Source organism: Salmo salar, chromosome 09 (assembly GCF_965601325.2).
Source record: "Salmo salar chromosome 09, fSalSal1, whole genome shotgun sequence".
NCBI lineage: Eukaryota > Metazoa > Chordata > Actinopteri > Salmoniformes > Salmonidae > Salmo > Salmo salar.
Genome location: NC_138299.1, coordinates 127,865,807 through 128,154,164, shown reverse-complemented (window position 1 = coordinate 128,154,164; position 288,358 = coordinate 127,865,807). Strand labels below are relative to the sequence as shown.

The window sequence follows — 288,358 nt, the reverse complement described above, 5'->3', positions numbered from 1 at the left end:
AATGAGAGGTGTGAAGGTTTCTTTAGTCTTGTGTGTGTGTGTGTGTGTGTGTGTGTGTGTGTGTGTGTGTGTGTGTGTGTGTGTGTGTGTGTGTGTGTGTGTGTGTGTGTGTGTGTGTGTGTGTGGGTGTGTGTGTGTGTGTACTCGAGGAAAGGCCTTTTCTCCCTGTTGATAACAAACGTATAACACATACACAGGTACATTATCACACCTTTTCTCACACGTACAGATGCACACCTGCTAATGCTGTGTGAATGAGGAAATTCTGGTCTCCCTAGACAGACGTGTTGCCTCCCACAATGTAAACAATGTTCCAGCATGCATGTCTGCTGACAACACCAGCATCGGTTGGGCAGAGAGGAAGAGGCGAAAATCCATCCAGAGCCTTATCCATTTATTTATGAGGGGATTCTTTTTCACCAGCAGAATTCCTGGCCACATTTTAAACCCCACGCACCTAAACTTGGGATTTGTTGGGTGAGTTGTCTATCTGAAGAGCACCCTCCCAGAATAGTTTTTTTACCCTTAAGTAGTGTGTGCGTGTGTGAGTGGTGTAAAATGAGAGAAGGTGATACTCGTGTCTAGCGAGTTGCAATCACCGAGGCCCAGCGTGATGACTCAATCACGTTTTATGACACCCCGGATGGCTGACCATCTGTTGGTTATCACAAGAGCCAAACACACTTTACCCGTGGTTTTCTCTGGGGCGGGACATTCCCAAAGTCCCTGAGAGAATGGACACCATTAGAGATGTTACTGTGTGAATTCAATTGTCATGTTTGGTTTGTTTCAGGAGTTCATGAAGCATTGTACGTTTTGATTTGTTTTATTGTACTGTAAGTGCTATGGATTTCTTTTTATAGAGTTACTGCGCTAATCTGTTCAGAGGGAGTGACACGGATTTAAATGGAAAAATATATATATATATTTAACCTTTATTTTGACAGGGAAGAAACACAAGAAAAATAAGAGTTGTTTTTATGCCTTTTGTTTATTGTTTTGGCCAAACAAAGTGATGTTAATTAGATGATGGGAGTTACTGAGATGTGGCTCTCTGGGAAGAATACAATTGAGGTTGAAACTCTCTCAAGTTTCCGGTATGACCCAGATGCAGACAGTGTCGAAGAAACAAACGTTTATTTCTAATACAGGGGCAGGCAAAAGACAGGTCAAAGGCAGGCAGGGGTCAGTAATCCAGAGAGGGTGCAAAGGGTCCAGAACGGCAGGCAGGCTCAGGGTCAGGGCAGGCAGAAGGGTCAAAACCGGGAAGGACTAGGAAACAGGAGCAAGAAACAGACAGGAGCAGGGGAACAAACGCTGGTAGGTTTCACAAACAAAACGAACTGGCAACAGACAAACAGAGAACACAGATATAAATACACAGGGGATAATGGGGAAGATGGGCAACACCTGGAGGGGGGTGGAGACAAGCACAAAGACAGGTGAAACAGATTAGGGTGTGAGTTTATGGAGACACTGTAATGCAATCTCCTGGTATAAGCAGTATGCCATAGTTTTAGACTAATAGGTTATTTTATATATTTTTATGTTTGAAATGTTGTTAGCAAGCTTCCGGTGTGTATCAGACACACAGTGCTTTTCTCTTAGAGATGATTCTGAACTGAAGACACATCTAACCACATACGTCTTAGCCTATTGGTGATAGTAATTGACTCTTTTGTATTTCGTCACGTATTTCACGTACACTGTAATTGTTTGAGTGTCTAATAAATCGTATTAGTTGATTTGAGTAAATGTGTCACGCCCTGACCATAGAGAGCCCTTGGTTCTTTCTCTATGGTGTTTAGGTCAGAGCGTGACTAGGGGGGTGTTCTAGTCATTCTTTTTCTATGTTGGTGGTTTGTATGGTTCCCAATTAGAGGCAGCTGTTAATCGTTGCCTCTAATTGGGGATCATATTTAGGTAGCCATTTTTCACACCTGTGTTTGTGGGATAATGTTTGTATTGGTGCTTGTGGCACCATGTAGTCACGTTTTGTTGCTTGTTATTTGTTTTTTTTAAGAAGTTTCACTTTAAATAAATATGTGGAACTCAACAAACGCTGCGCCTTGGTCCGTCTCTTACAACAACCATGACAGAATATCCCACCACACAAGGACCAAGCAGCGTGTTCACGAGGTAAAGGAGTTTTGGACATGGGAGGAGATCATGGGAGGACACGAGACCCTTCCTTGGCGGGAGTCGCAGAGGACGCAGGAAGGACAGCGACGACGCCGAGGACCGCAGCCACAGAAACCCCAAGATTTGTTGGGGGGGGGGGGGCACGAGGGGTGGTCGGCCGAGGCAAGGAGAGAGCCAGAGCCAGCCTGGGAGTTGATGGAGCAGTGTGAGGAGGGTTATTGGAGAATGACTTTGGCGAGGAGTATGCTGCAGCGCAGGCGTACTGAAGAGCGTGACACCAGTCCGGTGCCATCTGTGCCAGCTCCCCGCACTCGCCCTGAAGAGCCAGAGACCGTCAGGGAGGCGATGGAGAAGTTGGGAGAGAGAGAGAGGAGAGAAATGATATGTAAGTGTGTTCTGCACGGCACTCGACCTGAAGAGCCTGTCAGCAGTCTGGTGAGTCCTATGCCAGCTCCCCGCACCCTTCCTGAAGTACGTGTCAACAGTCCGGTGACTACTGAGCCGGCTCCATGCACCAGGCCTCAAGTGCGCCTCCCCAGCCTGGTACGTCCTGTGCCGGCTCCACGCACTAGGCCTCCAGTGCACCTCTATAGCCCGGAACCTCCAGCGACGGTTTACAGTCCAGAGCTTCCAGCGACGGTTTACAGTCCAGAGCTTCCAGCGACGGTTCACAGTCCAGAGCTTCCAGCGACGGTCATCGGCCCGGAGCTTCCAGCGACAGTCAACGGCCCGGAGCTTCCAGCGACAGTCAACGGCCCGGAGCTTCCAGCGACGGTCATCGGCCCGGAGCTTCCAGCGACGGTCAACGGCCCGGAGCTTCCAATGACGGTCAACGGCCCGAAGCTTCCAGCGACGGTCAACGACCCGGAGCCTCCAGCGACGGTCAACGGCCCAGAGCTTCCAGTGACGGTCAACAGCCCGGAGCTTCCAGTGACGGTCAACGGCCCGGAGCTTCCAGTGACGGTCAACGGCCCGGAGCTTCCAGTGACGGGCAACGGCCCGGAGCTTCCAGTGACGGTCCACGGCCCGGAGCTTCCTGCGCCATTGCCATGGCCAGAGCTGCCTTCTGCGCTGGTGCCCAGTCCAGACACGGCGTCCAGCCCAGCTCCATGGCCGGAGCCCTCCTCTGCGCCGGTGCCCAGTCCAGGCACGGTGTCCAGTCCAGGCACGGCGTCCAGTCCCGCTCCAGGGCCGGAGCCCTCCTCTGCGCCGGTGCCCAGTCCAGGCACGGCATCCAGTACCACTCCAAGGCCGGAGCCTTCCTCTGCGCCGATGCCCAGTCCAGGCATGGCGTTCTGCCCGGCGCCATGGCCGGATCCGGGGTCTGGGCGGAGGCTACGACCCACACCAGAGCCGCCACCAACACTAGTCACCCCCCCACCCTTCCCATTTGGTTTCAGGTTTTGCGGCCGGAGCCACCTTTGGGGGGGGCACTGTCACGCCCTGACCATAGAGAGCCCTTGGTTCTCTATGGTGTTTAGGTCAGAGCGTGACTAGGGGGGTGTTCTAGTCATTATTTTTCTATGTTGGTGGTTTGTATGGTTCCCAATTAGAGGCAGCTGGTAATCGTTGCCTCTAATTGGGAATCATATTTAGGAAGCCCTTTCTCCCACCTGTATTTGTGGGATATTGTTTTGTGTTAGTGTGTTGAGCACTACGATTTCACGTTCGTTGTATGTTTGTTGTTTTCTTAGTTTCACTTTAATAAAAGATGTGGAACGCAACTCACGCTGCTCCTTGGTCCGCTCTGTACGACGATCGTGACAAAATGCATTCCTGGTTTTGATTGACTATTCATTATTTTGTATTTGGTGAATGTTATCTACACTAAACACATTGCATTAGAATATGCACAGGTTCCAACCTTACATCTCTGGCTAATATAGACTTGATAAATTAAAGCTGGCACTATGATCGCTATAAACAGCTCATGAGTCCTATAAGCCTCTAAATAGACACATAAAGTTATCTTAGAACAAATGTAATTATAGTATCCGAGTGTTGATGCGAAGACTCGCAAGCTGGCTAGATTTATCCGTGTAAATTTATGGACTATAGCATTTATTCACATATGAATAAAGTTTATTATTATTCAACATAATTTTCTCCTCAACTACGTGTATGTGTATGTGTGTGTGTCTGTGTGTGTGTGTCTTTATGTGTGTTTGTATGTGTGTATGCGTGTGTGTGTGTGTGTGTGTGTGTGTGTGTGTGCCTCTCCTGAGTGTAGAAAAGACACTGAAGCAGATTATTAAAAGATCTGTTCTGACACAGAAATAATTTGTATTCCACTGGAGACATCACACAAGTGACGCATTAGTATACACACATAACACCTGAGTAGACAGACAGACAGACAGACAGACAGACAGACAGACAGACAGACAGACAGACAGACAGACAGACATGGCTGTACAGAGCATTCAACACTATCAAGGACGGGAGATAATGGCACCCTATTCCCTATTTAGTGCACTACTTTTGACCAGGCCCCATAGAGTAGTCTACTATACAGGAAATAGGGTGCCATGGCCTCTGTGACTAGTGTGGGCTGTGCAGCTCAGTAATAACAGCTGAGGTCCTGTGTGTCTCAGTTGGTAACGGCAGGATTGTGGGTTCGATTCCCACAGGGGACCAGTATGAAAATGTATGCATTCACTACTGTAAGATGCTCTGGATAAGATGTTGAATGTAAAAATGTGTCATGCATATCTTATACATCTGAGATGTTATGTGGAGTGTTGTGACCTGCAAGAGGATCATAAGCTGCAGAGAAATGTTCAAATATAAATGCTTTAGTCTCATTCACTCATCTTCGTTCTCCTTGGAGAATAGCGCCTCGACATATGGATCTCCATGACGTCCTATTCTGGGCCAGGTCCCAGGCTGATGTCGTGTTGACTCCCGGGTAAGGAAGGTCATCCTCCAACTGGTCGGAGCACCTGGCTCTCGGTCTTCCTCTTGGGCGTGGCCAGTTGGGGGATGGCTCCTTGAGGATAAGAGCAGGCTCCAGAGGTGAGTTTGATCTAACCAGGTGAGCAAACAGTCGGCGTCGGGATGCTCTGACAAGGGAGGAGACAGGCTGTTGGTCCGTCTTTCGCCTTATTGTGGAGTTTGGGATGTAGTCGAGGCATGCTATGCCCAGTATGCGGCGGAGGCATTTGGCGTCAAAGGCGTCCAGATGAGGTGTGCGGTCCATGGTGAGGGTCCATGCTTCTGATCCGTACATCAATCAGATAGCGTGCAGTTCAATAGGGTATAAATCACTGGAGGTTGGTGGCTCTTTAATTAGGGAGAACGGGCTCGTGGTAATGGCTGGAGCGGAATACAGTAAGTGGAATTGTATGTGTTTGATGCCATTCCATTTGCTCCATTCCGGCCATTATTATGAGCCGTCCTCCCCTCAGCAGCCTCCTGTGGTATAAGTAGCGAAAAGTGAGTGCTTACAAAAATGTGTGTGTATATGTTTGTGTGTCCATATACCTACAAATGATGCACCAACTTGTTCCTGTAAGGATAGGACAACATGAGCAGCACTAACAGCGTCCCTGCAGACAACCAGTCGACTACAATAAGAGAGTCTGCTTTCCCCGCAAGCCTAAGCTGAGTTAATTACCCAATGCTGATCCTCCTTCATTCTTACTAATCTATTCAGGTTCAGGTGCCATGGAAAGGGTTTGGAGAGCTGTTCGAGTCCATACTTAATGTGAAACACAGGTGCCATTTGGTAAATATAGCAGGGCTGTAGGGCCTTGTTCTCGAGTTGCTGAATATTTCTTTGACAAAAGTGGATCTGACTTCCGCACTAGCCTGAAAGAGACGAGTGGTCAGAATGGGACAGATTCAGGGTGCATTCGTCAGGGCAAAACATTGTGAAACGCTCAGATCACCGTTTTTGATCACCCTGTTGCAGGAGAACTTTCCTGCAATGCAGGTAATGTAAAACATGTAGTGTAGTGTATTTGAAGTTTAAAAAGGCTTCTGAAGGTTGGAATTTCCACTTTGAAATTTCAGACTTGATTTTCCCTTAAGACAAATGTATCAGCCCGTACAAAAATGTCCATTAATTATAATCTACATAATAATTCAGATTTCCAGTGGCTGCAGTATTATTTTCCTGCTGTGTAAAAATGCCTCAAATTAAGATCCTACATCTGTAAATAGGTTATGAAGAACCAAAAATCCTCTCTGACATGTAAAATAAGGAATCATACCAGCTCTGTGACATTTCTATCTGGAACATTCCACATTGTTTTCCTGCTGTACGTGGCCCAGGAGCGTTGTGGTGTCAGTTTAGGTTCCTGACCTCTCCTCACGCTATATGACTGGATGCAGCCAATTGTGAGGAGACAACACACACTCCATAGAATAGCGTTTCCCAAACTCGGTCCTGGGGACCCCAAGGGGTGCACGTTTTGGCTTTTGCTCTAGCACTATACAGCTGATTCAAATAATCAAAGCTGGTGATGAGTTGATTATTTGAATCAGCTGTGTAGTGCTAGGGCAAAAAACTAAACGTGCACCCCTTGGGGTCACCAGGACTGCGTTTGGGAAACGCTTTTAGATTAATAAGCCAGTTCCATTCTTGCATTTGGAATAGGAGAGGATTAGAGAGAGAGAGAGAGGAGAAAGATCAAAGCGTTCCAAATGTATCAGATCTGAGTGGAAAAAACCCCGTTCATCCTTAATCCACTAATCTGTGAAACTCTAGGATAGTGTGTGTGTGTGTGTGTGTGTGTGTGTGTGTGTGTGTGTGTGTGTGTGTGTGTGTGTGTGTGTGTGTGTGTGTGTGTGTGTGTGTGCGCTTGTCCCTGCTTCTGTGTGTGCGTGTTCATCTCCCATATTACAAATGAAGCTAATCCTGGTGTGCTGCAGTCAGACCTGCTCTGGTCCTGCCTGCCCAGTCCAGTGTACTTCTTTAAAAGAAGATAATACAGAGATTATATGGAGAGTGATAATCTGGAGCTGGTTGATGAGAAAGGGGACCGAGGGCCTGTATGGCCAGCCATGATAAGGCGCCTCTCACCCCATGTCTCCTACTATAGTGTCCAAGCCATGCTTCACACTGCCTGTATCTGTGTCACCCACACATGCAGGAAAGCACTTTAACACACATAAAAAACACAGCACTTTAACACATTTCCACACAGACCATATACACACACATTGTTATTGTATATCCACTTCCATCTAGGCCTCCCGTGTGGTGTGAAGAATTGCCAACCATGGAAAATGTGCATTTTCAAAGGAATGGGATTCACAAACTTTCCATCACACTACAACATTGGAACTGTGAGGGTGGATAAAATGCACCTTCCTAGGTGTAGAGGGAGAGTGTCTGGGATTGGTCCAACAATTATCCTACCAAATGTGTCTGAGTTCAGTGAGTTCATTGAATATCACTGTCTCCTCATCATGAAGTAAAAGTAAAAGTTGGCAAAAAGAAAAATTGTAAAGTACAGATACCTAAAAAAACGTATTAAGTAGTACTTTAAAGTATTTTCACTTAAGTACTTTCCACCACTGTAAAAAATCAACACTCCAGAGCTCTCCCTGTCCTCTGCCGTACTCTATTACTGCTGATGATATCTGGAAATGTGCATGTACATACTGGCCCATCTACTGTTGCTAGCCCCAATTCTGACTTGTGCTCTGATGTCTGTTTCACTGATTTCTGCTCTCGTAAAAGCCTGGGTTTTCTGCAGGTTAACACCAGAAGCTTATTACCTAAAATAGATCAATTGAAAGTGTGGGTTCACAGCTCCAATCCAGATGTGTTGTCCATTACTGAGACTTGGTAAAGAAAGAGTGTTTTGAACACTGATGTTCTGGTTATATACTTTTTTGGCAAGACAGATCTTCCAAAGGTGGTGGAGTGGCAATCTTTACCATGGAACACCTTCAGTGCTTAATTGTTTCCACCAATTCTGTCCCCAAACAATTTAATTTGCTGGTTTTAAGCTTTAAACTTTAAAATAGCTCTTTGGTGACTGTTGCTGGGTGTTATTGTCCACCATCAGCACCGGCCTATTCAAATAATCAAAGCTTGATGATGAGTTTGATATTTGAATCAGCTGTGTAGTGCTAGGGCAAAAAACAAAACCTGCACCCTATGCGGTCCCCAGGACCGAGTTTGAGTTCAGTGAGTTCATGAATATCACTGTCTCCTCATCACAGCAACCAGAAGAAAAGGGGAGCCTATTCCCTATATAATGCACTAGGGCTCTGGTCAAAAGTAGTGCACTATATAGGGAACAGAATGTCATTTTGGGACATAAACTCAGCAAAAAAAGAAAGGTCCCTTTTTTAGTACCCTGATAATTCGTAAAAATCTGAATAACTTCACAGATCTTCATTGTAAAGGGTTTAAACACTGTTTCCCATGCTTGTTCAATGAACCATTAACAATTAATGAACATGCACCTGTGGAACGGTCGTTAAGACACTAACAGCTTACAGACTGTAGGCAATTAAGGTCACAGTTATGAAAATGTAGGACACTAAAGAGGCATTTCTACTGACTCTGAAAAACACCAAAAGAAAGATGCCCAGGGTCCCTGCTCATCTGTGTGAACGTGCCTTAGGCATGCTGCAAGGAGGCATGAGGGCAGCAGATGTGGCCAGGGCAATAAATTGCAATGTCCATACTGTGAGACGCCTAAGACAGCGCTACAGGGAGACAGGACGGACAGCTGATTGTCCTCGCAAACTGGCAAATCTGGCGCAGTCCACGAGGAGGAGATGCAGTGCAGTACTTAATGCAGCTTGTGGCCACACCAGATACTGACCGTTACTTTTGATTTAGACCCCCCCCCCCCCCCCCCTTCTTCAGGGACACATTATTCCGTTTCTGTTAGTCACATGTCTGTGGAACTTGTTCAGTTCATGTCTCAGTTGTTGAATCTTGTTATGTTCATGCAAATATTTACACGTTAAGTTTGCTGAAAACAAACGCAGTTGACAGTGAGAGGACGTTTCTTTTTTTGCTGAGTTTATGTAGTGGGGCTATCATAACAATACAGACATTCTCAGGAAAGGATTAGCCAGCTAACAATTGTTCAGCCGAGCCAGAGTAGCTCTGGCGGTGGAGGATTCAATTACAGGAAATCAAAAGCGTGTTGCAGCGTCCTTTAACACCAATGTGGAAAACCTTTTAAAAACCGAAGCACAATAGCAAATTGTGCTTCTCCCTCTGACTAACAGGATTACTACAGGGACTCTGTCTTTATTTCTCACCCCCTCTCTCCTCTCTCTCTCTCGCAGTCTCTCCCTTTCCTCTCCCTGTCTGTCTCTCTCTCTACCCCCTCTCTCCCCATGTCAGACATACTTGTCAATATGCATCCTGTCACCTCCAGAGGCCTGTTATAAGAGAGAGAGAGGTCAGAGAGAAAAAGAGAGGGAGAGAGATAGAGCAACAGATCCCCTGCATCACTTACCAAAGAGAAGTAGCCTACGTCAGGAGGAGAACATTAGGAAAAGCAAATAACACAAAATGTAATTGATATCAGTTAGATTGCTCACCCTCCTGTTCCACTAGAGCATCGGTCATATGCTTCTAGACAGGTTGAACATCCCTTCATTGTAGTTTGACAAGGTTTTGGATGTGTCTGCGGAAAATACAAGATTCTGTGTGTGTGCGTGCTGTTGTTGCCTCCACTGTTGTGTTGACCTCTAGCAGCCGCAAAGCCCTCAGACTTCTGAGTGACATCATCTAAAAACAATTAGTCTGAAGTGGAGGGGCAGGCATCCATTAGCATCCCTACCTGCCAAACACTGTCTGGGGTCACAGTCATGTTTATTAAAGAAGTATCTCCCTGTCGACCCCCAGATAATGTCAGCTGTCAAGTTCCTGCCTGCTTTGGAGGGGACACACAGAGGTACTACTGACAGCTACTGACCACAGTGCACACAAGCACACACAAACACCTCCCTCTCCCCTGCTCCCATTCTCTGACATGTGATGGATGTCCCTGCAAGGGGGCTCTTTCACCTCTGACCCCCCCCCCACCCCAACTGCTGTTGCTAGGCGACCGTACACATGAGGGGATAGGGGTTTTGCGGGGTTAAAATAACTGGAGTACCATATTGTAGACTAGGAGTTTACCATAACAACACCCTCGGGATATAGACAGGGTTACTGTACCGACTTTGGATGGTAAGGGGGGCTGGGTTCCCACGGGGGACCAGTACGGGGGGGAAAAAAGTATGAAATGTGTGTATTCACTACTGTAAGTCGCTCTGGATAAGAGCGTCTGCTAAATGACTAAAATGTAAATGTAAATGGTTGCCACTGAAGGGGTGCTGGAACAAAGAGGAGAGGGGGGATGTTTTGCCTCTCTGACGCCATGGTGTTAGAGCAGTCTTCTTCAATCCAGGGAAAAGCACATCACCAAGCACCAAATTACTAGCCTGCATGATCCCACATCTGTTTGTGTCCTGCCAACTCCATAGCTGTCATTGTCAAACCAAATGAAAACATGGCGTGTTTGGCATGACAGTTCCATAAGGAGTTTCAAGAGAGCCGAATCAGACTGGCACGCAGGCTACCAAATTAGTTTAAACAGGGGTCGTTAGTGCTAGGCTGGAAGAAAACCCTATATTGCCATGTTGGTTCCTAAGACCAAGAATGAGGACCATTAGAAGCTATGTGCATACGTCATTTACCTGATACTTTATGACCTCTCTGTTTTCAGACCGCCTGAAATGTCGAGGCGTCTCTTGCCGTCCAGTGTGTGTTGCATTTGTGCAAGTGTGTGCATACATCCGTACGTACGTACATGCATGTGTGTATGAGTGCGTAGAAGATATGGGTCCCATCCAGTGGAGGATCCTCAGAGGAGGAAGGGAATTTCATAAAAATGTAAATTGTAAAACATTGATAAAACTATACTAAATATATTCCTGTCACCAAATAATTGATTAAAACACACTGTTTTGCAATGAAGGTCTACAGTAGCCTCAACAGCACTCTGTAGGGTAGCACCATGGTGTAGCCGGAGGACAGCTAGCTTCCGTCCTCCTCTTGGTACATTGATTTTAGTACAAAACCTAGGAGGCTCTTGGTTCTCACCCCCTTGCATAGACTTACACAGTAATTATGACAACTTCCGGAGGACGTCCTCCAACCTATCAGAGCTCTTACAGCATGAACTGACATGTTGTCCACCCAATCAAAGGATCAGAGAATGAATCTAGTACTGAAAGCATAAGCTACAGCTAGCTAGTACTGCAGTGCATAAAATGTGGTGAGTAGTTGACTCAAAGAGAGAGAAAGACAATAGTTCAACAGTTTTGCACAAATGAATTTCTTAAAAAATGAAGGAGAAGCAAGAGAGAGAGAGAAAAAGAGAGATTGTCACTGAGTTTCACTTACTTAACTAGCAAATGCAGCTGGCTAGTTTAGTTACTCAAACACCCAGCTCAACAGAGGGATGCTATGTTAGCTAGCTGACTAGCCAACACAACACTGGAACTCTTCCAAGTCAAGGTAAGCTTTTGGTTTTAAGAATTAATTGCCACCGGGGCCCACTGGTGTAACTTCTTACTGACTATACACTGTAACATTACTGCATGATTGTAGTGGGTTTACTTACACATTCGTTCTATTAGGTATGTTGACTAGGATGTTAATTTAGCTAATATGGGGACAATGATGTAGGCTGTGTGTAGCAGTTATGACATGGTTTGGCTTGGAAAGGTTTTTCTCCTGGTCACATACAGCTGATGTGTTGTTCATTGAAGTCCACAAACGAAGGGAAAAAGTGAGAGGAGGAGAGTGCATAGAGGCTAGAATGAATACAACGTGGCTGCTATGAAAGTAACCTGTGTTTATGCATGATCAGGGGTGTATTCATTCCGCCAATTCTGTTGAAAAAGTTTCTTACATGGAAAACAAATGAAAACGGGGATAAAAATACCTGAATTTGAATTTGAATAGAAACTCTCGTTTGCAACTGTTGGACTTAAGATTACACCCTAGATAAACTAGATGCAGGCAAGAGTGTGCAAGGCCATACTGAACGTGTCACTGTCTGTCCATGTGTCACTGTGTGTCATCTCATATTCTTCCCTCGACATGTGTGCACCTACGTTGTAAACTTTCATTCATAGGCTAGGTTGTAGCAAACTCATGATGAGTATAGGGAAAATTTGAGTATGTAGTAGCCTAAACCTATCACTGCTACATTGAACTGGGTGAATAGAATATGAATGACAGTCATCCAACATGCTGTAATAGAAATAAGGCCATGCTCATGAAAAAAACATTGTCCTCCCTCATCATAAACGGCACTGACCGCCACTGGTTTCCATCTGAGCTGGCGTCCTCCTCAGTCCATCACTGTGCAAAACAATGAGAACCATTAGAATCCTACCACAGAGAACAAAAGGCCAGGAGAGAAGGAGGAGGAAGAGGAGGAGGAAGATGAAGAGGAGAAGGAACATGAGGAGAAGATGAAGGAGGAGGTTGAAGAGGATAAGGGGGATGGGGAGGAGGAGGAGGAGGAAGAGGAGGAGGAAGATGAGGAGCAGGAGAAGGAGGAGGATGAGGAGGAGGATGAAGAGGAGGAGGAGATTAACCCTGCTGATTGTTACAGTACTATTATTAGCTCCCTCCACTACTGCTTTTCCCTGTTATTATATTACCAGAACGTAGGCTATTGCCCTGCTCAGTAATTTGCCTTCTTTGTTATTGTACTGAGTAGTCATTATTCCACTCTGTCATTAGGACTCCCTGTGGATAACAGGCAGAATAGGTGCTGTGGTGCCAGAGTGGAAGCGTGATTGTGAATGAATGATTGTAAGCTATAGCGGTGTGTGTGAATGAATGAGTGAATGTGACGATTTGTGGGCGAGAGAGAGACAGTCGAGTCTGAATGATCGCTGTATAATCTGTGGGTGACGGAATGACAGGGTGAGTGTGACAATGATTGTAGGCTAGCAGTATGTGTGTGAGTTGTGTGATTGTGAATGTAAATGAATGAGTGGATGTAGCAACTTGTGTGTAAGAGAGGGGAGAGGGACAGTAGTGCACAAATCAGCACTATAACTCAAGACGGTCGGTCGCTGGGCTGTTTATGAAAAATGTATTTAATTTATTGTAGCCATAGTGACCCTCTCATCCTCCAACAGCTCATACTGCGTCCTTTAATCCCTCTGTTTCCTCTCCTCCATCACCTCCTCTCATCTTTTTCAGGGGAAATGTTTTAACTGAGTTTACTACGACCGGTCGTATCCGGTCGTCTCTACCCCAGCCGGTCTGCAGAGGGTCATCAGAGGGTCATCATAGCCTCTTCTGAACTGTCTGCCATAATCCAGGCTTAACTTGTCTGTCACCCTGGTACATAGCATCTTCTAGGCCTAGGGTATCTGTCTTAACCATATTGTTAATAATTGCCACACCGGAGGCACCATTTGTAAATACTTCTTGGTGTACACCAGGGCTATAATTTACAAATGGTGCCGCGTGTGAGGACAAATACTTATAATAGTGAAATATTTATACCAAAACAGTAATAGTACTGTTATAATTCTATGGTCCTGAGACTCAGCATGTCTGTCTCTCTGGTCTATAACCTCCCCTGAGGTGTCTGTCTACTAACAGACTCTAAACTAGATTATTGATCCAATATTCCCTGAGTTTATTGTTATTGTGTAACTGTCTGAGCGGAGCCACACACACGCTCACAAACACAAATATGAAGCGGAAAGCTGCAGGAAACCTGAGGCTGTGGTGTCTGGTGTCGTGGTGTTGATGGTGATTGTACAGATGAACATGTCAGGCTGAGTTTCTTCGGTTTGTAGGAGACCTAATAACCAGGGTTCAGAGAGAGAGACCCCAGAGGGAGCAGGGCAGTTTAAGCACATGCAGTAAACCAGGAGAGCACCCAAATTTAGTAATCTACTGATGGTCCTTAACTATATTGAATGGCAAACCAAACTGGCACTGCATCTCAGTGCAAGAGGCATCACAACAGTCCCTGGTTGAATCCAGGATGAATCACATCTGGCTGTGATTGGGAGTCCCATAGGGCGGTGCACACTGGGGTAGGCCGTCATTGTAAATAAGAAGTTGTTCTTAAAACCTGTAGTTGAACGCCTAGCCAACATCCAATGGAACAACATGGCGCGAAATACAAAACCTCAAAAATCTAATAATTTCAATTTCTCAAACATACGACTATTTAACACCATTTTAAAGATACACTTCTCCTTAATCCAACCACATTGTCCGATTTCAAAAAGGCTTTACAGCGAAAGCAAAACATTAGATTATGTTAGGAGAGTACATAGACAAAAATAACCACACAGCCATTTTCCAAGCAAGGATATATGTCACAAAAACCCAAAACACAGCTAAATGAAGCACTAACCTTTGACGATCTTCATCAGATGACACTCCTAGGACATCATGTTACACAATACATATATGTTTTGTTCGATAAAGTTCATATTTATATCCAAAAACTGCATTTTACATTGGCGTGTGATGTTCAGAAAATGTATTCCCACCAAAGAATTATAGATACAGTACTCCTTTATGCAACCGCTGTGTCAGATTTTAAAATAGCTTTACGGAGAAAGCACATTTTTCAATATTCTGAGTACATAGCTCGCCATCACAGCAAGCTATACAGACACCCGCCAAGTTCGGGGTCACCTTAACTCAGAATTAGTATTATAAATATGCTCTTACCTTTGCTGATCTTCATCAGAATGCACTCCCAGGACTGCTACTTCCACAAGAAATATTGTTTTTGTTCGAAAGAATCCATATTTATGTCCAAATACCTCCTCACTATCCAAAGGCATACCACGCGAGCGCAATTCGAGACACAAAAAGTCAAAATGTTCCATTACCGTACTTAGAAGCATGTCAAATGCTGTTTAAAATCAATCTTTATGGTATTTTTAACGTAAAATTGCGATAATATTCCAACCGGACAATAGCATATTCATTCAAGGAGAAAAAGAAAGAACAGCGCGCTCGCGGGTCCGCGCATATCCAATCTCTTTGTCCCCAGGCAGTCCACTCAGTGACTGAGCTACTATACTCTGCCCAGTGACAGGAGAATGCTCAAACAACTTTCTGAAGGCTTTTGACAGCCAATGGAAGCCTTAGGAAGTGCAACGTGACCCCACAGATACTGTAGTTTCAAAAGGGACTAGAAAGAAGAACTACAATTCTCAGATCCTCCACTTCCTGGTTGAATTTTTCTCAGGTTTTTGCCTGCCATATGAGTTCTGTTATACTCACAGACACAATTCAAACAGTTTTATAAACTTCAGGGTGTTTTCTATCCAAATCTACTGATAATATGCATATTCTAGTTTCTGGGCAAGAGTAGTAACCAGTTTAATTTGGGTACGTTTTTCATCCAGCCGTGAAAATACTACCCCCTACCCCCTAACAGGTTTTAACTGACTTGCCTAGTTAAAAAAAAGGTTACACATCACGATTGGGTCATGTGCAGCTGCTCTCGGAATTGATGATTACTTGGATGCTGTGGGCAGGTTTGAGACAAACCCAACACAAGGAAAACTGTTGGTACTGTGGGACTCTTCATTCTGTGACATACCCTTTTTTTCCATCCTCCTGCAAATCTCTGTTTTGGACGAGACTGACTTTATGACAAGACTGACTTTATGGCCCTCTCTCTTAGTCCTGCCGGGGCAATACAAAGCTTGCCTGACCAGAAATGAAACTACATGTGATGTGGTATATCCTATGCATGCTGTGTATCTACTTAAGGAGTTTTAGAGCACAGCACAATAGTTATGATATACTGTCACCAACAAGACCTGTCCCTACAACCATTATCCAATGGAAGACAATTGCACACTCCCTCAAAACATCTGTGGCATTGTGACAAAACTGTACCTTTTAGAGTGGCCTTTTATTGTTCCCAGCACAAGGTGCACCTATGTAACGATCATGCTGTTTAATCAGCTTCTTGATATGCCACACCTGTCAGCTGGATTGATTATCTTGGCAAAGGAGAAATGCTCACTAACAGGGGTGTAAACAAATGTGTACACAACATTTTAGAGAAATAAGCTTTTTGTGCGAATGGAAAATAGTTGGGATCTTTTATTTCAGCTCATGAAACAAGGGACCAACACTTTACATGTTGCGTTTATATTTTTGTTCAGTATCTATACATGTAAACAGCAGTAATAGTGACCAGTAGCAGGATAAATAGATAGATACTAATGGTAATATATACATGTAAACAGCAGTAATAGTGACCAGTAGCAGGATAAATAGATACTAATGGTAATATATACATGTAAACAGCAGTAATAGTGACCAGTAGCAGGATAAATAGAAAGATACTAATGGTAATATATACATGTAAACAGCAGTAATAGTGACCAGTAGCAGGATAAATAGATAGATACTAATGGTAATATATACATGTAAACAGCAGTAATAGTGACCAGTAGCAGGATAAATAGATAGATACTAATTGTAATATATACATGTAAACAGCAGTAATAGTGACCAGTAGCAGGATAAATAGATAGATACTAATGGTAATATATACATGTAAACAGCAGTAATAGTGAGCAGTAGCAGGATAAATAGATAGATACTAATTGTAATATATACATGTAAACAGCAGTAATAGTGACCAGTAGCAGGATAAATAGATAGATACTAATGGTAATATATACATGTAAACAGCAGTAATAGTGACCAGTAGCAAGATAAATAGATAGATACTAATGGTAATATATACATGTAAACAGCAGTAATAGTGACCAGTAGCAGGATAAATAGATAGATACTAATGGTAATATATACATGTAAACAGCAGTAATAGTGACCAGTAGCAGGATAAATAGATAGATACTAATGGTAATATATACATGTAAACAGCAGTAATAGTGACCAGTAGCAGGATAAATAGATAGATACTAATGGTAATATATACATGTAAACAGCAGTAATAGTGACCAGTAGCAGGATAAATAGATAGATACTAATGGTAATATATACATGTAAACAGCAGTAATAGTGACCAGTAGCAGGATAAATAGATAGATACTAATGGTAATATATACATGTAAACAGCAGTAATAGTGACCAGTAGCAGGATAAATAGATAGATACTAATGGTAATGGCAATAAAAAATCTATGAACAGCAGCTGTTTAGGAGTCTATTGGTCTGAGCCACACAACAGCACACACTGACTACAGATACTGTACATAAACAGTAGAGCCCCAGAACAGCAAGCTGACGTGAAATACATGTACCCTGTATTAAATCTAAAGCCAGAGAGAGAGAGAGAGAGAGACCGACCCAACTCAGATGAAGGGATGAACAGCAGGGATGAAGGAGAGGGGAGGACACAGATCCACACAATCTCCTCTGCTTGATTGCCATCTTTCTCCTCCGCCTCTCAAATAACAGTTTTTTTCAATCACTTCGGTACAAAAAGTATGTAGTCCATTTTCACAACTCTAAGCCCAGACATCAAAGAGATCATCAAAATGCCTCGTGTTTCAAAACATTTTCAGTTGAGTAGAACAAACAAATTCAGAAAGTAATGTGTTCACTGCACCAAATCACTCTTTCAATTTGGATAAATTGTAACATTCACTTTACTTTTCATATGATTTTCTTGTAATTTGTCAACAATACAATGAACTATCGTTTATCAAACTGCTCAAAATGTATGAACCAAAATGATGCAGTGCCTAGTTAACATGATGTATATAGTTTGAGCACTGTATATTTCTATATTTTTACCTCATAAATGTATTAATTGGACATCAATTTATGTTGTAAGGTAAAACCAAATCATATATGGATGTGGCTGTAAATACTGCATCACCATTCTCCATCAGCCAGTGTGCTTCAGTTGGACGAAGTGAAAAGAGTCACTACCTGGGGATTTCCATCGAAAATGACCCATGAGCACCATCATGTGAAGTTCTTAGGAGCATATCAAATTGGGTGTCAAATGAAAGCTAAGAGTCTATATTTTTGGGAAATGAAGGCATAGATACATTTTTCAACCATTTTCCATCAACAAAAATGTGGCATAAGTAAAGTCTGATTTCTGTATAAATAGATGGAAAAGCTGTCACCTGGGTCATAGCTGTCACCTGGATTCACCTGGATTCACTTGGTCAGTCTATGTCATGGAAAGAGCAGGTGTTCCTAATGCTGTGTATACTCAGTGTATATTCAACCTCTCAGATGCATTCAGATTTCGTTTTCAAATTCAGTTCCCCAAATTCCGATTCAAAACCAGAGACAACATCCTGGTACTTTGCCAGCCAGGAAAGATAGAGGAGAACAGATAGACTCAAACGCTCGCTGTGGTAAACAGAAGCTTCTGGCAGTTTCTGAAGCCAATGTGACATGTTTAATTTATTTTCTTCCAATGAATTTGGCTGTAGCGTTTAAACCGCTTTGGCTATAAGCTATTACAACCCCATTCCTGAAAGCTAAGACTCTCTGGAACATGGACGAGTACCGCTTCAGTTTTAAATCATGAAATACAAATTCAATTTTGTGAATTCAATGATTCAATTTGTGCAATATAAAATTCAAATTCAATATCCTTACACAAATTCCAAATTATGGAATTCAAATACAATTTCTGTTGGCACTGAAATCACTCCATATTACCTTATGCTTTGTAAATCTGTAACCTAATTTCTCTCCCTCAGGAGGAGGGAGGATAATGAAAGTTCACAGAAGTAACAAGTAATGGCAGGAATACCAATTAGTTATAGTGATTTTACTGATATCAATTTTGTTTATGAATTATTAAGTGATTAAAACTCAAATTGGTAATGGTATTACCCAAAATCTGTAACGGAATTACTGCAACTGAATTGGCTACAATGTGAAATCAAAAACCACAGTTGGATCCCCTGCTACTGTCCTCCCTTCCACTGGCATTCTGTTATGTTCAGCTGATAACTGTTTCTGTGTCTTTCTGTTGTCTGGTGGTCAAACCAAGAGTGTTAAAACAGTCTGAGTCTGGAAACCCCTCCCTCTCTCTCTCCATCTCTCTCTCTCTCTCTCTCTCTCTCTCTCTCTCTCCACTGCCTCTCTCTCACTTTCCAGTTAATGTCACCTCTCCTAGCTCTTACTGACACCTACCCATGAGCCCTCTCTCTTTCCATTTACTGTAACCAGCATCCTCACCCACTGAGCACCGACCGACACCGGAAGTCCATGGACGTTAAAAAGTAGTTGAAATTTGGTTAGTCCACTCAGGCCCTTATGTCAACGTCTACAGACGGACCGGACTGGACCAAATCTGAACATAGATGTACTGTATGCTTCAGTTTGGATAGCACAGTACAGTACACAGTACAGTGAGTAGAGCACAGTAGAGTACAGTACAGTCCAATACAGTGAAGAAAAGTATAGTATAGTACGGTACAGTACAGTATAGTTCAGTACGGTTCGGGTTATTTATTTCCACTGTACTGAACTCTACCCTACTCTGCTCTGCTGTGCTGTGCTGCTGTGCTGTTCTGTATTGGACTACACTGTACTCTACTGTGCTCTGATGTGCTGCGCTGCACTGTGATGTCCAAACTTGTGAAACATGAGGAAAATGACATTCATATCTATAATTATGCATTTTTCTGTGTAGTACAGATCAGGGACCCATGATGTAATTCTGTTACCGTAATTCCGTTACTGGGTGTAAATCCACTTCACTTACTGTAGTTCAATAACAAAAAGAGATTTGTTTGAACTCAAGGTGCCTTGTCAAGCTGACACCCATTTTTTTCTGCAGACATTTTTGAATCTTGATTGATTCAGAGCAAACATTTAACAGAGTTTTTGGAAAATGTGTTCATATAAAAACCTGATGGACATTTTACTGTAATTCCATTAGAAAAAGTTTGCATCTTCCACTAAATTCATTTTTGTACATTTTTCTGTGGAAATTGTAAAAAGTAGTCCTTGTGCATAGAGTTTGGAAGGTTTGTTAAACTTTGAAATCAATTGTTTTTGTTTGACATACATTTTAAAGTGAAAAAACTGAGTCAAAGCGTAATTCCGTTCCCATGGAATTGCCCTTGTGCTACCATTTGGAATTATAGTGTAGTGTACAATGCATTAGACCTAGACTGTCACGCCCTGACCTTAGAGCCTTTTTTACTCTCTATTTTGTTAGGTCAGGGTGTGACTTGGGTGGGCATATCTATGTTTATATTTCTTTGTTGGCCTAGTATGGTTCCCAATCAGAGGCAGCTGTTTATCATTGTCTCTGATTGGGGATCATACTTAGGCAGCCCTTTATCCCACCTGTGACTGTGGGATCTTGTTTGTGTGTAGTTGCTTTCTGCACTGCATATAGCTTTATGTTCGTTTTTGTATTTAGTTATTTTTTCCTGTGTCATTTTTAAATAAAAGTTCAAAAGGCACTCGCACATCTGAGCAATCTTATTGCAGGTGCATGGCAACAGTTGAAACAGGATGAAGGAAAAAGGAAATACTGCTCTTGATAGTATCACTGAAATTTAATAAGCTTACATATCGGCCTATCGGCCTTAGGCCGACACGAAGGCCGTTAGGCCGATACGTAAGCTTATTAAATATCAGTGATACTATCAAGAGCAGTGTGCGGTTTCCTTTTTCCTTCATCACATTTTTAAATAAAAGTAAAATGTACGCCTACCACGCTGCACCTTGGTCTCATTCCAACAACGAGCATGACAGAAGATCCCACCACCAAGTGACCAAGCAGCGTGCCCAGGAGTGGAGGACACCCTAGACCTGGGAGGAGGTAATGGCAGTGGACAGGACCCTGCCATGGAAGCAGGCGGAGGCAGCGAGAGAGGAACGGCGACGAGACCAGGAATCAAGGAGACGACGGAAACCCGAGAGGCAGCCTCACGGGGGGTGAGCGGAGCAAAGGTGGGAACAAGAACCAACTCCCTGTAATTACGATGAGGAGTTGGTCACGGTTCAGATACCACGCTTTGCGGAGATACCCAATGTGTCTCCAGTGCGCATCCACAGCCTGGTGCGTTCTGTGCCAGCTCCTCGCACTTGCCGTGCGAAAGTGAGCATCCAGCCAGGACGGGTTGTGCCGGCTCAGCGCTCCAGACCTCCAGCACGCCTCCTCGGTCCAGGATATCCTGCGCCGGCTCTACGCACTGTGTCGCCAGTGCGCCTTCACAGACCAGTGCGTCCTGTGCCAGCGCCCCACACTTGCCGGGCTAAAGTGAGCATCCAGCCAGGACGGGTTGTGCCAGCTCTACGTTCCAGACCTCCAGCACGCCTCCTCGATTCAGGATATCCTGCGCTGGCTCTACGCACTGTGTCGCCAGTGCGCCTTCACAGGCCAGTGCGTCCTGTGCCAGCGCCCCACACTTGCCGGGCTAAAGTGAGCATCCAGCCAGGACGGGTTGTGCCAGCTCTACGCTCCAGACCTCCAGTGCACCTCCACAGCCCGGTACGACCTGTGCCTGCTCCACGCACCCGGTCTTCAGTGCGTCTCCCCAGCCTGGTACGCCCTGTGCCGGCTCCACGCATGAAGCCTCCAGTGATGATCCAATGCACGAAGCCTTCAGTGATGATCCATGGCACGAAGCCTCCAGTGATGATCCATGGCCCGACGCCTCCAGTGATGATCCATGGCCCGATGCCTCCAGTGATGATCCATGGCCCGACGCCTCCAGTGATGATCCATGGCCCGACGCCTCCAGTGATGATCCATGGCCCGAAGCCTCCAGTGATGATCCATGGCCCGAAGCCTCCAGTGATGATCCATGGCCCAGAGCCTCCAGCGAGGAGCCAAGGCCCGGAGTCTTCAGCAACGGTCTGCAGTCCAGAGTCTTCAGCGACGGTCTGCAGTCCAGAGCCTCCAGCGACGATCGGCAGTCCAGAGCCTCCAGCGATGGTCAGCAGTTCAGAGCCTCCAGTGACGGTCGGCAGTCCAGAGCCTCCAGTGGGGGTTCCCAGTCCAGAGCCTCCGGCGACGATCTACGGTTCGGTTCCTACGGCAACGATCCACGGTTCGGAGCCTCCGGCGATCCGACGATCCACGGTCCGGTTCCACGGAAGTGGGGGCAGCCTCAAGTCGGAGCAGGGTCTGCGTCCCGCACCGGAGCCTCTACCGAGAGGAGATGCCCACCCGGACCCTCCCTATAGGTTCAGGTTTGCGGCCGGAGTCCGCACCTTTGGGGGGGGGGACTGTCACGCCCTGACCTTCGAGATACTTTTTTATTCTCTATTTTGTTAGGTCAGGGTGTGACTTGGGTGGGCATATCTATGTTTCTATTTCATTGTTGGCCTAGTATGGTTCCCAATCAGAGGCAGCTGTTTATCGTTGTCTCTGATTGGGGATCATACTTGGGCAGCCCTTTTTCCCACCTGTGATTGTGGGATCTTGTTTGTGTGTAGTTGCTTTCTGCACTGCATATAGCTTTACGTTCGTTTTTGTATTTTGTTGTTTTTTCCAGTGTCATTTTTAAATAAAAGTCAAATGTACACCTACCACGCTGCACCTTGGTCTCATTCCAGCAACGAGCGTGACTGTGTACAACAATATATCCAACTCGTTATCTGAATTTCAGTGATACACTGTAAGTGGATGAAATTCAAACAAAAAGACAGGCGATACTGTAGTAGTTGACAAGTCACATAGAAAAGGTTATCTTGTAGAATGTTTCCATGGGGCAGAAATGCCGTGCTGTTTTTACAGTAGCCAACTGCTTTACAATCCCCTATTTCTGATTTGTCCTACGTACTGAATGTACTGTATAAGGATATTGAAACTGTAAGACTCGACATGCTCACAACCTGCCACTGGATACACATTTATTTTATTGCATGTCAAGTTATAGTCAAATACTTTATGGAAAATAATATTTACCATCTACTATTCTTTCTATTCAGCACTTTAAAAAAAAAACAGTTTTAAAATGTGTATCTTATTGTTTGCTATTTGATTACATTTTTTTAATGGCTTTGGTGCAATTTTCACAAGTACAGCATGTGATACATTTTCACAACTCAATAAAAAACTCAAAACGACATTTGTTCCAAAACTCTAGTACAACACACAAAATCATACAGACACTTTTTCACCAAACTGTGTTTCATCTAGAAATACATGTTTCACATCGCAATTCATGTTCATATAAAGAAATTGCCTTTCACAATGCAATGCTCACATTACTTTTGATATGATTTTCTTCTCTTTTGTTAAAATGCATTTTACTATTACTTAATCGGACTGCTCTTTATTGATAATCCCTTAAACGTTTGGTAAACCTATAGATTTGACATGTCAACTGGTTTGTCTTCTACAGATTTTGACAACTAAATAATGAAAATGTATGTCTGTAAAGTAGAAACATAAAAAGTATGATATATACTGGAATGCACTACTATGATGATGACTATAATCAGTTTACTTCACAGTAAGTTTTAAAATGATCTGTATGGATAGATCAGATATGTACTATATGTAACAAATCAAACCAAATCAGATTTCAATCCAGACCTATTTCAGGCTTGGATTCGCCATGCCAAAAGGTTTTTCCCAAGGAAATTAGGATATTTACTGCGATTTCGAGAACCTATGGCCAAATGCTCACAACAAGTTTGACTCAAACTACTGCCTGCTAAACATTATGTTTCTTTCATTTCTTTCATTTGATTACATTGTGAAAGATGTCTTCAATGATCACACCTTTGATCACACATGGGACAGAAATTATGGAAATTTGATGTTCAGTCAATTTTAAGGGGTAGTGCATGTGTATTGCCTAATGTGAAAACAGTGTAATGTACTGTAACTTACAGTACTGTAGCATAATACATTCAAAGGGCAATTTTGAAACATGTACCTTAAGTTTTTTTCTATTGGATGAACTGGTTGTTAAAATAACTAAATCGAGAAGATACTATGCTGTGTTTTGGTGATTAAACCAATGTACTCATTATATTCCACAGTAAACTTAGATTTTGGAAAAATGGTTGTGTGGTGAAAGATGTCTACAAACATTTTTGAATGTAAGACTGGCTGCGTTACAAGTGTTACCAGCTTGGAGTTTTGTACTAAGAATTCACCACATACTTGTGATAATAGTAACAAAGCGATACAAAAACTGTAAATGGTAGCTAAAATTAGTAAATGGTGAGGCTATAATTATCTGATGAATTGTTGACTGAACAAAATGTTCTCATGATATTTCACGTAAAACTTCGATTTTTGCATGAATGACTCAGGGATGAAAGATGTGTGAAACCCCAGTGAATGCACAATCAAAGGTTCTGAACATAAGATAGGTGGGTATTACAAGTGTTATCAGTTTAGAGTTTTGTACTTATACCACTAACATCTGAAAAATTTGCTAAAGTGATTGAAAAGAATTGTTATTTTCCTATAATTCCTTTCATTTCAGGGTTTAGAATTAGAGAGACCTAATCATGGTTCCTGGTGTGGAGAGCAGCTTTCCTTTCAACCACAAAACATATTCATTGTAAACCCAGGAAAGCAAGTGGTGTGTATGTGTCTCTGTGAAGGTTCACTGAGACTACAAAACATTAGGAACACCTTCCTAATAATGAGTTGTACCCCCTTTTGCCCTCAGAACAACCTCAATTCATCGGGGCATGTACTACAAGGTGTCAAAAGAGTTCCACAGGGATGCTGGCCCATGTTGACTCCAATGCTTCCCACAGTTGTGTAAAGTTGGCTGGATGTCCTTTGGATGGTGGACCATTCTTGATACACGCAGGAAACTATTCAGTGTGAAAAACCCAGCAACGTTGCAGTTCTTGAAACAAACCGGTGTGCCTGGCACCTACTACCATACCCCATTGAAAGGCACTTAAATGTTTTGTCTTGCCCATTCACCCACTGAATGGCACACCTGCACAATCCATTTCTCAATTGTCTCAAAACTAAAAATCCTTCTTTAACCTGTCTCCTCCCCTTCACCTACACTGATTGAAGTGGATTTAACAAGTGACATCAATAAGGGATCATAGGGTCACAGGATTTACCTGGTCAGTCTATGTCATGGAAAGAGCAGAAGTTCCTAATGTTTTGTACATTCAGTATATGAGTGTGTGTGTGTGTGTGTGTGTGTGTGTGTGTGTGTGTGTGTGTGTGTGTGTGTGTGTGTGTGTGTGTGTGTGTGTGTGTGTGTGTGTGTGTGTGTGTGTGTGTGTGTGTGTGTGGGCTTGCGTTCGCACCTGCATGTGTGCCATTGCAAAATGTAATGAAAGCAAATTACAGTTAGTGAGAGAGAATAGGTGCGCTGGATGCGTGTGTGTATGTATGTGTGTGTGTGTGGGTGTGTATGTGTGTTGTTGGTTGTGTTGGTGGTAGCACTACTTCGGAGTCTAGTGAAAGCAGCAGCAAGCCATGGAGCGAATTAAACAATCTATTCCCTTGGATAAAGATCACAAGAGCTATATTGGCAAAGTGAAGTGAACAAGCTGTAACCATGGCCTTTGGAGACTCCAATTAAAAGACCTCCACCTCAAGATGTGTCATGGAGAATGGTAGCTAGTATTACTGAACAGGAAAGCATTCTCCTTACCCCATTCCCTGCTTCCTTTCACTGTGGCTACTGGTTCAGAGTGCCTACAGTGTCATGTCTGACCGCTGTAGGGTGTGTTGCTATTCTGTGGAGAGATACGGACTCCATTCACTAGCGTTCTATTTTGATTGATTGCTCTGTGGCCGAAGAAGAGGTGTGTTTTCACTCTAGGTTAATCTGAAATGGCACCCTAGCTGGCTCAAAGTAGTGCACCTTATAGGGAATCGTGTGCTGTTTTGGAGTGTCAATAACACATAGTATTGCCACATCCTCCACGTCTTTCTCTCTGAACCAAAAGGGTGTCAATGTGTCTTACAGCTTAATCCATTTATTGTTAGGAGGAACTAGTTGGGCTCCTGTGATTATTTGCTGTGTGTGACATCATAGCACAGCTTGTGATGTAAACTATGCTATCTGTCAGTCCGTTTCACGATGTGATTTGTCATTTGGTTCAATGTAGGTTGTAAGTGTTGGTGGTCTTTTTTAACTAACCAGATAAAAAGAACTGAACTGAACTGTAAAATCCATGTCAGATCTAACGTCCTAAAACAAATACACACATACAGTGGCAAGAAAAAGTATGTGAACCCTTTGGAATTACCTGGATTTCTGCATAAATTGGTCCTAAAGTTTGATCTGATCTTCATCTAAGTCACAGCAATAGGCAAACACAGTGTGCTTAAACTAATAACACACAAATTATTGTATTTTTCTTGTCTATAAAGAATACATCATTTAAACATTCACAGTGTAGGTTGGAAAAAGTATGTGAACCCCTAGGCTAATGACTTCTCCAAAAGCTAATTGGAGTCAGGAGTCCCAACTGTAAACTATGGTGGAGGGAGCATCATGGTTTGGGGCTGCTTTGCTGCCTCAGGGCCTGGACAGCTTGCTATCATTGACGGAAAAATGTATTCCCAAGTTTATCAAGACATTTTTCAGGAGAATGTAAGGCTATCAACAGAAGTTGGGTGATGCAACAGGACAGTAAACCAAAACACAGAAGTAAATCAACAACAGAATGGCTTCAACAGAAGAAAATACGCCTTCTGGAGTGGCCCAGTCAGAGTCCTGACCTCAACCTGATTGAGATGCTGTGGCATGACCTCAAGAGAGCAGTTCACACCAGACATCCCAAGAATATTGTGGAACTAAAACAGTTTTGTAAAGAGGAATGGTCCAAAATTCCTCCTGACCGTTGTGCAGATCAACTACAGAAAACGTTTGGTTGAGTTTATAGCTGCCAAAGGAGGGTCAACCAATTATTAAATCCAAGGGTTCACTTATTTTTCCCACCCTGCACTGTGACTGTTTACGCGGTATGTTCAATAAAGACATAAAAACGTATAATTGTTTGTGTGTTATTAGTTTAAGCTGACTGTGTTTGTCTATTGTTGTGACTTAGACGAAGATCAGATCAAATTTTATGACCAATGTATGCAGAAATCCAGGTATTTCCAAAGGGTTCACATACTTTTTCTTGCCACTGTACTGTTTTACACTTACATTCTCAGTGGTATGGAACTCTGCACAACCCTGCACTGTTGCTTTTGTGACGCAAATAGCCAGTAATGAGCTTAGTCGATGAGGGAAAACGGGGACCAGCACTCTATCACCGCCAATCTCTCTCTCAATATTAGCACCATCATGTCAACACTGAAATAACAGCTGTATGGCTAGAAATATTAAGCACTCTGCAAAAGACAATAGCAATCTCTTAAACCATATCACTATGACCCTTAAGTGAAACACAAAACATTATCCCCCTTACTGTATACACATATATTCCTGTGATCTGCCTGTGTTTGGGGAATCATTTTGCAGACATGGTAATGAGATGAGGCCTTTGCTGTTCCACTTGTTGATCTTGGGTGGGTAATGATTATGGCATCCTAACACTGCATTGATGGAGGAAGGAACACCTGGCAGCGCCCAGAGTAGGTTTTCATCCCACTCCATTGTGTGATGAATGTCGATGCATATAGCACTGAGTCAGCAGCTTAGCATTAGCACAGCGCTACGCCACTCCTTAAATAAGACTCTGTGTACTGCACCATGGTCACGCTGCTAACAGGCTAATACAATAGCATGACACTATTCAGTGCATTACTTACAGTACAAAACAGCCAGCCTGAATACAACGTAAGGCATGTGGGATCTCTGGAGACAAGTATTTTAGCCATAATGCAATAATTCCAGCATTGTGTATACACACACACACACACATACCATACACAGCTCCATACTGATGTTTACAGCACACTCAGACAACTCCAACAGCAAGGAAAGAGAGACGGTAGAGCACTCACCAGATGCAGTAGTTTGATCACATCCCCTTAGGTGGGGTAGAGTAGTGTATGAACTCTGTCTCCCTGTCTCTCTGTACTGACTGACTGACTCTCTCTCTCTCTCTCTCTCTCTCTCTCTCTCTCTCTCTCTCTCTCTCTCTCTCTCTCTCTCTCTCTCTCCTTGTCTCTCTGTACTGACTCACTCTCTCTCTCTCTCTCTCCCTGTCTCTCTGTACTGACTCTCTCTCTCTCTCTCTCCCTGTCTCTCTGTACTGACTCTCTCTCTCTCTCCCTGTCGCTCTGTACTCTCTCTCGCTCTCTCTCTCTCTCTCGCTCTCTCTCTCTACCACTTCCCCCTTTATTAACCCTCTTTCTCTCCACAGTAGTAGGCTAAAGTGGTTGTGTGTGTGGTGTGTGTGTGTGTGTGTGTGTGTGTGTGTGTGTGTGTGTGTGTGTGTGTGTGTGTGTGGTGTGTGTGTGTGTGGTGTGTGTGTGTGTGTGTGTGTATATGTGCGTGTGTGCGTGTATAAGAGAGAGAATGGTGTATTTCCCCCCAGGCTGTGTGTGTGTAGGTCTTAGTGTGGCAGTGGCTCTGCCTAATCCCTACTGGGAGGAGAGAGGGAGCGGGTGCTAGGTAGCAAGGAGTCAGTAGAGAATAGCAAACTAATTCTACACTGTACACACACAAAAAGCACACACACAAACACACACACGCACGTACATGCACACACAAACAATAACAGACATACAAACAGTAAGTCAGTCAATTGAACATGTCACTTTGTGCTCAACACACTATTACAGATAAACACTAAAAAACAACACATGCAAATTCCCTTTGAATAGTTCAAATGCATGTCATGGTGGTAACTCCAAGTTCAAACTCCCAAGTTCAAAGAGAGGTCCACAAATCCCTAAAAGGAACTGATTATGTTATCTCACACAAACACATACACACAACCTGCTGGGCAAAAACATCATTTCAACCCAAAACATCTCATGTGATGACATTGAATCAACATGGAAAACTGATTGGAGTTGGAAAAAGTAAGGACATTTTGTATTTTTAAAACCTAAATCCAATGACATGCTGATATTTTTTTTCTTCACATTTAATTCATGTTAGTTGACAACTCAACCAAATGTAAATCAAAATTAGACGTTGAACTGACATCTGTGCCCAGCGAGAAGCATCAAGCACCATGCGCGTGCGCACACACACACGCACACACACACGCACACGCACACGCACGCGCACGCACACACGCGTGCGCGCGCACACACACACACACACACACACACACACACGCACACACACACGCACACACACACACACACACGCACACGCACACGCACGCGCACGCACGCACACACACACACACACACGCACACACGCGTGCGCGCGCACACACACACACACACACAATTATGCCTAAATGGATTAGGGTCTAAAACAGGTCTCCCTGTAGGAAGCTCTTTAACTGGAATTGTTCTTGACACAGTAGCCTTTGGAAGCTGGCAGACCATGGCAAACACCAGAGTAGGATCAGCTAGGATCACAGGTAGGATCAGCTAACCAGAGAGGACAGGGATAGGTAGGGTTGCCACTGCCCCCTGCCAAAATCCATAACTGCACTGAGCAGTGATCAAGGAGGGACCCTGACACGGTAGGAGGACTGTATTTTCACTCATGCATGCATGCACACGCAAGCACACATGCACACACACACCCCGATACAAACTACATGAATGACTGTAAAAAACACTTTGTTTCTTTACTATGGATATTCTGTAGTATTCTGTTATGTCCTCCCCTTGTACTTCATAAGGCATAACAAGCCATACAGCAGCTCATCATGTATATTTTAGACAAATTATTTATCAAAATAATCTCCCCCAGGAAACAGAAAAACACTCTTGTCCTATCACCATATACCATTTTGGTTGTGCCGCCAGTCTTTTCTGTTCTGAGCCTATCAGACATCTGTCCCTGTCTGAGTGAGTGAGTGAGTGAGTGAGAGAGAGAGAACAAACCTTGGGGCAGATGTGTGAATACAGGAGTCCACCACAGAAACACAGCCATAGATACACAGGGGTCAACACAGAGAAGCAGAGCATGACACAGACCTCTTAACATTCCTAAAACACAGGGTTAGATGGATGGTATACCCAGACCTGAAGAGGAAGGGGGTAGACGAGGGGTAAAAAAGGAGAAAGGATCAAGTGAAGCGGCAGGTAGCCTAGTGGTTAGAGCGTTGGGCCAGTAACTGAAAGGTTGCTGGATTGAATCCCTGAGCTGCCAAGGTAAAAATCTGTTGTTCTGCCCCTGAGCAAGACAGTTAACCCATTGTTTCCGGGGTGCCGTGGATTTCAATTATGGCAGCCCCCCGCACCTCTCTGATTCGGATGGGTTGGGTTAAATGCGGAAAACACATAAGTTGAATGCATTCAGTAGTACAACTGACTAGGTATCCACCTTTACAGAGGAGTACATGGGGAATAGCAAAGTAGAGGCAAGAAGAAAAGCAGGGAAGGCAGAGGAGAGCTTCAAAGAGAGAGAATTTTGGTAAATTGAGTGTGAGAGAGAAAGACTTGAAAAACAGACCGAAAGAGTAGGTGGAAAAACAGAATATAAAAGAGAGGGAAAGAACATTTTTGTAAGTTAAGTTGATTTTGCTAAGCAAAAGTGATAACAACAAAAGTGATAACGAACCATGTTCCTACCCTTAAAAATGTTAAAATGTACACTACCGTTCAAAAGTTTGGGGTCACTTAGAAATGTCCTTGTTTTCCATGAAAACATACATGAAATGAGTTGCAAAATGCATAGGAAATATAGTCAAGATGTTGACAAGGTTATAAATAATGATTTTTAATTTAAATAATAATTGTGTCCTTCAAACTTTGGTTTCGTCAAGAATCCTCCATTTGCAGCAATTACAGCCTTGTAGACCTTTGACATTGTAGTTGTCATTTTGTTGAGGTAATCTGAAGAGATTTCACCCCATGCTTCCTGAAGCACCTCCCACAAGTTGGATTGGCTTGATGGGGACTTCTTACGTACCATACGGTCAAGCTGATCCCACAACAGGTTTGAGATCCAGTGACTGTGCTGGCCACTCCATTATAGACAGAATACCAGCTGACTGCTTCTTCCCTAAATAGTTCTTGCATAGTTTGGAGCTGTTCTTTGGGTCATTGTGCTGTTGTAGTAGGAAATTGGCTCCAATTAAGCATCGTCCACAGGGTATGGCATAGTATTGCAAAATTAAGTGATAACCTTCCTTCTTCAAGATCCTTTTTACCCTGTACAAATCTCCCACTTTACCACCACCAAAGCACCCCCAGACCATCACGTTGCCTCCACCATGCTTGACAAATGGCGTCTAGCACTCCTCCAGCATATTTTCATTTTTTCTGTGTCTCACGAATGTTCTTCTTTGTGATCCGAACACCTCAAACTTAGATTTATCTGTCCATAACACTTTTTTCCAATCTTCCTCTGTCCAGTGTCTGTGTTCTTTTGCCCATCTTAATCTTTAATTTTTATTGGCCAGTCTGAAATATGTATTTTTCTTTATAACTCTGTCTAGAAGGCCAACATCCCGGAGTCGTCTCTTCACAGTTGACGTTGAGACTGGTTTTTTGCGGGTACTATTTAATGAAGCTGCCAGTTGAGGACTTGTGAGGCATCTGTTTGTCAAATTATACACTCTAATGTCCTCTTGCTCAGTTGTGCACCGGGGCCTCCCACTCCTCTTTCTATTCTGGTTAGAGCCAGTTTGCACTATTCTGTGAAGGGAGTAGTACACAGCGTTACACGAGATCTTCAGTTTCTTGGTAATTTCTTGCATGGAATAGCCTTAATTTCTCAGAACAAGAATAGACAGACGAGTTCTTTGTTTCTGGCCATTTTGAGCCTGTAATTGAACCCACAAATGCTGATGCTCCAGATGCTCAACTAGTCTAAAGAAGGCCAGTTTTACTGCTTCTTTGATCAGCACAACAGTTTTCAGCTGTGATAACATAATTACAATAGGGTTTTCTAATGATCAATTAGCCTTTTAAAATGATAAACTTGGATTAGCTAACACAATGTGCCATTGGAACACAGGAGTGATGGTTGCTGATAATGGGCCTCTGTACACCTATGTAGATAGTCCATAAAAAATCTGCCGTTTCCAGCTACAATAGTTATTTACAACATTAACAATGTCTACACTGTATTTCTGATCAATTTGATGTTATTTTATTTGATAAAAATGTGCTTTTCTTTCAAAAACAAGGACATTTCTAAGTGACCCCAAACTTTTGAACGGTAGTGTATGTGTCATGTTATGCATTAATAAGGAGTCTACTATGATTCAGAGAAGTTTCATTAAATTTCTCAAAGTGGTCACAAAACCAAGCTTTTTTCTCAGTGGTGTATCTTTAAAAACAAATTTGGCACCAGAAGTCTGCATTCGACAGTTGAATGTTAGATTTTACATATGTGCCTTCATTTTCAATAAATGTAAACCATGATGCTCATGGTAAATTAAAATATCTTAGTGGTCACAATTGAGACCTATGGGATATAGCTAGTTAACCTTTTACTGCAGTGGGCTAAATCAGTGTTTCTTGGTAGTCTTAAACAAATCTACTTTGAAACAAAAGTATACACCTCACAAACATGGTTATGGACTTAAAAAAAGAAGACACCTGTACCATGTCAGATAGAGTGTTGAAATGTATGACATTTTTTGTTTGCATACCAATATTACAATTTATATACATCACAGATTATTGAAATATAACAAAACCGTTTGACATAGAAACACCCGATTTTTCAAAATAAATAAATAAACAAGCATTTTGACACGTACATTCAAACATTTTCAAACTATGGCGATAATTAGGAAAGTAGGCCGTTCTTCCAGTTCACCGCACGCCGCACGCCGCCCTCGCACACACACACACGCATAATAATATTATTACAGTTGAAGTCAGAAGTTTACATACACCTTAGCCAAATACATTTAAACTCAGTTTTTCACAATTCCTGACATTTAATCCTAGTAAAAATTCCCTGTCTTAGGTCAGTTAGGATCACCACTTTATTTTAAGAATGTGACATGTCAGAATAATAGTAGAGAGAATGATTCATTTCAACTTTTATTTCTTTCATCACATTCCCAGTGGGTCAGAAGTTTACATACACTCAATTAGTATTTGGTAGCATTGCCTTTAACTTGGGTCAAACGTTTTAGGTAGCCTTCCACAAGCTTCCCACAATAGGTTGGGTGAATTTTGGCCCATTCCTCCTGACAGAGCTGGTGTAACTGAGTCAGGTTTCTAGGCCTCCTTGCTCGCACACGCTTTTTCAGTTCTGCCCACAAATGTTCTATAGGATTGAGGTCAAGGCTTTGTGCTGGCCACTCCAATACCTTGACTTTGTTGTACTTACACCATTTTGCCACAACTTTGGAAGTATGCTTGGAGTCATTGTCCATTTGGAAGACCCATTTGCAACCAAGCTTTAACTTCCTGACTGATGTCTTGAGATGTTGCTTCAATATATCCACATCATTTTCCTGCCTCATGATGCCATCTATTTTGTGAAGTGCACCAGTCCCTCCTGCAGCAAAGCACCCCCACAACATGATGCTGTCACCCCCGTGCTTCACGGTTGGGATGGTGTTCTTCGGGTTGCAAGCCTTCCCCTTTTTCCTCTAAACATAGCAATGGTCATTATGGCCAAACAGTTCTATTTTTGTTTCATCAGACCAGACATTTCTCCAAAAAGTATGATCTTTGTCCCCATGTGCAGTTGCAAACCGTAGCCTGGCTTTTCTATGGCGGTTTTGGAGCAGTGGCTTCTTCCTTGCTGAGCGGCCTTTCAGGTTATGTCAATATAGGACTCGTTTTACTGTGGATATATTTTGTACCTGTTCGCCTCCAGCTACTTCACAAGGTCCTTTGCTGTTGTTCTGGGATTGATTCGCACTTTTCGCACCAAAGTACATTCATCTCTAAGAGACAGAACGCGTCTCCTTCCTGAGCGGTATGACGGCTGCGTTGTCCCATGGTGTTTATACTTGCGTACTCTTGTTTGTTCAGATGAACGTGGTACCTTCAGGCGTTGGAAATTGCTCCCAAGGATGAACCAGACTTGTGGAGGTCTACCATTTTTTTCTGAGGTCTTGGCTGATTTCTTTTGATTTTCCTGTCAAGCAAAGAGGCACTGAGCTTGAAGGTAGGCCTTGAGATACATCCACAGGTACACCTCCAATTGACTCAAGTGATGTCAATTAGCCTAACAGAAGCTTCTAAAGCCATGACCACATTTTCTGGAATTTTCCAAGCTGTTTAAAGGCACAGTCAACTTAGTGTATGTACATTTTTGACCCACTGGAATTGTGATACAGTGAATTATAAGTGAAATGATCTGTCTGTAAACAATTGTTGGATAAATGACTTGTGTCATGCACAAAGTAGATGTCCTAACCGACTTGCCAAAACTATAGTTTGTTACTAACTAATCTAACTTTCTTTATCTGTATGTAATAATATTTCACATACAGTTGAAGTCGGAAGTTTACATACACTTAGGTTGGAGTCAACCACTCCACAAATTTCTTGTGATTAGAAAAAGTTAGATTTGAACTAATTTTCCATATCAATAATCGAAATGACTGAAAAGAATTCATCAAAATGACATTTTTGCTTGATAAATCAAATACCATAATGAAAAACAAAGCAATGGGCACTCTAAACAGATGAATAGCAAATGCAATGACAGATCAATCTACATAATGCATTGAAATAAAGGGCATAAATCAGAGGTAATTACTTACATTATCAAGGATGCGTGGTAAACAAAGCAAACTTGACCAAACTATGGCGAAAATGAGGAGAGTAGGCCTAACATAGAAAGAAAATATTTTCTAAAGGCTGCGGCCAGCACTATTGAATGGACAGCACCTCAGGGCAGGTTATCTCTGTGGTGTTGAATTGCCGCTGCTATCCAGCTATAATTCAATAGATAAAACACACACTTTAAATGTATTTTGTACTACAAGGTGTCAAAAGCGTTGCACAGGGTTGCTGGCCCATGTTGACTCCAATGCTTCCCACAGTTGTGTAAAGTTGGCTGGATGTCCTTTGGATGGTGGACCATTCTTGATACACGCAGGAAACTATTCAGTGTGAAAAACCCAGCAACGTTGCAGTTCTTGAAACAAACCGGTGTGCCTGGCACCTACTACCATACCCCATTGAAAGGCACTTAAATGTTTTGTCTTGCCCATTCACCCACTGAATGGCACACCTGCACAATCCATTTCTCGATTGTCTCAAAACTAAAAATCCTTCTTTAACCTGTCTCCTCCCCTTCACCTACACTGATTGAAGTGGATTTAGGATTTACCTGGTCAGTCTATGTCATGGAAAGAGCAGAAGTTCGTAATGTTTTGTACATTCAGTATATGTGTGTGTGTGTGTGTGTGTGTGTGTGTGTGTGTGTGTGTGTGTGTGTGTGTGTGTGTGTGTGGAGGGGTTCTTACTAAAAACTGGAATCAGGTTTCTTACCAAGCAGTATAAAATGTTCTATAACTGTTTAGTTCAAGACATAGACTATGATGCTCTGGACAATGATAAATACAGTGTAAGAAAAGTTTTTGTGTCTAAATAAGTGGACACCAAGAATGAGAAAGATTCAAACATGTTTCAATTTACAAATCTGATTTAATTTAGCTATATGTTCCTGCTTTACAGCTTACAGCCTAACATGAAAGATTTGACAGGTCATTATCTTTTTTACATTTAACCTAATTAATATAGACCCAATGACAATGGTATTACGTGGTTAATGTGTTGTTGTCACGTCTACTCCTGCTCCCCCTCTCTGGCGCTCGTTGTCACCAGTTTACTCTTTATTACGCACACCTGTCACCATCGTTACGCGCACCTGTGCCTCATGAGACTCACCTGGACTCCATCACCTTCCTGATTACCTCCCCTATATCTGTCACTCCCTTTGGTTCTTTCCTGAAGCGTTATCGTTTCTGTTCCTGTGTTTCATGTCTGTACGCTACTACGCTATCCCTGTACTTGCTTCCCGATTCTTAGCGTACACATTATAGTTGTGTTTATATACAGGCATTAAAACCCCCACATTGACAGCTGGTAAACTGTTAGTACAGTGGCTATTACAGTATATTGCTATTATATTGTGGATTAAATTCCATTAACAAAACTGTTTGGAACTGAATTAATCAGACATTTACGCATCATATTGTTATGAATAAACTTGGTTGAATGGTCATGTATTTTTTTGAATTCACATATTCACGTATTCACACATACAATGGTTCACTTATGGCATTTATCACCCCTTGTGTGTGTGGTGTACATACAGACAGCCTGTATAAGAGACGACGCAGCTCTATCTGCTGACCAAAGCAAATAGAGCATCACAGACCATAGTCTACCATGTACTTCTGAGGGCAAATCAGCTGTAGCGCACTGTGCTACTTTTTCGCATCACACCTACGAGGGTGCATGACCTGGACCTTGACCTTGACGATGGCCTTAAGCGTTCCCGACCTGTCTGCTCCTATACTCAGCACCAAAAAGGGATGCATCACACCCTCTGTGACATAAACATCACTGCGAGTTAATGGCGAAGCCACGTTGAGGCTCCACTAAAGGCAAACAGTAAAAGGTTTACCAGGAAGGTGACCTTACAACATGAGGCCGAGTGTGATGTTCTGTGTGTAATACCCTTGTTAAAACCAGGGATAGAGTTTATTTGTTATAATGAATTGGTATTAGATTTAAAAGGTGATCGAATTGCTCCTGAATTGTAATGTCGTTAATGCATTTCTTTTGAATAAATATTTATTTAATGTACAAGTGGTTTGCGTTTAAGATTTGACCAATAAGGTAGCTTGTTAAGCTGAGGCCAATGGGAGAGTTGACCTGGTTAACAGGAGGCCTGGGAGAAAGAGACGTTGAAAAAAGAGGGAGAGACATTGAAGAGAGATGGAGAGACATTATCAGTGTTGGGGAAGAAAAACTATAAAATCAAACGATAAAAGTATAACAAAACCCATATCTACTGAGTTTTGAAGGGAAATACTGATTTGATTTCATAAGAGAGTTATTATTATTTAGTTAAGAAAGAGTTAGTAGAGACTGAAACTACCGTCGCATCGTGGAGGTATTTGACAGCCTCGAGGTTAGCCTAGCATCGTGCGTGACCTGGAAAGAATTGCTTGTGGAAGAGTTCATGTTTCCATGGGATATCTGTTGCTGCTAAGGTGTACTGACTACATTGATAGCTGTGGATCTTGTGAGGACACCTGCACGGAACTGCTATACTTCGCTGAGGAAATATCTACCAGTAGTGAGTAACCACAACGGTGGGGTGCTTCGGGACTTAATGTGTGTCATAATTTATTTTAGGCTCCAACGCACGCCAACAGGTTTAAGCAAGCCTGCCAGTAATTTGGACAAGGGGTGTGCGTGACTCATTGAGGTTTATTATTTTTTGTTATTTTGATGTGGTACATTGACAATGTGATAATATACATCTTGAACCTTATGTCTGTTGCATTGGTGGAGTCATTTACCATTTAATTTAAATGCATGGGAAAGCATATTCTTATAAACTCAGCAAAAAAAGAAACGTCCTCTCACTGTCAACTGCGTTTATTTTCAGCAAACTTAACGTGTAAATATTTGTATGAACATAACAAGATTCAACAACTGAGACATGAACTGAACAAGTTCCACAGACATGTGACTAACAGAAATGGAATAATGTGTCCCTGAACAAAGGGGGGGTCTAAATCAAAAGTAACAGTCAGTATCTGGTGTGGCCACCAGTTGCATTAAGTGCTGCAGTGCATCTCCTCCTCATGGACTGCACCAGATTTGCCAGTTCTTGCTGTGAGATGTCACCCCACTCTTCCACTAAGGCACCTGCAAGTTCCCGGACATTTCTGGGAGGAATGGCCCTAGCCCTCACCCTCTGATCCAACAGGAACCAGATGTGCTCAATGGGATTGAGATCCGGGCTCTTCGCTGGCCATGGCAGAACACTGACATTCCTGTCTTGCAGGAAATCATGCACAGAATGAGCAGAATGGCTGGTGGCATTGTCATACTGGAGGGTTATGTCAGGATGAGCCTGCAGGAGTGGTACCGCATGAGGGAGGAGGATGTCTTCCCTGTAATGCACAGCGTTGAGATTGCCTGCAATGACAACAAGCTCAGTCCGATGATGCTGTGACACACCGCCCCAGACCATGATGGACCCTCCACCTCCAAATTGATCCCGCTCCAGAGTACAGGCCTCGGTGTAACGCTCATTCCTTCGATGATAAACGCGAATCCGACCATCACCTCTGGTGAGACACCGTCAGTGAAGAGCACTTTTTGCCAGTCCTGTCTGGTCCAGCGACGGTGGGTTTTGGCCATAGGCGACTTTGTTGCCGGTGATGTCTGATGAGGACCTGCCTTACAGCAGGCCTACAAGACCTCAGTCCAGCCACTCTCAGCCTATTGCGGACAGTCTGAGCACTGATGGAGGGATTGTGCGTTCCTGGTATAACTCGGGCAGTTGTTTCCATCCTGTACCTGTCCGCAGGTGTGATGTTCGGATGTACCAATCCTGTGCAGGTGTTGTTACACGTGGTCTGCCACTGCGAGGACGATCAGCTGTCCGTCCTGTCTCTCTGTTGCGCTGTCAATTTATTGCCCTGGCCACATCTGCAGTCCTCATGCCTCTTTGCATCATGCCGAAGGCACGTTCACGCAGATGAGCAGGGACCCTGGGCATCTTTCTTTTGGTGTTTTTATGAGTCATTAGAAAGGCCTCTTTAGTGTCCTCTAAGTTTTCATAACTGTGACCTTAATTGCCTACTGTCTGTAAGCTGTTAGTGTCTTAACGACCGTTCCACATGTGCATGTTCATTAATTGTTTATGGTTCATTGAACAAGCATGGGAAATAGTGTTTAAACCATTTACAATGAAGATCTGTGAAGTTATTTGGATTTTTACAAATTATCTTTGAAAGAAAGGGTCCTGAAAAAGGGCCGTTTCTTTTTTTGCTGAGTTTATAATAACAAAAATCTGTAATCATTCTATCTGAAGTGAATCCCCTAGTTGTCATCACCTTAGTGAGTTTACAATAGGGATTCTTATTAGAGATGTCCTTCTCACCTAATATCTCATGCTGTTCAGATATTCAAAGTAAGGTAATATCGTGAGTCAAATTCGAGCGTGGTGAAAGGGTTACTCGACAAGTTCAACCCTTTTATTCCATGGGGAGCATATGTCTTACACTGACTTCTTCCAGCAGGCTCGGTGTGGTGCGGTTTTCTCCACTTCTTTCAAGGATGTTCTTGCTTCCTTCTGTGGAATATAGTGCATGGTCTCCCACCACAACAGACCAAGCACCAATAGAACTACCAAAAATCACTTCATCTAATCTGTAACTTGAATTAATTTAACAAACCCTTCATTAAGCTGACAGTCACCAAAATTGGAAACGAGAATGACTTAAAAATACATGTATAAAATACATTTGGAAAGTATTCAGACCCTGAAATTTTGGCGAATTTATTGTAAATGCAAAATAAAAATACCTTCAGACCCTTTGTTATGAGACTCGAAATTGAGCTCAGGTGCATCCTGTTTTCAGTGATCATCCTTGAGATGTTTCTACAACTTGATTGGAGTCCATCTGTGGTAAATGTACTTGATTGGACATGATTTGGAAAGGCACACACCTGCCTATATAAGTTCCCACAGTTGACAGTGCATGTCAGAGCATAAACCAAGCCATGAGGTTGAAGGAATTGTCCGTAGAGCTCCGAGACAGGATTGTGTCGAGGCACAGACTTGGGGAAGGGTATGAAAACATTTCTGCAGCATTGAAGGTTCCCAAGAACCCAGTGGCCTCATTCATTCTTAAATGGAAGAAGTTTAGAACCGCCAAGACTCTATAACCTAGAGCTGGCCGACCGGCCAAACTGAGCAATGCTGGGAGAAAGGCCTTGGTCAGGGAGGTGACCAAGATCCCCATGGTCACTCTGACAGAGCTACTGAAGGACAACCATCTCTGCAGCACTCCACCAATCAGGCCTTTATGGTAGAGTCGCCAGATGGAAGCCACTTCTCAGTAAAAGGCACATGGCTGCCCGCTTGGAGTTTGCCAAAAGGCACCTAAAGGACTCTGTTTGATCCTAGTGGAACTACTAGAGCTTATTCCATGTTCTAAGTCTGGACAGGTCTTTATCTAATCGTGCTTTAGACCTCCCCTCTGTCATCTCCCTCCTTGTATAGAGGACATAAGCCTGGGTGTAAGGGACAGTTCTATATCTTCTCTCTCCAGTCTAGGCTGTTTTCTGCTTCTCACTAAGCCCATAGATGTGAGGTTTTTACACCAGCATCAGAGATGAGCTGGTGACCTTTGACACCAGCACTGATAAGAAAGAAGGATTAGACGACTCAGGGGACTTGTATCGGGGGAGCAAGGAGCAACTGGGAAGAGTGGTCAAGTGCTGCAAAGAGGACCAAGAAAAGCTGCAGCTGGCCCAGAACAGAGCAGCCTGTCTTGCCCGTCAATGTACACAGAGGGCTAATGTCAACAGTATGCATGTCAGTCTCTCTTGCTCAAAGTAGAGGAGCGATTGAGTGCATCAATATTTTTATTTTTTTAAATATATATTATATATTTATATATATTATTGTGTTAAATTGTCTGTATAATCAACTTACATATAGCTCTGACAGACATACTTACCCCAACAGACATGCAATGAGAGGTTTCTGGGGGATGCAGGTAGCCAAAATCTGCTGTTCTACACTTGAGCAAGGCATGTAACCCTCAACAACAACTGCTCCCCGGGCGCCGATGACGTCAATTAAGGCAGCTCCCCGCACCTTTCTGATTCAGAGGGGTTGGGTTAATTTGGCTGAATTTGTTCAGTTGTGCAACTGACTATCTATCACTTTCCATTTCCCTCTTCATAGTCCCCCAAATCAGAATGAATTCAAGGCAATGCACAGTAGTACAGTATATAGAGCCATGATCACACCTAGTTAAGGCATATATAGTAAGTCTGTAATGTTAATGTTTTAAAATTGTAAAGTATTTTTTTCAGTAATGTCCTTTTCATTATATGTCGGACCCTAGGAAGACTATCTGTCGCCATTGCATCGGCTAATGGGGATCCCAATAAAATCAACAGCGAAAAAATAATGTTAATTCCTCTCTTGTTCAGAGTGGTGGGCGTGTGAGGCGTGAGGGCAAGAGGGCATTAACGTAACTCTGGGCTATATTTAGCTGATTATTCTGAAAACGTATTTTTTTTTTTACGCTTGTGCACTGATTAGTGTGAATGTGAGCATCTTGGCCGGGGGTGGAGCTGGCCCAGTGAAGGGGAAAGGAGCAGAGGGAGACAGCCGGAAGGTACAGTCCCTGTCAGCCAGCACGGCCCACTGAGATAATTGGAGCAGAGGCTTCAGGCTGAAGCCTGAACGCTGAGAGGGTAGGAGGAGAGCAATGGGCCAATCTGGTTCTGTACACACAGAACTCCTCCAGAACCACAGCGTAGGTTATACAACTCTCCACCAGGGGGCACAACTTCCTCAGAGAATATATAATTCTTATCTTTTCTGTGTTAAAATACTATTATTTTTTTGTTTTAGAGTGTCGCAAGATATGAGAACCATTTACCCAGATTTTTGAAATGAATTGTTTTGTTTTACAATCGACTACTGGTTTGAACATTTCAACAACACGTTCTTGTTGTTTATGTACCAGCCCTTTAACCTGTCCATACAGCATATTTTCCCTTACACTCCAGAATATTTTTTTCTAACCTTTTCTCTTTATCCTTCGTTCACAATTTAGTGGCTATATCCAGGAAAGCCAAAGTTCCAAAAGATGGGCCTAAAATAGTACACTGCTCAAAATATAAAGGGAACACTAAAATAACACATCCTAGATCTGAATAAATGAAATAATCTTATTAAATACTTTTTTCTTTACATAGTTGAATGTGCTGACAACAAAATTACACAAAAATAATCAATGGAAATCCAATTCATCAACCCATGGAGATCTGGATTTGGAGTCACACTCAAAATTAAAGTGGAAAACCACACTACAGGCTGATCCAACTTTGATGTAATGTCCTTTAAACAAGTCAAAATGAGCCTCAGTAGTGTGTGTGGCCTCCACGTGCCTGTATGACCTCCCTACAACGCCTGGGCATGCTCCTGATGAGGTGGCGGATGCTCTCCTGAGGGATCTCCTCCCAGACCTGGACTAAAGCATCCACCAACTCCTGGACAGTCTGTGGTGCAACGTGGTGTTGGTGGATGGAGCGAGACATGATGTCCCAGATGTGCTCAATTGGATTCAGGTCTGGGGAACGGGCGGGCCAGTCCATAGCATCAATGCCTTCCTCTTGCAGGAACTGCTGACACACTCCAGCCACATGAGGTCTAGCATTGTCTTGCATTAGGAGGAACCCAGGGCCAACCGCACCAGCATATGGTCTCACAAGGGGTCTGAGGATCTCATCTCGGTACCTAATGGCAGTCAGGCTACCTCTGGCGAGCACATGGAGGGCTATGCGGCCCCCCAAAGAAATGCCACCCCACACCATGACTGACCCACCGACAAACCGGTCATGCTGGAGGATGTTGCAGGCAGCAGAACGTTCTCCACGGCGTCTCCAGACTCTGTCACGTCTGTCACATGTGCTCAGTGTGAACCTGCTTTCATCTGTGAAGAGCACAGGGCGCCAGTGGCGAATTTGCCAATCTTGGTGTTCTCTGGCAAATGCCAAACGTCCTGCACGGTGTTGGGCTGTAAGCACAACCCCCACCTGTGGATGTCGGGCCCTCATACCACCCTCATGGAGTCTGTTTCTGACCGTTTGAGCAGACACATGCACATTTGTGGCCTGCTGGAGGTCATTTTGCAGGGCTCTGGCAGTGCTTCTCCTGCTCCTCCTTGCACAAAGGCGGAGGTAGCGGTCCTGCTGCTGGGTTGTTGCCCTCCTACGGCCTCCTCCACGTCTCCTGGTGTACTGGCCTGTCTCCTGGTAGCGCCTCCATGCTCTGGACACTACGCTGAGACACAGCAAACCTTCTTGCCACAGCTCGCATTGATGTGCCATCCTGGATGAGCTGCACTACCTGAGCCACTTGTGTGGGTTGTAGTCTCCGTCTCATGCTACCACTAGAGTGAAAGCACCGCCAGCATTCAAAAGTGACCAAAACATCAGCCAGGAAGCATAGGAACTGAGAAGTTGTCTGTTGTCCCCACCTGCAGAACCACTCCTTTATTGGGGGTGTCTTGCTAATTGCCTATAATTTCCACCTGTTGTCTATTCCATTTGCACAACAGCATGTGAAATGTATTGTCAATCAGTGTTGCTTCCTAAGTGGACAGTTTGATTTCACAGAAGTGTGATTGACTTGGAGTTACATTGTGTTGTTTAAGTGTTCCCTTTATTTTTTTGAACAGTGTATATAAGAGATCATACTTTTTTGCTGTGAGTCTTATGTGGATGATGTAAAAACATATTTGTTTTTCTGATGTGATTAATAAGGAGCATCCAGATGCTGCACTTGATGCATTTATGAAATTGTTTCTTCCAATTATTGGTGAACCTGTTAAGAAACTGTTAGAACTGTTAAGGCTCCATGGATTGATGAGGAATTGAAAAACTGTATGGTTGAAAGAGATGGGGAAAATGAGTAGCTAATAAGTCTATCTGCACTGACTGGCTGACTTACTGCAAATTGAGTAATTATGTGACTAAACTCAACAAAAAGAAGAAACTGTATTATGAAGACAAGATTAATTATATTAAAACTTGAGTACTTTAAATGAAATTATGGGCAGAAACACAAATTCAACTCCTTCTTTCATCGAATCGGATGGCTTATTCATCACAAAAACCTTTGATGTTTCCAATTATTTGAATTATTACTTTGTTGGCATAGTGGGAAAACTTAGGCAGGAAATGCCAACAATGAACAGTGAGTCATGTATAAAAAAAACAAATAATGAAAGAAAAGCATTGCAAGTTAGAATTTTGTAAAGATTTTATTTTTGTTATCAATCAATAATGACAAACCTCTTGGCATTGACAGCTTAGATGGAGAGATACTGAGGATGGTAGCTTACTCTGTAACCACTCCATTCTGCCATATCTTTAATCTGAGTTTAGAAGAACGTCTTTGTCCTCGGGCCTGGAGGGAAGCCAAAGTCATTCCGCTACTCAAGGGTGTGGTAAAGAGGCCTTTACTGGTTCTAACAGCGAAACTATTAGCTTGCTGCCAGCTCTTAGCAAACTGTTGGAAAAAATGGTGTTTGACCAAATACAATCCTACTTCTCTTTAAACAAATTAACAACAGACTTTCAAATCAAATGTTATTTGTCACATACAAGTGTTTAGCAGATGTTATTGCGGGTATAGTGAAATACTTGTGCTTCTAGTTCCGACAGTGCAGTATATCTAACAAGTAATATTTAACAATTTCACAACAAATACCTAATAGACACATCTAAGTGAAGAATATATAAATATATGTACAAGCAATACCAGAGTGACATAGACTGAGATACAGTAGTATAGAATACAGTATATACATTACCGTTCAAAAGTTTGGGGTCACTTAGAAATGTCCTTGTTTTTGAAAGAAAAGCAATTTTTTTGTCCATTAAAATATAATCAAATTGATCAGAAATACAGTGTAGACATTGTTAATGTTGTAAATGACTATTGTATCTGGAAACGGCTGATTGTTTTATGGAATATCTACATAGGCGTACAGAGGCCCATTAACAACAACCATAACTCCTGGGTTCCAATGGCACGTTGTGTTAGCTAATCCAAGTTTATCATTTTAAAAGGCTAATTGATCATTAGAAAACCCTTTTGCAATTATGTTATCACAGCTGAAAACTGTTGTACTGGTTAAAGAAGCAGTAAAACTGGCATTAGTCCACCTATGGGCCGTTTTCTTCCCCTCATGCTTTAAACTGTGGAATACCGCAGGGCAGCTGCCTTTACTAAATATATACTAATGACCTTCCTTATGCCTTATCTGAAACTCAAGCAACTATATTTGCAGACAGTACTACAATTTATACAGCAAGACAATCGGTTCAACAGGTACAGCAAGCCCTACAAATATCAGGGAGTGGGTTTGCCGGAACAAACTTGTTTTGAACACCAAGAAAACCAAGGTTATGTTGGTCTGTTCCACCAGGAAAAGGCCAACACAGTATGGGATACAATTAAGTATGGGGGAGTAGAAATTGAGGAAGTGGCAGAAACCAAACTACTAGGGGTGCAGCTAGACAACTGCTTATCATGGTCATCTCAAATAACAAATTGTAGTCATGCTCAATGCTCTTGGTTGGTCATCAATCAACAAGATAATTGAAAAAAAACATGCTTATTTTATTTCACAATGTACACCATTTAAAACTGCCAAACTATTCACAACAGTATTCAGTTGGTAAGAGACAGACATTCAGTAAAAACTAAGAATAGATTGTCCACCATCTATGTGGACCGGTTAAGAAGTATTGGTGTCTCTGAGGGGTCTTTGGCCTGGTTTGCTAACTACCTCTCTCAAAGAGTGCAGTGTATAAAGTCAAAACATCTGCTGTCTCAGCCACTGCCTGTCACCAAGGGTGTACCCCAAGGCTCGATCCTAGGCCCCACGCTCTTCTCAATTATGGAGACGTAATTTATTGATCGGCAGGTAAGGGTGCTCTCGAGCGGCTAGATGTTCTTTACCATTCGGCCAGCAGAGTTGCCACCAATGCTCCTTATAGGACACATCACTGCACTCCATTGATGTGCACTCCAGAAAGTCATAAAAATAAAAATAGCCAAACATTAAAAAAGTGATCCTTTTTAGATAAAACTATACAAAATATATTCATATGTCACCAAATAATTAGTTAGCACAGTCTGGGCTAGCACCATGGTATAGCTGGAGGACAGTTAGCTTCCATCAGTTAGCTTCCATCCTCCTCTGGCTACATTGACTTCAATACAAAACCTAGGAGGCTGGTAGGCCTCACCCCCTTCCATAGACATACATGGTAATTATGACCAATTCCAGAGGAAAGAAAAGCTTTTGCAGTATAAACTGACATGTTGTCCATCCAATCATAGATGTAGGATCAGAGAATTAACCTAGTGTGTTGTATTGGGATTGTGCCACAGAGCATTATGGGGGTTCTATGTGTTGAGAAGCTTGGTGACATTGTTGGATAGAGATTAAGAGTGATAGTTGAACAGTTTTGGGACATTATTCAATTCAAATTTGTTTTTTTATATTACAGGAGATGGAGGAGGTATATTATACATTGTTTTCTTGGATGTAGAACTTTATTTTTAGTGCAATTTATTAGCGCAAATTATTTAAATTTGCCTTGCTAACTTTACATTTACATTTTACATTTTAGTCATTTAGCAGACGCTCTTATCCAGAGCGACTTACAGTAGTGAATGCATACATTTCATTTCATGCAAAAAAATAAAAAATTGTACTGGCCCCCCATGGGAATTGAACCCACAACCCTGGCGTTGCACACACCATGCTGGCATTGCAAACACCATGCTCTATCAACTGAGCCACAGGGAACTTCGGTAGCTCACTAACTATCAGCGCGTGTGCAGTTTTCTCCACCAGAATGGTAGAATGACCAACGCTGCCGGAAACTTTTTGTTGAAGAACCTCTTTCATTCTCTGGGGTATACAGAAAAGGTGCGAATTAAAAGCGAGGGTCGACCTCTGCCTGAGATCAGTTTCATGAAAAAGGATGAAAAGGTGAGGGCATTCAATACCAACTGGTATCAAATGTATAGCTGATTAACAGGGAGCCTATCATCAAGCCGCCTGTAATTGCACGGTTAAGATTCTTTACATGCTGAACAGCTTTTCTGCGATGTCGAAAACAATTCTGAATGATTTGATAGCTTCCATTGCATCATCCATTAAAAGTTAGATTAAAGAGATAGGTTGACGCAGCACATTTTTTCGCAGGCGCTCAAGTAGGCTTTGCACTTTCCCCCGGGATTTATTTAGCAAAGATGATAACACATAATCTCTCCGGACAGACACAAGCAAAAACTCATGACATAAATGTTGCAGCAGCCTAGGCTACACCTAAACATTAGAAATCTGACATGCTGTATGGGATGAAAACAAGACTATTTTTCAGTCTGATCAACTGTAGGCTGCTAATAAGAGCAGCTGCATACAGCCTATGAGCCCTGTCCATCTGGTCAGGGTAAAATAATTGGTAACGTCAGGAGAAAAAGAGAATGTGATCAAATTTTGATTATAATCAATTGGGCTGGCTTGGGCTGGCTAGACTGCCTATACGTTTTTAATCCAAAATGATTCACTGGAATGAATCAATCAACATAATAGTGATGGCAGATGTGCTTCATTGTTTTTTGTAAGGCCTACAGTTGCATAGGTCTACATGATGCAAACATGCATAAAGCAAGCTCGCTTCTGTGAGTTCTATTGTCTATCAGTTGTTGTCTGGGTAGAGGAAATCCCCCTCCTATTCTAGTCTAAATATCATTTATATGAACAAATATAAGTTAGCTGCAGTTTGAATGGGTTCATCGCCCCCAGTGCCAGGAGTTTTTTTTTTTCAGGTTTTTTTTTAAACCATGTGACTTGACTAGGAAAACTGTTCCCAGCATAGCCCATATAAAACCTTTTTACAACTGATTAATCACTGTCATGCCTTATAGGGTCCAGAGTTTTCCTAGTTAGGTTAACGGGGTGTTAGGGTAGCCAAGTGGTTAGAGTGTTGGGCTAGTAACCAAAAGGTTGCAAGTTCAAATCCCTGAGCTGACAAGGTACAAAGCAGTCATTCTGCCCCTGAACAAGGCAGTTAACCCACTGTTCCTAGGCCGTCATTGAAAATAAGAATTTCTTCTTAACTGACTTGCCTAGTTAACTAAAATCATATAAAGGAAAAACTCCAAGCCCCAGGAGGTAAAAATTGCCCCACTGCTCTGGGATATATGGTGCCACCAGTCTGCTTGCAGTTGTCAGGTATGTGGATGATCAGGGCTTTATTCGGGAATGTTTCTTGAGCTACTTTGATGTGGGCAAGATGCGCAGTCTGAGTTTAACTATTTGCTATTTGCTGCTATTTGTATTTACAGCTAAGTCCCCTCATGTTCCATGATTAAGAGGTGATGACCACTCCACTACCATTGTCAACTTTCTCCTGACATGAACTGAAGCCATGACCTCTCATGTGCCCGCTCATCCACTGGCACATTGAATGTTTCCCTTCCAAGCACTGTGAGAACCCCTATCAATTTTCTCTCATTACTGTATGTAGAGTCAATCACATACACAATCACATTATTACACATCAGAGATTTTACTCCTTGTGTGGACTAACTCATTCTTAGCTCTTTTGTCGAACTGTGTAGTGTCTTGTGTTATTGTTTTTTGTCTTCCCAGTAAAATCCTGTCCTGCACTGGTCAAGCCTCTGAACACCTCAACTCATGCCTCATACCCTCATTCAATCACTGCTGTAATCCCTTTCCAACACGGTGTAAGTAGCCTTCTCATTCCCATTCCCCCTATTATTGTACTGTAAATGTCTTTATTAAATGCTTTTGGTTAAAATAATTAGTCTTTGACGATTTTTGAAACACACTTTGTGGTCTCTGTGTGTTTCGCGACTATTTCTACATACTGAATGTTGTCCTGTCAACACGTGTCCCCTCCTTTTATTTTATTTCACCTTTTATTTAACTAGGCAAGTCAGTTAAGAACAAATTCTTATTTAAAGTGACGGCCTACCAACCTGGTTTCATCCACGCGGGGGCTGGGATTACATATATATATATATATATATATATATATATATATATATATATATATATATATATATATATATATATATATATATATATAGGACAAAACACACATCACGACAAGAGAGACAACACAACACTACATGAAGAGAGACCTAAGACAACAACATAGCAAGGCAGCAACACATGACAACACAGCATGGTAGCATCACAGCATGACAACAACATGGTAGCAACACAACATGGTAGCAGGACAAAACATGGAACTAACATCATTGGGCACAGACAACAGCACAAAGGGAAAGAAGGTAGAGAAAACAATACATCATGCAAAGCAGCGACAACTGTAATTAAGAGTGTGCATGATTGAGTCATTGAATGAAGAAATTGAGAGAAAACTGTCCAGTTTGAGTGCTGCAAAGAAAGACCTAGTTAGGCTGCAGCTGGTCCAGAAGAGAGTGGCATGTCTTGCTCTTCATTGTCATTTTACCTTTATTTAACTAGGCAAGTCAGTTAAGAACAAATTCTTATTTACAATGACGGCCTACCCCAGCCAAACCCTAACCTGGACGATGCTGGGCCAATTGTGCACCGCCCTATGGGACTCCCAATCACAGCCCCCACACCCCTCCCATGCCGTCCATGGGGGGGCGTCACTTGAGTGGGTTGAGTCACTGACGTGGTCGTTCCTGTCTGGGTTGGCGCCCCCCCTTGGGTTGTGCCATGGCGGAGATCGCTGTGGGCTATACTCGGCCTTGTCTTAGGACGGTAAGTTGGTGGTTGGAGACATCCCTCTAGTGGTGTGGGGGCTGTGCTTTGGCAAAGTGGGTGGGGTTATATCCTGCCTGTTTGGCCCTGTCCGGGGGTATCATCGGATGGGGCCACAGTGTCTTCTGATCCCTCCTGTCTCAGCCTCCAGTATTTATGCTGCAGTAGTTTATGTGTCGGGGGGCTAGGGTCAGTCTGTTACATCTGGAGTATTTCTCTTGTCTTATCCGGTGTCCTGTGTGAATTTAAATATGCTCTCTCTAATTCTCTCTTCTCTCTTTCTGTCTTTCTCTCGGAGGACCTGAGCCCTAGGACCATGCCTCAGGACTACCTGGTATGATGACTCCTTGCTGTCCCCAGTCCACCTGGCCGTGCTGCTGCTCCAGTTTCAACTGTTCTGCCTGCGGCTATGGAACCCTGACCTGTTCACCGGACGTGCTTGTTGCACCCTCGACAACTACTATGATTATTATTATTTGACCATGCTGGTCATTTATGAACATTTTAACATCTTGACCATGTTCTGTTATAATATCCACCCTGCACAGCCAGAAGAGGACTGGCCACCCCTCATAGCCTGGTTCCTCTCTAGGTTTCTTCCTAGGTTTTTGGCCTTTCTAGGGAGTTTTTCCTAGGGAGTTTTTCCTAGCCACCGTGCTTCTTTCACATGCTTTGCTTGCTGTTTGGGGTTTTAGGCTGGGTTTCTGTACAGCACTTTGAGATATCAGCTGATGTACGAAGGGCTATATAAAAATAAATTTGATTTGATTTGTGATACAGCCTGGAATTGAACCAGGGCCTGTAGTGACGCCTCTAGCATAGAGATGCAGGGCCTTAGACCGCTGCACAACTCGGGAACCCCTAGAGGGATAATCAGGAGGCTAATATTAATACTATGCACGCCAGTCTCTCTTGACTAAGAGTTGAGGAAAGACTGACTGCGTCACTTTTTGTTTTTATAAGAAACATTAATGTGTTAGAAATTCCAAATTGTTTGTGTAGTCAACTTACACACAGCGCTGACACACACACTTACTCCACTAGACATGCCACCAAGGGTCTTTTCACAGTCCCCAGGTCCAGAACAAATTCAAGGAAACGTACAGTATTATACAGAGTCATGAGTGCATGGAACTCCCTTCCATCTCATACAGAGCAAGAGAACAGCAAACCTGGTTTCAAAAAACAAATAAAGCAACACCTCACAGCACAACACCTCTCCCCCATGTGACCTACTTGTTGTGTGTATGTACTGACATGTATGTGTAACTGATAGACTCACACACACACACACACACACACCCACACACACACACACACACACACACACACACACACACACACACACACACACACACACACACACACACACACACACACACACACACACACACACACACACACACACACACTACCATGCATGTTCATGTTTTTAAATGTATGTAAATTGTAATGTCTTTTGTCTATAATGTATTTTTTGTTATATGTCGGACCCCAGTAAGACTAGCTGTCGCCATTGGTGTTGGCTAATGGGGATCCTGATCTATTCCTTGAAGACTTAGAGATACAGAGACAAATATACATATGTATATAGTAAATACTATATATACAGTACCAGTCAAAAGTTTGAACACATCTACTCATTCCAGGGGTTGTCTTTATTTTTACTATTTTCTACGTTGTAGAATAGTAGTGAAGACATCAAAACTACGAAATAATACATATGGAATCATGTAGTAACCAAAAAGTAGCCACCCTTTGACCTGGTATTATTTTAACCAGCTTGTTCAAAACTGTTTAACTATCAAACTATGATGAGTATAGGGAAAATTAGAGTATCATGTATTAGCCTAAACCTATCGCTGTTACATTGAACTGGGTGAATTGAATATGAATGAGAGTCATCCAATATGCTGTAATAGAACACAGCATGGTAGCACCCTGCTCATGAAAAAAAATATCATCCTCCCTCATCTTAAATGGCACTGACCGCCACTGGTCCAACTGGTATATATGACTTCCCACTTGGTTATGAATGTAGCATTAGCTAGCAGTTAGCACATCATAGCATACACTAGATAGGAAGCTATAGCCTTTAGCCAACAGTTAGCATGTTGGCATACATTATGTCTCCCCCTGTCTGGTACAGGTATGTTGCCATCTGATGCACATTCAGATGTCATAAATCAGCACTGTAGAGCTCTCCCTGTCCTCTGCCGTGCCTTGATTGTATTACTGTTGATGATATCTGGAAATGTGCATGTACACCGTGGCCCATCTACTGTTGCTAGCCCCAATTCTGACTTATGCTCTGATATCTGCTTCACTGACTTCTGCTTTTGTAAAAGCCTGGGTTTTCTGCACGTTAACACTAGAAGTTTATTACCTAAAATGGATCAATTGAAAGTGTGGGTTCACAGCTCCAATCCAGATGTGTTGGTCATTACTGAGACGTGGTTAAGGAAGAGTGTTTTGAATACTGATGTTTACCTTTCTGGTTCTAACCTTTTTCGGCTAGACAGATTTCCCAAAGGCTGGGGAGTGGCAATCTTTACCAAGGATCACCTTCAGTGCTCGGTTGCCTCCACCAAGTCTGTCCCCAAACAATTAGATTTGCTGGTTTTAAGTATTAAACTTTCAAATAGCTCTTCGTTGACTGTTGCTGGGTGCTATCGTCCTCCATCAGTACCGGCCTGTACCCTACCTGCCCTAAGCTCTCTCCTGGCCCCTTACACTAAGTCTGAATTTGTCCTGCTAGGTGACCTAAACTGGGACATGCTTTAACCACCTGACCAAGTCCTAAAGCAATGGGACTCCCTAAATCTTTCTCAGATTATTACCAATCCCACAATGTATGACTCCAAACACCAAGAAAAGGCTACTTTTCTTGATGTTATCCTCACAAATAATCCTGATAGGTATCAGTCTGTTTTTTTCTGTAAAGACCTAAGTGATCACTGTTTTACAGCCTGTGTTTGTAATGGCTGCTCAGTGAAATGGCCTTGTTTGCTAACTACCTCTCTCAAAGAGTGCAGTGTATAAAGTCAGAACATCAGAACAGCCACTGCCTGTCACCAAGGGAGTACCCCAAGGCTCAATTCTAGGCCCCACGCTCTTCTCAATTTACATCAACAACATAGCTCAGGCAGTAGGAAGCTCTCTCATCCATGTATATGCAGATGGTACAGTCTTATACTCAGCTGGCCCCTCCCCGGTTTTGTGTTAAACGCTCTACAACAAAGCTTTCTTAGTGTCCAACAAGCTTTCTCTACTCTTAACCTTCTTCTGAACACCTCCAAAACAAAGGTCATGTGGTTTGGTAAGAAGAATGCCCCTCTCCCCACAGGTGTGATTACTACCTCTGAGGGTTTAGAGCTTGAGGTAATCACCTCATACAAGTACTTGGGAGTATTGCTAGACGGTACACTGTCCTTCTCTCAGCACATATCAAAGCTGCAGGCTAAAGTTAAATCTAGACTTGGTTTCCTCTATCGTAATCGCTCCTCTTTCCCCCCAGCTGCCAAACTTACCCTGATTCATATGACCATCCTACCCATGCTAGATTCCGGAAACATAATTTACAGATCGGCAGGTAAGAGTGCTCTCGAGCGGCTAGATGTTCTTTACCATTCGGCCATCAGATTTGCCACCAATGCTCCTTATAGGACACATCACTGCACTCTATACTCCTCTGTAAACTGGTCATCTCTGTATACCTGTCGCAAGACGCACTGGTTGATACTTATTTATAAAACCCTCTTAGGCCTGTCTCACTCCCCACTATCTGAGATATCTACTGCAGCCCTCATCCTCCTCATACAACACCCATTCTGTCAGTTGCATTCTGTTAAAGGTTCCCAAAGCACACACATCCCTGGGTCGCTCGTCTTTTCAGTTCACTGCAGCTAGCAACTGGAACAAGCTGCAACAAACACTCAAACTGGACAGTTTCTCTTCATTCAAAGACTCAATCATGGACACTCTTACTGACAGTTGTGGCTGCTTTGCATGATGTATTGCATGATGGATTGTCTACCTTCTTGCCCTTTGTGCTGTTGTCTGTAGCCAATAATGTTTGTACCATGTTGTGATGCTACCATGTTGTGGTGCTGCCATGTTGTTGTCATGTTGCTACCATGCTGTGTTGTCATGTGTTGCTGCCTTGCTATGTTGTTGTCTTAGGTCTCTCTTCATGTAGTGTTGTCTCTCTTGTCGTGATGTGTGTTTTGTCCTATATATATATATTTAATCCCAGCCCCCGTCCCCACAGGAGGTCTTTTGGTAAGCCGTCATTGTAAATAACAATTTGTTCTTAACTGACTTGCCTAGTTAAATAAAATAAATATAACAAAAGGAGGGGACACGTGTTGACAGGACAACATACAGTATGTTGATGTTCTACAACACGGACGAACAACAAATAAACGAAGGTGTCTATATATAAAGTGCCACACTGTGCCAACAACTAGCTTGCTTTATGTAACATATGAATATATTTATAAACAAACATCCTGTCGTCGTATAATAATTCTGGATCTTCTGTCATCATCCTCACACGCTAGGTTCAGGAAGACACTTCCTTCACCATCACATGGCCACTCAATAAGATCCAGCTATGACTCACTGCCCCATTCCCATGGAAGCTGGAGTGACATTGATTTAAACTCACTGAGACTGACTCCAGTGAACTCTGACATGAAACGAGTTAAATATCAATTGAGTGTAGTCTTTCATTTCTTTCTTTAATCTTTCATTCTTTACTCATGTACAGATATTTTTATACCCATATGGCTCTTTCTTCCCACTTCGTTTCCATCTTACCTTCAAATGTTTGACTCCTCCCACTGATCACAAATCAATGTTGTTTCAATGTAATTTGTCAATGTATTGTGACTTGTAATCTATGTGGAAAATACATTGGATTTAAGGAAAGTCATCAACATAAACTGTTGCTTTGAGGATAAAAAATGAAAACCACAGGATTATGTCATGATAGTATGCAATTTCAACATAGACAAACCTTTGGTACCTTTGAAACGTCAGCTCTTCAATGTAATATCCACTATCCACTAAACTTGTTATCGTGGTCAAATTACCGGCCGGGGGGCCCCCCATTGATTTTGTTAGTCAGATATGACATTAAAAGCTGCAAACATTTCCCTCCACCCTATGGCAAAATGTGTAGAAAGGCAGGAAATTAGCTGTAAAACAGAACATTTTTCTCTCCGCCCCATGGCAAAATGTGTAGAATGGCACAAAATGTTCTCTATAACGTAAAAAATGTATCTCTGCTGTCAAGAGGGGGGCCATTAAGATGTGGGTACGCAGACCCGCAAGGAACTGCTGCAATTCATGAGTTGAAATGTTTGTGTGGCTCCCACTCCCATTAATGTTCCCTATCCCTGATCTACAGCTACCCCTTCAGTCTCCCATCCAGAGTCACTGAGTATTACCAATGGTCTATCATGAGAATGATTGTTGAGAAATCTTCACTTAATAGATTCACTGTTGCTATCGATGTCATTCCAAAGGGTAGGTTCAACAGAGCAAATGAAATGTAACCATACTTTATCAATCATGTATCATCAATGATGTTATACAGGCCTATACAGCATTTGGGATGTCATCAACAGCTGCTGTTTAAATTCAGCCTAGGATTCAACAGATAATAGACAATACGTACAGGCCTAGCGTTTCAAGCTTTGGTTGATTTCAAATCGAGTTAATAATAAATATATTGGATTCACGTCTCGGTCTCAACCAAAAATCTAAGTTAAAGAATAGGATTAAGTCAAAGTTCAAAGTTCATTTAAAGTTTGATTTGATATAGTCCCGTTCTTTCACTTACATTTTTAGTGAATCCAACATATCAATTATTCATTTGTAGGAAAACTGGAGTTAAAGCCAGGGTCAGTGACACAGATGGAGCTATCCAATCAGAAGATACATCTCCTTCAAAAGTTGATATTTGGTTGCGCTGACAACCAAACACAAGTCAATATCACTTTTCCGATACGGCGAATATCTTATTAACTTGTAGACAAGTTAACAAATTATATGTTGGATTCACCTCACTCTCCAGATCCCAATCACCTGAATTCTGATCACCTGTTCACACACCTGTATGTCATTATCACACACTATTTAGTTCAGTTCTTTGCACCCCATCATTGTGAGTATTGTGACGCACTTTTAGTCAGAGCGCTGGTTTTCCTGTAATTTACTCCTCCCGTGTATGATCGTTTTTGCCTGCCTCACTAACGATGCCTTTTCCCTATTCCCTGCCTGTACTTTAGCCTATCGGATTTCCTGTTATCTACCTATTGCCTGATCTCCCGGACGACGTTACTAGCCTTTTCCCTGCCTGTACTGTTGCCTTTTTGGAGCCCCTGTGTATTACCTTCTGCCTGCCCCTAGAACCAGCTACCTGCCGCCCCCTGTGGTCCTTTACAAATAAACACCCTGCGCTTGAAACCAGCTCTGTCTCCTATTGTGTTCATTACAAAGGCCATCTTACAAACTAATATAAGTATTTATTCATCCTTAAAATTAGTAACGTCCATGGCCACATTGAGGTTAATGTAACAGTAAATGTCTTATGTAATAATAGAAAGCGTACATGTTCAGGGTTGCAGGTCTGTGGAAATGTTCACAATTGCTATAATCTGCACAGAATCTCATTGATCACTTGCACCATGTACTTTCATGTAATCTCAACTGCAGTCCAGGTCATTTGGTTGTGGTATTGGATGAAGCAGAGCGATAACACATGTTGTATAAATAAAATATCTGAAATTGTATTCCCATTTGAACTTTTTGTTGTGCTTTTTAAATGGCTGAAAGTGCAGTAATACGACATTTAGGTGACATCAAAACCCAATCAATCCACTGGAATTTGGTTGTGCTTTTAGATAGTTTAAAGCCTGGTGAGTGGGTGAAAAAAGATTGGAATCTCATTATCTCCCAAATATTACCCAATTCACCACATTGAAATTGTGGTGTGCCCAGAGGGCTCCTTCCATAGTCTTCCTTATAGTTTACTATTGCAGGTTGTTTGGGGCCAGTTCTGCCACCTGAGATGAGTGGTTGACTGTGGCGTTCTTTACATCAACCCATATGGGGGGGAAATACATTTAAAATATTTTTTATACATTTTTTAGAATACACATTAAATATTAAAGTTCATTCTGACATACAGTACCAGTCAAAAGTTGACATCTACTCATAACAGGGTTTTTCTGTCACGGTTGTCGTAGGAAGGAGCGGACCAAAGTGCAGCGTGTGTATCGTTCCACATTTTATTTTCACTGTGAAACTATGCAACACAAACTAAAGAACAACAAAAAAAAAAACCCGTGACGCAGTGTTGAAACATACACTAACTCAAAAACAATCTCCCTCAAACCCAGGTGGGAAAAACACCTACTTAAGTATGATCTCCAATTAGAGACAACGAGGACCAGCTGCCTCTAATTGGAGATCATCCCAAACAAAACCCAACATAGAAATACAAAACTAGAACATAACAACATAGAAAAACTAAACTAGAAAACCCCCCTGTCACGCCCTGACCTACTCTACCATAGAAAATAACAGCTTTCTATGGTCAGGATGTGACATTTTCTTTTTTTTACTAGTTTCTACATTGTAAAATAATGGTGAAAACTATGGAACAATGTAGTAACAAGTTAAACAAATCAGAATATATCCACCCTTTGCCTTGATTACAACTTTGCACACTCTTGGCATTCTCTCAACCAGCTTCATGAAGTAGTCACCTTGAATGCATTTCAATTAACAGGTGTGCCTTGTAAAGTTAATTTGTGGAATTTATTTCCTCCTTAATGCATTTGAGAGCATTAGTTGTGACAAGGTGGGGGTGGTATACAGAAGATAGCCCTATTTGGTAAAAGACTAAGTCCATATTATGGCAAGACATGAGGGTCAGTCAATGCGGAAAACTAAGAACTTTGAAAGTTTCTTCAAGTGCAGTCGCAAAACCATCAAGCACTATGATGAAACTGGATCCCATGAGGACCTCCACAGGAAAGGAAGACCGAGTTACCTCTGCTGCAGAGGATAAGTTCATTAGATACCAGCCACAGAAATCACAGCCCAAATAAATGCTTTAGAGTTCAAGTAACAGACACATCTCAACATCAACTGTTGAGAGGATACAGCGTGAATCAGGCCTTTATGGTCAAATTGCTGCAAAGAAACCATTACTAAAGGCTACCAATAAGAAGAGACTTGACACCAATAAGAAGAGACTTGGCACCAATAAGAAGAGACTTGGCACCAATAAGAAGAGACTTGGCACCAAGAAAAAGAGACTTGCTTGGGCCAAGAAATTTGACATTTGACAGGTGGCAATCTGGCCTTTGAGTCCAAATTTGAGATTTTTGGTTCCAACCTCCGTGTCTTTGTGAGACGCAGAGTAGGTGAACGGATGATCTCCGCATTTGTGGTTCCCACTGTGAAGCATGGTGGTGTGGTGGCGCGTTGCTGGTGACACTGTCAGTGATCTATTTAGAATTCAAGGCACACTTAACCAGCATGGGTACCACAGCATTCTGCAGCGATACGCCATCCCATCTGGTTTGTGCGTAGTGGGACTATCATTTGTTTTTCAACAGGACAATGACCCATCACACCTCCAGGTTGTGTAAGGGCTATTTGACCAAGGAGAATGATGGAGTGCTGCATCAGATGACCTGGCCTCCACAATCACCCGACCTCAACCCAATTGAGAAGGTTTGAGATGAGTCAGACCACAGAGTGAAGGAAAAGCAGCCAACAAGTGCTCAGGATATGTGGGAACTCCTTCAAGCCTGTTTGAAAAACATTCCAGGTGAAGCTGGAGTGTGCAAAGCTGTCATCAAGGCAAAGGGTGGCTACTTTGAAGAATCTCATTTGTATTTGTTTGACAATTTTTTGAGGGGTTACAACATGATTCCATATGTGTTATTTCATAGTGTTGTCTTCTCTTCTACAATGTAGAAAATAGTCAATAAAAACCCTTGAATGAGGTGTCCAAACTTTTTACTGGTAATGCATATTACGGAATGTACAGTGCATTCGGAAAGTATTCAGAACCCTTAACTTTCCACATTTTGTTACGTTACAATCTTATTGTAAAACGGATTAACTAGTTTTCCCCCCCTCAATCTATACACTACCTAATACTGACAAAGCAAAAACTGTTTTTTAGACTTTTGCTAATTTATAAAAATATGACATTTACATAAGTATTCAGAACCTTTACTCAGTACTTTGAAGCACGTTTGGCAGCAATTACAGCCTTGAGTCTTCTTGGGTATGATGATGCTACAAGCTTGGCACACGTATATTTGGGAGTTTCTCCCATTTCTTATCTGCAGATCCTGCACAGCTATTTAAAGTTTACATTTACATTTTAGTCATTTAGCAGACGCTCTTATCCAGAGCGACGTACAGTAGTGAATGCATCCATAAGAGATTCACTACATGGCACAAGAGTCCCCAAAAAATCCAAAGGAAGTTTGTTCTGAAGTGTTCGTCGTATATCTGAGAGATGTAAGAAAGGATACTTAGTTTTTTTTAGACGTATTTAACCCCTTGTTTTTTGGCACTAAACAGTCTCATATAGTACCAGTCAAAAGTTTGGACACACCTACTCATTCAAGGGTTTTTATTTGTACTATGTTCTACATTGTAGAATAATAGTGAAGGCATCAAAACTATGAAATAACACATACAGTGGGGGGAAAAAAGTATTTGATCCCCTGCTGATTTTGTAGGTTTGCCCACTTACAAAGAAATGATCAGTCTATAATTTTGATGGTAGGTTTATTTGAACAGTGAGAGACAGAGTAACAACAAAAAAATCCAGAAAAACACATGTCAAAAATGTTATAAAATGATTTGCATTTTAATGAGGGAAATAAGTATTTGACCTCTCTGCAAAACATGACTTAGTACTTGGTGGCAAAACCCTTGTTGGCATTCACAGAGGTCAGATGTTTCTTGTAGTTGGCCACCAGGTTTGCACACATCTCAGGAGGGATTTTGTCCCACTCCTCTTTGCAGATCTTCTCCAAGTCATTAAGGTTTCGAGGCTGACGTTTGGCAACTCGAACCTTCAGCTCCCTCCACAGATTTTCTATGGGATTAAGGTCTGGAGTCTGGCTAGGCCACTCCAGGACCTTAATGTGCTTCTTCTTGAGCCACTCCTTTGTTGCCTTGGCCGTGTGTTTTGGGTCATTGTCATGCTGGAATACCCATCCACGACCCATTGTCAATGCCCTGGCTGAGGGAAGGAGGTTCTCACCCAAGATTTGACAGTACATGGCCCCGTCAAATGATGCGGTGAAGTTGTCCTGCCCCCTTAGCAGAAAAACACCCCCAAAGCATAATGTTTCCACCTCCATGTTTGACAGTGATGGTGATCTTGGGGTCATAGGCAGCATTCCTCCTCCTCCAAACACGGCGAGTTGAGTTGATGCCAAAGAGCTCCATTTTGGTCTCATCTGACCACAGCACTTTCCCCAGTTGTCCTCTGAATCATTCAGATGTTCATTGGCAAACTTCAGGCGGGCATGTATATGTGCTTTCTTGAGCAGGGGGACCTTGCGGGTGCTGCAGGATTTCAGTCCTTCACGGCGTAGTGTGCTACCAATTGTTTTCTTGGTGACTATGGTCCCAGCTGCCTTGAGATCATTGACAAGATCCTCCCGTGTAGTTCTGGGCTGATTCCTCACCGTTCTCATGATCATTGCAACTCCACGAGGTGAGATCTTGCATGGAGCCCCAGGCCGAGGGATATTGACAGTTCTTTTGTGTTTCTTCCATTTGCGAATAATCACACCAAATGTTGTCACCTTCTCACCAAGCTGCTTGGCGATGGTCTTGTAGCCCATTCCAGCCTTGTGTAGGTCTACAATCTTGTCCCTGACATCCTTGGAGAGCTCTTTGGTCTTGGCCATGGTGGAGAGTTTGGAATCTGATTGATTGATTGCTTCTGTGGACAGGTGTCTTTAAGAGTGTGCTCCTAATCTCAGCTCGTTACCTGTATAAAAGACACCTGGGAGCCAGAAATCTTTCTGATTGAGAGGGGGTCAAATACTTATTTCCCTCATTAAAATGCAAATAAATGTATAACATTTTTGACATGTTTTTCTCGATAATTTTATTGTTATTCTGTCTCTCACTGTTCAAATAAACCTACCATTAAAATTATAGACTGATCCTTTCTATATCAGTGGGAAAACGTACAAAATCAGCAGGGGATCAAATACTTTTTTCCCCCACTGTATGGAATAATGTAGTAACCAAAAAATTGTTAAACAAAGCAAAATAGATTTGAGATTCTTCAAAGTAGCCACCCTTTGCCTTGACAGCTTTGCACACTCTTGGCATTCTCTCAACCAGCTTCATGAGGTAGTCACCTGGAATGCATTTCAATTAACAGGTGTGCCTTGTTAAAAGTTCATTTGTGGAACGTCTTAATGCATTTGAGCCAATCAGTTGTGTTGTGACAAGGTAGGGGTGGTATACAGAAGATAGCCTTATTTGGTAAAAGACCAGCTCAAATAAGCAAAGAGAAATGACAGTCCATTACTTTAAGACATTTTCAGGGATGTCTCATGGTCTGACAAACACCGCTCTAGCACTGTCACCATTCACAATCAAATGTATTTATAAAGCCCTTTTTACATCAGCAGATGTCAAAGTGATTTATACAGAAACCCAGCCTAAAACCCCAAACAGCCAGCAATGCAGATGTAGAAGCACGGTGGCTAGGAAGAGAGCTAGAGAGGAACCAGGCTCTGAGGGGTGGCCAGTCCTCTTCTGGCTGTGCTGGGTGGAGATTGTAAGAGCGCATGGCCATTAAGGCCAGGTTGTTCTTCAACAACATAGGTGGAGGTGGAGGATTGAGACACATACAATGCAAAAAAACATCTCTAGCTTAAATTGAATCATTTGTATGTGGATTTTTTTAAATTATAATTATATTTCCATGGGGGCACCGAGATCGACTTTAGAGGGTTTACGAAACCGAATTAGGAACCACTTTGCCCACCCTTTAGACTAGATGGCTTAGCCATGCATTTCTGGAATATTGTCAGGCATTACATGCATTTCAGCAGATTTTTTTTGTGACATTAAATGTATTGAAATAAAAAAAAATCCCGTACGGGGGAAGGCTTTGCAAATAGTTTCTAGCAGGTGACTGAACTACAAACAAAAACAGGCCATAACACTAAAATATCCTCTAAGGACAAATCTAGAGCTCTTTCCTCTTGTCTAATCTTGAATTTCTTGATAAGGAGTTTGTAAGGGGCTAAACATATTAAAACTATGGATTAGTGAGCGAGATCCTATCACAGATGAATCACGGGCCATTTCCATTTTTTTTTTTTCTCTCCACAGAGATACTGTCTGGGATTAAGGCTCTGGGGTCAGCGATGGATGGACAAACACAGCCTTTCAATCTTTGATGCTCTGATAAGACCCTATCTGAGACCAGTCGGGAACAGATTGGGTCTCCACCATATGGGTTCCACTGCTCTGCTGTTCTACTTAGCTGTTCTACTATCTCTCAGCTCTGAGCTCCAGCGAGATCCTAAGCAAACTGGCTCACATAGTATCTGCTGGTCATCTTTTTCTGTCTACAAGGCCCATGTGAAATGTAAGGGCCAAGGAGCTTGTAAATGTTCCTGCTTGCTGGTTCAATTCATTTCCCTTGGAAGGCGGAGTCAAGGGGGGCTAAGCATAATTGAACACACCCGACTTCGATTGGTCTTCTTTAGGATGCTGAGAAGCTGGCCTGTGTTCTGAGCCGACCCCTAGGAAAGTATATTACTGTGGTGTGTGCACCCAACCCACATGGGCTAGGGTTTGTTGACTGTATGACCTTGCCTGGCTAAGACCGGTTTTGTTAAACGACTACTTTGACTTAAAAGGAAGGCTCAATCAATTCTTCCTATCCGGTACCAATGGTAGTAGGCCTACTAGGTGATCGTTTAGAGATTACTGGCTGGAGCCCAAACCAGACAAATAATGGGATGCTCATAGCTAACCTTCATAGTCATTTCTAGGTTCTACCCTCGCTCCCTCATCCATAGTCCCTCTAACCAATCCCTGGACAGCAGGGCCATGCATTATTAAACTGAAGAAAAATATAACCATTTCAAAGATTTGACTGAGTTACAGTTCATAGAAGGAAATCAGTCAAATGAAATAAATGAATTAAGCCATAATCTATGGATTTCACGACTGGGCAGGGGCGCAGCCATGGTTGGGCCTGAGGCCGACCCACTGGGGAGCCAGGCCCCCTCAGACGATCTCGCAGGTGAAGAAGCCAGATGTGGAGATCCTGGGCTGGCATAGTTAAATGTAGTCTGCTGTTGTGAGGCCAGTTGGATGTACTGCCAAATTCTCTAAAATGACGTTGGAGGCGGGTTATGGCAGAGAAATTAACATAATTATCTGGCAACAGCTCTGTAATCATCATGCCAGTTGCGCGCTCCCTCAACTTGAGACATCTGTGGCATTGTGCTGTGTGACAAAACTGCACACTTCAGAGTGGCCATTTATTGTCCCCAGCACAAGGTGCACCTGCATAATGATCATGCTGTTTATATGATATGTCACACTTGTCAGGTGGATGGATTATCTTGGCAAAGGAGAAATCCTCACTAACAGGGATTTAAACAAATTTGTGCACAAAATATGATAGAAATAAGCTTTTTGTGCATATGCAACATTTCTGTGATCTTCTATTTAAGCTCATGAAGTATGGGACCAAAACATGTTGCGTTTATATTTTTGTTCAGTATGCATACGAAAACCTAAACATCCCTTGTCTGTAACGAATGTTGAATAAAATTATATTTGAGCTTAATCTACCAATTGTCTATGTGGTTGGTTCTTATATAGGGATGGAATTTGAGTCAAGATATCCAAAGAACCGTATTATTAAACACTTTCCAAATGTGGGTGTGTTGTAGACACCCTTCCTCTCTGTTTTTCTCGTGTCAAAATAAAAGTCCTGAACGTGTGCCATCTGTGCACAAACAAGCAATAACTTTTATTTTGATATGAGGAACCAACTGGGTGTCATGTGTGTAGGTCCATCTGTGGGGAGAGGAGGAAACCATCTGGGATCCCTGGATCTCCTCCCAGAAGATCACTGAGGAAAAAGCAGTCCCTCCTGCCACTGATGGTGGATAAATAAAGATGTCCCACTCAGGTCGTTTACCATTGAAAGAAAATGGTCACAGATCAGGTCTGCTTAAGGGGTCTCTCCCATAGTCATCAAAGCATTAGCAGCTGGTTCTGGTCTACTTAGTTCATTGACTGTATATGAACCAGAAATGTAGTGAGTGAGATGTCTCTGCTCATGCTACCTTGCTATCCTGTTGTATGTTAATGAACTAGCATGCAGAGCCAATAGAAAGACGTGTCAGTTTGATTCGTTTTGATTACTTCTCAGAAGCGGTCCAGACTCAGACATATATATTTCCAAACACAATCCTCCTTCACTTGTATAAACCAGCAGAGTCAATAGCCTAGAAGAAAAAAAAATCAATTGGATGACCGTGTTCTCAAGGTTTAGACTGTTAAGAAGTTGTCCCAAACCAGAAATGTTTTTTTAACAAGATAATCTTTCACTTTGAACATAAACAAGCCAATAACACCATTTATGGGTTTTTTCTAGAAAACAACACAACTGCATCACCCTGGCACTTGAAGACTGTTCATTTGAAAAACTACAGTGCCCTCTTGAGGAAATGAATGGGCAGTAGCATCAAATTAGTGACTCCAATGAGAACAGTGGTAGCAGATCTATTGCAGTAAATGGAAATGAATGGCCAAAAAAGGGAATTACTCACTGTAATTTTACAACCACCTTTTATAATGCGTTGATATAAGATAGAGAACATACAGTCCTTGTGTTTACCTGTCATCCGCAGTAGGTAACATTGAGGATACGTTTACCAGTCCTTTCCAAGAGCTTGACTCTGATTACACCAAGTGGCGTATAATAGACTTCTGCTTTGCCAATTGACACATTTTTCATAGAAATAGAAACTGATGTAAGATCAGCTGAATCATGAAGCCCACTGCCAATGCATAGATTACACTACCAGTCTAACTACACATCCCTAAGAATCAATACAGCACCATACACTTGTCATCAAAATAAATATAAGGTTTATCATGAGTTACATTGGTCAACAAAGCCTTAAGTTTAATGTTCTGGAGAAACACAGGATACAGTAGAAATGTAAACATTATTGGAAAGGGCATTTTCGATGACTGGGTGTGTTTTGAGTGGGTGGGAGGTTTTAGTATATTATGAATCTGTTTGTGTGTGAGTGTATGTGCCTGTTCAACCTCTCTTTTGTATCGTCTGAGATCCCCAAAGATTGGAAAGCTGCCGCGGTCATCCCCCTCTTCAAAGGGGGAGACACTCTAGACCCAAACTGTTATAGACCTATATCCATCCTGCCCTGCCTTTCTAAAAATCTTCTTGTTCAAATATTTTTTATTGAACACGCACAAGAACGGTGTATAGGTATAAAAGACAAGTATGCAATTCTTATCTAAACATAAAAGAGCAGACAGAAACAAGAAGACCCAGAGTTCTAGGTATAAAACAAATATTACAAAACACGACATACAGAACAAGGACAGGTCTCTCCCTTATTCCCCCCCTCCCTTATGCCCCCCCTTATTCCCCCCTATTCCCCTCCCAACTGCTCGGGTGGCGGGGCAAGCACATGCTGCCCAAAGGTAGATTCAAATATTACAATTGAGAGTACGTTAAAATGTACAAATTCACAGCGCCGACTGGTCCAAGTAAGAGGAAAGGCTGCCAGATTTGATCAAATGTTGATAATTTATTGTTCAGAATATATCTAATTATTTCTAAGTGTACAGTGTGTGCCAATTCGCTGAGCCATAATTTGGTAGAAGGAGCTTCCCTCCTTTTCCAAAACAACAAGATACATTTTTTTGCTGAAATGAGACTAAGAGATGAGTTGTTTTGGGGGGTTGCTTAATCCGTTTAGGGAATCAGACACGCCCAGGATTATCAGAAGCGGGTCTGGGTCTATTGAAGTCTCCAGAACTTCAGAGAGGATCCTAAAATTCCACACCAATAACCATACAAGCTAGAGCATAGGGCAAAGCAGTGGAGTAGTGTACCCTGCTCAGCCTGACATTTATCACATATAGGGGATGTATCAGGAAATATCCTATGCAGTTTGGTTTTGGAATAGTGTAATCTGTGTAATACCTTGAATTGTATGAGACGATGTCTGGAGTTAATGGAGCATGTGTGGATATACTCCAATCTATCTTCCCAGTCTGCCACCGAAATATCAGTCCCTAGTTCTTCCTCCCATTTTGCCTTAATGGCATCTGTAGAAGGTATGCTAACAGATTGAAAAGCGTCATATATACGAGATATCAGTTTGTCTGAGGTGGAGCATATTTTTATGCATCCGTCAAACATGGAAGGTTTAGCATTCCCAAATGTTAGGAGGTGTTTTCTAACAGTCTCTAATTTGTAGGTATCTGAAAAAGTTACTTCTGGGAAGATTATAAAAGTTTCCCTCAGCAACTCAAAGGAGGCAAAGGTCCCTTCTATATATAGATCACCTATGGTATTTATCCCTAGCTCTCTCCATCGCTCAAAGGTGTTATCAAGGTTAGAGGGGGCAAAGGAGGGATTCCTGGCAACAGGGAGCATGAATGATATTGGTCTAAGATCAAAGTGGACTTTAATTTGCTTCCAGATTTGGACTATGCTATGTATAATAGGATTGTTACGATAAAGTGATATCTCCAGACTGACAGGTGACAAAATCATAGCTCCAGTAGAGAAAGGGTGACACTCCTCACGCTCCATACTAAGCCAGCTGGATGACGGAGGTGCATCATCCAGCAAAAACGTAACAGCGCGGAGGTTAGTGGCCCAATAGTAAAATATTACATTTGTGAGAGACAATCCTCCTTCCATCTTAGATTTACAGAGGTGTTTTTTTACCTATCCTGTGTGTTTTATAATCCCAGATGAAAGGATTGATAATTGAGTCCAGTTGTTTATGAAAGGATTTAGGTATGAATACTGGGATGTTCTGGTATAGGTAGAGCAGTTGTGGGAGGAAGACCATTTTAATGGCATTAATTCTTCCGAGCAGAGAAATTGGGAGAGTTCTCCAAAATTGTATGTTTGCCTTGAGTTTTTGCATCAGAGAGGGGAACTTCTCTTTAAATAGTGAGGAGTATTGTTTGGTAACTACAATTCCTAGGTAGGTAAATTTTTCTGAAGATAACTTAACTGGAAGATGTTCTAGCCAGGAGGTGTTTTGCAACTGTATGGGCATTAATTCGCTCTTGTTCCAATTTATTCTGTATCCCGAGAAGGTACCAAACAAATGAATCACATCAAGAATAGCTGGGATACTAGCTTGGGGTTCTGTTACATAGAGGATAATGTCATCTGCGTATAGGGAAATCTTATTTAGAGTATCTTTAGTATTATAGCTGTGTATTGCTGCATGAGATCTGATCGCCTGAGCGAGAGGTTCAATAATTAGAGTGAAGAGCATAGGCGACAGCTCACAACCCTGCCTTGTCCCTCTATAAAGGTTAAATCGGGGCGACAATGATTGGTTAGTGAGTATTCTCGCACAGGGGTTCCTATATAAAAGCTGGATCCAATTTATGAACCCATCTCCAATATTACATTTCTGTAGGACCTTGAATAGATAGGACCACTCAACTTGGTCAAAGGCCTTTTCGGCGTCAAGAGATATAACGGCAAGGTCCACATTAGGTAACATCTGAGAATACATAATGTTGAAGAGGCGTCTGAGATTGAAGAATGAGTTTCTGTTAGGGATAAAGCCAGTCTGGTCCGAATGGACCAATTTGCCAATTAAAGTGCTAAGCCTGTTAACCAGAGTTTTTGCTAAAATCTTTTTGTCTGTATTAAGGAGAGATATTGGTCTATATGACCCTCTAGAAAAAAGAAACGCACACCTTTAAAGGCGAGGTGCTGGCTAGCGGAGTAGAACACTAGAAAATAAAGGAAAGCCGCACACTCTAAGAGCTCAGATGCAAAAATGTAATCACCAACGTTTCGACAGCGAAGCTGTCTTCATCTCTTTGACCCTACCTCTTACAGATCTTTACCCTTCTTATGTATAACTGTAATGAACGCCTCATCCAAAGTAGGTGGGAGAGCTCCATCCCTATTGGCCTGAACCAACATTTTGTGCAGGTAGGGAGAGAGCATGTTGCTGAATGTTTTATAGAATTCACCAGGGTATCCATCTGGGCCCAGGGTCTTGCCACTCTTTAGAGATTTAATTGTTTCTCGAATTTCTCCAAGAGATATTTCCTTATTCAGGAAGTTAGAATCTTCCTGGTTCAGAGCAGGGAGATTACAGTCCTCCAAAATGTTTTGCATAATTAAGGGGTTAGGATCCGCTTTAGATGTATATAGAGTCTCATAAAACTGACGGAATCTGTCATTTATGTCTTTGGGGGAAGAGAGTAATTCCCCAGATGCAGATTTAACTTTGTGAATCATTCGGTCACTGACATTTTTTTTAAGTTGTCTGGCGAGTAATGTGTGTGGTTTGTCACAAAACTCAAAATATTTTTGCTTGGCATAGAGAAAAGATTTAGCAATTTTAGCTGAGAGAATCTGATTATATTCACATTTTAAAGAGGTAATTTGTTTGTGTTTCTCCATAGATGGATGGCTAGCATTCTCCCTACCCAGTAAGTGAATTTGTCCCTCCAATTCTACCAATTTTCCTCTGTTCTGCCTACTCCTGGCAGCCTGAAAGGAGATGATACAGCCTCTCAAATAAGCCTTCAGTGTTTCCCACAATAATGCTGGGGAAGTCTCTGTTGTCATTGGTATCAAAGAAAAATGTAATTTGGTCTTTAAGATGTTCACAGAATGTTGGTTCAGTGAGGAGCTGAGGATTCAACCTCCAGACCCTCTCATTTGGTACGATGTCACCCAATCTCAGGGAGAAGGTGAGTGGACTGTGGTCAGAGATTATATCATGATACCTCACATTACAGGTATAGGGGAGTAATTTCGCGTCAACCAAAAAGTTGTCAATTCGAGTATAAACATTGTGAACATGAGAGTGAAAGGAGTCCCTACCCGTAGTGTTAGAGATCCTCCATATCCATATATCAAATAAGTTAAAAAAATGTATGTAGGTATTCAAGAATTCGCTTGAATAGGAAGTAGGGGTACGCCAGGTAGAGGACCTATCCAAATATTGGTCTAGCAGACAGTTAAGGTCCCCTCCAATGACCAAATTAGTATGGGAGATATCTGGAATCAGGGCTCTTTTGAAAAAAGAGGGGTTATCAATGTTTGGCCCATAGATATTTAGTAGTTAGTGGATCTCTCCGAGTGGATCTCTCCGATTACGAGCACATAACGACCCTCTTTATCTGTAATAGTGGTTTTATGTAGAAAGGGAATTCCTTTCCGTACCAGAATCGCTGTGCCTCTCGTTTTGGCAGTGATACACTTGCACCACCCACCTACATTTAAGTCTGCTATGAGAATTGTTTTTCAGATGGGTTTCTTAAAAAAATATAATATCAGACGAGAGTGCTTTCAAGTGGGCTAGGACCTTGCCTCTTTTAATTGGTTCGTTTAAACCCTTGACATTCCAGGAAGTGAATGTAAGCCCCACCCTCCTCTCGTTTGTAGTTCCTATGGTGGCCTGCATAACATGTAACTCAATAAAAAGGTTAAAAGTTATGTAACCCCAATCAACCCACCATCACGATCAGCATGTAGCACCTACACCCGAGCAGTATCCAACCGACCCCTCCCCCCGGCAAGCACCTTTACTCTCCACCCTGTCCCCCTACATTTACCCCCCCCCCCCAATCAACCCACCTTTAACAGGCATACACAAATAGGAAAGAAAAAAAGATAAAAATAATAAACACATTGTCTGGCCGATTCCAAAAATGCACTGCCTCGAACGAGAGGTAAAACAAAAATGAAATTCCAACTATACGTCCACCTCTCACAATCCTAGAACTTCTACTAACATATGAACTGAGGAGGCTCCCGCAAATAAAGTGTTCAATTAGCATCTAATAAACCTAAACAGAATAAGTTGCAACTTAAACATATTGCGCACTTACGCGTCATCTTGGGTCAATCCCTGAGATAAGCAAGATATAGCACCGCAAGATTATATTGCTAAGCCATGCCGGTCTAAACATAAACCATCAGCAACCGACATAGACAGCAGTACATTTACATATTGTGGGTTAGGAGATCAGAACAAAGATTTTGCTAAATTAAACATACAGATCAAAAAAATTATACACACACGAATGCATATATATATATATATATATATATATATATATATATATATATATATATATATATATATATATATATATATAAATAAATAACACATACATAAAAAAAGATACATATATTATATACATACATACACACACACACACACACACACACACACACACACACACACACACACACACACCCCAAAATAATAATCTACACTAATTTAAAATATACACATACATAATAATAAAAAATGCTAAGAGGAAAAAATATATATATAATAATAAAGTACAAATAATAATTATATGTACACACACCTACACATAGACACAAGCACCACAGAAGGCTGGTGGGAATCTAACTAGGAGGGCGGCCCACGACTATGACAGAAGCAGAACGGCACAAAACACCAACTTGCTATCCAGGTGTCTGCGTCTGCCCCGCCCCAACCATCACCCCAGTCCCCTGCAAATGGTATGGTAATAAGAATAATGTAAGAATTGAAAAATAAATAACGAAACAAAACAAAAATGGGGGAATATAAATATATCCATCCGAAAGTGATCAAACCTGGAAGGCCACTCAAACAGGCATTGCTCTGAACTCCAACGACAGGTCAGTCGTCCAGCCGGAATGAAAGTAAAATTAACGTTAAATGAGAGCTCTGACAGCGCTCCATTGGTCGGCTCAGCGTCTTACATGTTTGGTAGCCCTTGCTGAGACAGTTTAATAAGGTTTCATGAGCAGTTCATAACACACAATGACAAGGCGCTCTAGCCTGTATATTCCCGGATAAACTTCTCTGCGTCCAAAACCCGAGGAGAGCCAAATCTTCTCACCGGAAGGAGGGGTAATTCTGAGTCTTGCAGGGAAGAGCAAGGCTGGGTGAAGATGGAGTTTGTAGAGTTTGGTCATGACATCTCTGTAGCCGGCGCGATGCTTTGCCACATCGGGCGCATAATCCTCATAGACACGGAAGGGGTGTCCTTTATGTAACAGGTTACCCCTCATTCGAGTCTCGCGCAGGATAAGATCCTTGGTCTTGAAACTGTGACAACAGATGATTACTGGGCGAGGACGTTGGCCCGGTCCAGGCAATGGGACAAGAGTGTGATGTGCACGGTCCAAATCAAATTAATTTAAATAGCCCTTCTTACATCAGCTGATATCTCAAAGTGCTGTACAGAAACCCAGCCTAAAACCCCAAACAGCAAGCAATGCAGGTGTAGAAGCACGGTGGCTATGAAAAACTCCCTAGAAAGGCCAAAACCTAGGAAGAAACCTAGAGAGGAACCAGGCTATGAGGGGTGGCCAGTCCTCTTCTGACTGTGCCGGGTGGAGATTATAACAGAACATGGCCAAGATGTTCAAATGTTCATAAATGACCAGCATGGTCAAATATTAATAATCACAGTAGTTGTCGAGGGTGCAACAGGTCAGCACCTCAGGAGTAAATGTCAGTTGGCTTTTCATAGCCGATCATTGAGAGTCTCTCTACCGCTCCTGCTGTCTCTAGAGAGTTGAAAACAGCAGGTCTTTCACAGGTAGCACGTCCGGTGAACAGGTCAGGGTTCCATAGCCGCAGGCTATCCGATCCCATTGAATCCCTCAATAGCTTGGCGAAGAAGTCGGTGGGGCGAGAGCCAGCCTCCACCCCCTCTGCCAGACCAACAATGTGAAGATTATGACGTCTGGATCGGCCCTCTAGGGCGACCACTTTCACAGAAAGCCTCTGCACACTATCCTGCACGGATGTGCATAGCTTCTCTAAATCATCGATCCTACCAGCGTTGAATTCAGAAGCTTTCTCAAGGTCCACAATACTCTGGCCCTGCGAAGCAACCGTTCGAACGGTGCTCTCAATTTTGGTGTCCAGTTCAGCAATAGTAGCCTTAAAATCCTCAGCTATAGCAACACGTAGTTCTCCCAGAGCCCAGGTAAGTTCTGTAAGTGTCACGTTGTTACCTGTGCCTTCCGCCATGTTTGTCTCGTTGTTTGGTGGGGAGTAGGCCTCCGATGTGGATTTATTGTCCTTTGGTCGCTTATTACTCGGCATTTTCACATAGAAAGTTACAATATTGTATTAGAAAGAGACGTTTGTTGTAAAAAGCGCCATAAAGTAGGTTAAGTTAGATTGTTTGGCGAAAAAGTTACTGGAGCCTCTCTCACACACAGCCGTTCACTCCAACATGCTAGCTCCACCTTTCTAAAATCTTCGAAAGCCAAGTTAACAAACAGATCACCGACCATTTCGAATCCCACCGTTCCTTCTCCACTATGCAATCTGGTTTCAGAGCTGGTCATGGGTGCACCTCAGCCACGCTCAAGGTCCTAAACGATATCATAACCGCCATTGATAAAAGACAGTACTGTGCAGCCGTCTTCATCGACCTGGCCAAGGCTTTCGACTCTGTCAATCACTGCATTCTTAACGGCAGACTCCATAGCCTTGGTTTCTCAAATGACTGCCTCGCATTGTTCACCAACTACTTCTCAGATAGAGTTCAGTGTGTCATATCGGAGGGCCTGTTGTCCGGACCTCTGGCAGTCTCTATGAGGGTGCCACAGAGTTCAATTCTCAGACCGACTCTTTTCTCTGTGTATGTCAGTGATGTCGCTCTTGCTGCTGGTGATTCTTTGATCCACTTCTACGAAGACGACACCATTCTGTATACATCTGGCCCTTCTTTGGACACTGTGTTTACAAACCTCCAATGCCATACAACACTCCTTCTGTGGCCTCCAACTGCTTTTAAATGCTAGTAAAACTAAATTTATTTTAATTTATCCTTTATTTTAGTAGTAAAGTCAGTTAAGAACAAATTCTTATTTATAATGATGGCTTACCCCAGCCAAACCCGGACGACGCTAGGCCAATTGTGCGCCGCCCTATGGGATTCCCAATCACGGCCGGATGTGATACAGCCTGGATTTGAACCAGGAACTGTAGTGACGCCTCTTGCACTGAGATGCAGTACCTTAGACCGCAGCGCAGCTCTTCAACCGTTTGTTGCCCACACCCGCCCGCCCGACTAGCATCAATACTCTGGACGGTTCTGACTTAGAATATGTGGACAACTACAAATACCTAGGTGTCTGGTTAGACTGTAAACTCTCCTTCCAGACTCACATTAAGCATCTCCAATCCAAAATTAAATCTAGAATCGGCTTCCTATTTCGCAACAAATCCTCCTTCACTCGTGCTGCCAAACATACCCTCGTAAAACTGACTATCCAACACATCCTTGACTTAGGTCATTTACAAAATAGCCTCCAACTCTACTCAATAAACTGGATGCAGTCTATCTGTTTTGTCACCAAAGCCACATATACTTCCCACCACTGTGACCTGTATGCTCTCGTTGGCTGGCACTCACTACATATTCGTCACCAAACCCACTGGCTCCAGGTCATATATAAGTATTTTCTAGGTAAAGCCCCGCCTTATCTCAGCTCACTGGTCACCATAGCCACACCCACCCGTAGCACGCGCTCCAGCAGGTATATTTCACTGGTCATCCCCAAAGCCAACACTTCCTTCCTGTTCTCTGCTGTCAATGACTGGAACGAATTGCAAAAATCACTAAAGCTGGAGTCTTATCTCCCTCTCTAACTTTAAGCATCAGCTGTCAGAGCAGCTTACCGATCACTGTACCTGTACACAGCCAATCTGTAAATAGCACACCCAACTACCTCATCCCCATATTGTTATTTATCCTCTTACTCTTTTGCACCCCAGTATTTCTACTATTTCTATCATCATTTTACATCTATCACCCCAATGTTAATGCTAAATTGTAATTATTTTGCCTCTATGGCCTGTTTATTGCCTTACCTCCCTACTCTTCAACATTTGCCCACACTGTACATAGATTTTTCTAATGTGTTATTGACTGTACATTTGTTTAACTCTGTTGTTTGTGCCACACTGCTTAGCTTTATCTTGGCCAGGTCGCAGAACTTGTTCTCAACTGGCCTACCTGGTTAAATAAAGGGGAAATAAAAAATGTACAGTGGCAAGAAAAAGTATGTGAACCCTTTGTAATTACCTGGATTTCTGCATAAATTGGTCCAAAAATTTGATCACAACAATAACAATAGACAAACACAACAATAGACAAACACAGTGTGCTTAAACTAATAACACACACATTATTGTATTTTTCTTGTCTATATTGAATACATAATTTAAACATTCACAGTGTAGGTTGGAAAAAGTATGTGAACCCATAGGCTAAGGACTTCTCCAAAAGCTAATTGGAGTCCAATCAATGAGACGAGATTGAAGATGTTGGTTAGGGCTGCTTTGTCCTATAAAAATACTGATGTGAACCATGCCTCGAACAAAAGAGGGCTCAGAAGACCTAAGATTAAGAATTGTTGACTTGCATAAAACTGGAAAGGGTTACAAAAGTATCTCTAAAAGCCTTGATGTTCGTCAGTCCAATGTAAGACAAATTGTCTATAAATGGAGAAAGTTCAGCACCATTGCTACTCTCCCTAGGAGTGGCCGTCCTGCATAGATAACCAACCGCAAGAGCACAGCACAGAATGCTCAATGAGGTTAAGAGGAATCCTAGACTGTCAGCTGAAGATTTAAAAGAAATCTCTGGAACATGCTAACATCTCTATTGACGAGTACACAATACATAAAACACTAAACAAGAATAGTGTTCATGGGAGGACACCATGGAAGAAGCCACTGCTGTCCAAAGAAAACATTGCTGCACGTCTGAAGTTCTCAAAAGAGCATCTGGATGTTCCACAGTGCTACTGGCCAAATATTCTGTGGAGAGATGAAACTAAAGTTGAGTTGTTTGGAAGGAACACACAACACTGTGTGTGGAGAAAAAAAGGCCCAGCACACCAACATCAAAACCTCATCCCAACTGTAAAGTATGGTGGAGGGCACATCGTGGTTTGGGGCTGCCTCAGGGCCTGGACAGCTTCCTGTCATCGACAGAAAAATGAATTCCCATGTTTATCAAGACATTTTGCAGGTGAATGTAAGGCTATCTGTCCACCAATTGAAGTTCAACAGAAGTTGGGTGATGCAACAGGACAACGACCCAAAACACAGAAGTAAATCAACAACAGAATGGCTTCAACAGAAGAAAATACGCCTTCTGGAGTGGCTCAGTCAGAGTCCTGACCTCAACCCGATTGAGATGCTGTGGCATGACCTCAAGAGAGCAGTTCACACCAGACATCCCAAAAATATTGCTGAACTGAAACAGTTTTGTAAAGACGAATGGTCCAAAATACCTCCTGACCATTGTGCAGAAAACTACAGAAACTGTTTGGTTGAGGTTATTGCTGCCAAAGGAGGGTCAACCAGTTATTAAATTCAAGGGTTCACTTACTTGTTCCACCCTGCACTGTGAATGTTACCACGCTGTGTTCAAATCAAATGTATTTGTCACATACACATGGTTAGCAGGTGTTAATGCAAGTGTAGCGAAATGCTTGTGCTTCTAGTTCCGACCATGCAGTAATATCTAACAAAGACATGAAAACGCATAATTGTTTGTGCGTTATTAGTTTAAACAGACTGTGTGTCTATTGTGACTTAGATGAAGATCAGATAAAATTGTATGACCAATTTATGCTGAAATCCAAGTAATTACAAAGGGTTCACATACTTTTTCTTGCCACTGTATGTGTGCGCACGTGTGTGTGTGTGTCTGCTTTGCTTGTTTGTCTGCTGTTCTCTTTCCAGGCGGTTCTTGTAGCCCAGTCAGCATGTGTATGTTGTGTTCTGCAGTGTTGCCCAACTCTCCTCTCAGCATCTGTGAGCAAGATGCCGGTGTAGGCCCGCAGGAATCTGCAAATCTCAAAGAACATTTATACATTGAATCACCCTGAAAGTAATGTATTCCATTCTTTTTATTCCACTCTCCTGGGGTTAACACACACACACACACACACACACACCAATCATTTCCATGGCACGCTCTGCTCTGAGCTTCTTCCCGACATCCCTGTTTTCATGGATGAGATTCTCAGATATTTCCTGTGTTCTGAGAGCACTATGAGACAGGACTTGGAAATGTAGGCTCAGTAGGATAGTGGTGTGCCGGAAATCCTGGTGGCTTAACTTCCAGGGATGAGAGAATCTGGGGTCCTAGGGTTGTGATAGGCACCGGCCTCCTCTACTCAGACACTCCATCTTTCCTTATGGTCAGGATTTAAATCATATGAATGATTTATGAGCCAATCAGACGTGAGGGATGAGTAGGGATGAAGAGCTTGGACATAACTGAAACATTCTGTAAGTCACAGTGACCTTGTATCCCCTCTGTTCTGGAAAAGACATCAGGTTTACTAAACTTACCTTGCTTTCTCATTCTCTCTCACACACACACTTCTGGGATCAATCATTGCCATGGCACGCTCTGCTCTGAGCTTCTTCCCGACATTCCCTGTTTTCATGGATGAGATTCTCAGACATTTCATGTGATCTGAGAGCACGATGAGACAGGACTTGGAAATGTAGGTTCAGTAGGCATCAAGTTTAATAAACGTACCTCTATATCGCTCGCTCTCTCTCACACACACACACACACTTCCATCTATGGTACCTTTAATCACCATCTTTACACTGAATCAAAACATTAAGAATACCTGCTCTTTCTATGACCAGGTAAATCCAGGTGAAAGCTATGATCCCTTATTGATGTCAATCGTTAAATACACATAAATCAGTGTAGATGAAGGGGAGAAGACAGGTTAAAGAAGGATTATTAAGCCTTGGAACATCTTGAGAGGATCAATGGGAAGACAGAAGTTTTTAAGTGATTTTGAACAGGGTATGGTAGTAGGTGCCAGGCGCACCGGTTTGTGTCAAGAACTGCAACGCTACTGGGTTTTTCTTGCTCAACAGTTTCCCATGTGTATCAAGAATAGTCCACCACCCAAAGGACTACCAGCCAACTTGACACAACTGTGGGAAGCATTGGAGTCAAAATGGGCCAGTATCATTGTGGAACGCTTTTGACACCTTGTAGAGTCCATGCCCCAACAAATTTAGGCTGCTCTGAGGGCAAAAGCAGGTGGTGCAACTCAATTTTAGGAAGGTGTTCTTAATGTTTTGTACACTGTTGTCGTGTCTTTGGCATCATTAAAATGTAAGACATGTTTATCAAATAACTCTGTAATTATTATTACGCGATTTAAACTGATTCATCGTGTAACTGTAATTAACTAGGAGGTCGGGCACCAAGGAAAATATTCAGATTACAAAGTTATAATTTTCCTAATATAACTTTCAGATATCATACTATCTGATCTGAGTCTTCTGATTAATGACGTATTCGTTTACCTCACGCCAATCTCATTCCAAACGTCGTAAATGGATGGTTATCTGCACAAACCCAGTCTTCACTATGAGTCATCCATACATCAATTGTCTTAAAATCATTTATTTACTAACTAAATAATTCACAAACAGATATGGTTACAAGGAAATGATAGAATGTGCCCTATTGGGCTAAACCGGCATGGCGGCTTGTTAGACAAAGAAAGGGGGTTGGGCTTGAATGAAAGAGCGGGAAGACTGAGGAACACAGAAAGCAGCTATGCCATCGCAAATACAGTATCGTATGCATTCTAAATTACTGCCCATTTGGAAAAGGAAAATGCAATAAATATTTACTCTGAGCTGCGCTTCGGTAGGTTGGTCGTAGATGCTGGCCGTGTTGGCCAACAGATATCTTCCTGTCCTCGGAAGAATGTCACTGGTGTTAAAATGGATACATTATAGTATTTTCGTTGTGTGTTAGACTGGATACGTCGTCCGTCCTTTACTAGCCCGCGTCTACAGCGGCCGCTGCTAACTCAACGGCTAGGAAGTATCACTTCTGTAGTGAATAAGAGTTCAAAGTTCATACCATTCGCAACCAAAGCTCACGCTGAGGTTGGCTTAGTTCTGTACTTGACATGTGAGTCCTTTTAACGCAGAGGCTGCAGACCTCACGTACCCGGAACAGACTGGTTACATTTTGTCACTGGCTTATATAGTGGCGAGGGAGAAGGGTGTGTTTCATGGTTTATAACCCATGTCTCTTCACAGGGGCGGGCCACTGATTGAGAAGGGCTCTTTCCTTATGAAAACCCAATTCTCTCATTTGGAAGCTAAAATTACATTTACTCTCCTAACAAACAGTTTCAATATCAAACATTTAAATTGCACAACAATTCCATGTGAATCTGATAACTAGAATGTGTAGACTTTCCCAGGTACAGTTTATGTCGTCCTGTCATCAGTCATAATGTCTCAGATGACAACCGAACTGACATCCATACTCATTAAGTATCTGGTATATTTCCAACTATTTCCAACAAGTATCTGGTATATTTCTATTACCGAAATATGGTTCCTTTCCCCCCACTTGTTTGATGTTCCCGACTCTCTGTATTTAACAAAGGCTATTCAAAAGTCCTTCAGTAGGGTCAGAGAGAGAGGGGAAGGGAGAAAGGTATTTTTTGGGGGGGGGGGGGGGGGGGGGGTCATAAACCTTACCCACAGGCCAACGTCATGACACTGTATATATATCCATCAAAGAAAATCTCCACTTCAAAGTGATCACAGTTTTAGGCAGACATTTGGTATTAGTGAATGTCATGAAGAGCAAAAGTTATATAGAGCACACAGCAACGTCAAAATGAGTCCTCATAACTATTTACTGTCCACTCCACACAGTTTAAAGTGCACATCGGATTGCAATCTGCTCTTCACAAGTCCCACCTTAAATGTAACCATTGTATTTACTCTGATATCGGCATACTCTGTTTTAGAGCAGACATTCACAGCAGTCCCAAGTCACTCACTGCACATACTTTACTCACAGGAATTGTAACTGAAATGATGGAGATATCAAATCAAATTGATTTGATATCTAATAGGAACGCGAAGCGAGGCGGCCATCTCTGTATGAGAGAGAGAGAAACAAAAATGAGAAAGATAAATTAGGGAGAGGGGAGCAGATCAGAGAGCTGGGTGCTATGTGTTCCCCAGGACCGGACCTCAAGCTTGCTGGCGCTGGGCGGGTAGCTAGGCGGTGTGGGGACCCAGCGGACGGCAGCCAGCTGGAGGAGGAACAGAGTGGTATTGTATGGCTGACTGACACCTCGTTGGAAGAAGCAGGCAGGCAGGCAGGCCCTGGCAGGGGTGGCCTCATTCTTGGCCCCTTGGGCCCCCAGCACTGACGTTCTATACTTCCAGAACTGGGTGAAACATGGAGGAATACTGAAGCGCAGGAGAACACTCAACACATCTCTGAGACACAATGGTGGAGCACCTTGAAAGATTCAGGTTAGCTCCTCAACCAAGACAGAAAAGCATACAATGACTATGTAACTGTCCACACATTAAGTGTATGTAGACAGACAAAGTCCTTCAGAATTAGTCAATTTACGAGTTGCGATACAGGGCCAGAGATGGTCATTACCGCACACTTCTCATAAATAATAAACCCATAATATAAGTTATCCAAATATCTCAATATATTCTCAATGTGGGGTATGCTCTTTTATCAGAATGGGAAAGTGAGGAAGGTGTTCCTCTACCTTCCAGAAGGAGGCAGTGTTCCCTTTCAGCAGTCATTCAAGACTGTTTCCAGCATCCATTTTGCTCTCAATTCTCTGCAGTTTCTGAGCAGCAAAATGATAGCAAAGACAGTACAGTATAAAGATAGGCAGAAACTGCTTCTCCAATAGAAATCCCCGATCGTGCTTGTAGGTGATGTCATGGCAACGTTGGCTAGCTAAGCTCATGCGGAGAAACGTCATCAGGTCCAACGGTCGTCTAGCACCGAACTGCGCATGTGCCGTCAAATCAAACCATTCCTTCATTTTAAAGCTGTTTTTGACGAAAATCAAAACGTGTCAGTTTGTCACTTTCACAAGGTTGTGCCTTTAGACTAACTAAGAAATCCTTTCTCACTTCTCTCAATGACTTCTCAAACCCAAACCCTTCGCAAGCGTTCCCCGGAAGTCTTGTTATGTTGCACCTCTGGGTTTAGAAACTCTGTGATGATAGCCAACGGTATAAGCACCCGCGTTATGGAAATACCTTGAGACTGATGTGGGCACCAAAATGGCTGCCACACATTCCTGGTGTTTGAAGGGAATGAGCCCCACAAAAATGGAAAGAGCTTTGCGGTCTATGAATGTAGGAAATGGAGACAAAATGATTGGTAGGATTGGAGCAAATCTCTGGCTGTAATATTGTATGTGTACACAAACCTAATACATACACAGCCATTGATATTCACCCACATGTACAATTCCTAGTACTGTGAGAAACATTTGTTATGAAGGCAAAACATCACAGCCAACTCGAATCAATATGAACGTTTTCGTAACAGAAAAAAGACACGTCGGCATCACCAGTCAGTCTTGGTAAATAGTTTATATGTGATTGTTTCTTTATCTTTGCAAATACTGTATAGAAAACACTTATGGTAACATTTCCAGACATTTAAAGCACATGAGCCTTCAGACAAGACATGGACACAGTAATCTACAGCTTTATAAACATTCTCTCCTCCTGTCATCCTGGCATGTCAAGCCCTGTGTCCCGGGCTCACACCCTCTTAACAGCCAGTTCTATGGAACTCTACATATTCACAATTGACTTTAAAACACTGGTGCTGTCTTTGATGTTCCCGCTGTTTATTTAAAATAGCTATCAACATTTAATGCTGTAATATTTGGAAACGGATACTTCATTTTTGTATTTACATAAGCTTATTGAATGAGTTTCAAATACAATGTATATATTTATATATGTACGTACTGACCAGAGCCATCTTAATAAAATTGGCTTTAGACACAACAGACAAAATACATGACCCACCCCACTGTGAGTACCAGCATCCAGTCCATTCAAAAGAGTCTTGTTAGAAAGGGGGGTGGGGTGGAGCTCTTGTGTCATGGGGGCTTCCAGTTGCCCCAAAATGGCCGCTCTTACCCTTCGACAGCACAGGGAAACTGAGCTATGTGTGTCTGTTCATGGACTCAACACACATCCAGCCCACGAGACATAATCATTACCTTAAGGTGTCTGTACAGAAAACTGCCCTTGCTAAACTGCACCTAATCCACATATAACAATGTAGAAGAAATGTACTAAAAAAACAAAGTAACTAAAAGGTGTAGGGAGCTTGCAGTACAACATACCTATAATACATTCAGCACAGGCCAAGAGGCTTCAGGCATTCTTTATGGACGGCTGTGATAAGGTTTACACTTCTAGTTGGATTACTAGGCCCTTATCGGTCATGCTCTCTCTCCTGACAATCCTTTTTCTTAGATCACACATTCCACACACACGCACATGCACAACTACACACACGCACAATGTTTGGGACTGCGGGATTAAGAGACCAGCCTTGGTGTGTGAGAAGTGAGGCACAAAGTCAACAAAGAAGACACAGCTAAAAGACTCACTTTTGGTATGCTTTAAAACAGGAATAAAATGTGATTGATAAGGGATGACGCTCTCGTGGCCTAATAAATATGTCAGGACCTCCCTTCTCCCGGCAACCTTCCACACATATATTAGTCAAGGCTTTCTTTTTGAAACCACACATTTAACAGCGCTTCAGGCATAACTCTTTACTCTATAGTGCTGTTGTTAAAAAATCAGAACGGGAGGCAGTGATCTGGGATTTTTAGGAAGTGATCTGGGCTTTTGATTGGGCCGGGAAGGGGTGGGGCGAGAGGTGGTGTAAAGAGGCAGAGTCTCTCTGCACATTGCAGACAGACGGACGGACAGACCGCAGTGTCAGATGGGAATGTAACTGTCTTCTAACCATTATTCACTAATCTCTTATGGGCAGATCAGGCGCGTCAATGGCTATCCAAATGTTTGAGGACCGATTTATCCAGAGGCAGCACTAGTTAAGTTTCGCTTCCCCAAATGTTAGGTCTCATGTTGTTCCTTTGTCCTCCTATTTTCCCCTTTTTAAAACTACGTCCACGTCATCCTTCAGTCTGCGGTCAGTGTGTCGGGCAGTTTTAGTTCCATGTTTTTTCCTTAAACCAGAGTAGAGTGAGAGAGAGAGACAGAGAGTAGAGAGAGTGCTCCGGTTGCCCCTGTGCACCTCCCCTCACGGGCTTGTGACCGGGGGAGGGGGGGGGCGGCGGAAACCCTGGCGCTCAGCCGTCCTCCTCGGGAGTGGAGTCGTCTGGAGCAGAGTCGTCGGTGGCGAACTCGTCCGAGGAGCCGCTCTTGTGGATGCGTCCATCGCTGCGCATACTGTGGAAGGTCTTGCGGAAGGCTTCCATCATGGAGTGGGCCAGCTTCTTGGCCTCCAGCTTGCTCTCACACTCCACGGCGTGGCAGTCCATCTGGAAGGTCAGGTCGTCGTTGATCTCCCGGTAGATCCAGGCGAACACATTGGGGCTCGTGCAGTGGTCCGCCGTACAGTAGGCGATGCGCGCCACCTGGTACGTGTCCATGGTGACCGAGGCCTCGCCCCGCCCGTCCAGGTGGTGCAGGCGCACCTGGAAGGGGCGGATCTCCAGGAGGGAGTTGGCAAGGAGGTGCTCTTCCTGGGCCAGCGCCCTGCGGTCCCACAGGCCCACCACTGCCGACTCTGTGCAGCCCGACAGGAACTGGGTCCCCGAGATGGTCACCTTGCCAAGGTATGTCACCTGTGGAGAGAACACACAGAGAGAGAGAGAGAGAGAGAGAGAGAGAGAGAGAGAGAGAGAGAGAGAGAGAGAGAGAGAGAGAGAGAGAGAGAGAGAGAGAGAGAGAGAGAGAGAGAGAGAGAGAGAGAGAGAGAGAGAGAGAGAGAGAGAGAGAGAGAGAGAGAGAGAGAGAGAGAGGGAGAGAAAGAGACTGTTAAACATCTAACAGCATTTAGTGGTACAAAACTATGTACCTATGTGGCTCAACTGGTAAGAGTGTGAGGTTATCAATGCTAAGGTCATGGGTTCAATTCCCACAGGGATCATGTACACACATTATAATCAATGTATGCATTCACACCCTCTAATTCAATGGGTTTTATTGGCATGGGAAACATATGTTTACATTGCCAAAGCAAGTGAAATGGATCAACATAAACAAAAAGTGAATAGTAAATATTACACTCACACAAGTTCCAAAATAGAGACATTTCAAATGTCATTATGTCTATATACAGTGTTGTAACAATGTGCAAATAGTTAAAGTACAAAAGGGAAAATAAATAAACAAATACAGGTTGTATTTACAAAGGTGTTTGTTTTTAACTGGTTGCCATTTTCTTGTGGCAACAGGCCACAAATCTTGCACACTGTGGAATTTCACCCAATAGATATGGGAGTTTATCGAAATTGGATTTGTTTTTGAATTCTTTGTGGGTCTGTGTAATCTGAGAGAAATGTGTCTCAAATATGGTCATACATTGGCAGGAGGTTAGGAAGTGCAGTTCAGTTTCCACCTCATTTTGTGGGCAGAGGGCACATGCCTACAGCGACCTTCTCAATAGCAAGACTATGTATGTACATAGTCAAAGCTTTCCTTAAGTTTGGGTCAGTCACGGCGGTCAGGTATTCTGCCACTGTGTACTCTCTGTTTAGGGCCAAATAGCATTCTAATTTGCTCAGTTTTTTTGTAAATTCTTTCCAATGTGTCAAGTAATTAACTTTTGTTTTCTCATGATTTGGTTGGGTCTAATTGTGTTGCTGTCCTGGGGCTCTGTGGAGTCTGTTTGTGAACAGAGCCCCAGGACCAGCTTGCTTTGGGGGCTCTTCTCCAAGTTAATTTCTGTGTAGGTGATGGCTTTGTTAAGTAAGGTTTGGAAATCGCTTCCATTTAGGTGGTTGTAGAATTTAACGGCTCTTTCCTGGATTTTGCTAATTAGCGGGTATCGGCTAATTCTGATCTGCATGTACACTGAGGATATTTTTGCAGAATTCTGCATGCAGAGTCTCAATTTGGTTGGTGAGCAGACCCCAGGCCTCACAACCATAAAGGACAATGGGTTATATAACTGATTCAAGCATTTTTAGCCAGATCCTAATTGGTATGTCCCTTCTTGCCTATTCTCTTAGATCGTTCACAGCTTTGTGGAAGTTACCGGTGACTCTGATGTTTAGGCCGAGGTATGCATAGTTTTTTCTGTGCTCTAGGGCAACAATGTCTAGATGCTATTTGTATTCATGGTCTTACTGAGCTTTACTATCAGGGCCCAAGTCTGACAGAATCTGTGCAGAAGATCTAGGTGCTGCTGTAGGCCCTCCTTGGTTGGGGACAGAAGCACCAGATCATCAGCAAACAGTAGACATTTGACTTCAGATTCTAGTAGGGTGAGGCCGGGTGCTGGAGACTGTTCTAGTGCCCTCGCCAAATTCGTTGATATATATGTTGAAGAGGGTGGGGCTTAAGCTGCACTAGAACAGTCTGCAGGACCCGGACTGTGTGTGCGTGTGTGAAGTCGTGCATGTGCATGTGGAATGTGTGATCTAAGAAAAAGGATTGTCAGGAGAGAGAGCATGACCTATAATGACCTAGTAATCCAACTAGAAGTGTAAAACTTCTCACAGCCTTCACGGTATCCATTTTTGCGAAGCTCTGCAAGGATTTTTAAATTGAAACAGTTATGTGACCAACCGCACACTTGTTGTTGGTGTACAAGGACTTTATAATGTCGTATGTTTTTCCCCAACACCACTTTCCATCTCTCTCTCTCCCTCTGGATGTTGTTTTTCAACAGGAAAAGTTTAAAAATAGCTGGAGTGCTTCTTTAAAAGATGAAGCATAACATATGACATCAGAATGCATCGTACATCTCTGGACCCTAGACCAAGCGGGCAAAACGGTATATCATTAAGAAGACACAAAATACACATACTGTCCACACAACACTGTAGACAAACACAACAGTTACTCTGAAAGATAGTGCTATCTGATAATATGTCAAGGACAGGGGCACACAGACGTGCAACAGTATCAATGAAATATTGACAAACAGGAAATGCGGAGGAGACAAGCAAGAGAAAAAAAAGGACAATTTTTTTCTTCCATCTGGAAGTTTTGTTTAGCCTGTGACCACAAGGACTATATCTGGCCCCAGTCTCTCTCTCCCTCTCAATCCATCCCTCCCTCCTTCCCGTTTAGACACTTTTTTTTCTCAGTTCCAGTCATTCCATCCACAAACTATTACAACCCTGTAGTGGTGAAGCCTGGAAGAACAGAGAACAGTCTTCAGGCTGGCTGGCTGGTGTGAGAAACACTAGTCCTCACCACATCACACCACAGAGAGCCCCGCCAATGGAGAAACCACAGCCAGAGCCAAGGCAGACCAAGATCCCTTTACATCCACAGTCCTGACTACCACTACCATGACCAACTGAACCCCTCTGTAGAGATGGAGAGGGGAAGGCGCTAAGAGGGAGGGGTGGGAGAGAGAGGGGTAGAAGGGAAAGGACAGAGAGAAGGAGCAAGCGAGCAAAAGACAGAAGGGGACAGAGAGCAACCCAGGGAGTGAGCGAGACAAAGACAGAGCAAGCGAAACGGAAAGAGGGAGACAGAGCAAGCGAAATGGAGAGAGGGAGACTGGAAGCGAAACGGAGAGAGGGAGACTGGAAGCGAAACGGAGAGAGGGAGACTGGAAGCGAAACGGAGACTGGAAGCGAAACGGAGACTGGAAGCGAAACGGAGAGAGGGAGACTGGAAGCGAAACGGAGACTGGAAGCGAAACGGAGACTGGAAGCGAAACGGAGACTGGAAGCGAAACGGAGACTGGAAGCGAAACGGAGACTGGAAGCGAAACGGAGACTGGAAGCGAAACGGAGACTGGAAGCGAAACGGAGACTGGAAGCGAAACGGAGACTGGAAGCGAAACGGAGAGAGGGAGACTGGAAGCGAAACGGAGAGAAGGAGACTGGAAGCGAAACGGAGAGAGGGAGACTGGAAGCGAAATGGAGAGAGGGAGACTGGAAGCGAAACGGAGAGAGGGAGACTGGAAGCGAAACGGAGAGAGGGAGACTGGAAGCGAAACGGAGAGAGGGAGACTGGAAGCGAAACGGAGAGAGGGAGACAGGAAGCGAAACGGAGAGAGGGAGACAGGAAGCGAAACGGAGAGAGGGAGACAGGAAGCGAAACGGAGAGAGGGAGACAGAGCAAGCGAAACGGAGAGAGGGAGACAGAGCAAGCGAAACGGAGAGAGGGAGACTGGTAGCGAAACGGAGAGTGGGAGACTGGAAGCGAAACGGAGAGAGGGAGACAGAGCAAGCGAAACGGAGAGAGGGAGACAGAGCAAGCGAAACGGAGAGAGGGAGACAGAGCAAGCGAGATGGAGAAAAATAGGACAGAAAAAAAGAGAGAACAGGCAAGCAAGAGAGACAAAATAGAGAGATGAACAGAGAGAGAAAACGAGAGTACAGAGAGAATCCTAGTCACTACATCCAGCTGCTGCAGCCTTAGGCAGTATGGTTGTCATCAGGGGACAACCGCAACGTTTCTCCCCTGACGGTTCTCCAGCAGATCCATCATGGTGAAAACCTCTGGAGCACCCCCAGAGGCCAGGCGGTTAAGCAAGCCGACCACACTGACACCGCACTCTCAGCCAACTGACATCCACTCACCAGGATATTTACAGTGGAGATAAAGTATAAAACAAGCAATAATTAGTTCTTATGGTCTTTTGAGTGATTTATTTTATTTTTCCATTTTGTATTGAGGTTAAAGAGTTTGTTTTAGATCTGCTTAGTATTTGAGTGCAGGCTGGTAATGATGGCCTGTGGATGGACCTATGTACTGGACATATAGACATCTTACTATTAGACTGCACAAAGCATTTGGATGAAGGCTTGATGCCAATAACACATGTTAAAAACTAATAATTGAAATCGACCTTAGCATTCAAATCCAATCTATATGTCTGTTGGATCTATCTGTCCAACTCAATTCTCTGACACTATCCACTATCACACTGTCCCCTGCTGCCCCATCTTTCCCCATGTCAGGCAGGTCGTACTCTGCTCTGTGTCAGGCAGATCTGGCAGATCTGGGAGTGGCTAGGGGTCAGCAGGGACAACTGGCCCATTCTAGAGACCCCTGGCCTACCGGTTGTACTGGGTGACCAGTGAGCACACCTCACCATACACGTGCGTATGCACACACACACACACACACACACACACACACACACACACACACACACACACACACACACACGTGGGAGGTGTTTGGGGTTGCTACAGGGGAACAGAGGCCGCCTCTCTTCCTCCGAGGCTGGCTGGCGCTCCACAAAGAGTCCCTCACTCCTCAGTCTCACTCACTGGGCTCTGCAGTATTTCTGTCCTCAAAGCCCCTCATTGACAGCAGTTCTCTTTGGTCTTTGTAGTATCACACAGACTAAACATGTTTGCTCTAAGATGGGGGGGGGGGGCATGGAGGGAAAGGGGCAGGGAGGGTAAGGGGTAGGTAGGTAGGTTGGGGTAGGCTGGAATCAGTGCAGTGAGGATGTAGAGCTATACTAATCTCCTTTTACTTGTCTCGGAGGCTCAGTCAGGAGAAGACATTCAGAAGGTCCCGTGTGGCTCAGTTGGTAGAGCATGGTGTTTGCAACGCCAGGGTTGTCGGTTCGATTCCCACGGGGGACCAGTACGGAGAAAAAAAATGTATGCATTCACTACTGTAAGTCGCTCTGGATAAGAGCATCTGCTAAAAAAAATGTAAACGTAATAAAGACCTGCCTTTTTCCAGAGACCCTATCAAGGTGTTTTCCCTTTGTATTCACACTGCCCTTGCCTTTGAATGAGGACTCAACTCTTGACAGTTCACGTCAACTATTTTGTGGACCGAGTCCTCTTTGCATTCACATTGCTAGGTTTAGAAAGGAACCAAGATCTTTTTCCAACATGCACTCTGGGTTTTTACAAAAGTGCAGGACAAGCCATTCAATCAGAACGCGTTATCAGATAGCTAGATTTACCTCCAGCTGGTAATAGAATAACTGCAGAATAAATAACGCAGTAATTATAAACTTTCTACACCCAAGGTAGGCTACTGCCCCTTTAAGAGCTGGAATAGATGTTGTACCCTGTGTTGTGATGTCACCAAATATATCGTCTTCTCACTATTCAAACCCCACAAATCAATAAACAGCTCTCTTAGCCTATAGATCAGATATAAACTGAACCAAAAACAGCACACATTTTGTTTGTGAACCTGCACATAATCTTCTCTCTTTTGTGGCACCAATGTAAAGGTTTATGGCAAGGGAAACGGTGTTGCAGTAGTCTAGTGTGTGGTGGGGGAAGAATGACAAGCGAACCTGGGGAGCTTTGCCTTCACACTGTCCTAAAAAAAAGGGAACCGGGCTGCTAAATTCAAGCGAACCGAACTCAGACCACCTCTCGAGATGGTCTCAGCTCGGTTCGCGTCGGGGGCTCTTTTGAGTGTTTCTTTGGAGTGTTAACACTGAAGAAAAATAATAATAATGAAACCATACAGAGTTCACAAAATTGTCTGAAAGGGACTGAAAGAGTGAAAATACCCTTAGAGACTCTGTAGAGCAGGACAACTATACACAGGAATAGAGGAACTGGGCTTAGATAATCCTAAATAGATTAAATTAGCCTGGGTGCCAGTCTGTTTCTTCTTAAGCCTACTTCCTTCTAGTGGTCATACCTGAGAATGACAAGTTGTCTGCAGCAATAGACTGGACCCAAGCTAAGATAAGATACAGTACTTACCGGTGACTGTTCTTTATGTGAAGTTTGTGCAGGTGGGTTTGTCCCAGGGCTATACTATCAGCATGGAGGGGTGTGTGTGTGTGTGTGTGTGTGTTCCAGTCAGAGACAAAGGTCATTTTATACAGACTGCTGAACAGAATCTCACTGTGCATTTGTGACCTCACCATGACATCATCACAGCAGCCTGTGTTCATGTCTGCTGTAAACATTTGAAAACAGGAGGAAATGCCTCCTCTCCTCTGATGATTTACAGGGATGAAAGAATGAGGGGGTGACTGTCCTCATCTGGGAAACTGGAATGTTGGAGTAGTGTGTGTGTGTGTGTGTGTGTTTAACTATACTTATAGGGACCAGAAGTCCCCACAAGAATAGTAAACAAACAAAAATTTGACCAACTGGGTACATTTTGTTAGGGTTCGTTCTAGATTTAGGAACTAGGGTTAGGCTTTCAGGTTAGGGTACGGGTTAGGGAAAATAGGATTTTGAATGGGACTGAATTGTGTGTCCCCACAAGGTTAGTTGTACAAGACTGTGTGTGTGTGTGTGTGTGTGTGTGTGTATAAGCCCAGCCCATCTGAAGGTGGGTCTGATACCTTCCTGTATACTTGGATACACACACACGAATGCACCAGTACGCACTCACATACGCATGCACACACACACGTCAGTGCTCAACGGAATCTCACAGGCAAACACCAGAAAGCAGGTGGGTAGGGGTTTCACATGAGTCTAGTTTATTAATCATACAGACAGTTATATACCATGGTGTATTCCTTCTCAGGAGAGCGGCTCAGAAACTCCTCATATACCTCATAGACAGACAGACAGAAAGACAGAGACATATGGACAGTAGACTTGGGCGGTATACCGGGGTATTTGGAAATAGCCATGGGATGGTTTTCAAAACGGTCAATAGTATTTCAACTTTTTTTAATACTTTTGAATATTTGTAGCTACCTTTCTAAGTAAATACATGCAGTCAACTTGTTCAATAAATTAGGAGATAAAGAAAACGTTCTATCATTACAACTGTCAGATAATAGTCCCCAGTCACGTGGTGTTGGTTTACCAGCACACAACAAGAGATAAGAGACCGGAGCCTTGTGAGTCACACACTGTTGTGCAGCATGTACCAGGTGATCTAATTACAGCATGGAATTCACAACTAAAATGTTTGCCAGCTAGATATAGTGCCTTCGGAAAGTACTTAGACCCCTTTACTTTTTTCACATTTTGTTACGTTACAGCTTTATTCTAAAATGTATAAAATATGTTTTCCCTCATCAATCTACACTCAATACCCTTTACTAAAAAAAGCAACAACAGGTTTCGAAATGTTTGCTAATGTATTCAAAATAAAAACTGAAATATCACATTTACATAAGTATTCAGACACTTTACTCAGTACTTTGTTGAAGCATCTTTGGCAGCGATTACAGCATTGAGTCTTCTTGGGTATGAAGCTTGGCACACCTGTATTTGGGGAGTTTCTCCCATTATTCTCTGCAGATCCTCTCAAGCTCTGTCAGGTTGGATGGGGAGCATTGCTGCACAGCTATTTTCAGGTCTCTCCAGAGATCTTCGATCAGGTTCAAGTCCGGGCTCTGGTTGGGCCACTCAAGGACATTCAGAGACTTGTCCCGAAGCCACTACTGCGTTGTCTTGGTTGTGTGCTTAGGGTCGGTGAACCTTAGCCCCAGTCGGAGGTCCTAAGCGCTTCAGGTTTCTATCAAGGATCTCTCTGTACTTTTCTCAGTTCATCTTTGCCTCAATCCTGACTAGTCTCCCAGTCCCTGTCACCGAAAAACATCCCATATCATGATGCTGCCACCACCATACTTCACCGTAGTGATGGTGCCAGGTTTACTCCAGATGCGACGCTTGGCATTAATGCCAAAGGGTTGAATCTTGGTTTCATCAGACCAGAGAACCTTTTTCAGCCTCCAGTATTTATGCTACAGTAGTTTATGTCTCGGGGGGCTAGGGTCAGTCTGTTACATCTGGAGTATTTCTCTTGTCTTATCCGGTGTCCTGTGTGAATTTAAATATGCTCTCTCTAATTCTCTCTTTCTCTCTTTCTTTCGGAGGACCTGAGCCCTAGGACCATGCCTCAGGACTACCTGGCATGATGACTCCTTGCTGTCCCCAGTCCACCTGGCCGTGCTGCTGCTCCAGTTTCAACTGTTCTGCCTGCGGCTATGGAACCCTGACCTGTTCACCGGACGTGCTTGTTGCACCCTCGACAACTACTATGATTATTATTATTTGACCATGCTGGTCATTTATGAACATTTTAACATCTTGACCATGTTCTGTTATAATATCCACCCGGCACAGCCAGAAGAGGACTGGCCACCCCTCATAGCCTGGTTCCTCTCTAGGTTTCTTCCTAGGTTTTTGGCCTTTCTAGGGAGTTTTTCCTAGCCACCGTGCTTCTTTCACATGCATTGCTTGCTGTTTGGGGTTTTAGGCTGGGTTTCTGTACAGCACTTTGAGATATCAGCTGATGTACGAAGGGCTATATAAATACATTTGATTTGATTTGATGATTGGGTATTGTGTGTAGATTACTGAGGATTTTAGTCCATTTTAAAATAAGTCTATAACGTAACAAAATGTGGAAAAAGTCAAGGGGTCTGAATACTTTCCGAAGGCACTGCATCTATATAACCATTACGTTAACGTTCTAAAATGTGCTAAATGCTCCGCAGTTGTGCATTTGGTTTGCTAATTTAGCTAGATACAGTTGCTAACTAGCTACTAAGTGGCTAGCTTCTTCCAAAATCAAGCTTTGCTTGGTAGTAGCAGAGAATCCCCTCCTGGAACAAGAGCCTTGCTGTCTAATATTTGTTTTGTGAGCTGGGACGTCTGTCCTGAAAATAGTTTAAGTCAGAAACTGTATAAAATGCGGTCATTAGCATTTAGTTAGCATTCCCTGTGGGATTTTACATGTACTTGTTCGTGTAACAGTGTAGGTTCCGTCCCTTTCTTCGCCCCAACCTGGGCTCGAACCAGGGACCCTTGCACACATCAACAACTGACACCCACGAAGCATCGTTACCCATTGCGCCACAAAAGCCGCGGCCCTTGCAACACAAGGGGAAACCCTACTTCAAGTCTCAGAGCGAGTGAGTCACTGATTGAAATGCTATTAGTGCGCACCACCGCTAACTAACTAGCCATTTCACATCGGTTACACTCACCCCCCTTTTGACCTCCTCCTTTTCCGCAGCAACCAATGATCCGGGTCAACAGCATCAATGTAACAGTGTAGGTTCCGTCCCTTTCTTCGCCCCAACCCGGGCTCGAACCAGGGACCCTTGCACACATCAACAACTGACACCCCACAAAGCATCGTTACCCATCGCGCCACAAAAGCCGCGGCCCTTGCAACGCAAGGGGAAACCCTACTTCAAGTCTCAGAGCGAGTGAGTCACTGATTGAAACGCTATTAGCGTGCACCACCGCTAACTAACTAGCCATTTCACATCGGTTACATTCGCATTGCTAACCTTCGGATTACAGTGGCTCAGTGGGGTTTAAAAATAGTGGCCCTTGTGTTCAGTGCCGGTATTACCGAATATCCCGGAATGTCACACGGTCTGTATGAAGGTATGACAATCTGGATTCCGCCCAAGACAGACGGACAGACGGACAGACAGTGGCAGCATTGTTGTGTTGCAATCCCTTTTCAGACCGCTCTACCTTTTAGAAAAGTGTTTGACACACACACACTTGCTGACGTGTTGCTCAACCCTATCGCTGTGTGTGTCTGTGACGATCCAGCAGGGGTGTCAGAGACAAGGGGTCCGGGCTTGTCAGTCTGTCTGCTAGAGGGATTGACACCTCCTCAAGTGTAATGATATGATGATCTGTGTGTGTGTGCATATCGCGTGTGTGCATATAGCGTGTACATGCTTGTGTGTGTGCGCGCGTGTGTGTCATCTTTGACGAGCTGATAACTCATCTCAGTCCCTGTTTGTGTGCTGCAGGCCTCAGTCTGACTGGTGGCCAGGGGGCCTAAATCATGCAGCCTGGGCTCTACATAGCTTCACAGTCTGCACAGATTCCTCTCATTTCTCCCCATGTGTTTCCCTCAGCCAGCCTCCCCTCCCTCCTCCAGTCTTCCCTCCATAGCTAATTGCTAACAGTGCCAAGCGCTGATCCTGATGAAGGCAGCATATTGGTTCCATCTGAACATACGGACCAGAAAAAAAGACCAGGGAAAGCCAAAGCCTTGAGGGCCCGAGGCAGAGGAATGCCAGAGAGCCAGAGTGGATCACTCGCATACAGACAGACAGACTGACACAAGGATAGGCATACAGACAGAGTAGACACACAGACAGACAGAGGTAGACAGGCAGGCTGTGAGGTGCAGGAACAGCGGGTTGGTGGCTATAACAGAGTTAAAGCATGGATATGAAGAGGAGACTGTGAAGAGAGGAGGGAGATGTGGAGTGATAGTGTAGGCAGCAGTTATGGCAGCAGTTACTGATGAGGGGTACAGAATAGTAGAGTAGGAGAGTCAAAGGTTGCACTGTACAAGATAGGGGAGTCAGTTGGGACAAGCCATAGATGACTGATTGGTTGGGGGAGATGGGTTCAGATCTAATATCAGATTGGCCTACCTCCAATCCTAATCTTAACCTTTAGGGGGTTAATGTAATATCTGACCCTGTATCAGTGGTTAGGTTAGGGGCCTGAAAGGTACTGAATATACGTATGATTCCTATTAGTTAAACAAGACACATTACTTTGCTATAGTTGGTTAGGACTGCAGAGTTGTGCTTTGAGACAGACACTCCGAGAGAGAGGACATGGCTAAACACTAGCTTGTGTGGATAAACATGTGGCCACAATTACCAGAACTGGGATTATGGAGGATTCTCTTTCGCTCTCCGTCTCACTCTCTCCTGACAGTCTCCTCTCTCTTTTCCTCTCTCCGTCTCGTTTTTTTCCCTTGTTTTTACTCAGTATCTCCTGGTCTCTCGTACACGCACGTACGCGCACACACACACACACACACACACACACACGCACGCACGCACGCACGCACGCACGCACGGGTAGCACACATACACTTTACAAAAGACAAAGCAGAACCATGACTGCCAAGAGAGTACAGAAGAATGTTTGTGCAGATGATTCTTTGTGAAATAATCTGTCATTTCTTCCCCTTGAATCACCAGAAAAAGAAATAACTGATCACAGCACATTATGAGTGATCAACACATAAGTGTAGAGACCAGCGCGAGGTGAGAAGGACCAAAGGAGGGAGAACAGAGGTGGTGACAGAGAGATAGAGGCAGAGAGAGGCAGAGAGAGGCCAGGGAGGCAGAGAGAGACAGAGAGAGGCCAGGGAGGCAGAGAGAGGCAGAGAGAGGCCAGGGAGTCAAGAGCAAACATCCGCAGATCAGCTTTCCTAAACCCAACACGGAGACAGACACTGACAGGAACATCCTGGCTCCTCTCCTCTCCTCTCCTCTCGGCCCAGACAGAGGGAAGGTGGGGGGTAGGAGGTGGGCCAGAGGGAGGTGGGCCAGAGGGAGGTGGGGGGGTCAAGTGAATGGGGGTGGAGGGGGTAGCTGTCTCTGTCTGAGTGAGTGTGTGCACACGTGCGTGTGCAGCAGTAGGACACGTCCAGCAGCTGCATTACCCCCCTCCTCCTCTCCCTCTCTATCCCAGACTGTTTACTGAATGGAGATGCACAGCTGGTTTGTGTATCAGAGGAGAGAACAGAGGAGAAGAGAAGAGAAAGAGATAAGATGAGAAAGGGTGAAGGACGTGAGTCCAGCTGGAGAAGTGCAGTTTTGGGAAAGGACTGATGTTCAGGTACTTGTTGTTGGGAACACTTCTGATAAAAACACTGTGCACTTTCCCTGAACGTACTCCAAATCTGAACTAACTCGCATACCATTCTGAGTACTGACAGCCCAGGAGGCTGCTGATGGGAGGGCTCATAATAATGGCTGGAATGGAGCGAATGGAATCAAACAAATGGAAACCACGTGTTTGATGTATAGTGAGGGAAAACAGTATAAAGTCCAGAAAAACACATGTCAAAAATGTTATAAATTGATTTGCATTTTAATGAGGGAAATAAGTATTTGACCCCTCTACAAAACATGACTTGGTACTTGGTGGCAAAACCCTTATTGGCAATCACAGAGGTCAGACGTTTCTTGTAGTTGGCCACCAGGTTTGCACACATCTCAGGAGGGATTTTGTCCCACTCCTCTTTGCAGATCTTCTCCAAGTCATTAAGGTTTCGAGGCTGACGTTTGGCAACTCGAACCTTCAGCTCCCTCCACAGATTTTCTATTGGATTAAGGTCTGGAGACTGGCTAGGCCACTCCAGGACCTTAATGTGCTTCTTCTTGAGCCACTCCTTTGTTGCCTTGGCCGTGTGTTTTGGGTCATTGTCATGCTGGAATACCCATCCACAACCCATTTTCAATGCCCTGGCTGAGGGAAGGAGGTTCTCACCCAAGATTTGACAGTACATGGCCCCGTCCATTGTCCCTTTGATGCGGTGAAGTTGTCCTGTCCCCTTAGCAGAAAAACATCCCCAAAGCATAATGTTTCCACCTCCATGTTTGACGGTGGGGATAGTGTTCTTGGGGTCATAGGCAGCATTCCTCCTCCTCCAAACACGGTGAGTTGAGTTGATGCCAAAGAGCTCAATTTTGGTCTCATCTGACCACAACACTTTCACCAGTTGTCCTCTGAATCATTCAGATGTTCATTGGCAAACTTCAGACGGCATGTATATGTGCTTTCTTGAGCAGGGGGACCTTGCGGGCGCTGCAGGATTTCAGTCCTTCACGGCATAGTGTGTTACCAATTGTTTTCTTGGTGACTATGGTCCCAGCTGCCTTGAGATCATTGACAAGATCCTCCCGTGTAGTTCTGGGCTGATTCCTCACCGTTCTCATGATCATTGCAACTCCACGAGGTGAGATCTTGCATGGAGCCCCAGGCCGAGAGAGATTGACAGTTCTTTTGTGTTTCTTCCATTTGCGAATAATCGCACCAATTGATGTCACCTTCTCAGCAAGCTGCTTGGCGATGGTCTTGTAGCCCATTCCAGCCTTGTGTAGGTCTACAATCTTGTCCCTGACATCCTTGGAGAGCTCTTTGGTCTTGGCCATGGTGGAGAGTTTGGAATCTGACTCATTGATTGCTTCTGTGGACAGGTGTCTTTTATACAGGTAACAAGCTGAGATTAGGAGCACTCCCTTTAAGAGTGTGCTCCTAATCTCAGCTCGTTACCTGTATAAAAGACACCTGGGAGCCAGAAATCTTTCTGATTGAGAGGGGGTCAAATACTTATTTCCCTCATTAAAATGCAAATCAATTTATAACATTTTTGACATGCGTTTTTCTGGATTTTTTTGTTGTTATTCTGTCTCTCACTGTTCAAATAAACCTACCCTTAAAATTATAGACTGATCATTTCTTTGTCAGTGGGCAAACGTACAAAAATCAGCAGGGGATCAAATACTTTTTTCCCCTCACTGCATTTGATAACAGACCATTTATTCCATTCCCGTCATTACCACGAGCCCATCCTCCCCAATTGAGGTGCAACCAACCTCTGACTGACAGAGAGAGGGAGCCATGTCTATAAAACCAAAACACGCCCCGACAACCCTGGTTTTGGTACTCTAGTAGAAAGCCTTTCCTGTATTGGCATTGAAGGTTTTGAAAATGTTCTGGGTCATACTGGTCTTATTTTGGATACCACCATTGTATCTGTGTCCAAAATGTCTCCCTATTCCCTACAGAACACACTCATAAAGCTATGGCCAACAGTAATGTGTTATATAAGGAATGGGAGGGGGGGGGGTGTAGTACTTGCACCTTGTCTCTACTGAGATCCCTCTCTGTAGGCCTCCCCTTACATTACTACCAAAGAACTCCTGGAGAATTCCGCATTCCTGAGGCGGTTGTTAACATTCTTCTCCGCTAACTGAGTCAGCCAGTACAGCTGGCTAGGGACAGAGCTGCACGTGAAAGTGTGGGAGTTTGTTTAAAGATATTCTACAGTACTTTTGTATACTCTTTAGCCAGTAGTTCTGAAAGTAGCACCCACAAGCTAAAAGTGGTCACAGAAAATTGCGTGTTACATCACAAATCAAATCAAAACTAATTTTAATAGTCACATGCGCCAAATTAAAACAGGTGTTGACCTTAGTGAAATGCTCACTGACAAGCCCCTAACCAACAATGCAGTTTAAAAAATACAAATAAGAAATAAAAGTAACAAGTAATTAAAGAGCAGCAGTAAAATAACAACAGCGAGACTATATACAGGGGGGTAACGGTACAGAGTCAATGTGCCGGGGCACCGGTTAGTCACGGTAATATGTACATGTAGGTAGAGTTATTAAAGTGACTATGCATAGATAATAACAGAGAGTAGCAGCGGTGTAAAATAAGGGGTGGGGGGGGCAATGCAAATAGTCTGGGTAGCCATTTGATTAGATGTTCAGGAGTCTTATGGCTTGAAGCTGTTAACAACTTGGACCTAGACTTGGTGCTCCAGTACTGCTTGCAGTGCAGAAGCAGAGAGAACAGTCTATGACTAGGGCGGCTGGAGTCTTTGACAATTTTTAGGGCTTTCCTCTGACACTGCCTGGTATAAATGTCCTGGATGGCAGGAAGCTTGGCCCCAGTGATGTACTGGGCTGAACGCACTACCCTTTGTAGTGCCTTGCGGTCGGAGGCCGAGCAGTTGCCATACCAGGCAGTAATGCAACCAGTCAGGATGCTCTCGATGGTGCAGCTGTAGAACTTTTTGAGGATCTGAGGATCCATGCCAAATCTTTTCAGTCTCCTGGGGGGGTTGTCGTGCCCTCTTCACAACTGTCTTGGTGTGCTTGGACCATGTTAGTTTGTTGGTGATGTGGACACCAGGGAACTTACCGCTCTCAACCTGCTCCACTACAGCACCGTCAATGAGAATGGGGAAGTGCTTGGTTGTCCTTTTCCTGTAGTCCACAATCATCTCCTTTGTCTTGATCCCATTGAGGGAGAGGTTGTTGTCCTGACACCACACGGCCAGGTCTCTGACCTCCTCCCTATAGGCTGTCTCGTCATTGTCGGTGATCAGACCTACCTAGTCATGAGTGAACAGGGAGTACAGGAGGGGACTGAGCATGCAACCCTGAGGGGCCCCTGTGTTGAGGATCAGCGTGGCGGATGTGTTGTTACCTACCCTTACCGCCCAGGGGGCGGCCCGTCAGGAAGTCCAGGATCCAGTTGCAAAGGGAGGTGTTTAGTCCCAGGGTCCTTAGATTATAGATGAGCTTTGAGGGCACTATGGTGTTGAACACTGAGCAGTAGTTAATGAATAGCATTCTCACATAGGTGTTCATTTTGTCCAGGTGGGAAAGGGCAGTGTGGAGTGCAATAGAGATTGCATCATCTGTGGATCTGTTAGGGCGGTATGCAAATTGGAGTGGGTCTAGGGTTTCTGGGATAATGGTGTTGTGAGCCATGACCAGCCTTTCAAAGCACTTCATGGCGACAGACGTGAGTGCTATGGGTCGGTAGTCATTTAGGCAGGTTACCTTAATGTTCTTGGGCACAGGCACTATGGTGGTATGCTTAAAACATGTTGGTATAGTACGATTCGATCTTAGTTCTGTATTGAAGCTTTGCCTGTTTTATGGTTAGTCGGAGGGCATAGTGGGATTTCTTATAAGCTTCCGGGTTAGAGTCCCGCTCCTTGAAAGCAGCAGCTCTAGCCTTTAGCTCAGTGCAGATTTTGCCTGTAATCCATGGCTTCTGGTTGGGGTATGTACGTACGGTCACTGTGGGGACGATGCACTTACTGATGAAGCCAATGACTGGTGTGGTGTACTTCTTAATGCCGTCAGAAGAATCCTGGAACATATTCCAGTCTGTGCTAGCAAAACAGTCCAGTAGCTTAGCATCTGCTTCATCCGACCACTTTTTTATTGACCGAGTCACTGGTGCTCCTGCTTTAATTTTTGCTTGTAAGCAGGAATCAGGAGGATAGAATTATGGTCAGATTTGACAAATGAAGAGCGAGGAGAGCTTTGTACACATCTCTGTGTGTGGAATAAAAGGTGGTCTAGAGGTTTTTTTCCCTCTGGTTGCACAGTTAACATGCTGATAGAAATTTGGAAAAACGGATTTAAGTTTCCCTGCATTAAGTCCCCGGCCACTAGGAGCACCGCCTCTGGATGAGCCTTTCCTGTTTGCTTATGGCGGAATAAAGCTCATTGACTGAGGTCTTAGTGCCAGCATCGGTCTATGGTGGTATGTAGACAGCTAAGAAAATAACAAATAAACTATCTAGGTAGATAGTGTGGTCTACAGCTTATCATGAGATACAAAATCTTGAGACACAAAATCTTGAGACTTCCTTAGATATCGTGCACCAGCTGTTGTTTACAAATATAGATAGTCCGCCCCCAATTGTCTTACCAGACGCCGCTGTTCTATCCTGCCAATACAGCGTATAACCAGCCAGCTGTATGTTGATAATGTCGCCGTTCAGCCACAACGCCGTGAAGCATAAGATAATACAATTTTTATGACCCGTTAGTAGTTTAATCTTCCTCGTAGGTCACCGATTTTATTTTCCAATGATTGCATGTTAGCTAGTAGAACGGAAGGCAGTGGGGGTTTATTTGATCGCCTACGAATTCTCAGAAGGCAGCCCGACCTCCATCAGGTTTTTCTCCGTCTTCTCTTCACACAAATGACTGGGATTTGGGCCTGTTCCCGGGAAACCGGCCCAGTATGTCCTTCACGTTGGACTCGTTAAAGGAAGAAAAAAAGCTTCTGCCAGTATGTGGAGAGTAATCGCTGTTCTGATGTCCAGAATTATTTTTGGTCATAAGAGACGTAGCAGCAACATTATGTACAGAATAAGTAAAAAAATAAGTTAAACAACGAAAAAAAAAACGAACAAAAAAACAAAAGGTGGTTAGGAGCACGTAAAACGTCAGCCATCTTCTCCGGCGCCATGATACATTTCCACGATCCAGTAGGGATATGTGCACCACGTAATTTCTCTCGCTCTACTGTTTGTGCATCTTGCTAGTTGTCACTCAAATGGTGAGGGACTGAAGCTCAGTGACAAACTCAAATTGCTAGGGGCTGGCCAACGTGGGGAGTAAATGTAGGGAAAATAGCACTGCACAGCTTTCAGAAAACCATTGCTTTCAAACTAGGGATTTCATGGCTAGCTAATTGAGGTAAGTAATTCTGCTCATAGATTATGCATGTGAGAACCACATATTGACACATTCAGCCCAAAACAGGAGGTTTAAAAAATACTTACTAGTCACCAAATTACTGGAGAATCAAATCTAATGTTATTTGTCCAACGCGCCGAATAAAACAGGTGTAAACCTTACAGTGAAATGCTTACTTACAAGCCCTTAGCCAACAATGCAGTTAAGACAGGAAGAGGCGACTCCGGGATGCTGACCTTCTAGGCAGAGTTGCAAAGAAAAAGCCATATTTCAGACTGGCCAATAAAAATAAAAGATTAAGATGGGCAAAAGAACACAGACACTGGACAGAGGAACTCTACCTAGAAGGCCAGCATTCCGGAGTCGCCTCTTCACTGTTGACGTTGAGACTGGTGTTTTTAATGAGGCTGCCAGTTGAGGACTTGTGAGGCATCTGTTTCTCAAACTAGACACTCGAATGTACTTGTCCTCTTGCTCAGTTGTGCACCAGGGTCTCCCACTCCTCTTTCTATTCTGGTTAGAGCCAGTTTGCGCTGTTCTGTGAAGGGACTAGTGCACAGCGTTGTACGAGATCTTCAATTTCTTGGCAATTTCTCGCATGGAATAGCCTTCATTTCTCTGAACAAGAATAGACTGATGAGTTTCAGAAGAAGGTTCTTTGTTTCTGGTTATTTTGAGCCTGTAATTGAACACACAAATGCAGATGCTCCAGATACTCAACTAGTCTAAAGAAGGCCAGTTTTATTGCTTCCTTAAATCAGGACAATAGTTTTCCGCTGTGCTAACATATTGCAAAAGGGTTTTCTAATGATCAATTAGCCTTTTAAAATAATAAACTTGGATTAGCTTACACAAAGTGCTATTGGAACACAGGAGTGGTGGTTGCTGATAATGGGCCTCTATACGCCTACACAGATATTCCATAATTTTTTTTTTTTTTTTTTTTTTTTTTTTTTTTTTAAATCAGCCGTTTCCAGCTACAATAGTAATTTACAACATTAACAATGTCTACACTGTATTTCTGATCAACTTGATGTTGTTTTAACGGTAGTGTAGGTAAAATGGGGTTGGGGGGGTCAATGCAAATAGTCCGGATTGCCATATGATTAGCTGTTCAGGAGTCTTAAGTGTTTTTAAGTATGAGCTTGCTGGCTTGTGTTGAATAACAGTGCCTGTTTGTTTGTGTGTGTGTGTGTGGGCGGGGGACATGTTTGTGTGTGTGTGTGTGTGTAGACAAAACAGATGCTGTTGGCTACATCCCAGTGAGTCCACAGACTCACAATGGGGTCCTTCACACCCCCAGAATTCCTGCCACCAGACGTGTCTCTCTCTCCCTCTCTCTCCCCATGTCAATCAACAAAAATGATCTGAGTAATAGTATGCCAACATGTATTTATTTAACCCTTGTTTTACCAGGTAAGTTGACTGAGAACACATTCTCATTTACAGCAATGACCTGGGGAATAGTTACAGGGGAGAGGAGGGGGATGAATGAGCCAATTGTAAGCTGGGGATGATTTTGTGACTGTGATGGTATAAGGGCCAGATTGGGAATTTAGCCAGGACACTGGGGTTAGTGACCACAGAGTCAGGACACCTGTTTAACGTCCCATCCGAAAGACAGCACCCTACACAGGGCAATGTCCCCAATCATCATGGGGCGGCAGGTAGACTAGTGGTTAGAGCACTGGGCCAGTAACTGAAAGGTTGCTGGATCGAATTCCCGAGCTGACAAGGTACAAAATCTGTTGTTCTGCCCCTGAACAAGGCACTGTTCCCCGGTAGGCCGTCATTGTAAATAAGAATTTGTTCTTTAACTGAATTGCCTAGTTAAATAAAAGGTTAAAAATATATATTAATTGCCCAGGGGCATTGGGATATTTAGACCAGAGGAAAGGGTGCCTCCTACTGGCCCTCCAGCAGTCCTGGTCTCCCAACCAGGACCAACCCTGCTTGGCTTCAGAAGCAAGCCATCAGTGGGATGCAGGGTGGTATGCATAGCATGGCTTGAGGGTAAGCTAACAATCTAGCTTTAAACTAGCTTAACCATGCTAGCAGAAAGAGCACATCATGAGCTCACAGACAGATCTTGTCACTCCTAGCCTTAGTTCTTAGTGTGATGAAGGTATAGGCAGTCATAATGCCAGAACTTAAGCTATCTGATGGACTGGGGTCCTGTGGCTTTCTGTGAGATTCTATCCACCATCTGTGTCGAAGACTGCTTGTTGTACTGCACTCACCCCTCAACATCTCCTTTCCTTCATAAACTCCTGTTTTTATATCCCCTTCTCACATTCAACATTTTTATTGTTCTTTTCATGGACAAAAATACAGAAGTGCTTTGTTCTAACACTTCTCTAAAATTAAGTTAAGTGATGTTGTGAAATGCAAGCAGAGACAGGAAGAGAGATGGTGAGGATAAATAGGATTATAATGCTGAAAAGCTGGACTTGTGGTCAGACTTGGGGTCACAGAGACTGAGCGTTTGCTTGAGTCTGCCTGGAGTGCCAAATAGGCAGGTTATAATGTTTTGGGACTTTTCTATTGGTTTATTAAAGGGATACTTCAAGATTTTTACATGAGGCCCTTTATTTACTTCCCCAGAGTCAGATGAACTCGTGGATACCATTTTTATGTCTCTGCATGCTGTTTGAAGAAAGTTGCTAACTAGCGCTAACACAATTGTTAACTAGAGTTAGCACAATGACTGGAAGCCTATGGAATCTGTTAGCATGTTAGCAGATACTATAGACTCCCAGTCATTGCGATGACGCCAGTTAGCATTGTCTGGCAAAACTACCTCTAACTTCCTTCATTCTGGACGCAGACACATAATCTGACTGTGGGGAAGTATATAAAAGGGCCTCAAAGCAAACCAGAGTGAATTTTATATCAAAGGGACCAATCTGAGGGAAGCCCTGGCTAAAATTGTCACGCCAATAGAAAGTACTTAATTTAAAGCAGACATCTGCCTTACACAAACACACACACACCATCTCACACACTTAGTGAGTTCGAAAGTATTCAGACCCCTTGACTTTTTGCACATTTTGTTACGTTACAGCCTTATTCTAAAATGGATTAAATAACATAAAAATGTCTGCAGCATTGAAGGTCCCCAAGAACACAGTGGCCTCCATCGTTCTTAAATGGAAGAAGTTTGGAATCACCAAGACTCTTCCTAGAGCTAGCCGCCAAGCCAAACTGAGCAATCAGTGGAGAAGGGCCTTGGACAGCGAGGTGACCAAGAACTGATGGTCACTCCGACAGAGCTCTACAGTTCCTCTGTGGAGATGGGAGAACCTACCAGAAGGACAGCCATCTCTGCACCACTTCACCAATCAGGCCTTTATACTTGAGTGGCCAGACGGAAGCCACTCCTCAGTAAAAGGCACATGACAGCTCGCTTGGGGTTTGCCAAAAGGCTCCTAAAGACTCTCAGACCATGAGAAACAAAATTCTCTGGTCTGATGAAACCAAGATTCAACTCTTTGGCCTGAATGCCAAGTGTCACATCTGGAGGAAGCATGGTGTTGGAACCATCATGCTGTGGGGTGTTTTTCCAGCAGCAGGGACTGGGAGACTAGTCAGGATCGAGGCAAAGATGAACGGAGAAAAGTACAGAGAGAGATCCTTGATGAAAACCTGCTCCAGAGCACTCAGGACCTCAGACTGGGGCACACAGGACAACGACCCTAAGCACACAGCCAAGACAACGCAATAGAAGCTTTGGAACAAGTCTCTGAATACCCTAGAGTGGCCCAGCCAGAGCCCGGACTTGAACCCGATCGAACATCTCTGGAGAGACCTACAAATAGCTGTGCAGCAACGCTCCCCATCCAACCTGACAGAGCTTGAGAGGATCTGCAGAGAAGAATGGGAGAAACTCCCCAAATACAGGTGTGCCAAGCTTGTAGCATCATACCCAAGAAGACTTGAGGCTGTAATGACTTCCAAAGAGAAATTAGCCAAATTTTCTCAAAAAATGTTTTTGCTTTTTCATTCATGGGGTATTGTGTGTAGATATATGTGGGGGGGGAAAACAATTGAATCAATTTTAGAATAAGGCTGTAACGTAACAAAATGCAGAAGAAGTCAAGGGGTCTGGATACTTTCTGAAGGCACTGTACATTAGAATACAAAGTACAAAGCGAAAACAAAGGCCTCACTGACAGACACATGATCTAACACTCGCTTCTCTCTCGTTTTTACTCTCTTCCTATCTGTCAAACACAATCACGCACTATAAACACACAATGAACCTTCTAAAGCTTGAAAATCTGTCTTGAATGCTTTTTCTTAGAATCACACAGTGAAATAGAGCTAATGTAATATACAGCGACAGGACCTGGACCAGAGAAGAATTTCCAAGAGCTCAAGGGATTCTGTTACACATAGTACACAGCTCCCGACTGACGCAGATGGTTTTAAATCACTGTTCTCAAAAACAACTGAAAACAGACAAAAATCCTCCTACCTCTCCCTGGGTCTGTCTGCAAAGAGAATACCATTATCCTGGTCTATTATTACATCTCAAGTTGACCAAAGACCAGGGAAGATCTCAAACTTTTCAAAATGTCCATGAAACCAATTTGTCAGAGTAAAATGACTGTTACCCGAAACGAAATAAATTCAAATGTATACTGAACAAAAATATAAAATCTAACAATTTCAAAGATTTTACAGAGTTACAGTTCATATAAGGCAATCAGTCAATTGAAATAAATTCATTAGGCCCTAATCTATGGATTTCACATGACTGGGAATACAGATATGCATCTGTTGGTCACAGATACCTTAAAAAAAGGTAGGGGCGTGGATCAGAAAACCAGAAACACTTTACACATTGCGTTTATATTTTTGTTCAGTGTACTGCAAATGTATATATCGTACCAGTCAAAAGTTTGGATACACCTACTCATTCAAGGGTTTTTCTTTATTTGTACTATTTTCTACAGGGACGCTGTTTCACTCACTTGGATTCTTTGTCCGTTGAGACATACATTCAGTCACTTACAAACTTAAGGAAAATTATGTCAACAAATTGGGTGAGAGTTCACTTTTTTGGGGAAGCCTGGCTTCCCTTGGCATCCATGAATATAAGCCACGGACAGAATACTAAACGTTTAGAAAAAGTTGTTTTTTCAGTAAGGCTGAGACATGGATGACCATGGGAGATGTAGAGGGCTGATGAGAGGGTCTGGTGGTGTAACAGACACCATCCTGTCAGACAGACCCCACTGTGACTGGGAAACCAGTGTTTTCCATGGCGTCTTTGACCAATGTCGTCAACTAACCAATTAAACAAATTCCATAAGGTAGTGGGAGGGAGGGAGGGCTAGTGTAAACAGTGCTGTGAACACTGAGGCTGAAGCTTTTAGCTGACGAGCCGAGATGGTGAGCAGCAGAGTACCCAGATCCTCAGAGCACACGTGCACACCTGGCCTCAGCTTTGTCTCCATGGAAACGATGTGCCGCTGCTGCCCTCCGCAGCCGGGTTGTTATATAATCAAAGCGATTCAGACCAGAGCCAGGCGATTAGCTCTCGCTTTCTGGATCACATCCAAGTCACACCCACTCACAGGGGTGCTTGTATGGTTCTTTGTTTGGTTAGTCAGTGTTCTGTCTCAAAACTGGGAACACGGAATGGAAAAAGCTCTGGAAAAAGCTCCCTCCCAAGCTTTTTACAGAAGCTGAAATAAGGAGCTTTCCTTTTCCTCTCCCTGCTTCTTTACCTGGAGGAGCTGTTGAACTCAGAGCCACCAAGTGCACACACACACACACACACCACACACACACTGTGAAAGCTTAGATGCCTCCCTGAAGGTAAGTAACACACTGATGCCCCTCTGCAGCTGCTCTAAGTCAAGGTGGCTCCTACCAGTGTTGACAGAGTGACAGGGGAGTGGTTGGAACACGTGTGGACCACAGCTATGGACTCCATGGCAGAGATTGGGATATGGGTTGTAGAGAGAGCAGGGTAGGGCAAAGAGAGACCCAATCCCAAATCAACCCCATACCACCCTAGGAACTTATTGAGATCTGAGACGATTGAACAGGTATAAGCAATATGGTAATAACTCCACCTTGCCCTCTGACAGGCTAGTAAGAAGTTTCTCCATTTTGCTTATTCCTATCCAAGGCTCTGGGGTTGGGAGAGCAGAGAGCAGGGCAGTGTCTGTGCAGAATCACTAATCTACAAATCACCTTAACGAAGGCCCAAATACCTAGGCCTATGTGATCAAGACTAGCAATTTTGTACCTCACCTTGCTCAAACTGATCCCGTCAAACACACTGAGAGTCTCCAGACAGAGAGAGGGGAACATTGAGAAATGGCTTTTCATCCCAGCAGCCGTTAGCATTGGCAGGGGGAAAGTTGGTAGTCGGGTTGGGGTAGGTGGAGGCTAGGGCTGGGAATTGCCAGGGACTTCACGATAGGATATTATCACCATACTTAGGTGTCGATATGATATGCATTGCGATTCTCACGATTCTATATTTATTGCAATTCGATACTGTGATTTTATTGTATTTCGATGTTCCAAACCTATTGCTCACCATATGTCTTCTGCAGAGGGACAAGAGAGAGCCATGAGAAAATGATCAGCACACACACACACACACACACACACACACACACACATACATACACACACACACCTCTGATATAGCTGTTAGTATTCAAATCTCCACCCCTCTAAAAAGCCCTACTTCTTTAGGTGTGGAAATCATCTCTACTCTCCTCTGCTTTCCTACATAAACTGAAAGCCCTGGAACAGCATAGAGCCAGGGTGAGTAAGTAAATAAGTTAAAAAAAATATAATCTTCTTTTGTAGCTGGCATTCCCTGATAAATAGATGTAGTGGTATCCATGGAAACTAAACCAAGCTCTCTCAAAGCTACCTTGAAAAGACGTCTGAGGCAAGAGGGAGGGCGAAAAAAGGGACTGTGTGTGTCTCTGCTTGCGTGTGTACTACAGACTGTGGGCAGATTGAGACCTTACTAGTTCACACTGGACAGTGAGGTCCACTGAGGAGCTCCAACTAATCAGCTTCAACCTCACAGTTCAGCAGAGGACAGAAGTCTGGGAAAAATACAGGCATGCACAAACACCAAGGGCTAGGCTAGCCTGGCACCGCAACACAAACTGGAGACCAAAACCCCAGGCAGTGTATGCATCCCAAATGGCACCCTGTTTCCTTTATAGTGCACTACTTAGGAAAAATTGTGAATTTGGGATGGAGACTGTCAGTTTCCCATTGGCTGTGCTGAGCCCCAGACCTAAAGACCAAAAGCCCCACTGTTCCCTTCTCTTCTGTCCTGCCAGAAGGTTATACAGGATGGCTGGTTGGATTTCAGCAGAACATTTTCACAGGTGTTCTGGAACAAGTCCTGTCCTGACAGAGATCAGCACCTCTGCACTAAATAGTGTCTGCTCTTCTAATCAGTCAGTCATGTGATCTCCATGTGCACCCCTCTTAAAAGGTACAACCTGACCTGTTCTTTCTAATAGCACATAGCATAGCCAGTCACTCAAAAAGAATAGAGCTTCATTGTCCATGGTGAAACGTCAAGTGGTCTTGTGGTTGTCTGTGTTCGGTGTGTTGTGATTGAATGAGTTAGATCATAAGTGGTCTTGTGGTTGTCTGTGTTCGGTGTGTTGTGATTGAATGAGTTAGATCATAAGTGGTCTTGTGGTTGTCTGTGTTCGGTGTGTTGTGATTGAATGAGTTAGATCATAAGTGGTCTTGTGGTTGTCTGTGTTCGGTGTGTTGTGATTGAATGAGTTAGATCATAAGTGAGCCACTGGTTTGGTGTGTGTTTATATTCAAAGCCTTAACAAGCCTGCCAAACATCTCCCACCATCTCACCCACAACTGGAGGATGTCTTAGTTACAGCCAACATAACACACTGTGCCCCTACCACTCTCCTGGGTTCCCCCCTGTGCACACACAGGGAAGTGTTGTCTGTAATAACAGAACATGTGTCTCTCCTGCTTTTTCAACCTGCAGGACTGTTTGCTTTAGGTTGAACAGAGAATAGACTTTGACTCAGACAGCTCGCAGGATAAACATCTAAATTAGACAGTTATCACAGCTAGGCAAACACACACACACACACACACACACACACACACACACACACTGATAGAAGACATGTGCCCATAACACACACCTACGATATGTGCCAGGATTACAGTTCTAACACAAGCCCATTGTTCTCACCAGTGATACACACCAATGAAACACACATAACCGTGTGTGTGTGTGTGTGTGTGTGTACCTTGTAGCCGTTATGGGTGCTTTTCTTCAAGAGCGGCGTGGTAGAGCACAACTCGATGGCCTCTGGCTCATGGAATATCACTGTGGGCAACGGCTCCTTCCTCAGTGTCAGAACGTTCAGCTTGGTCTTCAGCATCGTCTGGAAGTGCTGGGGGAGATAATGTCATGGTCAATCAATCAACCAATCTATCTATCCATCTATCCACACACCCACCCGTCCATCCATCCACCTTTACATTAATGTATCCATCCATCCATCCAGGGAGACTGACTGACTGACAGAGAGACTGACTGACTGACAGAGAGACTGACTGACTGACTGACAGACAGACAGACAGAGAGACTGACTGACTGACAGACAGAGAGACTGACTGACTGACAGACAGAGAGACTGACTGACTGACAGACAGAGAGACTGACTGACTGACAGACAGAGAGACTGACTGACTGACAGACAGAGAGACTGACTGACTGACAGACAGACAGAGAGACTGACTGACAGACAGAGAGACTGACTGACAGACAGAGAGACTGACTGACAGACAGAGAGACTGACTGACAGACAGAGAGACTGACTGACAGAGAGAGCATATAGGGAGCTGTTACAGGTTAATAGTATAGCACCATATAGTATAAAACACTTTGTTGTAGTAGTACATTATACGCATGACACTAATATAATGTTATTGATAAATAAAATGTTAGATTAATAGATCACATTCTTAGTTCCCACATTCCAAGTACTTTCTATTCTGCTGAAGTTGTGCGAGTCATGATTTCATTAGCCTGCTCGGTTTTGTTTAGGCTTTTTCAAGGAAACCCAGAAATTCCACAATCCCATTCCCTGCCTCTGTGGGTGGGAGACCAGAACGGACATGTGGTTCTGGTCGGCCTTACAAAACCCCAGACTCTCATCTCCTGTTCTGATGGACACTTCACACGCAGAGTGAGAGAGAGAAAAACAGAGAAATAGAGAGTTAGAAGGTCCCTCATCTGTTGTCCACATTTCAGCTGAAGAATAGGAGAGGAGGGATTGTCACCCCAAACCAGAGCACCAGTAAGGCTACAGTTACTACCCATCCTCCTACATTACCCCACTACATCTCCATCATACAACCCAAACTCCACCTGTGGACGAGACAAGGAGGAAAGATGACGAGGAGAGAAAAACAGGAGAAGGAGAAGAACAGAGTAAAAGAGAAGTGGAGGAGAGGCAGTTTTGAACCTAAAGCCACATGTGCGTAAACGCTCGCTGACCTCCGCGTCAGAACGTTATGCCTTCTTGACAGTGCTCCGCATTCCTGTGGTCAGCCCGGATCGGAAGGCGGGAGGCTCACACTGGCACCGCGCAGATTAAAACTGGAATTCTATTCATAATATTTTCACTGTATTTTCATTATTCCTCTGAATAAAAAAAAAATTGCCTCATAGAATCTACAACATTTGGAACTCGATTTGGGTTGGGGATGAGTGTCTGATTCTGGATCCAAGGAATTGACATTGATATGCTCCTCGGATACCCAGTACAGGTCGGTCGGTCGCACGCACGCACGGCTGTCTGTACAGTCTGGTCCCCATCTAGCCCATTCACTGAAATCTTTAGATGCATTTCATACTCTAATGTGTTTTTAAAAGGTATGCCACATTCTCAATAACAGCCCGGGATTTTACTGGTATACATTTCACGCATGAGCAAGGCACGTGACTTTTCCCAAATAACTTTTGGCTGAATGTTATGGATTGTGAGAGAGCATTTGAAAATAGAGGGGAGTAGAAATGGTACACTGTTTGGAAGTGACCGTTCTGGAGTGAGAGAAGGGGGATTCTATAGCTCTGTGAGAGATAAGAGGAGACACATACAGGGATTTTGCTGCCATTGAAATCCTTGGGCGGTCTGCTGATACAGAAAAAAAACCTGCTTGTTGTTGAGAAAAGTAAAACTAACGCACTCACACACAACAAAGTAAAAGCATGAAATTACAGAATGTACTCACTGTTCCCTTTTCAGTCATTCCTTTACAAAATGACATTGACAAAACACTAGCCAGCGTTCAGGTAGGCCTAGATTGCCTCTGGAGTGTGTATGTGCGCGTGTGAACCGTGATTCGTGTCTGTGCACACAAGCGTGTGTATGCACGTACGTGTGTGAGCGCGCTTTGACCGTGTGATTGTGTGTGTGTAGTTTGCAGGTCATAGATGGTATGGTATGGTACACTCCCAGCCCTCAGGGAGCATTCCTGTTGGAGTAGACAGGCTCTCAGGTCAATCATAGCATAAGCCACAGTACAACAACCCACTGAAAACGGCTGAGACACAGAATATAGGGGTCATACATAGGCTTGGCCGTTATACCGTATACCGGGTTATTTGGAAACAGCCACAGGATGGTTTTTCAATACCGTCAAAACGAGTTATTCAAAGTGTTGTAGCTACTTTTTAAGTAAAAACCTGCAGTCAACATGTGCAATACGTTAGGAGATAAATATTGCCTTCTTCATTTCACCTGTCAGATAATTTTTCATTATGAAGTTCACTGCTACTGCCCAGTCACATGGTGTTTGTTTACAACAACGAGAGACCAGAGCCTTGTGAGTCTCACTGTTATGCAGCAAGCGCCAGGTGATCTAGTTACAGTATTGAATTACCAACTAAACGTTTGCCAGCTAGATATAACTATTAAGTTAACTTTTTAAATTGTGCTAAATGTTCTGCAGTTGTGCATTTGGTTTGCTAATTTAGTAGCTAGTTAGCTATCTCGCTAAGTGCTTAGCTTCTTGTAAATTCAAGCTTCGCTTGGTAACAGCAGAGAATCCCCAACCTGGATCAAGAGCCTTGCTGTCTAATATAAATTTTATGAGTGCAACAAACTGTGAGTAGCATTTGTTAGTTAATTGTATTACTTTATGAGCTGCGATGTCTGTCCTGCAAATAGATTAGGTCAGAGACGGTATAAAATGTTCACAATGCACTTGTTAGCATTTAGTTAGCATTCGCTATGGGATTTTACATGTACTTGTTAGCATTGCTAAGCTTCGGATCTCAGAGGCTCAGTGGGGTTTAAGTACCAGTATTACCGAATATCCCGGAATGTTACAAGGTCGATAAGAAGGTATGACAATCTGGATACCGCCCAAGCCTTGTCATAGAAACATACATACATACCACCTTATTCAAACACACAAACGGACTGATATACAGCACACCATTGCAAACACTAGTCTGTAACATCCACATATAGCATTCAATAGAACTGACTCCAAAATGTTCTACTGGATACAAACACAAAGATTCACAGACACATGCACGCACACACACACACACAGACACACACCCAGTCTGAAGATGAAAGAGCAGAGTGGAGCAGACTAACAGATGTTTGAGAGCAGGGCTGGTGTGTGTTGGCGTCAGGGTGAGACAGTGGGCCATCTCAACCTGGTCTCAGACTGCTATCAGACCAGCTCTCTCTCTGGCTGGCTGGCTGGCTAGACGCTCACATAAACCAACATCAGCCTTGGCCTCTCAACTCACTCTGACAAACACACACACACACACACAAAACTCACTACGACACACAAACATTCTTACTCCATCTGCGGTCTGAATGAGGCATTAAAAACACAGCTGGAGCAGCGGAGGACAGGTAGTCAGGAAGCCACCCACACCCATCCAGTGGTTGGCTCCCAGACCACAAGTGGGACCCCTCTACCTCTCCCTCAGCACTACCTCTCCCTCAGCATAGTACGAGCCAGCCGTATCACCCTGGTCCTGCCAGACTTAACGGCCTCCGCCTCTGATCCGGGACCAGTATATGAGTAGAACCACCGCGTTTCACAAGCATCTGAGAGGGATAAATCCAGAGAGGACCGTGGGAGGTCCTGCGCCCTGATTGGTGACTTGGTTCTGTGGGAGGTGGGCTGTCGTTGCGCTGATTAGTCGGTCAATGGTGTTGTGGGAGGTAGATATTGACAGAAGCCAACCACAGACCCCAGCTGGTGGTGGCTGTATCTCCAGCTGGCTGGAAAAACATTGTACATTTTCTGATGCAAATGACCCCAGTTAACCCGTCCCCACAAATACATTTTGTGTCATAATGCATTGTGTCATTTTTGGAGTCACTTTTATTCTAAATAAGAAAAGGATATGATTCTAAACACTTCTACATGAATGTGGATGCTACCGTGATTACGGATAATCTAGAATGAATAGTGAATAATGCTGAGTGAGAAAGTTAGACGCACAAATACTGTTTCATACACCCCCCCCACAAAAAAAAATGCTAACCTCCCCAATTATTGTAATGGTGAGTGGTTAGCATGTCTTGGGAATATGATATATATATATTTTTTCACAACTTCCTCCTTCTAGCAGAGCAGAGGCCTGACCAACCCAACCCTGACCACAGCAGCCCCAGAAGACAGACCTAACGGTGCTTCTGACCATGAGTGGCCTCAAACAGGCCCAGAGGCTGAACACATTTCTGCAGTGTCAGGATAGGACGTTTTGTCTGCTCAGCCAGTTTCTCATATCAAAGAAATGGGAATGTAGTCCATGTAGAAAATGACAACTATGAAAGCACTGGGTGCTGAGTAAGAGAAACATATATACATTGGGAGATGGTTGTGAGGGAAGTGTGTGTGTTTGTCTGGGCACAGACCAGGATGGCAAACATTGTGAAATTGGTTGAAAATCGTTGAGCGATGCCAGGGGGCTCTTGAAACTGATTCTTCAGGGGGACGTGTTAGGAGAGGAATGGGAGGATGGGGGAAGAGAAGAAGAGGAAGTAGACAATGCTGCATGATAGATCCTGTGTTGCAAAATAGAAGTCTAACATTGGACACAAATATGTCTCAACATTTTAAGCTGTTGGTACCACGGAGGCCATTTTGTAGACACAAATACGATGTCATGTTGTTTATGTTCCCATCATCCCTCTCTCCAGCTGACACATATAGTAGATTCTTAATACCAGCCTGAAAAAGTGTCTGCTCTAACATTGGCTCATATCTCTTCTTCCTGCTCTGACATGAGATGAGAAAATGCAGCAAGACACTGGACGTTACCATGGCAACAGAAGAGAGAAGGAAGAAAAGGAAGGAAGGAGGATACCATGGTAACGATGAGCAAAACAGTCAAATACAACATTATCGGATGTATAGGGTACATGACGCAACTCTACTAGAACAAGATTGTTCCAGAACAGGAATAAAGGACAACAACATAGTCAAAGGGATTAGAGTGACTGATCAGTGCAGCAGCGAGCGATCAAGCATCACCATGGCAACAGTACAGTGGCGAGTCGCTGAGAGAACCAAAAATGGCCGTCACTAACTAGGCCTCCTTTTAACCAGAACCTTCCTTCTTACTGGGTCTCTTCATATCATTCAGATACAGAACTAAACGACAACTAAGCATCGTTAGAGGCACAGTTAACTGCCATTCCGCCTGGTATTCCATCCATGGAAGTCACATGACAAGGGAAATTAGTGTGCAGGCAGCTAAGCAGCGAGCTGGAACAGCCCCATTACCATGTGATAAATGGCTCTCCCTCAGAACCATACGTAATTTCAGCACTTTCCCCCAGGGACGTGATTGATCACAGGGTATGGAGAGCTGAGGCCCACCAATCTGGGATCAGTAGGCTGGGACAGGCTCAGTCAGTCAACCCAGCGTAAGGAGTATGGAGATCAGCACCAGAACACATTAAGGCCAGGCCACGCTGTTAGTACCACTAGGCTGCAATGAACAGATCAGGGAAGGCCAGACTGAATCTGAGAAACCAACCTGAGCCTCCAAAAATATTTTTGAGAAATGCTTGAATAGGCACATTTGTCACATTACGCCGGCATTGTGACCAAAAGATTAAGGGGGTTAGCACTTCAGAGGCCCCTATGAGGATTAAATCATGTTTTTAATAGTCTATACATTAATGTAGGAAAACATAATTGTGCAGAAATATGGAGGTCCTATAGGTGTATAGGTCCTTATGTATATCAGAACATGTGATGGGAATAAATTGGTCCTTTCTGGTCTGGTGGCTGGTGTAAGGTGTAATTACTCAATTACAATGTGATAAATATTCACCTCTTAAAGTGGTAGTATTTCAAGGCGTGCAGTTATAAAATATGTAGATAGTATCACTTAAAACTATTTACCCAAGTTTACTACGAGATTCAATCTTCTTGATGCCTGGGCAAGCACTGTGAGAGGGATTGTGCAAGTTAATTTGGCAAAGTAGTCCACGCAATATCTGGATAGCATTACAGGAGACGTGAAGCCAGCCTCATTGAACGGCTTGCCCCGCACCCCTGAAGATCAAAATACGTGTCATTAAGCATTTTTTCACCACTTCCAAACAGGTCACAGAATCAGTGGTAATTACTTGAATTGCAGTGATTAATGACACCTCGGTTGGCTATGTGGGACTAGACTATAAGGCAGGGTTCCCCAACTGGCGGCCTGCAGGCTGAATATTATATTATTTGGCACCCCAAGTTCTGACCCCCCCAAAAAAAGTTATTTTATTTTTATACTTTTTTTTAAATTGTTGGACATAAAAGACCGTAAAAACACCAGCAAATCAGGTCCAAGTGATTTTAATTTGGGAAATCTGTTCCAAAGTATTCCCATGCATAATAGAGAGATATACAGTGCATTCGGAAAGTATTCAGGCCCCTTCACTTTTTCCACAATTTGTTACATTATAGCCTTATTCTAAAATGGATAAAAACATAAATACTTCTCATCAATCTACACACACACAAAAAACTGAAATATCACATTTACATAAGTATTTAGACCGTTTACTCAGTACTTTGTTGAAGCCCCTCTGGAAGTGATTACAGCCTCAAGTCTTCTTGGGTATGACGCTACAAGCTTGGCACACCTGTATTTGGGGAGTTTCTCCCAATCTTCTCTGCAGAGCCTCTCAAGCTCTGTCAGGTTGGATGGGGAGCGTCCCTGCACAGATATTTTCATCTCTCTCCAGAGATGTTTGATCGGGTTCAAGTCCAGCTCTGGCTGGGCCACTCAAGGACATTCAGAGACTTGTCCCGAAGCCACTCCTGCATTGTCTTGGCTGTGCTTAGGGTCGTTGTCCTGTTGGAAGATGAACCTTCACCCCAGTCTGAGGTCCTAAGATCTCTGGAGCAGGTTTTCATCAAGTATCTCTCTGTACTTTGCTCTGTTCATCTTTCCCTCGATCCTGACTAGTCTCCCAGTCCCTGCCGCTGAAAAACATCCCCATAGCATGATGCTGCCACCACCACCACCACACTTCACCTTAGGAATGCTATTGGCCAGGTGATGAGCGGTGCCAGGTTAACTCCAGACGTAACGCTCGGAATTCAGGCCAAAGAGTTGAATCTTGGTTTCATCAGACCAGAGAATCTTGTTTCTCATGGTCTGAGTGTCCTTTAGGTGCCTTTTGGCAAACACCAAGTGAGCTGTCATGTGCCTTTTACTGAGGAGTGGCTTTGTCTGGCCACTCTAGCATAAAGGCCTGATTGGTGGAGTGCTGCAAAGATGGTTGTCCTTCTGGAAGGTTCTCCCATCTCCACAAAGGAACTCTGGAGCTCTGTTAGAGTGACCATCGGGTTCTTGGTCACCTTTCTAACCAAGGCCCTTCTCCCTTGATTGCTCAGTTTGGCCAGGCGGTCAGCTCTAGGAAGAGTGTTGATGGTTCCAAACTTCGTCCATTTAAGAATGATGGAGGCCACTGTGTTCTTGGGGACCTTAATGCTGCAGAAATGTTTTGGTACCCTTCCCCAGATCTGTGCCTCGACACAATCCTGTCTCAGAGCTCTATGGACAATTCCTACAATCACATGGCTTGGTTTTTGCTCTGACATGCACTGTCAACTGTGGGACCTTATAAGAGCAGACCTTGAAAATTCTAGCCCCTTGGCTGCTGCCATAGAAGTGCCAATCCAAGAAGGCTAAAGGTCATTGGCCACAGATAAAATGATGTCAAATCCCTTTATATGTACAGTAGCTTTGATTGGACTGATCATGTCAACATCATACTTTCAAAATCTTAGCTAGCAGTTATCATCATGAATCAAATCGACAATCTACTGGCAAATCCTTTTTAATTCTTGTCATATGAAGAGAAATTATGAAGAGAAATTATAGATAAAACGTATCGGTGCTCATCGGCCATTGGACATAAACATTACACAACAAGTTGGAAATCGCATATTCAACGAGTGGTTTGGAAGGAATCACTGACAGTGGCTGTGTGGCCCCACATCTGGGATTAAGGTACTCTTTTCCAAATGTAAAATTATAAAATGTCAACATTGGCCATGCTATCAATGAAGCATGATTTGTGCCGCAGTCAAAACAACTGTTAACTCGGAGGACCGCCGCACCACCTTTCTATTCAAGTCAATCAAATGTATTTATAAAGCCCCTCTTACATCAGCTGATGTCACAAAGTGCTGTACAGAAACCCAGCCTAAAACCCCAAACAGCAAGCAATGCAGGTGTAGAAGCACGGTGTAGATGCACGATTAACCGAGCACAACAATGTGAGTCCAAAAATGTATTATGCAGCTTCATAAATTATGTAATATGCCAGGGAGATATGTATACTGTAGCTAAGAAAGTAATACTAAGTGTATGTTGTGTAGTAAAATGTTAGTAGCCAATGTGCCTCACCCTAATAATTTGGTATATCTACCCCTATTCATTTCGCCTACTGTTCTGACTGTTCTACTGTAGCCTATAACCTGTTTTAGAGAAATGTAATTGTCAAATATTGTAAGAGCTTTCATTGTCTGCTTATATGTCCCCTTTATTTATCCTACGGTTCTAACTTGGTGTACAGGGAGAGCACTGTTAGAACGGCCCATGTTCTGAATTCTGTCGCTGTACACTTCAAAAGTGCTAAACAAATAGTTATATTGATTCCGTCCGTCCTAGCTCGCTCATTGTCTTAATCAAAATTACGGATTGCCTCTTATCCGCTTGTCGTCCCCTTATGCCATAGTTTGTACATCTCAATTGTCATTAGAAACCACATTTATTTAAGCAAGTCAGCCATGTCAGCTATGTTTTTTTAAAGGCAGTAAATGAGGCTGAACAAACTGTTTCGCTGCCAGACAAGGCTCTACTGATAGCCAGGTGTAGCAGTTGGGCCAGCTTTATGTAGGCCCTAACAGTTTGTAGGCACCATTTGTCACCATTATAGTGCAACTAATGTACTGTTTAGTGTTGTGTAGTGGCTTTGCTGGCATGCATTCCACTTTTAGTTTCTTTTGCTCCACCAAGATTTACATGCTAAAATCGGCAGTGCTTATGTATAAGGTATTTCTGTTTTTTGATATATATTTGCTTACAATTAAAAAACAAAAAAAACGGTTTTCGCTTTGCCATTATGAGGTATTGTGTATAGATTGATGAGTCGCTCCAGAGTGGCGCAGCGGTCCAAGGCACTGCATCGCAGTGCTAGAGGAGTCACTACAGACCCTGGTTCAGTTCTAGGCTGTATCACAACCGGCCGTGATTGGGAGTCCCATCGGGCGGCGCACAATTGGCCCAGCATCGTTCGGGTTTGGCCGTCATTGTAAATAAGAATTTGTTCTTAACTGACTTGCTTAGTTAAATAATGGTTAAATAAAATAAAAAATTGAAAAATGCATTTTTTATTTTGTATTATTAAATCAATTTTAGAATAAGGCTGTAGAGTAAAATGGGGGAAAGGTGAAGGTCTGAAAGTCTCAATACTTTCCGAATGTGATCCTATACAAATGTAAGCAAGTTTTGAAATGATTATGTTTTAATCAAATATTTTATCAGTTTGGGCTTCTATCGGTCAATTTGCAGTCTACAAATATTTTGCAATAATGTTCTGCCCCCAATCTCCCAAACCCCGGTTAATGCCCGCGGCTGAATCTAGTTGATGATCCCAACTATAGGGTGATCCATGGCCTCTGCAACATTACTCAAACTAAAAAACAGCTTGACAGAAATGGGGTCCAGCAAGTAGATGTTACACAATATAGCACATTCTCAGAATGGTTTATCATGATGAAAAAGGGATGGCCATATTCAAGCGAAGTTCCAGGAGTCTGATAAACCTATAGTTTACACTGTAACCTAGCAGGCTTGCGTAACGTGTATGACCGCGATACAACGTAGCCTAGAACGAGTTGGGTAATGGGGCTACTCCAGAGAGGAGGCAAGACGAAAGAGAGAGGGTTTGAATTCAGAGAAACGAGCCTACCATCGCGCAGGCGGCCACCTGCGTAATAAAACAATCCTTTGTGCAATGATAGGACTGAAACACACAACACATCCGAAGACTGTGTTTTGCATCTGACCAACAAAAAAGCACAGAGACCATGCTAATATGCACGATGTGTTTTCATACCGTTAAACATCTGACAGACAGACAATAATATCCCTAAATATGCGCTGGTCTGGAATACTAATCAATCCATACCTGCAATCGCTCTGTCGCTGGCTGCCACATTTTAGAAGAATCAAAGGTTTCCGTCTCTACTGAAGCTGGTTATTCTCTGTGTAGTCCAGCTCACATCTGCTCGTTCTCGGCGCTTGCTTCTCCTCTTCTGCAATCTAGAGAAGCAGACAGTGAATTCCAATGAAGCGTGATGAAGCTCCGCCTGCGAGCAGTTCCGAGACTGGTCTGCAGGGAGCGGTAGCGACAGCAGCAAGTAACGACAGGACGAGTCCTATAGCCAGCCAGACATCACCGAGAACAGAAACAAACTTTCCTGCTGGAATGTCGCAAAATAATTCCATTGACTGCATATTAAAGGCTCACATAAAAATATTGCTAGTATTTCAAGCAATTTTGGTCAGTGTTACTCCACAGCTTGGTTTACTAATCGCTTTGTCCTGTTATGGTTTGCCCATGGTTTTGATGGTTGATGGCCCACTTCTACATTCCAGCCTTCTGGCTCCAGTGAAATGGCTCCATCAGATCTGGCCATGACTCAGTTTATAGGAGCTATGCCCACCAATGGTTCCCTGCGGAGGCCAAACAGTGCCCGTGACCCTGGAGGTCATGGAAAGGGGAAAGGGGGTCAACGAAAGTCCCCCACTCAGACTGCAGTGTAGGGTGAAACGCATCAATTACCACTGGTTCCTCTCATCTCCACTCAGTCTGTCTCTGTGTCTGTGTGTGTGTGTGTGTGTGTGTGTGTGTGTGTGTGTGTGTGTGTGTGTGTGTCTGTGCATGCTTACGTGTGTGGCACTGGGTGTGTTTGTGTGTGTGTGTGTGTGTGTCCGTGTGTGTGTTTTTAGGCGCGGTGAGTGTCGAGACAACATCACAGCTAGCCTGTATTTACAGATGTTTACTCTGGGAACATCTGGATCAAGCAGGAGGTCACCAAGGCCACACACAGGGCTAACAACAAGGGTATTTCCCACTGCTGACATGTTGTCTGGAGAAACTAGGCATGGAGAGACTGTCTATTAGTGGAAACATGTTGCCCATTGTCCTATAGTAGTGGGTGTTGAGTTAATTCTGAAAACAGTCTGGCCAGTGTTGTTGAGGTTATATAGTCTGTTGTGTCTTTTAGTGGCTTGATGATAGATAACGCCAGTGCTGACAAAACCTCTGGTTTTTACCTGTTTTTCCTTCAGTTGATAAGATTGATAAGGTTCTCAGGAGTTGTGAAATGCACAATATTGATATGATATAATTTTGAGTTGGTTTTCAAAGCACTAGTCTAAGTGAGGCGAGGTCTTAGTGTTTCACTTAGCCTTGTGCTTTGTCCAAAACGAGTACTTAGCCTTGTGCTTTGTCCAAAACGAGTACTTAGCCTTGTGCTTTGTCCAAAAAGAGTACTTAGCCTTGTGCTTTGTCCAAAAAGAGTACTTAGCCTTGTGCTTTGTCCAAAAAGAGTACTTAGCCTTGTGCTTTGTCCAAAAAGAGTACTTAGCCTTGTGCTTTGGAGGTTATCCAAATCCAGTTGTCATGTCGTGATAAATCACGTTTGCGACTTCAGTATTATTTTCCAGTAGACAGTAGACACCAGTAGAGCTGGAGCACAGCGGAGAAGATGGCCAAAGACCGAAGGAAGTGGCGATCCTTTGTTGCTGCCCAATGCTCGAGCCGGCGTGACGGGATGAGTGCGTCAGTGAGCTGAGGTTTTACATATAAATGCTCATGTTTAAACACGTGTATTACAGTGACCAAGTCTTGTCATAGTACATTTCCATTGAGTCAACAGAACCCTGTGAGTCAAATGTTTTCCTAGACACAAATAGACCTCTGGTGTCATGATAAGGACAAACACCACGGAACTCACACAAGACACCAGCTGGGTTTGTGTTCACTTAAACCTTTATTGTTACATCATTGAACATAGATAATAATCATGTGGTTCTTCTCTTTTAAAAAAAGGACAATGACCCTAGTAGGCTAAACATCAGTCAAGTGGAGAGCTCACTCGGTGCTCCGCCCATCCGGCGCCCCAAAACCAATGCACCCAGGGGTTGACCCTGAGTGGAACAACACAACCGCACACAGACAGAGAGAGACACCTATACCTGGGACACAGAAGCACATGTTACTGGAGCAGACCCACCAGCTGACCCCACCTGTCAATCATCCACACAAGACCCGCCCTCCCCACCTGTCAGTCATCCACACAAGACCCGCCCATTGGCTACTCCGACCACTCCTGCGAAAAACACTGGCCTCATATAGGGAAACCATACAACACTGTGAATACAATTATTTCTCCTTCTTTACTTGTACAGAACTTGTAAATAACAAAAACATGACAACCAATGTTTTTTAAAATGAACACTGTTTTAAAGCTTCCCCCATAGTGGTTTTATACGTCTGTTCTACTTCTACCACACGTTGTTGCCTGAAGAAGGAGACGATTTTGGCACAAACCTGGTAAAGATACAGTAAATCAATCACAATGTACGGAGGGTTTCAAAATTATGCAGAAACCATCAAATCTACCCATGCACCAAGTAAGGCAACCTACTGCAGATTTTTTATATAGAAAGATATATATATATATATCGTACTGCACTATGACAAGTGCACCTATTTCTACCACACCTGTAAGAACTCCTATCAGCAGCCTCTGCTGAATCTACACTTTAAACTGAGCTCATGGGTTGGTGGGGGACGTCAGGAACCGCCCTCTCTAGGACCCCAATGGCATCCTGGGTAATGTAGTCACATTCTACTGGAAAGAAGAAGCAACCAACATGGCAATGTCATCCAACACCTACTAAAATAATGCAAGGTACGCTCTTATGCTACAGTAGCTTTATGGATATTCCAACCGTAAAATAGATTTGTATTTTTCTTCCCGCGGAACTATTGTTTTGTCCACATTTATTTTTTCAATGTTTATGTAAAGAAATACTAAATGGTTTGCATTGACTGAATTTGTGTGTATTGGTGCACATCCGAACATGTCCAGTTAGTTGTATGTGTGAACAGGTGATGCGTGGTACTGTGTGTGGGTGGGTGTGCTGCCTCTGTGTTTTCTACAAATCTTTTGTTTTGATCAACGTGACCAGGGGCTTGTCGTCAGGGCTGTAGTCCTCGTAGGTGATGGGTGCGGCGTCGTACATGGCTGGCCGGGACTTCTTCCCAAATCTGAGAGAGAGGACAAAAACACATACATGGAACATCACTTCAGGTAGGACAGCTAGCTACACACAAGACAGTTCTAAATGTTTCAAGTGTAGAGTTGCTAGGTTGAGAATGAAATACCGGTGGCAGGTGAGTGTAATGTTATAAAGGATATGTTGCATGTTACTAACAGAGTAATATGAATATGGTGTTGTAAGAGAGGTATTACACATTTCCCCACAAATCTACCGGAACGGTCCTTTATCTCGTGTTTTTTCTAGTATTACATTGTTATTGATTATTGTATTGTTGGGTTTTGAGTTTGCAAGAAAGGCATTTCACTGTACTTGTGCATGTGACATTAAAAACCTGAAACTTGAACGGGCCTTTATCTCCAGGTAAACAGTAAATCTATAACAGGAGGGGTTTGTATTGGCTGAATCAAATGAACACATTAAATGTTAACAATGTTGGGGCACTTGTATTCTTATAGTAAGCGAACATGGTGCCGTCTCACCTGGCATGGCGGATGGAGGCGATGGCGTTGCTAAACTCGCTGTCGATGCTGCGGCAGTTGTAAAACTCCTGGTAGGCATGGCGAGATGAGCCCTGGTACTCGATGCGGCTGATGCGGCAGATGCCCACGATGAGGATGATGAGCATGAGGACGAAGGCCACGCACAGGGCACCGATGATGATGTAGAGGGAGTGACGTGGCATGTTGGTCAGGGTGTCCTCGGGGTGGGCCGTCTTCCACTGCAAGTCTGAGAGATTGACAGACAGACAGATTGTTATGAATAACTTAATAAGAAAGGCATATACATGTAATCATATATCATAATTAACTCCTTCAAACAGGGGATTCTGGGTAATGTACTTACGTATCTCACAGCTGGCCCCTATCCAGCCTGGGGGGCAGTGGCAGGTGTAAGCATTTGATTGGCCGATGCAGGTTCCACCGTGATGACAGGGGTTGCTCTCACACTCGTTGACATCAACCTCACAGTCCTCCCCTGAGAGAACCGATAGTGTGGGGGGAGGGTTATGTTTAACTGGAACAGCAGGTACAGGTATATTTCCAAAGTGATCGGAGGGGGTTTGCTCCCTAATCAGAACAGCCTACTCCCACCTGTGTCACCAAGGCCCATTATGATAGACTGGGTGACAGACGTGTATTCACACACACACACACACACACACACACACACACACACACACACACACACCACACCCCCCCTGCATGCACGCACACACAAAACACACACATACAGTGCAGAGTTGAAATGCTCACCCAGGTAACCAGGTGGGCAGACACAGGTGGTGTTGAGGCCCACACTATCACAGCGTCCTCCGTTCTGACAGTGAGCCTTCAGACAAGGATCCCTATAGATCTCGCAGTGTCTGCCTGCACAGGGACACACACACATGACCCATTAATGACGCACACACAGTACTCTCTATAGACCTGGGTTCAAATTACATTAGAAATATTTCAAACACTTTAAGCATTAGCTTTAGCCTGTCTTGAGTGCCAGGGGGGCTGTGTTTGTACTTTTGGGACTTTTCTATTGTTTCCATTGCAACAAGACAAGCTCAATCAAGCACAGCATAAGCATCTGACATGATTACAAATTGTATTTGAATCCAGGTCTGCTCTACATATAACAGTTTACACCAACTCAGCACACTATCTCGCAATCTACTACAAAAACACATAACTGTAGACAACATACAATCACTTATATGAATACATTTGTAATACAGGTTGTAGAAACTCATTGAATTAGCATACATATTGCAGTATCAGCATCATCACACAAGCACACCCCAGGATAACATACTTAAAACTGTCCCCGTTGAGTTGTCAGTCACACATACCTTCATACTGGGGAGTGCAGACACATTCGTAAGCGTTGATGAGATCTCTGCAGGTAGCGTAGTTCTGGCAGGGGGCTGACAGACACTCGTTGTATTCCTCCTCACAGTACAGACCATGGTACCCTGGGAGAGACACACACACACACATCAAGTCACACTGTCTTTGATCATAATATTAGACGACAGTTCAAGTAATGATTACGTTTAGATATCACTAACGAGAAGATCACAGTGAAACACCTCAGCACATCATATGTTTTAAGATATGTTTTTAATGGGTGAGATAAAAGTGGTTTAATGTGCCTTTATTTCTATATAGAGATTATCACTTAGACGGAACAAGTCAATGCATTTGTTTCCCTACATGACTGAACCTTGTGGATGCTACATCCACAGACATCCTATTAAATCAATTCTAGATGTAATTCTATGGTTACATCGATACAGGCATGATTCAGCCGTGACTGTTGGTGGTCTATTAAATGCAGTACACTCCAGTTGCCACTGGGTGGCAGGTTTGCACTGGGACTGAGAACAGTGGCTCTTGGTGTTTTTCCCCATAAAAGAGAAGCAATATGAGCCCAAGGTCAGAACACAGTGATTGACAGAATCTCAGAGTTGACATAGGACATTGTGTTCTTTTCTTCAGAGCTTACAAGCAGAAGCTACAGTACTGAGTATAGACATGTCTGTATGTGTAATGCGTGTGTGAGTGTGTGTTGGGCTGTGTGTGTGTCTGGCTGTCTGCTTGTGTGTGCATGTGTTTGTTGTTTACCATGAGAGGAAACATTTACATACAAAGTAAGCCTTGATAAATCCCAAAGGTTCTCATAAAAAGCCAGTGAAATGTCAAGTGCCTTTCCCAGACTCCCAGACCCATTTCCTCTGGCTAGTCTGACTCTCCTCTGTCTGATATGGATACAGGGAGTCTGGGATCCACTACTAGAGTATATATCAGCTCCTCCACAGCCTCCTCTCCTTGTAGAGGACACAGACACCAGCTGGCATTTTGATGAACACGAGAAAAGGTCAATTATTTCCATAAGCGAGTCTGATGTGTGTGTCTGTCTGTCTGTGTGTGTTTGTGTGTGTGTGTGTGTGTGTGTGTGTGTGTGTGTGTGTGTGTGTGTGTGTGTGTGTGTTTGTGTGTGTGTGTGTTTTGGTTGCTTGTGTGTGTGCCTTCTTGCATGTGTGTGTGCATGAACATACGTATGTCTATGTGTGTGTGGAGTCTGGGTGTGGAGAGTTAAGCGTCTGGAATGCTGATTGCAAATCACAAATCGTATCATTCCCATTAGATGGTGGCTGTAAGAACGGAAATGTGTGATTGGACGACATCATCTGCCCAACTTGTGTAGTCAGACAACGGTTGCAGACAGACAGTGGTCTGGAAGGAAGTGGAAAGCAACTGTTTCACCTAATAAAAAGAGATCCTAATACAAATCTATCGCCATGGCAACCAGATGACAGAGGAGGGGGAGAGGGAAATGAGGTAAGGAAAGAGAGACAAAGAGAGCGGGACAGAAAGCCAAAGAGAGAAAGAGATGATGAGCAATGGAGAATAACAGAGAATATGTTAGTGTGAAAGGTGAAAAGAGATATTATATTATGTGTGAATATACTGTCAGTATATACATGGGAAGGAACATACTGTACCAATGCAAGGTCGGAGGTTGTTTCTATGAGAGAACAAATAACATAATGCAATGTTATGAGACAATAATATACTAATGAGAGTATGAACACAGTGAGAAGTATCTGGCTACAGAGGACAATAGAGTAGATAGTGTGATCACCAAAGAAACGATTTTAAGTGAAGTGATCTAAAAAGGTGGGTTGTTTCGGTAAAAAATCAAAAACGGCCATTACTAATTTAGAGTGTATCTCACTCCACGCTCAACCTAAGATTGCAAATGAAATCAAAATGAAAACTTAAAGATGGAAAGATATATATATAAAGGGAACTCCAGGACAGACTGTGTTGATGGTTCTACTGATGGGGTCCTGCAGTCACACCCAGACCAGGGATCAAATACTATTTTAAATCTTTCCAATATTACTACCATTTGTTTTAGCCTGCCAAATGGGCAGGGTTTGCAATTTTGCAACTATTCTATTGGTTCCCTTGTACCAGGCAAGCTCAATCAAGCCCAGCTAAAGTAATTGAAATTATTTCAAATACTATTTGAACCCAGGTCTGGTTACAACGCTGGGTAATTGCTGAATAAGAGATAATGATTTGTCATCATTCCACACCATTAATCTGAGCATGGAGCCATAAAAACCAGTGGCATGATCAATGAGCCTGTAATGACACGTCAGTCATGCTTTACCCACGGTGTGTCGTAATCAATGATATCACTGGGGTGGGGAATGGGTTGTGGAATGATGAGTAGTAACAATGCTAATTTATGATGTTGTACAGTGCATTCGGAAAGTATTCAGACCCCTTCACTTTTTACACATTTTGTTACTTTACAGCCTTATTCTAAAATGGATTTGTCACTCCTACTCCCACTCCCTCTCTCCAGCCCTCGACGTCGCCGGTCTACTAACCACCGGCCCTGGCAACAATCATTACGCACACCTGGTTATCATTATCTCCTTGATTACTCCCCCTTTATTTAGCCCTCAGTAGACAGCAGTCACTAGATAGTATTGTTTTCTCTCACGTTCTGTACGCTTCTCATTTTCTGTTCATCAGCATTGTTTTATTATTAAACTCACCTACTGCACCTGCTTCCTGACTCCCGGCGTATTTAGTTACAGAATACTACCTCGCAACATGGAAGCATCAGAGGATAAAACCATCTTCCAGATGGTCAAGGATCAGGGTCATCTACTCCACCAACACCACGAACCAGCTGACGCAATTGGGTACAACCATGAAGGAGGTCCTACGCATTATCTACCGGCTCGACAAACCCAGTGAGGCTCTCAATACGCCTATCAGAAGGCCACAGTGAGCCAGTCCCCCAGCCTAGTCAGCTGTCCACCCAGGTCAACGATGCCTTATTGTCCCTTTCGGAGATGTATGACAGTACTCTGTCGAAATGCCGTGGCTTCCTACTCCAGTGCTCCCTCTATTTCGCCTATCAGATGGGAGCAACCACGACCGAGAGATCCAAGGATGCCACGGTCATTTCCCTGCTGACAGGGTGGGCGTTGGAGTGGGCTACAGCCGTCTGGGAGAGAGGAAAGGAGGAGCTGGGTTCCCATGAGAGGTTCATGGCTCTGTTCAGGGCGATCTTCGACCATCCTCCAGAGTGCAGAGAGGGAGGTGAGTGACTTCTCCAACTCCAGCAGGGTGCCCAGATCGCTGCGGAGTACACCTTCACCTTTCGGACTGTGGCAGCCTCCAGCGGATGGAATGAGCCGGTGCTCCACACTCTATTCTGGAGAGGACTGCGTGAAGAGGTCCAGACGGAGTTGGCTTGTCAGGGTGGCAATCTTCGGGAGCGCCGGTGCCCACCTCGCACTCGCCTCCCTCCTTTGTCTGTCCTGAGGCAGAGCCTGAACCCATGGAGGTAGGGGCCATACACCTCTCCGTGGCAGAGCGGCGTCGCGGAGACCTGGGGCTCTGTCCCTATTGCGGCCAGGATGGACACCAGCTTCAGTGGTGTCCGGTGCATCCGAACCCGGGGTCCACTAGAGCAGAGGGGCGGCCCCGTGATCTTCCATCTCCCAGGGTAGGCATGAGTATTTCATCATCATAATTTTCCGCCAAACCCTTTCTGGTTCCCATTTCACTGGCTGGCTATCCCTCAGGTGTTGTCTCTACAGCTCTATTGGACTCTGGTGCCGCAGGGAACTTCATCAACCAGGCCCTTGCCTCCTCCCTGGCCATAACTTTGTCCCCTCTCCTTTTCCGGTTCAAGCCCTGGATGCGTGACCATTGGGATCCAACACAATTACGCACATCACAGCACCACTCACGCTCACCGTGGGACCCATGCACCAGGAAAGCCTTCCTCATCATCACCCCACCCGTACACAAAGTCATCCTCGACCTCCCATGACTCCAATGTCATAACCCCACCATCTCCTGGTCGAGGATAAGAATCACTGTCACGACTCCCGCCGAAGTCGGCCCCTCTCCTTGTTCGGGCGGCGTTCGGCGGTCGACGTCACCGGCTTACTAGTTGCCACCGATCGATGTTTCACTGTTCGTTTGGTTTTGTCTTTATTGTGTACACCTGTTTTTGATTTCCCTAATTATGTTCATTATTTAACCTCTGTATTTCCTGTTTGTCTTGTCGGTGATTGTTTCCTGTTTTGTGTAGTTGGAGGTGTTTCTCCAAACGATGTATTTTCCTATGAGAAGATTTATTGATATTTTTAGTAAACACGTTTGTTTACATTTATCCCTGTGTCCTGCGCCTGACTCCTCTACTTCTCTAAAGAAAACCATTACAATCACTGCCTGGGGACCAGGATGCCAGAGGACATGCAATCCCATATCCTGTGGTTCCATGTCGGTGGAGGATCCTGTGAGTGCCCCCCAGCCCATCAATCTGTTCTCCCGTATCGTTAGCCCCATGTTTTAGGATGTAGATGTGGACATCCGCCAGGCTCTGGAGAGGGAACCCGCTCCGTCTACCTGCCCTCCAGAACACTTCTACGTCCCCACGGGGGTAAAAGGATCGGCTGTTGACCTGGGCACACATCCCTCGCCACTGGACACCCAGGTATCATCCGCACCATCCAATTCCTCTCCGACAAGTACCGGTGGCCCACCTTTTCGCAGGATGTCGCCCAATATGTCAACTCTTGCTCTGTATGTGGCTCTGTATGTACAGAGCGTATGTGGCCAATCCAAATCTCCCCCGGACGCTCCAGCAGGGAAACTACTTTCCCTTCCCGTGCCTCAGCGGCCTTGGTCACATCTGTCCATAGACTTTGTAACTGATCTCCTCCTTTCTGATGGTTTTACCACTATTATGGTTGTTGTTGACAGATTCTCTAAATCCTGCCATTTTATCCCTCTCTCTGGTCTACCTACCGCTCTCTGTCCGTAGACTTCGGAACTGATCTCCCCCTTTCTGATGGTTTTACCACTTATTATGGTTGTTGACAGATTCTCTAAATCCTCACATTTTATGCCTCTCTCTGGTCTGCCTACCACTCTCCAGGTCACGGAGACACTATTCCAGCAGGTCTTTCGGCACTACGGTCTTCCGGAGGACATCATTTCCAACCGTGGTCCCCAATTCACGTCGCGGGTATGGAAAGCCTTTATGGAGAAGCTGGGGGCACGGTCAGCCTGACATCCGCATACTGGCCTTAGTCCAATGGGCAGGTGGAGAGGATCAACCAGGAGCTGGGGAGGTTCCTAATGAGTCACTGCCAGGACCGACAGGGGGAGTAGGTCTGGTTCCTTCCCTGGGAGGAGTACGCCCAGAACTCACTTTGGCACTCCTCCACCGGGCTGACTCACTTCCAGTGCGTCCTGGGATACCATCCGGCCCTGGCTTCATGGACTCCGAGCCAGACCGAGGCCCCTGCAGTGGACGAGTGGTTCCGCCATCAGAAGGATCAGGCGGACCGCCACCACAGTGAGGCGGAGGTTCCATCTTGGTGATCGCGTCTGGCTCTCCACTAGGAATCTCCCACTCCGCCTGCGCTGCCGGAAGCTGAGTGCCCGGTTTGTGGGGCCCATCAAGGTCCTCCGGAGGGTCTATGAGGTAACTTATCGTCAACAACTCCCCTCCAACTACCGGATCTCACCATCCTTTCATGTCTCCCTCCTCAGGCCAGTGGTTCCTGGTCCTCTGGCAGATGCCGTCCCCCGAGACACCCCCCCACCTCCCTTGGACATCGAGTGGAACCCTACCTATGCCATTAGGTCCCTCCTGGAATCTCGACATCATGGGGGTTGGCTACAATACCTGGTGGACTAGGAGGGGTACGGTCCTGAGCAGCGCTCTTGGGTCCCAGGGGCAGACATCCTGGACCCCAACATCATCAGGGATTACCATCTCCGCCGTCCGGACCGGCCCGCTCCACGCCGGCGTTGTCCTGCGGCTAGAGCCGCACGTCGGGGGGGGGGGACGACAACGACAGAGAGCGGTACTGTCACGCAGTACGGACAGAGAGCGGTACTGTCACGCCGGTCTACTAACCATTACACACACCTGGTTATCATTATCTCCTTTTTACTCCCCCCTTTATTTAGCCCTCAGTAGACAGCAGTCACATGGTAGTATTGTTTTCACTCACGTTCTGTACGCTTCTCATGTTCTTTCAACTGAATCGTTTCATTTTTAAACTCACCTTCTGCACCTGCTTCCTGACTCCCGATGTATTTTGTTACACAGTAAAAGGCACATGACAGCCTGCTTGGAGTTTGTAAAAAAAAACACCTAAAGGACTATCAGACCATGAGAAACAAGATTCTCTGGTCTTTTGAAACCAAGATTGAACTCTTTGGCCTTAATGCCAAGCATCACATCTAGAGGAATCCTGGCACCATACCTACGGTGAAGCATGGTGGTGGCAGCATCATGCTGTGGGGATGTTTTTCAGTGGCAGGGACAGGGAGACTAGTCAGGATCGAGGGAAAGATGAACAGAGCAAAGTACAGAGAGATCCTTGATGAAAACCTGCTCCAGAGTGCTCAAGACCTCGGACTGGGGGGAAGGTTTGCTTTCCAACAGGACAACAACCCTAAGCACATAGCCAAGACAACGCATGAGTGGCTTCGGGACAAGTCTCTGAATGTCCTTGAGTGGCCCAGCCAGAGCCTGGACTTGAACCCGATCGAACATCTCTGAAGAGACCTGAAAAATAGCTGTACAGCAACACTCCCCATCCAACCTGACAGAGCTCGAGAGGATCTGCAGAGAAGAATGGGAGAAACTCCCCAAATACAGGTGTGCCAAGCTTGTAGCGTCATACCCAAGAAGACTTGAGGCTGCTAAAGGTGCTTCAACATGTGAGATTAAAATGTAAGATTTCTGTTAAAAAACAAAAAAACAATTCTTAATAATAAAAACCTGTTTTTGCTTTGTCATTATGGGGTATTGTGTGTAGAGTGATAGAAAACATTTTTGGGGGAATAAGGCTGTAACGTAACAAAATGTGAAAAAAGTGAAGGGGTCTGAATACTTTCTGAATGTACTGTATATTATACGCGGCAGGTTTACTGTGATATCTGATTTATTGTGGGAGAATCCATCTGTTAGATAGTCTTAGCGCTTATCTATAGTGTGGATAATGGAAGGTTGATCAGATAAAGAGTACCCCCCATTTAAACAGGCACTGTTATTTAATGGCTCACCTGGGACACACAGACACCTGTAGCTGGTGCCCACACTGCGGCAGATCCCGTGGGCACAGGGGTTGAGGGCACAGAAGTCCACCAGTTGGGCACAGGTTGGGCCGGTGAAGCCGGCAGCACAGCTGCAGCCAAAGTCCAGGCCGGGACCCTGGGGGAAGCAGCTCCCGTTGTTGTGGCAGGGGCTGGAGGCACATGGGTCCACCCTCTGTTCACACATACTGCCCTGATACCCTGAGAAAGATGAAGGGAGTACAAGAGAGTGAGAGAGAGGAGCGAGAAAGAGAGAGAGAGACAAAGAGAAAGACAAAGACAAAGATAGGGAGAGAGAATGACAGAGAGCACAAAGAGAGAGGAAGAAGGAAAGAAAATGAAAGAGAGAGAGAGAGAGAGAGAGAGAGAGAAAAGAAAGAAAGAAAGAAAGAAAGAAAGAAAGAAAGAAAGAAAGAAAGAAAGAAAGAAAGAAAGAAAGAAAGAAAGAAAGAAAGAAGAAAAGTGAGAGAGAGAGAGAGCGAGAGAGAGAGAGCGAGAGAGAGAGAGCGAGAGAGGGGGTGGGGAGCATCTGGTCTGGTGGCAGGAATGCTGTGGGGTTCTGGGGTTGAGAAGAACAGCATTGTGGGTGTTGAGGTGGGTCTGTGGACTCACTGGGACGTAGCCTACAGCGTCTGTTTTGTCTACACACACACAAACCCATGCCCCGTCCCCCATCCCCCGCCCACATACAAACACATACAAACAAACAGGCACTGTTAATTAACCCAAGCCAGAAAGCCCATACTTAAAGACATGCTCCAGTACATTTTTTTTTAAACCTCCTGCTTTGGGCTGGATGTGTTAATGTGTAGTTCATACATGCATAATCTATGAGAAAGAAAGAAAGAAGACCCACACAGAACCCACTGACTCCAGTAGATTATTCCTCCCTCTCTGCAGTGACAGTGAAATAATAAATGTCCATCAATCTGGGTGATATAGAGTCCTCCCTGCATCTGGATACACAAATCAGCAGACCCTGAAAGCCTCTCTTCATTAGCCCGATGAAATACACACACTGACGCAATCAACATGCTCCCAGATTATATTGACTGTGTAACACGCTCACACGCACACACACAGGCCAACACACACACACATAGGCTGACACAAACACACTCACATAGGCATGCACATGCTCACACACGCTCACACACACTCACACGCACACACACGCACAGTCCTATCACAATAAACTACAGTCTCCTCTCTGCGCTACCATGGCAACGATCCTGATAAAAACAGCTTGTGATGGAACCATTCTCCTGAGGAAGGAGGGAGGAGGGAGGACAGAGGGTCAAGGTGGAGAGAGGTGAGGAGGGAAGAGGCAAGGGTGGCACCTTGAGAGTGGCAGAGATGGAGGCAGCGATTGCAGAAGGTGTGACAAAATGACTGTTTTGTCTGGTTTGACTGAGGGTGACCCAATTTATCAGTATTTCTCATAAGGCAACAGGATGTAGGAGGCTAGTGGGAGTGGAGCAGCCAGGTCACACCAGATAGGCTGTAATATTAGATGTTTTTCCATGTCTCCAGGATATCGGGAGATGCCTTCCATACCAGTCACTAGGGGCAACGTGAGTGCCTATTACCATCGAGCAGGCTCACGGCTTGCTAGGGAGTTATGGGTGGGGATAAAGGAAGGGCTTAAAGTTCCTGAACAAAAAGATCCCATGTCAAATAGCCTTTTATTATCCATAATATTTTGGGGGGGTAGAAGTGCTACAAATTTGAGGAAGATGACTAGTTACCATTGGTGTATACAATTAGAGTTAGGGTCACCCTATTCCCTTAATAATCCGCCTCCTGAATCCAAGTGTTTGACATGAGGGAGGGGACCAGTAACTTTATGATCAAATGATCAAAATGTATCAATGTTGTCAAACTTTGGCCATCATACTTTGATTTGGTTCCATCCAAATTTCATGATTTTGACTGTTTTGCTCTACAGCTAAAAGGATTGCGGGTTCAATCCCATTGCTAGGCATACATTGTTATTTTTTTCTGTTTTAACCCTATCCCAAACCTCAACCACCCCCCGGACAAACGATGGATACTGAAGTGTGGCCGTGAGATCTTATTGGGTGGAGACATGTGCACACACACACATAGACACACAACCGCACATATTCTCAGATGTTGTAGAAAAGGAGACATGACAAGAGGTAAAGACAAGAGAGAGGTCAAGGTGCCAAAAAGGAGAATGTGAAGAAGATAGGAGGGAGGAAAATCGCAGCTCTATTCCTTTATCTCTGTAGAAAGCTAAGCCTGCACTGCACTCTGTGACCAAACAGTTTTGACACCCTGCTGTGTGTGTGTGTGTTTGCCTTGGGCAGTGTTGTCAGGGAGACTGGCTGGGTGTCTGAGCATCAGACCCCATCTCCCATGCTCTCTCATTTTCTTTCTTCCTCTTTCTTTCTGCGCTCTGTTATTCTCTCTCCCCATCTTTGTCTTTGTCTCTCTCTCTCTCTCTCTCTCTCTCTCTCTCTCTCTCTCTCTCTCTCTCTCTCTCTCTCCTCTCTCTCTCTCTCTCTCTCTCTCTCTCTCTCTCTCTCTCTCTCTCTCTCTCTCTCTCTCTCTCTCTCTCTCTCTCTCTCTGATCATGCTGACAACTCATGCTAACAAATGATCACGCTCATAATTCACTATGACACAGGGGGTGGGGGTCAGCAGGCATGGTAAAGACACACACGCACGCACGCCCATGCACCCCCACATGCACCGACCCCCCCACCACCACCACACGCACTTTACCAAGCCTACACACTTAATCAGATACCCAGGGGAGCTCTGATATGAAAAGAAAACAGCTTTTGCAGAGCTGCTGTACCGCTTCTACTTGCCAATACTGTAGAGCGAGTCAGGAGTCTAAATATAGCACCCCCACCCCTCCTGTTCCCCACTGGAGACAGTGTCAGTCCCAGAGCGGAGAGAGAGAGAGACCTCAGAGGACAGACACAGAGCTAGGAGGACTGCTGGGAACAACCTCTAGAGGCTCTGGCTGAGTCTGAAATTGTACCCATATTCCGTCAGGAAAATCGCTCAAGATTGACTTTGAAATTTGACGTCTGTTCATGTCCTGAGGACATCAGACTTTAACCCGTAACTTAATGATTCGTAATGAATGCCTAAACGTAACTTTTTAACCATATCCCAACCCTTATTTTCTAAATTTGACATTTGGAGAAACGTGGATTAAAGTCTGAATCTGAAGTCAAATTGGTAAAACCGGGAGATCTTATTGATTTCCTATTAAGTGCACTACTTTTGACCAGGGCTCGTAGGCAGTATGTCATCTGACATGAGTGGTCATGAATGGACATGACACCTAATAACCGGACTTGTGTCATGTTTATGATACTGCTGTGGTAATACTATTCACCTGCTCATAGACATAGGAAAAACTGCAGCTATTTGCCTTCAGCAGTGGCATTTCGTGATCATAAGCCGTGATTTCCTCTGCTATTGTTGTCGTCTGCTGTCATCCATCACTTTGTTTTATACACAGCGTGATAACTTCCGCCGAGAAGATCTGTGCTAAATAAACTTGGTCTGATTTATGTGTGTGTGGGTAGGCAGTTATACAACACTGGGAACAGCTGACAGAAATAGGTTTCTGTGTGTGTGTGTGTGTGTGTGTGTGTGTGTGTGTGTGTGTGTGTGTGTGTGTGTGTGTGTGTGTGTGTGTGTGTGTGTGTGTGTGTGTGTGTGTGTGTGTGTGTGTGTGTGTGTGTGTGTGTATGTGCGTGCGTGCGTGCATGCATGGGTGCCTGTGCACATTGGGAGAATGCTTTAAAAAAAGAAACCAAATTCTTATGAAAGCTCTTCACTTCATGTGTCTCCAGTGATAGTTAAAAGAGAGTAGCTAGAGTAAATATACTTGTCACTTCTTCTCCAAATAAAGAAGAGAGACCGTCTAGTCCAAAAGGAAAGGTAAAAAGGTAAAGAAACAACAGTACAACACACAGCTTTTGCTGTGTGTTAAACAAGGAGATGCCATACAACACAACTTCTCTGTACCTAGCACTGAGGGGTATGCTACAAAGCAGGATAAATGAATTAGCCAGCTAACTTTGATAAGCAACCAGAAATAACTACTGATTTTATAATTAAATAAAAAAGGTAAACTTAGATATGTCTATTCGTTTGTTAAATCAATTAGACCATCCCATTTCAAGCTTATCATTCTACAAAATAAAAAGTTATATCAGAATATATTGAAAGGTTAACTGGCTATCTGTGAGGACAGACGCTGGGAGACGAGAAACAAGTACAGGGAGTGAATATTTAATAAATAACAGATATGAAACAAAACACGGACAGCGTCTGGACAGGGGAAACATAATGACATTAACGCTGACATGGGGATCAAACTGAGGAATAAACAGATATAGAGGAGGCAATCAATAAAGTGATGGATTCCAGGTGAGTCCAATGAAGCGCTGATGCGCGTAATGATGGTGACAGGTGTACGTAATGAGGGGCATCCTGGCGCCCTCGAGCGCCAGAGAGGGGGAGCGGGAGCAGGCATGACACTAACTCCATAATCCTGCTTTGTAGAACTATGATATACAGCACCAGTTTCAAAAGTTTTAGAATAATAGTGAAGATATCAAAACTATGAAATAACACATATGGAATCATGTAGTAACAGAAAAAGTACTAAACATATCAAAATATATTTTATATTTGAGATTCATCAAAGTAGCCACCCTTTGCCTTGATGACAGCTTTGCACACTCTTGGCATTCCCTCAACCAGCTTCATGAGGTAGTCACCTGGAATGCATTTCAATTAACAGATGTGCCTTGTTAAATGTTAATTTGTCAAATTGCTTTCCTTCTTAATGCGTTTGAGCCAATCAGTTGTGTTGTGACAAGGTAGGGGTGGTATACAGAAGATAGCCCTATTAGGTAAAAGACCAAGTCCATATTATGGCAAGAACAACCCAAATAAGCAAAGAGAAATGACAGTCCATCATTACTTTAAGACATTATGGTCAGTAAATCCGGAAAATATCAAGAACTTTTAAAGTTTCTTCAAGTGCAGTTGCTAAACCGTTAAGTGCTATGATGAAACTGGCTCTCATAGGGACTGCCACAGGAAAGGAAGACCCAGAGTTACTTCTGCTGCAGAGGATAAGTTCATTAGAGTTACCAGCCTCAGAAATTGCAGCCCAAATAAATGTTTCGCAGAGTTCAAGTAACAGACACATCTCAACATCAACTGTTCAGAGGATACAGCGTGAATCAGGCCTTCATGGTCGAATTGCTGCAAAGAAACCATTACTAAAGGACAGCAATAAGAAGAAGAGACTTGCTTGGGCCAAGAAACATGAGCAATGGACATTAGACCAGTGGAAATCTGTCCTTCGGTCTGATGAGTCCAAATTTGAGATTTTTGGTTCCAACTGCCATGTCTTTGTGAGACGCAGAGTAGGTGAACGGATGATCTCTGCATGTGTAGTTTCCACCGTGACGCATGGAGGAGGAGGTGTGATGGTGTGTGGGTGCTCTGCTGATGACAATGTTGGTGATTTATTTAGAATTCAAGGCACACTTGGTTTGCACTTAGTGGGAATATCATTTGTTTTTCAACAGGACAGTGACCCAACACACCTCCAGGCTTTGTAAGGGCTATTTGACCAAAAGGAGAGTGATGGAGTGCTACATCAGATGATCTGGCCTCCACAATCACCTAACCTCAACCCAATTGAGATGGTTTGGGATGAGTTGGACCGCAGAGTGAAGGAAAAGCAGCCAACATGTGCTCAGCATATGTGGGAACTCCTTCAAGACTGTTGGAAAAACATTCCAGGTGAAGCTGTTTGAGAGAATGCCAAGAGTGTGCAAAGCTGTCATCAAGTCAAAGGGTGGCTACTTTGAAGAATAAACAAATAAAAATATATTTTATAACACTTTTTTGGTTACTACATGAATCCATATGTGTTATTTCTTGGTTTTGATGTCTTCACTATTATTCTACAATGTAGAAAATATACAAAAATTAAGAAAATCCTTGAATGAGTAGGTGTGTCCAAACTTTAGACTGGTACTGTACTTTTGCCCTCACATTCACCTGCAAGAAAACAACAACAACAAAACAACAACAACCGTGAACCCTAACACATTCTTTATGTCTCTCCTGCTCAGTCTCTCATGACTGGATGGGAATCAGGTGGACAGGAGTCTGCGGCTTGGAGACTACAGCTTGGAGTCTGCAGTGTGGAGCTGTCTGCTCCCACTCCCAGTGTGTTGTGTATAAACAGAGGTAGAGGTGAGAGGTTCCTTCCTCACCACCCTCCACTGGCTGATTGTGTTGACCTGCAGTCACATGCTCACTGGAGAATGTGATTGGCTAATTGCCTTGAAATCCAGTAGAAAGGCTTCAAACGGCAGGATTACCTAACGAGCCTGTTAAAGATTTTGAGGCGCTCTCTCTCACACACACACACACACACAAACACGCACACACACAACTCCTTGTCGTACTAATTAAAAAGTGCTGAAGCAGTTTCCGCCCCCATTGTTGCACCATAACCACAATCTCTCTGCGAAAACAACCAAAGGAAAAAAACTGCTGTGGATGGATAAAAAATTCTGGTCGGCATTGGCGCTAGTCCAACAGTGTAAGATGAATAATTTAATCCGAGTTGCGTTGCTAGCAGGACTGTGAATCAGAACTCAGTGACCGCAGGGAATTGTACCTGCAATGTACCATATTTTCTGGATCAGGTTGTACATTTCTACCTCTGTTGATCTGTTCGAAGAGGATTGTTCCAGGATGGTTTTCCATGGGAGTGTGTGTGTGTGTGTGTGTGTGTGTGTGTGTGTGTGTGTGTGTGTCTGTGTGTGTGTGTGTGTGTGTGTGTGTGTGTGTGTGTGTGTGTGTGTGTGTGTGTGTGTGTGTGTGTGTGTGTGTGTGTGTGTGTGTGTGTGTGTGTGTGTGTGTGTGTGTGTGTGTACATAAAAAGCGTGGATTGGCATGCCCTTATTTAGGAGTGCTGTGTTTGGCAGAATTTAGTTTTAGCGGGCTAGCGTAGATTTCCCATGTGGGGCTGAGAGGAGGTCGTTAGGGCCAGGAGGACTAATTAGACTAGTGGAGGAAGGTTTAAATTAAGCAACGGGCTGGCACAGATAAACACAGAGCAGACACAGAAACTAACAGCAGCGCTACCATGATAGCCTCACACACACATTCAGACTCACATGCACACACACTGACGCATATACACACCACACACGCACACAAGAACACCAGACACACGCCTAGAACCAGGACAGTCCAACACACACACAACCAGCTAATGAGGATCTGAAAATAAAACTGATTAACAACGTGGTATTGTGCAGTACATCCTCGCTATTGTGCATTGCTGTGGATCTGTACATGTTATGTTATGGCAAGAGTTGTTCTGCACTCAGAGTATTGCTGTGCTATTGGTACTGGGGTACCTACTACCCTCAGGGCAGACTTATGATAAAGTACCTACCCTCAGGGCAGACTTATGATAAAGTACCTACCCTCAGGGCAGACTTATGATAAAGTACCTACCCTCAGGGCAGACTTATGATAAAGTACCTACCCTCAGGGCAGACTTATGATAAAGTACCTACCCTCAGGGCAGACCTATGATAAAGCACCTACCCTCAGGGCAGACTTATGATAAAGTACCTACTTTCAGGGCAGACTTATGATAAACTACCTACCCTCAGGGCAGACTTATGATAAAGTACCTACCCTCAGGGCAGACTTATGATAAAGTACCTACCCTCAGGGCAGACTTATGATAAAGTACCTACCCTCAGGGCAGACTTATGTTAAAGTACCTACCCTCAGGGCAGACTTATGATAAAGTACCTACCCTCAGGGCAGACTTATGATAAAGTACCTACCCTCAGGGCAGACTTATGATAAAGTACCTACCCTCAGGGCAGACTTATGATAAAGTACCTACCCTCAGGGCAGACTTATGATAAAGTACCTACCTTCAGGGCAGACTTATGATAAAGTACCTACCCTCAGGGCAGACTTATGATAAAGTACCTACCCTCAGGGCAGACTTATGATAAAGTACCTACCCTCAGGGCAGTAGCACCTGGGTCCAGCCAGGCTGCTGGAGCAGGTAGCCCCGTTCCTGCAGGGCTGAGACAGGCAGTGGTCCACCTGCAACTGGCAAAGATCACCCTGGAACCCTGGAGCACACAGACGAAACACAGTGTCACATAGCATTAAACCTGAACACACACAGGAGCCAAATATACACACGCAACTCTAACGCATTGACATGCAAACCATCCAACTACCACTATAACAAGCATGCACGGACGCATCACACACACACATTTGACACTGGTCACCCTACGTCGCACACTTCCCCATGACTGTCTATCTTCATTAACTCATTAGGTCAATTCAAAACAGAACCCTCACTCTTCCAAGAACAAGTCAACAAGTCCTGAATCTAGCCAATTACCTCCAACCTTACTACCCATCAAGCCAATTAACATCAATCACGTAGTGCGGCCTCCACATTGCTCTGGATGAGCCTGTGAGAACCCACTGCCCTCAGTCTATCAGGCAGGCAGACATACCACCACAGTCCTGTAATCACCCTTCTCTAATAAGATGTGACTGGCCATCAACAACAGCCACTGCTTCTATAACAAGGTAATTAACCTCTCAGGTAGATCAGAGCTGCACTCACTGGTCCAGGCGCCAAATATATCTAGTTGATAAGTTGAAAGGTTGCATTCTTCTCTGCATTCCCTATTTCGTTTGGAGACACTCACACACACACAGGCATGCATTCCACATGAGGTTGGGGAGAGCGGGCTTGTAATGGCTTGAGCGGAATAGGTGGAATGGTGTCAAATACATCAAACACATGGTTTGCAAGTGTTTGATGCCATTCCATTTGCACCGTTCCGGCCATTATTATGAGCCGTTCTCTTCTCAGCAGCCTCCTGTGATGCACGCTCATACGCATATACAGACAGACAGACAGACAGACAGACAGACAGACAGACAGACAGACCACACACACACACACACACACACACACACACACACACACACACACACACACACACACACACACACACACACACACACACACACACACACACACACACACACACACACACACACACACACACACACACACACACACACACACACACACACACACACACAACACACAGTAGTTACCTGGAGGGCAGATACAAGTGAAGTTACGGCCCTTGTCCCCCTGCCTCAGGTCACTACAGATGGCGTAGTTCTGGCAGGGCCTGAGGTGGCAGGCATCAAACTCCTCACAGAATATCCCAGAGTAACCATCCTCACACTCACAGAAGAAGGTGCTCTAGAGGTCAGAGGGGACACGGGGTCACTGTCACATACTGACTCAAAACACTTTATATATCACTGGGATGGTTCTGATTACTGGGGCTACATGGGGCTTTGCGATTCTCTGTTGTTAGTCCTCTACACCCCACCGATGCCCTTTTCTACCCAGCTCCCCATAGTGCGGTGTGCTAAATCACCCTGTAACAATGCACCTGTAGGGGGGAGGGAAAGAGTTAGCAGGCCCTCAGTCTAGCACGCGCCTCCTCTCTCCCCTCTCCTCTCCCTCCCTTCCTCTCTTCTCTCCTCTCCCTTTCTTTTCTTTTACTCTTCACTTTTGTTCTCTCCATTTCCTCTCTCTACTCCTCTGTGCAGCAGTGATCAGTCTGCTAACAGTGACGCCCCTAGGGACCTGGCGAGAGCGGGAGCCCCAGGGAGTAGTAGGGATGCAGGACTTAAGAACTCTGTCTCCATCCCACAATACCTTTCTGGCAATAAGGCATGGTCTTTATTCTGTCTTGCTTATCTTTTTCTCCTCTCAGTGTCCTGTTGCTATGTTACCGCATAGTGTATCATCAAGACAATAGTGTCGTAATCTTACAATATTCTGCTGAATTACAGCAATTACCTTCCAGTATATTGAGGGGAAAACCTGTTTTCTGAATATTGAAAGGGACATGTTAAGCCTTGAAATATTTTTCACAGGATCAAGCCCAAAGACAAGGGACTGATTCACCAACTCAAGGGCAGCTGACATCACATATCTGATCCCTGACCTCTTACCACAGAGGGCTGAGTGATGCACTTCCCCTTCCCAGAGCATTGTGGGTCGCTGAAGCGGCTGCCAGGCTCCACACAGCTGCTGGCCTTCACTGTCAGATTGAGACGCAGGGTGACCTCCGAGCCACTGGGGGCGCCCATGCGCAACACACCTACAACGGGACAGAGCAAAAACTAGATAATTAAAAAAACAGTTATTCTAAGGTCCTAGCTGATTCACCTTGATAAATATGAAAAGGCTGACTACATGTGAGCAATATTGAACAAACTGCCTATTTAACTAGAGAGAAAATGGTGGTTGGGGGGTCGACAAGGACTTAGGTACAGAGGCTATGTGCAGAGAGAAGTGATGGTTCCCTGCAAAGAAGATTATGTTTAAACTAACAGAAAATGAACATCATTGTGCGCAACATTGACCAGAACACCTTATGTTTGACAAATGTTCTAGGAGGGGTTGCATATGGATCATTGCCTGGAAAAGACACCTCTAGCTGCCACTGCAAAAGAAAAATGGATTCCTCAGAGACCAACTATTAGAGAAATGTTGAAGAAAAGGCCATGTGAGCAAATATGAATCAAAACAGAAGCATCCATTTAAAAATAGACTCAAAGTGAAGATTAACAGCCATTGTTAGGAACCTACTCTGAGCCAATGAGGTGTGAGCACAGCCAGGATAAGTCATTGCCACAGCAAAGCCCTGCAGCCAATCAGGAGTCTGTACAAGCTGGTCCCCTAACACCTCACCATTTTCTAGTTAGGTCAGCCCAATGACGTCTGTTCCTCACAACACAAGCTCACAAATGCACAGTCACTGCTCCTCTTGGATGCAGCACTCGCATGCAGTCACACACACGCTGCGTTTAGACAGGCAACCCAATTCTGATATTTTTTTCACTAATTGGTCTTTTGACCAATCACATCAGATCTTTTCACATCAGATCTTTTTCAGTGGTGAACTGATTGGTCAAAAGACCAATTAGTGAGAAAGAAAAATCTGAATTGAGCTCCCTGGTTAAACGTTGCATTAAACGCGCCCACTGTAATAAAAAAAGATTCAATAGAATTGTGTTTGCTCAACAAAATTTTCACACCCAAACTTTTCGTTGTGAGTTTACTCCTATTGCAGTAGGTTGCCTTACAATTGTGCGTTGAATCATGTATATTTTTACAGTCCACTCTGTATGCCACCATCAGTATTTCATTCACACCATCTGTCTCATGTACGTACATGCTTCACATCCATGCACGAGTGGGAAGTGCATGTTTTTGCATGTGAGGCAGATTATGTGGGATGCACACAAGCAGACATAAACACAGCTCCACAGCAGTCTTGCTCTCAAGGACGTGACTCATTTATTATCCAGAGTGGTAAACAACCAAACACGATGACAGAAAAACAACTCTTTCTCTTTCGCTCTCTTTAATTCTCTCTCCCCTTCCTCTCCTCTCTCCCGTCCTTCACTCCCCCTCATCCTCCCTCTATATCTCTCTCTTCTCCCCCCCTCTCTCTTGATGTTTCCCCCCACAAACACCATCTCCTCAGACAGAGCCGCAGGATCTCAGGCGGAGTGTCTCCAGCCAGCACACGGTCAGTGGACAGACAAGCTGAGACATAACAAAGCTGTGTTGTTATGGAGGCCACGCACAGGGGTCAAGTACAAAATTCACTAAAGGGTAGGACACCAATTATAACGCCACACCTGCTGGAATCTACCGAACCCTCAGGGCATACGCTACTGTAACATTCCTCATTGAAAATAGAAAGACTTAGCGATAAAATATGCAGAAAGATAACAAACCTGAATTCCAGAGCCAAGTGTTCATGTGCGCTTGCCCCATACAAATGAGCCATTATCATACTGTTTATGGATTTTATGGATATTGTGTTCTTGATTGACATTTCATGCAAATTACTGATCCAGACAACTCGGAACACTGCAGAGAATGTGAATGTTAATATTGAAAACATGATGGAATACCATACTATCCTATTCATGGCTCTGACTTTGAGGAACCTTATACCAATTAACTGCACGTATGTTCTAAGTATAAATATGTATAATATGCACTTTTATCACTATATGTGTTATGCAAGGATCCATTCCCTTGGAGTTGAAGATAGCCATCTATAACCCAAAATACAGTATGCACCAATGACAGGTTTGGACAAATGGAAGTGATAGTGCTATAACACACACATGGGAACAAGTAGGATTATTAAGTAAGTAAATTGAGATGGAGGAGTGGCCTTACTGATGAAGTCATTGTGTCTTATGCACTATACCATCAGATGTGCTACTGGATTCATTTCTTAGGAGATTGTAATCTCTTACCAAAAACATATGCACCAGTGGTAGGTATACAAGTGCTTGCTACATGTGTCTAGGTTTCCCACAAGATGGACAGGAGGAGAGAACAGGAGAAAGTTCCTTCCTCCATATTATTTTTTTGTTTGTGACCAACTTATAATTTAGTAAATGTTTTTTTTTTATTGGGGGGGGGGGGGGGGGGTACAGGTACAAACACTATCAAGGAAATGCATACAAAGATACCCCCCCATCTACCCGCCCGCATCCTCCCTCCCCACCCGGAAACCATGTTTAGCCAACCCCCCCACCCCCACCTCCCGAATCCATATTGTTTTTTGTAGCAGTATTATTGTAGTTGTGGAAGTGCTTCCTACTTACTGAGGAAGTAGTTGTGTCCCAGGGGGAGGGAGTGGTCAGGAACCACCAGTCCATCTGAGACCTGCTGGAACCACATGATGGTCCCGTCCACCAAGGAGGAATGCTGGAAGCCATCCTCGCCAACACGCCACAGGACGGGAGCTCCACTCACATTCACCACAATCCTGAAGAGAGAGGGAGAGAAAGGGGAGGGGGGAGGAGCCTGCTACAGTGCTTTCAGAAAGTATTCATACCCCTTGATTTATTCCACATCTTGTTCTGTTACAGACAGAAAAAAGAATTCTCACCCATCTACACACCCCATCATAACCAAGAGAAAACCTTTTTTTTTTTTTTTTTTACATTTTAGCTAATTGATTAAAAAAAATTATATACAGAAATATCTAACTAACATAAGTATTCACACACCTTTGCTATGACACTCCAAATTGAACTCAGGTGCATCCAATTTCTTTGATCATCCTTGAGATGGAGTCCACCCGTGGCCAATAAAATTGTTTGGCCATGATATAGAATGGAACATACACGTCTATAGAAGGGTCCACAGTTGACAGTGCATGTCAGAGCAGAAACTATACCATGAAGTCCAAGAAACTGTCCGTAGAGCTCAGAGATAGAATTGTGATGAGGAATATATCTGGGAAACAATTTCAAGAGTGTTGAAAGTTTCCAAGAGCACAGTGGTCTCCATCATTGGGAAATTGAAAGAATGTGAAACTACCCAGACTCTGCCTAGAGCTGGTTGTCCGACCAAACTAAGCAACCATGCAAGAAAGACCCAATGACCACTCTAACAGATCTACAGAGTTCCTTGGCTGAGATGGGAGAACCTGCTAGAAGGACAACAGTCTCTACAGCACTTCAACAATCTGGGCTTTATGGGAAAGTGGCCAGAATGAAGCCACATAACACACCTGGAGTTTGCAAAAACACACGTGAAGAACTCTGAGATCATAAGGCAAAAGATTCTGTGGTCTGATGAGACAAAAATGGAACTCTTTGGCCTGAATGCAAAGCGGTATGTCTGGGAAAAAACAGGCACAGCTCAGCACCCATCTAACACCATTCCTACAGTGAAACATGGTGGTGGCAGCATCATGCTATGGGGTTGCTTTTCAGCAGCAGGGGCTGGGAGACTGGTAAGGGTAGAGAGAACAATTAATGGAGCCAAATACAAGCAAATCCTTGATGAAAACCTGCTTCAGAGAGCAAACAACCTTGGATTGGGGGTGAAGATTTGACCCCAAGCATACAGCCCAAGCAATGCTGGAATGGCTTTAGATCAAGAATGTGAAAGTCCTTGAGTCAAAGCCTAGAAATCTGTGAAAATTGCTGTTCACTGCCACTCCCCATCTAACTTAACAGAGCTTGAGAAAATCTGCAAGGAAGAATGGGAGAAAATCCACAAATCCAGATGTGCAAAGCTGATACAAACATACCCAAAAATTACTCAAAGCTGTTATCGCCGGCAAAGTATCGACTCAGGGGTGTGAACACTTATGTAAAGTAGATATTTCTGTATTTCAATTTCAATAAATCTGCTTTCACTTTGTCCTTATGGGATATTGTGTGTAGATGCGTGAGAACACAACAAAATGGGAAATAAGTCAAGGGGTATGAATACCTTCTGAAGGAACTGTATACGTTTTTATAAAACACACAAAACCCCGTGCTAGTAGGATGGGATGGTGGACATAAGTAATGCCTGGTCCTGTCTGTCTCAGTGGAGGTACTATACTGCTCACTGTGGTGACTGTACGTACAGCCCTGAAGGCCAGGGAGTAGAGTTATGACTGCTGTGGTCAAGGGCCATTACTCATCTGACTTTGGGCCAATTACTGGAAGAGAGAGTCTTTCTGCACAGACAGACAGTGTCAGCAAAGCAGATGCACTCTAATTCAACACAAGACCAGCTACACTTCCAGACTCTTCCCACTGGCTGAGTCACTCACAGATAAATAAAACACACACACATAAGTAAATAAGAAAGCATTGACCTTTCAAAAGCCTTCGATACCGCTGACAATTTGTTTGTTGTTGCATAAATTACAAACTTATGGGCTTCGAAATAGAGACCTCGACTGGTTTAACAGCTACTTGGTTTATAGGAAACAGTTTGTTTTGTGGAACAGCACAGTATCGGAGTTCAAGAACATGCCCTGTGGAGTTCCTCAAAGTTTGATCCTTGGGCCATAGCTTTTTTAATTTATGTTAATTGAAATTTTGATTGATTGTACATTTTATATTGTTTGCTGATGACACCAACATCTTTCTGTCTGATAAAGATGGTCAGAAATTGATCGTTAAAATGAATTCGTAATTAAACAAATTTAGACGACTGGTTTAAAGCAAATAAGGTGTCTTTAAACTAGGGCTGTCAAAGTTATGCAAAACATGTGTATCGTTGTACATGTTTTTACACCATAAATCATGTCTCCATTTCTTCACCGCATGGAAACTTTCAAGAACACATGTTTTAGTAACAGACCCTTTTAAGCACAGAACACAACATGGAACACAGCTACAGTCAATGCTTGTGCATTAACACTGCTGAAGACCGTGTGCCTCTAGCCAAAATCATGTAAAAGGTATGCCCAATTTACCAGAGTTATATTTTTTCTTTCTGCAGCGGATTCGTGTGCATGTCGCGGGCCATTTTAAAATAGCGTGTGTGTGTGCTGTGAGCAAGTGCTAAACTTCCAGAACATTGATAAGAGGGAGTAGGCCTACTTAAACATTGGAAGCATTAATAGCTGTATGTTACAGTGACATTTGTGTTGTATATGGTGAAAATGCTATTTAAACATTCTGATGTAGATCCTTTTGTGTTTCCGTCCCTTACAATCAAAGCATAATATGCCTGTAACTCTGCACTGCTTTTTAAATGGAGAAATATTCATTTAGAGCCACATATGAGCAAATCGCGATTAACTAATGCCATGAACTCGATTCATAAGTTAAATCATTTGACAGCCCAACTTTAATTATTAAAAAGCTTTTACATGCTCGTTATTCTACATTTTCCATTAGGAAATCGATTATCCCGCGTTCAATCCACAAAATTCTTGGGGGTCCTCATTGATGAAAAACAAACTTGAAAAATCATTTGTTTCCAATAAAATTGATGGGGGTGCAGCCGAGAGGGTCACCAATTTCACCAATTTCGGAGCGCACATCACAGAGGACCTGAAATGGACCAATTACACCGACACCGTGCTGGAGAAGGCGCAACAGTGCCTCTTCAACCTCAGGTGGTTGAAGAAATTTCGCATGGGCCCTCAGATCCTCAAGAAGTTCTATAGCTGCACCATCGAGAGCATCTTGACCGGCTGTATCACCACCTGGTATTGCAACTGCACCGCCTTCAACCGCAAGGCTCTATAGAGGGTGGTGCGGACGGCCCAATACATCACTGGGGGGCGAGCTCTCCGCCCTCCAGGACATTTACACCAGGCAGTACCGGAGGAAGGCCTGGAAGATCACCAAGGACTCAGTTACCCGAGCCATGGACTGTTCACTCTGTTACAATCTGGCAAGCAGTATCGAAGCATCGGTTCTCGAACCAACAGGCTCCGAGACAGCTTCTACCACCAGGCCATCAGACTGCTGAACAGCTAACCCTGGCTGACTCCCTGCACAGACCTGACAACTTGTTCTTTTTTATTAGACTTTTTTTACTATTGACAGTGATTATTGTGCTGCATTGTTGAGGGAGCTAGCACGCAAGCATTTCACTGCACCTTATATAATTGTGTATGTGATGACTACAATTTGAAGTAAGTAAACAAGCAATCTCTCTCCCTCTCTCTCTCTCTCACTCTCTGTAGCCATCTTCCATTCAGCCTCTTTCTCATTAGCATTCCTAAATTGATGTCACTTTCAGTTTGTGTCTGTGTGTGTGTCTGCATGTGAGCTTGCACAAGCGCAGGCGCCATCAGTTTTTTGGTAGTTTTTTTTTACCTTTATTTAAACTAGGTAAGTCAGTTAAGAACAAATTCTAATTTTCAATGACAGCCTAGGAACGGTGGGTTAACTGCCTTGTTCAGGGGCAGAACGACAGATTTGTACCTTGTCAGCTCGGGGATTTGAACTTGCAACCTTTCGGTTACTAGCCCAACCACTAGGCTACCCTGCCGCCCCAGTAATTAGACAGCACACCAACACAACACAAAAACTATATTTGCCTGCAGCCAAGAGCGGACACTGTTTTGCTGATAAAGACCTCTTATGTCTCCACTCTCCCGTCATTCATAATGACACACTGTAAAGGGACATCTACCACTATGCATGACCAATAAAGGACATTTAGGATGCTTGCTTAAATCAGAACACATTGCAGTCAGGCACAATACTTGGGCAACACAATGGAGGTAATTTGCTACCATCGGGTTGCTGACTAAATAATGAAAGACTGCAAGTTCCATGTAAATGACACAGGACGATAATCATAAGACAATGATCTCAAGGGAAGACAGATGTAGTGCAGTCTCCAGTGTGGTTTTATGCAGAACTACAGTTCACTTGGGAGACAGGGAGAGGTTAGGATAAACAGGGGAGAGAGGGAGAGAGAGAGAGGTTAGGATAAACAGGAGAGAGAGGAAGAGGTTAGGATAAACAGGGGAGAGAGGGAGAGGTTAGGATAAACAGGGGAGAGAGGGAGAGGTTAGGATAAACAGGGGAGAGAGGGAGAGGTTAGGATAAACAGGGGAGAGAGGGAGAGGTTAGGATAAACAGGAGAGAGAGGGAGAGGTTAGGATAAACAGGGGAGAGAGGGAGAGGTTAGGATAAACAGGGGAGAGAGAGAGAGGTTAGGATAAACAGGGGAGAGAGGGAGAGAGAGAGAGGTTAGGATAAACAGGAGAGAGAGGGAGAGAGAGAGAGGTTAGGATAAACAGGAGAGAGAGGAAGAGGTTAGGATAAACAGGGGAGAGAGAGAGAGGGAGAGGTTAGGATAAACAGGGGAGAGAGGGAGAGAGAGAGAGGTTAGGATAAACAGGAGAGAGAGGAAGAGGTTAGGATAAACAGGGGAGAGAGAGAGAGAGAGAGGGAGAGGTTAGGATAAACAGGGGAGAGATGGAGAGGTTAGGATAAACAGGGGAGAGAGAGAGAGGTTAGGATAAACAGGAGAGAGAGGAAGAGGTTAGGATAAACAGGGGAGAGAGGGAGAGAGGGAGAGGTTAGGATAAACAGGGGAGAGAGGGAGAGGTTAGGATAAACAGGAGAGAGAGGGAGAGGTTAGGATAAACAGGAGAGAGAGGGAGAGGTTAGGATAAACATGGGAGAGAGGGAGAGATTAGGATAAACAGGGGAGAGAGGGAGAGAGGGAGAGAGGGAGAGGTTAGGATAAACAGGGGAGAGAGGGAGAGGTTAGGATAAACAGGGGAGAGAGGGAGAGGTTAGGATAAACAGGAGAGAGAGGGAGAGGTTAGGATAAACATGGGAGAGAGGGAGAGGTTAGGATAAACAGGGGAGGGAGGGAGAGGTTAGGATAAACAGGGGAGAGAGAGAGAGGTTAGGATAAACAGGGGAGAGAGGGAGAGGTTAGGATAAACATGGGAGAGAGGGAGAGGTTAGGATAAACAGGGGAGAGAGGGAGAGGTTAGGATAAACAGGGGAGAGAGGGAGAGGTTAGAATAAACAGGGGAGAGAGGGAGAGGTTAGGATAAACGGGGGAGAGAGGGAGAGGTTAGGATAAACAGGAGAGAGAGGGAGAGGTTAGGATAAACAGGAGAGAGAGGGAGAGGTTAGGATAAACATGGGAGAGAGGGAGAGGTTAGGATAAACATGGGAGAGAGAGAGAGGTTAGGATAAACAGGGGAGAGAGGGAGAGGTTAGGATAAACGGGGGAGAGAGGGAGAGGTTAGGATAAACAGGGGAGAGAGGGAGAGGTTAGGATAAACATGGGAGAGAGAGAGAGGTTAGGATAAACAGGGGAGAGAGAGAGAGAGGGAGAGGTTAGGATAAGCGGGGGAGAGAGGGAGAGGTTAGGATAAACAGGAGAGAGAGGGAGAGGTTAGGATAAACAGGGGAGAGAGAGAGAGGTTAGGATAAACAGGAGAGAGAGGGAGAGGTTAGGATAAACGGGGGAGAGAGGGAGAGGTTAGGATAAACAGGAGAGAGAGGGAGAGGTTAGGATAAACAGGGGAGAGAGGGAGAGAGGGAGAGGTTAGGATAAACAGGGGAGAGAGGGAGAGGTTAGGATAAACAGGAGAGAGAGGGAGAGGTTAGGATAAACAGGAGAGAGAGGGAGAGAGGGAGAGGTTAGGATAAACAGGGGAGAGAGGGAGAGGTTAGGATAAACAGGGGAGAGAGAGAGAGGTTAGGATAAACAGGGGAGAGAGAGAGAGGTTAGGATAAACAGGGGAGAGAGGGAGAGGTTAGGATAAACAGGGGAGAGAGGGAGAGGTTAGGATAAACAGGGGAGAGAGGGAGAGGTTAGGATAAACAGGAGAGAGAGGGAGAGGTTAGGATAAACAGGGGGAGAGAGAGAGGTTAGGATAAACAGGGGAGAGAGAGAGACGTTAGGATAAACAGGGGAGAGAGGGAGAGGTTAGGATAAACAGGGGAGAGAGAGAGAGAGGGAGAGGTTAGGATAAACAGGGGAGAGAGGGAGAGGTTAGGATAAACAGGAGAGAGAGGGAGAGGTTAGGATAAACAGGGGAGAGAGAGAGAGAGGGAGAGGTTAGGATAAACAGGAGAGAGAGAGAGAGGGAGAGGTTAGGATAAACAGGGGAGAGAGGGAGAGGTTAGGATAAACAGGGGAGAGAGGGAGAGGTTAGGATAAACAGGAGAGAGAGGGAGAGGTTAGGATAAACAGGAGAGAGAGGGAGAGGTTAGGATAAACAGGGGAGAGAGAGAGAGGTTAGGATAAACAGGGGAGAGAGAGAGAGGTTAGGATAAACAGGGGAGAGAGGGAGAGGTGAGGATAAACAGGGGAGAGAGGGAGAGGTTATGATAAACAGGGGGAGAGAGAGAGGTTAGGATAAACAGGGGAGAGAGAGAGAGGTTAGGATAAACAAGGGAGAGAGAGAGAGGTTAGGATAAACAGGGGAGAGAGGGAGAGAGGAAGAGGTTAGGATAAACAGGGGAGAGAGGGAGAGGTTAGGATAAACAGGGGAGAGAGGGAGAGGTTAGGATAAACAGGGGAGAGAGGGAGAGGTTAGGATAAACAGGGGAGAGAGGGAGAGGTTAGGATAAACAGGGGGAGAGACAGAGGTTAGGATAAACAGGGGAGAGAGAGAGAGGTTAGGATAAACAGGGGAGAGAGGGAGAGGTTAGGATAAACAGGGGAGAGAGGGAGAGGTTAGGATAAACAGGGGGAGAGACAGAGGTTAGGATAAACAGGGGAGAGAGAGAGAGGTTAGGATAAACAGGGGAGAGAGGGAGAGGTTAGGATAAACAAGGGAGAGAGAGAGAGGTTAGGATAAACAGGAGAGAGAGGGAGAGGTTAGGATAAACAGGGGAGAGAGGGAGAGGTTAGGATAAACAGGAGAGAGAGGGAGAGGTTAGGATAAACAGGAGAGAGAGGGAGAGGTTAGGATAAACAGGGGAGAGAGAGAGAGGTTAGGATAAACAGGGGAGAGAGAGAGAGGTTAGGATAAACAGGGGAGAGAGGGAGAGGTGAGGATAAACAGGGGAGAGAGGGAGAGGTTATGATAAACAGGGGGAGAGAGAGAGGTTAGGATAAACAGGGGAGAGAGAGAGAGGTTAGGATAAACAAGGGAGAGAGAGAGAGGTTAGGATAAACAGGGGAGAGAGGGAGAGAGGAAGAGGTTAGGATAAACAGGGGAGAGAGGGAGAGGTTAGGATAAACAGGGGAGAGAGGGAGAGGTTAGGATAAACAGGGGAGAGAGGGAGAGGTTAGGATAAACAGGGGAGAGAGGGAGAGGTTAGGATAAACAGGGGGAGAGACAGAGGTTAGGATAAACAGGGGAGAGAGAGAGAGGTTAGGATAAACAGGGGAGAGAGGGAGAGGTTAGGATAAACAGGGGAGAGAGGGAGAGGTTAGGATAAACAGGGGGAGAGACAGAGGTTAGGATAAACAGGGGAGAGAGAGAGAGGTTAGGATAAACAGGGGAGAGAGGGAGAGTTTAGGATAAACAAGGGAGAGAGAGAGAGGTTAGGATAAACAGGAGAGAGAGGGAGAGGTTAGGATAAACAGGGGGAGAGAGAGAGGTTAGGATAAACAGGGGAGAGAGGGAGAGGTTAGGATAAACAAGGGAGAGAGAGAGAGGTTAGGATAAACAGGAGAGAGAGGGAGAGGTTAGGATAAACAGGGGAGAGAGGGAGAGGTTAGGATAAACAAGGGAGAGAGAGAGAGGTTAGGATAAACAGGAGAGAGAGGGAGAGAGGAAGATGTTCGGATAAACAGGGGAGAGAGGGATAGAGGGAAAGGAAGATTTGGTGCACACAGGGGAGAGAGGGAGAGCACTATGCAAACACACACACACACACACACAAACATATATATACACACACAGAGACACACACACGCACACACACACAGGAAAGTACCAGTACTCTTACTTGATGGCAGTCTCCTCAGGCACCTCTAGAGAGAGAGTCAGAGTTCCAGAGGTCAGCTCACACAGCTCAGGACTCACACAATGCAGTCCCTCTGTCACCTGCAACAGGAACTCACACACACATACATACACATGCATGGACACACAGAGACACGCATACACAGTCACAGAAACGTTCACACATGCGCACACATGCATGAACACACAGAGACACACACACACACACACACACACACACACACACACACACACACACACACACACACACACACACACACACACACACACACACACACACACACACACACACACACACACAAACATACACACACACAAGAATACACACATGAGGCAGCAAGAGGGTAAATGTCATTCTTTTATAAGACAAATAAAGAAGTTCTGTGAACTCTGAGCCTAGCTAGCTGATCAGCTGGTCTGTTGTGACAAATAGAGTACAGGTAGCATTCATCTCTGACCTGTTCTTTCTCCCACTGCACCACCAAGAGTCTCTGTCCAGCCTTAGGCTGCCACGGCTGCAGCGTGGGAGGGGCCTGTGTTGTAGTGGACACCATGGTTGGCTGGGAGGGCTGAGGGGAGGTTGTGGGCATGGCGGGTGTGGCCTGTTCGGGGGCAGGGGGTGTGGCAGGGTCCCAATTGGAGACAGGCAGCGGGTCCAAAGGGTCCAAGGTGGCTTGCTCACACTTCTCCCCCTTGTACCCCTTGCTGCACTCGCAGGTGTAAGCCTCGCCCTCACCACTGCGGCTACAGTTGCCATGGAAACAGGGGCTGCTGGCACAGGGGTCTGTGAAAAACTGACAACACAAAGAGGAGAGGGAAAATGACTAGATGACATGGGAAATAAAATGACAATTTCAGACTCAATATTCATTGTATATAAACCACTGTATATTATAGATGCATCTGAAATGACAACTCTTCCTCCATAGTGCACTCCTTTTGACCAGAGCTCTTTACTGTCCACTAACTACACCCTTTACAAACACTACTTCTGGTAAAAAGTAGTCCACTACATAGGGAATAGGGTGTCATTCGAGACGCAGCCTGTATCCTCACTATTCTGTAACGGCCATCACCATTGGCTCAGAGGATTCTCCCTTTGTCCATTATTAACACCTGGATCTTTATCACAACTTTTCCTGCTTAGGCTGCAAAACCAACAGTAGCAGAAAGTGCAATGTTATACGGCAGTTCTATATTTATATAATGTAAGGGGGCTCAGTCTAAACTTTGGATAGTTCACAAGGTGCTGAACTACCTGCCTAAACTCTCAAATCTCACTTTCTTCTATTTGTATTTGTATTTATTATAGATCCCCATTAGCTGCTGCCAAGGTAGCAGCTACTCTTCCTGGGGTCCAGTAAAATTAAGGCAGTTTATACAATTTTTAAAACATTACAATACATTCACAGATTTCACAACACACTGTGTGCCCTCAGACCCCTACTCCACCACTACCACATATCTACAGTACTAAATCCATGCGTATGTGTGTGTATAGTGCATATGTTATCATGTGTGTGTGTGTGTATGAATGTGTCTGTGCCTATGTTTGTGTTGCTTCACAGTCCCCGCTGTTCCATAAGGTGTTTTTTAATCTGTTTCTTAAATCAAATTTTACTGCTTGCATCAGTTACTTGATATGGAATAGAGTTCCACATAATCATGGCTCTATGTAGTACTGTGTGCCTCCCATAGTCTGTTCTGGACTTGGGGACTGTGAAGAGACCTCTTGTGGCATGTATTGTGGGGTATGCATGGGTGTCCGAGCTGTGTGCCAGTAGTTCAAACAGACAGCTCGGTGCATTCAACATGTCAATACCTCTCATAAATACAAGCAGTGATGAAGTCAATCTCTCCTCCACTTTGAGCCAGGAGAGATTGACATGCAAATTATAAATATTAGCTCTCTGTGTACATCCAAGGGCCAGCTGTGCTGCCCTGTTCTGAGCCAATTGCAAGTTTCCTAAGTCCTTTATGGTGGCACCTGACCACACGACTGAACAGTAGTCAAGGTGCGACTAAACTAGGGCCTGTGGAACCTGCCTTGTTGATAGTGCTGTTAAAAAGGCAGAGCATCGCTTTATTATGGACAGACTTCTCCTCATCTTAGCTACTAATGTATCAACATGTTTTGACCATGACAGTTTACAATCCAGGGTAATTCCAAGCAGTTTAGTCATCTCAACTTGCTCAATTTCCACATTATTTATTACAAGATTTAGTTGAGGTTTAGGGTTTAGTGAGTGTTTGTCCCAAATACAATGCTTTTAGTTTTATAAATATTTAGGGCTAACTTATTCCTTGCCACCCACTCTAAAACTAACTGCAACTTTTTGCTAAGTGTTGCAGTCATTTCAGTGGCTGTAGTAGCTGAAGTGTATATTGTTGGGTCATCCGCATGTCTCATCTCTCTTCTTTCATGTTCTTTTCCCTCTTTCTTGTCTTCTTTGCTTTTCACTATCTCTACTTGCTAAAGCCTGTTGCCAATATGTCCACTTGTCACATTCTAGCTTTGTTGTTGTATGTAAAGGCCACAACAAAATATACATTAATGCTCAGCTACAAACAGATACTCAATCACTGGAGGCTCAAGGTTCCTCACGCACACATGACTTGACTGGACCGTGACAGTCTCTTTCATGCTGCTTTATTCCATTAATAATTCACCATATTTGGAGAGAGAAAAAAAATCACTGAAGAGAAAAAAAAGCTGTGACAAAAGCATTTGAAGGTGAGAGAAGGTAAAGCTAAGCATGCCATGTTGACTCCAGTCCAGGACACGTTGGTCATATTCATTAGCAGGGGTGGTGGAGTAACAGATTACAACAAAAAACGGTAACTGTAATCTGTTACGTTACCAGCAAACATATTGTAATCAGATTAAGATACTTTTGAAAAACTAGATGATTTCTTTCACATTCAGAAAGGATGTTTGCGAGAGATAAAAATTATTGACACTTCTGTTTTCTCAATGACATTCAAATCAGTAATGAAAAAAGGCGCACATTGAAGTTTGTTCCACCTGAGCGAGTCTGACCACAAATCAGAGACCAGGATGACGACACACCAAACGTGTTTGATGGATCGCGGGAAAAGGCTGCTGTAGGCTACAGTCCAAGCTATGTCTTCCAAAAGTATGACTGCTGTCGGCATCCAAAGATTATCCAATTTGAATAAAACCTTAAAGGTAAGGATGACAGCAGTGGTGTAGTCTACGGCGATACGGATATCACTTACAGTATTCTTCAAATGCTAGCAAGCATCGGTCAATACTGAAGCCACTTCTTCAAAACTCTTCACACAGTCTGCATTACCAACATGCATCTTGGACAAACAGTGAATCTCACCTCCAAAACTCACTCAAACCACCAAAACACTTCATACATGTCTCAAAATAAGCTTGATCGACCATAACACTGGCATCAATTCTCACTCAGAAAGCATACATTGTCACTCATAACACAGTGACCTAAAAAACACTAACAGGGAGCATTACATAAATGAGGAACTTTTCTCTTTGAAGTTAGAATGGTTTTTCATATAAATAAGTATTTCATTATAAAATAAGAATAACACCTTATCACTTTGACTGTACTAAAGTATATGGAACAACAATTAATCTGAAATTTGCTTCAATAGCCTTTCTTTTTTCTATATCTTCGCATATAGTAATTTAGTTGTGAAAAATAAAATTAGAAACAAAACGAATTCCAGAAATTCCAGGGCTGCAGTAATAATTACAACAAAAAAACATGTATAGTATAATCACCATTACTGTACAGTACTGTGAGGGTTCTAGTTCTCATCAACATGTATAGTATAATCACCATTACTGTACAGTACTGTGAGGGTTCTAGTTCTCATCAACATGTATAGTATAATCACCATTAATGTACAGTACATTGAGGGATCTAGTTCTCTCTCTCTCCTGCATTTCATTCATTGAACAGTGCTGCACACATTGTAATGTTAGCTCCTCTCTGGCCTGGGACATCCACGGTTGCTCTCTGTCCTATCCCATTTCTTCCCCTGCGGCATGTTTATGCCAGGTGGGATCCTGCTTCATCCTCAAAGATGAATGTATTTTCAGTTTGCCTGGCTTCCATCTCAATTACTCTCTAAAATACAGTAAATCCACAGTTTTACAGTACTTTACATTATGCATAGCTGTGTATGTACTCTGTTTGGTTATTGAACAGACATATTGATACTGGAGTTCTTTACATGTTCACCGTTTCTCTCAAAGAGTACAGTGTACAACTGCTTCATCCTTATTTTATGTTTCTCTAGGACTCTGGCAATTGTTGTTGTGCTGACCGTATTCACATTCCTAAAAGTGATCATGTCTCCCAGCACTCTGTCCCGAATTTCCCGCAGTTTTATTGCATTGTTGCCAATTACCATGTCAACAATGGCAATTTCCTGCCGTCTGATAATATTCTGCCTCTCCTTCCTGTGGGAGGCAACCTTTGGATCCTACTGAAAAACACAAAACAGTCAATATATTTCAAAATGTCAGTACATGTAAAAATGTGAACATACTGTACTGTAATATGTAGTTAAATTATCATTGAAGGATGCACATCTCACCTGTTGTTTTGCCGGAAAATTTGTGCTATTGATGCAACTGTTGAACGCTGCAGATTTGGTTGCACCCTTAAACCGGCCTCTCTCAAAGAGAGACCATGGTTTACAACATGGTCAATAATTTTGGCCCTTTTCTCATCAGAGACCACCGCTCTTGGTCTTCCTCTCCTTTGTCCTCCACGCGTTCTCCCTCTCCCTGCCACTCTTCTTTCCCCACCAACCTGTCTTCCTTGATCCATGTTTCCAAGCTAAATCATTCCGAAGCCGTCCTCTTTTGTCTGTTTGGTAACGAGACTAAAAACAGGACACTTGGGTAGACTTCCAGCTGAAATTGCAATCAGCTGTGTTAGGAATGATTAAATATCCTGCTGAGATGTTCTATATGTTTCAATCTGGTTACTGCAGAAATGCACGACATTTGCCATCATTCTGTTTTGAATTTGTTTTTAACATTTTTGGAAACAGTGTGTTAGCATTTGAAAACGTGTTACAAATATATAGTTTTGCAGGTGGTGGAGTATGAATGAGAAAAGGGTTCATGGATTTTGGAGAATGTGGTCATTGAATGCATTTTGTGTGAAAGCAATGAAAAATTATTTAGTTTGGTCCACATACACTTCTGTTTCACTGACTGTGTGAAGAGTTTTGACAATGTGACTTCAGTTTTGACCAATGCATGTTAGCAATAGATTTTTTTTTAAATATTGATCAAAGCACGCCATTCCATGAGCACAGCATTTATTTTTCAACTCGAATCAATGAGACCAATCAGTCCTCCATTAAGAACAAAATCATAGGGCTGGCTAATAAGTCCTTAATTTCATGCTCAGGTAAAACAATTTGGCTCTTCTATACGTTCATATTTCCAAGTCCTATTCTTGAAGCTCAAGGGGTATAACATTTATTGGAATGACAGGAATTCTGATAGACTTAGATTTTTATCTAAGGATATAATTTAATTGTATTATTATATGTACTGTAGTAGAAAGTGATGGGTTAGAAGAAGCCTACATAACCAACCCATAAAGTAAAATGTAACATCCATATGGCCAACTATGTAAACTTTAACATTGATTTATCCTGCAATAGATGTCATTCAATTGGTAACCTACATGTTTGTCTTCCTCAAAAGCCTCTTAATAATTTAAAAAAAAGTAATCTAAAAGTATTGTTATCAGATTACGTTACTGAGTTTGGGTTGTCCAAAAGTTACGTTACTGATTACAATTTTGGACAGGTAACTAGCAACTGTAACAGATTACATTTACAAAGTAACCTACCCAACCCTGTTCATTAGGCACCTAATGGAAAACGGACTGAAACAAGGAGAGACTACCTGAATTTGTCCAAAAATAAACACTTCTTGTTTCCGTTGCAAAAAGTTTTGTCACAGTGTGCCCTTAATGAATACGACCCTTGCTTTTGTTTAGTGTGACAGACGGTTCTTACATGAGTCAGTAATCTTGCTACCCACCACAGAATCTTAGAACCACCATATATCTGCCAACCCAGGCAGCCACACAGTTCAAACGTGTGTGTCACTCCGTTCCTATTAGCAAAGGAAAGAGTGTGTGTGAACAGCATGCTGATGATACTCATGTAGAATCCCCAAGTTTGTGTGTGTCTGTGTGTGAGAGATTGTGTGTGAGAGCGTCATTAACAGCCCTGCTCTCCCAATGACTGACTCACAGCTCATTAGCACTAAACTCTCTCAAGTGTTTTCTCATGAGGACCTAGCAGACACACTTACAGCACTAAAGAGGAAGAGCACAGTGGCCCAACAGCCCACTCCACAACCCCTCAGAGAGACTGCTGACCTGATCACACAGCTGTAGCACGGCCCACAGACCTAGCCACCGCAACCAAGACACACTAGGAAAGCTGTCTCTCTGACGGCTAGCACCACACTCCCTCTAGATACAGTATGTAGGCTAACATCGCTAAAGGCACCACACACACAACACAGCATCAACATAGTATAGAAATGTGTCACAAACTGTCGCCTACGGAACTGACATCATATAGCAAACACCCAACATACTAGTCAATTTCTCTGGATGTATGAATGGTAAAGCTGTTGGTGCAATTGGCTCGCCTACTTCTCTTGATAGGCAACCACTGCCTACACAGGGACAGGGATAACAGTGTGAATTAGCGAGTCTATTAGCTCACAGAGGCACAGAACAATAACAACCAACAAGCACTGTAACTACAGTTGAAGTCGGAAGTTTACATACACCTTAGTCGAACACCTTAGCTGAATACATTTAAACTCAGTTTTTCACAATTCCTGACATTTAATCCTAGTTTAAAAAATAAATCACTGTCTTGGGTCAGTTAGGATCACCACTTTATTTTAAGAATGTGAAATGTCAGAATAATAGTAGAGAGAATGATTTATTTCAGCTTTGATTTCACATTCCCAGTGGGTCAGAAGTTTACATACATTCAATGAGTATTTGGTAGCATTGCCTTTAAATTGTTTAACTTGGGTCAAACATTTTGGGTAGCCTTCCACAAGCTTCCCACAATAAGTTGGGTGAATTTTGGCCCATTCCTCCTGACACTCCTGATGTAACTGAGTCAGGTTTGTAGGCCTCCTTGCTCGCACACGCTTTTTCAGTTCTGCCCACAAATTCCCTATAGGATTGAGGTCAGAGCTTTGTGATGGCCACTCCAATACCTTGACTTTGTTGTCCTTAAGCCATTTTGCCACAACTTTGGAAGTATGCTTGGGGTCATTGTCCATTTGGAAGACCCATTTGCGACCAAGCTTTAACTTCCTGACTGATGTCTTGAGATGTTGCTTCAATATATCCACATAATTGTCCTTCTTCATGATGCCATCTGTTTTGTGAAGTGCCCCAGTCCCTCCTGCAGCAAAGCACCCGCACAACATGATGCTGCCACCCCCGTGCTTCACGGTTGGGGTGGTGTTCTTCGGCTTGCAAGCATCCCCCTTTTTCCTCCAAACATAACGATGGCCATTATGGCCAAACAGTTCTATTTTTGTTTCATCAGACCAGAGGACATTTCTCCAAAAAGTACAATCTTTGTCCCCATGTTCAGTTGCAAAGCGTAGTCTGACTTTTTTATGGTGGTTTTGGAGCAGTGGCTTCTTCCTTGCTAAGCGGCCTTTCAGGTTATGTCGATATAGGACTCGTTTTACTGTGGATATAGATTATGTTGTACCTGTTTCCTCCAGCATCTTCACAGGGTCCTTTGCTGTTGTTCTGAAATTGATTTGCACTTTTCGCACCAAAGTACGTTCATCTCTAGGAGACAGAACGCGTCTCCTTCCTGAGCGGTATGATGGCTGCGTGGTCCCATGATGTTTATACTTGGGTACTATTGTTTGTACAGATGAACGTGGTACCTTCAGGCATTTGGAAATTGCTCCCAAGGATGAACCAGACTTGTGGAGGTCTCCAATGTTTTTTCTGCGGTCTTGGCTGATTTCTTTTGATTTTCCCATGATGTCAAGCAAAGAGGCACTGAGTTTGAAGGTAGGCCTTGAAATACATCCACAGGTACACCTCCAATTGACTCAAATTATGTCAATTAGCCTATCAGAAGCTTCTAAAGCCATGACATCGTTTCTGTAATTTTCCAAGCTGTTTAAAGGCACAGTCAACTTAGTGTATGTAAACTTCTGAATTATAAGTGAAATAATCTGTCTGTAAACAATTGTTGGAAAAAATGTCCTAACCGACTTGCCAAAACTATTGATTGTTAACAAGAAATTTGTGGAGTGGTTGAAAAATGATTTTTAATGACTCCAACCTAAGTGTATGTTAACTTCTGACTTCAACTGTACTGTATATTCCCACATGGGCCACGAACAAAAAGATCTAAAGATATTTTGGAGAAAAAATGCTTCACAAGTAGAAATGATCAACTTGCTAATTGAAGCGAATAAGGATCAATACTATTGAAAGAAGATAGTACTCCATTAAGCAACTGGCATCATCAATTTGAGTTGGTGGAAAAAGTGGGATGAGATACTGGCCATTCTCCAGCCCCTCCCTCCCTCCCTCCCTCCCTCCCTCCCTCCCTCCCTCCCTCCCTCCCTCACACACACACACACACACACACACACACACACACACACACACACACACACACACACACACACACACACACACACACACACACACACACACACACACACACACACACACACACCATTTATAATGGAATTGCTCAGGAGTAGAAGCGACAGAGCTGTCTCCAAGCAGAACTACTACAGTAACCAAAATGAACAAGCTCACTCTTACTGAGTGATTTATTCATTCAGTAAAACATACTGAATTATAGATGGCATAGAGATAAATGAAAGTGAATGTATGTAGGGTATAACGGTAATAAAGTTTTAATGTACAATATATGGAGTCAGGATTTGTAAAATTTGATAATCAAATAAAATGTTATTTGTCACATGCGCTGATTACAACTGATTACAATGAAATGCTTACTTACAAGCCCTTAACCAAAAATGCAGTTTTAAGAAAAATAAGTCTCAAGTAAAAAATCGATAAGTAAAAAATTAAAAATAAAAGTTTTAAGTAATTAGAGAGCAGCAGTAAAATAACAATAGCGAGACTACATCAGCGGGTACCGGTACAGAGTCAATGTGCGGGGGCACTGGTTAGTCGAGGTAATTGAGGTTATCTGTACATGTAGGTAGAGTTAAAGTGACTATGCATAGATAATAACAGAGAGTAGCAGCAGCGTGTGTGTGTGGGGGGGGGGGGGGGGGGGGGGGGGGGGCTATGCAAATAGTCTGGGTAGCCATTTGATTACCTGTTCAGGAGTCTTATGGCTTGGGGGTAGAAGCTGTTAAGAAGTCTTTTGAACCTAGGCTTGGCGCTGCGGTACCACTTGCCGTGCGGTAGCAGAGAGAACACTACATGACTAGGGTGGCTGGAGTCTTTGACAATTTTTAGGATCTTCCTCTGACACCACCTGGTATAGAGGTCCTGGATGGCAGGAATCTTGGCCCCAGTGATGTACTGGGCCGTACGCACTACCTTCTGTAGTGCCTTGCGGTCAGAGGCTGAGCAGTTGCCATACCAGGCAGTGATGCAACCAGTCTGGATGCTCTCGATGGTGCAGCTGTAGTCCACAATCATCTCCTTTATCTTGATCACGTTGAGGGAGAGGTTGTTGTCCTGGCACCACACTGCCAGGTCTCTGACCTCCTCCTTATAGGCTGTCTCATCGTTGTCGGTGATCAGGCCTTCCACTGTTGTCATCAGCAAACTTGATGATGGTGTTGGAGTCTTGCCTGGCCATGCAGTCATGAGTGAATAGGGAGTACAGCGGGAGCCACGCACCCCTGAGGGGCCCCCGTGTTGAGGATCAGCGTGGCTGATGTGTTGTTACCTACCCTTACCACCTGGGGGCGGCCCGTCAGGAAGTCCAGGATCCAGTTGCAAAGGGAGGTGTTTTGTCCCAGGGTGATGTGCTTTGAGTGCACTATGGTGTTGAACGCTGAACTGTAGTCAATGAATAGCATTCTCACAAAGGTGTTCATTTTGTCCAGGTGGGAAAGGTCAGTGTGGAGTGCAATAGAGATTTCATCATCTCTGGATCTGTTGGGGCGGTATGCAAATTGGAGTGGGTCTAGGGTTTCTGGGATAATAGTGTTGATGTGAGCCATGACCAGCCTTTCAAAGCACTTCATTTGTTATTTATTTATTTTTATTTCACCTTTATTTAAAAGACACAAAATTGCACTATTGGTTAGGGGACCGTGAAACGGCAGCCATCTCCTCTGGCACCATTATAGTAAGACCTGGAGGAACTCTCAGTTAGTCCTGGTGCTACAACACCTGGCCAAGTTTATTCAGGTCTGAGACTAGCACCACGGGGCCACCACATTGGACAGAGGTGTAACAGTGGGCCTGGAGCATGGCCAGTGAGATCAGCAGGCCTGTAATGGTTGATAATTGGGCCTGGCCCATTTATCCAGTTTATCAGCCAGTCAATGTTTATGGCTGAGTCATCTGTGCTGTGGGTGAGCCTGCAGGGGCAGCCGGCGGGGGCGATTTAATGGCAAACTGGTTCACCCGCCCACAGGCCACACTAAGGAAGATGGAAGATGTTTAGGAAGATGTAAGGCAAGCCTATGCCTTAGTGACAAATATGAAAACATGCTTACGAGCACACAAACACAACTCAATGCCCCAACCATAGTCTTGTAAAGTTCTGGCAATACTGGAACAGTATTTTTCTAAAACAAAGAGCATTCTGTCTTGAACATGATTATTATCTGATAATCTGTGAAGCCAATATAGCCGTTCAACATGATGTCTTAAATTATTTTGAAACTATTTTAGAACGACATATCTGTGTTGCCATAGCTACAGTAGCTACATAACTCGAAAGTAATTAGCCTTTGTGCAAAAACCATTGTGTGTGTGTGTGTGTACATGAGAGACAGAGAGAGCGACAGACAGACAGACAGACAGACAGACAGACAGACAGACAGACAGACAGACAGACAGACAGACAGACAGACAGACAGACAGACAGACAGACAGACAGACAGACAGACAGACATATACAGAGACAGACAGAGAGAGAGAGAGAGATAGAAACAGAGACAGATAGACAGAGAGAAAGACAGACAGAGACAGAGACAGCCAAAGACAGAGACAGATAGACACAGAGAGAGCACAGTAAAGTAGTAAGAGTACACACACGTATCTGAGGGTCGTTTTTCACAAAGAACGACAACCCTTGATAGACAGCCAGCTCCATCACGTCACACTGAAATTACTCTTCAGACACAGAGAGAGACAGCCAGAGACACAGAGACATGTCTCTGTGAGATCAGACAAATTGTCTGATCTCTGAGGCACCGCTAATAGATGCTTTTCCTGAATGCCTCCTGGTACTGCTGACAATCCTCCTGTTGAGGAGGCGCCCAGGACATTAGCATCTATTAGCATAACTCAGCAGTACCCAGAAAGACATGAAACTGTCACATAAAAGTTTCACCAGACACCGCCTCAGGGACACAGACGCATTTTCCACGCCAGAGAAGATTTTATTGTTTTTGTGTGCCTGCCCAGGCACTGATAGCGAGAGTTAGTTGGCTGTCTCTCTGATAGTTCTATCAGCCGTAAAGCGATCAGTCGGACGAACGCAATTATAATATCTCCAAACAGCTGTTGAGAATGAGAGCTATTCTCCCCCAAATAAATCTCCTGGTTCCACTTTGAAACATTCTCAATCACTGCTTCTGAATGTTGGTATCGTACTCCTTGGGAGAATTTAACATGTCAAAACTCTTACTTATACGATAGTTTAAAGTAAATGCCAAGTAATACCAATATTTTCCCTCTCTTTCTTCCTCCTCAAAAATATCCGCTCAAGCTCTGTCAGGTTGGATGGGGAGCGTCAATTCCAGTCTCTGGCTGGGCCACTCAAGGACATTCAAAGACTTGACATTCAAAGTCCCCGAAACAACTCCTGTGTTGTCTTGGCTGTGTGCTTAGGGTTGTTGTCCTGTTGGAAGGTGAACCTTCGCTACAGTCTGATGTCCTGGGCACTCTGGAGCAGGTTTTCATCAAGGATCTCTCTGTACTTTGCTCCGTTCATCTTTCCCTCGATCCTGACTAGTCTCCCAGTCCATGACGCTGAAAAACGTCCCCACAGCATGATGCTGCCACCACCATGCTTCACCCTAGGGATGGTGCCAGGTTTCCTCCAGACGTGATGCCTGGAATTCAGGATAAAAAGTTAAAACTTGGTTTCATCAGACCAGAGAATCTTTTCTCATGGTCTGAGAGTCATTTAGGTGTATTTTGGCAAACCAAGCAGGCTGTCATGTGCCTTTTAGTGAGGAGTGTCTTCCGTCTGGCCACTCTACCATAAAGGCCTGATTGGTGGAGTGCTGCAGAAATGGTTGTCCTTCTGGAAGGTTCTCCCATCTCCACAGAGGAACTCTGGAGCTCTGTCAGAGTGACCATCGGGTTATTGGTCACCTCCCTCACCAAGGCCCTTGGTGCTGCAGAAATGTTTTGGTACCCTTCCCCAGATCTGTGCCTCGACACAATCCTGTCTTGGAGCTCTACTGACAATTCCTTCAACCCCATGGCTTGTTTTTTGCTCTAACATGCACTGTCAACGGTGGGACCTTATATAGACAGGTTTGTGCCTTTCCAAATCATGTCCAATCAATGAAATTTACCACAGGTGGACTCCAATCAAGTTGTAGAAACATCTCAAGGATGATCAATGGAAACAGGATGTACCTGAGCTCAATTTTGAGTCTCATAGCAAAGGGTCTGAATACTTATGTAAATATGGTATTTCATTTTAAAAAGATTTTTCATTTGCTAAAATTTCTAAAACCTGTTTTTGCTTTTTCATTATGGGGTATTGTGTGTAGATTTATGAGGAAAAAACATTCATTTAATAAGGCTGTAAAAAAAAGTAAAGGGGTCTGAATACTTTCCGAATGCACTGTAACTCCTAGTGATGGTGTGCCATGGACAAATGAGTAACAGTCCAAGCTAGAGAGAGTCTCCAGTTAGGCACCCCCTTCACAGCCTCTCATCACAACAACCCCACTCTATCAAACCAATCTACTATTCACCAGAGTCGTCCAGCGTTCACTGTTCATATTGACAGAGCTGATACACCATTCATCACAGAGCTCTAGGAGTTACAATCATGCCCTGTAGCACTCACTTCTGTTATCCAGGAGGCTGATGTGTGTATTGTTGTAAATTGTTAGATACTTCTGCACCGTTGGAGCTAGGAACACGACCATTTTGCTACACCCGCAATAACATCTGCTAAATATGTGTATGTGACCAATAAAATTTGATTTGATTTATTCGGTCATCAACACTGGTCCCATATGGCCAGTAATCACACAGCAGGCTCTCCAATGAATGTAACCTTTATTCAGTACAACACAGGAGCTGGTGTGCTGTTACTCTAGCACTCCCCTGCCACCTTCACACTACTGCTGTTTTATCCCATCTTCATTAGAGCTCTCGCTCGCCATCCCTTCCTCCCCCTCCTCCTCCTCCCTGTCTTCCCCCGCAAAACATGGTGGAATCTGATAACTACCTTCACACCAATCTGTTGATTCACTCCTTTTGGCTGCTTTGGGATGGAGCATAATTAGGAAATGGAGGCAGCATGCATCTAAAATTCGCTAGTCAGTCACACGGCACAAGCTTGCTCACACAAATAAACAAACAAACAAACACACACTAATGAAGCTGTTCTGTCAGATAAGTGTAATTGGGATAGTGACCCCGAGAATGAACAGGATTCCCTTAAATAAAGACGGGGGAAAGGACTCAATAATAGACTGTCAGGGATGGAGCATTAGCAAACCGGGGACAAAGATACTTTCTGGATGGTGTCATCTCATGACGCAGGTCAAAAAAACTGAACAGGCTACAGTACAGGCTACAGGCTACAGTACAGGTTATAAGCTACAGTACAGGCTACAGACTACAGTACAGGTTACAGGCTACAGTACAGGCTACAGACTACAGTACAGGTTACAGGCTACAGTACAGGTTACAGGCTACAGTACAGGCTACAGACTACAGTACAGGTTATAGGCTGCAGTACAGGCTACAGACTACAGTACAGGTTACAGGCTACAGTACAGGCTACAGGTTACAGGCTACAGTACAGGCTACAGACTACAGTACAGGCTACAGGCTACAGTACAGGTTACAGGCTACAGTACAGGCTACAGTACAGGTTACAGGTTACAGGCTACAGTACAGGCTACAGACTACAGTACAGGCTACAGTACAGGTTACAGGCTACAGTACAGGCTACAGGCTACAGTATAGGCTACATTACAGGCTACAGTACAGGTTACAGGCTACAATACAGGTTAGAGGCTACAGTATAGGCTACAGCACAGGCTACAGTATAGGCTACATTACAGGCTACAGTACACTGTGCACAACAGCTACAGTACGTGTATGGCACCAGAATAATGTCCTTCCTCATAGTGTATGTTAGCCTCAGTGTTTCCCATCATGCAGTTCATCATACTCTCCTCTGTAGCATGTTTTTTTAGAGAGCATGTCATAAGCTGTGGTTTAGCAGGGTAAAACGTTTTTGTGGGCGTGCAGGAGTCCCGGATTTGAACCGCATCAGTCACATGTTCTCAAATGTGAGAGAACTTTGGAAGGAAATATTGAGACAACGTTCCAAAACGTTACAGTTGGAGGTCCAGCAGCTGCTTCTATTGGAGCCAGTGTTCCAGAATCCAGACCAGACCAGACTGGAGATGAGATTTATTAGAGACATCAGGTGGAACACAGAGGGAGTGTTAAACTACTCATTAGCGACAAACCTGGATCTTGTCTCCGATAGACAGTAACTCTTAGTGAGTAGAGTGATGTGAAACACGGCAGGCCAATATACCACTAATGATGCACACACGCAGGCACACACACACACACACACACACACACACACACACACACACACACACACACACACACACACAATAAGCCTGAACATTGGTGCTTTTTGGGTAATGAAGGTCTAGACTGAAGATCTACTGACCGAAACTCAAGTTCCTTTTTATGTCTTTCGGCCATTGCATTGACACAGCCAACATCGTGTCCCATCTGAATCTCAGACATACATTCTCTAGTGAAAGTAATCACCATTGTAATGGACAGCCATTCCACTTTACATAGACAGAGTTAATATTAACAGAGAAACAAGTCTTTTTGGGAAAGATTCCTGTCAACCTCCGTTAGTCTGCGATCAAAGCATGATCATTTCAGACTCCATCAGAGTCTGTCTTTGTCCGGGTGATTGACAGAGACTGACACCTGTCAGAGACTATGAGAACTTGGGTGAGAACAAGTAGAAAAGTACATTCCGAAATAGAATCTCAAATCGTGAGGAGAACCCACCCAGAGAGATGACAACAACAGTACCAACTACCATGCTGTAATTTTTATTTATTTTATTTTATTTATTTTATTTCACCTTTATTTAACCAGGTAGGCAAGTTGAGAACAAGTTCTCATTTACAATTGCGACCTGGCCAAGATAAAGCAAAGCAGTTCGACAACATACAACAACACAGAGTTACACATGGTGTAAAACAAATATACAGTCAATAATACAGTAGAAAAATAAGTCTATGTACAATGTGAGCAAATGAGGTGAGATAAGGGAGGTAAAGGCAAAAAAGGTCCATGGTGGCAAAGTAAATACAATATAGCAAGTAAAACACTGGAATGGTAGATTTGTAGTAGAAGAAAGTGCAAAGTAGAAATAGAGATAATGGGGTGCAAAGGAGCAAAATAAAATAAATAAAATAAATAAATACAGTAGGGGAAGAGGTAGTTGTTTGGGCTAAATTATAGATGGGCTATGTACAGGTGCAGTGATCTGTGAGCTGCTCTGACAGCTGGTGCTTAAAGCTAGTGAAGGAGATAAGTGTTTCCAGTTTCAGAGATTTTTGTAGTAATGCTGCTGCATCAGACTCAATCTGGGTGGCGGGATGGTGAATACTCATACGGCCAGGAGTTTTTCCCGGCCACATGACCCGATTAGAAAAAACTTGTAGACCAGGTGGGGTAGATCAGCTTTAGTATTGAAGATAGCTTGTAGGTTCTATCAATTGAATTGTTTGCTTCCATGGTGCGAGTAGAGACATATCTCTCACCTGGTTATAACCTGGTTACCACACAGAACTAACAACTTCCAATCATGGAAGACATAGGGTGTGTACCAAATGGCAACCTATTCCCTATGTTGTGCACTACCTTTGACCAGGGCCCTATGGGGCAGCCTATCAGGCTCCCTGAATGGCTGGAGAGCGCGCGGACACAAGCTAGTTTTTAATGTTCTCTATTTCTGCACATGAAAGAGTTGGCCCTCCCTCACACACTCACTTCCCCCTGAGCCCTCTGGTCTGTGGCATCAAAGAACGAGCTTAAAAATCGGATCCATGGAAATCCCATAAACACCTTCAAACACTGGGGGAAACACCAGTCTTGTTGCATTACAGTTTTCTTCAATTGCTAGCAAGCATCGGTCAATACTGAAGCCACTTCTTCAAAACTCTTCACACAGTCTGCATTACCAACATGCATCTTGGCCAAACAGTGAATCTCACCTCCAAAACTCACTCAAACCAACAAAAAAAAATTCATACATGTCTCAAAATAAGCTTGATCGACCATAACACTGGCATCAATTCTCACTCAGAAAGCATACATTGTCACTCATAACACAGTGACCTAAAAAACACTAACAGGGAGCATTACATAAATGAGGAACTTTTCTCTTTGAAGTTAGAATGGTTTTTCATATAAATAAGTATTTCATTATAAAATAAGAATAACACCTTATCACTTTGACTGTACTAAAGTATATGGAACAAGAATTAATCTGAAATTTGCTTCAATAGCCTTTCTTTTTTCTATATCTTCGCATATAGTAATTTAGTTGTGAAAAATAAAAAGTTAAAAGAAAAACAAATTCCAGGGCTGCAATAATAATTACAACAAATCATCATGTATAGTATAATCACCATTACTGTACAGTACTGTGAGGGTTCTAGTTCTCATCATCATGTATAGTATAATCACCATTACTGTACAGTACTGTGAGGGTTCTAGTTCTCATCATCATGTATAGTATAATCACCATTAATGTACAGTACTGTGAGGGTTCTAGTTCTCATCAACATGTATAGTATAATCACCATTACTGTACAGTACTGTGAGGGTTCTAGTTCTCATCATCATGTATAGTATAATCACCATTACTGTACAGTACTGTGAGGGTTCTAGTTCTCATCATCATGTATAGTATAATCACCATTAATGTACAGTACTGTGAGGGTTCTAGTTCTCATCAACATGTATAGTATAATCACCATTACTGTACAGTACTGTGAGGGTTCTAGTTCTCATCATCATGTATAGTATAATCACCATTACTGTACAGTACTGTGAGGGTTCTAGTTCTCATCATCATGTATAGTATAATCACTCATACTGTACAGTACTGTGAGGGTTCTAGTTCTCATCAACATGTATAGTATAATCACCATTACTGTACAGTACTGTGAGGGTTCTAGTTCTCATCAACATGTATAGTATAATCACTCATACTGTACAGTACTGTGAGGGTTCTAGTTCTCATCATCATGTATAGTATAATCACCATTACTGTACAGTACTGTGAGGGTTCTAGTTCTCATCAACATGTATAGTATAATCACCATTACTGTACAGTACTGTGAGGGTTCTAGTTCTCATCAACATGTATAGTATAATCACCATTACTGTACAGTACTGTGAGGGTTCTAGTTCTCATCATCATGTATAGTATAATCACCATTACTGTACAGTACTGTGAGGGTTCTAGTTCTCATCATCATGTCTAGTATAATCACCATTACTGTACAGTACTGTGAGGGTTCTAGTTCTCATCAACATGTCTAGTATAATCACCATTACTGTACAGTACTGTGAGGGTTCTAGTTCTCATCAACATGTCTAGTATAATCACCATTACTGTACAGTACTGTGAGGGTTCTAGTTCTCATCAACATGTCTAGTATAATCACCATTACTGTACAGTACTGTGAGGGTTCTAGTTCTCATCAACATGTCTAGTATAATCACCATTACTGTACAGTACTGTGAGGGTTCTAGTTCTCATCAACATGTCTAGTATAATCACCATTACTGTACAGTACTGTGAGGGTTCTAGTTCTCATCATCATGTCTAGTATAATCACCATTACTGTACAGTACTGTGAGGGTTCTAGTTCTCATCATCATGTCTAGTATAATCACCATTACTGTACAGTACTGTGAGGGTTCTAGTTCTCATCAACATGTATAGTATAATCACCATTACTGTACAGTACTGTGAGGGTTCTAGTTCTCATCAACATGTATAGTATAATCACCATTACTGTACAGTACTGTGAGGGTTCTAGTTCTCATCAACATGTATAGTTTAATCACCATTACTGTACAGTACTGTGAGGGTTCTAGTTCTCATCAACATGTATAGTATAATCACTCATACTGTACAGTACTGTGAGGGTTCTAGTTCTCATCAACATGTATAGTATAATCACTCATACTGTACAGTACTGTGAGGGTTCTAGTTCTCATCAACATGTATAATCACTCATACTGTACAGTACTGTGAGGGTTCTAGTTCTCATCATCATGTATAGTATAATCACTCATACTGTACAGTACTGTGAGGGTTCTAGTTCTCATCAACATGTCTAGTATAATCACTCATACTGTACAGTACTGTGAGGGTTCTAGTTCTCATCGACATGTATAGTATAATCACTCATACTGTACAGTACTGTGAGGGTTCTAGTTCTCATCGACATGTATAGTATAATCACTCATACTGTACAGTACTGTGAGGGTTCTAGTTCTCATCAACATGTATAGTATAATCACTCATACTGTACAGTACTGTGAGGGTTCTAGTTCTCATCAACATGTATAGTATAATCACTCATACTGTACAGTACTGTGAGGGTTCTAGTTCTCATCAACATGTCTAGTATAATCACCATTACTGTACAGTACTGTGAGGGTTCTAGTTCTCATCAACATGTCTAGTATAATCACTCATACTGTACAGTACTGTGAGGGTTCTAGTTCTCATCAACATGTCTAGTATAATCACTCATACTGTACAGTACTGTGAGGGTTCTAGTTCTCATCAACATGTATAGTATAATCACTCATACTGTACAGTACTGTGAGGGTTCTAGTTCTCATCAACATGTCTAGTATAATCACCATTACTGTACAGTACTGTGAGGGTTCTAGTTCTCATCAACATGTCTAGTATAATCACCATTACTGTACAGTACTGTGAGGGTTCTAGTTCTCATCATCATGTATAGTATAATCACTCATACTGTACAGTACTGTGAGGGTTCTAGTTCTCATCAACATGTATAGTATAATCACTCATACTGTACAGTACTGTGAGGGTTCTAGTTCTCATTATCATGTATAGTATAATCACTCATACTGTACAGTACTGTGAGGGTTCTAGTTCTCATCATCATGTATAGTATAATCACTCATACTGTACAGTACTGTGAGGGTTCTAGTTCTCATCAACATGTATAGTATAATCACTCATACTGTACAGTACTGTGAGGGTTCTAGTTCTCATCAACATGTATAGTATAATCACTCATACTGTACAGTACTGTGAGGGTTCTAGTTCTCATCAACATGTATAGTATAATCACTCATACTGTACAGTACTGTGAGAGTTCTAGTTCTCATCAACATGTATAGTATAATCACCATTACTGTACAGTACTGTGAGGGTTCTAGTTCTCATCAACATGTATAGTATAATCACTCATACTGTACAGTACTGTGAGGGTTCTAGTTCTCAACAACATGTCTAGTATAATCACTCATACTGTACAGTACTGTGAGGGTTCTAGTTCTCATCATCATGTATAGTATAATCACTCATACTGTACAGTACTGTGAGGGTTCTAGTTCTCATCAACATGTGTAGTATAATCACTCATACTGTACAGTACATTGAGGGTTCTAGTTCTCATCATCATGTATAGTATAATCACTCATACTGTACAGTACTGTGAGGGTTCTAGTTCTCATCAACATGTATAGTATAATCACTCATACTGTACAGTACTGTGAGGGTTCTAGTTCTCATCAACATGTATAGTATAATCACTCATACTGTACAGTACTGTGAGGGTTCTAGTTCTCATCAACATGTATAGTATAATCACTCATACTGTACAGTACTGTGAGGGTTCTAGTTCTCGTCAACATGTATAGTATAATCACTCATACTGTACAGTACTGTGAGGGTTCTAGTTCTCATCAACATGTATAGTATAATCACTCATACTGTACAGTACTGTGAGGGTTCTAGTTCTCATCAACATGTCTAGTATAATCACTCATACTGTACAGTACTGTGAGGGTTCTAGTTCTCATCAACATGTATAGTATAATCACTCATACTGTACAGTACTGTGAGGGTTCTAGTTCTCATCAACATGTCTAGTATAATCACTAATACTGTACAGTACTGTGAGGGTTCTAGTTCTCATCAACATGTATAGTATAATCACTCATACTGTACAGTACTGTGAGAGTTCTAGTTCTCATCAACATGTATAGTATAATCACTCATACTGTACAGTACTGTGAGGGTTCTAGTTCTCATCAACATGTATAGCATAATCACTCATACTGTACAGTACTGTGAGGGTTCTAGTTCTCATCAACATGTATAATCACTCATACTGTACAGTACTGTGAGGGTTCTAGTTCTCATCAACATGTATAGTATAATCACTCATACTGTACAGCACTGTGAGGGTTCTAGTTCTCATCATCATGTATAGTATAGTCACTCATACTGTACAGTACTGTGAGGGTTCTAGTTCTCATCAACATGTATAGTATAATCACTCATACTGTACAGTACTGTGAGGGTTCTAGTTCTCATCAACATGTATAGTATAATCACTCATACTGTACAGTACTGTGAGGGTTCTAGTTCTCATCATCATGTATAGTATAATCACTCATACTGTACAGTACTGTGAGAGTTCTAGTTCTCATCGACATGTATAGTATAATCACTCATACTGTACAGTACAGTGAGGGTTCTAGTTCTCATCAACATGTATAGTATAATCACTCATACTGTACAGTACTGTGAGGGTTCTAGTTCTCATCAACATGTCTAGTATAATCACTCATACTGTACAGTACTGTGAGGGTTCTAGTTCTCATCAACATGTATAGTATAATCACTCATACTGTACAGTACTGTGAGGGTTCTAGTTCTCATCAACATGTATAGTATAATCACTCATACTGTACAGTACTGTGAGGGTTCTAGTTCTCATCAACATGTATAGTATAATCACTCATACTGTACAGTACTGTGAGGGTTCTAGTTCTCATCAACATGTATAGTATAATCACTCATACTGTACAGTACATTGAGGGTTCTAGTTCTCATCAACATGTGTAGTATAATCACTCCTACTGTACAGTACTGTGAGGGTTCTAGTTCTCATCATCATGTATAGTATAATCACTCATACTGTACAGTACTGTGAGGGTTCTAGTTCTCATCAACATGTATAATCACTCATACTGTACAGTACTGTGAGGGTTCTAGTTCTCATCATCATGTATAGTATAATCACTCATACTGTACAGTACTGTGAGGGTTCTAGTTCTCATCAACATGTCTAGTATAATCACTCATACTGTACAGTACTGTGAGGGTTCTAGTTCTCATCGACATGTATAGTATAATCACTCATACTGTACAGTACTGTGAGGGTTCTGGTTCTCATCAACATGTATAGTATAATCACTCATACTGTACAGTACTGTGAGGGTTCTAGTTCTCATCAACATGTATAGTATAATCACTCATACTGTACAGTACTGTGAGGGTTCTAGTTCTCATCAACATGTATAGTATAATCACTCATACTGTACAGTACTGTGAGGGTTCTAGTTCTCATCAACATGTCTAGTATAATCACTCATACTGTACAGTACATTGAGGGTTCTAGTTCTCATCAACATGTATAGTATAATCACTCATACTGTACAGTACTGTGAGGGTTCTAGTTCTCATCAACATGTATAGTATAATCACTCATACTGTACAGTACTATGAGGGTTCTAGTTCTCATCAACATGTATAGTATAATCACTCATACTGTACAGTACTGTGAGGGTTCTAGTTCTCATCAACATGTCTAGTATAATCACTCATACTGTACAGTACTGTGAGGGTTCTAGTTCTCATCAACATGTATAGTATAATCACTCATACTGTACAGTACTGTGAGGGTTCTAGTTCTCATCAACATGTCTAGTATAATCACTCACACTGTACAGTACTGTGAGGGTTCTAGTTCTCATCAACATGTATAATCACTCATACTGTACAGTACTGTGAGGGTTCTAGTTCTCATCATCATGTATAGTATAATCACTCATACTGTACAGTACTGTGAGAGTTCTAGTTCTCATCAACATGTATAATCACTCATACTGTACAGTACTGTGAGGGTTCTAGTTCTCATCAACATGTATAATCACTCATACTGTACAGTACTGTGAGAGTTCTAGTTCTCATCGACATGTATAGTATAATCACTCATACTGTACAGTACTGTGAGGGTTCTAGTTCTCATCAACATATATAGTATAATCACTCATACTGTACAGTACTGTGAGGGTTCTAGTTCTCATCAACATGTATAGTATAATCACTCATACTGTACAGTACTGTGAGGGTTCTAGTTCTCATCAACATGTATAGTATAATCACTCATACTGTACAGTACTGTGAGGGTTCTAGTTCTCATCAACATGTCTAGTATAATCACTCATACTGTACAGTACTGTGAGGGTTCTAGTTCTCATCGACATGTATAGTGTAATCACTCATACTGTACAGTACTGTGAGGGTTCTAGTTCTCATCAACATGTATAGTATAATCACTTATACTGTACAGTACTGTGAGGGTTCTAGTTCTCATCAACATGTATAGTATAATCACTCATACTCTACAGTACATTGAGGGTTCTAGTTCTCATCAACATGTCTAGTATAATCACTCATACTGTACAGTACTGTGAGGGTTCTAGTTCTCATCGACATGTATAGTATAATCACTCATACTGTACAGTACATTGAGGGTTCTAGTTCTACCTCTCTCCTGCATTTGGCCACAAGTTCTCATCAACATCACATCTTATGTCTTCTCTGGCAATGCATTTTGGAAAGTATCTTCTGGAATGTCTAATCCAACCCTGGCAGTCTTCAGGAAAAGTGTCTCCACACCCCGCATTCATGGCATCCAGTAAGGACATCTGGTCATGTCGATGGTGGTCATAAACCTTCCACCTCCACGCAGAGAAAAACTCCTCTATGGGGTTTAGGAAGGGGGAGTATGGCGGCAGGAACTGTACTGACATCCTGGGATGTGCAGCAAACCAGTCTGTGACTGCAGCAGAGTGGTGGAATGCCACATTATCCCACACAACAACGAAGGTAGGGGAGTTTCTTGCCCCTCTCTCCTCCGCTGGCACAAGTCGATTATGCAGGTCCTCCAGATAAGAAATGAGCCTCTCTGTATTGTAGGGGCCAATGAGTGGTTTGTGTAACAGCAAACCATCATTGGACAGTGCTGCACACATTGTGATGTTAGCTCCTCTCTGGCCTGGGACATCCACGGTTGCTCTCTGTCCTATCCCATTTCTTCCCCTGCGGCATGTTTATGCCAGGTTGAATCCAGCTTCATCCTCAAAGATGAATGTATTTTCAGTTTGCCTGGCTTCCATCTCCATTACTCTCTAAAATACAGTAAATCCACAGTTTTACAGTACTTTACATTATGCATAGCTGTGTATGTACTCTGTTTGGTTATTGAACAGACATATTGATACTGGAGTTCTTTACACGTTCACCGTTTCTCTCAAAGAGTACAGTGTACAACTGCTTCATCCTTATTTTATGTTTCTCTAGGACTCTGGCAATTGTTGTTGTGCTGACCGTATTCACATTCCTAAAAGTGATCATGTCTCCCAGCACTCTGTCCCGAATTTCCCACAGTTTTATTGCATTGTTGCCAATTACCATGTCAACAATGGCAATTTCCTGAGCATCTGATAATATTCTGCCTCTCCCTCCTGTGGGAGGCAACCTTTGTATCCTACTGAAAAACAATCAATATATTTCAAAATGTCAGTACATGTAAAAATGTGAACATACTGTACTGTAATATGTAGTTAAATTATCATTGAAGGATGCACATCTCACCTGTTGTTTTGCCGGAAAATTTGTACTATTGATGCAACTGTTGAACGCTGCAGATTTGGTTGCACCCTTAAACCGGCCTCTCTCAAAGAGAGACCATGGTTTACAACATGGTCAATAATTTTGGCCCTTTTCTCATCAGAGACCACCGCTCTTGGTCTTCCTCTCCTTTGTCCTCCACGCGTTCTCCCTCTCCCTGCCACTCTTCTTTCCCCACCAACCTGTCTTCCTTGATCCATGTTTCCAAACTAAACCATTCCGAAGCCGTCCTCTTTTGTCTGTTTGGTAACGAGACTAAAAACAGGACACTTGGGTAGACTTCCAGCTGAAATTGCAATCAGCTGTGTTAGGAATGATTAAATATTCTGCTGAGATGTTCTATACAGTGCCTTGCAAAAGTATTCGTCCCCCTTGCCATTTTTCCTATTTTGTTGCATTACAACCTCTAATTTAAATGGATTTTTATTTGGATTTCATGTAATGGACATACACAAAATAGTCCAAATTGGTGAAGTGAAATGAAAAAAAAACTTGTTTAAAAAAATAACAACTCAAAAGTGGTGTGTGCGTATGTATTCACCCCCTTTGCTATGAAGTACCTAAATAAGATCTGGTGCGACCAATTACCTTCAGAAGTCACATAATTAGTTAAATAACGTCCACCTGTGTGCAATCTAAGTGTCACATGGTCTCAGTATATATATACACCTGTTCTGAAAGGCCCCAGAGTATGCAACACCACTAAGCAAGGGGCACCACCAAGGAAACGGCACCATGAAGACCAAGGAGCTCTCGAAACAGGTCAGGGACAAAGTTGTGGAGAAGTACAGATCAGGGTTGAGTTCTAAAAAAAATATCAGAAACTTTGAACATCCCACAGATCACCATTAAATCCATTATTAAAAAATGGAAAGAATATGGCACCACAACAAACCTGCCAAGAGAGGGCCGCCCACCAAAACTCACGGACCAGGCAAGGACGGCATTAATCAGAGAGGCAACAAAGAGACTAAAGATAATCCTGAAGGAGCTGCAAAGCTCCACAGTGGAGACTGGAGTATCTGTCCATAGGACCACTTTAAGCCATACACTCCACAGAGCTGGGCTTTACGGAGGAGTGGCCAGAAAAAAAAGCCATTGCTTAAAGAAGAAAATAAGCAAACACGTTTTGTGTTCGCCATAAGGCATGTGGGAGACTCCCCAAACATATGGAAGAAGGTACTATGGTCAGATGAGACAAAAATGTAGCTTTTTGGCCATCAAGGAAAACACTATGTCTGACACAAATCCAACACCTCTCATCACCCCAAGAACACCATCCCCACAGTGAAGCATGGGGGTGGCAGCATCATGCTGTGGGGATGTTTTTCATCAGCAGGGACTGGGAAACTGGTCAGAATTGAAGAAATGATGGATGGTGCTAAATACAGGGAAATTCTAGAGGGAAACCTGTTTCAGTCTTCAGGAGATTTGAGACTAGGACGGAGGTTCACCTTCCAGCAGGACAATGACCGTAAGTATACTGCTAAAGCAACACTCGAGTGGTTTAAGAGGAAACGTTTAAATGTCTTGGAATGGCCTAGTCAAAGCCCAGACCTCAATCCAATTGAGAATCTGTGGTATGACTTAAAGATTGCTGTAATTGCTGCAAAAGGTGTTTCTAACTAAGTATTGACTTTGGGGGGGTGAATAGTTATGCACACTCAAATGTTTCGTTTTTTTGTCTTATTTCTTGTTTGTTTCACAATAAAAAATATTTTGCATCTTCAAAGTGGTAGGCATGTTGTGTAAATCAAATGATACAAACCCCCCAAAAATATATTTTAATTCCAGGTTGTAAGGCAACAAAATCTGAAAATGCCAAGGGGGGTGAATACTTTCGCAAGCCACTGTATGTTTCAAACTAGTTACTGCATAAATGCACGACATTTGCCATCATTCTGTTTTTAATGTGTTTTTAACAGTTTTGGAAACAGTGTGTTAGCATTTGAAAATGTGCTGCAAATATATAGTTTTGCAGGTGGTGGAGTATGAATGAGAAAAGAGTTCATGGATTTCGGAGAATGTGGTCATTGAATGCATTTTGTGTGAAAGCAATGAAAAATGATTCACAGTTTGGTCCACATACACTTCTGTTTCACTGACTGTGTGAAGAGTTTTGACAATGTGACTTCAGTTTTGATCAATGCATGTTAGCAATTTGAAAAAACTGCAATACCAGCCCTTGTGTCCTGTCTCCCTTCTTCCCTCCTCGTTTCCCCCCTCACTTTATCTCTTCCCCTCTTTCCTCAATTGTCGTGCTCTAGAGTTTCATCACCACGACTAAAAAGGCATCATGAGCATGATCAATCAACCCTCGTTAAAAATAACACATGAATACTGTAAGACATTCTTATGTAAGGATCCCTTACTCCTCTAATAGATCACCCCAAATTAGGTCACAATCCCACCCAATCAACACACATGTAGATTACCAGCCAATAGAGAGGACCAAGAGGTATAACTATGGGGAAGGAGAGAGAAAGGGAGCAAGGTCGTGCAAGAAAGAAAGTGAGAAAGAGAGATGGGAGAGGATGAAAGAGGTAGACAGCAAGAGCGATAATTGAGAGTACAGAGAGAGAACGAGAGAGAACAAAAGAGAGAGATAACAGAGTAAGAGAGAGACAGAGGGAGAAAGAGGGGGTGAGGAAGAGAGAACAGAGGAAGAGAATTAGGAGATGAGGAGTTTAGGGGCGGGCTGTCAGCAGTGGTCTATTTATATCAGAGTCTGACGTGTCTCTCTGGGCATAGTGTGGTGACCTCAGGTCATTACCTGGCTATCTCTTTAGGCACACCATACTGGGGATAGCTAAATAGCAAGAGGTTGAATAAACCTATTTTGACTGGGGATGAAGTGTGTGTGTGTGTGTGTGTGTGTGTGTGTGTGTGTGTGTGTGTGTGTGTGTGTGTGTGTGTGTGTGTGTGTGTGTGTGCGTGTGTGTGTGTGTGTGTGTGTGTGTGTGTATTTGAACAGAAGGACTTCAATGACTTTTGTGTCTTGCTTGTTTCTGTTTGCTACAGTTAATCAGTATGTAACATCCACACACCGTCAACACACCGTCATGCCCAGTCACTCCCTCCCAGAGCTCCTCTGCTAAATGGAGGAGAGCCAATCACAGCTGGCCTGGGTGAAGATCTATTTCATGCACCATAGTGATTGATATATGAGGTGCCTGTTCACTCTGACCTATATACCTACGCCTCCCTGCTGCCTGACAGACAGTAAAAATACCACAAAAGAGCCCTGTTAAGCCTTAGCTTGTGTCATGTTGGTAACAATGATTCGGGAGACAGGCTTAGGAATGCGTAATAGTTTTTTTAAATTATACCCCAAATGGCACAATCCATGTCTCAATTGTCTCAAGGCTTAAAAATCCTTATTTGACCTGTCTCTCCCCTTTATCTACATGGAAAGAGCAGGTGTTCATAGTGTTTTGGACACTCAGTGTTTATACAGTGCCTTTGGAAAGTATTCAGACCCCTTGAATTTTTCCACATTTTGTTACGTTACAGCCTTATTCTAAAATGGATTAAATAAAACAATTTCCGGGGGGCGCTAGAGAGCGTGCTATGGAGTAGACGTGCTTTGCTAGAGCTCTGCTCAATTTTGAAACAAATTAATATTTATCTTAACCTCTCACAACCTATAACTTCAAACATTGTCTGGCAATATGACAAAGGGAAAATGCACCAAGAAAGGGGGCGCTAAACAAGATAATTTGAATGAGATAGACAACGAACCAATTTCAACATCGCAGACCCACGAGGAGTTAGCTGAAGATGCTATCTCCCAAGAGTTCTCCACAGAACCTACTCAAAGTGACCTACTGGCTGCCATAAACTCACTAAGCAAGAAGGTGGACACAAGGTTGGCTGATATCTCAAAGAGTATTGACTGAAACTGTGAAGACAACTAAGGGCAGGGTGCATGAGGTTGAGCAGACGACAGTCGATCACGAGGCCAGGCTACAGGACATAGAGAAAACCCTGAAAGCCCGATTGGAAATGCTCGAGTCGCATTCAAGACGCCAGAACATCCGAATATTTTGGATCCAGGTGGACACTGAGAAAGGGAAACCCACTGAATTTGTCTCGGGGGCTGATACCGTCATTGCTGGGGAGTGAACACTTCAAAACGGCCATCCTGATCGACCGCGCACACAGATCACAGGCAACGAATCCGGCCAAGGGGGCGCCACCAAGGCCATTCATTGTACGGCTGCACTATCCCCAGACCAGGGATCTCATCCTCAAGCAGGCTAGTCGAAAGTTCCCCCTTAACTACAACAGAGCCAGGGTGTCTTTCTACCCAGATCTTATTTTGGAGGTGAGGAACCAACGGAAAGAGTATGATGAGTTCCGCAAGAAATGCAGGGCGGCCAAAGTCTGATATGGATTCCTCTTCCCAGCCCGGTTTAAGGTGACAGTCGAGGGATCAACACGTACGTTTGACAACCCAAACGAGGCCAATCTGTTCTTGTCAAGCAAGTTCCCTGGCTGAGGATACCGAACGGCTGTGTCAACCGGCTAAATGGCCAAATACAGGCCAGGAATGTGTTTGAATTTCCTGCCTATGTCTTTTTGGTCAGAAGATCGGAAATTGGGACTTATATGATGGGTGAGATGTTATGGCTTATATAGCATTGTTTAGCCTATCATGTTTTGGCGCCACTCACCCCCTAACGTGAGAGTTAAGTGTTATTTAATATTAGTTTATATGCGGAGCATCTATAGATGATGAGTTAGTTCAAGACATCCTAAGGTTTGTGTGTTAGTCAAGGAGTAATGGAACGGGAGGGGGATAGGGTCTGTGTTTTATGTTCACAATTATTAATACAGGTGGCATGACAGCAACAATATGCTCTAAAATAAGAAATGCCACATAGTGACCGAGCAGTAGACCTGGTGGAATAAAGATAGTCAGCTGGAACTGTAATGGTTTAGGGCATATCGTGAAACGAGCTAAGGTTTTTTCTCATCTTAAATCACTGGGCGCTAACATAGCTGGGCGCTAACACATTAAACGCTCCGCTCAGGCCAAGCTACGAGTCGGCTGGATCGGTCAGATATACCAGTCTAACTTTGATGCAAAAGCGAGAGGGATAGCAAGGAAAAATATTCCTTTTGTTTACTCATCCTCGATTTCAGATCCTGATGGTTGGTATACTATTGTGGCTGGTACACTGAATTCGAAACCAATAACATTGGTGAATTTATATGGACCCAACTTCGATTATCTATTATTTTTTCAAAGGGTATTTAAGGCCATACCAAATATCTCGGATACAAGTGTTATTGTTGGAGGTGACTTTAACTGTACGTTAGATGACAAACCGCAACATTGTCGATATTTGGAGACTGACACACCCAACAGATAGGGATTATTCTTTCTTTTCATCAGTTCATAAATCATATTCCAGAATTGACTATTTTTTGTTGGACTCCAAACTAATTTCAGCAGCTGCGTCGGTTAGCTATCACCCGATTCTAATTACGGACCCCTCTCCTCTGTCCATGGTCCTGAAACTCGACAATATGTCTACAAGTCGGCGACCGTGGCGCTTAGACGCATACCTGTTGAAAGATGAGACTTTTATTAGTATTTGAAGGAGCAGATTACATTTTTCCTCGGAGCTAACGACACGGGGGATGTTGACGACTCCACCCTTTGGGAATCTCTGAAGGCTGTGATTAGAGATTACATTATTTCTTATACATCAGAGGAAGAAACGCGCCAATACTAGGCTAAGAGAAATTGAAAGAGAGTTAGGGGAACAGGAGAACGTTTTCAGGACGAATTCCTCGAATGCAGGCCTTGAGAAGATCACAAAGTTGAAATATGAATACAATACCATCCTTTCGAAACGGGTGGGCTCTTTACTTGCTAGAAAGTTATTTTGAACTGGGTAACAAACCACATAAATTATTAGCAAGACAGCTAAGGCATGTACAGGCATCTAGAGCTATTCACAAAATAAAAGACAAGAAGGGTAAAATAGTAACAGATCCGCAGGATATTAATAAATGCTTTGTGCAGTTTTAATCAGAGCTATATCAATCAAAATGCGATGCTACTGATCCACAAACTATGGAACGCTTTCTCGCTGAATGTGAACTTCCTAAACTAGACAGGGGGGCAGCTGCTGCACTCCATGCTGGGATAACTTTAGAGGAAATTAACACATCGATAGCACCATTTCCAAACAGCAAGGCCCCATGGATATGTAATATAATTCTCAAAGAAGTACTGCGCCAGTCTAGCTCCATTTATGTTGCGAATGTTTAAACAATCAAAAGAAAATGCCAAACTCCCGCAAACACTGTATGAGTCTATAATAGCACTGATCTTGAAAAAATATAGAGATTCCATGGAGATGTCGTCTTATCGCCCCGTGTCGTTACTCCCCATAAGGTGTTGACAAAGATATTGGCAAACCGATTGAAATAATATATTTCTGACATCATACACCCTGACCAGACAGGTTTTATCCTGGGCCGACATATATACTACAATTTGAGACGCCTTTTCAACGTAATGTATCCTGATCATAAAGTTGAGGCAGTGGTAATTGCTCTTGAAGCAGAGAAGGCATTTGATCAGATTGAGTGGAATTATATGATGTCGGTTCTGGAGCATTTCAGGTTTGGAAAGGAATGTATTAATTGGATAAGAATTATTTATGCACACCCAATGGCATCCGTGGTAACCAATCAGGAAATGTCGCAGTCATTCCGCCTGTTCAAGGGCTGCCGACAGGGGTGCCCTATTTCGCCTGCTCTCTTTGCTATGGCCATGGAACGCCTTGCTACTCGCATTCGTGCATGTGCCGTATAGCTCCGGTTAAAATAAAAGACACGCAGCACAAAATTTCCCTATATGCAGACGATGTTCTTTTGTTTTTATCCAAGCCTAAAACTTATGTCCCTCCCTTACTTAACTTGATAAATACATTCGGCTCCTTCTCTGGCTACAAGATAAACTGGCAAAAAAGCGAATTGATGCCGATATCACGGCCTGTGGATATGCAATTTCTGCTATCTACTCCATTTAAAACAGTGATAGACAAGTTCACAAGCCTTGACATTGTAGTGACAAGAGATCTTGATCAGCTATTGAAAGCGAATTGGGACGTGAACATTTATCAGCTTAAACAAAATATAGATTTTTGGAAAACTGCCTATCTCTTTGGTTGGTTGTATAAACGCAATTAAAATGGTTGTCCTACCCAGGTTTCTTTACCTCTTCCAATGTCTACCCAATTTCATACCACAAAGCTATTTTAAGAAACTGGATTCTATAGTAATTCCATTTTTATGGGATAACAAGGCAGCCAGAATTTCAAAGAGGCATTTATGCAAGTACAAGATAGAGGTGGGCTTTGGCCTTCCTCACTTTAAACTGTATTATTGGGCTGCTAATCTGAACATTGTGTCTTTCTGGAGGGAAAGTTTACCTGGGATGCGACAGAATGATATGCCTTCATGGCTTTTGATTGAGCAGGCCTCCTGTCAACGTTCCTCACTCCCTGCACTTGTTAATAGTCCATCATGTGTGAAAAAAGGCACTTATGACTCTAATCCAGTCATTTGTCACACTCTTAGGTATTTTGTTAACATACCCACTGTATACATTGACAGCCCGATATGCCTGAATAATGCTTTCAACCCTGCATTGGATGATATGGTGTTTTCACAGTGGAGGGAGAAGGGGAATTACAGGGTAAGTTTAACATGCCAACAACACATTTTTTTAGATACCTCCAAATCAGGAATTTCTTAAGGACACATATCCACAGTGTGGCATTAAGCCAGATAATCCTACATTAGATAGCCTGATCCTTGTCAAACCCCATTCAAAAGGGTCGGTCTCTAGACTGTATGATGTGCTACAGGCCCACATAGAGGTTTCCACAGACACTATTTAAAAGGGCTTGGGAACAAGAACTTGGTCAGAAATCTCAGATGAGGACTGGGTAGAAGCTCTCAGGAATATAAACCACAGTTCAGTGAATATCAGACACCACCTTGTACAGTTTAAGGTGATACACAGGTTAGATTATTTAAAAGTAAAACTGCATAAAATATTCCCGGACACCTTACCACTGTGTGAGAGGTGCAAGCAGGATGAGGGGATGTTGACACTTATTTTGGACATGTCCTAAGTTACATGCTTACTGGGCTCTCATTTTTTATTACTTATCTAATGCCTTCGATAGAGTTCTAGCCCCAGACCCATTGATCGCTCTGTTTGGTACAGTTGATGGGAATAACCAGGAGGGGAAGGCTGTCTCTCTTTGTACTCTATTAGCCAAAAGGCTCATATAGCAATTTTGGAAATTGGAGACTACCTACCTTTGAAATGTGGTTACGGGATTTAGGGAATGTAACACATATGGAAAAGATTTGATACAATACCTCCAATAGAAGTCCAAGTGTTTAACACTTTTGTGGTTACTACATGATTCCATATGTGTTATTTCATAGAGTTGAAGTCTTCACTATTATTCTGCAATGTAGAAAATAGTTTTAAAAAATAAAGAAAAACCCATGAATGAGTAAGGGTGTGTACATTTTTTTGACTGGTACTTTATATACACAACTCAAGTAGATGTTTCACTTTGGAATTATCTATCCACATTTCTTCAGGTTACAAGCGATTAAATCAATTTCCTGTTAATCAAGATATTAAGTTCGTTCCATAACAATAAATAAGGACTGGTGCACTTTACAAAATAGATGGCATCATGAGGCAGGAAAATTATGTGGATATATTGAAGCAACATCTCAAGACATCAGTCAAGAAGTTAAAGCTTGGTCACAAATGGGTCTTCCAAATGGACAATGACCCCAAGCATCCTTCCAAAGTTGTGGCAAAATGGCTTAAGGACAACAAAGTCAAGGTATTGGAGTGGCCATCACAAAACCCTGACCTCAATCCTATAGAAAATTTGTGGGCAGAACTGAAAAGGCATGTGTGAGTAAGGAGGCCTACAAACCTGACTCAGTTACACCAACTCTGTCAGGAGGGCCAAAATTCACCCAACATATTGTGGGAAGCTTGTGGAAGACTACCTGAAACGTTTGACATAAGTTAAACAATTTAAAGGCAATGCTACCAAATACTAACTGAGTGTATGTAAACTTCTGACCCACTGGGAATGTGATGAAAGAGATAAAAGCTGAAATAATTCATTCTCTCTACTATTATTCTGACATTTCACATTCTTAAAACAAAGTGGTGATCCTAACTGACAGGGAATTTTTACTAGGATTAAATGTCAGGAATTGTGAAAAACGGAGTTTAAATGTGTTTGGCTAAGGTGTATGTAAACTCCAGACTTCAACTGTATGTCTGCCTGCTTGCCCTTGTGATCCTGTATGGCTCAGTTGGTAGCTCATGGCATTAGCAACGTCAGGGTTGTGGGTTCAATTCCCAGGGCCATCCATATGTAAAATGTAGACACATACGACTAAGTCCTTTTGGATAAAAACATCTGCTACATGGCATATATATATATAAAGTGTCTGTCTGTCTCCTCATGGGGCCTCTTTCATCGTCTGCCATCGACACCGCAGATGGAGTGTTTGGTATCGGAGGTAAAACAACAGGCCTCCTTTAGATTAAGCCCCCATTTAGTGTCTCAGGGACTCAGCAAAGCTGTTCAGGATGTACTCCAATACACAGAACATACTGGGTATCATCACACCGCCTCATTAAATGCTGTTATGCTGACTGATAAACTGTCTGCGGCTCAGATCTGTGTGTGTGTGTGTGTGTGTCTGCATGCCTGTCAATGTTTCTTTGTGTGGTAACTATAACTCAGTGGAGACGGCAGGCATAATTTGGCTGCACTGTTGCTAAGAGACACCCTCCCCGGGAAGAACGAAGGGCAAAAGTACAGGTGAGGATGACACACACTCGCTGGTGGTATCAGTCTCCGCACGCACACACACACACACACACACACACACAGGTAACCACAATATGACTGATGATTATTAGGAGGCATATATACTAATGACCATGATGGACGGAGGGTAAAGGGTGAGTACGTGCTAAGTAAGAGCAGCATGCGTTTTACCCCCAGCCTTGTGACGCAAAGCCTAGGGCTGTAGAGGATATAAATAGCACTTAGGACAGACAGAGCAGAATCCTAAACACACCAGGCAAAAGAGCCTTTCTCTATCTAGGACAGAGCAACAAGACAAATCTCTGTGTCAACAGACAAAAAGAGTAATCTTCTCTTTGGTCCTCCTCCATCCCGCACCCGAACTGACATTGACCTGACAACAGAACCAATAGAGGATGAGATCAGAAAGGATAGGGTGGTGTCTTGAGTTTCAGATCAGCTGGAGCTTTTAGCCAAATTCCCTAACGTTTGTCATTGAATAATAGAGAAGTCTGGCAACCAGGTCATATTGGGATGGGTTGTGAGGTTGCCAGGTTGGATTCGGCTTATTGTAGCACAACACCACAGAGCCTATTAAGGTTGGCAATGAAGGCCATATTGACCCCATCTATATGCATAGAACTCTCAGCCACAACGTTTCCTCTAGATCAAAAGGGCAGGTGATGTGTGTTGTGGAAATGAGCAAGGCAATTGGCCGAGTGAGCGCTCTCCTCTTCAGAGAAATATGGGCCACATCAGATCGAGAGGACATCAAACTGAATATGAAATTATTGATGATTGATGATGGCAAAAAAAGGTCATTCATCGTATTCGGTGACAGATACTGCATTGTTGGTATGTATATTTCTGGGTTCTTCGAAATTAGCATTAACAACATCATTTTTTCTGATCTGCACATTCGCTAGGCTACCAGGATGTATAAAGAAATTACTCGCTAAAATACGAGCTTCTATATGCCAAACTAAACAAACACGGCTGAGAGAAAAAAAGAGGGGATATGATACTTCAGAGTGAGATAAACTCAGATAAAGAGGGCAAGAGGGCGAGAGGAAATGAAAGGAAGAAAATGTAGAGAGCGAGACAAGGAGAGTAGAATACCCAAGGGGTGCTGTAGTCTAGAATGTTCCATGCTGCTGTTCTATTTCTTGTAGGACAAATGGGTGAGTGACAGGAGGAGACCGTCTGCAGAGCTGCAGGGCTGCAGAACGAGGTGTTTCAGTCCAGAACTGTCAGTCTGCAGCTGTCTGCCTTGCAGACAGTAGGACTCATACTCCCTGCTGCTAATGTTCAGGGGGATACTAGGACTGTATAGATCAACCTTACCTGACACCGTGGACCCACTACAATTTGCATACCACCCAAAGAGATCCACGGGTGATGCAACCACCATTGCGCAGCACTCTGCCCCATCCCACCTGGAGAAGAAGAATACTGTCATTAAGCTCAGGGACAACTGGATCCTGGACTTCCTGACGGGCAGACCCCAGGTGGTGAGGGTAGGTAACAACATTTCCGCCACGCTGACCCTCAACACGGGGGCCCCCCATAGATGCGTGCTCAGCCCCCTAAGTTGTCCGCATGCTTCCGAGCTAAAGCAGGTCGGAAGAGTTTGTGCATGTATTATGGCGACATTTTGTGACATTTTTGTTCGTTTTGGACTATGGTACGTTTTTTTTGGGCTGTTCGGGCACACAACATTTATTCTAGAGGCAAGCAGAAGTCGGTATACGAAGTCGATAGCAGAAGTCGATAGCAGAAGTCGGTAGCCAAAGTCTTCGCCCTTTCATCAGTGATTGGTCAACGGTAGGAATTCTTCAATAATGTAATTCAAAGAGAGACGGCTTGTTTTCATGAACATTTCTTCATTGAGTAATACTGCACCAAACATCTTCGTTAGATGTCAAATTGCGCGACTAAGATATACTCGGCAAAAACGTCAAAATGAATGACAGATTTCTTGAATTATCTTAGATTAATTCTGACTAGTGTATACTGGCTACGGCATCTCTGGTTTTCCAAGCAAAGGTATTTTAAGGGAGTATGCGATCACTCTTGTTCGGTTCGCCTATCCGACTTCGGCTAGGTGCCAGCCAAGCTGAAGCGTACTGACTCGTTTAGAGACTGTTTGCACTGACTCTCCACACATCCAACCTTTACACATAAGCACGCACGCACACACACAGACCACAGTTGACCAGCAGGGGGAGAGAGTGAGCATGACCATCTACTGTTCAACCTGCTGATTCTCTCTCAGACCGCAAGCAGTCTTATCTGGTTTATCACCACTGGAATAAAACAACATCAATTCTAATCCAAACATTATGATCTGATGATAAAGATGACGCTGTCTCCCAAAACACAACACCGTACACTCCCTGTGCCACAGTCTCTCGACGGTAGTGCAATGATCATGTAAATGCTGTCATGAGTACTCCCTCTGCAGTGTTCGGATAAAAAGCTGTGTGGGTATTACCATATTCCTCGTGGCCTCTATCTTTCTCCTCCCCTAACAAGCAGGGGATATCAAAGCAGCTCAGACCGAGACCAAAGGGCTGTGTGGAGATGCACCTTGAGCTCTCCTTAACTGGATGGCGCTGAAACGCTAGAAAATACACCGTAGCTCTGTATCTGCAGCAGCCCAGAGACTATGAGAGGCACAAGCAGATCACAACCACCATTCACTATGGGACAGTCCCTTCTCCTAGTATCCCACATGTTAGTATTCTGCAGGACCCTGTGCATAGGAGAGGGTACTGAGTTGGACTGAGTGACCCCCCCCCCCCCCCCCCCCCCCCCCCCGGTGGTGAGGGGGACTGAGGAGCAGCAGGTAACCGTTATGGGTGCTGGGAGGGTTGGGGGAGTGCTAAAAAAAGTGCTATCTATAACCTGTATTTTCTTTTTACCTGGAACCCCAAAAAAAGGTTATCCTTTGTGGACAGCCAAAGAAGCCTTTTGGAACCCTTTTTTCTAAGAATGTAGGGTGCACAAACTCCTCTCAACCTCGAGATTCAGAAAACATTCAAAGCTGTGATACACAACACCCTTAACTAGTGGTTCTGGATAAATAGAGCCAGCCACCTGCCACTGGAATCAGCTAAAACAGTTTCCATTAATGATAAGCCTCCACACAATCTCCAGAAAAGTGCAGAGCTCAAACGAAATCCTCGCTAGGAATCATTGGAAGTGAGTGACCTCATAGAGAGGTATACTTTGTAATGACAAACACAAAATACTCATAGAGAGGTATACTTTGTAATGGTAAACACAAAATACTCATAGAGAGGTATACTTTGTAATGGTAAACACAAAATACTCATAGAGAGGTATACTTTGTAATGGTAAACACAAAATACTCATAGAGAGGTATACTTTGTAATGGTAACACAAAATACTCATAGAGAGGTATACTTTGTAATGGTAACACAAAATACTTATTGAGAGGTATACTTTGTAATGGTAACACAAAATACTGGAGCAATGAGATTAAGTGAACCCAGCTCAACACTACACTGTTCACCGTCTCATAATGCTGAAAGGCTGAACAATCCAATAAGAGCTGTTTGTGTGCTCGTCTTTAGGGAGTGAATCACTCTACAGACTCCCTGACACTGACACACAACCTGATTGTAGAGGATCTTAGCACATCTATCAGAGCACATCTATCAGAGCACAACCGGTCTTTCAATAATGAATAAGCCTGGGCCCTGGAGACTCATGGGCAAATAACTTACACAAGCAGGAGAAATCTCACCTGGCGACAAGGTACAAACCCTATAGGACCAGCTAATAGCTATAGATACACACTAGAGTGGGTAGAGGTTCAGGTAAACAAACAACAACACTTGATTCCCACTATATGGCCGACCTGAACCTTACTGTGCTGGCTATGGTGTATGCATATCCTGGCCAGCCCAGCATAGCTCCTCTGTGCTTGATTTGTGAAAATAGACTGGTTTAATTAGATTAAACTAGATTAGATTAGATACCCAGTCTCTCCATAGCTCCCATCTGAACCAGTTCAGGATGATACATGATGTTTTAAATAGATGTATATATATATATATTTAACTAGGCAAGTCAGTTAAGGACAAATTCTTATTTACAATGGACTGCCTACCCCGGCCAAACCCGGATGATGCTGGGCCAATTGTGCGCCGCCCTATGGGACTCCCAATCACAGCCAGGTGTGATACAGCCTGGATTCAAACCAGGGACTGTAGTGATGCCTCTTGCAATGAGATGCAGTGCCTTAGACCGCTGCGCCACTCGGAAGACTCTGACACTATCGAACAATGGCACATCCTCCGAGACCAAATCTCACCTTCTTCTCCGACTCTCCAGCACGGATTTAGTCTCCTAAACTCTTGAACTCATTTGATAAAATGGACAAACGATTCCTTTAGGATAGGATGTTTGACTGATTCCCTCACAGTTTCTTATTGTCAGTCGCTTTCTCTATCTCCCCCTCTCTCTCCATCTCTCTCGCTTTCTATTTCACATTTTTCTTTCTCCATCTCCCTCCCCTCCCTCTCGCTTTCCCTCTCTCTCTCTTGCTTTCTCTCACTCTCCCCAGCTCCATCTGTGGTGTGAGTCTGACGCACGGAGGAAGGACGCAAACAGCCAGTGTGTCCCGCCGACAAAACAGGTTGCTTACCGAATCCCTATTGACTGCTGCTCAAGTTGCCATGGAGAAAGAGGGGATGAGTGGGACAGGGAAAGAAAAATCAATTACTCCCCAAAGAGTTGCTCTCATAGGCTGGCAGTGGCGGACCTGTGGCGTGGAGGAGCGGAGTGGTTGTGACAGTAACAAACGGCAGCTGATGCCCTCTCCATTTCTATTCCAGGAGTAGGAAACAAGGACAGCCAAGGATACAGTAATAAGGTCCCTGAGTCACCTTGGTAGTTTGATTATGAGATACAAAGACACTTGATGCTGTTTGTCGTTTGTGGATGCACTCTCTTACACCAGAATGAGTCAGACAGAGGCCTCACAGACTGAATCCTATTGCTACTGTAACTACCGCAGTATTCACTACATGCAGTGAATAGTTGAGTCAACTCTGAGGCTAAGTCTCCTTGAGGAATACTACACAGAACTGGGTTAGGTAGGATTGAAATGCCAAACACATTCTGCTATTTAGGTCATTCTGACTAGTGGTATGTGAAGCAAGGACATTGGACTTTTCCATAGGAAAAAAGGCCAACCATTCAGGTCATTCACTCAGACGTGTCATCACACGTGTCATTTATTCAAGCGCATCGCCTCTACCACTGGCAAAGATGGTAAAGTTGTTTGAATAACTGGTCAAGTTATTTTCTCGCTGATGTAAGGAATCGTCACAAAATTCAAGAGGGTCAAAACCCAATTTTCACTAGGAAAAGTCAATGGTTATTGAATGACAACCATACCGATCGTAGGAGAGTTCTCTATAATAGAATAAATGGCCCAATCAATGCCAATTGTTGTAGGCCACACACACACACACACACACACACACACACACACACACACACACACAACCCTAAGACACACATGTTTGATTTACTATCCTTGTGGGGACCAAAAAATTGATTCTCATTCAAAATCCTATTTTCCTTAACCCCTAACCTTAAACCTAACCCTTAACATAACCCTAACCTTAACCTTAACCCCAAATCCCTAAGCCTAACCCTAAACTTAACCCCTAAGCCTAAAATTGACAGTCTCCTTATGTGGAACAGTGAAATGTCAGAATATTTCTTGTTTTACTATCCTTGTGAACCAAACACACACACACAAATACACAGAATATTGTATTTCAATGTATTTCATTGACACCGTCAGTTTTCAGGCTGATGAACCACATGCCTCTAACTATGAACAACTCAATGATACTCCTGCTCAGCCTGTGACACTTGGTTGTCTCCTACTCCGCTACTCCTCTCTACTCCTGTTGCCACAGCAACGCAACACTCCTTTTCACGTCTCGCTCACAGCACATGCTCCCATTAAAAACCATCTCCAAGGGGGAAGAGAGAAGAGAAGTGCACATTATGTTGTATCGATATCAACAGTCCAAATATAATAGAACCAAGCAGATTCATATCAGACAGACAGACAGACAGACAGACAGACAGACAGACAGACAGACAGACAGACAGACAGACAGACAGACAGACAGACAGGTACAGGCAGGGGGGTGGGGCTCACCTCACAGTTGCGTCCGGTGAAGCCGGAGGTGCAGGTGCAGCTGTAAGCCCAGGTGTTGGGCAGAGTGTCCTCTGTCTCCGGGTCGGAGGGCTGGGCCGAGCAGGCGCCTCCGTTGAGACAGGGCCATCCCTCGCAGGGGTCAGGCAGGGGAGTGGCCTGGGTGGGGTCAGCCTCAGCCGGGGCAGCCGCCTCCGGAGCAGGGGGCTCCAGATCAAGGGGGGAGGAGAAACCCCCACCCCCGGCACTCAGAAGAAGCAGGAGGAGGTAGAGGGGGCGCTGCGCGGGCACAGGCATCCTCATCTTCTCTTATGTACGTGTAAACCTTATTTGTCTCTCCCTCTCTGCGCTCTCTGTTCTTCTTAGCTCTGGCTCAGTGAGTAAGCTGCTGGTCGCTCTGCTATCTGTGTTTGTGGATGAGGGAGCTGAATGGAGAGTGTGTGAGTGTGAGAGGCAGGCTGGTAGGAATGCTGTAGACTGGCTGTGTGCACTGCGACTGAGCAAGCGAGCTGACTGGCTGACGAGTAGACGGAGGAGGGGGCTAGCTCCCGCCATCGCTCTGATTCATTGTGACGACAGACGACGACACTCTCTCTCTCGCCCTATCTCCCGCACGCACACATAGCCGCACACATACAAACACACAGCTGCGAGCACACATGCACATGGAAGCACGCACACACACAGTGTCATCATTCATACCCTCTCCTTGGACCTGGCATGCGCATTTCTACCAGTTTTACCCCAAAGTTTCAGCTAAATAAATCTGGTCACAATTCACATTTGGAATGTTGCAAAGTATGTCCTTTTCAAAGCACTAAAACTGCACCACATAAGAGACATTCAGCAGTGCAAGTGGGGACACATCCCCATCTGCTACATTGGAATCAGAGCTACAATCCAAGTGGGGACACATCCCCATCTGCTACATTGGAATCAGAGCTACAATCCAAGTGGGGACACATCCCCATCTGCTACATTGGAATCAGAGCTACATCCAAGTGGGGACACATCCCCATCTGCTACATTGGAATCAGAGCTACAATCCAAGTGGGGACACATCCCCATCTGCTACATTGGAATCAGAGCTACAATCCAAGTGGGGACACATCCCCATCTGCTACATTGTAATCAGAGCTACAATCCAAGTGGGGACACATCCCCATCTGCTACATTGTAATCAGAGCTACAGTCCAAGTGGGGACACATCCCCATCTGCTACATTGGAATCAGAGCTACAATCCATCACGGAAACAAAAAATATGAACTACTGGAACCAAGACTTAAAAATAACAAATATTGGCACAAGATGGAGGGATTATTGGAACATAACTAACGAAATGACAGTTAATGAAAATGTTCCCTTAATCTAGTATTATACAAGAAACAATTCACAAACTCTACAGCACAGCAACAGTCATGTTTTAAATGCAAAACTAACAATGACTCAATAACCCATGCATTCTGGGAATGCTATAAAGTCCAAAAGCTATGGGCGGAGCTAGAAAGTTGGCTGTCAGAAGTATTACAATGTAAATGTACTTTTAATCCGTCTGTCCGCATATTTCAAGACGTCATATGAGGGTGCAGTGAGATACCCGATGGGTTGAACGATACTCTTCTTGTCAATTATCCTGAAAAAACTGATACTTAAACACTGGGAATCAACCAATCCTCCATCGTTAAGACAATGGAAAAATCATGCTTCATGATCTAAATATTGAAAGAGCGTGGGCGACGGAGAGGAACGCAATTTGAGGACATGTGGCGGAGAGAAGTGCAGGCACTGGAGATAGGGGGGAGAACAGGTGGGTCTGGGCAGGTGTGATGTCATTGATGTTTGTGTTCGTCTGTATGTTGTCTTTTGAAGGTTTACGTTTTGTATTGTATGAAAAATGAAAAGAAAAAATGTGTACAGAAAAAAGGAATCAGAGCAAAAATCCAAACTATACCCTCTCTTCAAATACTCTCAATTACTCAGCAACCAGTTTCCATGGCGATCCCTAGGTACCTGAACACTTGAGAGTCATTATAGCTGTAATGTCTGTCACTCTTGCATCTCTCCATCACCTTCAGAGGTTAGCCCAGAGGTCAGTTCATGAACTACTGTACCTCTCACCATGCTCATCCATCAAACTCTGCCTATGAATGGTTCTAAACATCTTCAAGGAGTAATAAAACCTTAGCAAGTTACAAGAATCGAAATAAATACGTTTGCATAATAAATATAACACACAGGTTATGAGCATTCTCTCAATCAGGAGTTTTAGAAGTCTAACTGAACCGTTCCCCAAAGACTAACGTTGTGTCCCAAATGGCACCCTCCTACTACTTATAGTGGCCTATGGGCTCTGGTCAAAAGTTGTGCGCTATGTAGGGAATAGGGTGCCATTTAGGAAGTACAGTAAATATACCCTCTACATGACTACCTGAATTGAATCTCATAAGGTTGGTATGATTCATGACCTTCATTTCGGTAAGTAAAACGTCTTCGCAGGCAGCTACCACCGAAAGTGTCTCCATCGCCATGTCATGTGACCATGCGGTGTGGTCGATATAAAGCATGGTTGTCGTTAACCTTAATAGCCCGTCAGCCCACCCGAGTCCCAACTCTCCCATTTCCATGATGGGTCTTCACACAGGCCAGTAAATCTGTCAGCTCAATCACTTTACTCATGTCACAGAGAGCCAGGTACTGTGTTGTAGCCAAATGATCAGCTAGCTGACTGGACTCGGCCCCTCACACACTATACATATCCACTGGGCCTAAGTAGGATGTAGATGGGGTGTGCAATATGGATGTGCATGAAAACATTGCAATTACAGGCAGGAGTTACAGGGATACACATTTAGAAAATCTGAAAAAGTTTGGTTCTTTTTAAAAGTATGCTTTGGCAATTCAGTGACATCATTTGACATAAGCTAAGGACCCTGGGACTAAACACCTCCCTCTGCAACTGGAACTGGATCCTGGACTTCCTGACGGGCCGCCCTCAGGTGGTAAGGGTAGGTAACAACACATCCACCACGCTGATCCTCAACACAGGGGCCCCTCATGGGTGTGTACTCAGTCCCCTCCTGTACTCCCTGTTCACTCATGACTGCATGGCCAGGCACTCCAACACCATCATTAAGTTTGCTGATGACACAACAATGGTAGGCCTGATCACCGACAACAACGAGACAGCCTATAGGAGGTCAGAGACCTGGCAGTGTGGTGCCAGGACAACAACCTCTCACTCAACGTGATCAAGACAAAGGAGATGATTGTGGACTACATTAAAAAGAAGACCGAGCACAACCCCATTCTCATTGACAGGGCTGCAGTGGAGCAGGTTGAGAGCTTCAAGTTCCTTGGTGTCCACATCACCAACAAACTAACATGGTCCAAGCACACCAAGACAGTCGTGAAGAGGGCACGAAAAAACCTATTCCCCCTCAGGAGACTGAAAAGATTTGGCATGGGTCCTCAGATTCTCAAAAGGTTCTACAGCTACACCATCGAGAGCATCCTGACTGGTTGAATCACTGACTGGTATGGCAATTGCTCGCCCCCGACCACAAGGCACTACAGAGGGTAGTGCAAACAGTCCAGTACATCACTGGGGCCAAGCTTCCTCCCATCCAGGACCTCTATACCAGGCGGTGTCAGAGGAAGGCCCTAAAAATTGTCAGACTCCAGCCGCCGTAGTCAGACTGTTCTCTCTGCTACCGCACGTCAAGCAGTACTGGAGCGCCAAGTCTAGGTCCAAGAGGCTTCTAAACAGCTTCTACCCCCCCAAGCCATAAGACTCCTAAACATCTAATCAAATGGTTAGCCAGACTATTTGCATTGCCCCCCCCTACACCGCTGCTACTCTGTTATCTATGCATAGTCACTTTAATAACTATCTACATGTACATTTTACCTCAACTAACCGGTGCCCCCGCACATCGACTCTGTACAGGTAACCCCCTGTATATAGTCTTGGTACTGTTATTTTACTTTGATTTCTTCTTTTTTAAACGGCATTGTTGGTTAGGGGATTGTAAGTAAGCATTTCACTCTAGGTCTACCTACACCTGTTGTATTCAGCGCATGTGACTAATCAAATTTGATTTGACAAAGACATTTCTTCTACATCATTTCCTTTTTGTAAGAAATGATGCAGAACTTATGGCAGAGTTGAGTTAGTTGTGCGCTGCATGTGAAACTGGGGGCACACAGCAGTGAACCCTATAAGCCTTTGCGGTATCTCCAAATCCTCACTACCCATTTACCCCAACAACAAAAAGATTTTTGTAACTGCAGTCAACTATGGTATTTTGGTCAGAGTAATTGCAGTTGACCTGCACTGCAGTAAACATTTATTTTGGAGGCAGTATTTGCAGCATACTGCACCCTACCTAGTTACTTTATTTGTTACCTTTCAGTTAAGAACAAATTCTTATTGACAATGAGGGCCTACCGGGGAACAGTGGGTTAACTGCCTTGTTCAGGGGTAGAACGAGATTTTTACCTTCAGCTCAGGGACTCGATCCAGCAACCTTTCGGTTACTGTCCCAACGCTGACCACTAGTCTACCTGCCGCCCCAGATATACAATAGTGTTCTGCAGTATTACTGCATGCTGACTGCAATCTTTTTTTATAAGGGAAGATGTTAAACAGCCTCCTTGGGTAGGAAAGGAAAACAAATTCCTCCAGAGGTGACATTTAAGACATTCAAGACTGTGCCTGTCCCCTAGCATCTCCCTGGCCGTGACCCTACTCTGAGGGTGTCTCAGAGAAAGTTGAGATAAGCAAAAAACACATTTCCAACTCACACTATTAGTACACACTTTTACATATATAAATAAATAGGACAAATAAGCACCACCAAACTATACATCTCAGTTGTCGTGTCCAATTCCATATCCCTCTCAGAACATTAACAATGGTTCTAAAAAAAGAGTGATGAGTTCTTTAGAATGAATCGGTCCTTTCAAAGTACATTTTGTGGCGTTTACTTAATCCACTCAGCTGACACATAAGGGCTTTGTCCACCACTCACGGAAACATCAAACCTTCAAGTACTACTCTTAATAAACCATGACATCTAAATTGGTAGGGTCTGTGGTAATCAGCTGTTCCTATAAAATATATAATCAGGTATGGTTTTTAATCAAGCAACTCCTACTCCCATTGATCACCTCTAGGATTATACCTGTCAGTCAAAACCACAGAATGGAGGATAAAACAAACAGGAGGATGGATTAAATAAAGACAACACAGATGAGTCAAACAGTTACTTTATTTTATGTTCAGGTAAAAACATGAACCTGATGCAGTAAATTATTGCAGATCTTAGAAACCAGCACATGAACGATTGGGCCAGGAGAGCATAGAGTGGGGCCCTCCCCTGGCCACAGACTGCAGGTGCACACCACGGTTTGTTCCAAGCCAGCAGCCAAAAAATTAACTACAGCAAGAAAAAAAAATAGAAAATTAAAAAAAGGTAAAGCAGACATCCACCTCAAACCGGGCGTGAAACTGCATATAAACTCTTATTCCATAAATGAACTTGAAATGCTAATCTGGCCATGAAATGAGTCCAGCCAAATGTGTGCGCTCAGCTACAACAGGGATTGGGGGTGGCGGCTCGGAGCAAGGCCTAGCCAATCAGTCTTCCCAGAGGGCACTCCCTCAGGGTCCAGCTGAGACACACTACTACTCCATCAAAGTGAGGGCAAAAATAAAAGTTTACTTATCCAACACATTGGATAACTCTTATAACGTTTGAGCTGAAGCTCTTTGTAATTGTAGGGCAGAAGACAATTTCAATTTAGGAAAAAAATAAAGAGTAGGTACTACGCTCTTATCACTACCCGCAGTCAACCAACTGCAACTCTCGCTTCCAAAAAAATGTATAAGCAAAAACACAGGGGGAAAAGCAGAACCAAAATGCAACAAATTGGGGCCGTATAATACACGAGAACAGAATGCAAACAGACAAACTGAAGGGGAAAGGAGACACGAGAACAAAGAGCTATTCTATCAAATGTGTAGAATGAGCAAAGTCTGCAAATTTTTCTGTACAAATTATCTTTGGAGCTAAAGTGAACCTAGCTTGCTCAATGGACCTCCCCTCCCCACCACAGTGATGTCATTCACCACTCTGGAGAAGAAACATCCCTTTAAATATCACACAGCAATGCATTTAAAATGTCACCCACATTTTTTTCTTTTTTCTTTTTAAACATTACTCAACTACTGATATAATTTTTTCGCAGGTTTATTTATTTTTTGTTCTGCGAGTCATGTAACGCCTTTGTAGGAGAGACAGGGCAGCAAATATATATCAAGTCCTTTTTTAATTTCTGCAAGCTGCGTTCTCTAACAAGAAGGCTGTACACATTTTGCCTTGATGTAGGTGATTACAAAAAGAAAAAACTAGAAGGAAGTCATGATTACGTCGGTTTGCTGTAGAAGGCATTTTGAATGGGAGACCGCGAGATCAGGACAGGTGGAAGGACTGCTGGCCCTCTCGGGCTGCAATCAACAGTTTCTTGCGCATGATCTCGATGCTGGAGTAGTCGGGCAGCTTCAGGTAGTTGACGCAGGTCATAACCGAGGGCAGGAAGTCGTCCGGGTTCTCCGTTGACTCAAAAGTCTTCCGCACAATGGTCAGCGGTGGGTTCAGACTACGGAAACCTGGAGGAGAGAGGTGTCATGCTCAGAACAAAACTGAGCCATGGTTGGATTCGTCTGTCTACATACTTAATATGCCTTTCGCCTCGTCCCATTCTCTGTCCTTGAGGTCTATGGGGTTAATGCGTATTTGTGTGGGTTTCCAGTAGGGTGAGCGGTGTTCTGTTCATGTTTTTACTAAGTACATGAGGGCGCGACATGACTGCAGCCTCAGTTAAAATGCTTCGCAGTCAGAAAAAATATCACCCAAAGTATGGGCTTGTTCAATCCTCAAAATCAGAGAACGGGGCCACATATCTTCGAGGCACAACAATTCTTCAAGTGTGTATGGTGAGTGAGTGTGTGTAGGTATCCATGACCACTCACCTCCAACAGGCAGTCTGGGGCTTCCTGTGACAAACTGCAGGAAGAGTCTCTGCTGCTCTGCATCAAAACTGCTGAGCACATCAAACAGGAACCTAACAGCACGACTGTGGAGAGAAACAGACAACACATCAAACCACTGCACTCTGACAAGTCCTAAACATGACACTCAATGTAGGTCTGGTCGCTGACCTGTCATGCGTGTAGCCGTGGTCGGGACGACAGCACTCCATCAGGGTCTTGACGTCCCAGGTCTCGGACTTGCTGCCACAAAGCAGCTGATCCAACTACAGGCGGATGGGAGAGCACAGAGGGGGTTAGCAATGTGACCCTGAAGACAAACAGAACAGCGAAATAAATAGTTGTTTCTTGGGAATAGCGATAAGCCGTACTCACCTCTTCAGGGTAGAAATACTGCAAGTGATGCAGGGGGAAGACCGACTCAAACCCTTCCCTGAAAGACTCAAACTGCCGGGACACGCCTTCGTTCATCGTCCAGTAGACCACCAGCTGTGGAGAGAAGAGGACCAATGGTTAGGTGGTGTGTGGAGAGTCTATATGTAGGAGCGCTGTGTGTATAACGTCTACGTGCATATAGGTGTGTGTGCGAGCTACCCACCCTGAGGTACTCCTCCAGGTTGTAGATGGTGACAGGGACGTCCTTGCCCCCCTTCTTCAGCTCAATGTTGGGGAAACCAGGCAGGGTGAAGTCCAGGCCCAGGTCCTCCACAGAGCAGCCGTTCATGTTGAGACTCTCCAGAGCCTGCTGCAGGGTCTCCCTCGTCTAGGAGACACACACAGAGGAAACAGGCCTTTTATTAATATGGAGAACATAACATGGAGGAGCATCAGCAATCTGATAGAGGGGCCATACTGGTTGAACTCAGAAGTTAGGCTAGCAAAACATCACTGACACTTGAGTAAAGCTGAAAATTCTGACACGCATGAACTTATGTGCGGACTGCGAAGCCCTTTGCTCAGTGCGTGGTGAGGAGTCACAAAGGGGATGTCTAGTGAAGTGTAAATCTAGCCTTACTATAGCTACCACTATGAACACCATCTCTGAGAAAGACCTCTGTTAGACTGTCGAAGTTCTCATTTCCCAAGACAAATTGTAATGACTGAGGTTAGCTGCGTTTGGGGAGGTTGTGTATATCGGGGACTGACCTGGGAGAGGTCGTGCTCCAGCCTCTTCTTCTGGCGGATGATATCCTCCAGGTGCTGGATGGACTTGGCCACTCCCGGGTCGATGTTGACCAGGTCGTGGGAGCTGATGGACGTCTCGTGTCGCAGCATCCACTTGTAGAAGGGCAGCCCCAGGGGCAGGTCCAGCTGGGAGGGAGTGGAGAGGAGACAGAGGTGTTAGGTCAGCAGAGGGCTCCCCACTGAGAGGTTCTGGTGAACGTAAAACTCTGCTTGAAAGGTGAGAGCATGTATGAGGGGAGTTACATCACCCAACTTTATTCCTGCAAACCCAGCAAATGGGGCTTAAGTCAAGTAATGCAAGTGTAAAAACCGCGCCAATAGGACTAAATAGAAGGTCTAGAAGCATTGGCATTGGAGACTAGAGACTGGTCCAAGGTACAACAAAGTGGTACGGTTTACCAGTCTGAAGTCCATTATGGCCTTGGCCATCAGCTTGCCCAGGAAGCGGAACTTCATCTTGATTTTGGCGATGTGCGCCGGTTTGGTTGTCCTGCCGAAGGGAACGGCAAACAGCCCTCGGGAGCTGAACATGTACTTGGTCCCTTCTTGGCTTCCTGGGAGAGAGAAAAATCAAGATAGTGAAGAGAGGAGATTTAGGGAGAGGAAGAGTTGTTCCAATGTGGGTGTCAAACCCAAGTCCTCTTCAGGAGCCCATATCTCAGAAAGATGTGACTAAACAGTTGCCACCTAGGCGCATTTTAGAAAATATTAGCAGAGCCTTTACATCTAAAATAAATCAAATTTCTGTACGGTAGTTTATTTGTTACAGAAATCACTACTAAAACATTTTTAGGAGCTCCTATTTAGAGACAAATCTATTCCCCAGAGGGTTGGAGTAGAAAGTTACCTTTGGGGTTGGACAGGGTGACCTCCTCACCCCTCCACAGCCCGAGGTCAGCCCTCTGCAGCTCCTGGGAGACCAGGGCGTAGAACTCCAGGGTGGGACCCAGCCCTGTGCCCACCTGACAGAAGGACAGGAGGGAAAAAGGGAGAGAGTGAGACCGAGTAAGAGGAGAGAGAAAAGGAAAAGAGGGAAGAGAGATGAACTTCTATCCAATAAGTCTAGGGTCATGTTCAAAATGTACTCCCCCCCCCAAATGACACGGTATCTTAGTTTTTATGAGAGGGACAAACTCAAAATGGTGGTGATTGAAGTGCTCTGTAATGAGGGTGTGAATGCGTATACTGTACCTCGTTCTCATACTGGATCTCCAGCATGGCTCTGGAGCTGCCGAGGTCCTGCATCACCGACTCCGCCTGCTTCAGCAGCTCCTCACGGTTTATCGTTCGCTGGAGACAGAGGGGGACGAGCAGAAAGGAAGAATTAGTGACAAGACAAACAGGAGTCGGCAGGATACAAAAAGCAGATGAACTGGCTGGATAATTGGGGACATCCACTCTTCTTGGCTACACTTGAACCTATTCCAGAAAGGCATTTGAAATGCATGCATTGAGCTGATTGTGACATTAAACCAACATCATTCTAACATATTTAACACCTTTTTCCTGTCGAGGCGGGGCGCCACACGGCTGTCCTGAGAATCTGATTGGTTGATCTCGGGGTTGGTGTCGAGGAGGCGCTGCATGGCCCGGTCCCGGTCAAACGCTGTTACATAGAAGAGCATCTGCCGTGTGTCGAACGGGAAGAAGAAGGGACTGGGGAGGAGGGAGAGTGAACGAAATAGTTGGTCAAAATACATGGCATATATACACCCACACCCACACACACACACAACAGCCAGTTTATTAGGTACACCCATCTACACTCAACAAAAATAAACAACGCAACAGTGTTGGTCTCATGTTCATGAGCTGAAAATAAAAAATTCCCAAAAATGGTTGCATCTGTAATCCCAGTCATGTGAAATCAATAGATTAGGGCCTAATGCATTTCTCAATTGACTGATTTCCTTATATGAATTGTAACTCTTTGAAATTGCTGCATGTTGCCGTTACATTTTTTTATTCAGTGTAGTACCGGGTCGGACCACCCATAGCCTCCAGAACTGCCTGAATTCTACACAGTGAAACGTTCTACAGACATGTTGGTCCATGCTGATGTGATAGCATCATGCAGTTACAGCAGATTAGATGGCGATACATTCATGCAGCGCTCAGCCGTTCCATCTCATCCTAAATTGGATTGAGGTCAGGGGACTGCGCAGGCCACTCAAGAAAACTGAACTTGCTGTCATGTTACATGCTATTACACTCCACAATTGTCCATTGTTGATGATCGCGTGGCCACTGGAGCCGCTTCTCGTTTTTTTGCAGACAGGAGTGGAACCTGGTGTGGTCGTCTGCTGCAATAGCCCATCCGTGACAAGGATCTACGAGTTGTGCATTGTGAGATGTCGTTCTGCGCTGTTATTGGTCCGTTCGTTGGTTCGTCCGCCTGTTAGTTTGCACAATTCTTGCCCTTCTCCTTCAACCTCTCGCATCAGGTTTTCGCCCACAGGAAAGCCGCTGACAATGTTTTTTTGTTTGTCACACCATTCTCAGTAAACCCTAGACAATGACGTGTGTGTGAAAAGCCCAGGAGTGCGGGAGTTTGAGATATTGAATCGGAGCACTGAAGTGCTGTCAGTGACCACTGGGTTCTTGGTCACGTCCCTGACTAAGGCCCTTCTCCCCTGATTGCTCAGTTTGGCCGGCCGGCCAGCTCCAGGAAGAGTCTTGGTGGTTCCAAACTTCTTCCATTTAAGAATGATGGAGGCCAGTGTTCTCAGGGCTTTCAATGCTGTAGAAATATTTTGGTACCCTTCCCCAGATCTATGCCTAGACACAATCCTGTCTCGGAGCTCTATGGACAATTCCTTCGATCTCATGGCTTGGTTTTTGCTCAGAAATGCATTGTCAACTGTGGGACCTTGTATAAACAGGTGTGTGCCTTTCCAAATCATGTACAATCAATTGAATTTACCACTCCAAATCAAGTTGTACAAACATCTCAAGGAAGATCAACGGAAACAGGACACACCTGAGCTCAATTTCGAGTCTCATAGCAAAGGGTCTGAATACTTATGTAAATAAGTTATCGTTTTCTTTTATAAATTTGCAAAAAATTTCAAAAATATCTGTTTTTGCTTTGTCAGTATGGGGTACTGTGTGTAGATTCATTGTTTATTTAATCAATTTTAGAACAAGGCTGTAACTTAACAAAATGTGGAAAAAGTCAAGGGGTCCGAATACTTTCTGAATGCATTGTAGCTAGCCATGTGACTGGATACATTTTAGTGGAAGGTGTGTAGTACCTAATAAACTAGTGTGTGTGTACACACACACACACACACACAATTCCTTATGTGGGGGTTATCTTGTGCCTATAAGAGAAAATTGGAATTTACTTCCTGATTTGAAATTGTCCCCAAGCCTGGTCTAGACATGCAGTTTGAGGACATTGCATTACTGACTACTAGGCCAGTAATGCCTAGTATTCAAAAGCAAAAGCTTGGCAGCTTTCTTTGTGTTCTGAACCAGTGGGTGTTTATGAGCTGGAAAGTAGTCTGATGAGTTACCAGGTCTTGCCGAGCTCTGTGAGCCAGGTGGGGATGTTGCCGGTCATGATGACCAGAGGGTCCTGCAGCTGTCGATTGGCCTTGGCAGTTAGCTTACTGTTGATGAACTCACTGGTGGGGATGATCTCCTTAGACACAGCATTCTGAAAAAAACAACAACCTCAGTCGACTGGAACTACAACAACGCAGTGCCTCTGCCCCTCTGATGCAAAGGGAGTCAGACACAGGCTGCTAGGTATTGTTTGAATGAAAAAAATAAGAGAGTTATTTGGGGCTACTGTGTGCACTAAGAGGTCTCTCTAGCAAGCAGACAGTTATAGTGATTGTACGCTGTGTTTGACCCCCTATAAGCCCACAAAGACAATGAAAACATTTTTAGCATTAACCTGTTTGGGCTAGGGGGCAGTATTGAGAATTTTGGAAAAAATATGTGCCCATTTTTAACTGCCTCCTACACCAACTCAGAAGCTAGAATATGCATATTATTGTTCAGGTTTGGATAGAAAACACCCTAAAGTTTCTAAAACTGTTTGAATGGTGTCTGTGAGTATAACAGAACTCCTATGGCAGGCAAAAACCTGACAAGGTTTCATGCAGGAAGTGGCCTGTCTGACAAGGAGTCGTGCGTCTTGCATCTGTTTATTGAAGAGTAAGGATCTTAGCTGTAACGTGACAATTCCCAGGGCTCCAATAGGCTCTCAGAACCCGGGAAAAACCTGAACGATGACGAGGCAGCCTCTGGCTGAAACAGATTATCGCCTTATCCAAGTGGCCGATCAGAGGACCATTGAATGAGGCGCGTGCACGATTCGCCCCCGTGGAGAAATTTCATTCGGCTGTTTAGCTTATTGCAGATTCCCGGTCGGAATATTATCGCTTTTCTACGAGATAAATGGCATAAAAATTGGTTTTAAACAGCGGTTGACGTGCTTCGAAGTACGGTAATGGAATATTTAGACATTTTTTGTCACGCCATGCGCACGACCGTTATTTACCATTCGTATAGTGTCTAGAACGCACGAACAAAACAGAGGATATTTGGATATATGATGGATTATTTGGGACCAAACCTACATTTGTTATTGAAGTAGAAGTCCTGGGAGTGCATTCTGACGAAGAACAGGAAAGGTAAGAACATTTTTCTTATAGGATTTTGGTGAAGGCTAATCTTGCCGGGTGTCTAAATAGCTAGCCGTGATGGCTGGGCTATGTACTTAGAATATTGCAAAATGTGCTTCATCCGAAAAGCTATTTTAAAATCGGACATATCGAGTGCATAGAGGAGTAATGTATCTATAATTCTTAAAATAATTGTTATGCTTTTTGTGAACGTTTATCGTGAGTAATTTAGCAAACTGTTAGTAAATTCCCCGTAAGTTTGCGGGGGTATGCTTTTTCTGAACGTCACATGCTATTGTAAAAAGCTGTTTTTTGATATAAATATGAACTTGATTGAACAGACATGCATGTATTGTATAACATAATGTCCTAGGTGTGTCATCTGATGAAGATCATAAAAGGTTAGTGCTGCATTTAGCTGTGGTTTGGGTTTTTGTGACATTATATGCTAGCTTGAAAAATGGGTGTCTGATTATTTCTGGCTGGGCACTCTCCTGACATAATCTAATGTTTTGCTTTCGTTGTAAAGCCTTTTTGAAATCGGACAGTGTGGTTAGATAAAGGAGAGTCTTGTCTTTAAAATGGTGTAAAATAGTTATATGTTTGAGAAATTGAAGTAATAGTATTTCAAACGATTCAAAAATCGCGCCACTGAATTCAGGTGGCTGTTACGTAGGTGGGACGAATTCGTCCCGCCTTGCCCATAGAGGTTAAGTAGATCATGTATGACACAGAAAGTGGAATCTGTTGGAGGCAGACCTACAGGTTGTGTCCCAAATGGCAATTTGTTCCCAACATGGTGGACTGGTTAAAAGTAGCGCACTACAAAAGGTTACAGGGTGCTATGTGAGATTGGACCAGTATGTTGTTGAGTTAGTGAAGTTTGAGCCAGTATGTGCAGGGTGGAAGGAGGATAGGACAGGCTACTCACGTCGTACAGGTAGAACCAGTAACTACTAATGGAGTGCAGCACCCTCAGCAGCAGGTTGACGTCCAGAGACGGGTCGTCGAAGGTGATGCTCTCCGGGGGCTCCGACATGAGGTACATCTCCAAGGGGCTGGCCACGCTGGGACACACGCCGTCTGGGAGGGGAGAGACAGCAAGTCAGGGTCATATTCATTAGTGCACACAGTAGCAAAAAAACTGTTTGAAATGGACAACAAAAACAAGCATTTCTTATTGAGCAACGGCAGGTAGTCCCTTCCTGTTACAGTCATTTTCTTACGTTTTGTGCCCAATGAATATGACCCAGATATGTAGTAACTAAACTGACATGGTAAAATGTTTAGTATGAGATAAGGACATGAATGGTCAGATTTAGTGTAGGTGATAGAATGGTCAGATCTATGGCGTGCACTACTTTCAAAGTAATACGGTGTAGAGAATAGGCTGACATTTGAGACTGAAAGCCCTTTGGCCAGGGGGTTGGCGCAAAAGCACTTTGGGACAACTGCTGATATAAAAATACATTTGATTAATTGATTAAACAGCCAATATCTGTGGGTTTGTGTTAACAGGTCATCACAGGTCACATGTATTAACGCTAAAAAAAGTCAATTGACCATTCGATAAGCCCTGCCCCAGAATTTTGGGCATGCTGATGGATAGCAAGCGTAGTCAGACACCTCAGACAAGCTCACGTTTCAAACCCTTGGAAGCCATGGATGGCTATGGCAGAAAGAGTATAAAAAAATATATTGTTTAACTGGGCTTCCGAGTGGAGCAGCGGTATAAGGCACGGCATCTTAGTGCAAGAGGCGTCATTATAGTACCTGGTTCGAATCCGGGCTGTATCACATACAGCCGTGATTGGGAGTCCCATAGGGCGGCTCACAATTGGCCCAGCCTCACCCGGGTTCGGCCGGAGAAGGCTGTCATTGTAAATAAGAATTTGTTCTTAACTGACTTTCCCAGTTAAATAAAAAAAAATTGGCTAACTAATTGAACTGTGCACCAGGGTACATGCCACTATGATACATGAAATAGAGCCTGTTGGAAGTGTTTTTCAAATCCAAAATTATACTGTGGTTGTAAGCTAGCAAGCAACGTACGAGACCATTCCGAGGAGCAGAAGTTAATTATTTATTTTGCACCTATCTCCGACAGTGTAATTACACGGATCAGAACTATATAGTGCCAAAAGTGTTTATATAGTGGTTTCCTTTAATGTATTCTTTGCGTACAGACACTTTAGCAGGTGTTTAAAGACAATGTTACATATAGGGTTAATATAAATTGGCTATATTAGAAATATAGTGCTCATCTGCTGTCGACAATAGCAAACGATTTGATAGCACCAAAAGTGGTTACCAACTTTCACAGCACGCACAGTGCATTCAGAGCCATCTGGTGGCTAGCCATACTACAACCTTAATTTGACAGGTTCCGTGTAATGACCACAACATTGCCAAGAGTCTCCCGATTAGCAAGGGGTAAACTGTCTCATTTCATTGAGCATTAACCTCTAAAAGTCTAAGCCGCTGGGGGTGGGTTGGTTCTACTATGCTAACATATGGAATGGTTATACCAAGGATCATTTAGTTATTCAACTAAGAAAAAATATTGAATATTGAATCTGGCATTTACTACTAGAGACCATAGAAACGCATTGAGTAACAGTCATAAATTGCCCCCCAAAAACTTGTCAAGACGTTTTGAAGTGTCTCTCCTATATCTAGGTGATAAGAAAGCTCAGGAAATATATTTTTTGGGGACATTTAACCACTTACTTTAGTTGCCACAAAACTACCTCCATACATTTGTATGGGTTACCATTTGACAAGTTCCATGACTCTTGTGGAAACGGAGAACATCTTTCCGCTACAGATGTTTTCGTGAGAAGACCGATTTTTGGGATGTCTCATGGTCTGACAAGCACCGCTGTAGATCGGCCACCGCAGATGCAGCCCAGGCCAAAAAACATCTAGCTTAAACTGACAGATTTTTTAATTATGTTACTTAGATTGACGCAAGGGTGCGTCAATAGAGACTTAAGAATTAAAAACAGTTTGAGATCATTGTGAGGGGTTTTCTCCAGTGGTTTGAAAGGGGAATTGGGTTTCTCGCGAAAACGTTGACCGAGGTTGCAACAGTACCAACCAAGGTGGGGCGGGGCTTTGCGAAAGGTCCATTAACAACTTGTTTCAAGCAGGAGAAGCAGGTCAGATCAAATCTTATTAGTCACATGTGCCGAATACAACCTTACAGTGAAATGCTGAATACAACAGACCTTACAGTGAAATGCTTACTTACGAGCCCCTAACCAACAATGCAGTTTTAAAAAATTACTTCCTCCCCACTGTAAATAGTACATTAGAGTTCCACTACAAAATACACGAGCAGAACTGGTCCTTCTCAGTCTCCAGGCCCGTAGAGAAAACAGACCCCCACCCCACCAGTCTAGGCCCAGAAGGAGTGGTGGTGGTTCCTACCGTGCCACAGCTCGTCCTGTTTCTTAGCGTTGCGAGGCGAGGTCTTGGTGGGGGCGGTCTGTGCCCGGCCCCTCTTCCCTCCCACCGCATCCTTAGTACCATCCTCATCGTCCCTCACTGGCTTATACCTGATGGGATATAGAGAGAGAGTGTAAATCATCACAGGGAAGGTGACTACATCACCATGTCAGTTAGTTGCATTCGTTCACCAACTCAGCCGCCTATAGACGTGTGTGTGTGTGTGTGTGTGTGTGTGTGTGTGACGCATCTCAGGGACGGTGGCTACACTGCACAAGCCTAACAGCCACCCACTACAAAAATCAGTCCTTTGCGTTTGTTAACCAGTCCAGCCTATAGAGACGGGTGTGTGTGTGTGGCCAGCCAGCACAAAAGGGGATACCATATGGTGTGGGTTTTGGTCCAGATGCCAGCCCGCCCGAGCGGGTTGGCCTCGTCGTCCGTGGACTCTCTCTCCTCCTCGGACTGCAGGCTGAATTGCCGCACTGCCTGGTACACCGTCATGTTGTAGGGTAGAAGGTGGTCGCCGATGTAGAATTGTAGCCGGTGGCGCACGCTGCCAGAGTTCAGGAACTGGGCCGCCTGTACCAGGATAGACGGTCAAGTTAGGGTTGGAGGTAACAGAATAAGTTAAATGTGTGTGTGGGGGGGGGGGGGGGGTATTATCCAATATTGAGAATATTTTGCAAGGACATTGTAGCCATGTACCAGAGATTCGTCAATTTCATCGTCTGAACCATCATCGTCACTGTCCTCATCCTCCTCTCTGATTCGTCCGTAACCTTTAGAGATAAGTCCCATTGAGCACGTCAGCATGTTACCCATTAATGTTAGCAATACAAGGAGACATTCTATTATGCCAACAGAGAAGGAAGAACAGAAATACTCTGGGAAGGAACTTGAGAAAGTGGCCCAGTTGGGTGAAGATCATTTGTTGGTGACCTATGTCCTCACGGAGTGAAAGGGCTTAAGTAAGTAACTCAACGCAAAGTGAGAGTTCCCAGTGCTTACCTCGGACGACCAGGTAACGTTCAATGGCCTGTACCAAGGCCAGGGGATCAATCTTCACCGGGCCCCCCTTCCACTGCTTCACATTGGTACAGTCCGGGTGCCTCTGCAGCTGACACTTGAGTTGGTGTGTGTTGAAGAACTTCAGGGCCTGAGACCCTCTGAAGGAGAGACACACACAGACAAAATCCCAATGATAGAGGTAAATACTGGCAAGTCCCCTTCAGCTATACCCATAGACTTCAATAGGGCCAATGGGCATCACACGTTAATGAATGGACTAGTGAATGACTGACATTAAGAGAATGTTTGTGGAACAAAAGGAAGAAATTGAAGGAAGAGCTGGGACTAGGTAAATGAACTAACCTGCTCCCGTTGCCGTTGCCACTGGGGAAGTCGTGCACCTTGACAGGGAACTGCTCCATCTGGCTTAGGCAGTTGTTCATCTTGTGCACCAGTGACAGCAGGGGCCCATTCTCAGACGGCTCCAGGCGGCCTGCCAGCTCCATCCCCGGGATCTTGGAAGGGCAAAACACAGCAGGGACACGGTTCAAACATGCAAAGACTAGGGTCGCATTCATTACGGCACACCGTATAAAAATATTTTGCAACAGAAAATGAATATAAGCATTTATTATTGGACAAGTTTAGGTGGTTTCTCCTTTTGTCAGTTTTATTCCATTTGTTTCCTACCAGCTATAACCATTGTTGAACTCCACTGTTTAAAAAAATTAAAATAAAAAGCTGACAAAGCATGGTTTAGCAGTCAATTGTGTCGCTGTATTTAGTGTTCAAATGGTTCTGGCACTAAACCATGAAAAGGAAAAACCCAAGGAGGCCGAGACTCAAAAATAACACACTTAGTGTAATCCATGCTTGAAAAAAATTCAAATTGTATATAAAAAAAACAATCCATACACAAAGATCTCATTTTGGGCACAAATTTGTTTACATCCCTGTTAGAGACAATTTCTCCTTTGCCAAGATAATGACAGGTATGGCATATCAAGGAGCTGATTAAACAGCATGACCATTACACCTTGTGCTGGGGGGGGGAGAGAAAAAGTGCAGTTTTGTCACAACACAATGCCACTGATGTCTCAAGTTGAGGGAGTGTGCAATTGTCCACCAGAGCTGTTGTCAGAGAATTGAACGATCATTTCTCTACCATAAGCCGCCTCCAACATTGTTTTAGAGAATTTGGCATTATGTCCAACCGGCCTCATAACCGCACACCACATGTATGGGGTCGTGTGGGTGAGCAGTTGGCTGATATCAACGTTGTGAACAGAGTGCCCCATGGTGGCAATGGGGTTATGGTATGGGTAGGCCTAAGCTACGGACAACAAACACAATTGCATTTTATTGATGGCAATTTGAATGCACAGTCACCGTGACGAGATCCTGAGGCCCATTATCGTGCCACTCATCACCTTATGTTTCAGCATGATAATGCACAGCCTCATGTCGGATGTGTCTGTACACAATTCCTGTAAGCTGAAAATGTCCCAGTTATCCCATGGCCTGCATACTCAGACATGTCACCCACTGAGCATGTTTGGGATGCTCTGGATCGAGGCGTACGACAATATCCATCAACTTCACAGAGCCATTGAAGAGGAGTGGGACATCATTCCACAGGCCACAATCAACAGCCTGATCAACTCTATGCGAAGGAGATGTGTCGCGATGCATGAGGCAAACGGTGGTCACTGGGTTGTGATCCACTCCCCTACTTTTTTAAGGTATCTGTGACCAACAGATGAATATCTGTATTCCCAGTCATGTGAAATCCATAGATAATGCCTTATGAATTGATTTCAATTGAATGATTTCCTTATATATGAACTGTAACTCAGTAAAATATTTGAAATTATTGCATGTTGCCTTTATATTTTTTGTTCAGTATAAATGAAAAAGGAGCACGTTTCAGCCTTATGTCTTCATCTGTGCTGTACAAACAAATGAAGGAGACATGTACTTAAGACACCTACTGTGCGTAACTGGAGCAAGCAGCTATAGTTCATTAGATAATGGAGAATACGAAGTCAATGTATAATAACAGGGAATATGTAGAAGACCATTAACAAAAAAAAATGGACAATTCAAATGTCATATAATAAAAAAAATAACAGACAACGTCTAGGCCAGTGTTTCCCCAACTCCAGTCCCTCAAACATGTTTGTCGTAGCCTCGGACAAAAACACCCAACTCAACTTGTCAACTAATCATCAAGCCCTCAATGAGTTGAATCAGGTGTTTTTGTCCGGGGCTACAACCAAAATGTGTGCTGTTATGGGTACCTGAGGACCCGAGCTGGGAAACACTGGTCTAGGCTACATAACAATACAATAAGCAATAGATACATGCAATACTCAAGTAGGTCACAAAACTCAGAGGGCGGGGCCTTGTTGAGTGAGTACCATTTGAAGTCTAGATATTTTTACTCCTACACAGCAGCTGCCATCCATTCTAGCCTGAGCGCAAACCCTCATACTGGCTTAATACTGTATTTAGAGCCATGAGTTGTATAGCCAATAACTAGGGCCTTGAGCTCCAGTCTCTGTCTACATGGCCTTATAGACTAGAGTTGGCTCCCTTGTCAGTCACTGGATACTGAGAAAGGAGGAAAGTCTTCATCTGGCAAAAGACGAGCTTCTGACCAGAGAAACAGAATCTCATTCAAGTTCTGTGCTTCTGCCCAGCCGAACACAGACTTACCGGGCAGCCGTAGAAGACGTGCAGGAACCTCTTGAGGCGGACGTCACGGCTGACCAGGTCACGGTCACTGCTGGAGGTCAGGTAGAGCAGCAGCTGCTTGACCAGGCCGCTATGCTGGATCTCGAACGACGACACATCCGACTCTGACACGATGCTGCAGATCTCCACGAGGCACTCCACGCCACCGTCCATCTAGGGGGGGGGGGGGGGGGGGGTGTGTGACAGCAGTAAAGAATGTTATTATCATATCCCAAGTCACTCACTACCGTACCTTAATGACCTTGTCATTAGCTAGCAATGTAGATAGTACCCTGTACCATCAAAACAGCACAGCATAACAAACCGTTTTTGCAAATTAGTATTAGCGAACAAGGTCAGCAAAGCAGACTCCAAGATGTCAACTAATGAGTATGTATTTACTTTCAAAGCGGCAACACTACAACACAGGAGACTATTGTGGAGTACAGTACCTGCAGGCTGAGCTGTTCCGTGGCGGTGCAGAGTCTCTGGAGTACATTCAGTGCGGGGTTGCTGCCATCAATTTTTTCAGTGTTGAAGTAGCGGGCCACAAACTTACAGGCCTGTTCTTTAATCCAAGCCTTGATCTTGTCCCTGTGGGGGGGGGGGGGGCGGGGTGGACCCTATGATTATCATCACCACCACCAGGGTTGTCTGAAGATATTACAAGCCGTCAAAAGATTGTTTCCTCCAGTCCTTAATTCCTCCAGTCCCTCTCAAAACCCATTGGAGGAGGTTGTCCGAAGGGAGAGAGCTTGGATCCAGGAGGAATTGAAAGCACGATCAATTAAACCAGGGGTGCCAAACATACGTTCAAGTGCCAGATCCGGCCCATGAACCCATTCAATTTTAAGTGCGGCTCTCAGGACCTTGGGGAATGCCGAATGCAGGGCAAAATTAGTTCGACACCCCTGGATTAAACACTTGCTACATTACGTGACAGTTTTTACTGAACGACACCTTCCCCAAAACATTCAATGTTCTTGAACAGAACGTTTGCTCTGTGTGTTGGGGTGTAGCTTGAATATATATATATATATATATATATATATATATATATATATATATATATATATATATATATATTCAAGCTACACCCCAACACACAGATATATATATATATATATATATAAAAAAAAGGGGAGCGGTGCATTTTGAATCCTCATATTTGCACAACCCAACCCCTCCACGATTTTCAACTGATCTTTCAGAACAGCACCGTTTCCGTTGAAATTACCGTTTCACACCATTTTTCTGAATGAACGCAACCCTAATAACATTCTGAGCGAGCTAATGATAATTACCAACACTACTATTATAGGTCACCACAACTACCAACTTTATCATCAGTACTACCAACACTGCTAGAAAAACAACAATGTTGTCATCACCACCACCACATTAGTCTTTGACGTACCTGTTGTTGGAGACTGAGTCCTTGGGAGGGGCGCGTGCCAGGCCGCTCACCCCGGCCGTGCGAGAGGGCTCAGAGTTGGTGCTGTTGGTCTGGGCACCCAGCTTGCCCCAGGTCTTGGGGTTCAGACTGGCCAAGAAGGAGGATTTGGGGGACTGAGTAGTGGTAGGACTCTTGGCTGTAGAAACAGAAACGGTTAGTCACAGGATGAAACGTTCAGCGTTTCCCAAACTCGGTCCTGGGGACCCCAAAGGGGTGAACGTTTTGGTATTTGCCCTAGCACTAGACAGCTGATTGAAATAATCAAAAGCTTGATGATTAGTTGATTATATGAATCAGCTGTGTAGTGCTAGGGCAAAAAACAAAACTTGCACCCCTTGGTTTGGGAAAGTTTGGGAAACACTGCTACAGTAGTTTGAAATAGACACCAGAGTCTAGTCATGAGGCATTTATTTATTTTAGGTCAAGAAAATCACACGGTGTCAGTTTGCATTCTGCATAAATGTCTGTCACGACCGATATACCAGGAGTCCAGGCACAAAGAGGCATGGAGACCAACGATGCCATATGTCGAGTTGCTCTTGCACTTAGTAATGAACAGGCAAGCCAGAGTAGTGGCTGGCTGCAGATAACATACAGTGTTGAATTTTGTTGATTTGAACGAACGCAAAACAATGTCATAGTAAAAAACCCACACGTTTATATTACTGAACAAAAACATAAAACGCAAAGTGCAAGTATTTCACCAAGTTACAGTTCATAAGGAAATTAGTCTACTGAAATAAATGCATTAGGCCATAATCTATGAATTTCACATGCTGGGCAAGGGTGCAGCAATGGGTGGGCTTAGGAGGGCATAGGGCCACACACTGGGGAGCCAGGGACAGCCAATCAGAATGAGTTTCTCCCCACAAAAGGGCTTTATTACAGACAGAAATACTCCTCAGCACCCCCCCCCCCCACCACCTGGATGTGTAGATCCTGGGTAGCTGTGATTCCACGTGGTCTGCGGTTGTGAGGCTGGTTGGATGTACTGCCACATTCTCTAAAACGATGTTGGAGGTGGCTTACGGTAGAGAATGAACACTAAATTCAGCTCTGGTGGACATTCCTGTAGTCAGCATGCTAATTGCACACCCCCTCAAAACATTGGTGGTATTGTCCGACGGACCGGGGCGGCAGCGTAGCCTAGTGGTTAGAGCGTTGGACTAGTAACCAAAAGGTTGCAAGTTCAAATCCCCGAGCTAACAAGGTACAAATCTGTCGTTCTGCCCCTGAACAAGGCAGTTAACCCACTGTTCCTAGGCCGTCATTGAAAATAAGAATTTGTTCTTAACCGACTTGCCTAGTTTAAATAAAGGTAAAATATATATATTTTTAATTGTGTTGCGACAACTGCACATTTTAGAGTGGCCTTTTATTGTCCTCAGCACAGGTCCACCTGTGTAATGATCATGCTGTTTAATCAGCTTCTTGATATGCCACACTTGTCAGGTGGATGAATTATCTTGGCAAAGGAGAAATGTTCACTAACAGGGATGTAAACAAATTTGTGCTCAATTTGAGAGAAATAAGCTTTTATTTATTTCTGGGATCTTTTATTTCAGCTCATGAAACACGGGACCAACACTTTACATGTTGCGTTTATATTTTGGTTCAGTACACACATATTACACAAAAAAGTGTGTGGACATCCCTTAAAATTAGTGGATTTGTCCATTTCAGCCATACCCGTTGCTAACAGGTGTATAAAATCGAGCACACAGCCATGCAATCTACATAGACAAGCATTGACAGTAGAATGGCCTTACTGAAGAGCTCAGAGACTTTCAACGTGGCACCGTCATAGGATGCCAACTTCTCAACAAGTCAATTCGTCAAACTTCTGCCCTGCTAGAGCTGCCCCAGTCAAGTGTAAGTGCTATTATTGTAAAGTGTAAATGTCTAAGAGTAACAACGGCTTAGCCGCGAAGTGGTAAGCCACACAAACTCACAAAACGGACCGTCGAGTGCTGAAGCGCGTAAAAATAGTCTGTCCTCGGTGGCAAACTGCCTTTGGAAGCAACGTCAGCACAAGAAGTGTTCGTCGGGAGCTTCATGAAATGGGTTTCCATGGCCGAGCAGCCGCACAACAGCCTAAGATCACCATGCCCTATGCCAACCGTCGGCTGGAGTGGCGTAAAGCTCGCCACCATTGGAGCAGTGGAAATGCGTTCTCTGGAGTGACGAATCACACTTCACCATCTGGCAGTCCGACGGACCAATATCTGGGTTTGGCGGATGCAAGGAGATGCAACGCTACCTGCCCCAATGCCTAGTGCCAACTGTAAAGTTTGGTGGAGGAGTAATGGTCTGGGGCTGTTATTCCTGGTACAGGCTAGGCCCCTTAGTTCCAGTAAAGGGAGATCTTAACACTAAAGCATACAATGACATTCTAGACGATTCTGCGCTTTCAACTTTGTGGAAGGCCCTTTCCTGTCTCAGCATGACAATGCCCCCGTGCACAAAACGAGGTCCATACTTGACTGGCCTGCACAGAGCCCCGACCTCAACCCCATCAAACACCTTTGGGATGAATTGGAACGCCGAATGTGAGCCAGGGCCTAACCGACCAACATCAGTGCCCGGCCTCACCAATGCTCGTGGCTGAATGGATGTTCCAACATCTAGCGGGAAGCCTTCCCAAAAGAGTGGAGGCTGTTATAGCAGCAAAGGGGGGACCAACTCCACATGAATGCCCATGATTTTAGAATGAGGTGTTCAGGTGTCCACATACTTTTGGTCAAGGAATTTTACCTTTAGTGCTACAAATGTATCAGTGACATTTAGCTTTAGTGTCACCTGTGAGATCCATTTGCATCCAGTCTTAGAGATTGTAGGAGAGTTCCAATAACAATTACCCTGATTGTCTACTTTGTCGTCGTCCCTGGGAGGAGAGTACTTGGGCCTTCTGGGCCCTCTCTTAGGCAGACGTTTTCTCTTCAGCACATCACTTAATCGCCTAGGAGAGAAGGACAGATTAATGTTGTTCTATGGAGGAGTGTGAGAGTGTACTTCTGTGTGGTATATCTGACCTATCATACGTGCACATTCACATGTATTTAGTACTCGTTCTCACCCCTGTGGACTGAGGTCTAGTGAGTCGTCCATGCTGTGCTGGAAGCTAGGCGAGCCCAGGTCTGGGGTGGCGTTGGAGGCCGCCGTAGTGGTCGCAGTGCTGATGGTGGTGGTACACAAGCTAGCTGTGCCGCTGGTACACGCCTTTGGGGGACTGGTGAGGAAGGCCTCTGACTCAGCCAGGTTCTTCACCTGGTGCATCACACCTGGAGAGGGGAGATGGAATACATTGAAATTCCTCTTTTCACGATTCTCTGATATTGAAGAGGATGGTGTAAGAAATTGTGATTCAATAAATCATGGAAAATCTATGACATTTAGCTGGATAAACAGCTTTCTATGGTCCATGACAAAGTACATTGCGGTGTGACATTAATTTTCTGACTTTGCTAAAATTCATTGAAGCTCAAATAGCAGTGGAGGATCCATCATAACAGGTCCTCTCCTGGTGCTAGAAAAGAGCTGCGTTTCAGCGGTGTTTTGGATCATTACAGGTCAGCTCCTCTGGGGAGGAGACGTAGACAGGATCCATTACCTTCTCTTCTGAAGAAGACACTGAATACGTCGGGCAGCTTCTGCATGAGGATCTCAGCCATCTGCAGAGAGCCAACTACAATCTTCAGGTCTTGGCTGGACAGCATGGAGGCAATGTGACTGGGAGAAGGAAACAGACAAATGCTGAGGTTCAGGTGTAGTGTAAAGACACATGCTGTACTGGCTATTGCTTTGTGTCCATGGAGACAGACATCTTGACTCAAGAGCACCCCAAGGTTGTGGGCAAAAGTTCACCTGGACACAGCGTGGTTCCTCAGCACGTCCTTGAGGAGCTCGGCATCGGCGAAGAAGATGATCCTGAGGATGGCTCGGAGGCACTTATGTCTGACGGCTGGGCCGGCCGACGAGCTGTACACCTCGTACAGCACCCCGAACAGGGTCTTGATGAAGCACTTGGCCAGCTCAGGGTCCTCCTTCATCAGCTGGGCCCGTGCATCCTCCCGCCTCACCTCCTGGTGACCCCCTGGGGGACAGAAAGGGGAAAACTCATGTAAGATTTGATAGTTCTTTTGACTCAAAAGGAGAAATTGGATTCCATCAGCTAGCGCAGGAAAAAAAACTAAGTAGCTTGTTCAATTTCACAAAAGTTTACAAAGAGACGCTTCAAGAGCTGCCTCTCTTGAGCATTTCTCCATTGGGAAAGAGGTCATCTTTCCTCAATGGGACTACTTTGTTCAAAGGACCAATAACTTGGGGCTGGGACCAAGCTATAAATTTAGGTGAATAGAGCTAGTCTCAGAACCAATCAGGGCATTATACTACATACAACTGACACCAGTTTGGGGATAATCTATCACTGGAAGTAATGGTGGTGTGTCTCTCACCAGTAGTGGGGTTGGCTAAGGGGTTGGGTTTCCTCTGGATACCCCGTGCTGTGCCAGTGTCCTCGTTGATCTGCTGCATAGAGTTGAAGTCGATTGTGTAGACGCGGCCCAGGGTGGACAGGCTGATCTCGTCCTCTCCGTTCTGGTGGGCCGTCTGGAGAGGAAGAGAGAACCAGACACCCCCAGACGTTAGTGTAACACTGGGCTGCACAGGGGATTCACACAGCTCACAACATACAAAGAAGGTCTACTTTGTTGTAGTATAGGTAGGGCCAAGAGTTTTCCCAGACAACCTGAAGAGGAAAAACTCGGGGCCCCAAGTCTGGATGAAAAGAAAGTCCCTATAATGGAGCAGCATGTCTGTTCTTTACCTCAATGATGCGACTGTCGATGCGGTTGTAGGGGTGCCACAGGCCCCGGTCGTCCCTCCACTGCCAGATGGCACCCTCTGTGGCCTGGGCACTGCCCTTCTTCAGCATGAGGTCCACAGCAAAGATGCCCTCTCTAGGAAGGCAGGGCATTAGCTCGCTGGTGGTGGGGACAACAAAAAGACAGTTAGCAAAGTGCAATAGTGAACTTCGCAAACAAGGCATGTGGTAAGTGCATGGAGGCCGCCATCTTTATGTACGTCCACCATTGGGACAGAAAAGGTTGTTGTAACGTTGAAAGCAGCAGCAGAGGGGATTCCTTACCAGATGAGTGAGGTAAGTTCATAGAGCTCCTGTGGGCTCCGGGGCACCAGGTCAATCTGCTCCTGGCAGCTACCGTTGGCCGCGCCGCACAGAAGGAAGCGCAGAGTCTCTGCAATATCTGAACAAAGACAACATCCTTAGTTCACTCTTTCCACAGGAAACTGGCTTAGACACAGTCAGTTACTTTAGCCTTGGAGGCATTTAGACTGCCATTATATATTTCACTTCCCCAAGATTTTGTAAACTGCATTGTTAGGCTTTATTCAAGTGAAAAGTGTAAATACGCACCGATAGAAAGCGCGTGTGTGTGTGTGTGTCGGTCGGTCTGTGAGCCACTCACTCTGCTTCATGAGCTGCACGGCCAGACAGGGGCAGTTGGAGCACATGAGGGAGAACATGCGCACCACCATGATGAACATGCCCGAGCTGAGCACAGGCGGGGTGACCACCAGCAGCTGCTGGATGTTGGTCAGCAGATCCCGCGAGGCCACCTGCTGCAGAAGGTTCTGTGGACAATGGCCATACAGAGGTCAAGGGTCAGTCATAGTGATGACGTCATCATGGGTCTGCTCGGGAGGGTGAGAGATGTTAGAGCCATAGAAATGTGTCGAGTAGAACCGTCTCACTCACCTCCTCGTGTTGAAAGTTATCCACCAGTCTGGCAAAACAGAGACAAGTGCTTTCGACAGATTTCTTATCCTGTACGGGGGGGGGGGGGGGGGGGGGGGGGGAATAACCACATTAGACAATTGACGCGTCTTCACAGGTAACATGCCACAGACAACACCAACCTCACCTGCAACATAGAGCATGTAAAAGGTGAACGTGTGTGTACCTGGTGTGTGAGTCTCTGGGTCAGCAGTGGCAGAGAGTCAGAGACAAAGTGGAACTCGTCAGGGGTGATGCTCTGGCAGCAGTTGGCGGCAATGGCCAGGGCGTTCCTCTGGGCGTTGATGCTAAAGAACTCCAGGTACAGCAGACAGTCAGCGAGGCCACCCTGCATGACACAGGAAATACCCCACAGTTATACACAAGGATAGGGATAGATGGCACATATGGGGACAGATTTAGATCTTTCAAAAATAAATTGAAACGGAGGGGTCCCATAAAATGTGTGAATACAAAAATGGCTTCCATTCTACTCCGTTTCATTTCTTAAAGCGATATTCCTATTCTGCACAACTATCATTCAGACACAAAGTTGGCCGTCAACACTGAGGGATCTCTGACCAAATTGTTGAATTCAAAATGGCTTCCGTTCATCTTTCCATCCCTGTACATAACATTTAAATTACTACACAACAGGGTTTCTGTTAAGTTAAGATCTGGCACCGGACAATGTGACGATTTTAATTAAACATCCATTTGAGAATTTACTAGACCTATATGCATTGGGTGCATAACCCATCAGGGCTACCCCTCCACACTGCTCAGAATGACAGAAATCTCATTTACATTATGGTAATGCATATTAACAGAACATGCAACTCATGTAATGAAGCAGCCACTACAACGTTTCCAAACACAATTCTAAAAAGCACCCCTGATAGCAGTTCCATATGGGACAGAGGAAAATCTGTTAGAAACTTAGAGGGGGAATCTAAAGATGGAGCAAAGGGGAAATCAACTCCATATTAATGCCATGATTTTGGAATGAGATGGTCGACGAGCAGGTGTCCACATACGCGGTCTTGTAGTTTACGTCGCCATACATTCCTGTTAATGCACGCCATTGAAGACCGAAACGTCAATCTTTTAACCTTGTCTAAAAAAAAAAAAAAAAAAATTGTTTTATTTATTTTTATGGTGAGCAAGCATTGTGCCTTTTCCTGTCCAATGATGTCGAGACATTTTTAGGTTGCACCTCTGCTTACGTTGGTTGAGCACATTCTACTTCTTTCCAAATGCATGTATTAGTCATTTACCATTCTCATTCTCCTCACAGCAAGCTATTTGAAAAATCTTTCCAACAATCTCCCCTTCAATAATCACCAATCCCCTGTGTGAAAGAACAATGGAAGTTATAGGCCTACTGCTGCATTGGCCTTTAGGCTATGAGTTCTTTAGCTGTCGACGGATCACGTGGTAGCCAAAGTGTTCATAAGGTAGAGCCTGGTGATCTCGCATTAGTTGACTTAATGATTCATTCAGATTTTTATGAGTAACCACGTGACAATGATTGAGAAACAAACATTTTTTCTTTACATGACTGTTCCACAAAAATGCACATATGAACATAACTGGCATGCAGAACGGTAGGATACAAACTCCCCAAACTTGAAACTCACACACCGCCTATAAAGTCTATAGAAAATAATTGCCTCCACGGTCAGATTTTGCCTATAGGCTACTTTGAAGCCAGGTAAGACATGTCTCATGAACTAAAACATACAGGTTTCAAAAATGTTCAAAATGGGTGTCTGCTGTCTCTGGGAAAAGTACAGCAGCAGAGTTTGTAAGTGGTCAGCCTGGGGACAGTGAGACTGAGATGCGCGTACACGAGACTTCTACATTTTTTTCTTTCAGCCTTTGAATGAATACAACGTTGCCCGGTTGGAATATTATCGCTATTTACGAGAAAAATAGCATAAAAATTGATTTTAAACAGCGTTTGACATGCTTCGAAGTACGGTAATGGAATATTTCGAAAATTTTTGTCACGAAATGCGCTCGCACGTTACCCTTCGGATAGTGACCTGAACGCACGAACAAAACTGAGGTATTTGGATATAACTATGGATTATTTGGAACCAAAACAACATTTGTTGTTGAAGTAGAAGTCCTGTGAGTGCATTCTGATGAAGAACAGCAAAGGTAATCACATTTTTCTAGTAGTAATTCTGAGTATAGTGAGCCCCAAACTTGGTGGGTGTCAAATTAGCTAGCCTGTGATGGCCGAGCTATGTACTCAGAATATTGCAAAATGTGCTTTTGCCGAAAAGCTATTTTAAAATCTGACATAGCGTTTGCATAAAGGAGTTCGGTATCTATAATTCTTAAAATAATTATGTATTTTGTCAACGTTTATCATGAGTAATTTAGTAAATTCACCGGAAGTTTGCGGTGGGTATGCTAGTTCTGAACATCACATGCTAATGTAAAAAGCTGTTTTTTGATATAAATATGAACTTGATTGAACAAAACATGCATGTATTGTATAACATAATGTCCTAGGAGTGTTATCTGATGAAGAAATTGAAAATACTTTTTTTGCTCTAAACCTTATAAAAGCAGTCACATATTGAGACCTGCATGCAATAAATCAATTGTGTTGGTAAGAAAAATAATATAAGTACTTTCTTACAAAACAATTTAAATCACAACAATAAAACAAAGAGCTCTTTCACAACAACTGCTCTCCCCCGTCATAAGACTATTCATAATCACAATAAAAATTTTACCTAACACCATGTAAATGTAGACATGAGTTACAATTCTCCCTTGTGAATGACAGCTGTAATAACAGTACTCTCCTGACATAATCTAATGTTTTGCTTTCGCTATAAAGCCTTTTTGAAATCAGACGTGATTGGATTAACGAGAGTCTTATCTTTCAAATGGTGTAAAATAGTCATATGTTTGAGAAATTGAAGTTACAGCATTTTTTAAGTATTTGTATTTCGCGCCACGCGATTCCACTGGCTGTTGACTAGGGTGCGACGCAAACGTCCCACCTAGCACAGAGGTTAACCTAGCGTGACAGTCAACTGTATGTCAATCAATTAATAAAAAGCATTCTTTTTCAATGGGATTTTTTTACTCCCGGTCTTTTTGGCCAGCAACAGTTTTATTTATTGACTATTTTTAATTTGTCGTTTTTAAAAGCCGTCTATTTCCGGCTAACCTGCTGCGCAGCTATCATACAGCCACCACTGTTAACACTTATTTTAAGGTGAGCCCATGAGACCTGGGTAGGGAGCAGAGATGATGTGAGAGAGTGAGAGAGTGAGAGAGAGAGAGAGAGAGAGCTGAGCCACAGGTGGGAGAGAGGGAGAAACACTTACAGCCTGCAGGATGGCTTTGCTGTGACGCCTTGACAACATCTCCAAGGCTGTCAGGGCCTGCTCCGCCACATCAATGAATTGGATCACCTGAAGCTGCAGGCAAAGAGAGAGAGAGAGAGAGCGAGAGAGATGCATTAGCATATCCACCACCGGTTTATGACCGCATATGAATGAAGAGGGAACAAGAACATGAGAGAATGACAGAAATGGAAGACAAGAGAAGAACAACGTGTGGGTTAGAAATACTTGGGGTGCATTCAGTAGGCATGAATTGGTGGAACATGTTTTCAAAGGACTAGGTAGTACTTAAAATTTAAGGAGAACGTTTCCGTTTCAAAGCGTGTGTTTAGTGCCTTCTGAACCTGAGCAGAGGGGGTCATCCTACCTTTTCCAGGAAGACGGGGATGGCGTCCACGACCACAGCAGAGGACCGAGGCAGCGCCTCCATCATGTAAGTGAGAGCACGGGAGGCGTGGTTCATCTGAGCAGAGTCACGGGGTAAGATACAGTTGTCACAAGCATAACCACAAATCAATCATGTTGGCTGGAACCATACAGTTAACACTGCTCAGGTATGGTTTTAGGCAACCAAATGTAACTAGGAGACAGAGTGCAGTGTTGCACATTCTTTGCGAAACATTTCAGCACCTGCAATGTAGGCCTAATGTCATGGTGAAAATCAATTATCACTCCCCCCCCCCCCAAAGATAGAAGCTCAGGATACTCACAATGTCAAAATTATGCTCCATCTGCAACAACGTGATCTGTGAGGAAGAGAAGAGGGGAATAACAGACTTAGCAAATCAAGACCGTGTAAAATGACTGAAAACAAAAAAAGGTGGACAAAGCATTGAGTGACTCACCAGCGCGGGCACCACGCTCTTCACAGGGAAGCCTCCTAGCGTCTCCTCGTTGCCCATCACCAGTAGCTGGCACATCTCGATGGCGGCCTGGAGCTGCTGGGACTCGTCACCGGTGGCCTGCAGGCCCTGCAGCAGCTGCTGAGCCTTGGAGCCTGGGAGAAGAGGGATAAAGCAGGTCAGAGTAGAGACTAAACAGCAGGGTCAGTATTCACAAGAGTGCTGATATAGGATCAGTTTAGCCTTTAAAATCAAACTGAATAAGATTATATGGCGAGGGGATCAGACCCTAGATCAGCACTCCTCCTCTGAGAAATGTTTTTAATATGGGCCCTGCCAGGAGTGCAGTAAGCATACACTTGGATTACAGTTGAGTCAATAGCGGGTTAGAAGAATAAAGACAGACATAAGTGAACTCAACACCTCCCCTGAGAGAGAATATAAACATCTTGATCACAGATGTTAAGTGGTAATAAAATGGATTCTGGACACGGAAAGTGTAGTACTTACTGGCTCCACTGCCTATGGTTCTGTGAAACAGCTGGGACATACGGGGTCCCAGGGGCCCAAAGAGGTGTGGGGGTAGACCCCTGGCCTCCAACAGGGCTGTGGGGAGAAAACAGCCAGGTTAGACAACAACCAAAGACCCAGCAACACCAACAGGGGCTGACAGGGAACTTCGACAGGAACATTGGCACCTGTATCAATTTGTGTGTATATATATTTGTTTACTTTCACCCCTTTTTCTCCCAAATTTCATGGTATCCAATTGGTAGTTACAGTCTTGTGTCGCATCACTGCAACTCCCATACGGACTCGGGAGAGGCGAAGGTCGAGAGCCATGCGTCCTCCGAAACACGACCCAACCAAGCCGCACTACTTCCTGACACAATGCCTGCTTAAACCGGAAATCAGCCACACCAATGTGACAGAGGAAACAACGTAAACCTGGTGACCGTGTCAGCCCGGCCGCCACAGGAGTCGCTAGAGCGCGATGGGACAAGGACATCCCTGCCGGCCAAACCCTCCCCTAACCCGGACGACGCTGGGCCAATTGTGAGCCGCCCATTGGTCTCCCGGTCGCTGCCAGCTGCGACAGAGCCTGGACTTGAACCAGGATCTCTAGTGGCACAGCTAGCAACTGCGATGCAGTACCTTAGAACACCGCACCGCTCAGGAGGCCCCTGGAACCTGTATCTAAGGAAAACTGTGATCGTCATACCTTGGAGTCTGCCCATTTCAGAGTCATCGGACTCACTCTCACCGGATGTGGTCATCCCTACAGCGCCGGCCACTGAACTAGAAGCTGGAGAGAGAAAATAACTGTTACATCACCATTTTCATTATCAGAATAACAACCGATTTCTCTCATAAGGTAGGCCAGGTCAGTACAGGTGCAACAAAGCTGGGACCGAGAGACTGAAAAACAGCTTCTATATCAAGGCCATCAGAGTGTTAAACAGCCATCACTAACACAGAGAGGCTGCTGCCCACAGACTTGAAATCACTGGCCACTTTAACCTCTTGGGGCTAGGTGGGACGCTAGCGTGCCACCTGTGGTGCACTCCATCAACAGCAGGTGCATTTCAAGAGCGGCAAATTTGAATCCAAATAAATGTCAAAATTCAAATTTTTCAAAAATACAACTATGTTACACCATTTGAAAGATAAACATCTCCTTAATCTAACCACGTTTTACGATTTCAAAAAGGTTTTACGGCGAAAGCATAAATTTAGAGTATGTTAGGACAGTACATTTACAAGAGTTGTGTGTAATGTTTTGTCAAGTCAAAGACAGGGTCACCAAAACCATAAAACCAGCTAAAATGATACACTAACCTTTTACAATCTCCATCAGATGACACTCCTAGGACATTATGTTAGACAATGCATGCATTTTTAGTTCTATCAAGTTCATATTTATATACAAAAACAGCGTTTTACTATGGCATTGATGTTGAGGAAATCGTTTCCCTCCAATAACCGGCAGTCAAGTCAGCGTCAGAAATTAAATAATTAAAATTAGAAAACATTGTTAAAATATTATATTGTCATTTAAAGAATTATAGATTTACATCTTTTGAACGCAATCAACTTGCCAGATTTAAAAATAACCTTACTGGGAAATCACACTTTGCAATAATCTGAGCACTGTGCCCAGAAAAATACGCGTTGCGATACAGACTAGACGTCATGTTGGGGAGATCTAAAATCGAAAATACTATGTAAATAATCCATTACCTTTGATTCTCTTCATCAGATGTCACTTCCAGGTATCACAGGTCCATAACGAATGTAGTTTTGTTCAAAAAAGCTCATCATTTATGTCCAAAAATCTCCGTCTCGTTAGCACATGATGTAAGCCAGCCGGACTTCTCGTCATGAACGAGGGGAAAAAATATATTTCCGTTCGTTCAAACATGTCAAACGTTGTATAGCATAAATCATTAGGGCCTTTTTTAACCAGAACATGAATAATATTCAAGGTGGACGAATGCATAGCCTTTTATAACGTATTGGAACGAGGGTACCCAACATGAAGTAGCGCGCCAGGTGTCTAATGGGACATCACCGTTCCATGGCTCTTGTTCGGTCAGATCTCCCTCCAGAAGACTCAAAACACTTTGTAAAGGCTGGTGACATCTAGTGGAAGCAATAGGAAGTGCCAAAATATTCCTAAACCCCTGTGTCTTTCAATGGGATAGCTTTAAAGTCAATACAACACATCAGGTATCCACTTCCTGTCAGAAAATGTCTCAGGGTTTTGCCTGCCAAATGAGTTCTGTTATACTCACAGACACCATTCAAACAGTTTTGGAAACTTTAGAGTGTTTTCTATCCATATATAATAAGTATATGCATATTCTAGTTACTGGGTAGGATTAGTAACCAGATTAAATCGGGTACATTTTTTTTATCCAGACGTGCAAATGCTGCCCCCTAGACCCAACAGGTTAACAAATGGATTACTAGTCACTTAAAATAATGCCACTTTAATAATGTTTACATATCTTGCCTACGCCACTCAGTCACTGCTCATCCACACACACACACATATATATGTACATATATAGATACATACACATATATGTACATATATACATGTATATATATGTATACGTATGTATGTATACGTATGTATGTATACGTATATATACATATACACACGTATATATACATACACACGTATATATACATACATATACATACGTATACATACATACACACGTATACATACATACACACGTATACATACATACACACGTATACATACATACACACGTATACACACATATACACACACACACACACACACACACATATACACACACACACACATATGTACATATATACATGTATATATATGTATACGTATGTATGTATACGTATATATACATATACACACGTATATATACATACACACGTACATATACATACGTATACATACGTACGTATACATACGTATACATACATACACACGTATACATACATATACATACATACACACGTATACATACATACACACGTATACATACATACACACGTATACATACATACACACGTATACACACACACACACACACACATATACACACACACACACACACACACACACACACACATATACACACACACACACACACATATACACACACACACACACACATATACACACACACACACACACATATACACACACACACACACACACACATATATACACACACATATACACACACACACACACACACACATATACACACACACACACACATATATACACACACACATATACACACACACACACATATATACACACACACACACATATATACACACACATACATATATACACACACACATATATACACACACACACATATATACACACACACACACATATATACACACACACACACACACACACATATATACACACACACACACACACACACACATATACACACACACACACACACACACACACACACACACACATATATATATACACACACACACAATTATTATTCCATTCCTTTACTTAGATGTGTGTAATAGGTAGTTGTGGAATTGTTAGACTACTTGTTAGATATTGCAGCACTGTCAAAAACATAAGCACAAGCATTTCGCTACACTCGCAATCTGCTAACCATGTGTATGTGAGAAGGAAAAACTCTGTCCTAGCAGCAGTAGGTACCTGTACCTGAAGCCCCCTGCGGGGCCTCGTCATTGCGGGCGGCCGAGGAGTTGGCCCCGTCCTGGTTGTTGTCCGAGTCGGCCATCTTCTCTTGTCGGCGAGCGTCGGCTGCCCCGCGCTTGCCCAGGCCTGAGCCTCGCCGACTGCACAGACAGGGGGGGAGAAAAAGGCAGAGGGGGACAGTGAGTGACGGCGCAGCAAACTAGATCACACAGAGCCCACGGTCAAACACGAGACAGCACACAACTGACATTCCTGGTCATAAGGCACCACTGACTCACACTTGCTCTCTCACAATGTGAACATAAGTCTACTAGGGTTGCAAAGTGTCGGAAAATTTCCAATAAATTCGGGAAATTTGTCCCGGAAAGTTTCCATGGGAAGTTAAGCACGGGAATTTTGCTTAAATTCATTTTTTTTAAAAAGATAGTTAGCTTACAACAGTGAATCTTCTTTGTGGGATACACAAGGCAATTCTAGGTCTTGTGGCATATTTTGGTAAAACTAACTCTTCCATCACATGTACAGCTGATTCTCAAGATCTTGCACACTAATGAGATGCTATTGAGCCCACACTACTACACTGTCTGAGCCAAGGACTACATGCTTTCTGGTAAGTTTTGATTACAATACTGGGTGGGGTGAATATACCCTGCTCAAAAAAATAAAGGGAACACTTAAACAACACAATGTAACTCCAAGTCAATCACACTTCTGTGAAATCAAACTGTTCACTTAGGAAGCAACACTGATTGACAATAAATTTCACATGCTGTTCTGCAAATGGAATAGACAACAGGTGGAAATTATAGGCAATTAGCAAGACACCCCCAATAAAGGAGTGGTTCTGCACGTGGGGACCACAGACCACTTCTCAGTTCCTATGCTTCCTGGCTGATGTTTTGGTCACTTTTGAATGCTGGTGGTGCTTTCACTCTAGTGGTAGCATGAGACGGAGTCTACAACCCACACAAGTGGCTCAGGTAGTGCAGCTCATCCAGGATGGCACATCAATGCGAGCTGTGGCAAGAAGGTTTGCTGTGTCTGTCAGCATAGTGTCCAGAGCATGGAGGCGCTACCAAGAGACAGGCCAGTACATCAGGAGACGTGGAGGAGGCCGTAGGAAAGCAACAACCCAGCTGCAGGACCGCTACCTCCGCCTTTGTGCAAGGAGGAGCAGGAGGAGCACTGCCAGAGCCCTGCAAAATTACCTCCAGCAGGCCACAAATGTGCATGCGTCTGCTCAAACGGTCAGAAACAGACTCCATGAGGGTGGTATGAGGGCCCGACGTCCACAGGTGGGGGTTGTGCTTACAGCCCAACACCGTGCAGGACGTTTGGCATTTGCCAGAGAACACCAAGATTGGCAAATTTGCCACTGGCGCCGCGCCCTGTGCTCTTCACAGATGAAAGCAGGTTCACACTGAGCACGTGACAGACGTGACAGAGTCTGGAGACGCCGTGGAGAACGTTCTGCTGCCTGCAACATCCTCCAGCATGACCGGTTTGGCGGTGGGTCATTCATGGTGTGGGGTGGCATTTTTGGGGGGGGCTGCACAGCCCTCCATGTGCTCGCCAGAGGTAGCATGACTGCCATTAGGTACTGAGATGAGATCCTCAGACCCCTTGTGAGACCATATGCTGGTGCAGTTGGCCCTGGGTTCCTCCTAATGCAAGACAATGCTAGACCTCATGTGGCTGGAGTGTGTCAGCAGTTCCTGCAAGAGGAAGGCATTGATGCTATGGACTGGCCCGCCCGTTCCCCAGACCTGCATGCAATTGAGCACATCTGGGACATCATGTCTCGCTCCATCCACCAACACCACGTTGCGCCACAGACTGTCCAGGAGTTGGTGGATGCTATAGTCCAGGTCTGGGAGGAGATCCCTCAGGAGACCATCCGCCACCTCATCAGGAGCATGCCCAGGCATTGTAGGGAGGTCATACAGGCACGTGGAGGCCACACACACTACTGAGCTCATTTTGACTTGTTTTAAGGACATTACAAAGTTGGATCAGCCTGTAGTGTGGTTTTCCACTTTAATTTTGAGTGTGACTCCAAATCCAGACCTCCATGGGTTGATAAATTGGATTTCCATTGATTATTTTTGTGTGATTTTGTTGTCAGCACATTCAACTATGTAAAGAAAAAAAGTATTTAATAAGATTATTTCATTCATTCAGATCTAGGATGTGTTATTTTAGTGTTCCCTTTCTTTTTTTGAGCAGTATATTTTATATGAAACACATTTTTTGTTAGCTAGTAAATAGTAACCTACAGCAAGGTGTGTTTAAATCATTTCTAACTTGTTAACAATTTCTGCTAGTTAGTTTTTGCTACCATGTGGGTTTTAGCTTGCGTGAGCCTGCTAACTGATGTGTTAACTCACTTGTTTACATACATGTTTCATTTTAAAATATCTTAAAGAAGTTGTTTAATCTAACTGCTTAACTTTTTATCTGTACATAGAATTGTATTTTGTTCTCTCATTCTTTTCTCATCTTTACAGGAAAATGCCACGGGCACTATCTGATGTGTGGAGACATTTCACTACAGCTAATGTAGAAGGAAAAGGCATGTACATTTGCAAATACTGTGCCAAATCATATGTGAAGAATGCAACAAAGATGCAGAATCATCTGGCCAAGTGCATAAAGTTCCCTCAGCGCTCACAACAAGCAACCTCTGTCCCTCTACTTCTATTCGAGGTGAAAATGATGAATCAGACACCTTATAGACAGCAACAGCTAATGGCCATCCTGGAATCAGATTTTTTTGGGACTGAATGGAGGAATGTAGTCCGAGAAATGCTGATGAATGTCTTGCTCAAGCTGTGTTTGCAACTGGTTCACCTCTGATGCTTACAGGCAATGTGTATTGGAAGAGATTTATGAATGTTCTTCGCCCAGCATACACCCCCCATCTAAGCATTTGCTGGATGCAGATTTCAAGTGAAGGTCAAGAAAACCATAGAGAAAGCGGACTGTATTGCAATCATCTCTGATGGGTGATCGAATGTTGGTGGGCAAGGAATAAAACGACAATCTCCACCCCTCAACCAGTATTCTACAGGAGCCTAGACACAAGGGACAACAGACACACCGGTCTCTACATTGCAGAAGAGCTGAAGGCAGTCATCAATGACCTTGGACAACAGAAAGTATTTGCACTGGTGACAGATAGCGCTGCGAACATGAAGGCTGCTTGGTCTAAAGTGGAGGAGTCCTACCCTCACATCACACCCATTGGCTGTGCTGCTCATGCATTCAACCTGCTCGTCAAGGACATCGTGGCACTGAAAACAATGGATACACTCTACAAGAGAGCCAAGGAAATGGTTAGGTATGTGAAGTGTCATCAAGTTAAAGCAGCAATCTACCTCACAAAGCGAGAAGAGCACTACATTGAAGCTGCCCAGCCACACACATTGGGGTGGTGTTGTCATGTTTGACAGTCTCCTGGAGGGGAAGGAGTCTCTCCCAGAAATGGCTATATATTCAGTCTGCCGATATGGACAGCCCCATCAATAGGATCCTGCTGGATTATGTATTTTGGGAGAGAGTGGTAAGCAGCCTGAAACTCCTGAAACCTATAGCAGTAGCCATTGCACGGATTGAGGGAGAATACCATCCTGTCTGATGTTCAGACTCTGCTTGCAGATGTAAGAGAAGAAATCTGTACTGTCCTGCCCACTTCACTGTTGCTCCAGGCAGAGGAAACTGCAGTTCTGAAATACATCAAAAAGCGTGAAGACTTCTGCCTGAAGCCCATACACACTGCAGCATACATGTTGAACCCCAAGTATGCTGGCAAGAGCATCCTGTCTGGTGCAGAGATCAACAAGGCCTATGGTGTCATCACTACCGTGTCTCGCCACCTTGGCCTGGATGAGGGCAACATGTGAAAAATGTTGTAGGAATCTGTTGTACCGCAAGTCGACTACAAAATCCACAATGCAACGCTCTCTCTTGGCTGTCTATGTAGCTAGCAAGCAAATGTAGCTAAACATGATAATACCAAAGCTAATATTAGCATGTGAAGTAGCTAGCCAGCTGTAAAATTGACAAACTGCACTCTCTTACCATGTTCAACCTGCAGATCGTCTGCTTCAAGGAGGGGGGATGAAGTTACTACGCAACGGCATGTACCCGTATACAGTGGCTTGCGAAAGTATTCACCCTCTTGACATTTTCCCTATTTTGTTGCCTTACAATCTGGAATTAACATAGATTTTTGGGGGGTTTCTATCATTTGATTTACACAACATGCCTACCACTTTGAAGATGCAAAATATTTTTCCTTGTGAAACAAGAAATAAGACAAACATTGTTTTTTTTTAGTGTGCATAACTATTCACCCCCCCCAAAGTCAGTATTGAGTATTGTAGAGCCACCTTTTGCAGCAATTCCAGCTGCAAGTCTCTTGGGGTATGTCTCTAGAAGCTTGGCACATCTAGCCACTGGGACTTTTGCCCATTCTTCAAGGCAAAACTGCTCCAACTCATTCAAGTTGGATGGGTTCTGCTGGTGTACAGCAATCTTTAAGTCATACCACAGATTCTCAATTGGATTGAGGTCTGGGCTTTGACTAGGCCATTCCAAGACATTTAAATGTTCCCCTTATACCACTCGTGTTGCTTTAGCAGTAAGCTTAGGGTCATTGTCCTGCTGGAAGGTGAACCTCCATCCCAGTCTCAAATCTCTGGAAGACTGAAACAGGTTTCCCTCAAGAATTGCCCTGTATTTAGCACCATCCATCATTCCTTCAATTCTGACCAGTTTCCCAGTCCCTGCCGATGAAAAACATCCCACAGCATGATGCTGCCACCACCATGATTCACTGTAGGAATGGTGTTCTCGGGAGATGAGATGTGTTGGGTTTGCGCCAGACATAGTTTTCCTTGATGGCCAAAAAGCTCCATTTTAGTCTAATCTGACCAGAGTACATTCTTCTCCGACGGGAAATGCCTTATGACAAACACCATTGCTTCTTTAAGCAATGGCTTTTTCTGTCTACTCTTCCGTAAAGTCCAGCTCTGTGGAGTGTACTTGGTCTTATGGACAGATACTCCAATCTCTGCTGTGGAGCTTTGCAGCTTCTTCAGGGTTATCTTTGGTCTCTTTGTTGCCTCTGATTAATGTCGTCCTTGCCTGGTCCGTGAGTTTTGGTGGGCGGCCCTCTCTTGGCAGTTTTGTTGTGGTGCCATATTCATTCAATTTTTTAATAATGGATTTAATGGTGATCTGTGGGATGTTCAAAGTTTCAGATGTTTTTTTATAACCCAACCCTGATCTGTACTTAACAACTTTGTCCATGACCTGTTTGGAGAGCTCCTTGGTCTTTATGGTGCTGCTTGCTTGGTGGTGTTGCAGACTCTGGGGCCTTTCAGAACAGGTATATACACACACATACACACTATCTAGGTGTAGAAATATACACACACAGTTGAAGTCAGAAGTTTACATACACCTTAACCTGTTGGGGCTAGGGGGCAGTATTTTCACGGCTGGATAAAAAAACGTACCCGATTTAATCTGGTTACTAATCCTACCCAGTAACTAGAATATGCATATACTTTTATATATGGATAGAAAACACCCTAAAGTTTCTAAAACTGTTTGAATGGTGTCTGTGAGTATAACAGAACTCATTTGGCAGGCAAAACCCTGAGACATTTTCTGACAGGAAGTGGATACCTGATGTGTTGAATTACCTTTAAGCCTATGCCATTGAAACACACAGGGGCTGATTAATGTTTTGGCACTTCCTATTGCTTCCACTAGATGTCACCAGCCTTTACAAAGTGTTTTGAATCTTCTACTATGAGATCTGACCGAACAAGAGCCTTGGAACGGTGATGGCCGATTAGACTCTGGCGCGAGGTCATGTTGGGTACCCTCGTTCCAAAACGTTTTAAAAGAGAATGCATTCGTCCACCTTGAATATTATTCATGTTCTGGTTAAAAAAGGCCCTAATGATTTATGCTATACAACGTTTGACATGTTTGAACGAACGTAAATATATTTTTTCCCCTCGTTCATGACGAGAAGTCCGGCTGGCTTAGATCATGTGCTAACAACACGGATCTTTTTGGATATAAATGATGAGCTTTTTTGAACAAAACTACATTCGTTATGGACCTGGGAAACCGGGAAGTGACATCTGATGAAGAGAATCAAAGGTAATGGATTATTTACATAGTATTTTCAATTTTAGATCTCTCCAACATGGCCGTTTGTCTGTATAGCAAAGCATATTTTTCTGGGCGCAGTGCTCAGATTATTGCAAAGTGTGATTTCCCAGTAAGGTTATTTTTAAATCTGGCAAGTTGATTGCGTTCAAGAGATGTAAATCTATAATTCTTTAAATGACAATATAATATTTTACCAATGTTTTCTAATTTTAATTATTTAATTTGTGGTGCTGACATGACTGCCGGTTATTGGAGGGAAACGATTTCCTCAACATCAATGCCATAGTAAAACGCTGTTTTTGGATATAAATATGAACTTGATAGAACTAAAAATGCATGCATTGTCTAACATAATGTCCTAGGAGTGTCATCTGATGGAGATTGTAAGAGGTTAGTGCATCATTTTAGCTGGTTTTATGGTTTTGGTGACCCTGTCTTTGAATTGACAAAACATTACACACAGCTATTGTCAATGTACTCTCCTAACATAATCTAACTTTATGCTTTCGCCGTAAAACCTTTTTGAAATCGGACAACGTGGTTAGATTAAGGAGATGTTTATCTTTCAAAGGGTGTAAGATAGTTGTATGTTTGAAAAATTTGAATTTTGACATTTATTTGGTTTCAAATTTGCCGCTCTTGAAATGCACCTGCTGTTGATAGGGTGCACCACGGGTGGCACGCTAGCGTCCCACATAGCCCCAAGAAGTTAACCTCTCTTGGGTAAGGGGCAGTATTTTGACATCTGGATGAAGAAGGTGCCCAGAGTAAACTGCCTGCTACTCAGTCCCAGAAGCTAAGATATGCATATTATTAGTAGATTTGGATAGAAAACACCAAAGTTTATAAAACTGTTTGAATGGTGTCTGAGTATAACAGAACTCATATGGCAGGCAAGAAAAAATCCCACCAGGAAGTGTGGAAATCTGAGGTTTGTAGTTTTTCCAAGTGATTCCCTATCCAATATACAGTGTCTGTGGGGTCATTTTGCACTTCCTAAGGCTTCCACTAGATGTCAAGTCTTTAGAACGTTGTTTTATGCTTCTACAGTGAATGGGAAGAGAATAAGAGGTCTTGGAATCAGATGACTGAGAAAATGACATGAGCTCACTGGCATGCGCTCCCGTGAGAGTTAGCTGTGTTCCTTTGCTTTTTTGAAGACAAAGGAATCGTCCGGTTGGAATATTATGGAAGATTTATGATAAAAACATTTTAAAGATTGATTCTATACATCGTTTGACATGTTTCTACGAACTGTAATATACATTTTTTGACTTTGAATTTACTGAGCGAGCACAGTGGATTTGGATTACTCGACTAAACGCACGAACAAAATGGAGGTATTTGGAAATAAAGGATGGACTTTATCGAAACAAATGAACATTTGTGGAACTGGGATTCCTGGGAGTGCATTCCGATGAAGATCAAAGGTAAGTGAATATTTATAATGCTATTTCTGAGTTTTGTTGACTCCACAAAATGGCAGGTTTGGTTTTGTGACTGAGCGCCGTACTCAGATTATTGCAAAGTGTGCTTTCGCTGTAAAGTATTTTTGAAATCTGACAGAGCGGTTGCATTAACCTGTTAGGACTAGGGGGCAGTATTGACACGGCCGGATAAAAAACGTACCCGATTTAATCTGGTTACTACTCCTGCCCAGTAACTAGAATATGCATATAATTATTGGCTTTGGATAGAAAACACCCTGAAGTTTCTAAAACTGTTTGAATGGTGTCTGAGTATAACAGAACTCATATGGCAGGCAAAAACCTGAGAAGATTCCTTACAGGAAGTGCCCTCTCTGACAAGATCTTGTTCTTCTTGTCTCTGTTTATTGAAGACTGAGGATCTTTGCTGTAACGTGACACTTCCTACGGCTCCCATAGGCTCTCAGAGCCCGGGAAAAAGCTGAATGATATCGAGGCAGCCCCAGGCTGAAACACATTATCGCGTTTGGATAGTGGCCGGTCAGAGTACTCTGAGATTCAGGCTCGTGCACGAGATGTTTTTATTTTCTCTCTCTTTGTACGTATACACGCTTTCCCGGTCGGAATATTATCGCTTTTTTACGAGAAAAACGGCATAAAAATTGATTTTAAACAGCGGTTGACATGCTTCGAAGTACGGTAATGGAATATTTAGAATTTTTTTGTCACGAAATGCGCCGTGCTCGTCACCCTTATTTACCCTTTCGGATAGAGTCTTGAACGCACGAACAAAACGCCGCTATTTGGATATAACAATGGATTATTTGGGACCAAACCAACATTTGTTATTGAAGTAGAAGTCCTGGGAGTGCATTCTGACGAAGAACACCAAAGGTAATAACATTTTTCTTATAGTAAATCTGACTTTGGTGAGTGCTAAACTTGCTGGGTGTCTAAATAGCTAGCCCTGTGATGCCGGGCTATCTACTCAGAATATTGCAAAATGTGCTTTCACCGAAAAGCTATTTTAAAATCGGACATATCAAGTGCATAGAGGAGTTCTGGATCTATAATTCTTAATAATTGTTATGCTTTTTGTGAACGTTTATCGTGAGTAATTTAGTAAATTCACCGGCAGTGTTCGGTGGGAATGCTAGTCACATGCTAGTCACATGCTAATGTAAAAAGCTGGTTATTGATATAAATATGAACTTGATTGAACAAAACATGCATGTATTGTATAACATAATGTCCTAGGGTTGTCATCTGATGAAGATCAAAGGTTAGTGCTGCATTTAGCTGTCTTCTGGGTTTTTGTGACATTATATGCTAGCTTGAAAAATGGGTGTCTGATTATTTCTGGCTGGGTACTCTGCTGACATAATCTAATGTTTTGCTTTCGTTGTAAAGCCTTTTTGAAGTCGGACAGTGTGGTTAGATTAACGAGAGTCTTGTCTTTAAAATGGTGTAAAATAGTCATATGTTTGAGAAATTGAAGTAATAGCATTTCTAAGGCATTTGAATAACGCGCCACAGGATTCCACTGGCTGTTACGTAGGTGGGACGATTTCGTCCCGCCGACCCTAGAGAAGTTAAAGGCAATACACTCAATTAGTATTTGGTAGCATGTAAACTTCTGACCCACTGGGAATGTGATGAAAGAAATCAAATCTGAAATAAATCACTATTATTCTGAGATTTCACATTCTTAAAATAAAGTGATCCTAACTGACTTAAGACAGGGAATTTTTACTAGGATTAAATGTTAGGAATTGTGAAAAACTGAGTTTACACACACACAGATCATGTGACACTTATATAAAGTCCACCTGTGTGCGATCTAACTAATTATGTGACTGAAGGCAATTGGTTGCACCATATCTTATTTTGGGGCTTCATAGCAAAGGGGGTGTACATATGCACACACCACTATTCAGGTTTTACTTTTTCTTTTTTTTAAACATAATTTTAAGTTAAAGAAATTTCACTTCACTAATTTGGACTATTTTGTTTATGTCCATTACATGAAATCCAAATAAAAATATATTTAAATTACAGGTTGTAATGCAACAAAATAGGAAAAACACCAAGGGGGATGATTACTCTTTCAAGGCACTATGTGGTGAAAAGGTAAATGGAACGTAGTACGGAGGAAAGCGCAAGGATGTCGTCTTTGGAGAACATTCAAAGAATCTGGTCTAACAAAGTGGATATTCGTCCCAATTTAGGAGTTCTAATAGGCTCACAACGTGGTCACAATTTTCGGGTTTGGAAAAATGTCTGCTAAATGCTAACTCCCATTTGTGTAAGTTGGTAGCATAGCTAGCCATATAGAATTGGTGGTGGTAGTTGAAGACGTTTTAATTGTGATGCAGTTGATTGGTGATGACGTTAAGATGCATTTGTGTTGACATCCACTCAAGCATTATACTCAGATTTTTCCCCCAACACTGTGTAAAATACAAACAATAGCCTAAAAGTAGGCTAATTTTGAAGGGCAGCAATAAGAGGATTCTGAATCTTTTCCCCAGGGAAGTACGCATGTGTGGTGTTTACATAGAATTTCCATGGTTTGGTCGAATTCCATAGATTCATTACCGAATCTACGCTTTCCCACAGACATGGGCGAGGAGGGAGCGGAGAAACGTGCATTGTGCGATCTGGAGCACAGGTAATTGTTTTAAAAGCGTTGTGAAATGTGTTATTCCCCATCTGCACTGGATGAGAACCTTATGATAATGCATTACAACACGATTTCACACTTCTAAGTTGACATGGTGAAAATAGTTATTTTACCCACTCATAGAACATAGACTATAGCCAAATTGACAGGTGTTTCATGTCTGCCGTGGATTTTCCCTTTTAAACATGTTATGACTGACAACACACTTCCGTAATGCACTGAAAGATTGACATCTTGGGGACAATTTCATTAGGTATTGCCAAGGAAGCCACCTACTTCCATAAAATATTGGATGTATTGTTAAATACTTTTTGTGCACACCGAAATACAACCGACTACAATTGACTTGGGTCTTTAGACTGGAGAAGTTGAGAGATGACATTAACCTGTTGGGGCTAGGGGGCAGTATTTGCACGGCTGGATAAAAAAATGTACCCGATTTAATCTGGTTACTAATCCTACCCAGTAACTAGAATATGCATATACTTATTATATATGGATAGAAAACACCCTAAATTTTCTAAAACTGTTTGAATGGTGTCTGTGAGTATAACAGAACTCATTTGGCAGGCAAAACCCTGAGACATTTTCTGACAGGAAGTGGATACCTGATGTGTTGTATTACCTTTAAACCTATGCCATTGAAAAACACGGGGCTGAGGAATATTTTGGCACTTCCTATTGCTTCCACTAGATGTCACCAGCCTTTACAAAGTGTTTTGAGTCTTCTGGAGGGAGATCTGACCGAACAAGAGCCATGGAACGATGATGGCCCATTAGACACCTGGCGCGTGAGTTCACGTTGGGTACCCTCGGTCCAATACGTTATAAAAGAGTATGCATTCGTCCACCTTGAATATGATTCATGTTCTGGTTAAAAAAGGCCCTAATGATTTATGCTATACAACGTTTGACATGTTTGAACGAACGTAAATATATTTTTTTCATGAAGTGAAGTCCGGCGGGCTTAGATCATGTGCTAACAAGACGGAGATTTTTGGACATAAATGATGAGCTTTTTTGAACAAAACTACATTCGTTATGGACCTGTGATACCTGGAAGTGACATCTGATGAAGAGAATCAAAGGTAATGGATTATTTACATAGTATTTTCGATTTTAGATCTCCCCAACATGACGGCTGGTCTGTATCGCAACGCGTATTTTTCTGGGCGCAGTGCTCAGATTATTGCAAAGTGTGATTTCCCAGTAAGGTTATTTTTAAATCTGGCAAGTTGATTGCGTTCAAGAGATGTAAATCTGTAATTCTTTAAATGACAATATAATATTTTACCAATGTTTTCTAATTTTAATTATTTAATTTGTGGTACTGACTTGACTGCCGGTTATTGGAGGGAAACGATTTCCTCAACATCAATGCCATAGTAAAACGCTGTTTTTGGATATAAATATGAACTTGATAGAACTAAAAATGCATGCATTGTCTAACATAATGTCCTAGGAGTGTCATCTGATGGAGATTGTAAAAGGTTAGTGCATCATTTTAGCTGGTTTTATGGTTTTGGTGACCCTGTCTTTGAATTGACAAAACATTACACACAACTCTTGTAAATGTACTGTCCTAACATACTCTAAATTTATGCTTTCGCCGTAAAACCTTTTTGAAATCGTAAAACGTGGTTAGATTAAGGAGATGTTTATCTTTCAAAGGGTGTAAAATAGTTGTATGTTTGAAAAATTTGAATTTTGACATTTATTTGGATTCAAATTTGCCGCTCTTGAAATGCACCTGCTGTTGATGGAGTGCACCACGGGGGGGACGCTAGTGTCCCACCTAGCCCATAGAGGTTAAGAGCAGTTTGAGGCTGTAGTACCTGGTGCTGGCGCAGGAGCCCGTGGTCTTCTGACGTGTGCTCCGCCGAAAGCTGGGGAGCTCTGCTGGAGGAGACTCGCTGCGCTTCTTAGTGGACTTCCTCAAACCTGATGAGAGAAACAAGGAGCCAATGAGTAAACAGCCAAGACAAAAGAGGATAAACCACAGTGATAGTGGGCCACTCGAGGTGTTAGATTGCGCTATCAGGATAACCAGTTTATCCATTTCCATCAGTTAAAAGGAATTACTTGTTTGCAAATGATTAAGCTACGCAGACGCACCTTTCTATAATGTTGGTTTGGTCTACAACCATTACTAACCAACTGGTGGCTTAGATATTCCACCCAAACTGAACTGTTTGGACAGTGATAACCAGTGTTTTCCCAGTAGATAAACTGGAATTTCAGTTTAATACCTCCATTTTTTATTTATTTTTTACCCCAAACCTGGTTTTAACTGAAGCCAGCCACCTTGGCTAAATACAGTTAGTGTTTGACAAGTGACATAACGGTCAAAAGCAAGGACTGGTTCAGAGGGGGTCGGCACCAGTCACTCATAACAGTAAGAGCCACCCAGGGAGGACAGTCAAACACTGACAGCTCTGGTGTTTCTCAGTCGAGAGCCCAGTGCCAGACGCTGGGAGAGTATAAATAGCCTCTCTCACTAGTACAGACCTAGAACAGAACAACCTTCATGCTAAACCTGAGGATCCCAACACAGAGTGCAAAGATATGAAGACGACTGACCTTTTCCCAACACACATACAATACAGGGGCTGTCAGCAGACAAGTAGTCACAAACGCAATCACACACGCCCCTCACTCATTAACCCAAGTAACACCACCAGTTACCCAACAGAAGAATCCAAATGGCAATGTATTGTTGCTACAGCAGAAAGCCTGTTGCGCCATCACAGCTACACCTCGTACCCCACAATGCAATCTGGCTTACTCACCATTATAGCAGAGTCCACAAAGACTGAGAATAGATGTTGAGTGTGTGTGTGACAGCGTGCACTAGAAGTGACAATCTGTGCCCCTCCCTACTTAATAAAAGTGGGTGAATCACTCTCTGCTCCCCTCCCCAGTGAGAACCTGATGCTTGCTAGTCAACCGGCAGGCAGGCAGGGCGGTCTGGTCAGGACCTCTCAGAGCGGGCACATGTTTGGAGCTGGGCCCTGTGGCAGCGTGCCTAGCCTCGGTTACCATCTTAGAATCCCCAACCCAGAACACACTGATCATCTTCCACTCGCCCGCATGCACTACATTCGTGACACCTCACCAGAACCAACCTATGAGCTTTAAACTCAACCTGTTTGAGACTTGACATTTGGAGCCATGCAGTCATTCACTTCTTCAAAACACACCACAGCAGCGGTCTGACCATCCTACACTACAACTCCCACAACGCATCGCTGTGGTGTGACATCCGTAACCTCAGGGATGATTGTGTCTGATCTGACAGCAAAAGTATTTTAAATGCCTCCGAGCACATTAGCTAGCCCTCACCACCTACCCAACACCTAGTGAATCAGTGTCCTTCCTTTACAAAATATCCATTTGCACCACAGTCCAACAGGCTACAGTTGAGCCACTACCCTGTGATGCTAATCCAGACACTAAACATTGAAGGGTTAGGGCCAAAAGGGAACAAAGAAGAGAATTGGGACTGCCTATATCAGTTACACTTGTGTCCGTGGGAGTTTATCCGCAAGGTAATGTCATGCATGTTTATGAGCACTAACTGTCTGTGCAGGGTTAATCCCCGCTTGGAGAGTGTGTGTGTGTGTGTGTGTGTGTGTGTGGTGGAGTGGAGTGTGCCTGGCGTGAGAAGCAGTCATCCCGGCAGCAGCAGGTCCCAGTACAGAGTGAGTTTCTGTAACAGACGCCGCAACAGGGGTCCTGTCCCTGTGACATTTAATCCCGAAGAGTAACCTCTACCAGAGCCCCATGCCGAACCCTGGCTGGCTGACCATTACAAATATGAGCACCCCAAACAACTCCCCCTTGGTTGAAGGGAAACGGTACACAGGTATGAGGAGAGGGCGGGACAGACTCACTTGCTAGTTTGGCTTGTAGTCCTGAGGGCCCAGGTTTGGAGGTGCTCTCGGTCTTGGAGGAGCCAGGTAGGGACAGTTTGGGCTTTGGCAGGTTGACTTTGGGACTGAAGCGGGAGGCCCACTCAAACTTGGACGAGACTGCGGCTTTGGCCTGCTCCCTGTCGCGGGTGCTTCGGCGTGGGGAAGGGCTGGAGGCGGAGCGGGAGCGACGTGCCTTGTTCTGGTCTTTGCCCTGCTTGAGCCTGGCGCCCTGCGTGGCGGTGGCACTGTTGGCGCCGGTGGAGGAGGAGGAAGAGGTGGAGGCAGAAGAGGAGGAGTCAGTCACGGTGCTACACCCAGCTTTGGCTGAGGCGGCCGATTTCGACGCCAGCTTGGTGGGTTTTGCAGATCTGCCGTCGGTACGGTTGGGGAGGGACCCAGCAGTGCTGCTCAGACCGGGGAGGGAGTCAGCCTTCTTCCGTTTCTGGGTCGGTGAGGCCCCAGAGGCCCCGCACTTGCTGCTCTGGCCGCGGCCTGTGGGCGCAGGCAACTCTGGAGCCAGGGGTCTCTTCTTGGAGGACTTGGCAGGGCCTTTCTTGGCCTCAGTGGTATGGTCTCTGGGTGGAGGGTGGGATTTGGACTTCTTGGCTGGGGTGGGGGTGTAGATGTTGGTGAGGTCAGGTGCAGAACTTCTCTTCAACCCTCGGGTGGTGCCTTCACTCTTGGATTGGTGGCCTGTTGGCTCTCGCTCTGATGTCCCTGCGGCCTCTGGGTCGTCTTGCAGCACAAATGAAGCCACAGACAGTGACAGACTGCTACTGCCAGGATGGTGGAGGAGAGGAGAAAGAGAGAACCTTTTAGCAGTTTCCAAACTGGAAAGACAAAGCGATCAAGTACAATGCTTCCATTCAATTAATTTAGGCCTAGAATGAATAGGCAAGGGCGCAATAGATAGAAAACAAACCATATTTAAAACACATTTTTATTTAAGCGCAATAGTCTATTGTCAAAAGCAGACCCCACAAACACACAGTGAGTGCTAAGGAGAGAGGGGTACCTTCTTGAGCTGTGCCCCCTGGACTGGCCAGAGGCTGAGCTGGGTGCGGCTTTGGAAGCCTTAGATTTAGGTCTTCTACTTTCAGGAGGGGAATTTGTTTTATGTTTTACCTGCTCTGACTGCAACCTGTAAGGTTGGGAATTAAAGGGCAAGTAAGTGTGGGTTTTGAGTAAATCACTCCATATCATTAATAAAATACTTAGTCATTCCCCTATCATCGTTCACCCATCCTGTACTGCTCCAAGGAATGCCTCTGTACAACACTGTGCAAAAACAACCTAAATGTGGGTGAACTGGTAGATTAATTTAAAATACCGCACAAGGCTTTTCCTTTCACTTAAACACATTGGAAAAGCTTAAGAAATATTTTGAAACAGAATGAACGTTATCAGCTCCAGCTCTGATAAGGTTTAGGCCCTTAAAGTTCTAATATCAATGGTGAACAGGAATAATGGCAGCCATTTTGAGAAAAGTAGAAGACTATACAGTAGAGAACAGCTTCAAGCATGCCCTCACATGTTCAAACATACAGGCAGACTCCAATACATAACACAAACAAACGAGAAAGATATTAAAATGTGCTGGGTGGCTTACCTTCCCGCGACTGTATGGTCTTGTGGCTGGGCCGCAGCAGTGTTCCTCTGTGAACGGCGCAGTGACCCCCCTGGATTGGAATTAGGCCGGTTGGACATTGGCACCTCTCTCCTGAAGGGACATACCCTTTCTAGACACTACCATTCACTAGACCGAGGAGGAGAGAAAACAAAAACACATCAGATCGTGGGTGAGACATCAGGATGTGAGTGACATGTTCCAAAACCAAGTAAAATACAATTAACGTGTTGGTGGTGGCTGTTGATGCCATCAATGCTGCAGTTTGGGGGGGAAAAAATATATACATATTTTTTAAAGTAGCCCCTCAACCCCACATTATCACTCAAAACCACATTGGCTGCATTTAAAAGGTAGCCCAACTCCGATCTTTTTTTCCAATCATTTTGGATCAATCAGATCAGAAAAATATCTCATGTGATTAGTCAAAAGACCAATTAGTGGAAAATCGTATTACTCACGTTACACATTACCATTTGTTTGGAGGCAGCACAGGGCAGCCAGCGAGATCAATGAGCCTCAAGCCAAAACGCATCACACGGCTACATACAGCTCTGAAATCTAATCAGCCCAAATATAGAGGGCGGATTGATCCAAACAGAGACAATGACGACAGGCCCAAAATGACTGTCCACAACAAACTAAACGACGCAGATAGATTTAAAAATCGCAAGATCACATAAACCAACACATCTAGGCTAAGTATTATCCTGGGAACATGAAGAGACCTACACTGAACAAAAATATAAAACGCAACATGTAAAGTGCTGGTCTCAGGTTTCATGAGCTAAAATAAAAGATGCCAGAAATGTTCCATATGCAGAAAAAGCTTATTTCTCTAAAATGTTGTGCACTATTTTGTTTACATCCCTGTTAGTGAGCATTTTATCCTTTGTCAAGATAATCCAGACAGGGGTGACAAATTAACTGATTAAAAAGCATGATCATTGCAGAGGTGCACCTTGTGCTGGGGACAATAATATGCCACTAAAATGTGCAGTTGTGTCACAGAATTTAATGACCATTTCTCTACCATAAGCTGCCTCCAACATTTTAGAGAATTTGGCAGTACGTACAACCAGCCTCACAACCGCAGACCACATGTAACCACGCCAGCCCAAGACCTCCTTATCTGGCTCCTTCACCTACAGGTTTGTCAGGAGAGGTGCAGAGGAGTATTTGTCTGCAATAAAGCCCTTTTGTGGGGAAAAACTAATTCTGATTGACCGCGCCCTGCGCCCCTGCCCAGTCATGTGAAATCCATAGATTAGACCCATATTAATTTATTTCAATTGACTGACTTCCTTATAAGAACTTTGAAATTGTTGCATGTTGCATTTATATTTTTGTTCAGTAGATTAGAACAGAGAGAACAGCCACCAATTGTCTTTAGTCTACATCGTCTCCAGGTCACTGGGGGATAACCCATTACTAAGAGTCTGCGGGTTTGCTTGTCATAGCCAATCAATCACTGAAGAAAGCATACAGAGTCTTTGGAGAACCAACTCAGAGGGTGTTCCATGCACCTACTGCCACCATTTGCTTTCTCGACAAAAGTGGGGTTGGTGTGTTGACTAGGGTCATGAAATACGAGGGTAACAATACACAATGGAGTGGGTGCATATACCATTACACTAATACTATTACACAAAAATAAGCATACTTTCGCCCTCCCCCCTGCAGTGGTGAATATGACCAGCTGTAGACGTGTTGCCTGACAGCGTCATGAAAATGCACATCTATGGGGAAAAGACTGTTTGACAATGGTTTCTGGATATTGGACCGTTCAATAGCAAGAATGTGCCATGTGGGGAAATGTAGGTGGCTTGTTTCAGCTAGTTGTGTCTTGTTCTTGATAGTAGAGGTCAACCGATTATGATTTTAATGCCGATACCGATTATTGGAGGACCAAAAAAATCCGATACAGATTTAAAAACATTTATATAGGCCGATTTTTATATTTGTAATAATGACAATTACAACAATACTGAATGATCACTTATTTTAAAATGTAAGACATAAAATCTATTTAGACTCAAATAAAATGAAACGTTCAATTTCGTTTAAATAATGCAAAATCACAAGAAAGTAAAAGTGCAATATGTGGCATGTAAAAAAAGCTAACGTTTAAGTTCCTTGCTCAGAACAAATGAAAGCTGGTGGTTCCTTTTAACATGAGTCTTCAATATTCCCAGGTAAGAAGTTTTAGGTTGTAGGAATTATAGGACTATTTCTCTCTATACGATTTGTATTTCATATACCTTTGACTATTAGATGTTCTTATAGGCACTTTAGTATTGCCAGCCTAATCTCGGGAGTCGATAGGCTTGAAGTCATAAACAGCGCCGTGCTTCAAGCATTGCGAAGAGCTGCTGGCAAATGCAGGAAAGTGTTGTTTGAATGAATGATTACGAGCCTGGTGCTGCCTACCAAAGCTCAGTCAGACTGCTCTATCAAATCGTAGACTTAATTATAATAAACACACAGAAATACGAGCCTTTGGTCATTAATATGGTCAAATCCGGAAACAATCATTTCAAAAACGTTTATTCTTTCAGTGAAATATGGAAGCGTTCCGTATTTTATCGAACGGGTCGCAACCCTAAGTCTAAATGTTGCTGTTACATTGCACAACCTTCAATGTTATGTCATAATTATGTAAAATTCTGGCAAATTAATTACGGTCTTTGTTAGGAAGAAATGGTCTTCACAGTTCGCAACGAGCCAGGCGGCCCAAACTGCTGCATATACCCTGACTCTGCTTGCACTGAACGCAAGAGAAGTGACACAATTTCCCTAGTTAATAATGCCTGGTAAAATAAATTAATGTTAACTAAATATGCAGGTTTTAAAAAATATACTTGTGTATTGATTTTAATAAAGGCATTGATGTTTATGTTAGGTACATTGGTGCTACCCGGCACAGCCAGAAGCACTTTGGTATATCAGCTGATGTAAGAAGGGCTATATAAATACATTTGATTTGCTACGATTGTGCTTTTTTCGCGTATGCGCTTTTGTTAAATCATCACCCATTTGGCGAAGTAGGCTGTGATTCGATGATAAATTAACAGACACCGCATTGATTATATGCAACGCAGGACAAGCTAGTTAAACTAGTAAACATCAAACATGTGTAGTTAAATCACTAGTTATGTGAAGATTGATTGTTTTTTTATAAGATAAGTTTAATGCTAGCTAGCAACTTACCTTGGCTCCTTGCTGCACTCGCGTATCAAGGTGGTCAGCCTGCCACAGTCTCCTCGTGGAATGCAATGTAAATCGGCCATAGTCGGCAATTGTTATTAAAACTTGAACTCGGCCCTAATTAAATCGGCCATTCCGATTAAATCAGTCGACCTCTACTTGATAGCATGTCATATTTGGACTTATTTGACCTCTATGATAATATAGCTAAAATTCACTAGATAACTACATCTATAGTTTTTGGTTAGCTATGTTTTCAAATGAACATTGAGTCATTGTAAATAAGAATGTTCTTAGCTGGACTTGCCTAGTTAAATAAAGGTTATATAAAAAAATATACATTTCACCTCATTAATCCTTTGGAATTGACTTTTGTTTGCCCAGAAGATGCGCATGCATCGATTTTGTTACTAAACAACCCACGCATCTACAGCCAAGTTATATTGGAGGAGAATGATTGTGATATCGTACAGGGCATGAATTCAAATCATGGGTAGGATAACTGACAGTTCCCTACAACCTTGATATTATTGAGATACCAATGGCGTGTTCTTTGTTGCGCAAGACTCAATTCAACCCAGAATAGAATTTTAAAAACGCTAGATTTCATAAGATAAATGGTGCAGTTTGAAATGAATAAATTCACCAAATGATATTATTTGGAAAACTAGAAATTCCCATTTGTCTTCTACCAGACAGAATGGAGGTGAGAATGCCAGAGGCTCAAAGTAACAGGTTAGCGGAGTTCCCAATTTAATTTATTTAACCTTTATTTTGACAATGCAATGTAGGCCTACTTCCACTGAAACATATTACAGGGGAACTTAACAGCCTCGAGTAAAAGTCCTAATTGGAAGGAAAGGGAGACAATCACATTGGGAAATAGGGTCTACATCAAGTAAAAATCAGGATACAAGACAATGTCTTATATTATGGCTGACATTCAATAATGCACGTGATATGGTGTGTGATGATCATGTGCACACAAAAAAAAATTGTTTCTGCAACAGGCAACTTCAAGATTCCCTATTCTATAGTGAACAAAAATATAAATGCAACATTTAAGTGTTAATCCCATGTATCATGAGCTGAAATCAAAAGATCCCAGAAATGTTCCATATGCACAAAAAGTGCCTCAGTGCACAAATTTGTTTACATCCCTGTTAGTGAGCATTTCTCCTTTGCCAATATAATGCATCCACCTGACAGGTGTGGCATATCAAGAAGCTGATTAAACAGCATCATTATTACAGTTGCACCTTGTGCTGTGGACAATAAAAAGGTCACAAAAATATGCAGTTGACAGACAACACAATGCCACAGATGTCTCAAGTTGAGGGAGAGCACAATTGGCCACCAATAAGCCACCTCCAATGCAGTTTCAGAGAATTTGGCAGTAAGTCCAATTGGCCTCACAACTGCAGACCACATGTAACCACGCCAGCCCAGGACCTCCACATCCGACTTCTTCATCTGTGGGTACGTCCGAGTCCAGCGGACAGCTGATGAAACTGTGGGTTTGCACAACTGAAGAATTTCTGCACAAACTGTAAGAAACCGTCTCAGGGAAGATCGGTTTGCTTGTCATCCACACCAGGGTCTTGACATGACAGTGGTTCGGCATTGTAACTGACTTGAGTGGGCAAATGCTCACCTTTGATGGCCCCCGGCACGCTGGGGAAGGATGCTCTTCATGGATTAATCCCGGTTTCAACTGTACAAGGCAGATGGCAGACATGTCATCGTGTGGGCGAGCGGTTTGCTGATGTCAACATTGTGAACAGATTGCCCCGTTGTAGTGGTGGGATTATGGTATGGGCAGGCATAAGATAAGGACAACAAACAACTGCATTTTATCGATGGCAATTTCAATGCACATAGATACCGTGACGAGATCCTGAGGCCCATTGTCGTGCCAATCATGTCGCAAATGCAAGGATCTGTACACAATTCCTGTACGCTGAGAATGTCCCAGTTCTTCCATGGCCTGCATACTCAGACATTTCACCCACCGAGCATGTTTGGGATGCTCTGGATCAACATATACCACACCATGTTCCAGTTCCTGCCAATATCCAGCAACTTTGCACAGCCATTGAAGAGGAGTGGAACAACATTCCACAGGCCACAATCAACAGTCTGATCAATTCTATGCGAAGGAGATGTGTCGCGCTGCATGAGGCAAATGATGGTCACACCACATACTGACTGGTTTTCTGATCCACACCTGTAGATTTTTCTAAAAGGTAAAGACCATTCATGTGAAATCCATAGATTAGGGCCTAATTAATTTATTTCTATTGACTGATTTCCTTATGACCTGTAACTCAGAATCTTTTAAATTGTTGGGTGTTGCGTTTATATTTTTCTAACGTGTATTTTATCAAACAAATAGGCTATGTAGTGAAATAACTTAAAAGCTGACTCTTGTTTAATTGATGTACAAAAAATATGCAGGACAAATTATATATCGCATTATTTTAGTGCTTGTTTGCTGTACCCACACCAAAACTCCAGTATTTTTCCATCATAGCTTGTTCTCCATCTTTTTAAATAGGGAGCCAATTAGTTTAACACTTATTTCCATGACTGACCAAAACCCGTTCTCATGCATCTCTTGTCACTCTGCAGCAGACATATAGTGACCAAGATTTTTGGAAGATCAAATCGCAATAAAATCTCAGTATCGAATCACAACACATAGAATTGTTAGAGTCGCAATACATATCATATAAGTATCATGATAATATCATCAGGTCCGTGGCAAATCCCAGCCCTAGAGTCAACACAGTAAGTTGGTAGGTAAACAAACAAGATGATTTGCAAAGAAATCTACATTTCTGCCATTAATTAGCTATGCATTTCTTTAAGAAAAATATCCCCATCAATTAAATCACTAAAGTTCCTGTGCAAATCCACTTCAGTAATATCCAGTGAAATATGGCACAAAGACAAATTAATATTTCAGGCCTAGCACTCAAAATACAGCAAGTCAAAATCCTATGCTACATAACAGTAAAGGGCCTTCACCATGTAACGTTACAGTAGCTAAACTATAATAAACACGCGAGTTTATGTAAATATTAGTCCGATATGTATGATCAGATTATCATGATGAAGAGGTATGATCTTTAATTACGCATTGCAAAAATGCTCATGTTAAGAGTCGAAGGGTCTCAAAGGTGGTATGTGAACATTTAGGGAGTTCATTATGATGCACGTGTTAAAACATTTAAAATCTGATAAACTAGCTACATATTCTTCATGCCATCACTCATGTTAAGACCCAATGAACTGCGATATTGATCACAAAATAAGAACAATTGGCAAGCTTGCAAGGCCATTTTAGCCAGGCCTTCTCTGACTGTACATCCTAGTCTTTGTTTATTTATTCGTCCCAACACTGACAATTGGTGTTTTACCATGTTCCACTGTAGTCCTGTACAATCCACAGTTCACTACTTGGGTTAATATAATAACTTTCACTATAACCAGCTTTTATTAGCCTACACTAATTTATTTCGATCTCGTTTTACAAACAGGCCTTCATCTGACGTAGTTAGCACCAGCTAGGTGGTTAGCAAACCCGGTCCCGGAATCTCAATTTGACAGTAACGTTAGCTAGCTAGCAATAGACAAAGAACCTAGTATGGTACCTTTCAGATTCAAACGTTATCGCGTTACAATTACTTAAGATGTCTGGTTATTAATGTAAAAATGCGGACTAGTCCGCAAATAACATATCAGCTAGCTATGTATGAATGTAACGTTAGCTATGTGGCATGAAAATGCGTAGTTGGTGGTCTGTTGTCGTAAAAACGTTCAACGAACGTTATCAAGACAACAGCACAAAAATGTGTAGCTAAATAAAACATTTTGCATGGAAATCACCTCAAATGGATTGGCAGGCAAATGTCCTCTAAATAACAATTACCTGAGCTATCCATCGAAAATGACAGCATCGGTCGGACTATTATTAACTTCGCACCAGAGGATTCAGCTGTACTAGCTAACAAGCTTGCTAACCTTTAGCTAGCAAGCTTTCTTGTTAGGACAGGATAGCTACGCTAATGCAATAGTGTATTCAAAGGGAATGTCGGAAACCTCAACCAACGACATTCACACGGCATTATCCAATATGTTAACGTTAACTAGCGAACAGTAACTAATTACAAAACGAACGTTTCCATAATCTAGCTAAATAGCTAACGGTAGTTCGCTGGCTAGTTGATAATTATTGTATCGCCTCAGTAATTTAACAGCTGTCGACGTGTAATAAACGCAAGATTTAACAAAGTAACGTTAGCTACCTAAGTTAGCTAGCTAAACAAACGTTTACTTGATTAGCTATCCTAGCCAAATAGGAAGCTAACGTTTTTCTTGCTGCTAGTTAGCTTTGTTAAGTTAGTTGGCTGCTTACGGTTCTCTCTAGCCTGACGTGATGTTACCTAGCTATCTAACGTTAGCTGGCTGGCTAACAGTGTTGGCAAACAACCATAGTTGTTAGAACGTTAGATTTATTAATGGAGAATGCAATATTAAATTACACGTTCTTAACTTTTTAAAAGGTGGTAGGCAGCTGACGTTAGTTAGCCGCTTTTTAATATTAGCTAGGTAGCTAACGTTACATGTTGACCTTAACCCGATATGATTCGGGTTATGTAGCTAAAAAGAGTGTTAACCGGCTAACAAATGTCGCTAACTGAAAGCAGTCTGCTAACTAAGATAATTGCTAACGTTAGCTACATAGCGAGCTAGCTAACGTTAGCTAGCTGGTAGTCAACTAACTAGCTAAAATGTTTGTTTCGCCGACAGGCTAACCTTATGCGATTTCCAATTCAAGAGTTGTTTGGTTAGCGAGCTTATTTTGTTTCGCTAGCTACCTAATGTATGTTTATGGCAAAACAAGTTACAAAACGAAATGGCCTCTGAACCTTCTTTGCTGCTTGCATCACACACAGACACAAAAAAACAGGAAAGCAGGAACAGGATTCGAGAGATGACAATTGGAAACCATATTTTTTTCGCGAGACGGATTCTCCATTCCTCACAAGTATTTCAGTCTTAAATGCTCAATGAGCCCCTCAAACTATTGAATAAGATGCCACTGAACGTTATATATATTATGTTATTACCTATTTGTTCCAGTGTTGTAGTTGTAACAGACAGTGCACCAGCTTCACTCTCTCAGCCTTCACATCAGCTGAGGGACCTGCAACTGCAATATACCTCCGCTCTAAAGTGCCCCATTCTTCCGCTAGGAACTACTTTCGAGTTGTTAAAGTCGACACTGAACAGAACCTGATCCAAATAAATGCATGTATTCAATAACAATTTAGCGAATGTATTTAATATTGTCTACAGTTGTGTTTAGAGAATTTAAAATGATATATCTCACAGTAGGATAGCTGCGAAATATTAATCCGCTGGGTCGTGACCCCCTAATCCAACAGCTGTTTCTCGAAAATATACATGACATTGTGGGTTGATAATTATTTTATTTATATACTTAAATTATTAGCAATCACTCAATGTATACAATTGCGAACATAATCGCTCTCATTATCACACAAAATATTTCGCTGTTCTCTCCGTTGTCATGGTAACTATTTAGCGTCTAAAATGGCGTCTCTACTTGGGAAGAAAGTGTTTGAAATAAATGGTCAGGGTCCCCCTCCGACAAAAGACTTTTTTCAGCTTACTGTCACTAAAACTGAGGTAAATTCTTATATTTGATCATCCATCTGATATGTATCTTCGGATTGCAGGGAGTTAAAAACGGATAAAGTGCACAATGCTGGACTGTGGCTGTGGATAAAGGCTACACATTAGCACAGCAGGCATGGTAGACAGCACTGGATTTGGTAGTGTTGCTCTCCATTGACATGATTGTACTTTAAAGTGCTACATATCAACCTCATGTATCAGACATTTGTTTCTGCAAGTAACTTTTCTCTTTCAACATGCTTTGGATATAGTTTAATTACAAGGCTCTGATGATTTGAGAGAACTGAGTTGTATAACAGGCCTATGTATTTTTGAATTTCTCTTCAGGTGATATGGAGATCGTGGAAGATTTCTTTACGGATTGAATTCAAGGGTGCTGCACCTGGAGAAAATAAGATGACCCACGATGACTTTTTGCATGATGCCCGCATGCAGCGTAAGGTTTCCATTACAAGTCTCTGCCATGAAATATTAAGCCTACATCACCTACTCTATTTGTTTTGGTGTAGATGCACATGGTTCTGTTGGGGGTCTTGAAAAGTGCACTGCCCTGAGTAGGTGTGTACTCCCCATCTCTAGAACAGGTAGGTGTGGTGTTTGGCCAGCAGATCCTACAGTACACCCAAGCACTGTGCCAAGGGAACTTTGACTACCTGGAGCGCCTGCCCAATGACCTACTGTTCCAAATCCTGGCCTTCCTGGAACTGGAAGACGTAGCACAGCTGGCACAGACCACAAAGAGGTTCCACAAGGTGAGCCTGGGCTTTACAAACCCAAAGGGCAAGTTTCCCAGATACAAATGTAATCTGCTCCTGGACTAAAAAGTGTAATCTAAGGAGAATTTCCATTGAAATTGCTTTTAAATCCAGGACTAGGTGTAATATGTGTCCAGGAAACCAGTGCATAGTGTGTAGCCAAATCATTTGCAAAAGCACATTTCTTTCATATGCACATTATTTCATTAAGGGCCCTGAGTTTTTTGAACGGACAAGGAAAACCTCAGGGCCCTAGTTAGGCTACAACACGGTCAGGAAAATATAATCTGGGTTTAGTTAGTGAGCTAGTGTTTCTCTGTGTGTGTGTGTGTGTGTGTGTGTGTGTTGTATTTCAATACGGAATGGGTTATCCCAGCTCTGCAACTCGCCAGAGTTCTGGGAACAGACTGTGAGGGGTCGCTGTGATGAGCTCACACCTGACATGGAGGCCCTAGCCAACGCCATGGGCTGGAGGAAGATATTCTTTGCCTTCTTCAACACCAAAGAGCACCAGCAGTATGCACAGGGAGGTAGCTAGACACTTAAACAAGACAGTGTTACTCCTCTCATAATAAAGATTTGAGGAAATGTAACTTTCTCTGCCAGTAGCACAAGAGAGTTATTTATTTGAATAGTGTATTGTCTCTGTGTTTAAAATGCACTATCAATTGATCTATGTTATGTGAATGTGTATTTCAGGGCTTTTTTAATTCTCTCTGCAAAAACAAAAAGTGCCAAATGTTGGTTTCTGTCATTGCATTTGATTTCTAATCCAGTATGTTGTATGTACTATTTACAAGTAAAGCCATAATATTACTGAATTAATGCATGTTCCGAAGGAATTGTTGAGGTGTTTATTAAATGAGTTTATTTGCCAAACACAAATAAGTATGCTACTCTCTGGGTGTGACTGTGGATGATGTTTTTCAGTTGAAATGATACTTGGTAGTGTTCAATCCCACTCAATAACAGTAAGAACACATTGGTATGGTGTTTTCAATTGTGTTAAACATATTGTTACATGCATGCCTGTTATAAAAAAGACTAGGCCTAAAACAGATTCAGCTACTTATGAGATCATGGGTCAGAGATAATGCTGGAGATGCATTTCCTGTTTGAGAGAAACGATTTAGCATTCTTATGCCCTCTGCTGAAAACCAGCTGTACTGAAGGAGCTGTGTGAGGAGGAGAGTCTGATAGAAACCCTGTAGCCAGCAGAGGGAGCAAAGTGGCAGAGATATGCACATCCTTACGTCAGGAGGTGGATTGAATAAAACAAAGGTCACGTGTGCAAAACAACCGCTACCAGTCAGACAAACGTAATCGTTACTGTTGAACTGTAACCACACTGGCATGAGTTTGAATGTCATCGAAGGTAGGCCTACTTAGCATGTGTCACAGAAAAGGGTGTGAACCCTCTGACTGCAAGGTAAGATTGTCTGGGGATTTGTAAAAAATGTTTGTAGTATAAATCAATAAGATATGCCATTAACCCCACTTAATTTGTTTAAATAAAATAACTAATATTCGCCCTTTACATTATAAGGGGAGAGTAATGTAAAACAGAGAACATGTTTATTGATAAAAAAAAAAAATCTGTCTCTTTACATTGCAACGTCACAAAGGAGACGATGGAGATAGTTTTTAATGCATGTATTGTTGTTTCAAAACGTGTGTCTTTAAGTTATAAAAATCAACCAATCATTCAATCAACCAACTGTGTCCAAATACCTCACCTAGGGGAGCGAAATGGATCAGTCTCCCTCACACACACAGCGCTGAATGGTACTGAGCTCTATTATTAGCCTGAGTCAGTCGCTAAACACCGCCTCCTCAGCTGGGTCTGGGAGGAAAAATATTCATTACGTAACAATAAGAGATCGGTCTCTGGCTCCACTTCCTGAATACCACAGTGGCTAGGCCTGCGACAGCCGACCAGCCCGGAAGCCTCACTCTCTATTTGTGTGTTCGGGCAGAGCTCACCCTCTTTCGTTTATCCCTTGCAACACATTCCCACTACCCCTCCTCCTCCTCAATTCTTCTTTTTGGGTCAGTGATGCAGCAGGAGTGACGCAGCAGTGTCAGGGCCTCATCAGCCTCCAGACGGGCAGCGTCTCAGGAGTGGACTGGAGAGAGAATCAGTGTGCCCAGGCTGGGCCCAGACACACACCAGCAGCCAGACACCAGTCAACAGAGGAGAAGGCGGAAGGTAAATTACATGACTAGGCCCAGAGAGCGGGCCTGGAGCTGGCTAGCTAGAGCTCTCTTTCCCCCACACACACACACACACTCCACAGAGGGACTGCTCACTTCCATAGCGACAGCGAACGGGCATGTAGGACCATCCGGGAGGAAAAATGTTGGTCGGCATCTGAGCAAGTGTGAGTTGGATATGCAAGCGCAACAGTTATGAGGATCATGGTGTTTATGTACGCAGTGTGTGTGTTTTGAAAGAGAGAAAACAAGGCCTAGTCAGGCTTGCACTATGGGCTCTGTTTCCCTGCCGATCAATGTTCCTCTCATCTAGGCCCCAGCTGGGCTTGGTTTCCCTGACGATCAATGTTCCTCTAGTCTAGGCCCCAGCAAGTGGCTACAGACAGACTGAGGCAGTAAAGGCATGCCTTCTTTTGTTGTGGTTTTGAAAATATCCCAGCTGTAATGCATTTAATGGATGGGTGTGCCAAACAAATCGAGGATGTCAGAATAAAGGAAAACAAATACACAATTTCTATTAAAACTAAATGAAATGTGAAAAGTAAATGGTAAAGTCACATCAAACATTGTTGATATGTGATCTGTCTGACAGGGAAGAATCTCCAAGCAATTATTCAAGAGTGAAAGAAGAATTCGTCACAGAAAATGGCAACAATGAATCAGCAGGTTGGATCCTTTTAATTTCTCCAATTTCCACAAATAATAAATCTGTTCATAGCAATATAATTTGTCAAAATGATTTGTTCAAATTTCAACTGCTCTTTCTGTACTCTTAGTTTGCAAAACATTTGAAGTACTAACAAATAATGTGGGAGAGGGGTTGTAGTGAGCAAGACAAACGGTAGGTACTGCAGACACTTCATTTGCAATTCTCAAAACTGTAAAGAACAAAGAGCATGGATGGTAAAGGAGAGCTAGGCTTATTTGTTTTGGGATGTCGTGTTCGCCTGCAGTGTACCAGTGGAAATCGATTTGTGCAGGCAAGACTACGAATACAGGAAAGGGTGAGGAAGCAGGCAAGACCATTAACCATACATAGCAGGCATGGAGGAAGAGAACGGAAAGACACCAGAGGAAAAACTGAGATAAATAGAAATTGCAATATGGAGGCATGATAGTGGCAACCCAAACATGGCAAATCATATTTCCTCTGGCTTTACGAGGCTCCCTCCCAGACCTTGTAAGGTTTGCAACCTTTAATGTTCCATAACAGCATGCTTTTAAGGTAGCACTGTTTTCTTAGACGGTTGCCATAGCAACAAGGTCATGCCAAAGTGTAGCAGCTTACAGAAGTGTGAAGGCTGGCGTGGTGCCAGGCTGGTGTACTGCTTCCCCAGGCCAACGCAAGCAGACAGGGGCCTTGATTGCACTCAGGTAACGTCAACAATCAAGCCGGGTAGGCCTGCACCAGAAATAGCTGGCAGACGGCTGAGCAGACAGAGAAAGCACAGAGAGCAGAAGGGGACAGAGGCATGGGGATTGTCATGATAAGCTGAACTAACACTGGCAGGACTTGCACAGCGAATGTCTCCCATTTGTTTCATGAGGCCAATCTGTTCTGACACCAAGTCAAATATAAAATGTGCATGGTTTTCACATTCGGGTGCAGAAGCTGTATCCCTAAGCCCGGAAAGATAGCGGAGACACGTTATACAAATTCAAAAACACTTGTGATAAAACCTCGGTCTTCATACGTATAAAGCGACTGTCTGCGTCTACAGCAGCTGGAGGGGCTAGCAGTGCCCTGCCTGCCTGGTTTAGCCCCTCCCCCCTGCACTTTGCAGTGCTGAGGCATCCCTCTGTGTTCCCATCCATCAGCAGCCTCTACAAAGACGAACCCACTGTCCTCCAGCTCTCTCCTCAGTCCTTTTTTCTTACTTTGAAAGTGCACAGAAGCAGGCGAGATAAATAAGCTATATATAGTTGGCAGCATAGCCTAGTGGTTAGAGCGTTGGACTAGTAACCCGAAAGGTTGCAAGTTCGAATCCCCGAGCTGACAAGGTACAAATCTGTCGTTCTGCCCCTGAACAAGGCAGTTAACCCACTGTTCCTAGGCCGTCATTGAAAATAAGAATTTATTCTTAACTGACTTACCTAGTTAAATAAAGGTAAAATAAAATTTTAAAAAATAGTCGCCGATATCTCATTGATCATGCTGCTATATACAAACAAGAGCAAAGCAGGCTAATTGTGTTCATGAGGCAACGTACACAGATGTGCTGACAAAGAGCGAGAGAGGGTTTGAGTGTACACAGTAGCACAAAGCGCCTGTGTGCATAGGCATGAGATAGATGGCAAGTGTGATATGACGTGTTTGAAAGTGAGCTACAGATCCAGCTTCCCTGTAAGATACAGTATGAATGGTGTCGGTGTGGAGGTCGAGCAGAAATGTGATTGTGGGTGTGCTTTGTAGTATGGTTGAAGTTGTATCGCCGTAACCGCGCTAGCAGGCATGCAGCCTCGGCGTTTTCTCTGATCTGTGCAGCACGGCGTAGGAGTGTGTGATGTAGCACTGAGCCGCTCTGTCTTACCGTCCTCAGCCATGCTTAATAAAGTTGCCGTTTCCTGCTTGGCGACTGCAGAGTAGATGCCGCTGGACTCAAGTTGCCCGGGCAGCACAGAGGCAGCAGACAGACCCATAGTCCAATCTAGCTATTTTTAAACGTTAATGTGGGAATCCTGTGGTCAATGGTCTGAGAGCTGGGGCAAGCCAGGAAAGGACTGGGTGGAATAGGAGAGAGCGGAGTACTCAACCAGGACCTAGGCAAAGGACGTGGACGTTGGAGCGAGCAGCGTAGAAAGAGAGAGGGAGGGAGTGAGAGAGGGAGAGGCAAGAAAGACAACAGCGAAAGCTCTGCCTCTAACGGCACCACTGGGCAGCGACAAGTCTAGAAAAAAAAAGTGTATACTTTCGCCTTCCTTTCAAAGTTTTTTTTAATTCTTCTGTACAGTAGAGGGGACACTGTGTAATGTTTTTGGCTGTTCGTCTTCTGTGTCAGCTGTTCGCCTTCTGTGTCATTTTCTCTGATTCGCAAAGGTATGTTCTGCACGTTTCCACCCAATCTACAACCGCTTTTTAACAGAAATACACATATTGCACGGGGTGGCTTGAGTGTGGGTAAGGCTATGACATTTTCGCTCTTTGTTTGACTAGACAGCTTGCATTCGAGACTGTTTTTTTCTCGCCTTGTGGTTCACAGCAATTAGGGTATTTACATTTTTCAGGTTTTGAAATGCACATCGAATGATATTCTAAGGCACAGTGAACTAGGGTGTGGCAAAGAGACATCCTTTGACTAATTCAACATTTCCGCTCAATATGTGAACAGAGTAAACCACATCAAGATGAGAGAATTGGTCATATCAGCCCTTATTGAAAAGAATCAACTGAAACCGCAGACATGCAGGCAATTTCCAGATGAAAATGCATGGAAAGCGACACAAACCAGGGGAAATCAGCATCAAGGCTGAAGCACATCGCCTGCCGTAAGCGGAAGAGAGAGAAAGTCCATCGGACTGCTGCATTTCTGCTGCAGACTCTCACACACACCGACCGACACATATCCAGAGTGGAAACAAAGGGCGGAAAGCCTCCATTGCGGTGGCGTTGGAGCATGAGAGATCTGCAGTGCTGGGGCTCTCAGACAGGCACGGCTCGCTGTGAGGAAGGACCAAACCAAATCCCCAGACAGCTAATGCAGTCACCCGCCTGCCCCGCCATCCATCTGAATCTGAATCCCAATAAGCGCTGCGCCACAGCATGTTGCCGTGACAACAGAGGCCTGTCAGACGGGGAGGCAGGAGGCTGTTTCCCAACGATACGGCGAGGGTTCTTCTCTCGGTCAGCTGCCAGCCATATTGTAATCGTGGCACCTAGAGAAAACATTAGCAAAAATATGTATTTTATTAAGATTTTTTTTATTTTTTATTTCAAACATGGTTGCGTGATCACTTTAATAAGTTAAGTTACAAAAAAACCCCTCAATTTTTATGTTTCAATACGGACATGTTAAGTCTAATTAAAGTGTTTATGGCCTGGGGCTGAATGTATGGTTTATTGCTGTGCAATTATGTAAATCTGTCATTAGGTTATTCATTCTTCCCTGCCTCTTCTGAATAATATGTAGCACGTAATGCTTAGGACAGTCAGTTGAAACAGAGACCTGAAAATGAGAACAGTTTCAATGATATTATTACACACATAGGTGTAATGTATGTAAACAAGCAACTGGGTGCAATAAGAATGCCTCTCGGGAAGTACTCAACCGAGGGTATATGGAAAGTGATCTTTTTGTTAAGAAGAAGGGGTCTCATCTCAACATCATGGTCTAATGGCAATCTGGAGCAGGGACAAACGGTACCCCATAAACGGGCAGCCATTTTAACCTACCCCAACAGCTCACCAACAACGAGGATAAAGAAGAAAATAGAAAATGGCCACCATGCCATGGAAAATTACAGTAACAGCATTTTGTTGCACATATGTATAACCAGTCGTAATATATGCATAACAACAATGCCACAATTGCAGAGCCGACCTATACCATCAGATAGCCTTGTTCTCTCTGTAAGCAAAGCTGTGGTGCTGTCCAAAGTGCTTGTGGATTACATCTTTGATGTCTGACATGGAAAGAAGAAATGTTGCATTAGGAAGTATGTTATGACGCTGATCTTAAAATAAAGAAGTGTCCAGAGACCTCTTTGGATAGAAGTCAGGGACAAAAATCACAGGATGCTCATAAAAATAGAACTATGTCGCCTATGCTTCAGCAGAATCATGTTAATAAGTCATGCAAACAGAAAGCAAAAAAAATAATGAAATGCTGATACCATTAGGCTACATTTAGGCTAACTGCAGAAGCTACTTGCCTTTGCGTGTAACCTAAGCATCATCCTGTGTGAGAGTCTGACAGAGGTGTTGCCTCAGACCAGTTCACACAGTGACTTATGCACACCCCTGGGAGGAACACACAGGAAGTGCTGTGCTCTTTACATTTTCTCTCAGGTTAGACAGAACGATAAGAGACATGGAAATCCCATTGAACCACATGCAACAGCGTCGGAAGACTCAGGATATTATTGCCTTTACACACAAACATAAAACAACCCCCCTGGAAGCAGATGCCAATTCAACATCTATTCCACATTTGGTTCAATGTAATTTCATTGAAATGACGTGGAAACAATGTGGAAACAACGTGGAAGCAACGAGCGTGAGCCCAGTGGGAATGCTCTACAGATGTCTATAGATGCATATAGTGAAACAGATGGCGTTTTGTGTAAGCTGCATGTGCGAGCCGTGACTGGATTAGCAACTGAATTCTGCTCTAAAAAGAGCTAAATGGTCTCAGCAGGAGTCAACATGGTGGTCGTTCCTCTACAGTGGCTCTATAGCCCAGTGCAGCTACCCCGTCTCAATTATAAGGTGTTGGTTACGTATCCCTGTATTAGCTCTGACTAAGCTGTGTGTGGGTCAAAACATTCCTCCAGTGCTTACGAATAATTAACTAATGCTAGGGGCAGAAAGGACAAATGAGTCAGGGGAGACAATCTTCCCATCTCATATACTGCCATCAACCTGAACCCAGTGTGCTTCTCCTTATGAAATATGCTGATGTACCTGCCAGCCAGTGAGGGCAATGACTCTAGCATGGCTGGTCACCTGGAACCGCATTAAACGACTGACTGAAGTAGATAGAACGAGTCCACATCCTGGCTGAATCACAACATGTTTGCCCTCACTGTAGTTTCTACTCCACCAGCTGTAACACTTGCCAGGTACAAGACATTTTGCTTCAGGCACTTCACTAGTGCACGTTTAGTCAGGGTTTATTAAGCCTCCAGACTGTAGTCATTCTGCATTAAGTAGCCTAATGTGCCTCATCAGCTTGGGCAACAACAAAACAAGAGTCACCAGGAAGCAATAAGTCTTCAGGAATAGGTTACAAATATATATTTCTATCACATTCGAGGCAATTATTCAAAATGTAAAATAGAAGTGTCTGTAAGCAAGGAGTTTAATTGAATTGGTTTTCAAACAATGGTGAGTGCTTATTTCCAGGCGTTTTTTTATTTTTACAAAAGAGAATCATCATAAATTCTTCATGTACAATGGTTATTCCAAGCACTGTAAACATTTAAAGGTAATGTCAAGAGGACATCTTTGTGCTGTTGTAACTTTTTACAGAAGTATTACATTAGTATATTCTCATGAGAACTAGATATTGTTCTGGTTAATCTATTTGAATAGGCTTGTGGAAAGCAACATATGGCCCACAGTTCTTCAAGATATGGTATGCCAGCATCATCTCCTTAAACTTTACTGCCATCTAGTGTGACAAAGTAAGAACAGCTGGATTGCTTTCCTATAAAACTGACACATTCCACTTGATTTCCATAAGGCCATTACTGCCAAATCCAGCCCATGCTTAATCAAAGTAATTTATTAAATCATATTCCTTAGATTATCTCTGTATGGAAGGAATTGTTACTGTTTGCACAACTATAGCCTAAATTATTTGAAATACCAAAGAATCAAAATGCAGAATAACACCATTTTCAATTCCACATAAGAGAATGTATGCACACCTTTCATGTTTTTTTCTTTTTATATTCCAGAAAGTCATTTCATATTTTTTACATTTTAGTTATTTAGCAGACACTCTTACCCAAAGCGACTTACAGTAGTACTGTAAGTGCATACTTCTCGCCCGTGGGAATCGAGCCCACAACCCTGACGTTGCAAGTGCCATCTAAATGTAATGAATGTGTTCATATTTTATATTGTGAATATAAGCAACGTGCATTAGCAATTGACTATCAATGTTTTGAAGCCAATTAGAATGGCTGTTTCCTTTATGTCCTCTCTGCAGATGACGGTGGCGTCTCCCTGCACCCAGGGCCTGGTGGACAGCTCCCATCCCCAGGCGCTCCTCAGCAGGCTCAACGAGCAGCGCTCCCAGGGCCTCTTCTGTGATGTCACCATCGTGGTGGAGGATGTCAAGTTCCGGGCCCACCGGAACATCCTGGCTGCCTGCAGCGGATACTTCCGCAGCGCCTTCACCTCCCCTGAGGTGTGGACTTCCAGCCAGGTGCTGGAGCTCATGGACCTGAGGTCTGAGGTGTTCGCCAGCATCCTCAACCTCATCTACTGTTCCAAGATCACATCCTCACCTAGCACAGAGAACACTAGATGCCTGATGGCAGCTGGAAAAAGACTGGGCATTCCCTTCTTAGAGAAACTGGTGGAACAAGACAGGCAGGGCTCAGGTGGACCAAAGATCCAGACCTCAACCAACCCTGCTAAGACCACAGGCCGTAGTAAGGTCTGTGGGCCCCGTAAAGCGAAGAAGGAGACCTCCAGGCCAGATCAGCCAGACAGTGCAAGAGGCCCGCGGATCACCAATGCTTTCTCTATCACTGAGGTGGGTCCCGGGAATAACCTTTTCACCCCACTAGACCTGCACAGTGGGGAGAGGCAGTCACCTGACCTTGGACAGACCCCAGCAGCCTGCCCTGCCCCCTGCCCCCTCGCGATGGACAATGAGCCCATGCAGGCGCTGTCAGAGCACTCCTACGCAGTCATCAGCCAGGGACCCAGGGCCCCTGAGCACAGGGCTGGCAACCAGGAGGACAACAAGAAGGGCACCAAACCCACACAGTCCCAATCAAGGCAACTGGCCAACAGGAACAGTGGCCCACTCAAAAAGCGCCACAGACTGCGAGCCGCCTTGAGTAAAAGCACACCTCCAACACTGGCTGTAGCACTTGAACCTGTGCATCCTACTGGAAGCAGCCCGGCATTAATAAAGCCCACTGTACAACCTGTGGGAACGTCACCCCCGTCATTATACCCGCAGACAGATGTGCATACAAGCAGGGCCAATGAGCTTCCTCTAGCCATGGATAATGGCTACAGGGAGCTGGACCCACCTCCACTTTCACCCCACACGGAAGATAGCATATCAATCTATGGCTGTGAGCACTGTCCAGAGATATTCACCAATAAAGCACTTCTCACCGTACATACAGAAATACACAAAAAAAGGTTTGTCAGTCATTTGTTTTGCAAGTTTTGTCGCAGGAAGTTCATGCATTTGAAGCGGTTGCGGAACCACGAGACGGTGTGCCCGAAAGCACAGAGGGGCTCGCCTGAACACGAGCCCCAAGGCAAAGAGGACGGGGCAGACCATTATTCAGACAGCATGCCAAGCATGGACAATACAGCAACTGATGTCCAGTTATCTCCTCCTGAACTCCCTGACCCTTTCCTTCCAACCAGCCTCCAAATGAACCCCACCTCAAAAACACTGCAGGCTTTAGATAGGTTAGTGAAACCTAGTAGAGGCCAGAGGGTCTATAACTGCAGTGTGTGTAAACGGGCATATGTGACCGTCTCCAGTCTGAAGCGCCACGAGAATGTGCACTCCTGGCAGAGGGCGTACCCCTGTCACTACTGCAATAAAGTGTTTGCCCTAGCCGAGTATCGCACCAAACACGAGATCTGGCACACAGGTGAGCGCCGCTACCAGTGCATCTTCTGCTTAGAGACCTTCATGACCTACTACATCCTAAAGAACCACCAGAAGGCCTTCCACGGAATCGATCCCAGATTGTCTGTGAGTAAGAAGTCAGCAAATGGTGGATTTAAGGGCAGCGTTTACCCCATTAAACTCTACAGGCTTCTGCCTATGAAGTTTAGAAAGAGACGCTATAAGACTTACAGTCAGACCTATTCAGAGGAGCTGGAGGGCAGCGAGCAGGCCCCGTTGGGCTGCAGCTCTCCCATCCTTCCATTTGAAGATGTTGGCGCTATGGGTAAGCAAGATGCTGCTTTATTCTCAATGCCTGTGACATTCATGGCCACTCCAAAAGTGGTAGCATCAGTAATGCCACGCATCAGTTTTGATCAGCCCTGTGACCAAGATGTAGACCAAGATGCAGGCACAGGAAAACAGGCCTCTCACTCCGAACTTAATGGGCCTCCATATAGCTATACAACCCCCTTGGCCATAATGCAGGCAGGTGGGGAGTCCCCTGCACTGGACTATGGAGATGGTGCCGCATTCCAAGGGATTAAGAACCTGGAGGGCAACAGTCATAATATACCGTTCCTAAAAATCAACCCATCCAGCTCTCTGAACAGGCTATGTGAGCTCTCAGCTGCAGCACAGAGAATTGAAGCCATGACCAGTCAGCTTTTTATGCCAGGGGCTGAGAGCCTGGCGCCTAGCAAGACTGCAGGGGGGGAAACTGAAACGTACATTGCCACACCTGCGTGTCCAGGTCCCTCCGTGGATGGTCACGTTCTGCCACTCTGCCAGATCACAGTGAAAATTGGCAACGAGGCCATTATTCGCCGGAGAATCAAGGGCTCTAAGCTGTTCCCCAGGAAGAGGAAAAGAAGCAGCGGGAGCCAGGTAGAGGAGAGGTGTCGGGACCAGGGCCGGCCTGCAGAGGGCAGCATGGAGAGCTCCAGCCTCCGCTTCAGGACAGAGGTCACTTCTGTCATAGAGCCAGAGCCATGCGATGACCACACTGACCGTGACACAGCTGACAAGCTCTGGCGTCCCTATTACTCTTACAAACCCAAGAAGAAGAGTAAGAAACTGAGATCCAAACACAGAAAAGAGAGACGTCGTCTACGCTATTCCATGACATCCTCAATAGTGCCCAGGGCCAGAAAAGACTACCTGGATAAAGGATGCAGAAGCGCTGAAGATAGCATCTCCATCGAGGGCACAGAGCTGAAACAACGTCTCAGAAACACCAGCCCAAAGACGACGTACACCTGTGACATCTGTGCAAGCACCTTCATAACGGCATCGGGTCTGAGAGCACATGTCATTGGCTGCCACCCAACTTTCTGTCGAACCTGTGCAAAGCAGTGTCCCCCCAGGGAAACCTCCAGTGCCAGCTGCGAGACCGCTGAGGACAGCAGGGATTACATATGCAAGAGCTGTATGGAAAATGGCTCCTGCTTTGACAATTGTGCCCGCAGCCCCAGCACAGAGAAGCGGTATCGCTGCTCCTTCTGCCCACAGCGCTTCCTCTACCTCGCAACCAAGAAGAGCCATGAAAAAAAACACAAGGAGACAGCAGGAAAGGGGTACAGCAACGACGACTACCCCACAGTCCCAAAACGGCCAGCAACTTTGGACTTAGGCCTAAATCTGAAAAGGCTTGTCATCAAAACAGAGGAAGGGGAGGATCAATATAGCATCGACAAGGAGAGCAAAGCGCCAGCGGGATCACTAGGCAGTTTTTCAACAGAGAAGATAGAGCCTAAGCACAAGGAATGGGAGGACACAGGTGACTACATGTCAGTGGCGCACAAAAGAGAGCATCCATTTAGAATAAACAGTGATGGACACTATCAGAAAGAGAGAAACTCCAACATGAAAACTCCAATGTCACCCTCCTGCACTGACACCTTTTCTCTTTCCCCTTCAGAGATGCAGTATAGAAAGCTTTCCCCTTCAGAAAAGCAGTATAGAAAGTCTAAAAAGCGTTTTGAACACAAACAGCAACATCAGAAAAGCCTCACTTCCAAAAGGCAGAAGCAAGTAGACTTTATGGATAGAGAAACACCCAGTCATAAGGCCCCTCTGACCACACCAGGAGAAGACAGTCATTTTAGCTATGGGCAGTCTTCTTCTACACATCTGAAACGAGATTCAGTCACTAGGGGAACCACTCGCTCCTCGCCAAAGTCAGAGAAGTGTACACACAGTGTAAAGAGGAGTCCTCTTTACAAAGATAATACTTATCATTCAGGAGGGAAATACTTTTAAGTGACTATATGCCTATGCAGTAAGTTGCAGACCAACAGTAAAATACATATGTCAATATGCTGTGCTTGATATAGGTTCGTTTGCCCGAAATAATGGACCCAAACTAAATCAAGGGCTCCTCAAGTACTTTGAAAACATCATTGGATTATTATGTTTTTGACCCGGGTCTGGAAAACAGATATAATAAGTTGCCAATGAACAGCAGATATTGAATATGAAGACCTAACTGACATCTATGTAAATTGCATTTTCTTCATTCTTATAACACAAATCTTTTTAAAAAAGGGGATTTATTTTTGTACTTTTTTTCTTTGCTTTTTGAGGCTATTTCATAATTATTGTGCTGTCCATATTCTATACATATGCTAACTGTGCATAGTTATTTGCACTTTATAATAATTAGAATTTTTGACTGTATAGGCTACCATTCATATAAATAGACTGTCCACCACTTTGGTAGTGTCATTACCACTGACAGCACCACGTGCACCATCAAAATGAATGTGTCTTTTAAAATAATATACATGACGTGATACAAAGTTGACAAAATGCAGTTTGTGTGTCAGAGGGAATAACTAATTAATGAACTAGTAGATGATGACAAGAGGAGAACACACATGCCTGTTTTGATATTCATGGGTCTTGGGTTATTTAGATAAATAAACAATCAACCTGTCTGGAATTGCAAAGAAGAGCTGTTATGCTACATTCTGGAATTAAGAGGACAAATTATTGCATGGCACACACAGACCCTCCTGTTGTTGGATTATATACGTACACAGGATATGGAGCCAGATAGCTGCCAAAAGGTTGAACGTACGTATCGTTAGGATCGTGACAAAATCCAGACGGAATTTGTTCGGATCGTAAGAAAAGCCATGCGTGAAACGCAAACGTGAAATTTAATCTGTGAACATACAAAATACTATGTTAATTATGGACTAACATTTTAGGCTTGAACAAATCTTGTGTTGTAATTCTGACATACAATAATATCTTTCAGAGTTTTGGAAGTTTCATCTCACGGCTTGTAAGAAGTGCTACGCGAACAAGTATAACACAGTATAAAAAAAACGTAAGTCAGAGAAACAGGAAAGAGGTATCCTGCACGATTTCAAGTTAAAAGTATCCATTCTCTATTACTCCTCAGTTGAGTTCACATTTATGTAGCTAATGTAATGGATTTGTTTGCCAGCGCAAGTCTAGATAGCACTAGCTGTATTATTCCTACAACAGTGAAGTTTCAGTCCGCTAGGTGTATCTCTACAGCATGGACATATCTCTGGGTGACGTGGACATCCCCATGCATGCACCTTATCAACATATGACTAATACAATATTGCACCATGCAATTCTCTGGGCTCTGTCTGAAATCATAACCAGTAGTATATACCAGGAATAATGAAACACAGAATAATAATAGCTGTTTGGTGAATCTATTAATTATATATGATCACTGGAGTGGTATTATGAAATGTATTTCACTCAAAATCTTGCCAAAGCGTATTCTGTAGGAAGGGTTTATAATTTGACATGATTTATATGAATCGGGTCATGGACATATGGACTTTGAAATGAACAAGGGAGAGGTTAAACGTAGGCGGAGTCTGGCATAAGCTTATTCCCACACTTTACAATAACTCTGTTGCAGTGGTCTTAGATAGTCTCCTTATAGGCTATTCCCTCCATCACAACACTGCTGCCCAGTTGAAGAGCTTGTGATCTCCATGCAGCACCATGCACCTTCAGAAAAGCACCCCTCAACCTCAGGAGATGCCCTTCTGGAGGCATGCAGCCATAGTCATTATACTCTAATGTAGGCCTATTTGCCTAGTAGCCAGAGCATATGTTAAATGCCAACATATTTGAACATTTAAGTTATCCTTCATTCACCTTAAATCATTTCATTCAGTCAATATGTCATCCATTCAGTCATTTGTCTGAGTTCCAATAGGAACTAAATCAAAGAGAATAGAACAGTCTTATCCATTTGTTTATTGAAATCCATGTGTGTATTCAAAATGATCTAAATTCTCCAAAAGTTATTTACCCTATCACTTTAATAATTCAATGCTTAAATTTAGGCCAATCCACACAAAAAAAAAAAATATATATATTAAAATAGGCCTTCAACTTGAAGGCATTGCAATTTAGGCTATCATTTCAGGTACTGGTGTCTTGTGGAATAATTGTAGAACTATTAGAATTTTATAACTGTTTTTAATTATAGGCCTCCCCTTAAGATCAGACACTAACTCACAGGCCACTAAATAAATGTTAAATAAAATAGTGGAATCGCCTAAGGCCTACAGTCCGTGCTCCCAAATAGTGGAAAAAGTCTGATTCATTAGGTTAAATGATCACCACAGTAGCCGCACATGGCTATAAAAATAAATTATGCAATTATAAGGCCATTAAATAACACACAACAGCATGGCATATTTAGATAGCGGAATAGGCTTAGCCCAAATCATATTTACTTTCTATTTTGCAGCTCATGTGGTTATTCTAGACAAGGCTCTTCTGCATCTTTATAGTATCCTTCTCACACAAGTCCTTTGCTGAAGGCCCAAGCCTATACGACGCCATCTACTGGTATAACGTCGTTATCGAATGCTGTTCTAAAACAAGCTTTAGACTTTGGAAATGAAACCGGAAGCTGTAAAGCAACTCTAACGTCTGGGCTAGAGTTGCATGATTGACTAGCTAACTTCGACTAGCTACGTTCGGTTCATGTCCTTTGCAGATGCCACATTCCTGACAAAAGTTAATAGGTATAAAAAAATATCTGTAACCGAGTAAAGGGAGACTTAAAGTAAGAATTGAACGTATAAATGTTAATTCATAGTCGTAACATAAATTAGATCTGTAAATGTACAAATTCTAACGGTTAGGTTTCATGTTTCACGCATGGCTTTTCTTTTGATCCTAACAATTTACGTATGGATTTTCTTATGATCCTAATTATACATACATTCAACCTTTTGGCAGCTATCTGGCTCCATAACAGGAGGCCATAATTGGTAAGTCCTTGCACTGATGCAGAGTTTGCAGCTGTTACTTGCATAAGGCAATTAGAAATAAAAACAAATCTAAGCCATCAAATATTTTTACGGTTTTCTTTACTGAATGCTTCTTTTTACCTTTGTGTTAAATGTTTTACCTAACTTCTCAGTTGTATTACCTTTGGTAAATAAAGAGTGTGTAGACTTTGCAAAAGTGCAAATGCTTAGTAAATCTTGACTGTCTGTTTACTCTGGTGCTCTGTTGGACAGTCACTTGGTGGCCTCGGGGTCAGCCAATCTGAGAAGTTAATTCCTTTCCCATCATCCCTCAACATTTTAGTCTGGCCCACATGACACAATATCCAGATGTTCCCCTCTCTCCATGCCCCTGGAGTCGGGACTGGCTCTGATCTGGTAACAGTTTTATTAGGTACTAGGGTACTTACCTTATCCTCCACAACCCCCTTGTTACCCAATGCTACCAGCTTCTGGATAAACCTTAACTACTACTCTCTGCTCCTTCAATTAGTAAGTTTACTGTGTTAATGAAGATAAACCATTGAGGTAGCTGTTAGTCACAGGCCATGAGAGTTTGACTATTTACAATTAGCTACACAGTCTAAATAGTTATTGATGAATAACACATATTTGACAATTCAAAGCATAGTCATCATGGCTGATACCCATAAGGAACACATGTATACCTATAACCAAATGCAAAGGAGGTTAGGTTTATACATTGAAACTTCTCTGGTTTATAAAAACGGCATATTGAATCACACTGGTCTCCTCTCCTGACAAGCATCTGGTCATCTAATCTACTTCCTTCAATGTGGTAAGTGGTCACAGATAAAACATCCATATGGGTGATTCCTCACAAAACTAGAACAAAACAAAATGACCAGATTTGAGGGATTTCCACAAAATGTCGTCTATATAAGAGTCCTTTGGTGGAAGGATTGTTGACATACTTGACATTTGTATCTTAAAAGCATAATTGAGAAATAATTCATTGAACCTGGAATGTGACATTTACCCAGGCCTCCTTTAAGACTCCATAATGTTTAATATGTGGGTGCTACAAAGCAGAAATTGTCATATGAAACCGCTTGCTCTGTAATAAGACAATTGTTAATGAAAATACTAATATTACAGAGCAAGCGGTAAAGCTTCAAATGACACATTTTTGCTTTGTAGCACCCAGATATGAAACATTATGGAGCCTTAAAGGAGGCCTGGGTAAGGACAAAATGTCACAAATGTTCCAACTTTAATTATTTCTCAATTATGCTTTAAAGTACAACTGAAGGCAATAGACAACTTCTCTGATAGAAAACAGGCCTGTGGCATCAACATTAGTCAGAAAAATGTATTCTAGTGTCAAAATTGACTACAAGGTGTAAATAGGATAATTTTGGTTATAAAGTCAGTCCTGTAAGTAAGTTCGTCATAACTTAACTGAGCGTAGGGTTTTGATTTCGACAATGCTCACCAGCTGCGGTGATTTCAATTTCAATGGCACTCTATCCAATCCTACCGCAAAACTCACAGACAGTGAGAGACTTCCCAGCAGGACCGCGGATCGGACTTTGTTTACATCAAGACAACACGTATGGAAATAAGGTCAGGGTTAGGATTATGGTTAGGGGTTATAAGGACATGGGTTACAGTTTTAAAAAAATGGGTGAAGATCAGGCTGGGGCTATGGTTTTCTAAAGTTAGTATAAGGTTGGGTCTAGGGTGCTGTTCCTGTGTTGTAAAGAAGATTGGCACCCGAATAGACAGGCACAAGGCACCTTAATTTATGCTTGCCTTGGACAGGCAGATGTGCATACCTGTATTCCCTCTGTCCCTGTGAATGTCCTCAATAGTCTTGGATAAGCAATCCACCATCCAAACTGTGACTACCTTGAAATAAGAAAGATGAGAAGTGAACATAGCCAGTTCCCTGTATTACTGAGAAGAAAAAAACAATCCGACTTTACAAAACTATATCAGCAGCAGGCCTGAACATTTTTAACTTTCAAATAACAAAATATCAAGAAATGCTCCTAGTGCAAGCATAAACATTTAAATTGTCTGTGCAAGCTGTCTGTCTGAAGGTCAGGTACCAAAATATTAGCATCAGAGACAGGAGAGAAAGAGGAGCATCCTCTCATCCTTTATATATTTTTTTGTAAATCCTGCACAGAGCTTCCGTTTGTTTTACCAACTGTAAGAGCCCGTGCAGTGAAGAATATTCACACAAGTCTCTCCAGCAATTCTAATGTCAGCATACGGCCAATAGCGCTCGTAGTGACGCTGCAGTAGGTTGGCCCTTCGCTTGCATTCATAAACGGATATGATAGCTAAGCGTTGAATGTACTACTGTAGCTACATATACACAGTCAAGTCGGACCATGGCGGAAGAAGCCGACACGAGAATTCGGATTTTACAAAGCCTGCGGGGAAAGATATGTAAGTGCGAACAATGTCTTTATTGTATCAGCATTCTTCAATTGAGGGGGGCTAACAAAGTGAACGACGTGGGGGAAAAAAAGGGGCGCGGTACAATCAACACAGGCACTTCATGAAGATATGAGACATTGTTGTGAATGAATGTTGCCCGGGCCTCTATCAAACGTGTTTTATATTTGCAGAAAACGCTGTCGCAATGTAGCTAGTTATTTTAATCAGTTCCTCATCCGACGTCATCTTTGATAGAGCTAGGCCAGCTCCAGACAAAAGCATAGGCAAAGACGGGCTAGCTAGTACAGTCAGTGGCTAGCTCTCCATATACACGCATCAAAACACATGAACTGGCTAGATAAGTGTTAGCTACATAGCTAAGCTAGCTGTGTATATTACTAGCAAACGTAAAGTGCTTTCAGTGAAATTGTGCCACTCCCTATACAGATAATTTGTTTCTATTTTACCTAGATAGCTATCGAATCAGAATGTGTAATTCATAGCTAGTCCACACTAGCTAGTTAACGTTAGTTACCTTGCGTCTCTGTTCTCATTTTGCGAAACGCTCGTGGCAGGAAGTTGTCTCCGTGTGTTGGTTAGCTGCTGAAATTAATTGTGTTGAAATAGCTAACTAGTTTCGAAATTACACTCTTCCAGATTAATCATCACTTGATAAATCATTTTAGAATTTTAAGCCACACTATTCTCCAGCAGGGTTAGCTAACTAGCTAATTGCTGGTTTGTGTTGCTTTCATATTTCTAAGAAAAAACATTAATTTACACAGAATTTTAAAAAATTACTTCGAGTGGAACTTTTACACTTTCAGGATATATTTGGTCACAAATATCCTCGTCCATCATTCTTTTAGCAGGAAAATAACATTAATTTCAATGAATTAATAAAAGTTCCTTAGTAATTTCTTGAGTTCTGTGCAAAAAGTAATAATCATAAAGACAGATGGATAACTGAAATGGCTTCTTTCACATGAAAGTCGGGTGCATGCATTTTTGTTGCAATTAAGAGACTTCTTGAGGTCCTAAACACAATTCCAAATGGTCATCCATCATTATCCTCTGTAAAGGATGTAATTTCATGACTTGCATCTGTGATTAACAGCTAGCCTATAGGCAGATAATATTTAAGTAACTTTGTCAAAGTCCATTTGAAAAGAATTTGCTTGAGTTCCTAAACACGCACCTGGCTTTTATGCAGGCAGTTTGTTAGTTTTGAATAAGCACAGTACCGCAACAGGATCTTTTGATGGAATGTTACTGGCACACAAACAATACTGTCAGCTTTGTAAGGGTAGCTGTGAGAGAGAACAAGACCATTCACACTGTCCATCTACTGCAAAATGAGAAAACACACTAAGCATTGCATACATAAACCTATCTTGATTTCAGGAAGTCTAGTAAAGTATGAATTTTGCAAACATATCTGAGGTTATCTCAATGGTCTGATAGATGTCTCTTTTCATTTGATCAGTGTTCTCACTTGGACAATTTTAAAAAGCACTAATCGTAGTACCTGTATCATGAGAAGCCATTGGTTATAGACTACTGTACCAGCACCACTACTCCCCCTCTCTCTGGATTTGATGCTCACTTCTGCAGATGCTATCATGCATGTACAAACAAGCACGCACATTGACATGCACACCAGCATAAAGTCATCATAGGTGTGCATATAAGCAAAATAAATGAACGCATTATGCACTCGCGTGTGCACACACAACGGCTGCAAAACAAATTAAAGATTCACTACCATGCATTGATGAGCACCCAGGAAGCAAGATAAAAAAAATACAAAAAAATTGAGGAACTACCCTTGGTAAGAAACTGTTTGCCATCTTACGAAACCTTTCTTCTTCCTCTTTGGGTGTCTGTTTGTCTTAAACAAAAAAGTGTCAATGGAAGTTGTAGTCTAGTCAGTACAAACAGAAGTTTGTAGTAGCGTGGCGTTTGCTCTTTGACCTCTTGCCTCCGTTTCCACGGCGACCAGTGCTTTTTTTTGTGAGGATGGCATTGAGGAGGATGGGGGTTAGCGAGGGCTTGAACTCCCCTGCATGTCGGGCTCACCGGGGCTTAGTGGAAGCTCAGGGCTCTGCTGTAGGTTTTCACAGCCCTTTTCTGGGATTAGACATATTAATAGCCTGTTAAAGAGCCTGATCCCTGACTCTGGCTTTTCCCCATTAAAGTTTGCTCACCCTTACATATCCCTCCCGACCTCACAGACAAATTTAGACTGCTGTCAACCACTTCACACTGAATAATCTTGTGGTTCAGAACTTCACACATTGGACTCAGTGAAAGTTGTGAGAGACAAGCTAATATTGTTTTGATTTAGTCATTTAATGTGTGAAACTATTTATTACTGTATGTCATAGTCTTTTTGGAGTTGAATGAAAGTACCGTGTTATTGTAAATTCATGCAAACATGAACCTGGTAGTGCTCTATAGAGCAGATGTAGACACAGAGCTCTATTACAGATAGTGTGCAGTCCTCATGGTGCTGTAGGATATCCATTTTAGAGGGCATTTGCTGCTGTGCTGTTGATCCAGGTGCAAGCAGTTTACCTGGCAGGAGATTTCTGAGGTGTTTCACATTTGTGAATCAGTACTCCACTGTCAGAGCCAGGAGCATGCTGGGAGGAAGTTGATGTGATGTGTCTTTGACCACATCTTACGTGATGCTCAACTCTCAATTTAGGCCACATCCGCCCTGTGCGCCCCGCACCTTGCCACCCAACCAGGCTTACTGTCACTGACACAATCGATTTTATGGAACCCAGGACTCCCTGAGTGGATTATCCTCAGTATCCTGGCTGAATACATAAATGAAATTACTAGGCCTCTACATGCCACATCATGAAGTTGTTGAAATCAAAAAACAAATCCTCAAAGAAGGCCTAACTGAACACACTTCAGTTGAAACATTAGGGTGTTTTTTATTATTTAAATCAGGGCTGTTCAATGTCAGCCCTGGAGAGACATAAAAAACACTTCTGGTTTTCATCCTCTCCTAATAAGGGACTATTTCAGACCTGGGACACCAGGTGAGTGCAATGAACTACCAGGTAGAAAAACAAAATCCAGAAGTGTTAGGCCTTCCAGGACTGGAATTGAACAGTCCTGATTTTAAATGTTCACATTTAGTATTATCAACCATAGTAACAGCAGGTTGATAGAAATATACATAATTGCCAAGGTCTCATAAGTCTGTTTTCCACGTTAGCCCCACCTGCCTCTCTGACCCTCTCCTCCATATCCTGCAGGTGAAGGCAAGAACCTGGGTCCGTGTTCAGGGCCCAACCGACAGCGGGACCTCTGCACCTTCTGCACCATCAGCCTGGACCAGGAGGAGGTGTTCCGGACCAAGGTGTTTGACAAGAGCCTCAGGTAACAACCGTATAGTAGTATTATATAGCCTATGCCATTTAGCAGATTCTTTTTTCCAAAGCGACACAGCCGTGTGTATACATGTTACGTATGGGTCGCCCAGGGATCAAACCCACAACCCTGGCGTTGCTATGGCGATGCTCTACCAACTGAGCCACAATCTCCCTCCATCATCATCCTCAGACTGAAGGTAGTAACTATCTGGCCATGTTATAAAGGGTCAGAACTCTGAAGTATGACTTTCTCTCATAAAATCTGATTTTTAACCCATAACCCTTAACCTTACACCTAAATAAAGAATAAACTATTCATGTACTTGCTTATTAGTACCAATAATCTAGCCAATTTTTGATTCTTTCTAGCATGGCCATCTAGTGATCTCTTTAAAGGGCACATGTAGGCTACCTTCATACAGTGCATTCGTTAAGTATTCAAAACCTCTCAATTTTTACACATTTTGTTATGTTACAGCCTTATTCTAAAATGTACATAAGTATTTAGACCCTTTACTCAGTACTTTGTTGAAGAACCTTTGGCACCGTTTACAGCCTCAAGTCTTCTTGGGTATTACGCTAGAAGCTTGGCTCACCTGTATTTGGGGAGTTTCTCCCATTCTTCTCTGCAGATCCTCTCAAGCTCTGTCAGGTTGGATGGGGAGCATCATTGTATTGCTATTTTCAGGTCTCTTGAGATGTTCGTTCGGGTTCAAGTCCGGGCTCTGGCAAGGACACTCAAGGACATTCAGAGGCTTGTCCCGAAGCCACTCCTGCGTTGTCTTGGCTGTGTGCTTAGGGACGTTGTCCTGTTGGAAGGTGAACCTTCACCCCAGTCTGAGGTCCTGAGCGCTCTGGAGCAGGTTTTCATCAAGGATCTCTCTGTACTTTGCTCCATTCATCTTTCCTTTGATCCTGACTTGTCTCCCAGTCCCTGCCACTGAAAAACATCCCCACAGCATGATGGCCAGGTTTCCTCCAGACGTGACGCTTGGCGTTCAGGCCAAAGAGTTGAATCTTGGTTTCATCAGACCAGAGAATCTTGTTTGTCATGGTCTGAGAGTCATTTAGGTGCTTTTTGGCAGACTCCAAGCAGACTGTCATGTGCCTTTTACTGAGGAGTGGCTTCCGCTTGGCCACTACCATAAAGGCTTGATTGGTGGAGTGCTGCAGAGATGGTTGTTGTTCTGGAAGGTTCTCCCATCTCCACAGAGGAACTCTGGAGCTCTGTCAGAGTGACTATCGGGTTTTTGGTCACCTCCCTGACCAAGGCCCTTCTCCCTCGATTGCTCAGTTTGGCCGGGTGGCCAGCTCAAGGAAGAGTCTTGGTGGTCCCAAACTTCTTCCATTTAAGAATGATGGAGGCCACTTTGTTCTTGAACCTTCAATGCTCCAGAAATGTTTTGGTACACTTTCCCAGATCTGTGCCTCGACACAATCCTTTCACGGAGCTCTACGGACAATTCCTTCGACCTCATGGCTTGGTTTTTGCTCTGACATGCACTGTCAACTGGGATCTTATATAGACTGGTGTGTGTGTGTGTGCCTTTCCAAATCATGTCCAATCAATTGAATTTACCACAGGTTGACTCCAATCAAGTTGTAGAAACATCTCAATGATGATCAATGAAAACAGGATACACCGAGCTGAATTTCGAGTCTCATAGCAAAGGGTCTGAATACTTATGTAAATAAGGTATTTCTGTTTTTTACATGTTAATACATTTGCAAAGATTTCTAAAAACCTGTTTTTGTTTTGTCATTATGGGGTATTGTGTGTGGATTGATGAGGAAAACAATTTATTTAATCAATTTTAGAATAGGGCTGTAATGTAACAAAATGTTTAAAAAGTCAAAGGGTCTGAATACTTTCTGAACACTATGTTCAAAAGTACCTCACAGCACACCCTGCAAGAACAGGGCAGTGAAGATGTTGCTCTTGTCATGTTTGCCTATGTTGCACTACTGTCATGGTTGCTGGCATGAGGTGATATCATTTGATGTGTAACATCCTCTTCCTGCAGGGCCCAGATCTTTTTGCTTTGATCATTTTGTGTCAGATGTCATCAGGCAGGGCAATAACAGTATCCTTTCCTTACCATCTCTCCTTACGTTGAAATGTTCTTCACGATCGATGTGGTGTCATGTAACACCATTGAAAACTTAACACTTTAGCCAATATGTTTATTGTAACCTGGCGACGACCAGGACTGCCTCCCCAACTAGAGACACAGCTTGAGTCCAGGAAGAACAGAAGGACTGAGTTGTTTGTGTGGGCGTAGTGTCAGTTGGGCAACACCAGGCGAGGACAATATTAGCTAGGCTAAGTCCTCTACGAAGAGAGCAGCCATATTTGATTTGAAATGAACTATGCTGCTTACAAGCTCCTAATTCAGAGAGGTGTGTGGGAGAGATGGACACGGGTAGAACCCTAATGTTTCTACTTCCAGTCTCCTTCATCTCACTGTAAACACACGGTGCTCGTCTTCTCTAGGTATTTCACAACGGACAGCGTTTTTTCTTTCCTCTACCGTTGCGAACCCGCCGTTCAAAGGGCTCCTTTTACAGTGTCTAAGGAAGTGTATCCTCCCACGCTCTCCTCTCTCTCTCTCTCTCTCGATGCATGGCCTTTCATATGGCTTTAAGACTTGTAGAATCTCTTTCTTTCTCTCTTTGCAGAATCCCAAGGATGTTGCCTCCTGCCACTGTCATGTTGCACAAAGTTGTCATGTGAAAACAATTGTAGTGGAGTGGCTATACCGGTACCACATTACTCTATATTTATGGGGAGGTTAAAGGAAAATACCACCCAAACTATATAAAACTTTTCAAAATACAGAAAGAGGGACTGTACGATGATACTATGACACTTTCTGCATTTTGGAAGTTCTAGATCTTGATTGCTGAAAAGCAAATCATTTGGGACTATATCAAAAGTGGACTAATGAAGAAAATACCAAAATATTTTGAGTGGAATTTTTCTTTAAGGATAGGATGTGTTCTGTTGAATCTAGGGCTTATTCATTATGCCAATTCTGTTGCAAAACGTTTCTTAAATGAAAGCAAACTAAGCAAAATGGGGAGGGACCTACCTACCTGAATTTGTCCAATAGAAAACTCATTTTCTTTGAAAAACCCAACTGTTTGGACTAATGCTTACACCCGTGTTCTGTCTGAGAGGGACGGAACGGGAGATCGAAAGAGGAGAGTGTGTGTGTGTGTGTGATCGAAAGAGGAGGTACTGTGTATGTGTGTGGAGGCTACAAGTGCGTAATTCCATGTGATTATGTGCACAAACTGGAGGATGCGTGGGTGTCTGCAGCCTGGAAGTGTTGCCAAACCCTCACTGTGGAAATGACAGGCAAAACATTTCACCAACAATGCAATACTGCATAGAGGGTAGCCTTACTTGAACACTGCTTTTATGAACAGATCATAATGTTATTAGCACCGTTTCACTTTATTAAGATAATGTAACAAATGTCTGTCAGTTGTCCTGTTTTCATACTAGTCTCTTACACCTGCTAGCGACACTTAAACCTGCTTAGCTTCTACTGTTTTTAGAAGGCTGCATAATGGTGTAGCTAACAGCCATTCTGGCTTTACATAAAATAGGCCTCATACCAAGGTAACAATGTAGCATAATAACTATGTAACAGGCTAGTAACTATGCAGTTATGGTACATTACCATAATTGTATTTTCTTGGAAAATATAAGTGGCAAGTATGTAACTGTCTGTTAGGCTCAGAAGGGCTCTCGCTCAATTGTCTTAAAACATCTGTCCTCGCCTCCTTCATTGTAAGTATCTGAAAGAACTGACCAGGTGAAGCCAGCCTAGTGATGCACTTCCACCATATTGTTTTCACCTAGCAACTCTTTTCCCATCTGTGAAATTGATGGGGAGGAGAGAATAGATTTAAGTAGTTGAGATTGGGCTCAGGTCTGAAAGCGAGACACTTAACCCAATCTAAAAAATAAAATCTAATTGGACAAGGTTAGGTTGCAACAGCTCCTTTTCAAAATATTCTCTCCTGTCAGCCCATGCCTTGTACTGAACACAAATGACCCCGGTCAGAGCTGGATGGTACAGCTGCTTGGCACCCTCTCCATCTCGGTCTGCTCTTCCAAGCCACTTGTATGCTGGTCAGTCAGTCCTAGGAGGCCTGGCCATCACAGCGCTAGGCTATATTTAGCACCTGCTGTTTAATGATTGCTGATGGAGGGCGGTCTATGCATAAGGTTTGTGCTGGTTTGTGTTGTCATCGGTGTGTTGTCTTCTGGCCCTTCAAATAGTAGCCTGGTCCCAGATCTTTTTGTCTTGCCAGCTCCTTGTCACGAGTTGTTTGGCAAGACTGCAATAACAGCTCTAGGATCATGCTAATCAGTCATAAACCCTTCTCAATCAAAAGCCAACAAAGTTTTCAGTAAGTGTTCCCTTTCCACAGAGGTCAGCGTGTTCTCTGAACGTAGCCTAAAGATGGCGTTTTGCGCTTCACTAAAACGATTTCCTGTGTGGTTGTTTTTCAGCCCTTTCTACGGCGAGGACTTCTACTTTGAGATCCCACGACCATTTCAGTGTTTGTCCTTCTACGTATTCGCCAAGGGTGTTTTTCAAAGGGACCTGCCTGTCGGTGAGTAGGAACTGACACACTTATATATATCACACACACACACAGCTACCCTGTGCTTTCAGCTGGATGATTTCCAAGTAAGTTGACGTCTGTCTGTCCATGTGTGGTTTCAGGGAAAGTGTCCATCCGGAAGGAGGAACTGTGTAAATTCAGTGGGAAGGAGCACTGGTTTGGCCTGCAGCCCGTGGACCCTAACTCTGAAGTCCAGGTGGGTGTCAGTCAGACAGTGTTCAGACATCTTTATGTGTACCCAGTTGGTCTGGGGAGAAAAGTTCACCTTCTAGTCATTGTGCTAGTTCTTGTATGCGGTCATTCAGCCACCATAAGGCTGTCCAATGGTATTGATTGTAGTTAGTCACCAGTCAGACATTTTGGCTTGATCCAACTGTCTCTGCAGCAGACACCACCTCCTCACATCCTGTTGTTGTATTCTCTCTATGCTGAGAGGCTTGGTAACCGGGCTGATACTTTTTTGTTTATTAAAAAAAAAAAAAAAAAATCTACTTTATTTAACCAGGTAGGCAAGTTGAGAACAAGTTCTCATTTACAATTGCGACCTGGCCAAGATAAGGCAAAGCAGTTTGACACATACAACAACACAGAGTTACACATGGAGTAAAACAAACATACAGTAGAAAATAAGTCTATATACAGTGTGATCAAATGAGGTGACATGAGGGAGGTAAAGGCAAAAAAAAGGCCATGGTGGCGAAGTACATACAATAAAAGTAAAACACTGGAATGGTAGAAAGTGCGAAGTAGAAATAGAAATAATGGGGTGCAAAGGAGCAAAATAAATAAATGCAGTAGGGGAAGAGGTAATTATTTGTGCTAAATTATAGATGGGCTATGTACAGGTGCAGTAATCTGTGAGCTGCTCTGACAGCTGGTGCTTAAAGCTAGTGAGGGAGATAAGTGTTTCCAGTTTCAGAGATTTTTGTAGTTCGTTCGTCATTGGCAGCAGAGAACTGGAAAGAGAGGCGGCCGAAGTAGGAATTGGCTTTGGGGGTGACCAGTGAGATATACCTGTGGGAGCGCGTGCTACAGGTGGGTGCTGCTATGGTTGAGATAAGGGGGGACTTTACCTAGCAGGGTCTTGTAGATGACCTGGAGCCAGTGGGTTTGGCGACGAGTATGAAGCGAGGGCCAGCCAACGAGAGCGTACAGGTCGCAGTGGTGGGTAGTGTATGGGGCTTTGGTGACAAAACAGATGGCACTGTGATAGACTGCATCCAATTTATTGAGTAGGGTGTTGGAGGCTATTTTGTAAATGACATCGTCGAGGATCGGTAGGATGGTCAGTTTTACGAGGGTATGTTTGGCAGCATGAGTGAAGGATGCTTTGTTGCGAAATAGGAAGCCAATTCTAGATTTAACTTTGGATTGGAGATGTTTGATGTGAGTCTGGAAGGAGAGTTTACAGTCTAACCAGACACCTAGGAATATGTGGACAACTACAAATACCTAAGACAGAACCGTCCAAAGTAGTGATGCTGGACGGGCGGGCAGGTGCGGGCAGCGATCGGTTGAAGAGCATGCATTTAGTTTTTCTTGTATTTAAGAGCAGTTGGAGGCCACGGAAGGAGAGTTGTATAGCATTGAAGCTCGCCTGGAGGTTAGTTAGCACAGTGTCCAAAGAAGGGCCAGAAGTATACAGAATGGTGTCGTCTGCGTAGAGGTGGATCAGAGACTTACCAGGAGCAAGAGCGACATCATTGAAGTATACAGAGAAGAGAGTCGGCCCAGGAATTGAACCCTGTGGCACCCCCATAGAGACTGCCAGAGGTCCAGACAACAGGCCCTCCGATTTGACACACTGAACTCTATCAGAGAAGTAGTTGGTGAACCAGGCGAGGCAATCATTTGAGAAACCAAGACTATTGAGTCTGCCGATGAGGATGTGGTGATTGACAGAGTCGAAAGACTTGGCCAGGTCAATGAATACGGCTGCACAGTATTTTTTCTTATCGATGGCGGTTAAGATATCGTTTAGGACCTTGAGCGTGGCTGAGGTGCACCCATGACCAGCTCTGAAACCAGATTGCATAGCGGAGAAGGTGCGGTGGGGTTCGAAATGGTCGGTAATCTGTTTGTTGACTTGGCTTTCGAAGACCTTAGAAAGGCAGGGTAGGATAGATATAGGTCTGTAGCAGTTTGGGGGGATGACTGCAGCTACTTTCCAATCTTTGGGAATCTCAGATGACACGAAAGAGAGGTTGAACAGGCTAGTAATAGGGGTTGCAACAATTTCGGCTGATAATTTTAGAAAGAAAGGGTCCAGATTGTCTAGCCCGGCTGATTTGTAGGGGTCCAGATTTTGCAGCTCTTTCAGAACATCAGCTGACTGGATTTGGGAGAAGGAGAAATGGGGAAGGCTTGGGTGAGTTGCTGTTGACCGGGGTAGGGGTAGCCAGGTAGAAAGCATGGCCAGCCGTAGAAAAATGCTTATTGAAATTCTCAATTATAGAGTGGATTTATCGGTCGTGACAGAGTTTCCTATCCTCAGTGCAGTGGGCAGCTGGGAGGAGGTGCTCTTATTCTCCATGGACTTTACAGCGTCCCAGAACTTTTTTGAGTTTGTGTTGCAGGAAGCAAATTTCTGCTTGAAAAAGCTAGCTTTGGCTTTTCTAACTGCCTGTGTATATTGGTTTCTAACTTCCCTGAAAAGTTGCATATCACGGGGGCTGTTCGATGCTAATGCAGAATGCCACAGGATGTTTTTGTGTTGGTTAAGGGCAGTCAGGTCTGGAGAGAACCAAGGGCTATATCTGTTCCTGGTTCTAAATTTCTTGAATGGGGCATACTTATTTAAGATGGTGAGGAAGGCATTTAAAAAAAATAACCAGGCATCCTCTACTGACGGGATGAGGTCAATATCCTTCCAGGATACCCGGGCCAGGTCGACTAGAAAGGCCTGCTCGCTGAAGTGTTTCAGGGAGCGTTTGACAGTGATGAGTGGAGGTCATTTGACCGCTGACTCATTACAGATGCAGGCAATGAGGCAGTGATCGCTGAGATCTTGGTTGAAAACAGCAGAGGTGTATTTAGAGGGCAAGTTGATTAGGATGATATCTATGAGGGTGCCCGTGTTTACGGCTTTGGGGTGGTACCTGGTAGGTTCATTGATAATTTGTGTGAGATTGAGGGCATCAAGCTTAGATTGTAGGATGGCTGCGGTGTTAAGCATGTCCCAGTTTAGGTCACCTAGCAGCACGAGCTCTGAAGATAGATGGGGGGGCAATCAGTTCACATATGGTGTCCAGAGCACAGCTGGGGGCGGTCTATAGCAGGCGGCAACGGTGAGAGACTTGGTTTTTAGAGAGGTTGATTTTTAAAAGTAGAAGTTCAAATTGTTTGGGTACAGACCTGGATAGTAGGACAGAACTCTGCAGGCTATCTCTGCAGTAGATTGCAACACCGCCCCCTTTGGCCATTCTATCTTGTCAGAAAAATGTTGTAGTTAGGGATGGAGATTTCAGAGTTTTTGGTGGTCTTCCTAAGCCAGCATTCAGACACAGCTAGGACATCCGGGTTGGCAGAGTGTGCTAAAGCAGTGAATAAAACAAACTTAGGGAGGAGGGTTCTAATGTTAACTTCCCTGGGCTAGGTGGGACGCTTGCATCCCACCCTAGTCAACAGCCAGGATGGGACGCTAGTCAACAGCCATTTCGCGTGGCGCGAAATACAAATACCTCAAAAATGCTATAACTTCAATTTCTCAACATATGACAATTTTACACCATTTTAAAGACAAGACTCTCGTTAATCTAACCACATTGTCCGATTTCAAAAAGGCTTTACAGCGAAAGCAAAACATTAGATTATGTCAGGAGAGTACCCTGCCAAAAATAATCACACAGCCATTTTCAAAGCAAGCATATATGTCACAAAAACCAAAACCACAGCTAAATGCAGCACTAACCTTTGATCTTCATCAGATGACACTCCTAGGACATTATGTTATACAATACATGCATGTTTTGTTCAATCAAGTTCATATTTATATCAAAAAACAGCTTTTTACATTAGCATGTGATGTTCAGAACTAGCATACCCACCGCAAACTTCCAGTGAATTTACTAAATTACTCATGATTAACGTTCACAAAATACATAACAATTATTTTAAGAATTATAAATACAGAACTCCTTTATGCAATCGCGGTGTCAGATTTTAAAATGGCTTTTCGGTGAAAGCACATTTTGCAATATTCTGAGTACATAGCCCGGCCATCACGGCTAGCTATTTTGACACCCACCAAGTTTTGCCCTCACCAAACTCAGAATTACTATTAGAAAAATTGGATTACCTTTGCTGTTCTTTGTCAGAATGCACTCCCAGGACTTCTACTTCAACAACAAATGTTGTTTTGGTTCCAAATAATCCATAGTTATATCCAAATACCTCCGTTTTGTTCGTGCGTTCAGGTCACTATCCGAAGGGTGACGCGCGAGCGCATTTCGTGACAAAAAATTTCAAAATATTCCATTACCGTACTTCGAAGCATGTCAAACGCTGTTTAAAATCCATTTTTATGCTATTTTTCTCGTAAAATAGCGATAATATTCCAACCGGGCGACGTTATATTCATTCAAAGGCTGAAAGAAAAAAATTGAGAATTCTCATGAACACGCATCTCCAGTGTCACTGTTCCCAGGCTGACCACTCACAAATTCTCATGCTCTTCTTCGCCCAGAGACAGCAGACACCCCATTACACTTTCTGGCGCCTTCTGAGAGCCAATGGAAGCCTTAGAAAATGTCACGTTACAGCAGAGATGCTGTATTTTCGATAGAGATGGAACTGAAGGACAACAAATTGTCAGACAGGGCACTTCCTGTATGGAATCTTCTCAGGTTTTGGCCTGCCATATGAGTTCTGTTATACTCACAGACACCATTCAAACAGTTTTAGAAACTTTAGAGTGTTTTCTATCCAAATCTACTAATTATATGCATATTCTCGTTTCTGGGCAAGAGTAGTAACCAGTTTAAATCGGGTACATTTTTATCCGGCCGTGCAAATACTGCCCCCTAGCCCCAACAGGTTAACATGCATGAAACCAAGGCTGTTACGGTTACAGAAGTCATCAAAAGAGAGCGCCTGGGGAATAGGAGTGGAGCTAGGCACTGCAGGGCCTGGATTCACCTCTACATCGCCAGAGGAACAAAGGAGGAGTAGGATAAGGGTACGGCTAAAAGCTATGAGAATTGGTCGTCTAGGACGTCCGGAACAGAGAGTAAAAGGAGCAGGTTTCTGGGGGTGATAAAATTGCTTCAAGGTATAATGTACAGACAAAGGTATGGTAGGATGTGAATACAGTGGAGGTAAACCTAGGCATTGAGTGATGATGAGAGAGATATTGTCTCTAGAAACATCATTGAAACCAGGTGATGTCATCGCATGTGTGGGTGGTGGAACTAAAGGTTGGATAAGGGATAATGAGCAGGGCAATAGGCTCTACAGTGAAATAAGCCAATAAACACTAACCAGAACAGAAATGGACAAGGCATATTGACATTAAGGAGAGGCATGCTTAGCCGAGTGATCATAAGGGTCCATTGAATAGTGAGGTTGGTTGGGGCCACAGCGATTCAGACAGCTAGCCGGGCCATGGGTAGCAAGCTGGCAGAAGATGGTCTGTTTTTAGCCACCTCGTGCGTTTCCGTCGGTAGATTAGTGGGGTTCCGTGTGGTAGAGGGGACCAATCCAATTGGCAAAATAGTTAGTGGCCCAAGAAAATTGTCCGATTAGACCTATTCAGATAGTAGCCAATAAGACAGCTAACGATTAGCGGGCCGCAGATGGGTGTTCAGGTTATGTTGCGACGGAGGGGCCAGTTGGATAACTCCCTCGGGTTAGCTGTATACTAACGTGGCTAGCTGAACTCCAACGCTAGCCAGTGAACTGGCTAACTTCTGGCTAGCTTCTGTTGTGGATTTCAGATTTGAGGTGAATAATACTTTTTTTAAACAATTGGTGAGGCGGGTTGCAGGAGAGTGTTTTGAAGTTGAGTTTTTAGAAAGAAAATGTATAAAAAGATATGCGAAGAAAATATATATATATATCTCTCTTGGAGGAAGGCTCACTGAGGCTCTAGCTCAATTGATTTAAAAATCAGTTCTCACATCATCTCCTCCCCTTCATCTGCACTGATTAGAAAATACTTGACTGGTGAAAACAATATGGTGGAAGCTCGTTGTTTGGCTTTCACCTAGTCAGTTCTTTGATATCAGTGATGAGGATGAACTTTTTAGAAAATTGAGAAAATGTTTTTCTGATGTCAGGACTTCTGGCTCAAAGTGAGGGTTGGGGGGGATACGGAAAGACTGAAAAAAAAATAGGACTTCTGCTCTCCGAGATGTATCCATTTGCTGGTCTTCTTACACTCAAATTGACTTGATCTGAGGCTCTCTTTAAGCGTCTGCCCTGGCTGAAAAGCTACAGATGCCTCTCGGTTACATAATGGTGTCTTTTAACCTGGTGGTGAGTGTTTTTTTTTGTTTTTTTTTTGTTCTTGAGTAATGAGAAGATTTTAGGACACTGAAATCTGTCGGAGAACGGGCTGAAATAACCCTGTGTCCTACTGCCACAGCATCCTGAACTGACCTAAGCCAGCAGACATGTTACCCAATCACTGTAGGCTGTATAGGACACTTCCATGTAACCCTATTTCACTCCAGTTGTAGCATTTCATAGCGGGTGTCCTAGTCTGGGCTATTCTGAGGAGTGTTTTTCTACAGTAACTCACTCTGAAGATGACCAGGGCTGCCTCCCCAACTAGAGACACAGCTTGAGTCCAGGAAGAACGGAAGGACACTGAGCCGAGTTGGCTGTGTGTGTCTGTGGGCGTAGTGTCAGTTGGGCAACACCAGACGAGGACACTGTTAGCTAGGCTAAATCCTCTACAAAGAGAGCAGCCATATTTGATTTGAAATGAACTATGCTGCTTACAAGCTCCCCATTCAGAGAGATGTGTGGGAGAGATGGACATGGGTAGAACCTAATGTTTCTGGTTCCAGTCTCGCTCATCTCACTGTAAACACGGTGCTCGTCTTCTCTAGGTATTTCACAACGCACAGCATTTTTATTTACTGTTGCAAACCCGCCGTTCAAAGGGCTCCTTTTACAGTGTCTAAGGAAGTGTATCCTCCCACACTCTCCCCTGTCTCTCATTCTTTTGCTCTCTCTCATTCGCTCTCTACCCCTTTCGTTACTTTTCTCTTTATCTCTCTCTCTCTAACTGGTCTTTCTCTCTCTCTGCAGAATCCCAAGGTTGTTACCTCCTGCCGCTGTCACGTTGTACAAAGTTGTCATGTGTGAAAACAATTGTAGTGGAGTGGCCCTAGTCTAGGCTGTCATGAGTGTTTGCTACAGTGACTCACTCCGAAGTAGGTGTTCTAAGTCTTGTTACATCAGTGATGGACTGCAATGTGTGTGCGCTTGTGTTCTCTCTCTGAGAAAGGGGTTGAAATTGATGCAGCAACTGTGAGTGCAGTTGGCAATCAGTGAGAAGAGCAGGAGTGGGTTAGAGCTGGTATCTCCTGTGCGGTTGTTGGTACAGATTGGAGTATGTAGAAGTCGCCCGTTTATGGGTTTCCCGGCCTAATGCTTAAGTTTAGGGCTTGGGGAGGGTAATCTGTTCCTAGATCTGAGCCAAGTGGCTACTTGTACG

At 43.5% G+C, this 288,358-nt stretch overlaps 6 protein-coding genes across 20 annotated transcripts; 3 read left to right on the top strand and 3 right to left on the bottom strand.

Moving 5' to 3' along the window:
• Positions 1-81,891: 81,891 nt before the first annotated feature.
• On the bottom strand, positions 81,892-118,794 carry LOC106612574 (PTB-containing, cubilin and LRP1-interacting protein). The gene is made up of 3 exons (XM_014213855.3): positions 118,662-118,794; positions 108,219-108,365; positions 81,892-82,660 (listed from the first exon to the last, which is right to left on the bottom strand). The coding sequence occupies exons 1-3, from the start codon at positions 118,689-118,691 to the stop codon at positions 82,163-82,165; spliced, it is 675 nt and encodes a 224-aa protein (XP_014069330.1). The 5' UTR covers positions 118,692-118,794; the 3' UTR covers positions 81,892-82,162.
• A 1,714-nt stretch (positions 118,795-120,508) lies between these two features.
• LOC100380637 (delta and Notch-like epidermal growth factor-related receptor) lies at positions 120,509-193,439 on the bottom strand. Its single transcript, XM_014213856.3, has 13 exons — positions 192,933-193,439; positions 152,789-153,124; positions 152,314-152,411; positions 143,788-143,951; positions 141,103-141,251; positions 140,185-140,338; positions 139,056-139,169; positions 130,948-131,178; positions 123,669-123,791; positions 123,082-123,195; positions 122,672-122,803; positions 122,308-122,554; positions 120,509-121,814 (listed from the first exon to the last, which is right to left on the bottom strand). The coding sequence occupies exons 1-13, from the start codon at positions 193,230-193,232 to the stop codon at positions 121,703-121,705; spliced, it is 2,274 nt and encodes a 757-aa protein (XP_014069331.1). The 5' UTR covers positions 193,233-193,439; the 3' UTR covers positions 120,509-121,702.
• Positions 193,440-198,182: 4,743 nt separating this feature from the next.
• On the bottom strand, positions 198,183-272,119 carry LOC106612584 (E3 ubiquitin-protein ligase TRIP12). 15 transcript variants are annotated; one of them, XM_082956246.1, is made up of 42 exons: positions 272,047-272,119; positions 244,493-244,639; positions 243,899-244,024; positions 242,863-243,659; positions 240,806-240,910; positions 228,665-228,817; positions 225,689-225,772; positions 224,977-225,072; positions 224,470-224,621; positions 224,335-224,370; positions 223,992-224,087; positions 223,607-223,699; positions 220,438-220,599; positions 220,233-220,301; positions 219,943-220,108; positions 219,603-219,720; positions 219,282-219,438; positions 218,911-219,064; positions 218,321-218,549; positions 218,067-218,185; positions 217,533-217,737; positions 217,315-217,415; positions 214,418-214,592; positions 213,453-213,594; positions 212,983-213,174; positions 210,628-210,779; positions 210,265-210,422; positions 209,962-210,035; positions 209,636-209,835; positions 209,236-209,363; positions 206,735-206,886; positions 204,685-204,827; positions 202,666-202,822; positions 202,358-202,456; positions 202,014-202,128; positions 201,566-201,720; positions 201,128-201,292; positions 200,580-200,744; positions 200,357-200,470; positions 200,153-200,247; positions 199,964-200,067; positions 198,183-199,600 (listed from the first exon to the last, which is right to left on the bottom strand). In XM_082956246.1, exons 2-42 carry the CDS (start codon positions 244,588-244,590, stop codon positions 199,404-199,406), a joined length of 6,198 nt encoding a protein of 2,065 aa, XP_082812372.1. In that variant the 5' UTR covers positions 244,591-244,639; positions 272,047-272,119; the 3' UTR covers positions 198,183-199,403. The 15 variants fall into 15 exon arrangements, with proteins under 15 accessions (XP_082812372.1, XP_045580411.1, XP_045580414.1 ...); XM_045724455.2 differs by lacking the exon at positions 272,047-272,119 and adding an exon at positions 252,853-252,985 and having other exon boundaries at positions 228,665-228,807; positions 240,805-240,910; XM_045724458.2 differs by lacking the exon at positions 272,047-272,119 and adding an exon at positions 252,853-252,985 and having other exon boundaries at positions 228,671-228,807; positions 240,805-240,910.
• LOC106612583 (F-box only protein 36) lies at positions 253,304-255,092 on the top strand. The gene is made up of 4 exons (XM_014213873.3): positions 253,304-253,435; positions 253,772-253,880; positions 254,024-254,196; positions 254,576-255,092. The coding sequence occupies exons 1-4, from the start codon at positions 253,340-253,342 to the stop codon at positions 254,735-254,737; spliced, it is 540 nt and encodes a 179-aa protein (XP_014069348.1). The 5' UTR covers positions 253,304-253,339; the 3' UTR covers positions 254,738-255,092.
• LOC106612576 (zinc finger and BTB domain-containing protein 38) lies at positions 258,918-270,434 on the top strand. Its single transcript, XM_014213859.3, has 2 exons — positions 258,918-259,450; positions 263,286-270,434. The coding sequence occupies exon 2, from the start codon at positions 263,286-263,288 to the stop codon at positions 267,204-267,206; it is 3,921 nt and encodes a 1,306-aa protein (XP_014069334.3). The 5' UTR covers positions 258,918-259,450; the 3' UTR covers positions 267,207-270,434.
• Positions 272,120-279,891: 7,772 nt separating the features above from the next.
• LOC100196807 (RAS p21 protein activator 2) lies at positions 279,892-281,164 on the top strand. The gene is given in 2 exon segments (NM_001141829.2): positions 279,892-280,683; positions 280,797-281,164. Coding segments are annotated over 2 exon segments (396 nt in total). The 5' UTR covers positions 279,892-280,529; the 3' UTR covers positions 281,039-281,164.
• Positions 281,165-288,358: the final 7,194 nt, after the last annotated feature.

Coding starts and splice junctions, on each gene's coding strand:
- LOC106612574 (XM_014213855.3), bottom strand. CDS start 118,691: ATGTGGCAGCCAGCGACAGAGCGATTGCAG. Junction 108,366..118,661: donor CAGCGACAGAGCGATTGCAG/GTATGGATTGAT, acceptor TATCTCCCCCAG/CACTTCCAGACGATGCTGAA. Junction 82,661..108,218: donor GCACCCATAACGGCTACAAG/GTACACACACAC, acceptor TTCTCTCCACAG/GTGACATACCTTGGCAAGGT.
- LOC100380637 (XM_014213856.3), bottom strand. CDS start 193,232: ATGAGGATGCCTGTGCCCGCGCAGCGCCCCCTCTACCTCCTCCTGCTT. Junction 143,952..152,313: donor CCTGAGGAGACTGCCATCAA/GTAAGAGTACTG, acceptor CTCTCTCTTCAG/GATTGTGGTGAATGTGAGTG. Junction 139,170..140,184: donor CACTTGTATCTGCCCTCCAG/GTAACTACTGTG, acceptor TGTGTGCTCCAG/GGTTCCAGGGTGATCTTTGC.
- LOC106612584 (XM_082956246.1), bottom strand. CDS start 244,590: ATGTCCAACCGGCCTAATTCCAATCCAGGGGGGTCACTGCGCCGTTCA. Junction 240,911..242,862: donor ACTACAAGCCAAACTAGCAA/GTGAGTCTGTCC, acceptor TTCTCTCATCAG/GTTTGAGGAAGTCCACTAAG. Junction 199,601..199,963: donor CCCCAGACTGCCTGTTGGAG/GTGAGTGGTCAT, acceptor TCTCTCCTCCAG/GTTTCCGTAGTCTGAACCCA.
- LOC106612583 (XM_014213873.3), top strand. CDS start 253,340: ATGGCGTCTCTACTTGGGAAGAAAGTGTTTGAAATAAATGGTCAGGGT. Junction 253,881..254,023: donor GCATGATGCCCGCATGCAGC/GTAAGGTTTCCA, acceptor CCCCATCTCTAG/AACAGGTAGGTGTGGTGTTT. Junction 254,197..254,575: donor CCACAAAGAGGTTCCACAAG/GTGAGCCTGGGC, acceptor GGGTTATCCCAG/CTCTGCAACTCGCCAGAGTT.
- LOC106612576 (XM_014213859.3), top strand. CDS start 263,286: ATGACGGTGGCGTCTCCCTGCACCCAGGGCCTGGTGGACAGCTCCCAT.